Source organism: Cavia porcellus, unplaced genomic scaffold (genome assembly GCF_034190915.1).
Source record: "Cavia porcellus strain 051 isolate PalLab524CR breed Dunkin Hartley unplaced genomic scaffold, mCavPor4.1 scaffold_18, whole genome shotgun sequence".
NCBI classification, from domain to species: Eukaryota; Metazoa; Chordata; class Mammalia; order Rodentia; family Caviidae; genus Cavia; species Cavia porcellus.
In genome coordinates, this window is record NW_026947501.1 from 16,880,766 (window position 1) to 17,169,123 (window position 288,358).

The following is a 288,358-nucleotide window of genomic DNA, read 5'->3' on the forward strand; positions in this document are numbered from 1 at the left end:
GCACAATGCTTTTGCCCATATTGTGCAAAAAATAACATAATCTTTAAAAAATAATTCATGCATTTAAAAATTGTATTATTTGAATCTCGTAAGTGGCCTACTGTCCTAATTATCTAATCAATATTACACTTTCAATAATTTTAATGGTTCCATATAGAGATTATTCTACAAGTCTTACTCGAAGAAAGCTCTTTAAGAACGTCAAGATTCTAGAAGATAACCACTGTCTAAATAAATACAGCATTTTAGATTTCTTACATCTCTGGAAATGTTTTTTACCTTCTGGTGTGGTACACAGTAGGCATCAAAATAGTGTTGGTTAAATTGTTCATGCTGAAAATTACCAGACTGTGGTTTCCTCATCAACAAACAGCATTTTTTTTTTTGTAACACCATAATAAACTGATGTCCAGTGTTAAGCAAAAATTGCACTTTGAAGCTTTTTTCAATTACTTTACTTTGTAAGGTTTTATCTCACTCAGGAAAACTAGTTGGGAGTCCTTTTGTTCCGTAAGAGCCGCTCAGTGACCTATGTAATTAGGTTCATACATTTTAAGCTACTTTTCCTAAAACTGTATCTCGTATTCCGTTTCAATTCTCTAAATCGTTTTGTTTGTTGAAAATTAATCATAGGGGGCTGGGGATTTAGCTCAGCAGCATAAGCGCCTGCCTTGCAAGCAGGCAGTAGTCAGTTCGATCCCCGGTGCCGATAAAAAGGAAAAAGACAAAAAAAAAAAAAAAAAATTAATCATAGGGTATATTCTCTTTACCATCCAGATGCTCCAGAATTTATCTTTGCAACATCATTATTTCAATCTCATAAATGTAACCTCCTATCGGAGGTTATGGTTCCCCAGATAACTGTGTGGTGGCGCGTACTTGCAATCCCAGCACTCAAGAGGCTGAGGCAGGAGAATTGCCATAAATTCAAGCTCAGCCTTGGACATATAGTGAAATCCTGTCTTCTAAAAACGAGAAACATAAAGGAAAAAGAAAGGAATAATCTCAATTTCCAGATAAACTTAACCAATGTTACTACATCTACCCATTGGTCAACCTGATTTCAACTCTGTAAACCCAAAACAGAAACTATTTTCTTTTGACATCATCATGTTCCCTATCTCTTGGGCTGATGACTGCAAATATCTGCAAAGTTTACTTTATATATACACAAATCTTTATATATCGTTCTCATGTGATCCTCAGAACGATCCTACAAATTAGCTGTTACCACGTTTCCCTTTAGCGTAATCTGTAGCTGTCGGATATAAAGGCAGAAACATTTTTTCCTGTTTTTTAACTACCTTTTCAATCTCACTTATTCATGGATCTTATTCTCCAATCCAAAAGAAATACTGTACTCAATACACACCCAGGTAAGAACTCTAAGCCTTTGTTCTTCCCACATTCTTCTATTTTAACTCAATTCTCTTAAATCTTCAGTTCTAGAAACTATTTTTCTCAATTTTAAGGGTAAGAACACTCTGGTTTAGAGGTAAAAACTCACAAAATTAACAAAATCAGACTCAAATTTTTTACTTCCATCACGTGCCAGTGTTCTACAAAAACCCATTTTTTGACTGCAGTGCCAACATAAAAGTAGGTTAGGTCCCCCTACTGATTCCCAAGCAAGATGGGTAAATCCTGTCCCAATTTAGTTGTAGAAATTATCCAATTAGTCCCAGTAATTGTGAAGGAAGCTATTTAAAATACACCTTCAGGAAAATGTAAAAGCTTCAAAGTACCGTGCAACAGTATACCGTTAGGTCCAATAAACACATACACGACAGTTTGTAAGGGCCTGATCCCAGGGGCCGCTCCATGCAACCTCCGGCATGCTACACTGAACTGTTTTGGGCTCCTACGTGATGAATGCACAGCCAAGAAAAATTACAACGTCCACAATGGTACAGATATAATGACCTCCACATAGAGGTCTGCAACCATTGGCAACTGAAACTCAAAAATCCTTTCACAAAGCTTTTATTTGGGCGAGAAGCACCTTGAGCGACTAGGGAATGGGCCATATCCATTCAGAAACAAGGTGAGTGCGGAGGCCGACCCCACAATGCCAGGTTTCGGGTTGAAGAGGGGTATACCTTTGGCTGCCGAAATGTTGCTAAAGCGGATCTGGGCCGGCTTGTCGCGGTCCTGATAGGCGCTTTTCCCGCGGCCGCCAGCTGTCCCAGCGGGGGGCCCGCTCCGGGGTGCCACGTTCTCCGGCATGGCAAATTTAACTAAGTCTGCGTGGGCTTAGCAAAGACGGATGGACACGGATTCTGGTCGGTCGCGGAGTAACGGTACGTGTACACGCCTTCACGAACCTTCCAGAAAGCGACGCCGGCTCCGAGAGGAGACAGAGGCGGAGAAAGGGGCCTACCTCGCGACGTGGCGCCCGCGTGACGTAGGACGCTGCCCGTTGCGTGCCTGATGGAGTGGCTGCGCGCAGAAACCTAGTCTGCCGGGCTGTAGGCTGAGGGTTGGGAACGGTAGGGCGCTATGGCAATACAGAATTTATAATTTTTTATTGTGCGTTTGTGATACATAATAATTATATTCATCTATGTACCAATTCTATAAATCTCTATAGGCGGATTTTGGGGACACCTATAGCTCTCCTCTCCACACTACAGGGTTGTGAGGACCCCAGGCGGAAAGTGAGGACGAATCCTGTGGCCTTCGAGGTGGGTGTGGCTCAGCCGGCGTTTACCCAGAGCGGAACTAAGGGTTTTTGCTTTATTGAAAGAAGGCGAAAGTGCTTTCCTTCATCCTTAAGATTGACTGTTTCAGTTGAGCGTGGTAGCACACACCTGCGGTCCCAACACACTGGGACACTGAGGCAGGATTGGCGCAAAGTATAGCACAGCCCGAGAGAATTTAGCGAAGCACCTAATAAAATAAAAAGAGCAAGTGAGCTAGGTCAGTACTAAGAGGCACTGAGTTCAATCCCCAGAACGCCCCCTGCTCCCAAGTTGGTTATTTCATATTGAAACTGGGGTAGTTAGTGGTTTAAGTACACCCTGGTGGCCAGGGATATAGCTCAGCGGTATAGCGCCTGCCTGTCAGACGCGAGGTTGTGAGTTCAACCCCCGGTACCAAAAAAAAAAAAAAAAAAAAGAAAGAAAATAAACACACCTTGATTAAATGCTAGAGCATTTTAAAGTTTTGTGGTTGTGACTACCTGCCAAATCAGGATTACTTGTTGTTACTGCAACCCATTTGTGTACATAGATGCATTTGTCTCTTAACATTGCCACCGACTCTTCAGGGACTAACAATTTTTCAGTTATCTGGTAAGCAAGTGCTAAATCTTTCCTTTTTTTTTTTTTTAACTTGCACGTGACCTTTTTTTCTTCTTGAAAGGAGGAAATAAAATTTACCTATGAAAGGTGCCCTCCCTGTGTCTGAAGACTTTACCACCAGAGACAAAGGCAGTGAATGAAAGCTGTGTCCTTGTACTGCGTGATTAACTATCCTATCCCTTTGACTTGTCACATTTTCACAATTTGCTATTTTGTCCAATTTAGCATTTAACTGTCTGGTTCAAACAGTTTCTTTGAATATTTCATATAGGCTTCCGCCTGCAGGCTCCTGTGTTGTGCAAAGCTTAAATATATCGGTGTGCTTTTCTCTTGTCAATCTGTCTTTAAGGTAGAGTTCCAGCCAATAAAGGAAGGGAAGATTCTCCCTTCTCTGCACTCCATCCACTCCATGATGGGTGGCCACGTATAAAAATTAGCATTATAGGGGCTAGGGGTTTAGCTCAGCGGCATAAGCACCTGCCTTGCAAGCAAGCGGTCGTGAGTTCGATCCCCGGTACCGATAAAAATGAAAAAGACAAAAAAAAAAAAATTAGCATTATATACAGAACTCTGTCTACATCATCTAGACGCTGGCTTTCTTTTCAGATTTACCACCCTAAAGCACTGATTTCACTCTTGCTACCCTACTTTCAGATGCTTCAACACAGCGTTCCGTTTCATTCCTCCTTATGTAGGGATATGCTGTTTCACCATGAGGCTTCCTCTGGACATCTCCAAACTGAGTTAATCTCCTCTCTCACCAAATAACTATTTCTATGTGCTAAGTAGTAATTCTTGGTTCATTGTAATTTAGCAATGCATTTATGTATTATTTTCCCTTACCAGATTACAAGATTTTACAGAATTCACCTCTATCTGTATGTCCTAGAACCTAGCAGACTGGTTGGGTGGAGAGAGACAGAATTGGAAAAGGTGGAGATAACACAGCAGGGAGTGTGTATTGTGAAACTGTGGGGCCCTTGTGCACTATTTAAGTTCACATTTTATTTTATGGTACTGGGGATTGAACTCATGACCTTGCATTTGCAAAGTAGACACACTGCTGAGCTAAACCCCCAGCCTAACTTCACACTTTATATCAGTGTTTATAAAAACACTTATTGCCTGCCTGCGACTAGTTGTTTAATGGGATTTAGAATGGAAACCTATTTGTTGTCCAGAAAGAAACCTGTTTACAGAGGGCAGCTGTTTTGTTTCCCTTTGTGTTAAAGTTTCAGGATCTTTATCTTGTTTTGGCATTGTAATAATCGTTGGAGGCTTTATTAATAGCTCTGTGCCCAAGTTTATTATCTACAAAGCTTTGTGTTTTGAAAGTTAACAAAATAAATAGTTTGTACCATGATCCTTTTGTTTGAAAGGTATTTTAAAAGTGCAGGTTGGTAGAGGACCAACCTTTAACATAAGCATTGGCAATAGCAGCCCCTGGTGGCATAAGAGTGAATTGCTTTTATGGCCAACCTGGTTTTTTGGAACTTGCTGTCCGCTAGTTAGGCAGTAACATGCCCAGTGTTGTGACAGATTATGCCATCCTCAAACATGCCACTTTAGCATAAAGATTGTTTTTGAGCCAAAAGCAGGTGCTAGAAGGGTGCTTAGACTCCCCACTTTTTTCTTAAAGTAGAAAACCATGATATAAAAGATGTCATCTTTGCTAGCTGGGCGTGGTGGCTCACGCCTGTAATCCCAGCACTCGGGAGGCTGAGGCAGGAGGATCCTTGGGAGTTCAAGACCAACCTGGTCTACAAAGTGAGCTCAAGGCCAGCCTGAACTGCATAGAGACCCTGTCTCAAAAAAGACAAAAGAAAAAAAAAAAAGATGTCCTCTTCATACAGGGTGTGGTGGCTCACATCTATCATCCCAGCACTCTGGAGGAAGACTGAGGTAGGAGGATCACTGTGAGTTGGAGACCAGCCTAGGTTACCTGTTGAGTTCAAAGCCAGCATGAACTACATAGCAACAAAACAAAGCAAAAAACAAAACAACTGAAAGATATCCTCCCTATACCAGAAGGAAAGATTCTCATCAAGAATGGGAAATTCAGACACAGAACATTCTACGTACACATATCTTGTTAAAATACTTTCTTAATTCTCTTTAAATAGTTTACTTTTCCACAGTTGCTTCTTTTTAATAAAAAAATTAGGTTTTGCTACTTTTTTGGGCTTTAATTTCTTTATGAGGGCTCCTATATCACAAAATTTACATTACATGTGCATACTTATTTTTGTGTTAATCTGTCTTATATCACTTTCTGAGGCCCCAGTGAAGAAACTTAAAAGAGTAGAAATAAAACTTTGCCTCTTCTACATGTAGATTTGGTACTGGGAATCGAACTCAGAACCTTGCAGTTGCCAGGCAGGAGCTTACGTTCTACATTTATAGTATGTCACTTTGCTTCTAAAAAAGTAATCTCAGGCTGAGGGTGTAGCTCAGTGGTAAGGCACTTGGCTAGCATGACAAAGCCCTTGGGTTCAATCTTCAGCACCAAAAAAGAAAAAAAAAGTAATTATTTTTTGTAAAGTTTTTAAGAACTGGGAGTACTTAGAAGGGGTTTTTAGGAGCAATGGAAAACCAAGGTTTACAAAAAGAAAGACTTTAGAGAAATAACCTATAGAAATTGTAGGCTACTTTTGATCTGTGCTTGCATTTTGGAGAGAAAGTATTTGAGGCTGAGGGGTTTACCAGATTCTGATAAAAATACCCAACACTTAAAGAGGAAACGTTTATTTACCGCAGTTTGCAGAGGAGCGGGCCTCCATAATCAGCTGACAATCGCAGAGCAGGCAGGAGGCAGGGAGGATAAACAGAAGCAGCAGCAGCAAGTGATCACTGCAACCCTGTTTCTCTCCCTTATATTTCATCCAGGCTACAGAAAAATAATAACATTAATACAAAATTTCAAAAAAAGTAGTGTAACGATGGTTAATGTATTCTGTATTGTTATCTTCAAAGTAGGTGTTCAGATTACAAGATATAGGCATGAAAAATTGATCGAACAATACTGGGATCCAGGACTAGAACCACCAATCTCCTGCTCAGAGGTACAATGACAGAATAAAACACAAACAAAACCTGTATTTTACTCACAAGGAGCACTAAGATGGTCAAAGCCCAGCAACAGGCTAAGACCATGAGGCATCGTGTCTTTTGGCTTTTAGGTGCACAGCTTGCTTGGAGGGTGTGCTGGTGAGCTGCAGAAAGTGATGAGAGTGAACTGCTGATGTGGTCAAGGTTCAACCACAGAAACATGCATTTTTGGATAATCACACAGGAACAGATCATGGTTAACTGGTAACTTGATTGTCTGCTAATTAGATTACTGAGCTCCACAGAATTTGCATGAGTCAAAGTCCTTAGCTGCCATTGGGGCAGCTACTTTGGGGGTGCTGGAACTTCATGGCTGTTTGCTGGCCATTGATTTAAAGATTAATGTGTCCCTAAGCCAGCTGTGAACCTTGACGCAAGACGCGCAGGCTTAGGACAGACTCTCAATTTATTTTTATGGTAATTTATTAATATTATTGCTTGCTTGTAGGGCATCAAGCTGGTCCTCAGCAAAACAATATATACACAAATCTTTTTTTAAAATGAATTAATAGAAATTATTTCATTAACTATCTTAAATATCTTGTGTGTGTGTATATATATATATATATATATTCCATTTCCTTCCTTATTTTCTCCTTTACCCATCCCAGTTTCTCTTTTCTTTTGAAAAGTTTATTCCTATTTCAGAATATCTGTTGTACATTTTGGATCTTATTTACTCTTTCAGTATTTTTACTCTTAACTTTTCTCTATATACATATACATACACATATACATATGTTTTCTCTTTCAGTTTCTCACACTAGTGAAACAATACAGTGTTTACACATGTGTGTCTTATTTCACTAATGAGTATGGTCTCAAGTTGCATCCATTTACTTATAACAGTTTCAAGATTATCCTTCTCTATAGCTAAGTAGTACTCCATTATATTAAAAAATGTACATCTTGTTTTGGTCCATTCCTTGATTGATGGCATTTGGGTTGTTTCCAAAATTTAGCTATTACAAATTGTGTAGCTATAAACATGGATGCACATATATCACTGTACTGTGATGTTTTTAATTTTTCTGAGAAGATACCCAGAAGATGAATAGCTGGGTTACATAGGCCCTCTAATCCTAGGTATTTTTTTTAATCCTAGGTTTTTGAGGAATCTCTATACTGATTTCCTCAGCAGTTACACCAGTGTGCGCACCTACCAACAATGAAGACGGGGTGTTTTTGCTCACAGCCCAGCCAGCATTTTTTATTGGTTAATTTCTTGATGACAACCATTCTTTCTGGAGTGAGATAGAATCTGTGTTTTAATTTGTATCTCTCGAATGACCAATGATGCTGAACATTTTTTCATATATTTATTTGCCATTCATCTTTCTTCATCTGAGAAGTATATATTCATTTTAGATACACTTTTGGATTGGGTTTTAAATTTGTGGGATCTGAGTTTTTTCAGTTCTTTATATGTTCTAGATATGTTGTCTTTTTTCTGGGGAACTGTTGGCAACATTTTTTCCCACTCTGGGTTGCCTTTTCACTCCATTGGTGATTTCTTTTACTGGGCAAAAGCTTTTTAATAAGATAAGATACCAGTTGTTGATTTTTTGTGACAGTTCTGGTGCAATCAGGGTTTCGTTCATAACGTCTTTGCCTGCACCAATGTCTTTAAGAGTTTTATCTGTCCCCAGTGTCTTAGTTATTTTTGTCATTGTGTGACACAATACTGACACCCACAAGTTAAGGGAGGAAAGGTTTATCTAGCTTACAGTTTGTAGAGGCTTCAGTCCTTAATCAACTGGCTCCAAGACAGAGTGGCACATGGCAGAGAGGCAATTGTTCATGGTGATAGAAAACGACAAAAGCAACAAGTGAAAACCATGACTCTTTCCATCCCTTAAATCATGTGTAGGCTAGTGGCCGTAGGGTGTTTATGGCTCACATTCTTTTTTTTTTTTTTTTTTTTTTGTCTGTTTTGAGAAAGGGTCTCGTTATGCAGTTCAACTGGCCTTGAGCTCACTTTGTAGCCCAGGCTGGTCTCGAACTTGCAACGATCCTCTCGAGTGCTGGGATTACAGGCGTGAGCCACCACGCCTGGCAATCACTCACATTCTTAATCCCACCATTGGCCCATGAATCAATCACAAATTCTAGATTAGGCACCTCTGAAAAGCCTGCCCCACATGATTGCATGGGGCTCTGGAAGGGCATCTAGACGCAAAGCATAATACCCTGTACTACTGCAAAAAAAGCTAGAGATTCAGTTCAGTGGTAGAGTTACCCTGAGTCCAGTTCTCAGTATGGGAATGAGGGAGTGGGACAATGAAAGAGAAGGTAAGCAAACGAGTTATGTTGTGAGGAATTAAACATTTTTAGATAAAGGATCAACAAATAAGGAGTAGGCAGTGATTAGATTTGAGTGGTAGATCCTATTCAGTTAATGTGTGGTTAAGTCCTGGCATGAGACATAACCATCCCAAAATTAAACTGGCACTGTTACAGGATGCTACCCCATCTCAAGTGATCGCCATCAAACGAAGTTTCCTTTGAATAAGTTTTGGAGTGGTGAAGAAAACCGGGGAAGCAATGTTATCCTAATTGGAACCGAGAGGGATATACCCGTAGTGGCCTTAGAAGAGCAACGCTGGGACCTATTTACACCCACCCTGGAACAATTCCCTTTTCGCGTTCTTCGCTTGTCTGCCCCGACTATTTTGACTCCTCTCGGCCGCCGTGGCGCGGCCGCGCTCAGTTGTTGGGGGGCGGGCCCTTAGCAGACCATGGCGGGTGAACTTGAGGGCAGCAAGTGCTTGAGCGGGTTGCTGAGCGGCCTGGCCCAGGACGCTTTCCATGGGCACCCAGGCATCACCGAGGAGCTGCTGCGGAGCCAGCTTTATCCAGAGGTGTCGCCCGAGGAGTTTCGCCCTTTTCTGGCGAAAATGAAGGGGATTCTTAAGGTACTGCTCTACCCTGAGGGCGCTGAGCCCAGACCCTTCTCGCCAGCTCTGACTTTCCCCCTCCACCCACTCCGAGGCTTTCCTTCTCAAACTGCTATTCCGCGGCCTCCACATTCCCCTCCTTTACGTGTGAGGAACTCCCTCTGTTTTCTGCAGAAGATCTACCGTCGCCAGCGTTGTCCAACACTTTTGATCCCTTCAAAAAGACATCTTTCCTGTCTGTTGTGTAGGTAGCAATTTCCAGTTTCCTTTACAGTTAGGAGCGTAGTGAGCAGAGCAGTAGGTCGTCCGCCAGCTTTCCTGAGTGGTGGAAGTTGAGCGCTGTGTTTGCTGGGATAAGTGGTATATTAGAGTGAACACAGGTTAAGCAGTCGACTGTAGGGTTAAGAGATAATATTTAATAGATGGAAGTTAAACTATAGATCAGGCCGTTCTGATCCTGGTGAAATGAATTTTAATGTTTACTTAAGTTATTCAAAGTGTTGTCACTTCACATTTAATTATACACAGTATTAAGCTTTTATTATTTCACTAAATTTCTGAAATCGAGTGTAATTTCCCCTTAAATCACACATCATTTAGAAGTAACTGTATTTCAGATGTTCCATAGTTACATGTACGTTTTCACCGTGGTACTGGAGAACTCTGGTTTAAAGGGAGAATTGGTCATAGGAATACAGTAGTGCCAAACTGTACGCTAGAAATAGATTGTAAAAATAGTGATTTTTATTGGCTTCCTGTCTATTGGAAATGTACTAGCTATTTTACGTGTCCTTTTATTTGTTTCTTGCAAAAAAGAGCTCCACATTAAGGATTAGGAAAAAGTTTCAGGGAGTTCAAATAGCCACCGATCATGCTTGCCTTAAACTCAGTCCTAAATTCTGGGATCACAGTTGTGTGCCACCATACCAGCCTTGCTGCCTATGTATGTGTGAGATATATATATATATATATATATATATATATATATATATATATCTTGTTTGTTTGTTTGTATTTTTAAAGGGAAGTTTTGTAATATTACTTTTGGTGTTGGGAATTTGAACCCAGGGCTTTGCACATGCATGTGCTATATCAATTGAGCTACACCCTTAGTCCTTGTTTTGTGTGGTTTTTTTTAACTGCTTCTATTTAAAGGATTTGAATTCAGGAAACAAAAACAATAAAGCAACTACTTCACAAAAAGTAAATGGATTATTTCCTAGAAATGTAAGTAGTCATAGGTATGATCATACACATTCTAAATAATTTTAGTTGATATCATAAATCACTATTGAAAGCTTTCTCTATCAAAGCTTACTCTTAAGTAACTGGAGAGTGTTTAGAAAATTTGGTATTTTACAGGGTTTTTTGAGGTATTTGCTAGGCTCAGGGGATGAGGGTAAGGAATAACAGTGCAAGAAGAACAGCATATTTGTAGATAATGTCTTAGAATCTCCAAAGATTAGGACTGTTATTCTTTTCTAGGTAGACCATATTTTGATCTCTATCTTATTATGAGATAAAACTTGTGAGATACTCAGAGAAGAGAATGGCTGAAAATTTTCTCCATTGTTTTCCTTAAAGTGCAATGCTGAGTAATATTCAGGATGCTTACTCTTTCTGAGTGGTTCTGGGTTGCGAAGCTGGCAGGCTTTCTGAGTGTTGACATTTGCCTATGCCTAGTAGCACAGGGTTTGTACAGCTATTTGGTTTGCAGGACCAAGGAAAAAAGCCTTTGATTGTTTGACTTGGGGCTGAAATGGTAGGTTAAAGATGACATCTGTTTTTATTTTTTATTTTTTGGTACTGAGGATCAAACTCATGACATCCTGCTTGCCAGGCAGGTGCTTGTGCTGCTGAGCTAAACCCCTGGCCCCTATTTTTATTTTTATTTATTTTTTGGTCTTTTCCCTTTTTATCGGTACCAGGGATTGAACTCACAACTGCCTGCTTGCAAGGCAGGCGCTTATGCCGCTGAGCTAAATCCCCAGCCCTATTTTTATTTTTTTGAGTCAGAGTCTCACCATGTAGTACAGGGTGCTACCCTACCTGGCTGTGACATCTGTTTTGATCTCTATTTACCTTATAAATAATGCCACGGATTAATGTTTTTAGGGAAACAAAGCAGACATGATTTTTAGTTTTTTTTCTCTCCAGGCACATACCCTAAGATATTGTTTATATTGTCTGTACATAAACTGTTCTACTTAGTCCAGGCTGACCTTGAATTTACTGGTAGGCTAAACTGACTTCTAATTCATGATCCTTCTGCTTCAGCTTCCAAAGTGCTGAGCCTACAGATATATGGCACTATACTTGTAACAAAATATTATTTTTAAACAAAAAACCTTTGGGCAGGGATAGAATGCCCATCTGCAATAAGAGGGAACATGCACAAATAAATATGATGCAAGAATGCTGTAGTATTTGAAGCTGGGTTGGTAGCACAGGCCTATAATCCTAGCACTCAGAAGGCTGAGGCAAGATTAATGTGAGTTTGAGACTGACCTGCACTATATAGTAAGTTTAAGGCCAGCCTATACTACAAAGTGAGATCCTGTCTCAAAAAAAAAAAAAAGCTATAGTATTTGTAAAAAGAAGTGTGAATAAGCAAAGTGATAATGAATTCTTTCTCAGGCGCCTTCAAGATATCATTTTACTGTTTGTTTGTTTTTTTTTTTTTTGGATACTGGGGATTGAAGTCAGGACCATGGGCCTGCAAGGCAGGTGCTTATGCCGCTAAGCAAAATCCCCAGCCCTATTTTATTGTTCTTAAAGAAAGTGAGTATTTTAGGCTGAGATTAGGGTAAGCCATGTGGGGACATTTTAGGGTAAGAAAATAGCAGAAATGGGCGGGAAAATGCAGAGCATGTTTAGGAAATGGTAAATAGTTAATTTGATCATAGTGTGGGGATACTGAGAGATTGGTGGAAGGGGCAAGAAAAAAATGAAACTACCTTTATTTCCACAGAGTACGGATATTTACAAATAGATGACAGCTGACAGCAGAGTTCCTATCTTTAAATCATCTATGGAAAATCATGATCTGTGAAGAAATAAAAAATGAATAGAGCTAACAGGAGTAGGAGGAAAGAAAGGAAAGGAAGTGTAATCACCAGCAGGGGCTATAGCACATTTTGTAATAGCCTTTTTTTCTTTTTCTTTTTTTTTTGTCTTTTTCCTTTTTATCGGTACCGGGGATCGAACTCACGACTGCCTGCTTGCAAGGCAGGCGCTCTTTTTTTTCTTTTTTAAATGGTGCTGGAGGTTGAATCAAGAGCCTCATATTCCAGGTGAACACTCTGCTACCACTAAGCCAAACTCCAGTCCTGTGAACAGTCTCCTTGTCAGCTGCCTGGGAATATGTTTCAGAGGTTATAGTTGAGGTTCAAGTGCCCACTGGGTTGCAGCTTTTCCCTCTCTTTCATGATGTGCCTAGGTACTATGCACTGATTCCTGGTGTTTGTACTGATCTTCACTTTCTGTTTAGAATGGAGCTCCCTACCTAACTTGGCTATGCCTTTTTTCTAGCTTTTTCTATGAATCATAAAAGGGCAAACATTTCATCTGCTTATATGTATATGAAGCAGACCATTCACTTCTAGTTTTTGTTTTTAGGAAGCACTCTAAGAGCGTAAAATCAGGAGTTAGGAGCAGTGTCTTAGGGAAATGACATCCTGTATAAGTACAGTACACTACCATTTTAATCTATTTTTTTTTGCTCACGTTTATAATTATAACTTTTTGTAGGTCTGAGTTTTCATATTTACCATTTACTTGCTTTTGCTTTTTAAACTTGTGGTTATATCTAAATTCTAGTTTATTAGAATTCTAGAGACAGTTCTTAACATGAGGATAGGTCACCTTTTATTCATTTTTAATTCTTTACTCATTACTGCCCTCTGTTGGTGATTTTGTACATCCTGTCTGGAATTTTCTAGTATAAAAATTTTTAATAAAAAGTCTTTATCTGCTATGAATTGATACACTTTTTTTCTCAGTTCTGTGCCACCATGCCCGGTAAGAAAAGATGTTTTATAGCTATTATTTTATATTCAAATTGATGTCTTAATAATATCGTATATGCTGCCTAAAGTGTATAAAAGTTAAATTCATTCTCAAGTTGAGTCTAAAATATCAGAATAACAATACTCTATTATCCATTTTTCTTTCTGTAAAAAGAGATTCCAGTAACATGTTTAAAAAATTATGCTATACAGTAACGTCTTTTTATATCATAGTTTTTACAAAACTTCTTCAAAAGACAAAAATGCCCAATATAAAAAAAAATTCTAGCTTTTTCACAGCAATGAGGTGTTCATATAGTCCATAACATAAATCTCAATACAGCCAAGCATGGTGCATGTCTGTCCCACCACTTGGGAGGTTGATCCAGCAGGATCACTATGAGTTCGAGGCCAACATGGGCTACAAAGTGAATTCAAGATGAGCCTGAGCTGCTGCATAGTGAGACTCTGTCTCAAAATGACAAAACAAAACACTTGTTCTTAAAATGTGTAGAGAATATAAATAGAAGAGACTAATAACATTTGATTTTTTTGATACGGTATACATTTAGGTCTAAAGTATTTGTAATTCTGTTTTTCTACTGTAGGTGGCAGGAGAATATTGGCTTGCTAATGTATATAGTACTGATAAAATATGCTAGAAGTAACAATGTTTATTTTTATTTTTTTAACATAATGTTTATTCTTTCTCTGGAATGTTGTAGTTCAAAAATTCCTTCAAAGTTTGCTATTTAATCTGGGTATGGTGGTTCATACCTGTAATCCCAGCACCTGGGAGGCTGAGGCTGGAGGATCATTGCAAGTTTGAGACTAACATGAGCTACCAAGTGAGGCCAGGGCCAGCTTGAATTGTGTAGCGAGACCCTGTCTCAGAAAGACCCCTCCCCCAAAATGCTATTCAACAATGATAATTTCTGTTTGTCTCTTTTTGTATAAAAACATCTTTTATTTGAGTAAGATGTAAGAGTAAGGTTAGTAGAATAGATTCTAGAGAATGTGGTCTGTGTACTGCCCCTTCCTCCCCCAAAATAACCCTGAATATGGACCTTCCCCATTATCTGTATTCACTGGGTATAAAAAATGTTTGGCAGCTCTGTTTACCATCTGGGTATGGGACACTGAATCCATGTGCCCCCTCATTCCTAGGGTGCATCAGCAGTATCTTTTCAAATCAGCCTAGCCAAGATTTTTGCCATGCTCCTAAATATAGAATCAAGACACAGAACACATAGGTGCCCTCCACTAAGGTGTTGGGCAGGGCCCAACAATGAGAATTTCTTATCCAAAAAGAAATCTAAACATTTGACTTGATATTTTGAATTTAGAAATAGCATTTCCTGGAAAATTTAAAGCTCTGTAAATAGTGTTTTTGCTGTAGTTCTCTAGTTTTTATGTAACTGAGTTTTGCTAATTTCACCGAGCATTTTTGAGAATTCAGATAATGCAAAGGATGTTTGTAATTCTCTGAAGAATTGGCAGGTCAGTGCTTAATGTTACTTTTTCAAAAACTGGACAGCACACTGATAAAGCAGCAATAATAGATTACGTAGTTGAGGTTTGCAGAGTATTTTAGTAAACTCAGCTGACCTGTAATGAAGTGTTCTACAGAGTTTTCTTCCTCATTCTTATAGTAAAACCCATGTTAAACTGTTTTGGGTTCTGCTTCTCTCAAAGCAACCATTTTGAGAGGTTGATTGTAAACATGAAGTGTTAAGGAGAGGAGTTGAACCTCGGGGGGTAAAGTTTTAAGTTTTATGCAATTACCGGGCTCTGCCACCTTAACAACCCTTTTCTTGGGTAGGAAGATATTTGGATGATTATAAAATTGATATGATATCATTTTTTGGTCATCAGGGCATGGGTGGTTTATTGGCCCCACTTCTCTTGTCCTTTCGTACTAGGAGAAGTTTATAATAGATAGAAACCGACCTGGGTTACTCCGGTCTGAACTCAGATCACGTAGGACTATTAATCGTTGAACAAACGAACCCTTAATAGCTGCTGCACCATTAGGATGTCCTGATCCAACATCGAGGTCGTAAACCCCATTGTCAATATGAACTCTAGAATAGGATTGCGCTGTTATCCCTAGGGTAACTTGGTCTGTTGGTCAAAAGAAATTTTGGATCAATTGGTGACGTAGACTTCGATTTGTTGGATCTAAGTTAATATCATTCGGAGGTTCTGTTATTCTCCGAGGTCACCCCAACCGAAATTATTAGCTTAGGCTCGTATATATATATATATTATGCCCTTGTGGGTTGGAAACTGGTTGAGTAAGCTAGTAAATTAAAGCTCCATAGGGTCTTCTCGTCTTATTATACTATTCCCGCTTCTTCACGGGAAGATCAATTTCACTGACATAAAGCAAGAGACAGTTAAACCCTCGTCTGGCCATTCATACGAGTCCTTATTTAAAGAACAAGTGATTATGCTACCTTTGCACGGTCAGGATACCGCGGCCGTTGAACTAATGTCACTGGGCATGCAGTGCCTCTAATACTAAGGATGCTAGAGGTGATGTTTTTTGGTAAACAGGCGGGATTTGTGTTTGCCGAGTCCCTTTTTCTTGGGTCTAGTGATTTGACTTGGATTGAAAGAGGGCCTGATTGACAAAATTTGAAAGGAAATGTCTATTTTTGATACATGCATTAAATATTTACAGAATCCCTACTTTGCTCTGTTCTGTTCTGACCACAAGAGGAATAACAACCTATTTTACTGACCTATGTTTTTGTCTTAAGAAAAATACAAAGGTTTTTTTAAAAGATGAGGTCCTGGTAATCTAGGCTGGCCTTGAATTTATGTACTCCTCCTGTGGGGTTACAGGTGTATACCACATGCCTGGCTTTCCAGGATATGTAAATATTTTTGTCAGATTTGCATAGTAATATACAACTGGCTTTAATGTAGAGATTTAAAAAATGGCCTCATTTTTTTCTCCTGAGAATTGCTTTGTGTGTTTCCTACTACAACACATATGTCTCTTTTTCTTGCTATACAGTTCACAGTGGCCTTGAACTTACTTCAGAGCCCAGGCTGGCCTTGAATTCCTAGTGACTATCCTATGTCAGCCTCTCGAGTGCTGAGATTACAGGTAGACACCATCCCGCCTGACTTCTCTTTAATTTTGTATGCTAAAGTTAATAGGTGTTTGTCTTTTCTGCTTCTTGATAATTCATTAGAAAGGATATTCAGTTTTTAAAAACTTATTATCAAGGCTGGGTGTGATGGTGCATGCTTCTAATTCTAGCACTCAGGAGACTGAGGCAGGAGGATCACCATGTGATCAAGGCTAGCCTGAACTGCATAATGAGGGACCTTATCTCAGAATACTAGAGGGGGAAAAAACCCCTTGTTATTGGTATATACAGAAAATTATGCACATCTCATATGCATTTGAGATGAATTTCACAACTTAATGAATTTTCATAAACATACCCACATAAACAGAACTTAAAGTCAGAAATCAAATACTACTAGCACGTTAGAAGCCTTTTCGTATTTTATTTTGGTCACAGGGTCTCCACCTCCAGGGAATCACTTCCTCATACTACTGCAGTTACAGTAGTGCTCATCCATGTGGCTTCTATTATTCAGTGTTATAGGCATTATTGCCTATAATTATAGATCATTCATTGTCATTGCTATAGAGCAGGAACAGTACTCCCCCCCAGCTAACTCTGACCTGCTTGTTTTTGTATAGCCAATAAGCTAAAAAAGTTTTTTAAAAATGTATTTTTGAATAGTTAAAAAGCATATTTAGGGACACTTTAAAATAATATAAAATTCCAATTTCATTGTCCATAATAATATATATAATTTTGTCCCCAAACAGAGTGGATGACTGGTAAAGCCTACAGTATTTATTTTCTGGCTCTTTAAAGATAAAATTTTACTGACATTTGCTAAGTATACTGACACTTGAATATATCATAATGTGCTTTTTCATTCTACTTTTGATGATACAAAGAGAGCACCCTACTTTTTTTTTTGTTTTATTGTGTTGAGACAATGTAATCCTCCAGGTTGATCTTGAACTCACTTTGTAACCAAGGCTATCTTCAAATTTGTAATCCTCCTGCCTCAGTCTCCCAGCAGTGAGATTCCAGGAATCTGCCAGGCTTAGGATCCTACTTTTATCCTTAACATTTACCTATTTTTTTTTCGCATTGTATCTCTTCTCTTCAGTACAGAATCACTTTTTATCTACTCACAGACCAGTTCATTTTATACTTTTTTTTTTTTTTTACAAGTTTTTATGTAATTTATTTTGGCTATTTGTTTATTTTGGAGACAAAGCCTCTCTGTTTAGTCCAGACTGTTCTCACAGTAATCTTTTTGCCTTAATCTCCAGAATACGGGGATTACAGATACTCTCCTTTGCTCCCAGCTGGCTCTGTTTTGTCCTTACAAATAGACTGCAATATAGGAACCTGTGCCCTGGGTTCTATTTCTTTTGAACTCTTTTTAAACTGAAAAATGTTTTTCATAGAAGATAGATAATTGAATACACATGTGCTCTCTTCAAGTTTTATACATTTTATATACTGTTGTCCCTTAGCATACTTTTTTTTTAAAACTGGGAATTGAACCCAGGGCCTTCACACTAAGTTACAGGAGCACACCTTTACTTATTTATGTACCTATTTTTAAATTTTAAGGCAGGGTCTTGCTACATCTGTAATCCTCTACTTTTTAAAATTTTTAATTTAAGGCAGGATTTTGCTAAGTCACTAAATTGCCCTAGTCAAACTTGCCATCTTCCTACCTCAGCCTCACAGAGTGCTAGGATTACGAGTTGGTGTCACTTTTTGTACATTTTATGCCTGCTCCAGTAGTGCTTCTGTTTTGTTTTCTTTCTAGGGATTGAACCCAAGGCTTTGAGCATACTAGTCAAGTGCTTGACTGATAAGCTACACTCCTTGCTTCTTCAGTAGTTCTTCTTCCTCTTCGCTGCTTCTTCTTTCTCTTCCGTCTCCTTCTCCTCCTCTTTTTCCTCCTCCTCCTCCTTCATTTTTTGTGGATACTGGTACTGGGAGTTGAAGTCAGGACCTCACACCTGCCAGGCAGGTGCTGCACTCCTGAGCAATATCCCTGGCCTACCCAATAGTTCGTAAATGGTTGTTGGACATAAAGTTTCTGGGTCAGCTTTAGCTTAATGGCTTAAGCACCTGCCTGGCAAGTGCAAGGTCATGAGTTCTATACCTGGTACAAAAAAAAAATTTTTTTCTGGTGTCACAAACAGCGAAAGAAACCAGACTTCTGAAAAGGTTCTCAACAAGGCAAACTTTACTTCTGCAGAAGGGCATGTGGCTACCCTAAATAAAGCCAGCCAGCACACAGAAGTAGTGTGCTAAGTTTTCATTCTCTTATGTATTAAGCCATGTGTCTAACCTGACAGACATAGCCTAGCCCTTTGTTTTAAGTTGTCCTTCTAAGGAATGGTGAAATAAGCGCATATACATCTTACAAACGTAAGATTTTACAAAGATAGAGATTTGTGTAAAACGGAGTCATCTTAAATGTTCCTTTTTTAAAAAAAATTTTATTTTAAAGACAGTAAAATACAACAAAACAAGACAGAACAAAGCCAATCAAGACAATGCAGTGAAACTGGTACAGAACTTCGGAGCAGGATACTGAGATAGCAATAATAGCTACTATAATATATCTTGTTATCTTCACGGTTATTGTCCATTGAATCAGGTATAGCAAAATCAAACCAAAAACAGAACACTACAAAACCATTCAAAACAGAATACTGAATAGAGCAAAACAATCAGAACAAAGCAAAACTGTGAAAACAATATTGGCTTTCAAAGAATGAAGGAAATCCCCCATATTTGCTATATTGCATACTGTCATCCTCCCAAGAGATGCTCAGATCTCTGATCCCAGTTCAGCATGATCAACCCAACAATACAAGCATTTATTTCCTTTATGTACCTTAGTTGCTATCAACTGCGGCTGACCTTGAAACCATCCAGTTGCTGATGGGGGCTTGGAGACACGGGATGTGTGATTCTTAGCCTGCACATGGCTGGTAGGCTGGTAGGCTCCTGAGAGATGCTGACTTCTCTCCCTGGCACACCTGCAGTTCACGCCACTTACCAGGAGGGCTGGCTCCTTGCTTTCTTGAAAGTTCCAACATGGCTGATTCTTGGGAGATGCAGACTTATTCTCTTAAATATTCCCTTTGACAGAAAAAGCTACCTTTCTCACATAGTTTCACATAGTAACTAGTACAGCTAATTGTGTAAGGTTTTTTCTTTTATTCATATATATATATATGTATGTATATTATATATATATATATATATATTTTTTTTTTTTTTCCTGTTTTCTTTTTTTGGTCAAAATAGTTCAAGCTGGCCTTGAACTCACTATGTAGCCTAGGCTGGCCTCAAACTCATGGTGATCCTCCTGCCTCAGCCTTCAGAGTGTCGGGGTGTGTACCAGCATACCTGACTATTGCATCTTCTAAATTTCCATAGGTCCCATGTTTATTCTCCTGTTACAGACCTATGAATTTTGGCAGGATATGGGGCTTTGATTATAATAAGGGATGACCTCTAAACAATTGTAAACATAAATGTTAACGTAGACTTGAATTGGGTACTACACTAGTCATGTACTTTTTCCCACAAGGTTTATGGAGTGTCAGTAGTACTGCAGAGATAGCTCTAATAATGAAAGGGGAAGGAAAAAACATGGACTTTTTTCCCATCCCTTCCTCCCTCTGCCCTCCCCCTGCCCTTTCCCCTTTCCTTTCTAATTATTTTTGAAGTCTTTCTCACAGTTATATCTGTGAGTGGTCTAAAACCATTCTTTTAGAAAAAGGTAAATTCTTTCCTCATGACGTTAAATGCTAATCTGTTACTTAGAGTGTTTAATAGCAGCAAACATTTCTTGTGCTTCAGGATGAATTTTCCCCCATGCCGGAGAGATGGGCATCCCTCCTTAGAATTAAGAACATAGAAGGCAAGTAAATGAACCAGAAAAACAAACTTGGCAGAATGCAAGCCAGTTAGTGAGCTTGTGCTACTAGACTATAATTTATAGAGTTTGGCAGTGCTGCTGCTATTTTATTTCTTTAATTATTAATTTACTGTACTTTCTCAAGTTATATAGTTGCAAACAGGAGCTCTGTTTTTTTACACCCTTAACTAACAGTTGTTTTTCTTTTGATGTATTCTGTTTGGTATTTCAGACTTCAATATTATATTAGTTAAAATTTTATCATAATAGACTATACAAGAAGAAATGTGGAAGATGGTAATTAGTTTTATAGCCTTTAATACAGAAAATAACCAGCTCTTGATTTTATAATGTTTTGTATTATGACATTAGAAAACTTGGTGATTTTGACCTTTAACTGTGATATGGGATTATTTTTTGAAAGCATTCTGAAGATTTACTCTTAGGACAAAATCTTATATTCCTTTTTAAAGATTCTTTAGGTTTGTGGCTGTTTTATAAAAGTTTGGGAGGTTTATTTTTTCCCCTTTTGTAACTTTATGCATGTTATAGTTAATTAAAATAAATGAAATTTGAGAGTTGCTATTAATTATACTAATTTTAAAACACTCTTTATGGGCTTCTGGCCAAAGATTATATATTACCTGTATAGGAAAAAGACACGATGAGGATAAACATCTGTTTAGAGGAAAATGATTAAGAATCAAGTTCATATAATCACCATTGACTTTGTTTTGCATGTTTTCTGGGTTAGCATGTAAATTAGTTTCAGAGTGACTAAAATTATAGATCATTTTGTTGAATAACATGTAATTTAATATAACCCTAGCGTAATAGTGTGTAATTAGACTTGGGTAATGTGGAAGACAGTAAATTGCTTTCAAGATATCTAGCCTCAAGAGATTTTGCTGAAGCAGATACTAAGCTTTCTTTTAGTCATTTAGAATATTAAGGTTGGAAAGCTGGCTTGATTAGTGGACTTGAAAACAGACACTGCCAGTTTTATGGAATGTCTGTCAGGCTTTTTGAATTGTTAAATTGTAAGCCTGTCCCATTGGGTTAGGTGTGGTCATTAATTTTCTTCTGTCTAGGTAGGTAAACTGAAAGATAGATGATGCAGAATTGTAGTATTCTTTTTATTCAGGTGATATAGCAAATATGGAATTTTTGGGCCAGGGATATAGCTCAGTGACACAAGTACCTGCGTGGGAAGCTCAGAGTCCTGAGTTCAATTCCTAGTGCCAAAGCAAAACAAAATGAACAAATATGGAGTTGTTCATTCATTCCTATAAACTATTTTTTGTTTGTTTGTTTTTGAGACAGGGTCTTATATTGTCCTCCAGGCTGGCCTGGAACTCAGTGCTCCTCCTGCCTCAGCCTCCTGAGTGCTGAGATTACAGGTGTGTACCACCATGCCCAGCTCATTCCTATATACATTAAACTGCTAGAAAAGTACAATTATGCTAAGCATTGAAGGATTAGTAAGACACTGTATTTTATTAAAAAAATTATAGTTTACTAGGGAAGGTGAACATATATGTAAGTAATAAGACTTAAAAGCAATGGCAAAAAAAAAAAAATCAGTGGCCACTAACTAGACTGTTACATATATGCATATATCTGTTACTTTGTCATAAAGGTTTACTTTGTGAGGGTTTGGAATATAGCAGACTTTGATTCACAGTGTTCTGAGTGGGAAACAGAATTAATGTATTCAGATGAAAACAAACCATGGGGTTACTTAAAAAAAAAAAAAGAATTGAAAGCAAAATAAAAAATCTTATGAGTGAGTTGTAATTAATTTTACTTTCTAGGCTATAATGAGATAAGATTTTCACAAGCAAAGTAAGTAGTTCTACATAGGGAGAACAGTATTAAGACATGTGTGTTGAGTTCAGGGTTACCAAAGTCATAATGAAGCATCTGAGATATAAGATGATAAAGGGTTATCATCATTGTCAGGAGTACTCTACAGTACATTTGAATTTTATTCTGTGGGGATCAGGGACCCATGGAAAAATGTACTAGGTTGGAGCTGGGAATATTTATGTATTTTTGGTGGTAAAAACTTTGTAAACCTATAGGTATAGAATTTGTAAACCTATAGGAAGTTCTTTCTTGGTATTGGTTTGGGGGTGGGGTATGCCATCATCAGAAAGATAATGGTTCATTTTTCATATCAAAGGTATATGCCCCACCAATCTTTTTTTTTTTTTGGATAGGCAATCTAAGATGTTTTGCTTAAAATCATTCTTTGAATTCTCAATCTTTCTTTTAAGATCATGTTTCTGCCCTATACTTTTATCAACTAAGCTAATTTATAAACTTTTTAAAAATAATTAGTATGTTTTATTATGTATATAATAATTACATTCATCATGAAGAGTTGGTACTTGTTCATTACATAACACATTTTAAATTTTTTTATATCCTTTCCCTCCTCTCATTCCATCTGTTGGTCTCCTTCCTTTTCACAAAAGATATGTTGAGATTTTGGTGTGATGTGGCTAGAAGAAAAGAAGTGTAAACCTAGGCAATACTGGTATGAATAACCTTATGTAATTTTGACTGTTTCCTGGAGTTGGCAGTCTTCTTTTTTGTTGTTGTTTTTATTTGTTTTTCTTGAGACAGGGTCTCACTGTGTAGTTCAGGACAGCCTTGAAAGTATTATGTAGCCCAGGCTGGCCTTAAACTCATAGCAATCCTTTTTCCTCAGTCTCCTAAGTGCTGGGATTACAAGTATGTGACTCCATACCTGGCTTGACTACCATATTGTATTTGTCCATTTATCAGTTGGTAGGCCTTTGAATTGTTTCTGCTTTTTGGCGATTATGAATACCATCCCTAAGAACATTTTTGTAGACATACACTTTCATTTCCCTTCCTCCCTAAAAATCTGCTGTATTCTTCTCCCCTGGCAGTCACTGATCTTTTTTGTCTCCATTTCCTGAATGTTTTATTTGTTTTTTGAGACAGGGTCATGCTTTATAATTCAAGCTGGCCTTGAACTCACTATGTAGCCTAGGCTGGCCTTGAACTCATGACAGTCCTCCTGTCATAGCCTTCCAAATGCTGGAATTATAAGCATGTGCCACCACTCCTGGCTTCCAGAATGTCATATAATTAGAATCATATAATATGTCATGTTGGCTTTTTTTTGACTTTTTGAGATAGGGTCTTGCTGTGCAGTTTAGACTGGCCTTGGGCTCCCCTTGTCTTGAACTTGGAACCATCCTCCTGCCTCACCTCCCCCGTGCTGGGAATATAAGAGTGTGCCACCATACCCGGCTTCATGTTGGCTTCTTTCACAGTATATTGATCTAGTTTCTATTCCTGGGATAAAATACCTGATTTATGCAGTTTAAGTGAGGAAAAGTTCATATTGGCATATGATTTCAGAAGCTTCAGTCTATGGTTAGTGGGCTAGAAGGCAAAAATATACCTCCAGAGAATGGCAGAGGAAAGCTGCTCAAGTCATGGTGGCCAGGAAGCAGAGAGCAGAGGAAACAGCCAGGTACAGTTTCCAAGGTCATGCCCCCAAAACTCACCTGAACACAAAAGTGGGTTTTACTAATCTAGATGTCGCTTAAGTTGACAATCAAGATTAACTGTCACGTTTAGTAACATATTTTATTTATTTATTTTTCAAATCCATTTTAGTTCAGAGAGGAAAAAAAAAACCCCAAATTTCAAAACACATCACTTGGGAGTGCATTTATTTTTTACACTACATAATACTCTCTTATTTATATGTACTGTATTTCTCCTTTCAGTTACTGAAGGACATCTTGGTTTCTCCAAGTTTTAGCAGTTATGAATACAGCTGCTCTAAACATCCATGTGCAAGTTTATGTGTGGGCATAAATTTTCAGTTCACTTGGGTGAATATCAAGGAGATCAATGCATAGTTAGAATATTTAGTTTTAGAAGAAGCTGCCAGACTGTCTTCTCAAGTGGCTATATCATTTTTTCATTTTACCAGTTACTGTCACTCCACATACTCCCCAGCATTTATTTTATCTATGTTCTAGAACTTGGTCATTCTAATCAATATGTTGGTGTTAATTTCTGATTTGGTAATTTATTTCTTAAAGTCCTAGAGACTTGTGTGTAGTTTTAATATCTTTCATAACAAATACAGTATATTTACTTAGTGTACTGGTTGATACATTGTGTCAACTTGAAAAGTTTAGAAGTTTAATCAACTCAGCAGGGAGCCAGGGTCCTTACTTTGTAAACGTCCTTAACCCCTGTGCAAGAGGAGAGTACAGAGGTGGTGTGAATGCTACACCAGTGCTACCCTGGTGTGTGTAGGAGTAAGTCTGTTTACAATATAAGGGAGAAAAAGAGGCTTGCTCTTTCCCCCTTTTGCTCTTGCTGCTTTTACTGTCTTCTGCTGCCTTGAAATGTTGCCCCAGTGCCATGCCATGCTGCTGTGGAGCCAACTGATTATAAACTAAAACCTCCATAAACTGTGAGCTAAATAAACCTTTCCTTCCTTAATTTTGGATGTTGGATGTTTTGTCCCAGCCATGAGGGAAAAGTAACCAAGGCACTTAGAATGGAATCTATTTGCAAGTAAAGTCTTGGGTTATTTCATGTTTTAATGTTTAGACAGCCTGAAGTATTGTTATTGGAGGCCTGAGTTGGAGAAACCTAGCTCTGGGGCCTCAGCAGACCAGGTCTGGCCATTTATTTAGTGGAGCTAACTTAACAGTGGGAAGACTGGGCTTATGATGTTAGTCTTATTTCTTCCCAGTGTTGGACATACATTTCTTTCATGCTTTGCCCACCATTCATCTCTGCTAGTTGGGTTGTGTGGCTAGTGGTCAAACCTGGTCTATTGAAGCCTTTTTGATAACAAAGTTACTATTTTTGGAGGTAGGGGGAACATTTAACAATAATTGAGGTTTGAAAATAGAGTATTTGGTATGCCTTTCTTGGAGAGGGGCATTAATACATGGTATGGTTTAGATCTAAAATGTCCTCCAAAATTGTCGTATGTTGTGTGGAAGGTGATTGGATCATAAGGCCGCTATATCAGTCATAGATGCATCCATTGATGAATTCAGGTGCTAAATGTGCTTTAGTAGTCAGCGCATGCTTGGAAGTGGATCGCTGGGGGCATGATCTGTCCCTGTCCGTGGGGAATACCATATTCTTGTCCCTAACTCTCTTTCTGCTTTCTAGCTGTGGTGATGGGAGCAGCTTTTCCTCCACCATGCCCCCATGCTCATCTTTCATTCTGTTTCTTCATTGGAGCAGCCAGCTATGAACTGAAACTGTCAGCCAAAATAAATCTCATGTCCTTCAAGCTGTGCGTGTTGGGTGTTGTATCCAGTGATGGGAAAGTGACTAAGACAATACTTTGAAGACATGAGGGATTTTGCAGTGAAGAAACTTGTTTAAACTTCTTTGTCTCGGGCTCTCTCATTTATTTGATTCCTGAAGCCTCCCTTTGCTTACATAAACTATACATAGTAGTTTTCTGTGGAACAAGTAGTCTTAGTAATTAATACTTTTATAGTGTGTGCTGTATGCTAGGTACTGTTTTCAGTGTTTTACATATGTTAGTTTGTTAGTAATTTTTCCTAAGCTTCCTGTTTGCTTTGTTCCTCCACTCCAAGCCTACTACCTTACAAACTGTGATCCATACAATAAGGGGCATTATAGTTCAGAAGCTGGGAGTTCACATGGGGAGAAAAAAGCTAACTGCATTAGAATCACAGCTGTGCCACTTTAATCACTCATGATTTTGAGCAAGTAAGTTACTTTTCTCTATGCCTCAGTTTTCTTTTTCTTTTTTTTTTAAATTTTATTAAAAAGGAAAAAGAGAAAAAACAAAACAAAACAAAGCGGTGTAAGGGTACAAGTAATACAGAACTAAAAAAAAAAAAAAAAACAGTAAGAAATCACCAGTTAATAGATTACATATTATCATCTTAGAGATAGTTGCTTAAATCACAGTATCAAAGCATACAAAGTGGACATTCAAACAGTGAGACTGCAAACAGTTGCATTCAGTGATCCAACCGAAAACATTAATATGGTCAACTATTTAACACCCCTAAGCACTCTTGCTGTTGTATCCTTTAGAGCTCTTTTTTACAACAAAATTTACACATTTTGGGTTTTATTACTCCTTCGTTCTTATTACTTTTTTGGGGGGGGGAGAAAATAAAGTCAAATATGGCAAAACAAAGCTGTCAGTCAAAACCAAGGATAGACATAGCACATGATGTAAAACAGAGTACAAGGTTATCAACAATGGTTATCAACAATGTCTCTTGTTTCCTTAAAAAGAATTGTCTATCTCATTAAATATTATAAAGTTGAACAAAACAGTAGAGAACAAGACCAATAAAACTTAAGCATTGTAAACATTACAGGACTTCCAAAGGAGACAATAGTCAAACCAGAATGGGCATCTTTAGTGAATCTTATTGCCTTCAAAGTTGCCTATACCCTCAAACTTGATACTATCATACAGAATGGAACAGAGTCTAATCAGTCAAAACAAGATAGTGGGAGTATTACAGGACTTCAAAACAAGTTAATAGGAAATCAAAAAAAGTTACTATTATATATCCTGCTAATTTTTAAAAATTTTCCCCTTAATTAAAAAAAACATAAAAAATAACTAAATAATTTTTTTAATGAATAAGGGAGAGATTGAGATAAAACAGGACATAACAATATAACAATATAGGTCAAAGCTTGACTGTTTCAGCAACCTAGTGCTTCACCACCAAATAACCCAACTTAATAGTAGTTACCATAGTGTCTGTCTTTTTCCTTGAAATATTTGAATAAAACTTCATATACTATAGCTTCAAATATTTCCATATCAAGAAGCCCCGAATAAAGCCTTTCCAATTAATAAGTGAAAACTTTATAAGGCTTCAAGGCCACATAATGGGAAATCATGATTACCACATTTTTTAATATATTTGAATCATTACTTACATTAGGGAAACTATTCAGTATTCACACATGTGAGATTGATTTATTTCACTTATGAGTATGGTCTCAAGCTGCGCCCATTTATTGATAAATATCTCAATGTGATCCTTCTTTATAGCTGAGTAATACTCCATTGTATAGAAATACCACAACTTTTTTATCCATTCCTCAGTTGATGGACACCAGGGTTGTTTCCAAGATCTGGCAATTACAAATTGTGCTGCTATAAACATAGGTGCGCATATATCACTGTGGTATGATGCTTTCAGTTCTTCTGGGAATATGCCTAGAAGTGAAATAGCTGGAATAAATGGGACTTCCAATCACAGCTTTTTGAGAAATCTCCAGACTGACCTCCACAAAGGCTGCACCAGTCTACACTCCCACAACAGTGTAGGAGAGTTCCTTTTTCCCCACAGCCTCTCCAGCATTTGTTGTCGGTTTTTCTTGATCCTGGCCATTCTTTCAGGAGTGAGATGGTATCTCAGTGTGGTTTTAATTTGCATTTCTCTAATGACCAATGATGATGAACATTTTTTCATGTATTTATTTGCCATTTGCATTTCTTCATCTGAGAATTGCGTATTCATCTCAGATGCCCATTTTTGGATTGGATCTTTGAATTTTGGGGGTCTGAGTTTTTTAATTCTTTATATGTTTTAGACAAGAGTCCCTTGTCTGAGAGAGTTCACTAAAATCTTTTCCCAGTTTGTGGGTTTTCTTTTCACTATGCTGGAGATTTCTTTTGACATACAGAAACTTTTTAATAAGAAGTGGTCCCAGTTATTGATTCTGGGAAGTATTTCCCGTGCGGTTTGAGTCCTGTTCATGAATTCTCTACCTACCCCTATGTCTTCAAGGTTTCTACCCAATTTGTCTTCCAAAAGATTTAGTGTTTCTGTTTTAATATTCAGATCTTTGACCCATTTAGATTTTAATTTAGTACATGGTGATAGACATGGGTCTAGCTTTAGTTTTCGGCAAATGGAGAGCCACTTTTTCCAGCACCATTTATTAAAGAGACTGTCATTCTTCCAGTGAACCTGCTTGGCTCCTTTATCAAAGATAAGGTGGTTGAGTGTGTTTGTAGTTGTGGTTGTATCTTCTAATCTATTCCATTGATCTTCGGCTCTGTTTTGATTCAAAAATATGGAACGCTTCACGAATTTGCGTGTCATCCTTGCGCAGGGGCCATGCTAATCTTCTCTGTATCGTTCTAATTTTAGTATATGTGCTGCCGAAGCGAGCACTATGCCTCAGTTTTCCGAAGATAGAAATATTAGACTCACAATAATGTTATAACACAAGAAAAATAGAATTTTATACCTTTAATTTTTTTTTTTTTGTCTTTTTCGTTTTTCTTGGGATCGAACCAGGGATTGAACTCACGACCACACACTTGCAAGGCAGGCACTTATGCCACTGAGCTAAATCCCCAGCCTCTATACCTTTAATTTAATAAAGATTAATATTTAGTTTATTTCTCTTTTTGGCTGAAACATTTACATTGTGTACTTATATTTCACTTGTAGTGGGTGCTCCTAAATATTATATAGTAAAATTAATAACTCCTTAATCAGAGTTCATGGTATCCTCAGAAATGTCTTTTATTGTTGGTTTATTCAAACTAGGATCTGCTTACAGACCTTAGATTACATTTGGTTGTTACATCTGGCAGGAGATGATGTTGAAGTTGGCATTTTCAGATTTTAGTGAAGTAAGAGATTCTCTATAGACAGTGAAGGGTTGGGAGAGGAATTTGGAAATTTGAAAGGCTAAATGAGCTGGGTGTAGAGGCACATACCTGTAATCCCAGCATTTCAGAGGCTAAGGCAAAAGAATTACTGTGAGTTTGAGCCCAGCCTGGACTAAATAGTGAGTTCAAGACCTTTACAAGGATGCAGTGACCTTTTTTGTCTCTCTTTTTTGTCACTCTTGGCTTGAAATGCACTTTGTCTGCAAATAGAATAGCTATCCCTGCTTTTTTCTGGGTTCCTGTCACATGGAGTATTGTTTTCTATTCTTTGACTTTCAGTCTATAAATTGCTTTTTGAATTAGATGTGTTTCTTGTATACAGCATATTGTTGGATCTTGCTTTTTGATCCATTCTGCCAGTCTGTGTCTTTTGACTGGAATTAAGATCATTAATATTGATGGTTATAACTGAAATGTATTGACTTACCCTTGTCATGTTATTTTCCTGTTGTTGGCTCTCCCCTTTCTTCCCCCAATCCTCTTAGTTGTTTGCCTTCCCTGGTGGATCCTTTCTGTTGGGGTTCATGGCGCTGTAGTCCTTATTACCCTTTTCTAGAATGTCTTTCAAACATTTTGGAGTGCTAGTTTGGTGTTTCTACAGATGTTTTTTGTCATGAAAGTATCTTATTTCTCAATCAGTTTTGAAAGATAGTTTTTCAGGATACATCAATCTGAGTTGAAAGTTGTTTTCTTTTAGAACTTAAAATACTTCTCGTTGTCCTTGACTTGAGACTTTGTGCTGAGAAGCCTGGTGTGATTCTTATGGGCTTCCCTTTAGGTGATTTGTTTCTTTTCCCTAACAGCTTTTAATATTCTGTTCTTGTGTTGAATTTCTGGAGTCTTGATTATTACATGACCATTTTTATATACGATGTTTTTTGATAATGACTAATTGGAATTTTGTATGCCCCACTTACCTGTATGTTAAGTTCTTTTTCCCTGCTTGGGAAGTTTTCTGTCATAACTTATGTGAACAGGTGTCTTTCTTTCTTTCTTTCTTTCTTTCTTTCTTTCTTTCTTTCATGATTACACAGATGCCATTTATTTGGTCCATGCTACAGTATATTCATTAATTTGAGTTTTACAAAACATCAAATATAAATCACCTGACACTGTAATAATACACAAAAATTAACTTCTTACAGCTATATCAGGCAGTAAAAACTGAAAATCTAAGTAAATTAACATTATTTTACATTAATATACATAGTAGCATTTAACATTTAAAAACAAGTTCCGATACATAGCTCTTGGTATTACTTTAAATCTGTGTCATTTAACAATATGAAAATGGGGGCTGGGGATTTAGCTCAGTGGCCTAAGTGCCTGTCTTGCAAGCAGGCAGTCATGAGTTCGATCCCCAGTACCGATAAAAAAGAAAAAGACCAAAAAAAAAAAAAAAAAAAAAAAGAATATGAAAATGGGGGAAACAAAGCAAGTAACTTGCCTCCCTGGTAAGTGGCTGTGGTGTGACAGACTGTGGCAGCCCCAGTGGGAGAACCACCAGTGTCTCCTGAGATCCGCACCATGTTGGAACTTAGGACGCTGGGAAACCAAGCAATTAGCTTGCCTCCTTGCTAAGCAATAGTGAGCCCACTGGTGCAGGGCTTAGAGTCAAACATCCCACTTTCCCTCCCCCCCTATAGCAAATGGGAACCAGAGATCTGAGCATCTCTTGGGAGGCTGACCATATACAATATAACAAATAAGGGGAATTTCCTTCTACCATCTTTTTGAAGGCAAATATTTTTTCTCCTGTTTTGCTTTATTCTGATTAATGGTACTGTTCTATTCAATATTCTGTTTTGATAAGTTCTATAATGTTCTGTACATCATTTTATTTTGCTATACATGATTGAAAGAACAACTAATGTGATGATAACGAGATATACTGTGATACCTATTACTGTTATCCTAGTAACTGCTGTGAAGTTCTGTACCAATTTCACTATACTGTCTCAATTGGCTTTGTTCTGTCATGTTCTGTTGTATTTTACTACCTTCAAAATAATAAAAAGTTTTTAAAAAAGAATATGAAAATGACATGGAGTAGACAGAGAATTCATGAATAAAACCGCACAGGAAATACTTCAAAGAATCAACAACTGGGGTCTCATATTACTAAAAAGTTTCTGCACTTCAAAAGAAATTACCAACAAAGTGAAAAGAAAACCCACAGATTGGGAAAGAATTTTAGCCAACAGTCCTTCAGATAAAGGACTTATATCCAGAACATATAAAGAATTGAAAAACATCAAACCCTCCAAATTCAAAGACCCTCTCCAAAAATTTGCATCAGAGATGTACATACAATTCTCAGATGAAGATACACAAATGGCAAATAAATATATGAAGAAATGTTCACCATCACTGGTCATTTGAGAAATGCAAATTAATACAGCATTGAGATTTCATCTTACCCCAGAAAGAATGGCCGCCATCAAGAAAACAACTGATAACAAATGTTGGTGAGGATGCAGGGGAAAAAGGAACACTGCTCCACTGTTGGTGGGAGTGCAGACTGGTGCAGCCACTATGGAAATCAGTATGGAGATTCCTCAAAAAGCTAGGATTAGAGGTTCCATTCAATCTGTTTCCCTCCTGGCTATTTTCCCAGAAAAAGTGAAAAGGTCATGTCACAGTGATATATGTGTATCCATGTTCATAGCAGCACAATTTGTGATAGCTGAATCTTGGAAACAACAAAAATGCCCATCAGCTGCAGTGTGGATAAAAAAATGTGGTATTTTTATACAATGGAATATTACTCAGCTATAAAAAGGATGATCTTGAGGCTTTTATAGGTAAATGGAGGCAAGTTGAGACTATCTTCGTAAGTGAAATAAGACATCAGTAAATATCACATTGTCTCTCTAGTGTAAAAAATAATAAAAACTGACAGAATAATGGGATCCAAAAAATATAATAGATATTGTGAAAATGAAAGGCAAGGAAAGTGCGCTAAAGGATATAATGGTATATATAGTGTGTAAGATAGATGACCATATTACTGAATTTCTGTTGGATCATTGAACAGAAGGGTTTGTACTGTCATTGTCTAGCCACTTTTTGTGCTTTGATTTTGTGACTTTAGCAACTATTTTCAAGATGACAATGTGTAATGTATCAACTAGCATTTTGGTTTTTTGGTTTTTTTTTTTTTTTTTTTTTTTTTTTTTTTTTGTCTTTTTCCTTTTTATCGGTACCGGGGATCAAACTCACGACTGCCCGCTTGCAAGGCAGGCGCTTATGCCGCTGAACTAAATCCCCAGCCCCCTCAACTAGCGTTTTTATGATGTTAATTTTTTTGAATTCTGTATTCTACCTTTTTTTCTGTTTTTCTATTTTTTTGTTTTTTTCTTTTTAATTTTCTTTTTTTCTTTCTTTGAAAAAAAGATAATATGCAATATAACAACCATTGTTAAATTTCTTTCATTCTGTTTTGAAAACCTATATTGTTATTGTTTTGGGTTTGTTGTTGTTTGTCTCTTTCGCTTTTTGTTTTTCTTTTCTGAATTTTTTCTTTTTAAAGTACAAAATTAGGGGCTAGGGATTTAGCTCAGCAGCATAAGTGCCTGCCTTGCAGGTGTGCGGTCGTGAGTTCAATCCCTGGTACCGATAAAAAAGAAAAAGACAAAAAAAACTAATAAAAAAATATGAAAATGATTAATCTAGGCTAAAAATAATCCTTTTTCTAAGTTAAAAAAAAGTGTTATATTTATAACCAAGTATCAACTTTACTAAACCACAGTATTTTTAAACTATTAAATGATAACCTAAGGGTATTTACATTAAGAAGGCAACAAGCATTGTATTGTTTTATCTCCTAACTGGTTATGTGCACAGTTTGTTCAAAGAGTTTAAAAACCATTCCTAATTTCAACACAGCATACTGCAATGTTTCTACTAGTTTTAGCAAAGTGAATGCTTTCACTTTCATCCCTTTCAAAGGGATGTGAACAGGTTTTTAATCATTGTACTATCCCCTGCTTTCTCATTGATTCTAGTCAGTCTTATAGTATTCTTTGCATCATCTGTAAGCAGCTGGGTTGATTTCTCATGGCCACTTGCTATTTTTAAGAAATCTTACTTTTCATGATTGCTAAATGCAATCCTGTCTTCTACATTTGAAATTCTGTGGTTCACAGTGGCTCTTTCAATGGAATTTTTAATCTACTGTATATCTATTTGAATCTGTTTCATGGAGTCCATTTCTTTTCTACGTTGGACATTCATGGTTTCCATCATTTTCCTAAGCTCCTTTAATCTTTTTTTTAACCTGTGTCTGCTCTAGAGTCAGTAAGCATGTCTTTCATTATAGCTGCCATCTCTGTAATTATCTGAGAAATTATTTCTGAGTTGATTTTTTTTTTTTTTTTTTTTTTTTTAGTGCATCTTTCATCTGCTTTGTTACTTCTGCTGTTAGCACTTCAGAGGGTCCAACTGGGTGGTTTTCAGATTGTCCTACCTCTTTGCCCCCTGAGCTTGCCTTTACTGAGCAGGCCATCTGGGGTTGCATCTTGTTTAACTGTCTTCTCATTTTCTTCTTTTTTCTTAGTTTAATTCCTGAGTTAATACCTGTAAATTGCCTATGGCTAATAGCTTTAGTGCTAGTATTTAGAACCCTTAGAAAATGACTGCTGCTCAAAGTTATCTTCCAGGTGTAGCTGATTTTTGAATTTTGTGTCTGTTCCAAGATCTCACCTTTTAAATTTATTAGGGATGAGGAATTGCCCACTTGGCCCAGCCCCTGGTTCTTTGGCACTGGCCTATAGAATTTTTTGTCATCTTGGCTAATAGCATGCAACAGCCTAGAAAATGACAAACTGGGGTAACTGTTAATTTGCCACCTTTAACCGTGTGAACTAGATTTGTGATTATATAACAAAATCTAAAATGAACTAGACAGTTGTGTAGAGTAAGCCCTCATAATGGTGATTTTACCCTCATGGGAGAAAATTTTAAAGCGGTTAAGGGAAAAATAGAGAAATAGAAGAAGAGAAAGATTAGAAACAAGGCTAGAGGACAAAGACAAAGGAAGATCTTAGAAACTTCAGGAAACTGGTGAAGACTGGAGGGAAAGAGAAGGAAGAAATAAAAACAACAGAACAGAGAAAAAAAAAAAACCCTAGAAATTGTTTTCATACTCTTATAAAACAACCCAGAAAAAAGAAGAGGAAAAAAATGTCCACTTTAAGGCATGTCTGTGATGTCACTAGTAGATAATGTGGACAGATGGAGTCCAGATCCAAATTGATTAATCCCAGCAAACCAGCCATAGATTTACATGGGATAGTGGATAATCCCAGCAAGCCTGCACCATTAGTTCCACTGAAGCTTGGGCTGGTTTCTGACTGAGAGGCTGGAACCAGATTCATTCAGCCTATAGCTATCCATGTGTCTCCTGCCAGCTTGAACTTGGCTTCCTGCCAGTTTGAGCTCAATTCTCTGACCTCCTGCCAAATTGAACTCGGCAGTCTGACCTTGTCACTGGAAGCTACTAGATGGTGCCAGCCCACAGTTATTCTGAGTTCTGAACTCAGTTGGCCCCTCTCCAAGATGGCTACCTGCCAATAGACCTCTTCTGGGGGATGTCTGAACCCGAATAACCCACCAGCCATTGCAGTCTGCTGTGTCCACTGCTTTGTTCCACTGGTGTTTCTCCATGGAGGTCGCTGAGGTCATCCATAGTCACCACGGATCTGCAGGTTCAATCCTCCCCTGCCACACAGTGAGTCTCGGCTCAGGGAGAAAGCGCCTCTGCCACTTAAAGTCTCTCTTTGCTCTCGCTGTGGGCTTCACTTCTCACTTCAGATCCTGGGTCTTAGGGACCCACCAGATACAGAGGGGCTCTTTCTCTACTGCTCACCACACTGCCACCTTCCCAGAAGTCCTCTGTTTTTTTTTTTTTAATCGGTACCAGGCATCGAACTCACGACTGCCTGCCTGCAAGGAGGTGCTTATGCCGCTGAGCTAAATCCCCAGCCCCCTGTTTTTTTTTTTTAAGTATAATCCAGAATACCTGAATGCAGTTTACGTGTCAGCCAACCATACGTGTAAATATAAAAGAGTAGGGGTGCATGTGTGATAGTACAAGATCGACAAATAAATTTTAGTTATTAATAGGTGTCTCCCTTAGGTGGCATAGTTGGGATAGGTACCTTTCTTCCTTTTTTCTTTCTTTCTGGCTTTTTGAGACTGTCTTTCTGGTTAGTTCAGGCTGTCTTTGAACTCAGATATGTCACCCAGGCAGGCCTCGAATTCAAAGTGATCCTCCTGCTTCAGTCTCCTGGAGCTCTGGGATTACAGGCATGCATAACCATGCCCAGGAAGGCATTAATTCCTATTGGACATTGTTTCTCACATCATTTTATTTTACCAAATAAGATTAGCTATTTTTAGTGTCTCAACTTTTTAAAAAGTGAAGGAACAAACTTAGATTTTCTAGGGGACTTCTGGGGAATATCAAAGTCGACTTAAGATCAATATTTAAGATTTAATTTTGAAAAGATAAATGTCAAAATGTTTGAAAACTTGATTAAATAGGATTCCCAGGTGACTTTTTAAAGAAGAGTTGGTTCTCTTAAATAATCAAAGATGGGATAAAGTACCAGAAATGTTCCCAGTGTACACTCATAGATTACTTAAAAAGAGAGGAAAATTTGTTTCCTAAAAAGAGCATATCACTAGTCCAAGAAACTGCTTTGAGAAAACCAAATTCTATTTTCCATCAGTACACTATTGATAATAGTTTATTTAATCTTTGCTTGATACAAGTTTTTGTCTCCTTTTCTTCAGTATAGTCTTTATACTTTTCCATAGCCATTCAGGTTTTTGTTGTCATTTTTGCCGTTTTGAAACAGTCTTGCTATGCAGTTCATGCTGGCCTCAAGCTCACTTTGTATTCCAGGCTGGTTGTGATCTTGCAGCCATCCTCCTGCTCCAGCCTCCTGAGTGCTGGGATTACAGGTGGGTGCTATCACATCTGGCCTTTTTGACAGGGTCTTGCTATGTAGTGCAGGCAGGCCTTAAATTCACTGTGTAGCCCAGGCTCACCATGAATGTATGGTGCTCTTCCTGCCTCAGCTTCCCAAGTGCAGAGATTTCAAGTATGTGCCACCACTCCTGGCTTGAAACATAATTTTTAGCTTAGTTTTCCTCTAATTTAAAGCTGCTTCAAAAGTTTAGTTAATTTTTTAAAAATGCATTTAGGGGAAATGCAGATCAAAACCACGCTGAAATTCCTTCTCACCCCAGAGAGAATGTGTGTCATCAAGAATACAAAAAATATGGACATGAACAGGGGATCTGGTTACAACATCTGTCACTCCCATTGATCACCAGGGTTGAGTTACCTGATCTGGGTAGGTAGGTATCCCCATCCTCCCTCACTGCTCCGTGTTGAAGAGGACCAACCACCTCTGACAGAGGAGGACTGTTTCCTTGCTCAAGGGTGTATGAGTACAATAGATGTCTTCCCTTGCTAGAACCTCCAAACAAACTCAAGAATACAAAATAAATGCTGGGCCTGTTGGTGTATGCCTGTAAATGCAGCATTTGGGAGGCTGAGGCAGAAGAATCACAGCAAGTTGGATGTCAACCTGCAATATATAATGAATTTTTTTCTTTCTTTTTTTTTTCAGGCAGATTTATTTATATTGATGGATATTGATTGGGATCATTCCCAAAATATCAGGCCCTGATCTCTGGTGGTCTAGGGCTTATATGAGATAAGCAGGCAGGAAGTACAGAACAGAATGACTTATCAATTGGGAATTGATTCTTAACAATATTCATCATAGGGACCAGCTAGGTACCCCAGTGACCAGCTGTTTCTAAGAGACAAAAGCAAGTGGATCTGGAACAGGAACTATTACCTGGGCAACTAAGATATATAGTGATTTTGAAACAGGATGAACTGCATAGCAAGACCCTATCTCCGAACAAATGAACATATTAAAAAATAATAAATGCTGGGAATGTGGGGGAAAGGAACCCTTCTCTATTGTACCCTGCAGGCAGGAATGTAAATTATGTAGTTCAGCCACAATGGAAAAAAACAAAACTACAAATACAGCTGCCATTTGCCCAGCTATCCCACTCCTTGGCATATACCCTAACAGTTGATGTCAGTGTAGTATAGGGATATCTGCGTACCTTGTGGCACCATTCACAGTAGCTAGAATATGGATCCAGTGTAGATGCCCATCAACAGATGAATGGGTAAGGAAAACGTGATGTATATAACACAATGAAGTATTACTCAGCTACAAGAAAGAACACAATTCTCTCATTTGCAGGAAAACAGCTGAATCTGAAGCCTATAATAATAGTGAAATAGTGAAATAATCCTGACTCAGAAAGTCAAATATTGCTCGTTCTCTTTAATTTGTAGAGTATAAAAAAGGATGACTCCCCAGTACCGATTAAAAAAAAAAAAGGATGACAAGATAGTAGATGAGAGACTATAACTTATTCAAGAGAAAGGGAATAAAGTAAGAGGATAAAAGGGGAACGACTGTGGCAAAATATGTTATACACATTTAACCCCAAACTGGAGGATGTGAAATAAAGGGGTAATGAGGGGTTGAAAATGGGCAAAGTATGTTATATATATGTCCAGATCTGCCAAATGTAACCCATTAATCTGTATAACCAATTTAAAAAAAGAGTAGAAAATTAAGAAAATATATCCAGTAAAGATATAAAAGCTAGGTGTGGTGGCGCGTGTTTGTATTCCCAACCCTCAGGAGGCTGAAGCTGGATGATTGCCTGAGTTCAAGGCCAGTCTGAACTACAAAATGAGACCCTTCCCAAAACCAAACCACACCATACCACACCCAAATATATTTCCCTGAAAGGAATGTGGAACACAGTGGTTTCTAAAGGTATTTATATTTCTTTGTTCGTTTTGATTGACATATTTCCCAAGGAAATTAGAGGTGTGTATTTGTTATATTTCTTTTTTTTTTTTGTCTTTTTGAGACAAGGTTTCACCTATGCAGTTCAGGCTGGCCTTGAACTCACTTTGTAGCGCAGGCTGGCCTTGAACTTGCAGTGATTCTCCGGGCTCAGACTCCTCTAAGTCCTGGGATTATAGGTGTGTACTACCACACCTGGTTTATTGATGTATTTCTACTAGGTGAAAATATGGAATAATTTTCCTCTAAGGGTTTGTATTATATGAAAGTATATTTCTTGACAAATGGCAGTTGTATCTTTGTTTTAATCACTAAACCTGTATTTTGAAGTACTATTTTAATAAACCAGGAGCTTGATGGAAAAGCTGTTTCATCTACAAAAGATAATAGAAATTGACTTTATTTGACTTATTTGTAGTACTAAATTGGACTTCCGTTGTTTTCAAGCAGGGAAAATAAATTGATTAAATATAAATATAAATTATAGGGCTTTTAGTTTAAGTTCAGTTGTGTTGTGTGTACTTATTTTATTTGAAAATAACATTTTTCCTCCTTCAGAGAGGAAGGGTCACTTCATGAGGTATCTGGAGAACCTACTTCAAAAATACCTCATTTACATGGCTTGCAATTTGTTGCTGGCTGTTGGCTCTGCTGAAGGCTAGAGTCTGTTTAGTTTTGAACTCCCCATAAGCTGTTTGTGGCATAGTGCCTCGGATCTAAGAGTGCGTCTCTCAGGTGAGACAAAAATGGAAACTGCCAGTTTCCTAAAACCTGAGCCAGAGAATTGGCACAGCACCACTTCTGCTATGATCTTTTTAAAGTACTGGGGATTGAACCTAGGATCACGTGCGTGGTGGACATGTACTCTGCCACTGAGCTACATTTCCAGCCCCTACAGTTGCTGGTTCCTCATATACTCTTTTAGTAGCTTCCTCCAATGGTAACATCTTGCAGAAGTATAGTACAACATCACAACCACTATGTTGATGTTCACATAGGCAGAATACACAACACTGTACCACCAAGAATGCTTACATGGCCATTTTATAACGTCTACTCTTTTACCACCCACACCAACCCTAACATAAATCACTAATTTGCTTTCTGTATCTGTAATTTTATCATTTCAAGAATACTATATAAATAGAATCATGCAGAATATGTGAAGATTGGCTTTTTTTCCCACTCAATGTGATTCTTTGGAAATTAATACAGGTTTGATATCAGTGGCTCATTTTTCTTTGTTGTGGGATAGTATGGATATACTATATTTTATTATCTATTGACCTGTTGGAAGAACATCTGCTTAGTCTCCAGTTTTTGGCTGTTACAAATAAAGCTGCTTAAAATAGCTGTATATAGGTTGTATGGACACAAATCTTCATTTCTTGGATAAATGTACCAGGAGTGTAATTGCTGCATTAGATGGTAATTACATGTTTTAGTTTTAAATAAATTGTTATAAACTATTTTGTAGTGTAGATGTAACGTTTTCCCTTCTGCCAGCTATGTATAAGTGACCCAAATTTTCCATATCTTTGTCAATATTTGACTTTAAATTTTGGCTATATTCATGGTGTATAGTGATATCTCATTGTAGTTTTAATTTGTATTTCTCTGTGGCTAATGTTGTGCTTGTTTGCTATGTATTTATTTTCTGTAGTAAAATATCTCTCATGTTTTTTTGTCTTTTTTTAAAATGGGATTTTTAAAAAAGTGTTGGGTTGGGGCTGGGGATTTAGCTCAGCGGCATAAGCGTCTGCCTTGCAAGTGTGCAGTCGTGAGTTCGATCCCTGGTACCGATAAAAAGAAAAAGACAAAAAATATATATATATAAAAAGTACTGGGCTTTTAAAGTTCTTTATATTATTAGGTATTGTCCTTTGTTGGATGTGTGTTTTGCAATATTTTCTTCCAATCTATAAGTTTTTTTTTTTTGCATGGGGAAAATATTAATTTTGATTAAATTAAATTTTTTTTTGTCTTTTTCTTTTTTATCAGTGCCGGGGATCGAACTCAACGACCACACACTTGCAAGGCAGATGCTTATGCTGCTGAGCTAAATCCCCAGCCCCTGATTAAGTTAAATTTAACAGTTTTGCCTTTTATGGATTGTGCTTTTCTTGTCCTGCTGAACAACCCTGCCTAGTTGTAGTTCTCAAAGATTTTCTCATATGTTTAAGATTTATAATTTTACATTTACTTGAGTTTGTGATTCACTTTAAGTTTTATATAAATTGTGAAACTTGAAGATTCTTATTTGTTTTTTTGCCTCTGGGTGTATACTTATTCCAGTACCTTTTGTAGAAAAGACTGACCCTAATACATTGAATTTCTTTTGCATGTTTGTCAAGAATAAATCTGAGGCCTAGTGTGGTGGCGCATGCCTATAATCCCAGTACTCCGGGAGATTGAGGCAGGAGGATCGTTGCAAGTTTAAGACCAGCCTGGGCTACAAAGTGAGCTCAAGGCCAGCCTAAGCTGCATAGCGAGATCCTGTCTCAAGAAGACAAAAAAAGAAAAAAGAAATGAAAAAGTTGTCTGTATTTGCATTAGTCTGTTTCTGTGTTTATTCTTGCCTGTTGTTCTATGTGTCTATTCTACCTGATCTTGATTATTGTAGCTATATAGAAATTCTTGAGATGGGAGAGTTTCAAAAATGGCAGCTTGCTAGGGGATTAGGCGGAGAGTCTCTGCGGAGAAATCATATTAGATGCTAGAATATGACATCATGGAGAGGGCCAGACGAATGGATAACTATTCTTATTAACCAAGACAGCGTGGCTGGAGGATTTAAGGTCGTGCTAAGACTGTGGCTGCTGATAACAGGAGTCTGCAAATCCCGCACCTTTAATGCAGCACACTGACCAGTGGATCCAAGAGGAAAAGCTGTATTGGCTTTTGGCGACTGCTGGAAATTGAGACCCAGGACCGTGCCAAACAGCCAGGGCTGCCCGGCTGTGCTGGAGGAGATTGTGAGAAGCTCTGGAACTCCAAAACTGGGCACCGTGCAGTTTTCTGATCGTTCCACACTGTGTCGGGAATGCAGTGAAGGCAAATGGTGCAGTGTGCAGTAGACCCAAGAGGAAGATCTGCACTGAGTCCTAGTGAGTACTAGGGACTGGGTCCCGCGGCTGCTGTGTCTGGCTGGAGGACCTCTTGGAATTGGGCAGAGCCCACCACCATGGCAGTATCAGTAACACGGAGAGTCTGGTGGAGGACATCTTGGAGTTGGGCAGAACCCGCAGCTCAGTGACATCATCCCCTGGTGTAGACAGGTCTGGTGGAGGACATCTTGAAATTGGGCAGAGCCCAATGTCGTGAGGGAGTCAGCAACACAGTGAGAACAAGTGGAGGACATCTTAGAATTGGGCAGAGCCCGATGTCCTGAGGGAGTCAGCAACACAGTGAGAACAAGTGGAGGACATCTTGGAATTGGGCAGACCTGGCGCTGTGATGACATTAGATAGTCATGCCTGGCACAGAGAGGTCTGGTAGAGGACAGCTGGGATTTGGACAGAGTCCTGTGCCATGGTTACATTAGTCAGCTGCTTCTGGCACAGGGAGAACTAGCAGGATCTCCTGGGGCTGAACCATGCCTCTGGTTGGGACCCAATAAGCAGATACAAATTAGTCACGACTCTGTGACATCCACAAAGTACAGCCTAACTTGTGGATTGACTGGCACAGAGGCTGGAAGCTAACCTGCACCGTACCTGCATCTCTGCCTACCTTAGATAACAGCAAATTGGGGAGGGCAGCAAAAACTCAAGTCAGCACGCTTTGAAAAGGCCCTAAGTAATACAGAGAGGGCCAGAGACCCCCAGGACACTCCAGTGTGAAGGAAACCAGAAATAGGACAAGAAATAGAAATTTAAAAAAATCTCCAGCTGCCCAACATGAGAAAATAAGCCCAGGAGAAGTAAACACAGAAGAGAACAAGCACAGTAACCATCCAATACTGGATACAGCATCAGCCGAAATAAAAAAATACCTCCGTGACCTCATAGATGAATTTAAAGCTGTACTCCTGATCCAGGTGAGGCAAGATATGAAGAAATTAATTAAAGAAATGATAAACCCTGCCCAAGAGAACACAGACGGAAGAACGGAGGAAATCAGAAAAGAAAGAGAAACTTCTGAAGAAGAATTTAAACATAACTTAGAATACATGAAACAGATCCAAAGAGATTACCAGGAAACTAAAAACTCCATTGAAGGGGCTGGGGATTTAGCTCAGTGACATAAGTGCCTGCCTTGAAGCAGGCAGTCGTGAGTTTGATCCCTGGTACTGATAAAAAGAAAAAAGACAAAAAATACACACACACACACACACACACACACACACAAAAAAAAAACAAAAAACAAAAAACAAAAATAACCCTCCATTGAACACTGGCAAAATGCCTTAACAGAAACTAACGTTAGCCTTTTGAAACTTGAAGAGAGATTTATGGTATATGATCGTGAAAGAAAAGACCTCTTAAAAATAATGAGGAACCAGAAAGAAAACATTCAAAGGCTAGAAGATGACAAAAGGATACATAACTTAAGAATAAAGCATGTGAGTGAGGAAGCAGGAGCAACCAAAAATGAAATACAAAGAATATTCACTGAGCTATTAAAGGAAAATTTCCCATTTATAAGGAAAAGAAATGATATCCAGATAAAAGAGGCATACAGAACACCAGCTACCTACAACCAAAACAGATCTATACCCAGACATATAATTATCAAGATTCCAGAAATCCACCAAAAGAACAGAATATTAAAAGCAGCTAGGGAAAAGAAGCAGATTACCCACAACAGGAAAATTATCAAAATAACAACAGACTTATCAACACAAACTCTTAGATTGAGAATGGAATGGGGAGAAATATTCCAAGTCCTGAAAGAAAATAATTTGCAACCAAGACTCATATACCCATCAAAACTCTCTGTCAAAATTAATGGAGAAATAAGATGCTTCCAAGACAAGGAGGAACTGCGGGAGTTCGTGGCCACCAACCCAACCCTACAGAGAGTGCTGAAGGACATTCCAGAGAAAGAGAGGAAGGGATACCAGGATTCCAGCAACAGTGGCAGAGAGGCCTCAATGAATAGGGCAGACAGTAGAATGAGGGAGTAAGGTGGACAAATTATAGCAGTAAAGTGGAGTAGCAGACATGAGGCAGAGACGGTAAGCTATAATCTTTAATATAGGTAGCTTTGATATACTATTTAAAAAAAGGCAGAGGTCCTTGTTAATAGTGTATCAGGATTTAAAAGACGCAGTAGTCTTATCGCCCTGTTTAGTTTGAATTTAATTTGTTCTGGTCTGTCCACTCATATCAGATTTGAAGGCACAGACATCAGATCCAAAAATAGCAGGTTATACCTTGGTAACTATCCTTAATTTCCTATTAACTTAAACTGAAACCCCGAATTACTTACATTGTCTTACTCTGACTGATTTTATTTGAATTTGATTCATTAGACCACGGTTTTGCCTTGGCTGATTTTATTTGAATCTGGTATGCTTGATAGTATCAACCCTAAAAATAGAGGCAATTACTCTGAAGATGACAAGATATAAAAGATATCCATACTGGTGTTGATTATTAACAGTTCTCAAATCCTACAATGTTTTCAAAGTTGTGTTTTTATAAAAGTAGCTATGTAATACTATGCTTAACTATATTAAGCCCGATGATATGAACAAGTCTATTGAAAATAACAAGAGAAAGCATAGTAACTACTGTTGATCACCTAATATTGTGATCTTATGTGTCTTTTTCATTGCAAGGTTTTCTAGGAATTTGTTTTGCTGTCTTGTTATGATTTGTTTTTTCCTATAATACAGAGAGGATAGATATACCATGTAGAAATTCACACATGAAAAGATTTTTTTAAAAACTATTTATGGGAACAGATTATATAATGCAAGATGAAATGAACAGATACTCTGAGAAGAAGAGACACTAAGAAACTCAATGCTAATTCTGTAGCATTATGATATAAAATCTAGCAATACTATTATTCACTGATCAGAGTGATATTAGTCTAGTGTCAAGTTCAATTTCAGCATACATAAAGATAAGGACAGCTACTATGAAGAGAATGAGAGACACTATGGTAATTATTATTGTCTTCCCCAGTGTCAGATCTTGAAAACCTAAAAGCCTTCATCATTCTGTAATGATTTGATTAGTTCTATAATGTGCAGTATTTATTTAATGTGCGTGAAGACGGGGACAACTCTTTGGAAGAAACTAGAGACAATTAGATAAACAGTGAAGATCTACAGTGGACTTGCTTTGAAATCTGTATTTCTTTAAATTATTTTTTTTGAACTGTTTTATTCTGTTTTGATATATTTAATCTTACCCTCTTTAAGATAAAAAACAAGTGTGTAGGACTGAAAACCATATTACTAAGTTTTTGTTAAATCATTGAGCAGAACTGTTGGTAGTGTCACTATTTGAATGTCACTTTACATACTTTAATTTTGTAACCTGAACAGCTATTTCTAAGATGACAATATGTAACTTATCAACTGGTGATTTCTTACCGTTTATTTTTCTATAATTCTGTATTATTTCTACCCTTTTTTATCTCCATGTATTTTTTTGTTTCTTTCTCTTTAAATAAAAAAAAAAAAAAAGGAATTCTTGAGATGGGAAAGATTGGTTTCCTGCTATCTCACTTTTTTTCAAATTCATTTTATTCTACTTACTTTGTCTTTTAATATAAATTTTAGAATAATTTTGTTTGTAAGAAGTCTTGCTAGGATTTTTATAAGAACTGCATATATGACAATCTATTTTCTTGTTTTCTCTCCCCTTCTGCCACTCTTGTATTCAAGTAGAATTTCACTTTCTGACTGGTAACTTAATTTTTAACATTTAAAATATTGCTGCTGGATAGCTCAGTAGTATGCTTATTAATGTTTGGGCTGTGGATTTAGCACTCCCCCATCTGTTGTTATTTATTGGTTATTTCAGTCAAGTTCATTAAGTTATCTTGCTGACTGATGTTGACTCGGAGGCCAGCAGTTTTTGTAAGCTTCCTATCATCTATACCATATGGGATCGCTCCGTGATTATTTTCTAGGAACGACTTTTAACATTTTTGTTCAAATTCTTCCTTTGCTCTGATGTCTAAGCCTTATTTTCTATTGGTTTTGTACTCCCTATTAGTTTCCAAGGCTAGATTAAGCATTTTTTTTCTATCTTAAAGGAGTTTATGATTCGTGAATGTTTTTGTGAAGCAGGAAGTTGGAAGCTGTATATACTTCTGGGCTGGCTATTTATGTGGGCCTTTATTCTTTTTTGGTACCAGGGATCGAATTCAAGAGCACACGCTTGCAAGGCAGGCACCTATGTCACTGAACAAATCCCTGTCCCTAGTCTTTCTGTTTTAAAAGTTGTTGGTATGCTTCTGAGTACCTTTTAGGATCTGAACTCTATTTCAGAGGATTGTGTTAGATGTTATATTTGCAAAGATATAAAGACCCATCCCTCAAAGACTATTCTGTGGGTGAAATGGACTTTTAAACAGTTTTATTCTTTTGAGGTTAATGTAGTAATAGACGTATTAGAACATTTTTGGAATTGAAAGGGACACTTGCCTGTTTATAGGAGGAAGAACACTGGGGAAGCCATGCTTGGACTGAATCTTGAATGATAAATAGAAGTTAATTAAGTAAAAGTGATGATAGAGGACATTTTAGGCGTTACAGAGGTATAAAAACAAGCACATGGAAGGAAATAGCATTAAAATATTTTCAGGAAGGGGAATTGCAAATAGATTGGTGCTATCAAGTATGGGAGGCAGGAACTTGTCAAATAGCCACAAAAAGATAAGCCTGGCTTGTTTTAGTGAGCTTGGACTTGTTCCTCATTGGTTCTCAAATTTGTACTGTTCAATGTGTCTTTCAAAATTATTATTATTCTTATTATTACCATTATAATTTGGTACTGAGGACTGAACTTACAACCTTGTGCTTGCCAGGCAGGGGATGTACTGCCCAGCCTAATGTGTCCTTTTTATAATAAACATTTTCCAATGCCCCTTTATTATCCTTAAGTGGAAAATTCATATATAATAAAATTAACATCTTAATTTTATTAAGAAGTTAATAAAATTAACTTCTTAATTTTAAGAAGTCAGTGATATAAATGTAGTATAAATGATAAATATAAGGAAACGAATTTGAAAGATACACTTTTAAATTTGTATTCCAGCATTATTGTGTTAGAACATACAGTGACTTACTTACATGCTTGTACCTATATGTGGAATTACTCTGAGTATATAGTAACAATTGCAAATAGGTGTTGTTTGGTAGCTCAGATATTTTTAACAGTATTGTTCCTGGTAATAAGATTTTCCAGTGTCGGGGACATAGCTCAGTGGCACAAGTGCACGCCTGACAAGTGCAAGTTACTGAGTTCAAAGTCATATGAGACAGGTCACTTTGTTCTGTGACATGTTCTGTTTTTTTTTTTGGTGCCAGGGAATTGAACTCATATTACGCGCTTGCAAGGCAGGCGCTTAGGCTGCTGAGCTAAATCCCTGGCCTGTGACATGTTCTTGAACAGGACTGACACAGCTTGCAGGCCTCAGTGCCTGTTTGTGTAAGCTAAGAATACCTTTTCATTTTCAGAGTTAAAAAAAAAAAGAAAAAGAAAAATTGCCACAAAGATTCTAAGACCTGGGCTGGGGATTTAGCTCAGCGGCATAAGCGCCTGCCTTGCAAGCAGACAGTCGTGAGTTCGATCCCTGGTACTGATAAAAAGGAAAAAGACAAAAAAAAAGATTCTAAGACCTTTGTCAGAAAATTTTCTAACCCATTTTTTGAGCTTTGTAGTGTCCATCATTCCTAGCTCCTGCTCACTAGATGCCAACACTAGTCACTGTGAACCCAAACACAGTCTCCAGCATTTATCAGGTGGAGACAGTACCGCCTCACTGTGTGTGTGTGTGTGTGTGTGTGTGTTTGTGTGATTGATTGATTGATTGATTGATTTTTGGTACGGGGAATCGAAACTCATGACCTTGTGTTTGCCAGTCAGGAACGTGTGCTGCTGAGCTAACTCCCTGGCCTGCTGCCTCATTGTGAACCCCTACTTTTATCAGTTTTCAATCTGCTGTGAAACACCTAACAGACAATACAGGCATGGTATATTTCCATGCAGTTTCTATGTTTGTAATTTTCTTTTTTACTGTACTTCCCCTTCAAGAAACAAAATGAGGGAGGAAATTGTTAATATCAGTATGCATTAAAAACCCATCAGTTTATACTTTAAAAAATAAATCTTTTGGCTGAGGGTTTAGCTCAGCCAAGTAAGTGCCTGCTTCGCAAATGTGAGGTCGTGAGTTCAAACGTCGGCACCAAAAACAAAACAAAGCAAAACAAAACAAAACTTTTTTTTTTGTCTTTTTGAGACAGAGTCTCCCTGTGCAGTTCAGGCTAGCTTTGAGCTCACTTTTGTAGCCCAGGCTGGTCTCGAATTTGCAGTGATCCTCCTGCCTCAGCCTCTAGTGCTGGAATTATAGGTGTGCGCCACCACACCCAGCTAAAAAATAAATCTTGACGGTACTACTACTTTACTAGCATTACTAGCACATCACTTGCAATTTATGTCATTTCTCATACTAGAATAATTAATAACATCCTGACTGATAATCGCTGCAGTAATAGCCATAGAATAGTTTTTTGAAGGAAATGGAGGACCCATTAACAGATCACTTTGATGGTGATATAGAAGATTGACTAGAGGGACAGCTGTGCTTGATATAGGTACAAGATACTGAGACCCTCTACCAGGTGTAGGGACAGACCAGAGAGGTTTGTCTCTATATTATTAGAGAATTATTTCAGAAGTAAAAATCAGTAAAATTCAACGATTGAAGGTTATAGACTAGTGATGGCAAGCCTTTTAGAACTTTCAGTAACATAAACAGCCCACTGTGGCATGCGTGCCATAGGTTTGCCATCGTATTAGTTGTTCCTTATGAGAATCAGAAGGTTTTTAAGCAGTGCCAATATCTGGGCTTCATGCTAGGATTTGTAGAAATCGGAATTTCTGGGGTGATGTGTGGGCACTGATATTTAAAAACATACTTCATGATTCTAATATATAGCCTCGTTAATTTTTTTTTTTTTTTTTTTTTTTTTTGCGGTGCTGGGGATTGAACTCACAACCTTGTGCTTGCCAGGCAGACACTTACACCACTGAGCTAAATCACCAGCCCTAATGTTTTTGTTTTTTAGTAGCCACTGTTGAAAACAATTGATTCAGGTTTGGAGGTAGAGGTAACAATCAAGGATGAGTACCAAGCTGTCAATTTAGGCTACCAGTAAATAGAGGTACTTCGAGCATATGTATCATGGTAGCTATTTCAAATATTTCTTCAATTAAATGAATATTGATGAATTTAATTTCCAACTAAAATCAGTTCTTCAATTAAATTGATTTCAATTCCAAATATTGACTGTAACCCAACCAAAATAACATATCACAGGTGAAATTATATCTAAATATATATTTCTTGATACAGTTTGAAGAGGGACACGGATCACCTGAGTTGTTTCATAATACTTGAAGCAAAGTGCCAGTGGAAGTAATTTAGCTTAATTACAGTGTATTATATAAATTAATATTTCTATTGAGTAGCATAGCCAGTGGTTTGGGGTTCAGATGTCTGACAACTGGACAGATTAATTTGGTGCATGTTTATTGGGAAAAAAAGAAAGCCAGGCATGGTGGCTCATGTTTGTAATCCCAGCACTTGGGAGGCTGAGGCAGGAGGATTGCTGTGAGTTCAAGGCCAACCTTGGCTACAAAGTAAGTTCAAGGCCAGCCTGAACTGAATAATGAAATTCTGTCTCAAAAAGAAAAAAGAAAAAAATGTTGCAGTTATTGGTACAGTATTTGAATTTTTAACAGTAGCCTTTTAGTTTTTGCAAAAGGAGTCTTTTTGTATTTACATTGTATACATTATTTATTCTCATTACTGTTGCTTGACCCTTTTTGGAAGTGTATTTAGTGATTAAGAATCACTCAAAATATGGTCTGTAGTTTTTGTTTCAGTATCTACAAAATTAAATTTGTTTTTGTTGTTGCTTTTCTGTCATGTTTGTAGTCGATTGCATCTGCAGACATGGATTTCAATCAGTTGGAGGCCTTTTTAACTGCTCAAACCAAAAAGCAAGGTGGGATCACATCTGACCAAGCTGCTGTTATTTCCAAGTTCTGGAAAAGCCACAAGACAAAAATCCGAGAGAGCCTTGTGAACCAAAGCCGTTGGGAGAATGAACTTCGGGGCTTGAGCTGGAGAGTTGATGGCAGGTCTCAGTCAAGGCACTCAGCTCAAATACAAACACCTGTTGCCATAATAGAGCTAGAATTCGGGAAACATGGACAGGTGAGTTCAACTTCACTTTCTTCTGTAAACTGTACTTTCTATTACATAGTAGTCCATACATCTGGATTTATTTTTTTTATGTAACAGTCTTCTTTGTAGAGATAATAAAGAATAACAGGCAAAGAACTTGTTTCTTAGAATCCTTTTTCAGAGGTCGAATCATCCAATAACTTAGATATTCCCAATTATGGGAATATAGTCTAGAAACCAGCCGTAGGGTCCTTACAGTCTCAGAACAACAAAATTGGCCAATAAAGTGATTTCATAGCAGTTGGCGCCTATATTTTTCTGGATCTCAAAATCCTTTTTATTTGATTAGATTCTTCACAGCAATGATAGAGGTATTAAATAAAGAACAAAAATGAGATTAGGTTTTTCAGCTTTGGTAGTTAGGAAGAAATAATGTTTTTGGATTCCATTGCAAAGAGCTATTGAAAACAGAAGAAAGGAGTAGAGCTAAATATGTAATTGAGAAAATGTCTCTTTTAGAATGAGAGATGTGATGGTAGTTACTATTGTCTTCCCTAATTTGGAACTTGAGGACCTAAAGAGCCTTTATCATCCTGTAATGATTTGATTAGTTCTATAATATGCAATAAGTATATAAAGTGGGTGAAGATAGGGACAACTATTTGTAAGAGACTAGAGACAGATAGACGATGAAGATCTCCAGTGGACTTGCTTTGAAATCTGTATTTCTTTAAATTGTTTTTTTTAAATGTTCTGTTCTGTTTTGATATGTTTAATCTTACCCTCTTTGAGATGTAAAACAAATGTGTAGGACTGATAACCATATTACTGAGCTTTTGTTCGATCATGGAGCAGAACGGTTTGTAGTGTCACTTTTTGAATGTCATTCTAAATACTTTAATTCTATAACCTGGACGGCTATTTCTGAGATGACAATGTGTAACTTATCAACCAGAAATTTCTTACCGTTTGTTTTTCTGTAATTTTGTATTATTTCTACCCTTTTTTTTATCTCCATGTATTTTTTGTTTCCTTTTCTTTAAATAAAAAAAAAAAGAGAGAGAAAATGTCTTTTTGATACTGATGTGCCAGACTATAGCAATCTACTGATCTATAAAAATTTAGCAAATTATTATTATTATTATTGTTGTTATTGTTATTTTTTGAGTCAAGGTCTCACTGTGGAGTCCAGGCTAGCCTTGAACTCACTATGTATCCTAGGCAAGTCTTGAACTCATAATGATCCTTTCAACCTCCCAACTGCTGGTATTAGAGATATGTACCACCATGCTCAGCAGTTTGTGACTTCTTAAAATTTCTTTTTTTATCGGTACCAGGGATCGAACTCACGACTGCCTGCTTGCAAGGCAGGCGCTTATGCTGCTGAGCTAAATCCCCAGCTCCTTACTTCTTAAAATTTCAATGATAAAGAAAAAATTTTGTGGGGCTGGGGATTTAGCTCAGCGGCATAAGCGCCTGCCTTGCAAGCAGGCAGTCGTGAGTTCGATCCCCGGTACCGATAAAAATGAAAAAGACCAAAAAAAAAAAAAAAAAAAAACAAAAAAAAAACAAAAAAAAATTTTGTAAGTATCTAGACAGAAAGCTCGTTACTGATAAAGGGACAAAAGTCAAACTGACCTCAGATTTTTCTCTTAAAATTCTAAATGCCAAAATACATTGTAACAATACCTGTAGAATTTTAAGGGAAAATAATTTTGAACCAAGAATTATATATACCACTAACTTAATATTTGTATATAAAGGCAACTAGAAGACATTCTCAGATCCGAGGGGTTAAAGTATGTAGACCAAGCCCCTTCTCTGAAAATTTTGTTGAATGACTTACAGTAATCAGCAGAAAAACAGAGTAGGAAGGGAGCTAGTTGTGTGGAAGATCAGATGGTTAAGAAAATGGTGTCCAAAATTGTTACATATAGGATAATAAACCTAAACACAAAAAAGATTTGTAAGCTGGGTCAAAAATTTTCTATTAATGAAGTTGTAAACTGTCAAAGTACATACCAAATATTTGGTATAAATAATTACTGTTTTATTTTTACCATGTAGTATTATAAAGATGGATGTTGTGAAGCTATATGTGTATTAGATGAAAGTGTTTTGTTACTGTGGGCAGATCAAATACAGGAAAGACATTCTAAATGCTCACTGACAAAATTTGAAAATGTTATGATTTTATTTATTTTTTATTTTTAGTACCAGAGATCGAACTCATGATCACACGCTTGCAAGGCAGGCACTTATGCCGCTGAGCTAAATCCCTAGCCCCCAGAATGTTACAATTTTAGTTCTTTTTAAAAAAAACTAACAAGTCCATAATTCTAATACTAATAATGTAAGGAGAAAATTTCCAAAGCAGTAATCGGAGAGGGATAAATATGTTTGACATATTGATTGGGAAAACCAGTAATTACTGCATCAGACAGTAGTTTGTATTAATCTGTTTGTCATTAAATTATGGACAAAAACAAGTTGTACAGATTCCAAGTTTTGGGGATGGAAAACAGATGAAACTCAAGAAAAAGCAGAAAAATAAAAATACTAAAGCAATGTTAAAATTTGTGTAAAAGATATTGACAGCGGTGAATTATACTCATAAGTCAGTTGAGTTTCCAATTAATGAGATCCGAATTGAGTAAAAAAAAAATCAATCTCTGATTTGATATACTCACATTTGTATAAAACAAAGGTAAAAGGAATTTAAAGATAATAGAAACTCTGGGTCATAGAAGTGGAGAGTAACATTTTTATTAGGCAGAAATAAGAGTGTTATTAGAAATTTCCCATTGAAGAGATTTTGTGATACTCATATGCAAGATTTTTGTTTAAAAAGTATCCTTATATGGATGGTAGTTTTATTGCTATAAACTGATACACATACATATATTTTAAAACTTTCAGAATTAGTAATTTTACCTACTCAATATTCACTAAGTAGTTCTTCAATTAAAGAGAATACCGGTAGCAAAAAAAGTGAGATTAAACAACACAGAACAAAACTTATTACTATTAAATGAAGAATAAGAATTGAAATAAAACAACACAAAACTATCTTACTCTGTTGTCTTTAAAATCAGCTTTAATTAGTCTTTAATTAGGAGGCATCCTAATTAAAGTATCCTTCCTAAAAACCAGTGTACTGTAATGCCAGCTGTGTTGGGCATTATCTAAGAGTTTGGGATACATCAGTGAACAGTATAGACAAGTTCTTATCTTATGGAGCTCATGGTGAAAGAAGTAATAATGTAAGAAATTATTGTGAATCTTGCAGTCACAAATCATTCTTAGTTTGATGTTGATTTTTCACAAAACAGCAGTTTTTCTTGCAATTTCCACAATCATTATAGCAGATTAATTTTGGTGTCTGCATGGTTTTCTTGAAGGCATTCGGTTTGTGTTCCAGATGCCTGCCAAATCATATTTTTAGTGACGTGGCTTATATTTGTGGGTCAGGGAGAGGGAGAGGAAACTGATAATTTAGAAGAGAATACCCAGATGACTGTATTAACTAATCAGATTTATTTTTAGATAAATAATCAAATAAGTGCTCCTCTTACATCCTGTAGTACGAATTTGTTTCTGTTCTTAATGACAAGTGAATTTTTTTATCTGGTAAGTTTTGTCACATACACTCCTCCTTGATTTCTTTGGATCTTTTCAATGTTTGTAATTCTAACTTTACTTTTAATTTTAAAAAGAATTCATTTTAAAAATTGTTCATAAAAGTAAAAAAAATTCTTTATAAAAAGAGTTTAGAGCACCTATTCAATTAATGTAAAATAGTGCTAATTGTACTTCCTGAGTTCGGTTTGTCTGATCTTAGAAGTTCATTCTGTTAATCATTTATGCTATATCGTTCCTAATGAGTAGACTTACTAGGATATCTAAGTTTGGATATCTGGGTTTCATTGATCATTTGTATAGGTTATTCACTTTTTATTCTGACAGTAGTGATTATAGTCATCTCTTAGCATCTGTGGGGGAATTAGTTCCAGGTCATCCCTACCCTCTGCATGGATACCAAAGTCTAAGGATGCTCAAGACCCTTATATAAATGTGTAGTATTTGCATATAACCTACATACATCCTGCTACATATTTTAAATCATTTCTAGGTTATCTATAATACTTAACATAGTGCAGATCCTGTGGAAATAGTTACTATACTGTATTGTTAGGGAATAATGATATGATCAAGCCTGTATATGTTTAATACAGAAGGATTTTTTTTTCTGAATATTTTTGCTTTTTTTATTTTTATTTTTTTGAGATAAGGTCTTGCTATGTAGTCCAGGCTAGCCTTGAACTCACTATGTAGCGCAGGCTTGCCTTGAACTTGGAGCAAGTCCTTCTGCCTCAGCCTCCTGAGTGCTGAGATTACAGGTGTACGCTACCGTATCTGGCCATTTCTGAACATTTTTAATCTATGGTTTGTTGAATTCTCAGATATATAACCTATGGATAAGGAAGACTGATTTCAATTTGTCTTTAAGTATTTAATATTTGGGCATAAATGTAAAAGCATATATATCTATTTTAAGACTACTACAAATTTATAATATTTTCTTAATCCAGCATTTTTGTAATATTTCTTGAAGTGAGATTAAAATGTGCCTTCTGATGTTAGTAATTTATAAACCATCTGAATTAATTATTACAACCAGGATTTACTTATAGTGTTTGTTTATTTATTTAGTTGTTTGAGATTGAACCCAAGGCTACATGTATTGCTATGCAAGTGCTCTATAATTGAGTTATATTCCTGGTCCATTTTTTTCCTTCTTGTCACTTATTTTTATTTTACTTACTGGTCTTGTCTGTGTACTACATTAACATGCAAGAAAAGAATTTTCGCTGATTTTTTTCATTATTGTATTCTCAAAGTGTAGGAGAGCCAAACCAATGACACACATGCTGCTGTAGGCTGTTTGTAGTATTGAAAGCTCTAAAGGTTCATCATGATTGGTTTACAATGATGCGATGCCTGGTATATCTTTTTTTTTTTCCAATTTTTTTTTATTGGTACCGGGGATCAAACTCACAACTGACTAATCCCTGGTACCAAAAACAAAACAAACAAACAAAAGCAAAATGAAGTTGAAAAAATTTTTAAAGAAAAGGGAATTCTTAGTGAAACTTAAGAACCTGAATAAACCTTTAAATTTTACTTGCTTTTAGTTGACTTTAGAAATCACTAATTTCATGGAGCTAAGCAATATATTATTCGAGTACCACTAATTTTGTTGTAGATAATGCCACTGCTATATGGGGTTATGGTGGTAACAGTTACTGAGGTTACTTGAAAGCTACTTTGTTGAAACCACTGACTTTATTTGGGCCTGCACAGATGTGCTGTAAATGACCTTTTGATGTTAGAGGGCCCAAAACTTCACTTTTAGATTATGCTAATGCTGTCATTTTTGGAACATGTGACCTATGAAAAGCTAGGGATATTGATTATTCCTGTGAACACCACTGATTACTTCACCTCCAGCCAACTTTTTCCATACCTTAAATGACCCGCTCTTCTCATGAATGTAGGGTCAAGATTTAGGCCTCCTGTTTCCCTGTACTTGGTGGCCTCAGGGATAAGCTCTTTTTCATTTCCAAAATACATCATTTCAGTGACTAACATACTGTGGGACAAGTCACACAGGCCTGATCCAGTGACATAAGGAAGTTGAACTTGATTTTTCTGACTGTTTCAGTTTTTGGATCTATAGCTGAGAGCCATGAAACGAGACCAACAAAGAGGTTGTTACAGAACGAATTCTGTAGAGTTATAAATATACTCTTGTATTTAACATGTAGGTTTGACCTTTCGAGTAGATGATTTGGTATAGGTGTTTAGTTATTGCCATTTCTTTTTCATCACCCCCTACCTGCTTTCCACTTTCTCAACCCACTGGCAGTAAGACACATAAGTAACTGGTGGAAGAACTGTCATAAGTATAAGGAAGACTCATTTGGTGCAGTGATTCTCAGTATTGTTATATATTAGATTTACCTTAGGAATGCTTGCTTTGGCAGCACATATACTAGATGTATCTTAGCAGCTTGAAAATTTTTTCAGATGTCCAGATTCCATTCCAAATAAGGGACTATTGCTTTAGTTTGATTAGGGAATGCTTCTCTGAGGAAGCATTGGATGCCCAGAAGAGACCAACCTCAGGAATATCTAGGAGCACAAAATACAGAAAAGGGGAATAGCCAAACAAGAAGTTAAACTGATAGGCAGTTTGATTTTTATTGAGTGTAATCAAAATTGATTAGGGTTTCACACAAGGGAAGAATGTAATGTGATTTCTGTTCTAATAAGATCACTTTGACTTACCTGTGGAGAATGGTAATATATTCTGCCAGCCTGAGGTTTAGCTGTCTCTAACATGACATCCACCCAAGTTGGTACCAGGCCAAGGGAAGCAACTTACCTCTCCAAGAGTAATTTCTATGTTCTCCTTCTCGTTCCAAAAATAAACTTCCTGCTTCCTTTCTGTGGCTGCGCTGAGTCCTCTACAACCCCCAAACTCCACAGCCTCCCAGCCACTCCACTCCAGGCCCCAAGAAGTCTTTCTGTTTCCTGTTTGCCCACACAGATGCTCCTTCAAATCAGCTGTTGATGTGTCATTTTGCTTGCCTCCCAAACTCCTCCCCAACCAGACCTGATAAAAGTACTTCCATTTTTTGTTCTCACCTCAAAGTGCCTGCATCTCTTCTGTAGCTCTCCTGTACCCCACAAAAGACTTAAAGGCCTCTTTTCTTTATCTCTCAATCATGCCAAAATCTTATCAAATGGTGTATAATCAAGAGTGAAGCCAGGAAACTGAGATCCTAGGAGAAAAAAAAAAATCACTAAAGTAGTTAATATGTGAACGTTTGTGTGAACGTTTCATTGATTTGCTTCCAAACCTCTGTATGATAGGATCTCAAGGTTAGACAAATACAATAATAAAAAGAATTTCATCTTTCATTCTATTAACAAGATTTAGGTATTTAGAGATGAATAAAGCCAATATTATTATTTCATGTAAAATAGAAATAGGGTTACATTGATTTCTGACATTTCTGTATCTGTTCCTCATTTATGACAAGTCCTTTGTTTTTTAGACAAGACCTCACTACTGTACATGCACTCCATGCTGGCCTTGAACTTGGGATCCTTCTGCCTCAGTCTCCTAAGTGGTAGGATTACAAGCATGTACCACCATGCCCTGCTACAATTTCCCTTCTGTAAAAATTTTTTTTATTGTAACATGTTCCAGAATTTGTTTGCTAAGCCCAGCGATAACTCTCATAAATCAGTATTGAAAAAAAAAACAAACAAACTGAAGCTTTGTGACCACTTAAGGAGTCTGCTACCATGTGCCATGTGAGATAGTATTATCAAGGAGAGAATTTTAGCGAAGTGGAGAGAAGTGAGCAGATAGAGGATGTGTTTTGAAGGGAAATAATTTGTTCTGTGAATTTGAAGGGAGATAATTGTTCATTGTTTGGAATGATGTAGGGAATGAGAAAAAGTAAGATAATGTGGGTAATTGCATTGTATCTTCATGTATATGTCATATAAACTGATATCCTAGGCATTGTTGTGGTCTTATTGCTAACTTGACTGTCTAGTATGCAGCTTGAATTTTTTGATACCTCTAACTTATCCTTCCACTTAGGATTGAAAAAAAAACACATTCGGCAGTTAAGAAAATGCTGTTTGTGCTGTATTTTATTTTTAAACTCTCAGTTTATAATGGAATGAATTTTAAGATTACTGAAATTTTCCTAATAGACTTTAAAGAAATTAGTTTCTTATGATGCCCTTTTCTGCGGATCCATTATATTTACAAAGATTTAAAGAGGCAAAGGGAGAGATGTGAATGCCTTTGTAAACTCATTGACCCTGTAAGAACAGGACTTGGCACTGCTGAAGTCCTTGGCCTCTGACCAGAAGCCTGCCAACTGGCCCTGGTATTGAACTTCTCAGATTGTTACTATTCAGGCTTTCTGTTTTTATTCTTGTGGACAGATGAGGTACTTGAGAGGAAGCCAGGAAAACAAGCCTTGAGAGAACTTGGAAACAGTTTTTTAATTTAAGTCCTTTGTCCGAAACTCAGGGTGGTAGTGTATCATGCCCAGTAGTGTTAAAATTGCTTGTGTATTTTAGTATTTGAGGACTGGCTCGTTGACTGTGGGTGGGCTTCATTCTGTGTGTGCTACTGCTTTACTGCCAAGATAAATGTAGAAGGCCAGTGATTCAAGCCTATTCTTACCACGTTTTTAAAGGAAGTGCTAAAATACATATAAAACTTAGCATTTTAACCATTTTATATGTACAGTCCAGTAGTATTAAGTTCATTTATAATATTATATAATTATCTCCATTATCATCAAAAAGTTATTTCCAAAGAGGCTGGTGGTTTAGCTCAGTGGCACAAGTGCCTACCTGGCAAGTGCAAGGTCATGAGTTCGATCCGTAGTACCAAAAAAAAAAAAAAAAAGTTATTTCCAGAACTTTTTTCATTATGCGCAAACAAATTCAGCATTGATTAAATAATAACTCCCATTCTCACCTCTGTTGTACTCTGTTGTACTTTTCTGGGTACCTTAGATAAATAGAACCATACTTTTTTTTAAGGTAGTGAAGTTTTATTGAAGGTAAGAAATGAAACAGGCTCTGGAAAGCAAGTTTGGCCTGTGTAAAAGTAGGAAAAGGCACCCTGCAGCCTGAGGGTGGGTGTAAGAGAGCACAACTTAATATGGTCTATTGTTTTTATATCACCCATTCCTCAGGCTGATGTCAGGTCTGTGCCATCTTCCTGAAAACCTCCTGGAGTTCTCATGAGAAGGCCACATACAGGGCTTTGGGAACCATTTTGTGCACTTACCCTGGAATTTTATAATTTATAGCTCACACTTACTTCCCCAGCCAGCTTTGCCACTCTCTAATCTCCTGACTCAGTTCTTTATGGGATGCTAGAGAGGTGGACATGTCTGTCTTCTATAGCTGCAGTAGGCCCTACCTGCTAAGGATTATGTGCTCACCAGCTGCCTTGGGATGTTGTGTCTTACTGGCAGGGTTGAAGAAAGCAAATGTGCTCTCCTGGCTGGCTAAACCAAATATTGAACTATATAATATTTGTCATTTTGTGTCTGGTTTATTTTACCTCATAGTATTTTCAAGATTTGTCCATGTTGTGGCATGTATCAGAATTTCATTCCTGTTTAAGTCTGATTACTCTATTGTATGTATATACCACATTTTATTTGTCCATTTTTCTGTTGATGGACTCTTGGGTTCTTTCTGCCTTTTGGATATTGTAAATAATGAACATGGGTATACAGATACCTGCTTGAGCTTCTGGTTTATTTGGGTGTATATGTAGGATGGGACTCACTAGACCCACATGGCGGTTCTGAGTTCAACTTGAGTAACTACTGCACTTCTCTACAGTGGATACACAGTGTTGTGTTCTCTCCAGCAATGCATGAGAGTTCTATTTCCTGTGTACTCTCACTAGTACTTTTCTGGTTTTGTTGTTTTATTTGATAGTTGCCTTCCTAGTTGGTATACAGTGATATCTAAGTATAGTTTTGGGTTGAATTCTTTAAGGTTTAGTGATGTTGAGTGTCTTTTTAAGAGAAAGGTCTATTCAAGTCTTGCTTGTTTAAAAAAAATCTGGTGATTGTAGGACCCATTTTAATGATTTGTAAGTATTTTGTGTGAGTTCTTTTTACTTTTCAGTTAATATCCTTGGTTGCCCAAAAAGTTTGAAATTTTATTATTACTGTATCTAGCTTATCTATTTTTCCTTTGCTGCCTCTGGTTTTGATAACAGATCCAAAAAATAATTGTCAAATCCAGTGAAACTGGACTGAAATGAAATTTTTCCTTTATGCTTTCTCCTTAGAGTTTTATAATTTCAGGAATTTGATCCACCTGGAGTTAATTTTCTGTATGGTATAAAGCCATTAATATCTTTGTGTAGATTTTAAAAAATTAATTATGGTACTGGAGGAATTCATAGTTTTCCTTTGTATAGATTCTTTAAAAAATGACTTATGGTACTAAGGAGTTTTGAGTTTGGAAGTTATGTTTTAGGCTTTTCATGTTTCTGAACTTTGTAGATAGTTTTATGTATAACTAAAGAGAGTTATGTGGTACCCAAGATGCACGACAATAATGAGTAGAGTTACTAGGAACCAGTTCAGATTAACTGCTAAATAAACTGTTGCTTATAGTCAGGATTACTAATCTAAGTCTTATAGATACAGCAGAAAAGTCTGAACTAAAATATGATAAAGCTAATAAGTACATAGTTCTGTAAGAAGTGATGTTGGTCACAACATGAGTTTGATCTTTTTGATTGTCCAGTTTGATCAAACTGGACCAGCTTTCATACATGCCATGTTCTTTTCTGTTGCTACTTGGAATGCACTTTATTCATGCTCATATTTACTTGGCAAAGTCCTCCTTTTCAAAGGTCATCTTACTGAATATCTCTGCCATGAATTCTGCCACAGATTTCTCAAGTATTTCTGATAATAGGAGTTCCCAGAATATTCTGAACCTTTCTGTAATAGTATAACTTAGATTTTAAAAAAGAAAACACCTATATTAGTGTCAGAGCCAGAAAGGAGGCTAGTTTTTTGTCTATCTAGGAAGCTCAAATGTGGTTCCTGGCTTTAGATATCTCTTGGTGTCTCTGGCTCTGTTTATGTCATTGTTTAGTAAGCTGGCTTCATGTGGAGGCAAGGTGGTGCCTAACAGGTTCTAACCCATATCTTTTTAGATGTTTCTATTAACAAAAGAAAATTGATAAATATGGACTATTATTTTCCCTGTTTCTGTCACATGGAGAAACAAAAGTCCATGTATAAATTTGGTAATTTGTAGTATTTGTCTGGCCCTTTGACCAGTGGTAAGATAAGTTATAAATTGACAACTAATACTACAGGGAATAGATGAAGAAATTCCCCAGACAAATTAGGCATGTTAGATGGATAAAACTAGTATGTACCTATCACAATGTCTTGTTAGTGTATACTTTCCAGTGGAGTACTATTTGTAGCCTTCATAATTTGAAATTATTAAAATAGGTGTTTGGTAAATATTTATTGGATGAATTAATAAGGGAAAGTACATTTATTAGTTACCTATTAGCATGTAACAAGTTATTTCAAAATTTAAGGGCTTAAAACAGCAAATATTTATCTTGCATAGGAATTAGGGTAAGGCTTTGGGAGCATCTTAGCTAAGGAATGCTATCTCAGGATATCTTTTGATTTGTACTCAATGTCATCCGGGGCTGCAGTCATCACAAAGCTCAAGTTGGGTAGACTTTGGGCCCTCAGCTTATTCAGTGTGACCCTTAGAAGAGGCCTCAGTTCCTTACTGGTTGTTGTCTATAGAATCATATAACAGCTGGTTTCTACCAGAACAAGAGGTCAGGAGAGAGCAAGTACACACTGTGTATGTCCCTGAAGCTGTGCAGTGCCTGGTGTGAGTCTCACAAGCCATTATTGTATCTTCACCGTGTAGTAGGCATTGTTCTAAACATATTTTCATGTATTAACTCATGCATTTCTCTTGCCAACCCCCTAAGGTAAGTATGTACTATGATTTGGATACTGTTTGGGTGTGACCCCTGAAAATTCATGTGCCAAGAGGTTGGTCCTCAGAGTAACGGTCTTGAGGCAGTGAATCTTTAAGAGATGAGGCCTGATGGAAGGTGGTTAGGACTTCAGGAGGAATCAGTGCTTTTCTCATGAAGTATGCTCTTGCTCTAGTGGCAGCTTGTGGCACAGTGGTTCTCAGCAAGTCTGGCTCCACCCTAAATCTGCCTTATTGCCTTCCCTTTCACACGAGTCCCTTCTGCACATGACCAGTTCCTTTTGTCTTCACTGTTGCTTTGTGACACAGCCCAAGAAAGCCTTGCGGTGATACGAGGTCCAGGTTGCTTGGCCCTTCTAACCACTAGCGTTATGAGCCAAATAAAACCCTTTGCTTTATAAATTATCAAACCTTGGTTTTTTGTTTATTAATTTTTTTTGTTATAACAGCACAAAATATACTAAGGCAATAAATATAGTTTTGTGTTATTTTGACTAGAGATTAATTTATTTTTAAATACTTTTAGATTTACAGAGAAGTTACAAAGATGGTATAGTGAGTTCTTTTATACTCTTTAGTTTTTCCATCTAATGTTACCATGGTACCTTTGTCAAAATAAAAAGGTAACATTGGTACTTTATCACTAACTACACTCCAAGTTTTATTTGTATTCAGTTTTCCCACTCATTTTCTTTCTGTTCTGGGATGTAATCCCAAGTACCACTAAATTGCTAACTAAAGCTAATTAAATTATATTTCTTGTCATGCCTCTCAAATCTTCTTGGGTTTTCTCAGTCTTGTTTTAATGATCTGACAGTTTTAGCTTTATTGAGGTATAGTTGATAAATAAAAATTATATATATTATATGTATATACATACACACACACACACATATGGTCTTTATATGTAGTTCAGTTTGGCCTTGGACTCTCTGTGTAGCCCATTGTGGGTTCAAACTTGTGGTGGTCATCCTGCCTCTGCCTTCTGTGTGCTAGAGTTATGGGCCTGTGCCCCATGCCTGGCTATCCTTGATAGTCTTGAAGAATGCTAACCAGATACTTTGATGTATATCCTCATCTTTGCCTTTTTTCTCTTGGCTAGACTGGTTTGTGGTTGTGTTCTGTGCTATCACAGATTACATGAGACTGGGTAGCTTACAAAAACCAGAAATTTGGATGCCAGCATGATTGGTGCCTGGTGAAGAATCTGTTTCTGTTTCCAAGATGGTGTGTTGACTGTTGTATTTTCTGGAGAGGAGAAGGTCTGTATACTCACATGATAAAAGATGGAAGGCGAAAAGGGGGATGAATGCTATGTCCTCAATGGAGGAAGAGCAGATAAGAGCTAACTTACTCCTATAGCACTTTTTATAACAGCATTACTCCAGCATAATCCTCATGATTCAGATACCTCCCCAAAGCCCCATCTTCCAACACTACTGCATTGGGGACCAAGTTGCCAACCCACAAATTTTGGACGATATGTTCAGACCTCACAAATGGGTTTGGCTGTAATTCCAGCACTTGGGAGGCTGAGGCAAGAAGATTGCTGTGAGTTCAAGGCCAGCCTGAGTTGAAGGCCAACCTGAACTGTATTGTGAGACCCTGTCTCAAAAAGATGCGCCCCACACACACACAAAAAAAAAAAAAAAAAGAAATGAGTTTGGGGAAAGAGCACAAAGAGTTGAAGTACCCTTCTTGTCACCAAGTGAGGGGATGCAATCCACATGATATCACTGTTCATGTTGGTATTCATCACTTACCTTAAGGTAGTATTTAAGAAGTCCCTCTACTCTAAAGTTACTAATTTTTCTTTTCTCTACTGTTTGAAAGTTGCCTTTTTATTGTAGAAATAAGTTAATAAATCCTGCCCACATTCAACAGGAGGATTAGTTTCTACTTTTTGAAGACAATATCCTACAGTACAGTTTGTGATCACAGATTATGTATATTCATCATACGTGTAATATACTCACCTCTTCCACAACAAACTTCCCCTTTTTTTTTTTTGTACCAGGGATTGAACTCATGACCTCGTGCTTGCCAGGCAGGCACTTATGCCACTGAACTAAATCCCTGGCCAATCTTTCCTTATATTGTATGTATTATAGTTTAAAATATTGTCTTCTAAATGAGGACCAGGTTTAGATAAGGCTTCTTAGGAGTTCTTTAATTTCAGTTCCTCAAGTCTTCCCTATCTGAAGATTTACAAATCAGGCAAATTATATCTGCCATCCTCCTTGACCATCTGTAAGATAATCACTACTGGGATTTTTATTCAAAATGAGGGAAAATGGAGGGAACTCATGGAACAAGAAGAAAGCAGTTTCTGGGCATCATGCATAGGCTGACTAGGGGAGAGCCAGATGCCAGCCCTCTCTTGTGAGTCGGCACCATTCATAGACTATGGGGGAGGAGAGCAAGAAGTTAACAAGAAACTAAGACCTCCTGTGAGTCAGTGCCATGTGTGGTCTGACTGGAGGAGAGCCATATGCCAGCTTCTTCTGGTGCATAGGCAGGGAGATAAAAATCAATATCCTCACCCCCTGGTCCCTCCCCCCGCCCAGCGAAGGCTGATGTGTAGAAACAGGATGAGATGATAGCTAATGAGGTAAAATACAATTTAATGCTTGTAGTGTGTAGTGTTTCACTGACTTTGCAAGCCTAAAGCCATTAGCCTGATCCATCTATTCAGAAGATAATAATACGCAATGTAGCAACCTTGGGTGGTCTTCTGAAGGTGGTAGGCATTGTTAATTCCCTGTTACCTTGTTTTGAAGTCATATCATTTTCATTGTTTGTTCGGTTGGGTCTTATTCTGTTTTATCTTATTTGATTTTGTTGTATCTGGTGGCATGGGTAGCTATTTCAAAGACAACAAGATAGATTATGGTAGCCATTTTGGATTTGCTATTATCTTGTTTTGAAGTCCTGTATTGCATTCATTGTTTTGTTTTTATTGGTTCTATTCTGTTTCTGTTTTGTTTGATTTTACTGTGTCTGAAGGGATGGGCAGCTATTTTGAAGACAACAAGAAGCATGATGGTAGCTATTGTTGATTTCCTATTACCTTGTTTGAAAATCCTGTGTCACTTACATTGTCTTGTTTTAATTGCCTTTATTCTGTTTTATTTTGCTTGGTTTTATTCTAAAATACAATTTAAAAAATTTTTAAAAAATGATTCCCTCATTGTACAAAAATTGTACAATTCCCTCACTGTACAAACAATGTACAAAAATGGTTTTTAAAATGAGGGGAAGGTATCATTGCTTTATACTGCTTCTAAAATTTAGCTGAGCACAGTTGATAATTCCTCAGAACTCAAGGTCTAGGAATGTCTTTCTTTGCTCTATCTCTTAGGCTTTTGGTTTCATTCTCTGAGTAGTCCTTCTTTTTCTATGAAAAGTAGGTTATACTCATAGCTGTTTAGTTTCCTCTACTCTTTGCCTCTACAAATTTGAGCGACCAAGGGCCTTTTTATTTTGTTGTTTCTGTGTGAGTCCATTTGGGCAGTATTTTTGCCAATATTGTCTTTAAAACTTTGTGAGTCTCTTGTAAATCTTATTTGGGCTTGCTTCATTGGATAAAAGCCACTGGACTGGTGATACTCATGTATTCAAAGGTCCTAAAAGTAACTTTATAACTATACTCTTAACCTTCATCTTTTTTTTTTTTTTTTTTTGGTATTGGGAATTGAACTCAAAACCTCACACTTACCAGGAAGGACTGTATCATTGAGCTATATCCCAAGCCCTCAACCTTAGACCATGTTTTCATCACAGTGCCTTGGATTTGTGCTTTGCTCAGAAGCTATTTCTCATTTTAATATTGTTTGCATTTGGAGAGACTAGGAATCTTTAAAACCAACAAGCTCTAATTCCTTTTAATTGGATTGTTCTTTGGGTATTTATCAGGAATTTAGAAATTTGGATTTCTATGGCAGTGGTGTGTAAGCTTGGCAAAAAAGAGGTCTGGAAGTCATGAGAATTTGTTTTGTAGAAGTTGAGGAAGCTATTGAAAAACAAAGAAAACTAAGTAGAACCTTCAGAAATGCATGCCTTTAATGGGCAAGTAAAGAAGAGTTTAAAGGAGGCAGGGTTGGAGTGGGTCAGAGAAACATTAGAGAGATGGAAAGTACTAGATGAGAGAAAAACTGACAAGGATACTGTCATGGTTTATGTCAGTGGCTCCCAAGCTTCATGCCTTTGCATTATGCATTTGTGATTGGTTCATTGTCTAGCTCTCTCTCTCTCTCTCTCTCTCTCTCTCTCTCTCTCTTTTTTTTTTTATCGGTACCGGGGATTGAACTCATGACCATGCGCTTGCAAAGCAGGTGTTTATGCCACTGAGCTAAATCCCAGCTCCTGGTGTCTATCTTGCTGGTTCCTGCTTGCTGTTTGCAGCCACTATGAACTGTGGCCCCGCCATGCCACCCTGCCTTGGAGTCAACTGAGTATGGACTGAAACCTCCAAAAACTGTAAGAAGTAAACCTTTCCTTTCCCAACTTTGGACATCAGATAAATTTTGTCTCAGCAACGAGTAAAAAGTAACTAAGATAGATACTCTTTCACTTTATATGGTGGGCTTAATGGAAAGTTTTCCAGTTTCTTTTCATATGTTCGGCTCTGAGTCAAGCAGATTGAAATTTTTGTATCATAAAGTTTATGACATTAACGTTTTTATATGCAACTCACCATAGCAGTAAAACTGAAAAATACATTTTTATAACTTTACCATAGAAAAGAATGCTGTATGCTTAGTCATGTGTATTTCAACAAAATTTAGTCATTTGTCTTTTGTTAAATTTTCAGAGGTTTTGTTTTTGTTTTTGAGATTAGGTCTCTGTGTGTTATCCAGGCTGATCTTGAATTCACTGTGTAGTCCAGCCAGGCCTCAAACTTAAGGCAATCTTCTTGCCTCAGCCTTCTGAGTGGTGGAATAACAGGCATGCTTTTACTGTCAGAACTTAAAATTCATTGCAAAATGTGAGTCATGAAGGTTTATTCCTATGTAGTTCTTCTATTTAGATCATTGGTTTGTTTTTAATTAACATTTACAAATGGAGGTATGGGCTGAATAAATTTTCTCACTGACATTTATTTTAGAGTGAGAGAACTGCAAAGTGTAGATATATGTCTGTATTATCATAGAGTATAGGAAGTATGTGTAATTTTTATCATGCAGCTTTTAATTCCTCTACTATACTCTTAATAAAATTGTTTGAACCCTTAATTCCTGAAATTCATTTTTGCTTTTTTATTTCTGAATTTTGATTATAATGGATAGACCTAGGAACTTTTAACTCTTCTAGGATGAATAGACCAATGTTGTTAGTCTAGAGAACGCTAAGTAACTAATTAAGTAACACTAATGCTATTCATTAGTGCTTCCTTTCCTTTTACACCAAGTGGAGACTAGCATTATGTAGGAGAATTTGGTGTACAAGTCATAAGCATGCAGTCATTTTGGAAGTCTTTTTAGATATTGTTTTTGGAATATATTTTAACTCTTATTTTACATTTAAAAAGCAATTGAATATGGAGTATTTCTAAATAAACAGGGAGTTCTTATAAATTTATGCTCTGTACTCTGTCTAGTCTAGTAAAAATGATATAGAAAATGAAACATGGATGCTCAGAAGAGTTAGTGATAGTCAGAAAAGATAAACATGGCTGTGAACCTGAAATGGAAAGGAGTAAAGTATGAGTGGGCTTAGAGCCATGGGCCTTTAATCTTCAAAGCCAGGTTTGTGGCTGACAGTTTGCTTCCTGTTTAACAAAAGGGAACAAATGCTCATTTATACACAGCTATTAAAACCATCCAGAGCATTTTAAAAGCAAGCATGAGAATGGTAAATGCAACATTTAGAATAAGTTACTTCTGAAGAGTGCAGAGAGGAAGGTGAAATGGGGTTAAAAAACAGTGATTTTCAAGTGTTAATCCAAAACAAGAAGGGAAATTGTTCGTTGTGGGGAAGGAGAGGTGTACTAGTAGAAGTTACCTTACGGATACAACTTGAGACTCTACACATATTTATTCATGAACATATTATTATAGGTTTTATGTGGTAGAAACAGAAACAACTGAGTGTCTGATATTAGGGAGTTACACCAGGCTTTGTGGCACATGCTTGTTATCCCATTACTTGGGACACTGAAACAGGAAGATCATGAGTTTGAGAGCCAGCTTGGACAATGTAATGATTTTATAGGCAGTTTATTATTACTATTTTTTTTGGTACCAGGAATTGAACTCAGGATCTCAGGCTTGCCAGGCAGGTGCCATGCCTCTGAACTATCTCTCTAGCCCTAGAGATGGTTTAATAGTAGGAAATGTGCAATGTTGATAAAATAATAGGAAAAGAAGATATAGAGTTGTGTATTATTTGTAGTATAACCTAAAGTTAAAATTTTTAGTGGTAGGATACATATAAAGTATCGATGACATCATAGTCCATTCACATTCTTGCATACAAAAAAATACCAAAAGAAAATACATGAAAGATATTCACACTGATTTTTTCTAGGTAATGGAGATATCAATAGCTTTTATTCTATATACTTTCCAGTATTTCCAAAATTTTCTGCAGTGAACATGCTGTGTTTTAATATCCCTGAAAAGTATCTCAAGGTTTGAAAGGAGCAGTGATTATTTCTTTGAACTTAAAGTGATTTTTTAAGAATGTTCCCACTTTATGCTTATTTTAAAACATCATAAAAAAAGGCTGCAGAGCTGCTTTTTTTCTCCCTAGCATTTGTTAAAGAAAATGTTCTATTGCAGTAGGTGAATAATAGGAAAAAAAGGTAGGAAATGGATGGTTTCAAATTAAATTCATTGATAATTCTATTGATAAACCTGATTTTAAAAAACTTGTTTCTTTGTTATTTAGTTAGATTCTAAGAAGTTTATCATTTATTTATTTTTTCCTGTGTACATACTGGGTTTTTAACTTAGGGTCTCATGTATAGTAGGCAAATGCTGTACCATTCAGCTATAACCCCCAGACCTGGTATTTTCAAATTTATAAGTAAATACTTGTGGGATTTTTTGTAAAAATTTTATCCTATTTTTATTGGTGCATGTTTGCATTATATAATGATTACATTGATAACAAGGAATTGGTACATGTGTATAATTCATTTTACTTTCTCGTCTCCTCCCTTCATCTGTTATCTTCTTCCAATTTGCAAAAGATCTCCCTATTTTTCTATTACCTATCTTATATTTTGTTTTAAAAATTATTTATACTTTGCGTTTCTCATGTAAGAGAAACAATGCAATATTTAAGCTTGTATGTCTTATTTATTTCACTAACATGACCTCAAAGTGCATCTGTTTTTCTACATGTGATTCAAATTTATCCTTCTTTATGGCAGAATAGTATTTTTGTGTATAAATAACACATTTTCTTTATCCATTCATTTGTTGATGGACATATATGCTGTTTCCAAGATCAGCTATTACAAATTGTGCTGCTATAAACATGGGTATATATGTATCACTGTAATAGGATGTCTAACTCTTTCAAGAAGATATCTGGAAGGGGGATAGCTGGGTTAAGTGGAATTTCTGGGTTTAAATATTTGTTTATTTATTTATTTTTGAGGCAGGTCTCACTTTGCAATTCAGGGTGGTCTTGAACTTGTTTATGTAGCCCAGGCTGGCTGTGACCTCATGATGATCCTCCTGCCTCAGCCTCCCAAGTGCTGGAATTACAGATGTGCAACCACCATACCTGGCTCTAGCTTTTTTATTTTAAGAGAATAAAACCAAACCAAACAGAATAAAGCTGGTCACAACAGAACAATGAAAGTAATACGGGACTTCAAAACAGAAAATCAACAATGGCTACCATAATGTCTCTTATGTTCTTTAAAATAGCTGTCCATACCATCAGACTTAGAATCAAATAAAACAGAGTAAAACCAATTAAAACAAAAGAATTTGTATTTTAAAGACAATAAAACCAAACAAAATAAAACAGAATAAAGCCAAAGCAATACAGTGAAAATGATACAGGACTTCAAAACAGGAAATTAACAATGGCCACCATAATGCCTCTTGTTATCTTCAAAATTGCACCATACCATCAGCCATACCACCTCTGACTCATGGCTTCTTGTTTCTTTTCCTGGCCCTATGTATCTGCTGCTGACTCTTTGCTTTTGTTTATGTGATGTATTATATTTGATTTGCTTATATTGAACCATCCTTGCATCCCTGGGATGAAACCTATTTGATGATTTGTTGCATGCTGCTTGCCAATATGTAATTGAGGTTCTTTGTATCTATTGTTCCTTAATGTTTTCCCAACAGCTTGAACCTACTGTGGCACATGTATGACTGTCTTATTGGGCAGCTTCTTATTAATTTTCTTACTAAAAAAATCAATAAAACTAGATCTGTTTTTATTACCAGTGTTACAAGCTGCCCAATGGGACTGTGTATGAATGTACCAACAGTGGGTATATTTGTATGATGTGGGCATTCACAAGCATAAATTTCCATGCTAGAGCTGCTTTCATTGTGGTTTTGTTGCCATTATCTGCCATTATCGTTTAATTTTAGGAGCTAATTTCTGTCTTCATCTGTGATCCATTGATAATTCCAGGGGGTTTTGTTTAATTTCCATGTGTTTACGTAATTTCTGTTCTTGTATTTTTGCCATTGATTTCTAATTTTATTGTATATGAAATAATTGTGATTCTTAGGTAAGCATGCTTTATTGGCTAGTATGTGGTCTGTTCTAGAAAAGTATTCCATGTACTGCTTAGAAGAATGTATATTGTTGTAAGGAACACTATGTAGATATCTTAACCACATTTGTTCAAAGTTATGTTTCAACTGTAATAATTTTTGTTCATTTTTCAGGTGATATGTCTTGTTGCAATAGTGGAGTATTAAGAGCTCCTGTAGTCTGTGTTGATGGTTATTTGATCTTTTTTTGAAATTTTGATTAATTTTATTGGTACATTTTAGACTTGATCACATTCATCAGTGGGAGTTTGTTGTAACTGTACATGATATATCTTGATTCTTCTTTTTCCCCAGCCCCCTTTCCTCTTTTCAACCCCTTTTCCCCTCCGTATTTACAAAAGTGTTATTTCGATTTGCTTCCTTATGTTCTTTTTTCCCCTTCCTTCCTTTCCTCCCTCCTCCATCTTTTTCCCCTTCCCATTTGAATATTTTCTATTTCCCTGTGTCTGTTACACATTTTGGTCCTCATTTACACTTTGAGTTTCTCCACCAGAGAAACAATATCATATTTAGACATGTGTGTCCTATTTATTTCACTTAAGTGTATGGACTCTTGGGCCAGACCTGGTGGTTTATGTCTGTAATCCCAGCAAAGGCAAGAGGGTTGTTGTAAGTTCAAGACCAGCCTCGGCTACAAAGTGAGCCTAAGGTCAACCTGAACAGCATAGCAAGGCCCTGTCTCAAAAAGACAAAACATAAAATAAAAATTAAAAAGAGTATAGACTCTTTTTAAAAAATCTGATCTTTTACATACAGTAGTGTTTGTTTTATGAAGTTAGATGTGCCAGTATTTGATGCAAATGTTCTTATAATTGTTACCTTTTCATGTTGAATTGTTCACTTAACCGGTATGTAATGACTTTCTTTGCTGCTTCTCACTTCTTTGCCCTCTTTTGGCTTAGAGTCTACTTTATCTGAAAATAGGATAGCTTTTCCTACTTGTTTCAGGGCTCCTGTTGCGTGGAATATTGTTTTCTATTCTTTAATTTGTAACCTATAAGTTTCTTCTTGGATTAAATGTGTTTCTTGTGTATATCAGGTGGGTTTTGTTTTTTGATCAAATCTGCCAATTAGTGTCTTTAATTGGGGAGTTGAGACCATTCACATTGAGAGTTACTTTAAAAGTTTTGACTTGCTCCTGCCATTGCATTATTTTTCTATTGCTGATTCCCCACTCCCACCCCCTCTGCTTAACTATTCATTCTACCTATTGTATTCATTCCACTAGATTTTTTGGCAGTGATAGTTTCATTGTCTCTTTCTGAAATATCCTTGAGAACTTTTTGGAATACTGGTTTGATGTCATGAATTTTTGTTAAGGTGCTTGTTGTCCTAGAAAGACCTATTTATTTCTCCACTAATTGGGAAGATAGTTTTTTAGGATGTATTAGTCAGAAGTTGTTTAGCACTTGAAACACTTCACTCTATGCGCTTGCCTTTTTTTTTCTCCCTGAGACAGGGTTTTGCTATGCAGTTCAGGCTGCCTTAAGCTCACTTTGTAGCCCAGGCTTGTCTTGAACTTGCAACGATCCTCCTGACTTGGCCTCCTGAGTGCTGGGATTACAGACATGTGTCACCGTACTTGGCTCTATTACTTCTATAAACAGGTTTTTTATGCCATTCGTGCTGTCTTCTATTTTTTTTTTCTTCCACTAGTTCCAGTTAATTGTCTTCTTCACACCATCTAGCAGTGTTGGATTTGTATCTGAGTATGTAGTCACTGGCATCAGCCTCGTCTTTCACTTCTGACACTCTCCCCTCACATTCGTTACTTCTGCTGCTCGTACTTCAGTGGAATTCTTTAGCTCCTGGAATTCTGTTTGGTACCTTCTCATAGACTAATTTTTTGCTAAAGTGGTCGTTCATATTTTGTAGAGTTATCTTTAGCTCAGCTGATTTTTTATTAGTGTCTTTTCTAAGCTTACTGATCATTTTGTTTATTAAGCACATTATTTTTTTAGTTATAGTATCTTTAACTCAGAGTACCAATATCAGTGTGTTTCTTCTTTTATAACTTTGATATTTCAGCTGTTTGACTTGATTTTTTTTCCCTATTGATCCTATATGGATCAACTTTGGGAGAGTTGGGAGTCAGGAGAGATTTTATTATCTTGTTTTCTCTGGCTCTCTGTCTCCCTCTTTTGTGCTGAGGACAATATCCATAGTAGTGGAAAAACTTTGTTTCTAGTATGAACACCTTGTTAGTTAGTATGTGCTTTATAGTAATGCATTCCAGAGCTGACGATCTTAGTTAATTTAAGGAGGGGGAAGTGCAGTGTACCTGGCTGAATGCCTCATTCTGTGGAAACAAACGGCAGTGGCCTTGATGACACAGAAATACCAGAGATTGGCATATAGTAAAAATCAATTAATAACAGTTATACCACCCTGAAAATAACAATGAAATCTTCAGTAATAATAAAGTCAAATAAAAACTGGATATTGATGTACCTTAAAAACCAACATAGGCTATCTCTGTACTATTCTTAACAATGGAATTTGTTTATTTACATAATCAATGGAAAGCAGGTTTTAAAAGTATTTATTACTATTAACAATAGAAAAGAGATCTGCAATAATAGTATAGATACAAAGACAAGCTAGATATTAACATATAGTAAATATGTACTCAGTGCAACAGCTATACCACCACTAGCAATAGAAAATAATTCAATAAGAGCATCAGGTTAACTAAATATCTAAAGATTAATAAAATTTAATTTAAAATAATAAAAATAGAGAAGATGGAGAAGAGGAAAATGAAGTAAAATTTGAAAAATAAAAAGGTGGGAAAGGAAAGAAAAGCAAGATGAAGGATCCTATTCAGGAAGAAAAAAAGAATAAGAGGGAGGAAAGAAGGAGAAAGAGGGGGAAGGAGGAGAGAGGAAGTCCCCAAGCCCCTAATCCCCCCCAAAAAAAACCAATGAAGGAAAAGAGAAGAGCCCAAGTAATTCCTCTGTGGTTTTGAATGAGTGGTTTCTTTTCAGAGACTACAGTATGGGAACCTACCAGATAGGGGAGAGGGATAGTGAGTTACTACTAAGTCCTAGTTTGTTTCCCTACAAACCTCTATATGTGAATGCTGAGTTCTGTCCTGCCTTTCCTATTGGATGTGGTACATCAGTAATGTCTGCTCTAGGACAGTATTCCAGCTGCTCTCAGTTTCCATGTCCCTCTGTGTTCTCCAAGTGACTGTTTTCTCTATGTAGTTTTATGGCCTGTGGGTCTATGAGATACCCCCTCCTGGGAGTTGGTCTGTCTGTCCATACATTTCAGGCTGTGGGCAGCTGTCCAAGCTGAGGTGTATCACTGATCATCTTGGCAGATAGGGAAAAATAAGCAGACCACTGAATTCTGTACTGAATGTAGGCAGTGACAAGGGTGGTCATGCAGTCTACTAGGCTTATTCCCAGCACTTTCAGACTCCTTGGAAAATCATGAACAAGCAGCCTAGCTTCTTGTCATGGAGAGTGGGACCTCTGTGTCCTTGGCCTGAGCATAAGTTTATTGGATGGGGGGGGTCTATGTCAACGAGTATCTGTTGGAACCATTTCCCACTTTATCACTATAGTAGGGTGACTCCAAAAACTGAAGTATTGTTGTGCTGTATCTCAATCTTAACTCCTTCCAAAATTGTTACTAATTACTCTCAAATATGACAGCAATTGCATTAGATTACTTCTCCAACTGCCACATAGAAGGAGTTACTTTCAGAGTAACTACACTATTTTTGCAGTTTATGATAACCCCGGGCTTCTGTTGGGGCCAGTGCTGCTGCCTGATCTATCGTTTCTTCCTCGAATTTCTGACCCTCACCAGGCTTCTGTTAGCAGAGACAGATCCCTCTATCTGAAAGCCAGTGTTGTCTTCCAGACTGCGTCATTCTGTTCTCTACGTTGTGTTCAGTTTATCTCTAGTTTTTAATTTTCCTTTTGGCTTGGCTTGTTCTTCATTCCTGAAGATCTACATTTTTGCATTGCTAAGTTGTTTTTCAGGTGTCTTGATTCTAGGTTCTAGTGAGGCTGTATTTTATAGTCAGCCCTTTCTCTACCATTTTTAGTCTCCTGTTTACTATCTTCTCGTCATAAAATGCTGTCTATATTTGTTTAAATTTATAATTGTCAGTGTTTAGGTGCTGAGATTTCCTGGTATTTGTACTTAAATCTTCTGGAGGCACTATTTTATTTTGCTTGTCCTAGGCAAAAGAGAAACTAGAGTTAGCCTGTTTTTCAACTAAAGGACATGCATACTAAGTTGATGATTCTTTACAAGCCTGATGAATGCCTTTATGTGACTGTGCTTTATAGAGAAGTATGCTACGCATACACACTTCACTGTTTCTTTTGGCATGCTGAGGATTCGAAGCATGTGCTAGATGAGTGCTGTACCCCTGAACTATACCTCCAGCTCTTATATTTTGCTGTTGATGTTTACCTTCCAGGAGGCCAAATAGGAATTTTGTACTATGGGGCTAGGAATTTAGCTCAGTGGTATAAGTGCCTGCCTGGCAAACGTAAGGTTGTGAGTTTGATCCCCAGTACCAAAAAAAGAAGAAAAAAAAATTGAATCTGTTGTCAGAAAGAAATTTGAAGATATTTGAATATCTGTGAATATCTTATTTCTTCAGGACCTGTATAAATTCCAACTTAAACAAAATATGGGCCTTCCTGTCTAGTCTTTTGTTTATGCACTTCTATAAACATGTAATGTTACCTTACATAATCATTGAAAACAGACTGTCTCCCATGGTAAGATTGTTTTCTACTTGAATTTTCTAATACTGATCTGTAATTTCCCTTCCTCTCAATGATCTTAAAAAAAAATAATTGACACATATGAGCAGTAATTATGTGACCTGTTCTTTCTCTCTAAGCAAACCATAATGTTTCTATGCCTTCTTGATGCTTTTCCGACCCTGTCAACCCCAAGGGCAGACATTTGAAAAGGGGTGCTAAGCCAATAATGATGGAAAATAATAGCATTTGCTTTCTGACCAGTAAATAAAAAGCCTATGAGGTATACTGTTTTTATCCCTGTTTTGGACTTAAGAAAACTAGGGAATAGAGAAGTAGAGTAATTTTCTCAGCCTCACACAGAACTCAGGCCTATATATATCAAAACTCAGCAACCCATCTGGCTACATGTTGGTGTACAATCTGTAATCTCTCTCACTGTTAGTTGTCAGTACTAACCTGTGTTTGAGGCTTTCTTCCGCTCATTATACCATGACTACTGTGTTCTCTATGGAGATGATGTTTTCACAAGAGAAAAGATAGGTTCTGGATCCTGTCAACCCAAGATTTAAGTCTTACTTCTCATACTTACTGGGCTAGTCATTATACCATTTTGATTCTTAGATTTCTCATTCATAAAATACATACAGCAATACTTTTAAGAAGTGTTCTAAAGATTAAGGGTAATGTGTATTACATTTGTGTGAGATATATATATGTATCATAATACCTGCCATATTTAATATATGGCAATTAAATGGTTAAAAAGAAAGATTCTTGAAAATTGCAGTTCACTGAAGGAGATTGAAGATAGTATCAGTAAATGAAAAGATATCCCTTATTCATAGGAAGAACCAACATAATGAATATGGCCTTACTCCCAAATCAACATATAACCAAAATACCATTAGCATACCTCACAGAACTACAGTAAACATTCCTAAAATTCATTTGGAAGCAGAAGAGATCTAGAATAGCAGAAGCAATTGTGGGCAACAAAGGCAAGGCAGGAGGCCTCACAATCCCTGACTTGAAATTGTACTGTAAAACTGTTGTGATAAAATCAGCATGGTACTGGCAAAAAAAAAAAAAACCAAACCACAGGATCAGTAGAACAGATTAAAGTTGCAGACACAACTACAAAGACACTCTACCACCTTATCTTTGACAAGGAGGCCAAACATGTTTCCTAGAATAAAGATACCCTCTTTAGTAAGTGATGCTGGAAAAACTGACTTTTCACATGCCAGAGACTAAAAGTAGACCCATGTCTATCATCATGCACTAAACTAAAATCAAAATGTATCAAAGACCTAAATATTAAGACAGAAACACTAAATCTACTGAAGAGAAAGTAAAAAATCTTGAAAACATAGGTGTAGGCAGAGAGTTCATGAACAAAATCCAAATTGCATGGGAAGTACTTTAAAGAATAAACAACTGGGATCTCATTAAAAATTTTTTTAAAAAGATTTAATTTTAAAGAGAATAAGACCAAATAAAACAGAATAAAGCCAATCAAAACAAAACAATGAAAGTGATATAGGACTTCAAAACAATAGAGAATTAACAATGACTATCAAAATGCTTCATTATCTTTAAAATAGCTGTCCAGACCATCAGACACAGCATATAAAATTAACCAAACAATACAAGAACTAAGGTGCTTCTTTGCTTCAGTCGTTATCTTTTCAGAACTTTCACATGTGTGACTTCTAATTCCTACTATGTCTGTGTCCCTTGAACTTGTTCTGTATGGGCTGGAGGTCTGAGATTATATTTTGCTTCTTTGTCTTGACATTTTCCTGTCAGTCTATTGCTCCATCCTGGGTGCTTCCTGAACTGGTTAGCAGTTCCCTCATTGTAGCAGGTTGAACCAGGCACCTGGGTCATCTGATCCAGGGTTCCTGTAGTGGTGGAGAGGCACAGGGAGACAGTTCACTCATGCTCCCCTAATGGCAGTGGGGCCTTAGAGCATGGCTTCTTTTCTAGCCCTTGCTGGGCTCACTGGATCTCTGGACCCATGATGTGTATGTAGTCTTGGGGTGTGACTTTTTCTTTGGGCTGGTGCTGGGTTTGCCAGATGTCTCTGGGCTGCTGGCACAGAGCCTTGGGGCATAGTTTCTACCTGTTACCTCCATTTGTTCACAGGTTTGTTTTTGTTTTGTTGTTGTTGGTTTGCTATAAATAATGTCATTTGAAATTATTTAGCATGTGTGTTTTGTTGTTGTTCACAAGTTTACTGAGCTCTGGTATTTCTTTGCTAATTTTCTGTCTAGTTAATCTGTCTGTCTGACAGTGGGATGTTGAGGTGTCCTGTTTCAACTGTGTTATTACTCATTTGATTTTCCATGTCTACCGATAACTGTCTTATATAGTTGGGTGCCCTGTATTAGATGCATTTATATTTATGATTGTTATGGCATTTGTGCTGTCTCCAGCTTTCTCATTGACCCCAGTCAATCTTGTGTTACTCTATTTTGCTTCGTTTTATAGCTGTTGGATTGATTTCTCATGGTCCCTTGCTATTTTTGAGATATCTTTCTTTTCATGATCACTGAAATTCTATCCTTTCCTTCTTTCAGTCTGTTGCATATACTTTCAATAAAGGTTTTAATTTCCTGGATCTTTGTTTGGATATGTTTCATGGACTCCCATTTCTCTTCTATGTTGGAAATTTTTGTTTCCATCTTTTTCTAAGCTCATTTATTCTTTTATTTGTCGTCTTCTGTATTATCTTTGATTTTAAGGGTCATTTCTTTTTGTACCAGAGAGATCATTTTCTCTATAGTCTTTTCTACTTTTTTCCCCCTTCACTTCTTTTGTTATGATTTCAGAAATTTCCAGTGTTTGATTTCTATCCATCTTATTGAGTCCAGGCCTGTCCTAGATTGGCTAGGGGTCTGGGATCATACTATGCAACTATGCCATTCTTCACTTTCTCTTTTTCCTTTCATTTTGTCTTCTATGTTGATGCCCATTAACCTCCCATGCTATATAAACTCTACCACTAGCATTGAAGCCTCTCTCAAGAAGGAAGGGAAGGGAGATGTCTGTTCCTCAGGGCTGTCCTCCAGATGTAGTTGGTTAGCTATCCCAATAACCTACCTTCTTCGAGTGATTCCAGTTCTGTGATAATCTTCTTGTTGCATCCCAGAGATGTGCGCTGGGTATGGAGCTGATCTTGACCTCTGGTTGTAGGGGTTGGGACTAGTATTCCCTCGGTGGAGTTCTCCAAGGTCTAACTGTTGTCTCCTCACTGCTGCTTCAGATGCTTATATGTTACTGGCCTTGTTGATTGATTACTTTGCCCTCCAAAGATGTAGGGGCATCTATATGCCAGGCTGTTGTCCTATAGCATCCTATAGTTGTCCTATAGTTGTCCCAAGACCCCTATAGGGTCTTGGGGTTTCTGTTGGTCTTACATTCTTTCAGCTGGCCCCGCTATAGGGGCTGCGGGGCTGGTAATGGAGGAGGCCCGGAGCATGAACTCATTGTCTTCAAGGTAACTTCCTCTCCAGGATGCAGTGTGTGGTCTCAATTTTTATTGTAATATACAGTTATCACAGAGACATGGTAATGGTCTGGGAAAACCTTCTGTGAAGAGATGCAACTCAATCTAAATCTTACAAGCAGAAGGGCTTACTAAAAGGCTTTTTGCACATCTAAAGAAATCACCAACAGAGTAAAAACCCAATCCACATAGTGGAAAAAATTTTAGCCAGGAGTTCCTCAGAACAAGGACTTATATCTAGAAAATATAAAGAATTTTTTAAAAATCAGGCCTCCAAAAATTTAAAGACCCGATCCAGATATGGACATTTGAGATGAATGCACACTTCTCAGATGAAGAAATACAAATGAAAAATGATATATGAAAAAATGTTTGACATCATTGGTACATTGAGAGATGCAAATTAAAACAACACTGAGATTCCATCTGACTCCAGAAAGAATGGCTGTCACCAATAAATCAACCAATAACAAATGCAAAGGGGCCATGGGGAAAAAGAAACCCTTCTCCACAGTTGTTGGGAGCGCAGACTGGTATAGCCACTTTGGAAATCAGTATAGAGAGTCTCAAAAAACTAAGATTAGAGGTCCCATTCAACCCAACTATTCATGGTTATTTTAGACACAGTAAAACTGAATAAAACAAAACAGAATAAAACCAGTCAGAACAGAACATTAAATAAAACAAAACAACAAATTGGAACAGAACTAAACAGAACAATATTAGATTGCAAAAGCAAGACAAGGAAATCACCCATGTTTGCTGTGTTGCATACTGTTATCCTCCTTCATAGATATTCAGAGTACTGGCCTTAAACTTGCAGTCAGTCAAACAATAGAAGCATTTAGTTGTTTTTGTACCTCAGTTGCTATCAACTCAGCCTGTGCTCCAAACCAGCCTATTACCTATAGGGCATGGAGAAGGTATGGTGCTTGATTCTCAGCCTGTACACTGGTCAGCTCACAAGAGGAGTGGACTCTTCCTGCGTCCCACCTGGCTTGTGCAACTTACTGGAAAGGCTGACTGGCTCCTCGTTGCTCTTTGTTGTGCTATTCCCAGACCCAACATGGTGCACTTGGCTTCTCTCTTCCTGGGCCCCACATGGCTTACCGGATGGGTGAACTAGCTTCTTCTCTGTAATTGTAGTTTTGTGTAAGAAGTTTTTCAAGGAACAGATTTTTAGCATAATCACTCTGTCTTCAAGCTTCTGCTTAGATATGTAGTATGGCTTTATTTCACTAGTACTAAAGAGAAATTGAGTTTTTATTCTTTTTTTGGTACTGGGGATCAAACTTATGACCTGTGCTTAGTAGGCAAGTGCTTGATTCACTGAGCTAAATACCCAGCTCTTGAGTTGCTTTCTGAGAGAAAAACAACAGATTTCACTGAACGTTTGCAGTGTTGGCTGAGAGTGGGACTTAAATTTTATAACAATTGCTTTTTTAAAAAGCAATTATTTTAGGAGGGAGCAGCTGCCGCGTTTGGTTCAGGGAGTAGCCGGAGCTGCCTGGCCATGCTGGAGGAGGCCACAGAGAGGACCATGCACCTGGGTGCCAAAGCCAGGAGCCGCACAGTTTTCTAAAGAGGCAGGATGCTGATCTAGACGTGGAAAAACCACATCAAGCTAGAATCTACCTCTGTGGAGGAAGGAAAAATGTGAGTGGAGGGCTGGAGCCCTACGCACTCACTGGACTGGTCCACGCTATGCTGGGAGCGCTGTGGAGTCAGGCAATTCAAGGTCGAGCTGAAACCACAGCCACCCATAACAGGAATTGCTGAGTCCCGAGCCCTTAGTGAGAGGACGTGATGCAGCGTGGAGTGAAGCCAAGATGGAGAACTGCATTGATTCCTGGTGAGTGCTGGGGATTGGGTCCCGCGGCGGCTGTGACTGGTTGGAGGACATCTTGGAGTTGTGCAGAACCTGGCACTTTGGCTGCATCAGTCAGTCGCCCTTGGTGCAGAGAGGACTGGTGGGCTCTGTCTGGAGCTGAGCTACGCCCTTGGTTGGGACCCAGTAGCCAGGGACGAAACTGTCACAACTCTGTGATGTCCACAAGGTACAGCCTAAGTTGCTGAAGGAAATTGCGGGTCAAGTAGCTCAGAGGCTCGAGGCTGGCCTGCACCATCCCTGCATCCGTGCATGTACCTCAGATAACAGCAAATTGGGGAGGGCAGCAAAACCCCTGTCAGCACGCTTTGGAAAGACCCTAAGCAATACAGAGAGGACCAGAAACCCCCAGGCCACACCTGTCTGAAAGAAACCAGAAACATGACAAGAGATAGAAAAAAACAAAAACAAAAAACCTCCAGCTGTTGACCCTGGGAAAATAAGCCCAGGAGAGGTAAATACAGAAAGAGAACCAGTACAGTAATCATGTATTATTAGACACAGCATCAGCGGACATAAATACCTTCATGACCTCATAGACGAATTTAAAACTGTACTTCTGATCCAAGTGAGGCAAGATATAAAAGGATTAATTAGGGGCTGGGGATTTAGCTCAGCGGCATAAGCACCTGCCTTGAAAGCAGGCAGTCGTGAATTTGATCCCTGCTACCGATAAAAAAGAAAAGACAAAAAAAAGATTAATTAAAGAAATGATAAGCCCCTCCCAAGAGAACACAGATGGAAGAATGAAGGAACTCAGTAAAGGAAGAGAAACCTTTGATGAAGAATATAAACAAAACCTAGAATACATGAAACAGATCTGAAGAGATTACCAGGAAACTAAAAACTCCATTGAAAGCTGGCAAAATGGCAGAAACTAAAGTTAGCCTTTCAAAACTTGAAGAGAGATTTTTATGATGTGTGATTGTGAACCGAAAGATCTCTTAAAAATAACAAGGAACCAGGAAGAAACTTTTCAAAGGCTAGAAGATGACAAGAGGATTTATAACTTAAGAATAAAAAACGTGAGCGAAGAAGCAGGAGTAACCACAAATAAACTACAAAGACTATTCACAGATATAATTAAAGAAAACTTCCCAAGCAGAGGAAAAAGAAATGATATCCAGATAAATGAGGCATACAGAACTCCAGCCACCTACAACCAAAACAGATCTACACCCAGACTTATAATTATCAAGATTCCAGAAATCCACCACAAGAACAGAATATTAAAAACAGCCAGAGAAAAGAAGCAGATTACCAACAACAGAAAAAATATCAAAATAACGACAGACTTACCAACACAAACTCTTAAATTGAGAAGAGCTTGGGGGGGAAATAGTCCAAGCCCTGAAAGAAAATAATCTCCAGCCAAGACTGATGTACTCAGAAAAAATCTCTCTCAAAATTAATGGAGAAACAGGACAAGGAGGAACTGTGGGAGTTCATGGCCACCAACCCAACCCTACAAAAAATACTGAAGGACATTCCAGAGAGAGAGAGGGAAAAAATACCAGGATTCCAGCAACAGTGGCAGAGAGGCCTCAATGAATGGGGCAGACAGTGGAATGAAGGAGAAAAGTGGACAAATAATAGCAGAAAAATAGAATAGCAGAGATGAGGCAGAGATGGTAATCTATAATCTTTAATGTAGATAGCCTTGATATACTAACCAAAAGAAACCCAGGCAGAATAGAATAGGAGGCAGGATCCATCAAGATGCTCTGAATAGGAAATATACTCAACCTGAAAGAGAGTTAATAAACTGAAAGTCAAAGATGAGAAAATAATGCTATAAGTGACAGGAAACCAGAGAGAAATAGGGACAACTCATCCAGCATCCGCAGATAGGTTGGAAAGTTATGACACTTTTGTGCAGTGTAGAACTACACAGCTGGAAGGAAGGAAAACCTTGTGGCTTTAGTAACAAAGGAGTGCATACAGCTTAAGATCAATCAGGGGTAAAAAGGTTCAGCAATACTCAGATAGGTAACAGGTTGACCCCCTAGTCTAAAAACTAAAGGAGCTAGTGGGATCCAAAATACACAAAGCATCCTGAGAAGGGGAAAGGTGAGGAATTGCCTAAAAAAAAGAAAGCAGAGGACATTGTTAAAAGTGTATCAGGATTTAAAAGCCACAGTAGTCATATTGCTCTGTTTAGTTTGATTATATTTTGTTCTAGTCTGTCTACTCATATTAGATTTGAGGGTACAGACAGGTAACCCCAAAATAGCAAGTTATTCCACAGTAAATGTCCTTAATTTCCTATTAACTTAAACTGAAACCCTGTATTACTTACATTGTCTTACTATGACTGATCTTATTTGAAGCTGGTTTGTTAGACTGCTAGTTTGCCTTGACTGATTTTATTCAAATTTGGTATGCTTGATAGTATCAAGTCTAAAAGTAGAGGCAACTACTCTGAAGATGACAATATGTAAAAGATAGCCATACTGGTATTGATTATTAACAGCTCTCAAGTCCTACAATGTCTTTAAAGTTGTGTTTTTATAAAATTAGCTATGTAATGCTATGTTTAACTATATAATGCCTGATGATGTGGACAATTCTATTGAAAATAACAAGAGAAAGCATAGTAACTACTGTAGATCACTTAATATGGTGGTCTTATATGTCTTTTTCATTTCATGTTTTTCTAGGAATTTCTTTTGTTGTCTTGCTTTGATCTGTTTTTCCCTGTAATACAGAAAGGATAGACACACACGTAGAGATTCACACATGGGAAGAATTTCTAAACTATTTACGGGAACAGATTATATAATACATGACGTAATGAACAGATACTCTGAAAAAGAAAAGACACTAAGAAACCCAATGCTAATTCTGTAGCATTATGATATAAAATCTAGCAATACTACCATTCGCAGTTCAGAATGATATTAGTCTTGTCTCTTATGTTCAATTTCAGCTTACATAAAGATAAAGACAGCTACTACGAAGAGAATGAGAGATACTGTGGTAGTCATTATCAACTTCCCCAAAATCAGGTCTTGAAGACCTAAAAAGCCTTCATCATCCTGTAATGATTTGATTAGTTCTAGAATGTTCAGTATATATTCAATGTGTGTGAAGACGGGGACAACTGTTTGGAAGAAAACTAGAGATAGTAAGATAGTGAAGATCTCCAGTGGACTGACTGACTTTGAAATCTGTGTTTCTTTAAATTATTTCCTTATGAATTGTTCTGTTCTGTTTTGTCATGTTTAATCTTACCCTCTTAAAGATAAAAAAACAAGTGTGTAGGACTGATAACCATATTACTAGCTTTTGTTAGATCATTGAGCAGAACTGTTCGCAGTGTCATTATTTGAAGGTCACTTTGTATGCTTTAATTTTGTAACTTGAACAACTATTTCTGACAATATGTAACTTATCAACTAGTGATTTCTTACTGTTTATTCTTCTGAAATCCTGTATTATTTCTATCCTTTTTTCTGTTTTTTTTTTTTTCTCTAAGTAAAAAAAAGTAATTATTTTTGGAATAATTATCTTTGGGTTTAGCTCAGTGGTAAGCTCTTTTTTTTTATTTTAAGAAAGTAAATTCCTGTAATCCCACCACTTAGGAGGCTGAGGCAGAATTGCTACAAGTTTGAGGCCAGCCTGGGATGTCATGAGTTCAAGGCCAGCCTGAACTATGTACTGAGACCCTATCTCAAAAACACAAAAACAATAAGAAACAAAAGAAACAACAACAACAACAAAAAACCCTAAAAAAAAGTGACAGTGGATTTAGAAATTTAGCCAGTCCGTGTGAAAATGTCAGCAGAAGATTCTTGTAGTTTGATTTTTTTGGTTTTCCATTAATAGTTACATTTGAAAGAAGTAATAATACAGGTCACTGGTACTAAGCTTAGAATTAACCCAAGTAGTCTGCTTAGCTTTGTACTGATACAAAGCCCAGGATTGCTCCAGAACTTAGTCTTACTTTGACCCTCTGTCTTTTGTTTGTTTGTTTTTTTTTTCCTGTGTGTTTCTTCCATTCCCCTTCTGTTTTGTTTTGTTTTTTGTACCAGGAATCAAACTCACGACCTTGCACTTGACAAGCAGACACTTAAGCCACTGAGCTAAATCCCTGGCCCTCCCCTTCCTTTTTTTATGGTCCCTTTCAGCTTCTCTGTACCTTTTCTCCTTGCCCTTGGACTGGCTACCTTTGCCTGCTTCCTTTCCAGAAAATTGTGTTGGGCTACTTGCGGGTCCAAGCCACTGCAGTACAAACCTGTTGCACAGGCACTGGGACAGAGTGGAATATGTATTCACTACATTTACATGAATTGTGTTGTTTTTGTATACTGATGTAGTAAAACAAAAATGGCACGCTACAGTTAATACTTTCTCTAGTTTTCCCTCTACATACCTCTCTTTTATGATACATTTTTATTATGTTAGAATTCAAACTTCAGCTAAAAAACTACTTATGCAATTGAATAAGTTGTTATTGTTAGTCTGAATTCTATATGTATAATGTTTAGAAGGCCAAAGTTCGTGTACAGTCTGTAGTTGATAAGTAAAGATGGTTTCTTAGCATAAAGGTGTAGAGATTTTTCTTCTTTATTCAGCAATGGTAAGTTAATGTGGATTTCTCTCCAGTTTAGTTAAACAGACATTTCATTTGCTTTTGGTTGGTAAAACGGGTGTTTTTCACAATGTATCAGTTACATGTGGCCAGTCCTGGTGGTATGCATCTGTAATCTCAGCATTCAGGAGGCTGAGAAAAAAGATTGCCAACAAGTTTGAGGCCAGCCTGGGCTCCATAGTGTGTTCAAATCAAACCTGGGCCACATAGTAAGGCCTATCTCAAAAGCAAAAATAAAGTCACGTACTATTTAGTACTGTACTCAAATCCTGTTTTGATGTGTTACTTTGCCATGTTCTTACAGAGATACTGTGTGATAAACAAGGCAGCTACTAGACCAGGGATGGAAGCTTTTTAAGAAACAAATATCCAAACTGCAAAGCGGTTATTTATCACAAAGTGCTAACACTGCAATGAAACCTGAATAGTGTTTAGAAAAAAATAACTCATATATTAACAACTTTTGTCTCAAAAGAAAACAAATAGCACTTGTACCACAGATTTGCCACCACTGTACTAGACTCTTTATAACAAAGGAAAAGGCTGACAAATGACTTCCTCTGTAGCTTAGGTGGATAATTTGTAGCACAGACAAGAAAGAAAGAAACTTACATTCTAGTTTACTGTCCTTTTTTTGAATACCACAAAGTCTTTAAATTGTGTATTGCAACTTTAAATTATACTTTTGGGTATAAGAGCTCATTTATTGAATGGAATATGTGTAGTAGTAAAGAAGTGGAACCCCTGACAGTTTCTCTAGAACTGATGCAAAGGGTTTTATTTACTAAGCTTTTGTGATTTAAACTTTGACACTAATTCTAAATTTTGTTGTGCTTTTTGTATAGTCTCTTTTTGTCTGTGGTTATACATACAGATTATGAATCATCTCCACTTTAGTTCTGTTCTGATTTTAAGGCAAATTAGTTTTAAATGTTTTTTCTATTTGGCACCTTATGTATTATTTGATTACTGTTACTAAACCTGACCTACTATTTGATTACTGCATAGACTCTGAAAAATTTCTAGTAAGATTTAAAAAAGTTGGGCTGGGGATTTTTAGCTCAGCGGCATAAGTGCTTGCCTTGCAAGCACGCAGTCATGAGTTTGATCCCCGGTACCAAAATAAATAAATAAATAATAATAATAATACTTTTTGGTTTTTATGAGCCTTTTGTGGCATAGTGACATATAATGGTTTACACAACTGGGTGCAGACAAGTTTATGCTGTACTTTGCATTCAAGAACATTTTTATGAATATAAACTGGTATCATTGCCTCTGCTTCGGCTCCAGCTGTTAGTCTGTCAGCATCATATGCTCTTCACTATTTGCATTTGAAGACTCAGAAACATAGAAATAATCCTTTACTTTTGCTAACTGTGACTATTTTAGTGTTCTAGAACTTTGGAGTGCTCTGGAGAGGCTTGGCTAGCTTGGCTGATTTCCCTCTCCTATCCCCTCCCAATTTGAATAGAACAGTTCATAAGAAAAATAGAGTGCACATTTAAAAAAGTTTTAAGTTATTACAGATACACACACACACACACCACATTGCTATTAGCTGTCTTTAGTTAAGCTGATATGGCTGCCTCAATGTCTGGTGACCAGATCTGGTGAATAAGGTCAATGAGGACACACCATAATGGTTTTATGAGCCTACCTTTGTGGTGCTTTGTGGTGCTTATTTGTTTACCTTTCACAGAGGAGAACAGCTTCCAGAGGAATGATTTACCTTTGTATCTTACATAGGCTAACTAAAAACAAAAAAGGGGGCTTAGCCAGCATTTCTCTTTTTTCATGTGCATGTAAAAAAACTGATAATTTACTAACATGTAAATTGTGGTTGCTGGGTAATGAGTGTAAGTTTAATCTATGAGCTTCAGAGACATAAAAATTCTAGAGAGGACTTTAAATAAAACTTAGCTTGTCTAACTGCTAAAGAAGATTACCCAGCTGATTAGGGAGATAATAACATGACCTCTGTTTGTCTCCATAGGTGATCTCTTTTGCAGGCTGAAAAGTGTGCCAATTTACCCTTTGGTGTATTTTCCTCACACTCTTTCAAATAATTAAAAAACAAACAAACAAACAAACAATGGTTCAGATCTGTCTTTTTAGGGGGAAGTTGATACCGGGGATTAAACTTACAACCTTGTGCTTGCCAGGCAGGTGCTTATGCCACTGAGCTACATCCCCAGCCCTTCAGATTTCTTGATTATTTATTTTGCTAACAATGTTTCCTTCTTTAAACATGACTATTACAACTCTAATCCATTGTAGTTTGTGTTTTTAAAAACACATGCTCAAGTTAGGACTATTGAGTTTTCCAGGAAGACAAGATCACCAGCCAATAAAAGGTGGCTAGTCTGACCTGACCAATCGTCTACTCTCCAGATGACAGCCATTTGCTTTGGAGCAGGTCACCTTGAGGGACACCTTGAAGACCCAGAAATGAAATAAAATTAAAGGAGACATCAGTTCTTTCTTTTGTATTTCAAGGAGAGATTCAATGTTAAAATCTCTTATTTCTTTAAAATAAATACATATACATATATATTTTGAGATGAAGTTTCACTATACAGTTTAGGCTGGCTTTGAACTCACTTTGTAGGCCCAACTGGCATTGAACTCACAGTGATGCTCCTACTTCAGCCCCCTGAGTGGTGAGATTCCAGGCACGTGCCACCATGCCCAGTTTGGAATATATTCTTTTCTTTTTTTCATACTGGTGATCAAATTTAGCACCTTACACTTATCCGTCAGGTGCTTGTCCTGCTGAGCTATAGCCCCAGCCCTTAGAATATATTCTTAAACATTAAAAAATGTTTGACCCTCACATATGAAGAAGGAGGGGTTTAATATTTTTTTCTGCACCTGCGTGTGGCTCGCCTACTGCCTACAGCCAAAATAAAATACACGATTATGATACTTTTCCCAACTACAATTTTACTGTAAATGAGAGAGAAAAATGGTCAAAATTACCTTGTATTTCAGACTTTCCTTGCATTAAGAATTAACCCTTGTGTTCAAAAATAAATATAAAACCAAAGAGTAAATAGCAAATTTAGACATATTCATGTCCATGTCTTTTTTTCTCAGTGACCTAAAACAAATCAAACAAGATCTAAAAAGTTTTCAGCAACCCTGATAAGTACATTAAAGTCTTTACAGGATTGACTCAGACCTATAAAGTAGATTAGAAAGATATAATGTTACTCTTAAATCAAGCATTAACTTCTAATGAGAGACAAACAGAATTAAAAGCCATTATTACATTTTGAGGTAAATGCTGTATTGTTAATTTTAAAACACCAGGAGACACACAGCCAGAGGGACAGCCAGTTTCTAGTGGATCCCAAGTAGTCCCTATACAAGATACGCACCAACCAAAAAGGAATTAAAATAAGAGACATTTTTCAGGTGTGTATTCTTAAAAGTCTAAGCAGGGTGACAACTAAGCTCTTTGTTTCTTTTCCTCAGGAAAAAGATAAAAACCTTTGTGCCTTCTTAGATTGTTTACAAGAGACATTAATGAAACACACCTCTGTAGCTCCTGATTCAATAAAAAGATAAGATTATTAAAGACAGGTTTATTACCCGGTCAGCCCCACATAATAAAAGATGACTTTTGCTCCAGGTAGCTCACTTAATACTTGAGTAAAAATTGCTTCCTCAGTATTTTATCACTGAGACTAAGAAAAGGCCAAGGGAAGGAGGGAAGACCAAGAAAAAGCAGCTGCCTTGGTTGCTATCTTAAATAGACCCTAAGTCTAATTCTTGGGACCTGAAAAGAGCTAACCCTAACTCTTAAGTGGATTTAATAGGGAAAAGCCGTGTTCTGAGGCCACACAGCAGCAGCTCAGAGAGATCTGGCAAGCCATCTCCGACCCGAGAAGAAGCCACGCCCAAGGCCCTGCTGCCATCGGGGAAGCATTGTTGTGACCCACTGCCCTGTGCCTTTCTACCACTACCGGAACCCTGAATTAGTCCAGTCCACTGCACTGAGGACTGACAGCCAGTTCAGGAAGCACTCAGGATGGAACAATGGCCTGATTTGGAGAAACACAGGAAAATGTCAAGACAAAGGAACAAATACAATCTCAGACCTCCAGGCCACATCGAACAAGTTCAAGAGACACAGACATAATAGAAATTAGAAGTCACACACCTGAAAGTTCTGAAAAAATAACAACTGAAGTAAAGAAGCATCTTAGCTCTTGTATTGTTTGGTTAATTTTATATGCCTGTGTCTGATGGTCTGAACAGCTATTTTAAAGATAACAAGGCATGCTGATAGCCATTGTTAATTCTCTATTGTTTTGAAGTCCTGTATCATTTTCATTGTTTGGTTTGGTTTGATTTTATATGCTTAACAGTATGAGCAGCTCTTTTAAAACTGACATTATATATTATGGTTGGTATTATTGATTTTGTTACCTGGTTTTGAAGTCTTGTATCACTTTTGTTGGTTTATTTCTATTGGCTTTATTCTATTTTATGTTGTTTTGTTTTATTCTCTTTAAAATTAAAAATATCATAATAATTCCTAAAATACAGGTTGTTAGGTAGAACAATAGACCTACCCCAGTACAAATACATCTCAAACATCCTACTGTTTTCCCTCACCAGAGGCAGTACCCTCTAAAGGCTAAAGTTAAAAAAAGACTATTATCATTGGTAGCTTAAGACAACAAGATTTACTTTAAAGATGATAATGGGCCTTTTAAAACAACAGGCAGTGAACATTCTCTGTCACTTTGACTGTACATAAATGCCACAATCATTGAGAAAAGTAAATAAATAAGTAAATAAATAACGTAAAGGAACACCTTCACAAAATGCTCAGAAAACCCACCTCCAGTGGCTTTAGCTCTTACAAATTAAAAAATACACCTCAGATTCGGTCCATTTAAAATGCTTTATTGATGTCCTTTTCTCACTAAGGATTTTCTCTTTGATATAGAAACAAATACCTTGGTGTTTTTCTATCCCATATTTTTCAATTATTTGGTTATTGGATATAATCTAAATTGTAAATGACTTTTTGAACCCTCTTGTTTTGAATAAGTAATAAACAAGGTTCATATTGTTTGTTCCAAAAGGTGCATTAACATTTTCTAATTTTTTCCATGTTTTTTGATTATAGGATAGTTTGTTAGATATTGGTCAACTCTGTCAACACCACCTATAGGATTGTTATAATCACTGACCACTATTGGGATTGTTTTAGTTTTATTTTTCTTTCAAATTCTATCATTTCTGTATGAATAGTTGACAGTAAGGGATGTCTTTTTTTTAAAGAGAATAAAACCAAACAAAATAAGGCCAATCAAAATATAACAGTGAGAGTGATATAGGACTTCAAAGGGTTGTCTTTTTTATTTTTCCCCATTTCATAACACACATTTCCTTTCTGATATGCTGACGTCTCTGGCTTTTTTCATGTTTTTCTTTTGCAGATCTTTTGGTACTTCCTTCCTGTTCAGTCTCAGCATTCCAAACATATCTGTCTTGTATTGTAAAAAAAAATCACTGAGGGGTTGGGGGTATAGCTTAGCAACACCATGCCTTCCTGGCAAGTACAAGGTCCTGAGTTTCATTCCCAGCTCTCTTCCTTTGAAAAAACTCAAAAAGCAAGAAATAAGGAGTATTACTGAGTTCTGGAGAAGTATGAAAATTATGTACTTATTGTAAGAGTTTTTATACATTGTAGCACAAATTATAGTTTATTTTTTTACAAATAAACATGAATTAGTAAAAGAAAATAACCAAAAGTTATTACTAGATTTAACTAGAAATATCAAAGGCAAATACAACATTCTAAATTTAAAAATATATGTAAAAAAGTTAATATAAAACAGATGTATGAGTATGATTTAGCTCAGCGGCATAAGCACCTGCCTGGCAAGCACGAGGTTGTGAGTTCAATCCTTGGTACCAAAAAAAAAAAAAAAAAAAAAAGAATTGACTGAATGAAATGACCTGCCTGAGCAATGCTCAGGGTAAATTGTTAAGTGGTTAAAACTCTTATCTGGACTTCTTAGAATCTGTCACATAAGTTTAGCGTTTACTTGTTAGCCAAGAAATCTCAGTAGAGTTTATATGCAGCATGTAGGTTTCTTACCATTGGGTGTCTTTCTGTTTTTCTGGGGGTTGAACCCAGGGCATTGAACTGAGCTACATTATCAGCCTTTTTTCTTTCTTTCTTTTTAAAAATTAATTAATTAGTATTTATTTATGTGTTTTTCTGACTAGTGTAGTAGCTATCAACTGTCATCTTTGCTCTTAAAGCCAGAAGCACTACAAATTTCTACTTGTGTTTTAGTTGCCAACCCAGCATCATTGGAGCCTGCTTGTTCTTGGCAAAAAACTGTTGAAAATTTTTAAAAGAGAGAAGGGCAGGACAGTGAACTCTGCTGACTATAATGTTATTTTTAGGCATTAACTCCCAGGCAGTTTCTAACTTACACCATTTTCACTGCCTTTCAGATATATTTTTTTCTTGTAAATTTGTTTTATCTAGTTGTATTAATTCTTGTTTGTGAAATGATAGATTAAATATATGCTCCTCCACCATTTTCTTTGATTAAATGGAAAAGCCTAAGGTTGTTTTTGGAAAAGGAAATAGGAAAGATTTCAAGCAGTGCCTTAGGGTTTTTCTCCTTGGCTATTTTAAACATAGATTTTTATACATAGCTAGTATTGGTATTCTATATCCATTATTTAAAATGAAATAAGATAGCAGCATGATACTGAGAAAAAGCACAAGTTTCAAGAGCTCCACAATATAGCCCTAACTCTTATATTACTAATTTTTTCCTTTGATTCCAAGGTTAATTTAACTTTTTATTTCCATTTAAAACTCTACAAACAAATACCCATACTTTTATACTTTTAGTAGTGTCTTAGCTCCTTTTCATTGTTAAGACAAAATACTTGGTCAACCAACAACTTAAAGTAGGAGAGGTTTATCTCACAGTTTGTAGAGATTTCAATCCATAGTTGAAGGGGCTGGGGATTTAGCTCAGCGGCATAAGTGCCTGCCTTGAAAGCAGGCAGTCGTGAGTTCGATCCCTGGTACCAATAAAAAGGAAAAAGACAAAACAAAACAAAACAAAATCAATCCATAGTTGACTTGCTCCAGGGGAAGACAGGCAGGAGGCAGAGAGGGATCAAGGGAACACAAGGCATACATACAGTTTCAAACCATGCCCACATAACCCCCCTTTTCCCACTGGGCTTTTCCTCCTAACTTCACACCTTCCTGTGAACCCATGAATGGACTAATTTAGTGAGGAGTATCACTCATCCATGATCCAGTCACCTCTCAAAAACCACACCTATGAGTGCATCAGGCCTGAGGAGAGGGTCTTGATATAAACCATATTAAGCAGTATTTCCATGTGGCTATATAGGCCTAACAGTTTTGTTTCAGTCTGTCTGGCTTTCTTTTTAAGAAAGTTAGATTAAACTCATGTTCATTTTTAGATTTGATTTTCATAGTGCTGGGGACTAAACCCAGGGCTTCACTATGTTAGGCAGGTGAATACCTGCCCATAAGGTATACCTTCAACTGTAACCTCGACATTTGTAAAAACTCATTTTTTTTTTTTTTTCATTTTTATCGGTACGAGGGATCGAACTTACGACTGCCTGCTTGCAAGGCAGGCGCTTATGCCGCTGAGCTAAATTCCCAGCCCCTACCCTTGACATTTGTAACAGCCTTTCCAGTCTGTCATGTCCACACCACACTACACTACAGTGAGGCAGTGCAGTAGGTTACTGAGAGACCAAAACAAAACACCCAAAGACACTTGTAATAGGTAGTTTATTAAGACTTATTAATAAGAAAGTTCAGGAGGAGACAGGGTCCATTGATGGCAGACTGAAGTCATCAGAAGGCACTCAGAATGTCCAGTGTTACCAGGCTAGACAGAAAATCACCAGAAGGTCTGTTGGTGGCAGGCCAGACAGGGAATTCTCCAGAAGATCTAAATGTTCAGTGATAGCCAGCTGGACTAATGGCAGTTACCTTTGTTATTGTATTCTGTTCCATCCCAAGTTACTGCAGGGTGTGTGTGTGTGTGTGTGTGTGTGTGTGTGTGTGTGTGTGTGTATGCGTGCGTGCCATTGTGTATGGGGCGGTTTATAGGTTAAGCTACATTGGCTTAACCTATGCTATATGGTTGTATGACAGCTTAACCTATGCTGTATGCTGTATGTGGATGGCAGCATTTCAGAAACAATAACAAACATGCAGAACAGTTTCTACAGTTAACACTAGTTTTCCAAGTTTCCTCTGTTCTTCAGAATAATATTTATGCATTCACTCCAATCCTTATCCACTTACAGCATCCTTCTGATGGGCCAAGGGACTTGAGAACAGAAAAGCACATCTCAGGAACATGGGGCCAAGCTGGTTGCAAATGTTTCAGAAACTGCTGTGGTACGTTCGAAGGATCATCCGTGGAGGCCAAAAATAAAACAAGCTTTATTAGCTGGCAGATGACACCCAGTGCGGAGTTCAGAATGTCACCTGGGCTAGGTGGTCACACGTTATATAGGGACTGATTTTCAGGTGTGAGAGCAGCCTACACATTTCCTTATTTGCCCTGGACTTTGGCAATGTGGGTGGGGACTAGGTGCAGTACAGTCAGAAAAGGAGTTTTTGGAAAGAGGTCATTTAGGACTGAGTCCTCTCCTCTTGTTGCATGCCTCAGCAAAACAGAAATTGGGAGGGGGGGGAGCAGGAAAAGGACCAAGGAGCCAAAACAGTGTCCTAACTAAAATGGTGTTGCCACCGTTCACTTCAAGACAAATCAAAATTGTGGATGACAAAAGACTTAGAGCAGCTATGATCAGAATTTTGATGACAGTTTAGCAATTGATAAGATAGTTCAGTGATTTTATGTAGCATTTTAAGATATGTTGGGGCTGGGGATTTAGCTCAGTGGCATAAGCGCCTGCCTTGCAAGTGTGCAGTTGTGAGTTTGATCCCTGGTACCAATAAAAAAAAAAGATACAGAATTTTTTAAGATATAAGGATCACCTGCCTGTCCTTTGTTTATGGCTATTTTTCCTAGGCAACTAATATCCAGTCTTCTTTTTTGGTGCCGGGGCTTGAACTCATGACTTCCTGCTTTCCAGACAGGTGCTTGTGCAACTGAACTATATCCCTGGTCTAATATCCAGTCTTATTAATTATGAACATGGTATTGCTGTTCATAAGTCTGCATGGATTTACACCCCTTACAGTTTTAGGAAATCATATTAATTACCAAAACTTACTACCTGATGTACAAGTGTGTCTTATACATACAATAACAAAATCCTTACTTAGTCAAAACACAGTTGTAAACCATATTTTACATGGCAGGACTATCCAAATGGCAGGGTTTTTTTTTTTTTTTTCCTCCCAGGTAATAAAAAATCTAATAAATAGCCAGAAAACAAGAAATTACCTTAGCAAACTCTTTGTTTTTTAGATCAGTTCTTGTGAATTTTACCAACAGCAGGACAATGTTTTAAGAAAATTTTATTGCCTTACAATTACACCCTACTTTTATATTAGTGCATCAAAGTTAAATTTTAGAAAACAAATAATTTTAAACTATATCAACCATACAAATTTTGTTTCATAAGTTTACAGACTTCATGCAATTTACTGTAATGTTTTGGTTTTGCCTCTTATTTTTCTTTTTCTGTTGAGGAACAATCTAGTCATTTTACTTGAGAACAAAATCTTGTTTTATGTTACAAAAATTCTTTCTTTACATTTACCTCTGCTTACTTAATGGTTGTTTTTGTTGTACGTTTTACAGCCACTTAGAGTTTTTAAAAACTTGTTTTTCTTTGATACTCAGAGATGTTACTTACATTCCAGCTAGAATGACAAGGATATGGCTTTGTTTGTTTGTTTGTTTTTTGTATCAGTACCGGTACCAGGGATTGAACTCACAACAGAGTGCTTGCAAAGCAGGCACTTATGCCGCTGAGGAAATCCCCAGTCCCTAAGAATCTGACTTTGAACAACAAAATTAGTACAAGCAGAAAACAGAAGAGCAAGTTAACCTCATAATTGCACTTCAAAAACAGTCATAAGGTTGCTCACAAGAAATGTTTTTATTAAGTTGATTGGTACAATTTAGATATACATAATTTTTAGTTTTCTGGCACATATTGGAGCAGAATATAAGAAAAAGTAAAAATGGCCCTTTAGTTAAAGGACATGGAGAGGAGCCCACAACCAGCAAGGTTTTGGCTTTCTCCTCCAACTGGATATGAGGGTGTGGGATATATGTGACCTTTGGCAGGATGAGGTACTTGGGGTGGCATTGATGATACGTGAGAAGCTGATTGGAATTTTCTTGGCATGCACTGGGAAAGGAAGGAGGAAGTTGTAATTGGGGAAGATAGAGGAAGTGGTAAGCATCCCTGATTGGGCCTTCCACCGTGTTGAACTACTGCCGTAATATCCTGTAATTTATTCTAGGGCAAAACTCTTTTTGCTCTTTTTATTGAGAGGAAAAGGGCAAAGACTCTGTCTTACTACTTCGTGCTGAACAGGGACATTGTGTTGAGGTTTAGGATGATGGTTGATGCCCATGTAGAAGCTGGTACTAGGAAGTGTGCCAGCCAGGACAACTTTATTGTTGGTGAGTGCTCACATCTTAGATTGGAGAAATAAAAAGACAAGGTGCTATGAGGAGGCAGGCGCAAGGTAGAAGGAAAGTTGCCCTTAATCCGAAAATATTGTTCATGAGGGCCACGATGAGGAAGAGTTTGAAAAATAAGCGTGGAATTGGGAGGGATGGAGTTACAAGAGATAATAAATTCTTCCCCCATCTGAAAGGGTAAAAGTATAGGTAGGTCTTGTCCTTGGTCCAGGGGTTGAGCTGGAGAGAATGGGAAGCATGAGAAATGTAAGACCTATCAGTTGAATCATGTTTGGGAAATTATAGGATAGGGGTCGAGAGGGCCATGGCTGTGTCATTATAAGGGAGATGAGAGCGTAGGCCCACAGGGGTCTCATGTTTAGCTAAACAGCTGAGGGCAGAGAGAAGAAAGATAGTTGTTATGTAGAACAGCATGAAGACAACTTTACGTAGGCTGTGAGAGTCTTTAGGAAAGACTGCCCAGAGTCCTACAGCAAAAAAAAAAAAAAAAAAAAAGATCAAGAACCAAATAGGATAACAAAATATGACCTAGTCCGAAAGTTGTGGCTGTGGGGTCTTGGTGAGATAGGAGCTCTCAGGATGTTTAGAGTCAGGGGAGTTACGGTTAGGAGGGCACCATTTAGCTTGAGTGATGTGGCACCGGGATGCCAGTCCAGTGACCTTGGACCACCATTGAAGTTCTGAGGAAGGCCAGGTAGTGGCCACTGCAGTTTGGTTGTAGTCCTGTTGAGGGATCTGAGAAATTAAGGTTGGACTATTATCTGACTGGATACACTGAGGTAGAACAAACCTTGGAATGATTTTTTGGAACAGAACTTTAGTGGCTATATCAGCAATCTCCCTGGTTGTGGAAAAGGCTTCTATCCATCCTGAAAAAGTACAAACAAAGGTAAGAAGATATTTGAGAGTTTTGTGGTAGGGCATGTCTGTAAAATCTACCTGCCAGTCCTGACCAGAGGTGTGTCCATGAAATTGATGAGTGGGAAAGGAAAGGGATGGTGTGTGTCCTTAAGAAGAGGTTCTAACACAAATATGACAGGTGTAAGTTATTGAGACCTGAGAGTATCTGGGTCTGTCTACATAAACATAAAAGAATCCTGACCATCAAGGTGTAGAGGAATGGTAAAAGTATGTTTAAGGCCAGGACTATCAAGTGAGTAGTGGAGGGAAGAATATGAGAGAATATAGTATAAGGGTTTGGCACCACTGGGTGAATTTGGGGTAACAGTATAGTTGATTACCCTAAGGTGTTGTACCAGATGATAAAGACCCCTTAGGCTTTAGTACCAGGAGAGTGGGAGTATTGCAGGGTGAATGGGTAGGTTTAAGAAAATCATTGTCTAAAATATGCTTGATTATAGGTTTAAGTCTCCGTAAATGTTTGGGAGCTATTGGATATTGGGGGATATAAGGAAAAATTGAAGGATCCCTGAGACGAATTAAAACAGGCATAGCATGGGTAGTGTGGGTGAGGTTGGAGGTATCTCACACTATGAGATCAACAAAGAAAAAGAGAGAGGAGAGGATGGCTTTATGGTGCTCTGTGAGGCTGTTTGGGAGATGAGAACTGTAGGGAGGGAGAAGGTAAAGGAGGAGTTAAGCTTTTGAAGAAGATCCCTACCTAAAAGGGATGTGGGACATGTTGGAATTACCAGAGAACTATGAATGAAGACGAGAGTTTGGAACCTGAATGGAATTGGCCCTGATTGAAGAGGCTGTGTGGGTTGTCCATCAACACCCACAACAGAGACTGAGGATTTAGTATAATGGCCTGAAAACTCAGGAAGAACACTAGTGGTCTACATGTAAGAGTTTTCGCCTGAGACCTTCAGTGAGACTTGGGGCTCTAAGAAGGATACCTTAATGGGGGCTCTGGGCCCTGACCCCCATCAGTCTTCATCAGCAAATCCAAGTAGATCAGCCAGCGATGAATCCAGTGGTGACAAGATCTCCTATGAAGGCAAGGAGTTAGAGGATGACTTACACACTCTCTGGCGTCTAGGACAGTCCCCCTTCAATGGCCCTTGAGGCCATTGCAGTGGAGGCATTCTCTTGCCCATTGTTTCTGTTTGTTGCACTGGAAGCATGGTCTGGGAGGGGTTCCCGTGGCCTCTGCCTTGCTTTGGTTTACCTGTCATAGAGCCCCAAGTGCCACTACTAAAAGATCAGATTGTTATTTTTTCTTTTTGAATTTTATCTCTGTGGTTGAAAACACAAAAAGCCATATTAGGAAGGTCTCCCTGTGGGGTTTGAGGACCACGTTTAGCCTTTTGTCTTGGGATCTGGCCCACAGTGAAAGATAGCTGTCTCCTCCAAGATCATAAGACATCTGGTCTTCTGTGCTGGCTCCTTTGAGGTCCTAGTCCTGTCTGACTGCCTATAATATTTTTTAACTGACTCAGCTGCCCTGTAGCATTTTTCCTCCGAAGAAGTAACCCAAACTGCCATGAGGGATAATGGGCGGAGACTGATCTGATTTATTCAGGCTGAAGGAGGTTGAAGTTGTCAAACAGCAGTCAGGGGTTTTCAACAGAGCTTTTAACTAATGGCCCTCAGTGAATAACAGACATTTTCATCTTGCGTAGGTGTACAGCTTTAAGTCTAGAGGAGACAAAGAGTCAACTAAGTATGCAGGGGCCAAATAATAGAATCAACAGGACATTTATAAGAATAGTTTTCGTAATGGCTTCCCATAAGAAAGGTAAGGATAAGGTCCAGGGACTTTAGAAACTGACATGTCATTCGTCACACACGCATTTGGCTTTACAATTGTATAAGTATCTCCTGTGCTGTTAGAATGTCTAATGCCATCTGATTTTGGAGGATGAACCTGCTTTATTAATTTTCCCTTTTTTATTTAGGAAAGAAATCAGCTGCGGTGTCATTTAAGGCCAGTTTAGTATGGTTAATTATGGCCTCAATATGTGTCTACAACCTTTTTTTTTTTTAAAAGATCTGGTGAGTCTCAGTAAAAGGAATAGTTGTTGAATGTCCAGAAGAAAAGATTGCTAACAGTACAGTGTAGCAAAGGCAGTAAGCTTAACATAGAACATTAAATGGAACTGCTATTTTTATTAACCATGGGTGTTTTAACATTTGAGATAACATTTTGTAACACATGTTCTTTAATAGGATGTCATTGAAGAAATTTGTGACATTGTTTTCACTGCTCAATATTTAAGCATCTCTAAAGTATAGTGGTACATATATAATATATACATTACATGTTTAAACATACATGTTTAAAAATTATCATTTGACTGATGATCTCATGTTGGTTTGCCTTGAATCTCTTGGCTGGAGCACAAGAAGGCAGATGTCTGGATCTGAAAGACAATGTTTATCATCATAAACAATCCCAATTTTATATTTGAAGGCTTGAATATACCATTAAGATCAGCAACTTCTCATAAGCTACCAGGGAAGGCTCACCCCCAACCCTGACACTCCAAGACAGGAGTCAGTCCTTGCCTCACTGCCCACTGTGGTTCAGTGTAACATATATACATAGCCTAACAGCCATCCCTTCCACCTGACATCTGACTTTGTGGCCTGATTTGGTCTGTGTCAAACTCTAGCTTGAGTTGAGTTCAGTGACCCAGACCCTCTTGTCACTTAACACAAGCAAGGGTTAGAAGTAGCCTTTGCTGCTGTTTTCACTGCCATGGTGAGATGGCAAGCCCCAATTCCTGTAATCCTGGTTTTTTTTTTTTTTTTTGTACCAGGGATCGAACTCATGACCTCACACTTGCCAAGCAGGTGCTTATGCTGCTGAACTAAATCCTCAGTTCCTAGTTCCTTAATGTTAAACAGCTCTTTCTTTTGTTTAAATCATAGTGTTGACAAATAAATAACAATGTTTCTTCTCATCTTTGGGGCATTTTTAGGGCATCCCTCAATTTATATAGTAGTTGCAAAACATTCATAATAGATGCTGTGTCTTTCCCCAAACATGAAGTTAGAAAGTCATCCCAACATTTCCCGTGATTTTCCCCTTTCTTCAATGTCTTGTAGTCTCAGTGCTTATGGGAGTTTCTCCAGCCTCCTAGCTAGCTCACCAACAGTCACCTCCTCAGCCTGGCTGTACAAGTTCAGTGGAAAAGATTGTTAACAGATTTTAGAAAACACCCAGAGATGACTTGTGCGAGATGAGGTCTATTAAGATTTACTAAGAGGAAAAGACAGGGTCCAGTGGCAGTGGGCTAAACAAGAAATCACTCAAAGGTACTTGGAATATCCACTGGCAACTAGCTGGGGCAGTCAGAAAATCTGGTAGTGGTAAAGGTAGACAGGAAATTGCCAGAACGTTTCAGTGGTAGGGGGCTAGACTGATAGATCTTATTCTCACTATACTACTCTGTTGAGAACAGAATTATTAACCACAGGAGAGAATTTTTATAAGTGACGTAAGCTGCAACACTATTAACTTGCTTGTTTCAGTTCTTGACCATCATTTCAAGGAATAGCTGATGTAGCACGTTTGCAGGAAAGCAGTTCCTATAGATAACATGAATTTGCACAGTTCCCAGTGTCTTTCGGGTAAAATATCAGGACTCTAGTAGTTTTTAGATAAGGTCTTGGGTAGTTCAGGCTGGCCTCAAACTCATGGTGTTCCTCCTGCCCCAGCCTGATGAGTGCTGAGATTATAAGCATGTGCTACCACGCCTGGCACATTGGGACACTTGTCCTTGTACACTTACAATATCCCCTTGACTTGACAGAAGTGTTAAGAATATAAAAGGGCATCTTGGGAACGTGGTTGTAAATATCTTAGTTTTCTTCAGGGATAATATGTAGAATATGAGTCCAAAAAATTTGAGTTATAAAAATAGAAAACTTTAAAAACAACAATAAAAAAAAAAAAAAAAACCCTTAGGAGACTGAGGCAGGATTGCTGCAAGTTCAAGGCCTCCTTGAACTGTGTAAGAAATCCTGTTTCAAAAAAAAAAAAAAAAAAAAATTCTCAATGAAAAATAAAACACGAAGACTACTTCCTCAAAGAAAGTAGTATAATGTTAGGTGCTTGCCTACTTGGCTTTCTTTTTCTTTTTCTTTTTTTTTTTTCTACTTGGTTTTCTAAAATGTGTAAATACAGATACATTAAACATTGTTAATATCAATAAATTTAGTTTTTAGACCTAAAGTACTTGATTCTCATCAAGAGTAAGTACTGCAGTTTCTTTAGCATTATTTTTAAAAATTATTTTTATTTTTACAGCTTTATAGTACACTACAATTATATTCATCATGAGTTGATAGGACATGTGCATAACACATTAATTGTTTGTTGTGGTCTGTTTTTAGATTTTTTTTTCTGGCTTGATAGAACTTATGAATTGTATGAGACTTGTTAAGGTCTTCAGATGTTTTCTGGCACTTGTTAGCTAATAATACATCTTGCACTTGTATTGATTAACATCATCACACAGTAGTAAAGTAATGCATTACCCACCAACTGCATTCAATTTGCAAGAGTAACAAGCCATAAAGAAACATCTGTTTAACCAGCTGTTGTGGAATCAGAAAAAAGCTTTTAAGCACATTGTACCTGGACCATCCCTGGATAATAAACTTAATTGAAATGTATACTTTTTTAGTTGTTTTGCCAAGAGTAAGCATGCACTTGTATATATTTCTTCTAGATCTTCTTGTGTCTGATGGCACACGTTTATGAGAAAGAATTACTAAATACTAAAATGTTTTAGACCTTAGCAGATTGCACATTTACATGATTTTTTGTTTCAGTTCTTTTTATACTTTGCTTTTCGGTTTTTCCTTGTGATGAGTGTTTTTTTTTTCTATTCTTATACTTCATGTTCTATGGAGTCAAAGGGATGTTTTAGTCAGACAAGTTTCATCCAACATTATAAAATTATATCCTTAAAAAGAATGATTAGGAATGAGGAATTAATTCCTAAGTATTTTTTTTAATGAAATAATGAAGGTAAGCTTGGCCCGGAGGAAGAGTTCTAGTAGGTTCAAGGCCACTGAAGACTATTTTAAAGCAGAATACAGACTTGAATAAACAGATTCTTGTGATGATATGTTGGATTATACATAATGGCCACAAGACTATCTGTCTTCTTTCACTTAAGAGTATGTGCCAGTTAGAAATAAATTGTTACATATATTAGTCCTCTGTTGAAAGAATAGCAGGAAAAAAATTATTTTCTCATTCTATATGTTGTCTCTTCACCCTTCTCATTGTTTCTTTCACTATGCAGAAGTTTTTTAATTTGACATAGTCCTATCTGTTGATTCTACTACTCTTTTTGTGCCACTGGAATTCTATTTAGAAAATCTTTGCCTATATTTGTCTTCCATAACCTTGCATATTTATCTTCCTGTAGATTGTTGTTGTTTTAACACTTACATCTTTCATTCATTTTGATTTTAATTTAATACATGGTGAGAGATACATGTGTAGATTCAATCTTTTGCATGTGGATAGCCAGTTTTCCTAACACCATTTAATAAAGAGATGGTTCTTCCTCCAGCTTACATTTTGGCCACTTTGTGAAAGATCAAATAGCTGAATGTGCCAGGGTTTGTGCTTGTTTTTGTGCCAGTACTATGTTGTTTTTTAATCACTGTAGCTTTGTAGAACATCACATCTTGAACTGTGATGCCTCCTTCTTTGTTCTTGCCCATGGTTGTTTTCGCTATTCTGGTTTCTTTTGGTTCCATGTGGATTGTTTTCCTCTACTTTTTGTGAGGAATGCTGTTGGCATTTTGAACAGGATTGCATTAAATCTGTGTATCAAGGGGCTGAGGATTTAGCTCAGCAGCATAAGCGCCTGCCTTGCAAGCACGAGGTCGTGAGTTCAATCCCCAGTACTGATAAAAGTTAAAAAAAAAAAAAAAAAAAACCTGTATCAATTTTGGACATATGAGCATTTTGATAATATTGATTATGCCTTTCCAGGAACAGGGACTATCTTTCCATTTTCTGATATCATCTTCAATTTACCTTTTCAGAGTACTGTAGTATTCATTGTAGAGGTCTTTCATTTCCTTAGGTTAATTCCTCAGTATTTAAATTTTTTTTTGCTGTTACTGTGAATGGTATTTTTTTTTTCTTACTTTCCTTTTCATTGAGTCATCGATGGTGTATAAGAATACTATTGATTTTTGTGTGTTGATTTTGTATCCTGTTGCGTTAATGAATTTGGTTATTCTAGGACTCTTGGATTTCTTAGGATCTTCTTTATGGAGGATCATGCCATCTGCAGAGTATAATTTGATTTCTTTTCCTATATATTCCTTTTATTTCATTGTCTCTTTGTTGTTGTTGTTGTTGTTTTTGTTTTACGACAGGGTCTTGCTATGTAGTGTAGGCTGGCCTCCAACTCACAGCAATCCTCCTGTTCAGCCTCCTGAGTGCTAGTATTATAGTCACATACTACTATGCCCAACGTTTCATTTTCTTGTCTAATTGCTCTTGCTAATGTTTTGAATACTGTATTGAACAAGAGTGTTGATAGTGGACCACTTTGTCTTATTCATGTTGGCAGTAGATTTGTCAGAAATCGCTTTTATCAGACTGAGATAAAGTCCTATACTTGTTTACTGAATGGATGTTGGATTTTGTCAAAAGGATTTCCATTTCCTGCATCTATCATATGATCATGTGATTTTTGTCTTCTGTTGGGTGAAGTTTTATATTTATTGATTTTTGTATGTTGAACTGTCTTTATATTCTTGGCATAAAGCCAACTTTGTCATGATGTATGATGTTTTTGATGATTTGTTGGATTTTTTTTTTTTGGCCAATATTTTGTTGAGGATTTTTCTGTCTATGTTAACTAAAGAGACTGGCTTGTAGTTCTTTTTTGATTGGATCATTATCTATATTTGGAGTCAAGGTAATGCTTGCTTCAAGGAACGACTTTGAGAGTACTGATTCTCTTTTGATTTTATTAATTTGAAGAGTATTGGCATTAAATCTTTCTTGATATTCTTGTAGAATTGGCCAGTAAATTCATCAGGACCTAGACCTTTCTTAGTTGGTAGCAATTTTCGTTTGTTTGTATTTTCCTACTTCAATTTCATTATCTGTTACTGGATTATTCAGAGTTTTTACATCTTTTGGTTCAGTTTTGATTGTATGTACGTGGGACTCTATCCATTTTTTCTGAATTCTCTAATTTGTTGGCATACAGATTTGTGAAATAGTTGCTAGTTATCTTCTGAATTTTAGCAGTATTTACTTGCCGGCTCGTTGACTTTTTTCTTTGATATTTATAATTTTCTTCTTTGTACTGGCTTTACATTCAGATTGTTTCTGTTTTTGTAGGACCTTAAGATGCATCATTATCTTATTTATTTGGACTCTTTCTGTTTTCTTTTTCTTTTTCTTTCTTTCTTTCTTTCTTTTTTTTTTGGTCCCAGGGTTTGAACTCACGACCTTACCCTTGCCAGGCAGGTGCTTATGCCCTTGAGCTAAATCCCTGCTTTTTGCTCTGTTTTCCTGCTGTGGCATTCACAGATACAAAACTCCCTCTTAGACTGCTTTCATTGTGTCCCACAGGTTCTAGTATGTTGTACTGGTATTATCATTTAATTCTAGAACTGTTTTTTTTCTTTTGTGACCCATTTATTATTCAAGAGAGTACTGTTTAATTTCCTAGTGTTCATGTAGTTTCTGTGCTTTCTTTTGCTGTTGGTTTCTAGTTTCATTGTGCTATGATCTGATAATATGCATGAGATAATTTTGATTCTTTTGCATTTACTTAAGTATGTGGTCAGTTTTGGAGACAGTTCTATGTGCTGCTGAGAAGAATGTGTGTGAAGCATTTAAGTCTCTATTAAGTCCATTTGTTTGAAGGTTGGGTTAAACTCTGACAGTTCTCTCTCTCTCTTTCTTTTTTTGAGAACCACTATGTGGTTCAGGCTGGCCTTGATCTCACTATACACAGTACTTCAGGCTGACCTCAAACGCACAATGATCCTCCTCATCAGCCTCTCAAGTAAGATTATAGGCACGCACTACCATGCCTGACCAACCTATTCTACCTTTGACATTTAACTTCAAATAATAACTTCATTATGTATATACATCCATTCCTACTACCATGAAATTATTATGGGCAAAAACTATATATGGAATAGTCATGTCTCTATAGCTTTGTGTATAGTAGTCTTTGTTTTCAACTTTTAGTTGAAGTCTACAATTCATTGAGCAATTTTGGGAGTTGATTCACTTTTATATTACCCCTTAAAAATGACTACAAAGGATAATTTTGCTTTCAATTTGGTAAAAGCTCAGAAAAAGTTACTGTCTTTGTGCATTTCCTGATATTAGTGATATAAATAGAAATGGAATCTTTTATCACTCATAGTAAATTACTCTCAATAATTATAATTTTAGGGAATATAACTCAGTGGCACAGTGCCTATCGGGCAAGCACAAGTCTCAGTACAAAAAAAAAATTAAAATTTTACTGTTGCATATATCTTTTCTATCTTTTCATTAAAGCTTATTGTAGAATAATAATATGGGCTGGCTGGTTTCAAAATGTCCCCTTATTCTGCCTGATGTGCGATGTTGCATGCCTGTAGTTTCAGCACTTGGAAAGCTGAGGCAAGAGGGACACTAGAAGTTTGAGGCTAGCCAGCATTACATAGTAAATTCAAAGCCAGGCTGAACTAAATTGTGTGATCCTATCTTCCATATGCCAGACCTGATTCTGTGTGCTAGAAATGCAACTATAAACAAAATATAGTCTGTGTTCTGAATTCAGGAAACAGTGAAAGCAACTAAATACAGCCTTGTAATTGAGTAAGACTAAAGAAAATCTTTCTGTGTTACATTGTCAGAACCTGGGATAAAGAAATTCATGTTTGTTTCTCATCTTTCTTGCCTATGTGAGTTTTATTTAGAGCTTTATTTTGGGGTCTAGATAATATTGTGACATATGAATATTAAAGCTGAATAGAATGTATTAAATTTAAATATGATTTATTGAATATGTTTTTATTCTAAGTAATACATATTTCTAGTAAAATTATAGGAACTTTAGCCCTCTGAAATCTTAATTTTTCGGTATTAGGGAATTTTACTTATTTTAGTGCTTGGAATTAAGGTGTCGGGAGGCAGAACCAAAGGATGTTTACCTTGAGGTCACTTCCTCCTTCCTCTATGACAACTTTCTTTTTCCTTTCCCAGTGACACGAAAAAAGGTTCCAATCAGCTCCTCATGTGTCATCAATGCCCGGCCTAAGCACCACCCCCAGTCAGAAGTTATATGTATATCCCATACACCATGTTCTGGTCAGAGGCGGCTAGACGGTCTATGGTCGTTGGACTCCTCTCCACATCCTTGGAATAAACGCTACTTTTTACTTTATATTTTCTCTTTCCTCGTGCCCAGAACTCTAACATTATGTACATGTACCAGCTCCACAAAAGGAAAATAAGCATTATATACTGCATACATGTAATATTAATTTTTTTTTAAAAGACCAGAAGCAAACATAAAGTTGGTAATGAGTACAGTAAGTCTGGCTCTCACAGGGACTAGGGAACCCCTACTAACTGTTGCTACTCTCTCACAGAAATGTGTCTTTCTCACATGCACACACTCTCATGTTTGCATGTATGCCACCAACATATAGATCTCTTCTTACTGTAGAGGACCCCTTGGATGACTCTCCTTTAAAGAAGAGCAATTATATCTATTTTGACTAAACCTGGCTTTATTTCCATGTATTGATATGTGCACAGCTGGCAAAGTTTTTTCTTTATCTCCCAAACTGGCTTTAAGCAATTCATATAGTTATGGCCCAAGGTGCCAAAGTATAGTATTTAACCAATGCAACAGGTCAGGGAAGCCCTGCCTATAGCTCCCAAGTAATACGCATGAGCTAGGCCGAGTAAAACCATTCTGTCAGCTCAGAATGAGCCTCAAGAAAAGAGGCTATGACTTCTCAAGGATTAAAAACTACACATCAAAACTAAAGCACTGACCCCCAAACACTAAATATTGTCCCACTCTGTAATACGCAGATTACCCTTTCTGCATATTTCTCTTTTTGCATATTGCAGAGATGATTTCAGGCCTCCTACCTAAGTCCAACTCAAAACACATAATTCTAGCCTCTTTGCAGTCACTCCCCTCTTTAAGAATTAATAAAATCCGAGTTCTGCCCTAGGTTGAGGCCTTCATTTTGGTTAGCCATCAATCTGACGATTTAGGACCCCACTGGCTCTCCACAGCTACAAATATGCATTAATGTCTTTATTCTCACCATGCATTGCACTGGAAGTGGTAGACTGGAACTAACTTACTAAAATTCCAATAATTTTTCTATGGGACTTCTCTGGACAGACAGAAGTCTAGAAGGGCTTTTAATATTTGGCACCCAATGTGGGGTCCAAACCCAAAACCATGAGATTAAGAGTCCCTGGGGTAATCATAACAAAAGAGTCAAATTAGCATGGTACTGTGCCTCTGAAATGGGCTGCAGGAGGAAAACAATGAAGTTTATTTAAAAAATGCAGATAATCAGATGATTCTGCTTTTGAAAGATATTAGTGCTGTGCTACCCATTGCCCTTCCCTTCTGTCCTCTTCCTAGAGCTCTTCCCTTCCCTATCTCAAAGGATCCAGTCAAAAATGACCCCACCTCATACCCCACTCATAAGAAAGCCAAAGCCCCAGAGTAACGCCAGGGTTGGGGCACTCTCTTGCCCAGTGTTCTTCTTTGTTGCACTTGAAGCATGGTCCAGGAGGGGTTTGGGCAGCTCCACCTTGTCTTGCTTTACTGGTCTCAGAGCTCTGCTAAAGTGTCACTGCTAAATGATCAGATTATTATTTTTCTTTTGATTTTTATCTCTGTTGTTGAAAAACAAAAAGCCTTAGTAAGAAGGTCTCCCTGTGGGGTTTAAGGGCCAAGTTTAGCCTTTGTCTTGGGATTTGGCCCAAAATGGAAGGTATCTGTCTCCCACAGTCACAAGACATCTGGTTTTTATCATGGGTAGGTGTACAGTTTTAACTCTAAAGGAGACAAAGGCAAAGAATAAAGTATGCAGGAGTCAAATAATAGAATCAACAGGATATTTATGAGTATAATTTTAGTAATGGCTTCCCATAAGAGGAATAAGGATAAGGTCTAGAGAATTTTGGAAACTGACATGTCCTTCATTTGTCATATACACATTTACAATTTTTAAGTACCTCCTGTGCTGTTAGAATGTCTAATGTCATCTGATTGTTGGAGGATGGCTTGCTTTATTAATTTTACCTTTTTATTTAAGGAGAGAGATCAGCTGCGGTGTCATTTAATGCCCATTGGGTATAGTTAATTATGGCCCCAATATGCATCATACAACCTTTTTCTGGAAAAAGATCTGGTGGATCCTAGCAAAAGGAATCCAAAAGGAATTTATAATTATCTCTTAATTTTAGTTGTTGAACATCCAGACGATTGATAACAGTACAGTGCAGTAGAGGCAGTAAGCTTAACATTAGAACATTAAATGGGACTACTATTTTCTATTAATCCCATGGGTGTTTTAACATTTGAGCACTGAAGATATTTGTGACATTGTTTGGACTGCTCACTATTTAAACATCTCTCAGTGTAACATAAACATTACATAAATTTTTATTTAAAAATTATTATTTGACTGGTGACCTCATGTTGATCTGACCTGAATCTCCTGTCTGGAGCACAAGAAAAAGGCAGACATCTGGATCTGAAAGAAAGCACTTGTCATCATAAACAATCTCAATTCTACATTTGAAGGCATGAATATGCCATCAGATCAGCAACAATGAATTGTCTTAGTCATATGAACTTTAGTTGAAGTGTCTCCCATAAGGCTGTGGAGATTGTTGAGTCCTCTAATTAATGAACAAGAGCTGGTTAAAGTTACCAGGTGGCCACTTTTCTTATTCATCAATTGAAGTCCTGTCCAATGTCTCCTCACCACAAGGGATTTTGTTTAACCAATTTTAGCATCATTTTGACCAGCTGGCAACCTAGGTGGAAGCATGTTTTTTAAATCTGTAATCCAAATAAACCTTGATTAAATGATCTGAAAATGTAAAAGAGGAGGAAAAAATTATTGAGCTCACATAAAAAGGAACAGCTGTTTACAGAGCAGGCAAATTGGACAAATAGACAACAGATAATATAGACTGACAAATACTATAAAATCAGAGTGCATTCAAATATATTTGGCCCATTTGAACTATAATAAATAGGCTAGTGTGAACCTTTTTGTAGGTCAATTAATAGAGATACCTTGAAATAAGAATAGCAGAAAAGGAACCTAATTTTTGACTGTCCTTTTTGCGAGTGGCAGCAAGATGGCTGGTGAGAACCACTTGACTTGCTGGAAAGCACAAGACCAGGTATGCTAGGCCAGCAGGGAAAATGGCGACACAGGGGAAGGGGAAAAACGCATCATCTAAGGAAGTGAAGCAGAGCAAGCCAGAAGTATTTGGGCCATCATATAAAACAGAGACAAAGACACGTCCTTAAAGTGAAAAAGGCCTAAAACTGAAGGGTTTCTGCCAAGTTGCCGCCATTGTAACAAAAGCATAAATAAAAGATCAGCTTTTTGGTTTTTATGGCTTTCTTGAGGCCAAGAGCACCAACATTATGAACCAGGCACCCCAGAGGTGTGTTTTTTCGGGGAACAAGAAATAGTATTCCCCATGACTGAATTAAAAGTGAGCCAAAAGAACAATTTTGCCTCAGGATGTAAGAGCTCTAGCTTCCCCCCATAGACAGAGCAAATTGTCCCAGATCACACTTAACAAAAGAGATAGTCACCTATTTTGAAAGCATGACACAGAAAGTCCCAACACTCATTCTCCTCTGCAGCCACCAAAGAATGTGGGGCAGCATCCCAGAGAACAAAAATAACAGTTGTGCCTGGAGCTGTACGGCCTAAGGAGCGTGAAAACTGGTATCCATGTTCAGGGAAGGCAGGATAGGTTTTCTGACACAAGCTTGTGAATTTTAGGAATGGAAACAGAAAACCCTGGCCTGTAGCTCACCTGTGTTGAGTGAGGAAAGTCACTGTTGCATGCGGATTAGCATCGGCAAATAAACAGTCTCAGAGGGAAAAAAAAGTGGTTCTTAGGGCAGGGGAGCTTCAACTGGGAGGAATTTTTTAGGAGCTAATGCACTCTGCCATCCACGTCACGGCCCCATTAATATTAGTTTTTGGTGCTGTGAAAGAGAAATACATAAAGTAAAAAGTAACCTTTATTCCAAGGACGTAGAGAGGAGTCCAACGACCACAGATGATATAGCCTCCTCTGACCTGAACGTGGGGTATGGGATACACACACACACACACACACACACACACACACACAACTTCTGACCAGGGGTGGTGCTTAGGGTGGGCATTGATGATGCGAAAGGGGCTGATTGGAACCTTTTTGCACACCACTGGGAAAGGAAAAAGGAAGTTGTCATAGGGAAAGGAAGAAGTGATCTCAAGGTAAATTTCTTGGTTCCACCTCCCAATCCCTTAATATTGGGTAACTTATTCTAGAGCAAAACTTTCACATAATACATCTCAAGTCCCTTTTTTCATCCTCTTCCCCTCCCTTTTATGCCCCTGTCCTCCATCTGTTGATTTCCTTTTCATCTGAGAAAGATCTATCTTCTCCAGTTCCAATTGCCTTTTACTTATATTTTGTGTTTGAAATATAATAGAAACCATCAATATTTAAACTATTATGTTTATTTCACTTAACATTATAATCTCATAATTTAAGTCAAATAGCAAGTAAAAGGAAGAAAAAATATTTGAGAGATAAAAAAGAAAAGAAAGTAAAAGGGGGGAGAAAAGACTCCAACCCCTAAAAAATATTCTAAGTAAGGAAAAATTAAAAAAAAAAAAAAATATATATATATATCTCAAAAAAAGATTGAAAGAAAAAATTCCAGGGGATTTAGCTCAGTGACACAAACCCTTGTCTGGCAAGTGTGAGGTTGTGAGTTTGATCCCTGGTACCAAAAAACAAAAACAAAAAAAATTCCCATGTTTTGGAATGGGTGGTTTCTTTCCAGGATCTAGAGTGTTATGATCTAGCCAGTCATAATGTTCTCTGCCTACCTTAGGGCCTGTGGTTTTTGAGGTGCCTTCTCCATATCGGTGCCTTCTCCATACTCTCCCTCCGTCCACTCCTCTGTGGTTACTGTCCGTACTCTAGTGTGTTCTTGCTCTTGCAATCAGCTTTCTGCCCTCTTTTGGATGCAGCCACAAGGCAGGAGTTCAGGTGTGCTGTTGAACGTAATGTCTGCATTCGTATGGTATGGTCCTCATCCAGGATTAGGTTGGTTGGTTAGTCCTTGCCTCTGCTGCCCCGTGGTGTGGTGAAGCAAAATATAGAGTCAGCTTGAAGTTGGTAGCTAGTTGTTCCCCTGTGTCGAGGATGGGGGGTAGTATTTTTGTGCACAGGCCTAGTGGCTTCGTTAGGGGTTGTCTATCATGGACCTGTTTGCCTGTTTGTGTGTATGTGTGTGCCATGCACAGGACAGCACATCATGGACTTGGTCACTCTCGTGCCTACTTTTGGTCTCGTTTTTGAGACAGAATTTCACTATGTGGTTCAGGCTGATCTTAAATCACTGTATAACCCAGACTAGCCTTGAACTTGCAACAGTCCTCCCACTTTTAGCTTCCCAAGTGCTGGGGTTACAGGCATGTGCCGCTGTGCCTTGCCATAATTCTGGTTTTTAATCCCTCTTCCAGCCATCCTGAACATTACCACCAGGTTAGTGTTCCTTAAAATCTGTTTTGATCATGTTACAGTAGTTCCTGACCACAGTACCTACCTGCAAGTATTAGGTCTTGAGTTCAATTCCTAGTACCAAAAAAAAAGTACTTTCTGGTCAAAACATTAACAGTTCCCTTATGGTGGAGAACCACCCAGATCACTCTCCTTGATTCTCCTTGAAAAGAAGAACAGCTATCTCCATTTTGGATAAACTTGGTCCTATCTCAAAGTATTGATGTGTACGGAGCTGGCTAGGCTATCTCTTTATGCCTTCAGTTGGCTTTAAGCAATACAAATTGGGCTGACTGAGAAGCTGATGTGTGATATCTGAAGCAAAGTGACAGGGCAGTGTTACCCCACCAGTGACTGCCCAAATACGTGGTTGACCTCCGTAAGCTAGAGAGCCATGCTCCACATTACTGACTGGGACAGAGCCTCAAGAAGGAGTCTGTGACCTCCCAGGGCAAAAAGGACTATACATCAGAACTGAAGCCCGACCCCAGATTATAACCTCAGTTGTGTTATGCAGATTGCTTTCTCTGCATTTCTTGCCCTCTGCGTATCACAGAGGTGATCTCAGACCTCCTACCTAGCCTAGCTAATAGTAGTCATGGCAGCCGTGTATTTTGGCCACTCTCACTGCCACTCATCACTGAGCCACTCTCCTCATGGAGAATTAATAAAACCGGGTTGGGCTCTGGGTCATGACTTTATTCCAGTGAACGCCATCCTGTCTGGACTTGGGACCCCTTGACTCCTCATAACTTTATATTTGTCTTGAGTTGCACTGGAAGTGAAAGATTGGAATTAGCTCACTAGAATTCCAATAATATATCTATGGGGTTACAAATATAAATCTTCCTGGACTGCAACGAGGTCAGGAAACGGACCTCTATAATACTCTTACTGCCTTATAATGAAGTTTAAGTCTTAGCAATGTAAGTATGGTCCTTTTCAATTTTGCACTCCAGGATGTTTTCTCTAAAAGAACAGTCTATTTGGTTTGGTAATTTAGTATTGCTGGTCATGGTGAAAGTCTCTCTTTTTATTCTCCTAGCCATTTGTCTCCAGGAATTGTAAGTGGATTGATAGCCCAAAATCGTATGTTTTAGAAGAAAACAAATATGCCTGTGATACTGAAACAGGAGTGACTGGGAGGCATGTCTCTACCTGCCAGTGCTTTTGAGTCTTTTGTTGATGGTTAAACACTTTTATGAGACCAACCTTTGGCAGCCAGCTTTTTGCCAACTGCCAGGCAATCTGATGAGAGCACTGCCTGATGATGAACCTGACAGTGTGCCAAAATGTCCAAAAGCCTTTTCTTTGGGTTTTAAATTCTACAACATTTTTATTGATCAGAAAAAGTCTTTTGAGAGCATTTCATTTTACTTTGAAAGCCTTGATCACTACTTTGCCAACAGATATGATACACAGTGTGGTTGGTTAAACTGGCACTCATTTGGAAATTATCAGAGCTTTTAAGTTTCATGGGTCAGCATTCAGCCATGTCTTCCATTTTGCAAAAATGGAAAGAATAGTAACATCTACCCATTGACAAAATAGGCAATTCAGTACAATGCTCTCCTTCCTCATTAGTCTCCATTGTCAGAGTTTATCCTTTGAAAGTTATCTATAAAAATCTTTACCAAGGATGTAATGGCTGTCAGAAGTTTTTCCCATCTGTGTTTTCTGAAGGAATCCACTCTTTGAGCAAGTTAATCTATTCATTCTCCCACCCACGGCCCAATATAGCCAGGCTTTTCTACCTCAGTGTCTTTGTGTATCTTGTTTGCCTACTCTGAATTGTCCTGTTTCCCTTACCCAACTTGTAAGACTCAGCTTAATATTACTTCCCCATGTCAGAAAAAATGATAAATTATATATCAGCATCAATAAGTACTTTATAGTAAATAATTCGGCCTTTCACTGGTAAAACAAACAAAAACTGCACAATGAAATTTGCATAGTGTAAAAACTTTTTCACTCTTTAAGTTTCTGTACCTGAGGCCCTACAAATTAGGCAGACAGAAGATATTAACAGAAGGAATAGTGCCACCCGATGGGGTCCAGGGAGGTCTTCCTGAGAGATAGGGATTTCAGCTCACTCACCTGTGGGATAGATTGCAGGTTCACTGACTTATGTTGGAGAAAGCAATCACAGTACACATCATCAAGACACATTAGAAAAAAATATTAGGCAGAAGTAAAGATGTATACACTTAGACTAGAGTTTTGGCCCTTAAGAGATAACCCTATTGTGGTCTAGGATTGGGGAGTTTTATGTGGTCTTGGAGATGTCTTCAAGATGGATGATCTAACGTGTATTTCACTGTGTACTTCTCTCTAGGTGGCCTGTTAAGACTGCAAGCTGTTTGCACTTGTTTGAAGTTTAGAGATATGCTCCCACTTAATTGTGCTGCTTTCTTTTTCTGTTTGGTTTTGTGTTTTTAGATAGAGTCTCCCTATATTACATATTCCAGATTGACCTTCAACTCACCTGTAGCCTAGGCTGGCCTCCTACTCCTGCTTCACCCGCCCAAGCGCTGGGATTACAGGTGTGTGCCACTCTAATCAGAAATTGTACTGCTTTCTTAAAGATGGAAAAAAAAAAGTGTGGGGGCGGTTATTGAGCTCAGTGGCATAAGTGCCTGCCTGGCAAGTGCAAGGTTGTGAGTTCAAATCCCCAGTACAAATGAACAAATAAACAAAAAGATGGAAGCCTATGGGAGAAAAAGCATAGGCTCAGTGGACAGACTTCCCTTAAGAACTTTTCTGGAAGGGAAAAAGTCATTATAGCTTTGAGTAATTTTGTGTTTTAAAACCGCAGGTTTTTAAAAGTTTTTATTTGTTTGTTTTGGACTGGATCTCACTATGTAGTTCAGGCTGGCTTTAAACTTGGGGTAATCTTCCTGCCTCAGCCTCCCCAGTACTATGATTACAGAGTGTACTAATATTCCCTGCCTAAAAGTAGAGTGTTATTTTTGTTTTTGTTTTTGTTTCTGTTTTTTTTTTTTTTAATTTTTATTTTTGTACTGAGGATCAGACTCATGACCTTGATGCACTTGCCAGGCAGGCACAAGTGCAGTGTTTCTTAAAAGTACAATTTTAAGGGTACAATTTTCCTTATCCTCCTGTCTACCTACTTCATTTCTTCTGTCCAATCTCAAATAGTTCCTTGTGCTTACATAATAGAGGACTTCCTAAAAAAGAAGACCTAAAGATGTGTTAGAATGTGTGTGTGTGTGTGTGTGTGTGTGTGTGTGTGTGTATGTATGTATGTATATATTCTAGTATTTTATATTTCACTGTATTTTATATTTCATTTCATTTCTTGAGTTTTTTGTGGGAGAGTTTCTCTGCCTGACCTGGTTTTGAACCTGCTGTGTAATCCAATCTGTCCTGAAACTCACAATCTTCCTGCCTCGGCCTCTGAAGTACTAATATTACAGTTTTGTACCACTTTTAATAAAGTAATTTTTTTGTACAGCTGTGAAAGGGGATCTAACCTTTTTTTCTTAGGCATAATAGATTGTAGGAAACTATGGAGGGAACCTAACAGAAGTTAAGGGTTGTTTCAGTAAGATTTGTTACACAAATTTCTTTTGTCTTTATCTCTGGATTAAGAATCTAGAGTCTTTGCTGGGGATTCAGGATAGTACTGCCCCTTCCTGTATGAAAACAGAAGGGCAGAGCCTCCATGAGGGAAGGTATGGAACTTTACTAAGTCTGCTGTTTCTCATTTGCTTTCAATTCAAAATAATCCTTATGCCAAAGTAACATATTTTGAAGTGTCAGGTTCTGGTTCCCTTCAATTTATAATAGCCCTAGAGGACTGTAAGCATTTTGCAAATAAGATTTTGGGGCCATCACACACAAAAATGTTTGGGGGATGTTTTGAAATAACAAAATCTGGCAATACTGGGCTTACTTTTTTTTTTTGCAAATAGGCTAATTCTGAGATAAGATTATCCCTTTAGATGATCCTTGTACATTCCTACCATTCCTTGCTCTTTCCCTCTGTTGCCCAGGTGACTTAACTCTGTATTTGACCTTCCTGCCTTATAGCAGTTGAATTTAAAATAGTAGCTCTGGAGACACCCCTCCCCGAACAAATGGTCAGTCTTCTAAGAAAAAGAGGAGGATTATCTAGGTGCTAAATAAGCAAGAGTAGCTGAATGCAGTTTATTCCATCTTGATGAGTGAAGATAAAAGCATGCTTTATTGCTTACAGCAAGTAAAAAAAAAAAAAAATGAGTTATTTGCAAAGTAGTATTCTCCTTAAAGAGCAAGGGAATTTTGTTGGAGAACTGTTATGATTTAGATCTTAAATTTCCTTCAAGCTCTTGTGTTGAAGGCTTGATCCTTACTGCAGCAGTGTTCAAAGGGAAGGCCTCTGATTGAGTTCATAAGGACACTGATCTCATGAGTGGATCATCCTTTTATGGATTCATAACTTAACTGGTCTGGGAGCAGGGGATTTGTTATAAACCTGAGTGCTCTCTCTCCTGGCCACCTTGATGTAAGCAGTTTTACACTCCATCACACATTCCTCACTGATTTTCAGCCTTGCCTCAGGCCTATAAGTAATGGATCCAGTAACCATGGACCAAAACCTCTAAAACCATAAGACAAATAAATTATTTGCCTTTATAAATTATCTCAGGTATTTAGCCACAACACAAGAAAACTGACAACACAGGAACCTGTAAGTATTCGTATAGGAAAGCCTATGCAGGGGCGTGCACATTCCTTTGCATACTCAGTTTCAGTTACACATTCCTAAACAAAAGGATGGCAACTTTCTCTTGTGTAAGTACAGTTTGCCTTTACCATTGTCTGTTTCACATGAGTGACTAATATAAAGACTTCATGGAGTGTAAATTAAATGCTTTTCAGCTAGATGTGGTGGTGATAGTACTCACCTGTAATCTTAGCACGCTGAGAGGCTGAGTTAGAGGATCACAAGTTTGAGCCCAGTCTGGGAAACTTTGCAATTTAATCACTCCCTTACTCAAAATTTTAAGAAGGGGGAGGGGAGAGCTGAAGGCATAGGTCACTGTAATAGCCCTGGGTTCAGTTCCTAATACCACAAAAGACAAAACAAAACAAAATTTCAGAAAGTAATTTTTTATCTTGAGCCGGGTGTGATGGCACATGCCTTATAATCCCAGCACTCAGGAGGCTGGGGCAGGAGGATCATTGCAAGTTCTAGCCCAGCCTGGGCTACAAAGTGAGCTCAAAGCCAGCCTGAACTACATAGTGAGACCCTGTCTCAAAATGACAAAACAATATTAATAATATTTTTTTTATCTTGACCCAGAGTGGTAGGAAGTAATAACTAAAAAGGACTCTGATAGCAATTTTTGGATTCTGTTTCCTCCAAATCATAAGTAACCCTTTTGGAGTTCCCTCCCCCAGAAACATGGAAGCAGAGTTTTCAAAATAGCTGCTACCAGTTTCTAACCCCAAAGTGGGTTATTTTTCCATAGGAATTGTGGGACTAATAACAATACTGAGCACTAAATGAGCAGAAAAGATGACTTTTATTTTTTTACTAAAACATCCTAAGAATCGTATGAAATATGATAGAATAGGCACAGAAAGTCAGGCTCCAAGAGTTTAAGTGAATTAGCCACGTTCCTATGCATAGTAAGTTGATAGAACTAGAAGTAGAGCCTAGATCTTCTGATTTCTTGTCTCATGTTCTGTAATTTCATGTTCTGATTTTTATTATCTCCCTATGATTGATGTCTTCTTGCTTTTGTGTGTTAACAAAGGACAGAAGCATTGATGCTAATCACAGCAAGTAGATAATAATATGAGAATTGAGTTTTGGAACTGAATCAGTTTCTATATTCATTCAATTTTCTTTACCCCTTGAGTGAACTACTTGGAAGGTAGCTAACAGTTTCCTCAGCACAGCAAGAGTATTATGTATATCTACTGTAGATTAGAAGTTTTGAACTACATGATCTGTTAGAATTGCTTTTTAATTGTTTTATTCTATTTCCCTCCTCTAAAATGGAAAGTCTTCAAGGGTAGAGATTCTCTTATATAAAGCTGAATCCTAGTGTTAAGAACTATACCTGAAAAGTGTAAGATACTCAGTACTGTTACTAGATTTTAAGGTTTGTTCCACTCAACCTAAAGACTTGAGGGACAGATTAGTAGAAGAAAAAAGGATTTATTAAAAACTAGCACACCTATAATCCCAGCACTTGGGAGGTTGTGACATGAAGATTGCCATGAGTTCGAGACCAGCGGGGCTACCTAGTGAGTTGAAGACCAGCCTGAGCTACATAATGAAATGTTGTCTCAAAAAACCAAAATAAGTAAGTAAATAAGTAAATAAATAAATGCTACTAGCTCTAAAGAAGACAGAGGGGTTTCTTTGTTGCCTCGAATTCTGTCTTCCCATACTTGGTTGTAGAAAGAACTTTTATAGGAGGAAAAGGAGGTAGAGTGAGACAGTGGGCAGAACATCCCTGTGCTGGGTGGAGAGCTGATGAAGAGTGTGCTGTTTTGTCTAGAGTGCAATTTTTAGCTCCTCTCTGCCCTCAACTAAAGAGACTCAGTTTCCGACTGCCCTGTATCTGCATGTTCTTTTCAGATAGCTTTCTGCAAATCTGTTTATATGAATTGAGGAAAAAACAAAGTGTGTACAGACTTTTTTTAAAAATTAGAATGCCAAAAGGGATGAGTTGCTAAAGAGCTAGAAAGTGAGCAAAGGAATCCTATTAAAAAGTCTTTTCTCTAGAAAGCAGATGATTTACAGTGTTTTATGACTAATTCACTGACTTTTAAGGTTGGTGATCCTTACATTTAGAAATGGTTGCTGTAAGTCAAATGTCAGTTGCCTTTGTGAAGTCCGCTTTCTGTTTTGTACCTTGACAGTGCAAGGAATGTGGAACCTGACCCTGAGTTAGGTGGAGTTGAAACCGCTAATGTGATAGTCGCTGTGTTAGATGGTAAATGGGTTTGTATTTGTATACCTTTTCACTCAGTGCTGCTTGTACTTCAACCTTGTGTAGTGTAGGAGAGAAAAACTAGTTTTCTACCTTTCATAAATTCTTGCCTGAGATACCCCACAAGAAAAGATTAACAAGAGTAAGATAAGGTAGAGGTTTAATAATTTGTGTGTCTCCTGTGTACAGGGAACATAATTCTGAGAGATGACTTCACAAGGGCAGTTTAAAACTGAGTTTTAAATACTGTGATTCTTTGAAACAAAGAAGGATATGGAGGAAGACCTGGCTAAAATGGCTAGGAAAAGCCAGTAAAACAAAGGTAAGATTTATTATGCAGGAATAAATATCTACATTAGTGAGACAGCCCTAGATTCAGTTCTGGATACTGTAAACAGTCAATCAGACTATAAGGGCACCTTCTTCTCTGTATCAGCATGAGAAAAATAACTAAATTGAGAGAGAGAGAGAGAGAGAGAGAGAGAGAGAGAGAATATTTGTGTGGTACCCAAAGTCTCCAAACTGAGCTACATCTCAGCCTCTTTTTGTAATTTTTGAGGCAATTTGAGTTACTCAGGCTAAGCTTGAATGTTTTGATTCTCAATCTTCCTGCCTTAACCTGTGGAAATTAAAGGCCTGTGCCACTTGGCTGAGATCTTTACTATGCCTGGCTGATTTTCTTTATAGATACAGATGCTTCTTAAAGGGTCGTTTTTTAGTGGCTCAAGCACTTGCCTAGCAAGTGCAAGGTGATGAATTTGACCCCCCAAAAAAGATTATTTTTTAGAGCTTTTCCAGTTCTCCAAAAGAGACTTTTGTACCAAATAGGCATATTTTGGAGTGGGATTTTCTGGTTCTACAGTCATTTTGAGGTGGAACATCCTGAACCTTGTCAGTAGGCATCATTGCTTTCATTCCCTTCAGTTCATAGCTTTTCAGGAGGTGCCATATCAAGTCTGCCTACACTATGAAGCACGAGAGGTTGGGAGAGGATGCTTTTTTTAAAATAGTAGTTACATGCTGGGTGTTGTGGCACATACGTGTAATCCCATCACTTAGGGAGGCTGAGGCAGAAGGGTGGCCATGAGTTCAAGGCCAGCCTAACCCACAGTGAGACACTGCCTCAAAACAAACAAAAAAAGTTATAGTCTGAAACTCTGGACTTAAGTGAGCAGTCTTCCACATGATAAGAGAGTTCTTTGATAATGAAGATGAAGAAAAGGCACAGGCATGTTTGAACCAATGCATCAGCTAGTCTTGCTGTTTATGAGAGCAAAAAAGCACAAAAACCCAGATCCTAAGAGATTAAGAAAGGCTGACTATAAAGTTCTGAGACTTTGCCAATTTCTTATGGTTGAACTTGGCCTTTTATCTGATTGCTAATATCTTAATCCAGTAGGTGGGCTTGTTGAATAAAGACCTACTAATAAAGGAAAAGAAGGCAAACAGTGTGCTTGGTCTTTGCAAAGAGAAAAAGATTTGGAAGAGGACAAAGCTTTCAGGATGTCAACTAACACTGAAAACATGCAGGAAGAGATTTAGTGTTTAGGGTTTGTTATAGCCTAAAGCAGTTGGCACTGTTCTCAGAGTGAGAACTTTTTTGTTTCTCTGGGACAATGTCTGGCCCCAGGAGTCTTGCCCATGACTGTTTGTCACTCTTAAGAGTCAAGTGCTTATTTTGAAGAAAACAGAGTCATTAGTTAAAGTATTTAGCAGAACTCCTTATAGAGTATCAGGGGATAGGATACGTGTAAGTAAGAGGAGAGACAGTTATTGAGAGACAGTTTCATATAAAACAGTGCTGGGTATTTGTATATGGGCTGGTTTAGTCTTTATAACAATCTATTAAATAGGTACTATTTTTTGTTTTTTTATATTTAGAAACCAATATTTAAGAAATTAAAACTTTTTTCAAGGTTATACGGCTAGAAATTTTGGAGCCAGATACAAATTTAAATGATGTAATTAGCAAACCAGTGACTTTCCTCTCCTAGCACCCTTTGTGTTCCATGATAGTGAAAAAGAGGGCTTTCTTCCTGGCTTTTCTATAAAATAGCAGAATTTAGCATGCAAGAGACTGTTTTCTGCCTTGCAAGCACATGGTCATGAGTTCGATCACCGGTACAAAAAAAAAAAGACTGCTTTCTAAATCTAACAGTCAAAAAGCTTTAAATACTGAACTTTTCATAACAAGATGTATGAACAATTATAAAGCTAAGGAAACTTCCATTCTGTTTTTGAAGGGTTGACAATTGAGTCTGCTAAAACAATCAGTAGTATAATATCTTAACTATATTTTGTATATATATTGTTTCTTTTAGCTTCTCACACTAGTGAGACAATGGCTACCACATTCAGAAGGAAATCTCCCATAGTTGCTATATTACATATTGTTATCCTCTAAATAGATGCTCAGTCTACTAGCTTTAGGCCTGCAAAGTCAATCAAGCACCAACCACTGCAAGCATTAAACTGTTTCTTTTACTTCAGTAGCTTTCATTCAGCCTGTGGTTCCCTGGGTCAGCTGGTTGCTTACTCGGGTGGGGTTGTGGGGGTCAACTTGGCTCTTCTCTCCCAGCCCACTTGCCTGCTGGCTTACAGGAAGGTGTTGGCTTCTTGTTTCTCCTCCTGATGACCCAGGACTGCTGCCAGCTCACAGGAAGGAGCTGGCTTCTTGTTTCTCCTCCTAACAGCCCCCAGCTGCTCATGGCTCATAGGAAGGGGTTGACTTGTTTTTTCTCCTCCCAAACACCATGGCTGCTGCTGACTCACTGGAAACAGTTGGCTTCTTTTTTCTTTGTCTTCCAAATCCATTTTATTGCAAAGAAAAAGAAATACAAAATTTCAAAACACAATCATCAGGGGAAAACAATGGTATACACATTGTGCATCACCACTCCCAAATTAGTGACCTAGAGCACAAGACATCTGCATTTAATTGTCCAAACAGTACCAGTGCAAACTTTTCAGTAAACTCAGAGAAATCAGTAGTAAAATATCTTAACTATATTTTGTGTATATATTGTTTCTTTTAGCTGTGGGACAATGTGATGTTTACACATGCATGTCTTGATTTATTTCACTATTGAGTGTGGATTCAAGTTGTATCCATTTACCTATAAAAGTCTTGTTTGTCCTTCTTTATGGTTGAGTAGTGCTCCATTGAATAAAAGTACCACATCTTTTTTATCCATTCCTCTGTCAGTGGGCATTTAGGTTATTTCCAAGCTCTACCTCTTACAAATTGTGCTGCTCTAAACGTGTTGCACGTGTATCACTGAGGTACAGTGTTTTTAATTCTTCTTGGAAAATAGCCAGAAGGTAAGTAAATAAGACTTTAAATTGTGTGAAATAAGACTTTAAATTGTAGTTTTTTTAGGATCTCCACACTGATTTCAAGAGTCTATACTAGTCTGCACTCCCACCAACAGTGGAGAAGGGTTCTTTTTTCCCTACAGTTCCTCCACTGATTGTTATTCTTTGATTTCTTATTGATAGCCATACTTTCTGGGATGAGGTGATTCCAAACCTTGGAGTAAGTTTATACTTCTGGAGGTTTGTTTTGGGCGGGGGGAGTAATGGGGGTATGTTTTTGTTTTTGTTTTTGTGTTTTGGTACCAAGGATCAAACTCATGACCTTGCGCTTGCCAGGCAGACGCTTAAGCAGCTGAGCAAAAGCCCCAGCTGTTTGTTTAGTTTTGAGACAAGATCTCACTATGTGGTTCAGGTGGGACTTGAACTCACTATATAATACAGTGTGGCTTTGAACTCATGCAGTCCTCCTGCCTCAGTCTTCCAAATGCTGGGATTACGGCACATTTCTATACTTTGAATAATTGGTACAGCTATTGCAGTCCTTGTTTTCTTCTAGTTTCTGCCACAAAGGATAAATTTAACACAAATAGAATTTTATTGGTGTTTTCTCAGAAGTGGAGGATGATTATCATATCAAAACACTAGAATGGAAATGTTCATATCAGTTCCCTTGCCCTCTTGCTAAGAATGAGAAAATTATGGAAATAAAGTATAGTATGAATGCCATCTAAATTGTGGACTTCTGATTTTTCACTGTTATTGTTGAATATTAAAATTCCCAATTTGGGGGCTGGGGATTTAGCTCAGCGGCATAAGCGCCTGCCTTGCAAGCAGGCAGTCGTGAGTTCGATCCCTGGTACTGATAAAAACGAAAAAGACAAAAAAAAAAAAAAAATCCCAATTTGATTATAAGAAAACTGATGGTTTGAATGTTCTCTTCTTTTTTTTTTTTAATTTTATTTAAAAGGAAAAAGAGAAAAAACAAAACAAAACAAAGCGGTGTAAGAGTACAAGTAATACAGAACTACAAAAAAAAAAAAAAGTAAGAAATCACCAGTTAATAGATTACATATTATCATCTTAGAGATAGTTGCTCAAGTCACAGTATCAAAGCATACAAAGTGGACATTCAAACAGTTGTGTTCAATGATCCAACCAAAAACATTAATATGGTCAGCTATTTAACACCCCTAAACACACTTGCTGTTGTATATTTTAGAACACTTATTTTCCTTCTCTTTTTTACAACAAAATTTACACATTTTGGGTTTTATTACTCCTTAGTTCTTATTACTTTTGGGGGGGGGAGAGAATAAAGTCAAATATGGCAAAACAAAGCTGTCAGTCAAAACCAAGAATAGACATAGCACATGATGTAAAAACAGGGTACAAGGTTATCAGTAATGGTTACCATAATGTCTCTTGTTTCCTTAAGAAGAATTGTGTATCTCATTAGGTATTATAAAGTTGAACAAAACAGTAGAGAACAAGACCAATAAAACTTAAGCATTGTAAACATTACAGGACTTCCAAAGGAGGCAATAGTCAAACCAGAATGGGCATCTTAGTGAATCTTATTGCCTTCAAAGTAGTTGCCTATACCCTCAAACTTGATACTATCATACAGAATGGAACAGAGTCTAATCAGTCAAAACAAGATAGTGGGAGTATTACAGGACTTCAAAACAAGTTAATAGGAAATCAAAAAAAGTTACTATTATATATCCTGCCAATTTTTTAAATTTTTCCTCTTAATTAAAAAAAACCATTAAAAATAACTAAATTTTTTTAATGAATAAGGGAGAGATTGAGATAAAAGAGGACATAACAATATAACAATACAGGTCAAAGCATGACTGTTTCAGCAACCTAGTGCTTCACCACCAAATGTGTTCTCTTCTATCTTAGGATTGGATGGATGGACTGGAGGGACAGGGTTTATACCTGGGCTTGTGACCCTGCTTTTAATCAAAGGACTCATTAGTAGTCCCATGAGCAGGTTCACATTCCTGGCAACTCTAACATGGAGTCTTTTGTCCCCTGTCATACTCTGTCACTTAGCTGCCATGGCCACTGTCACAGCCAGAGCTTAAAGGAAAGCAATACACTCAACTGTGGCACCTTTGATACTCTTTCATTAGCTGATAGACACCTTCTTGAGCTAATACAGGAAGAAACAGGATCTCGAGAGGCAGCCATTGGGAGCATCCGGGAAGCGGGATATTGCTGCTGATTTCAGTCTGATAGTGAAGGTTGGATTAGCTCACTAGAGGTGCAGTGTGTTAGTGTGAAAATTAAGTATTTATTTTTCCCTTTGGAAATTAGAAATGTTGCATATCTAACAGTTTTTAAATGTTTTTGAGTATGACGTACTGTGTTAAAACCAGAGAGGTTTTCGTTCCCTCAGAACTGTTAAGTTAACCTAAGATGCAAGTATGACATCTTCATAGAAACCTTACCAGTTAAATTGTTAAGATCACCATTTTAAACAGGGAATGGTGGTATACACATGTAATCCCAGTACACATCATGCAGAGACAGGAAGATCTGTTGGAGTTTAAGGCAAGCTTAGCTACATAGTACGTTCAAGGACAGCCTGAATTACATAGTGAGACCTTTTCCCCCCAAAACATAAATAAATAAGTAAAATAATAATAATAAAATCACCATTTTAAAAACTAGGAGACTAAAATCTAACCAATAATACAGCTGTTAAATGGTGGAATCTTGATTTAGATTTGAATTTAGGTCTATATGATTTAAAAGCCTGTGTTCAGTGATTATCAGAGATCATTTGTAAATAGATATATACATACACATAGAATCAGACAGTATAAGACAGGGTACATGGATTGTTACATTTATAAGATCATGAGATTGTCTAGAAATTCAGAGGAGAGATAGCCTGTTTGGCTGGATTGGAAAAATCTTCATTAAAGAAATAAGACTTGCCAGGCTTGTGGCTCACACCTGTGCTTGCAGTAGGGTAGCTGAGGGAGAAGGATCGCTGAAAGTTTGAGGCCAGCTGAACTACATAGTGAAACCCTGTCACAAAAACCAAAACAGAGATACAACTTAATTTAAACTTTGAAAGGGACATAAGATTCACAAAGAGTAAGGACGTGTATGTGGGAATAATAGTATGAATAAAAGCTATAAGAATAAGAGTGTCTAAATGCACTGGTGTAATCATGAATCTGACTCCAGATCTGGGGAGAAAATAAGCATCACATCATTGGAGCATTAAATCAGCACTGGCTATTATGATGTCTTATTTTCTTCAAAATAGCTGCTCATACCATCACAGATAATAAAATCCAACAAACCAGGATAAAACCATTCCAACTAATGAATGCAAACATTATATGTCTTCAAAGCAATGTAATAGGGAATCATGATTATCATAAACTCTTATGTACTCTTACCACTTCTTTCACTAGGGAGACTATATGGTATTTATACGTGAGTTTGGTTTATTTTGCTTATGAATATGGTCTCAAGTTGCATCCATTTATTTATAAATATCTCAATGTGATCATTCTTTATAGCTGAGTGGTATTCCATTGTATAAAAATACCACAACTTTTTTATCCATTTATCAGTTGATGGACACCTAAGTGGTAAGATCTGGCTGACTGTGCTGCTGTAAACATGGGTGCACATATATCACTGTGGTGTAATGTTTTCAGTTCTTCTGGCAATATGCCTAGAAGTGGAATAGCTGGGTCAAATGGGACTTCCAATCTCAGCTTTTGCAGACTGATCTCCAGTAGTTGTACTAGTCAACACTCCCACCAACAGTGCAGGAGAGTTCTTTTTACTTCACAGCCTCTCCAGCATTTGTGGAGTGAGATGAAATCTCAGTGTTGTTTTAATTTGCATTTTTCTAATGACCAGTAATGATGAACATTTTTTCATGTGTTTATTTGCCATTTGTATTTCTTCATCTGAGAACTTTGTTTTCATCTCAGATGCCCATTTTTGGATTGGGTCTTTGAATTTCGGAGGTATGATTTTTTTTTTTAATTCTTTATATGTTTTAGAAATCCTTTGTCTGAGGGACAGTTCATTAAGATTTTTTCCCAGTTGGTAGGTTTTCTTTTCACTATGCTGGAGATTTCTTTTGACATGCAGAAACTTTTTAATAAGAGGTGATCCCAGTTATTGATTCTGGGAAGTATTTCCCATGCGGTTTGATTCCTGTTCATGAATTTTTACCTACCCCTATGTCTTCAAGATTTCTACATACTTTGACTTTCAGCAGATTTAGTGTTTCTGTTTTAATATTCAGATCTTTGATCCATTTAGATTTTAGTTTAGGATATGGTGATAGGCATGGATCTAGTTTTAGTTTTCGGCATATGGAGAGCCAGTTTTTCCAGCATCATTTATTAAAGAGACTGTCATTCTTCCAGTGAACATGTCTGGCCCCTTTATCAAAGATAAAGTGGTAGAGTGTTTTGGTAGTTGTGGTTGTATCTTCTAATCTATTCCATTGATCTTCAGATCTGTTTTTATTCTAGTACCTTGTTGATTTTATTACAGTAGCTATGTAGTATCACTTTAAGTCAGGGATTGTGATGCCTCCTGCCTTGCCTTTGCTGCTTAGAATTGCCTTTGCTATTGTAGATCTCTTCTGGTTCCAGATGAGTTTTAGGAGTGATGTCTCTAGATCTATGAGGTATGTTGATGATATTTTCACTGGGATTGCATCAAATCTGTATAACAGTTTTGGGAGAATGGCCATTTTCACAATATTTATTCTTCCTAGCCATGAAAAAGGGATGTCTTCCCATTTTCTGAGCGCCTCTTTGATTTCTTTTTCAGGGTATTATAATTTTCCCTGTATAGATCTTTTACTTCTTTTGTGAGATTAATTCCTAAGTATTTCATTTTTTTAGATGCTAGTGTGAAGGGTGTGGCTTCTCTTATTTCTCTCTCAATGATTTTGCTGTTAGTGTATACAAATGCTATTGATTTTTGAGTATTGATTTTGTATCCAGCTACATTGCTGAATTTATTTATTATATATAGAAGTCTTTCAATGCAGTTTTGGAGGTCTTCTATGTAGCGTATCATGTCATCTGCAAATAATGATAATGTAACTTCCTCTTTTCCTGTCTTTACCCCTTTATTTCTCTCTCTTGTCTAATTGCTCTGGCTAGTATTTCCCTTACTATATTAAATAGGAGCGGTGATAAGGGACATCTTTGTCTCAGGTAGACATCTTTGTCTACCTGATTTTAAGGTAAAGGCCTTCAGGTTTTGGCCATTTAATATGATGTTGGCTGTTGGTTTGTCATAGATGGCTTTTATCATATTGAGGTAAAGACCATCTATTCCAATTTTCTTATCATGAATGAGTGTTGAACCTTATCAAAAGCTTTTTCTGCATCTATAGAAATGATCATGTGATTCTTCCTTTTGACTTTACTGATACGGTGGATTACATTTATGTAAATATGTTAAACCATCCCTGCACGCCTGGGATGAATCCCACTTGGTCATGGTGTATAATCTTCTTGATGATTTGCTGCGTCCTATTTGTCAATATTTTATTGAGGATTTTTGCATCTGTGTTCATTAGGAAGACTGGCCTGTGGTTCTCTTTTTTAGTTGAGTCTTTCTCAGGTTTTGGTACTAGTGTAATATTTGCTTCCAGGAATGACTTAGGAAGAATTGCTTCCCTTTTGATTCCATTGAAGAGTGTGAGGAGTATCGGCATTAAGTCGTCTTTGTATTTCTTGTAGAATTCCACAGTGAATCCATCAGGGCCTGGGCCCTTCTTTGTAGGTAAGGACTTACATTTTCAATTTCATTAATAGAAATTGGGTTATTCAGCAGTTTGACATCTTTTTGATCCAGCTTTGGTACTTCATATGTTTCTAGGAATTTGTCCATTTCTTCTGTGTTATCGAATCTATGAAAGTAGAGGTTTTTAAAATAGGTGTTGATGATCTTCTGTTTTTCCACAGAGTCTGTAGTGACTTCGCCTTTTTCATTCCTTATTGTATGAAGTTGAGCTTTTCCTTTTTAAAATAAGGTTGGCTAGGGGCTTATCAATTTTATTCTTTCAAAGAACCAACTCTTTGATTCATTGTTCTTTGGATTGTTTTCTTAGTCTCTATTGCATTAATTTCTGCTCTGATTTTTATAATTTCCTCCCTTCTTTTGGCTTTGGGCTTGGCTTGCTCTTCTCTTTCTAGATGTTTGAGTGTAGCATTAGGCTGTTTATTTGTGTTTGTTCTGTATTTCTGATGTGGGAATTCACCGCAATAAATTTTCCTCTGAGGACTGCTTTCATTGCATCCCACAGATTCCAGTAAGTTGTACTTGTTTTTTTGTTTGCTTATAGATATTGTTTAATTTCTTCTTTAATTTCCCCTGTGACCCACTGATTGCTCAAGAGTGTATTATTCAGGCTGTGGATTTAGCTCAGCGGCATAAGTGCCTGCCTTGCAAGCAGGCAGTTGTGAGTTCAATCCCCATTACCCATAAAATCAATCACTTCTTTAAGGACCTTCTGTATAAATATAGCTAGATTCTGAGTTATAGAATAGAAATTCAATGTGTATATTTGGGATAGGGGATACAATTTAGTCAGTAAAAATCCTCAGTGCTCAGAGGTCCCATGTTTATCAAGTACCTGGTATTTGTAGTTGAGATGATGACAATTTTGGTGATGATGAAGACAGGGATGGTGGCGATGACAAAAATCTCACACTTAATTCTTAGTTTGTTGCTCATATTGCACAAGAAGCTCATGCCAGTTTTGACCTCTGCCTCATGTTCTCTCCTGTCATCGAATGCTGATGGCACAGGATTGGATGGATTACTATAGGTCAGAGAGTTATTGAGGTTTATAAAAGGACAGACAGTCTATAGAACAGATTTATGGCCAAACTTTGTGCTTAGTAAAGAGTCTCTGTGTCAACCAGTGAAACCAAGAGAAAAATTTCCTGAAGAATCTTTATGAAATCTGGTCAAATTTTGTGGACTTCTTGAATCAGTATTGAGTACGTTCCACTTGTACCTTCCACTTTTTGGAAGGTACATTTTTAAGACCATTCACATTAATAGTTAGAACTGATATGTCTTGACTTATCTTTGTTGTATTATTTTCCTGTTGTTGACTCCCTTTCTTTCCCTGCTTGCCTTCCTGGTAGATTCATCCTATTGGGATTCATGGAATTATTATTCTCATTGTCTTTTTCTAGAATATCCTTCAGAACTTTTCAAGGGGGTGGTTTGTGTTATACTAAGATGCTAAAAATTAAAATAATTGATTAAAAGATAATTAACAAAAATAGTTACTTAAAAAGATAGTTATTAGTAATATTGTCATTCTGTACTGAGCTCGTTACCCTAGTAACCAAGCACCAACCACATAGTTATAAATTAACTGACCACATCGTTCTGCTGTTCTGTAATGCGTCATCCCCCCCTACCTTAGTGACCTGTGTCCAATGTCAACTTTTGTTCCCCTAGTAAGAGACAATTGATGCTGTGTCAACCATTGTTCCTTTTATGACAGACAAATGTTCCTGGAATTGGCAGACCAAGGGCAATGAATTGGCTAACCACCCACTGTGAAATGCCTCTGATCTCAAGCAAAGGGGAACAAAGGCCCACCTTATTTCTGTTTCTCATCACTATGTACTTAATGATCAATGAGCTAATCATAAATGAACTATAAAAATCAGTCAAAATTCTAACTCAGTTGCACAGCTTTGCAAATTCCATCTGCACTGTGTTGCTGGGCCAGCTAAAATAAAAGCGCTTCTTTTAAAAAAGACGTCTTGCCCTGTTTTTCATCATGGGACCCTGTTTTTTGACTAGAGTACAACAGTTTGGTGATTTCTTGAGGTGTGATCGTAGAAGTACGTTATTTCTCCATTAGTTTTGAAAGATAATTTTGTGGGATCCCTCAATATGGATCAGAAGTTGTTTCTGTTCCCAAGTCCCTTTTTTTTTTTTTTTTTTTTTTTTTTGTCTTTTTTCCTTTTTATCGGTACTGGGGATTGAATTTATGACTACCTCCTTGCAAGCCAGGTGCTTATGCCGCTGAGCTAAATCCCCAGCCCCAGAGGTTGTTTTCTGTTAAGGCTTAAAATATTTTACTGCAAACTCTCCTTAACTTAAGGGTATGAATTGAGAAGTCCGCTTTGATCCTGATGGGCTTTCCTTTATAGGTGATTTATTTCTTTTCTCTAACAGCTTTTAATATTCTGTTCTTGTGTTGAATTTCTGGAATCTTGTTTGTTATATTCCTCTGTATAGTTTTTTGCTACATGACTATGTAATGACTGTTTGGGGCTCTGTATGCCTCATTTATCTGTATCTCAATCCTTTTTCCATGCATGGAAAGTTTTCTGCTATTACTTCCATGAACAAGTTTTTTTAATACTGTTTGTGCTATTCTGATTCTTCATTGATTTCAGTTAATTTTATATCAGTTTTCTTTGTATCACCTGACAGCTGTTGGACTGATTTTTCATGGTCCCTTAATATTTTTAAGAGGTCTTTCATTAATGACTGCCAGCCACAGGCCTGTCTTCAGTCTGATATTCTATCTTTACATTGGTGTACTCTGCTGTGCATGTTTTAGTACAATTTTTAATCTCCTGGATTTCTACTTGAGCCTATTTTATGGGATTTAGTTCTTTTCTGTATTGGGCATTCATGATTCATGTCTTTCCTAAATTCCTCTTTCTTAAAAAAAAAATCTCGACTTCCGGGAGAACATGGCGGACAGATAACAGCAACTACCGGAGGCTCTCTGAAAAACTAGGCTCAGAAGCCAGGTATGGTGCGGACTAAAGAGACATAAGCAGGTGGAGTTATGCTCTGCTGACTCAGGAACGAACTCGGCTGAGAGAAACCAACTTGGAATGCAGTCCTGGTGCTAAAACAGGAACAGAAAAGTCTCGCTGCTGAGGCTGGACCCTGCGCCATTGGAAGCCGCGATTTGGGTTTCCCGCCGCGCAGTGGCTGGCTGCCTCTACATCAGCTCGGCAAGGAGAGAGACGCGCAGAAACTCTGAGAACGGGAGTCTGCGAACGGAGTCGAAAACAGGACGGGCAGAGAGGCATTTTCTGACTTGCGGCGAGGTGAGTGAGAGAAACTGACACTCCACCACAGTTTGACTCCAGCGGACTTTCTGGGCCCGAGCAGTCCTGTGGGAGCAGGGCGCGGTGGTGACTCCAGCCACACATTCCCCTCTCGGGTGGGATTGGTGAAAAGTGCCTGGCCTGCGTGACGCTGCCGGTGGACCCCGTAGGCTGGCCCATCCCAGATCCCAGAGCCTGACGGAGGCCGGGAGGGGCGGGCCCCCGCGTAGGCTGCCTGGTGCGCAGCGGTGAGTGGGAACACCTAACCGGCGCAATTCGATCAGGCTGTGGCTGACAGGGAGAGAAGCTGGGCCTCTCATATAAGCTTGCATATATAAGGAACAGAGAATATGGGAAGAAGCAGCAACAAGAAAGGCTCCTCGGCCCCCAATTCTGAGAAACAGGCAATAGCGGACACCGCACCAATACACATAAAGCACCATATAGAGAGCCTCATAGACCAATTCAGGAATGAAGTTATCAACGACCTGAAGCTAGAAGTATGCAAAATAGTTAGAGAAATGCTAAGCCCCACCCAGGAAAAAACAGATGGTGGAATGGAAGAACAGAAAAAGAGGGGAGAATTATTTGATGGAGAAAACAGGGAAAGCATAGAATACGTGAAGCAGGTTCAAAGGGACTACCAAGAAACTAAGAAGTCTATCGAAGACTGGCATAACAGCTTGAAAGAAACTAAGGACAGACTATCTGAACTGGAGGGCAGAATTGTAATATGGGAGAATGAAATGCAAAACTTCTTAAAAATAACAAAGAAACAAACAGCAATAATACAAAGACAAGAAGATGATAAGAGGTTCCATAACTTAAGGATTAAGAACATAAAAGAAGTAGGGACACAAACAAATGAACTACAAAAGCTACTCACAGAAATAATCCAGGAGAATTTTCCTAATTTAGCAAAAGGTAAAGATACTCAGATGTATGAGGCATACAGGACCCCAGCTACCTACAACCCAAACAGAGCAACACCCAGGCATATAATAATCAAAATTCCAGAAATTCAATACAAGAACAGAATATTAAAAGCTGTCAGAGACAAGAAACAGACCACTTACAAGGGAGCACCCATCAGAATTACAGCAGATTTCTCTGCACAAACCATCAAATCACGAAGAGCGTGGGGGGAAATAATTCAAGCTTTGAAAGATAATAATCTCCAGCCAAGATTGAGATATCCTGCACAACTGTCCCTGGAAATTGATGGAAAAACAAGGTGCTTCCAGGATAAAGAGGAACTGGGGGAATTTGCAACCACCAATTCAACTCTACAGAGAGTATTGCAGGATATTCTAAAAAAAGAAAAATACAAAGAACCCAGAAATAGTGGAGGCCACAACTAATGGAGCAGAGAACAAAGTGAAGAAGACAAACTGACAGCTACTGACAGAATAAGAGCTCAACAGAAATGAGGCAGAGAAGATTGGATGATAGGAACAGCTATTTTGGAGAAAATGACATCTTAATAGGTAATACTGATTTAGTATCATCTTGTTTTGAAGTCTCATCTAGCTTTTGTCCTTCTGTCTCCAATGGTCTAAATAGGTTGTATCTTACTGGATTTTATTACGTACGATAGTATAAGCAAAAACCTTTTAAAGACAAGGAGATTATACAGAAACCATTATTCATTTTCTGTTAGTCGATTCTAAATACTCTGTAATGCTGTCATTCTCTTAAATGGTTTTACATTGTTTTGATATACTTAATGCTACAGTATACGAAGTTGTACTCAAGGATTTCAAGGAAAGAGACAATATGGTAACTACTTTTAGGTCAGGATTATCTGGTGGTGAAACACTATTCTGCTTAAATGGTTATGTTTTGATCTGCACTGTTTCGTTGTTATGCCCTCTTTTATCTCAATCTCCACTCCATTATTTACTTTTTTAATACTTTTTAAAATTTTTTATCCTTTTAATTAAAGGAAAAAAAATAGCAGGATATATTATAGTAACCCACTTTGACTTTCCATTACCTCGATTTAAAGCCCTGTATTACTCTCACCATCTGGTTTTTAACTGATGTTCCCCTATTTTGTTTTGCTGGATAGTATCAGGTTCGAAAATTTAGGCATCAGCTGTGAAGATAATGAGATTCATTATAACGCCCATTCTTGTTGACTTTTATCTACTTTTGAAGACCTACAATGTCTCCAATGTTTTGGTTTTGTCGGTTTTGTTCTTTACTGTTTTGTTCAATTGTATTATAACTAATGGTATAGGCAATTCTATTAGAGATAGCGGGAGGCATTATGGTAACCATTGTTGATCACCTTGTATTATGTTTTCACATTATCTATTATGTCCACCCTTTTGACTTGACCGATTCTGTTCTGTTACGTCACATTTGGTTTTACTCTCTTCCAAAAAAGTAATAAGAACCGGGAGAGCAATGAAACCCAAAAAGTGTAATAGTCATTGTACAAAAGAGAGGAAAAGAAAGTGCTCTAAACTATATAACTGCATGTATATTTAAGTGTATAAGATAGAATATGATATCACAGAGTTTTATTGGATCATTGAACAGAACTGTTTGCAGTATCATTGATGGAATGTCCACTTTACAAGCTTTAATTTTGTGACTTGAACAATTATTTCTAAGATGACAATATGTAATCCATTAACTAGTGATTTCCTACTGTTCATTTTTTTTCTGCAAATCTGTATAACTTGTACCCTTTCTCTGCTTTTTTTTTCTTTTCTCCTTAAATAAAATTAAAAAAAAATCTCTATTTACTGTAGATTCACTTACCATTTCCTTTATTATGGTAATCATTTCTGAACCATCTTGGTTTTGTTTTTGTCAAGAGACTTACTGGTCTGTTTTGTTACATCTGCTGCCACCATTTCATAAAATTTAGCTGGGTGATTCTTAATTTCTTCCTCCTCAGTACCCTGCTGATTTGCTTTGAGTGAATTGGGGATTATGGGTTACATCTTGCTTCAGTGTTTTATCACTTTTTAAATTTGTTTTCTGTGTTGAAGTTTGTAAGTTGCTTATAGTAGATTGCGTTATGAGTAGTGTTGAGACCTCTTTAAGAAATGACTACTTTTCAGAGATGTCTTCTAGGCATAGCTGGCTTTTTACTTTTGAGTCTGTCCAAATTTATTAGAGATGAAAGATTGCTACCTGTTTGGCTAGAACTCAATTCTTTGCTGCTGAACTATAGTATTGTTTATGATCCTCAGACAATCTAGGTGTTGGCATGCAAGGAAGATCAGTTGATCACAGCTATGTTTAAGTAATACAACACTGGGAGCCCTGAGATGAACTGCTCCAAGTTCAAGGTTCCTTTGGCTCCACTCTCAACTGCCATCCAACCAAGCCACCCTTTCCAGGGTACGTGGAAATAGTTTGGAGTCACTCAGCACCCACAGCTTTGTTCACCTAGTGTATTTCTCTCTGGAGGCTTTCACTGTGCCTCTGTAGATTCAATCCTCCTCTTCCATGCAGTGAATCAGGAGCTAGGGAGAAAGTGTGGATTTTCCCCCTTTTTTCTACAGTGAGACCTTCTCTTCACTTTCTCTGTGGGCTTCAGTTTTCCCTGCTGATCTTTCCTGGCATCTGAGTATCCACTTCCCTCCTTTTTCCCCATGTTATTTTCTAGTGTCTGGATTCTGAATCTTGGAGAGGTTGACTTGCTGCTGCTTACCGCTCTGCTATCTTCTTGGAAGTCCTTCCCCAGTCTTCTTTTCTTTTCTTTTCTTTTTTTTTTTTTTTAAATTTTCTCTTTTTACTTTCTAATAAATTTTTTTAAAGAGAATAAAACCAAACAAAATAAGATAGAGTAAAGCCAATCAAAATAAAACAGTGTAATACAGGATTTCAAAAAAAGATAATAGAAAATAAATAATAGCTATCATAATGCCTCTTGTTATCTTCAAAATAGTTGCCTATACCATGAGACATAGGAAACTCAAAACAGAACAGAATAGAACCAATAAAAACAAAACAGTGAATGCAGTACAGGACTTCAAAACAAGATTAAAGGGTCTGATTTAGCTCAGCAGCATAAGCACCTGCCTTCCGAGCAGGTGGTCATGAGTTCGATCCCCAGTACTGGTAAAAAAAAATAATTATTTTTAATTAAAAGTTGATCTTGGACCAGGGATATAGCTCAGCAGCACAAGGCACTTGGCAAGTGCAAGGTTATGAGTTCAAACCGGTATCAAAAAAAAAAAGAAGTTGATCTCAAAAAACAGAACTGGATGTGGTGATATAACCTGTAATTCTAGCATTGTGGTAGGCTGGCCCAGGAGGATTGTAAAATCAAATCCAGCTTGGCAACTTTGTGAGAGTCTGTACCAAAACAGGTAGTAAAAAAAAGGGACTATAGCTATATAGCTCAGTGCAGAGGCCCTGTGATCAGTCTCTAGGTCTTTGGAGCTTAATCATACTAGATGAAGAGCCTTTGCTTTCTTAGGGGTCCCTTCTAAAACATCTTTTTATGCTTTATAGGAATCTGAATTTCTGTGTTTGGAATTTGATGAGGTGAAGGTCAACCAAATCCTGAAGAAGCTCTCAGAGGTAGAAGAAAATATCAACACACTGATGCAACCAGTCTAACGGAAGATACGGAGGAAAGAGTTGGAATTATTAAAGAAAGGTGTTAATCATCCTCCCCACTTTTTACAGTCCTGTCCCCTCATTGGTATTAAATTCTCAGTGTCCAGTCTTGCTAGGATTCTTTCATTCTCCCTTTCCCTTTAGTTTCCTTCTTTTTGTGGAAGAGGAGGATGCTGGAGATGGAATCTAGCACTTCATGAGTTCTAGGCAAATGCTGTACCACTGAGCTACATTTTCAGCCCTCATTCATTCTTACAGTTACTCCAGTGCAGAGATTCTCATACTTCAGCATGTATAAAGATGATTAGGGGCCAACTTGTTAAACTATTTAAATTCTAAAATTTATTCCAGTGGGTCATGGTGGCACACGCCTATAATCCCAGCACTTGGAAGATTGAAGCAAGAGAATCATTACAAGTTTAGGACCAGCCAGGACTACAAAGTGAGCTCAAGGCCAGCCTGAATTGCCTAGGGAGACCTTGTCTCAAAAAGGGGAAAAAAAAAAAAATTAGGCCAGGCATGATGGCCTAGCCTTGTAATCCCAGGACCTAGGAGGTTGAGGCCGGAGTATTGCCACAAATTAAAGGCCATCCTGAACTACATAGTGAAACCCTGTCTCAAAATAATAATCCTCAGAAACTTACATTCAGTAGGATTAGGGTGTGGAGACAGGGTCAGTCTTGGAAAGACTTCCTATGATCCTTTGTTCCTGGAGAGATTTTTAAAATTTATACATGATAAATTATGTAAGAATTTGAAAAGGAACAAGAAAATATCTTAGTCAAGGAAATACAGTGTTCATTGAGGTGTTATATATCCCAAAGTGAGGCCTAAAAGTTACCTGATACTAGTAGGATATTTTTGAAATTAATTTCAGTAGTTGGAATACTTAAGCCTAAATTTGGAGGAGTCTGGTTTGGTCCAAGCTACTATCAGAGACCCCACCAAGATCCCCAACTTCCTGATAGAGGGGTATAGAAAAAGGATGAAGTAAGAAACAGAGGCAAATTTAGTAATGCATGACTCAGAGGCTGGGAGGTTGTTGTACTTCCCCAAAAAGGCCCCCGAGATGAAAAATGGGGCAAGACCCCCGAGATGGAAAAAAGATGGGGTAAACGACATTTTAAGAAGCACTTTTATTTTAGCTGGCCCAGCAACACAGTGCAGATGGAATTTGCAAAGCTGTGCAACTGAGTTAGAATTTTGGCTGATTTTTATAGTTCATTTATGATTAGCTCATTGATCATTAAGTACATAGTGATGAGAAACAGAAACAAGGTGGACCTTTGTTCCCCTTTGCTTGAGGTCAGAGACATTTCATAGTGGGTGGTTAGCTAATTCATAGCCCTTGGTCTGCCAATTCTAGGAACATTTGTCTTTCATAAAGAGAACAATGGTTGACATAGCATCATTTGTCTCTTACAAGGGGAACAAAAGTTGACACAGCAAACAGGTTACTAAGGTGGTGGGGAACAACACATACAAAACAGCATGACAATGCAGTCAGTTAATTTATAACAATGTGGTCAGTGCTCCAGTTACATGGTTACTACAGAGGTCAGTGCCTCAGGATCGGCAAAGACAAAGACACTCTGAGCTAGCCATTGTGTATTGGGTGCATATAATCAGGGAAGGGATTATTGTGTGACTCAGGTCAGTGAGGATCTTTATGTTGATGAAGACTGGGGAGAGAGAGCAGGTTAACAAGGAGTTTGTCCTTTATTTAGAGTAAAACTATTTTTTAACTACTGGATTCTTAAGGAACCATGATATCTCTAGCTGGTGCAATCTTGCCCTGGGGCATCTCAGCATCACAGGACCATTGTGGCCTCAACTGTGACCTGAGGCACTAGTCCCGGGGCAAACCATATCATAGTTGTATTACAAGTGATTTTTTTCCCAAAAATTACTTAGAATGATGCTCAAAAACCCAGAGACTCTGGCTTTTTTGTAACCTAAAATTAAGCTGCTCGTGTAACAAAGGGACTCTATGTCTTTCCTTGCTTAAATCAGGATTATAGTAAGGAAAATGTCTACTGAGTCAATGCAAAGTCTTTTACCTCAGAAAATTTTATTCAAGTCATCAAAACCCCTTTGAGAAAATGTGTTCAAGAAAAATTAGTGTATGAAAGCTCGGTTCTAGAGGAGAAGTATGTTAGCATTCCATTATTAGGACAGGATACATAACTTAGGATAGAATAATCAACTTAGGAGGAGGAAAGACTTATTTCATTTCACGTTTAAAAGGTTTCCACCCATGATTGCTTGGCTCCATTGGTTTGGGGCCTTTGGTGAGGCAGATCGTGGGGAGCATGTGATAGAGCAAAGCTGCTCACCTGAGACTGACTGGAAAGCAGAGAGAGATGTGGAGGGACCAGGGCCCTAATCACCCTTTAGGGGCAGGGTTCCCAGGTTTTGGGGCATGATGATACCATAAGAACATGTTTATAAGGAGCTGGGGATTTAGCTCAGTGGCATAAGCACCTGCCTTGCAAGCAGGCGGTCATGAGTTCAATCCCTGGTACTGATAAAAAAAAAAAAAAAGAACATGTTTATAAAGTAGTATTTACAGATGCTACAGATGTAAATACAGTAGTATTTACAGATATTTCACGATCAATTAGAAGTCTCTGACCAAGTTTCTGTTCTGCTGTTTCTGCTGAATTCAGTTGACCTTGACAGGGTTTGTAGCCTTCTGCTGAGCACTGGGTCAGAGTATTTGTCTATACCGTGAGTCACCTTGGGCTTACTCAAGGGCCTGCTCCCTGGAATGTTTCTATATTATGGTAGTGCTTTTAACTATGCTTACTCTGTAAGGACCCCCTCCCCTTGTTCTGTATTATGATAAACAGTTCCTTTGTGTCAATCTGTTTAAGACTAGTCTGCAAGTCAATATGGAACTCAATGCATGTAACCAATTATGTAACATTTTGTCACTTGCTTTACACCTCGCGCTTCTAAATTCTATATAGACTAAACTCTTCTTAGGTTTAGCACTGTTGCCTTTGAGAAATTATCCACAGCAGTCCACTGGCATGACAATCCAATAGTCCCCTGGTATAAAGATTAAATGCTTAAATGCTGCCTTCTTATCTCCTTGGTGCAAAGAGTCTTCCTTTCTTTTTGGTTTGATTTGGCTTGAGAATTTTCCCACAGCATAAGGACCCAACTTCCTTCCCATAGGCCCCGCCTCTTCAGTGGTTGCACTGCCTTCTAGTAACACCACAAGCTATTGATCAAGCCCTCAACACATGGCCTTTGGGGACATTTAATATCCCAACTCCAAGCCACAACAAGAAGTTACCAGACACCAAGCATATTCTAACAGAAGGAGGCTAAGCTAAATGCGGTGGTGCCTGCCCATATTCTAGCATTCTGGGAGCCCAAGACAGAAAGATTACAATTTTGATCCCTGTGTGGGTGATTTAGTGAGACTCCACCTCAAAATTAAAAATAAAGAAGGACTAGGGATTAGGTCAGTGTAAAGGCCTAGGTTCAGTCCCCAGTACAACATGTACACACACACACACACAGAAGAGGAAGCTGTTATCCAGTACATTAAGGCTATGATTCTTGTTGAACAGGTTTGGTATCTGATGCTTGATAATATTTAGAAACCCTAGTTGCCTTTGGATAAGTTTCCCAAAAATATGGTTCTCTTTGTGGTTACAGCCTATGTCAGTTCTAATAGTTTATTCAAGGATAGGAATAAGTCCTTTTCTGTTAAGTAGACTTTACTAAATCAGTTTGGAGACATTTGAGGAGTTCTTCCAACACCCAAGCTGAATATCGCATATTGTCTTCTTCCCTGATTAACACACTCCTGCCAGTTTGAACCACATGTATGCCCCGTTGTGAATGTGTTAAAATCATCTCAACTGAGGGGGAGGAACAAGATGGCAGATAGATAACAACTTGCTACAGAGGCTCTCTGAGATAGTCAACTTAGAATTCAACATAATACAGAGTTAGGAGCCCCAAACAGAGGGAGATGAATTCTCTCGTCCCAAGAAGAAATTAAGGTGACTTGCCTACCATCTGAGGTCCCGCCACAGCTTGCCAAGGTCCCATCACGTTTGCTGAGCTGTCTGAGGTCTCGCTGCTTCAACATTGAATTTGGAGGCTGGCGAGCCAAAGGGAGAGCTGAGTTGGCAGGGTACCTACATCAAACTGTGGTGAGTGATGTGAGTGGAGCCATTCCATAAATGGGGGGCTCTGGCAGATGACATTGTGGGACTGGGCAGGACTGGCAAGTACAAAGGGCAGCAGCAACTTCAGTCAATTGCTCCCTTCCTGAAAGGAATTGGTGGAGAGAGGTAGGCCTGGGTCACGTGACCTGGCTGAGAACCAATAGGTTATCTGAAATCAAGTCCCTACAGTGGTGGTGCACACTAACCCAGTGAAATCTCAGAAGTTTGACTAACCGTGCAGGCCACAGCAGCTTGACTGACCCGGAGGGGAGGCAGTGCCAAAAAATGTAGTCCACATCACAGCACCTTGACTGATCCCCATGCCACTGCACTCCACCAGCCACCTGTGGCACCTTCGGACCACCGGCGAGACCTCTCGCCATGGCCCCAGGAATGACTGGGCACACACCGGCTGCCCCAGCCCCTGACCCCGCCGTGGCTGATGACCCAGAGGGGAGGCAGTGCCAAGGCTGCCGCTGTCAGCCGGAAGAGAGGTGATGCAAAGTAATACAGTACAGGCCACAGTGCTCGACTTATCCAGAGGGGAGGGGCCAGCCTATGCTGTCCCTATCTGCAACTCACTAGCACACTGCAGTGGAGAGGGTCATCTAGAGGGCCAGCGCACTTCAGAAGAATTGTAACCAACAAAGAAAGAAACTGGGGCCTCCTGGGAGAAGCAAAAAAGATGGGAAGAGGAAGCAACAACAAAAAGTCCCCAGGTCCCAACCCTTAGAACATTGACCCAGGACAGGTAAATACAAAGGAGAACAAGAACAGCAAACATGTAATATCAGACACAGTGCCATAAAGAGATATATTCGGGACCTCATAGACGAGTTCAAAAGTGAAGCATTTAGCCAAATAAAACAAGATATAAAAAAATTAAAAGAGATACTAAACACCCCTCAAGCAGACACAGATGGAAGAAGGGAGGAACTCAAAGGAGAGAACATTTAATGAAGAATATAAAAAAATATAGAATACATGAAGCAGATTCAAAGAGATCACCAGGAAATTAAAAACTCTATGGAAAGATGGCAGATCAGCTTGAAAGAAACTAAGGATAGGTTATCCAAACTGGGGGACAATTTTGCAATGTGGGAGTATGAAAGGGAAAACTTTAAAAATAACAAGGAAACAAGCAGTAACAATACAAAGGCTAGAAGATGACAAAAGGATCTATAACTTGAGAATAAAGAATGTGAATGGAAGGGGCTGGGGATTTAGCTCAGTGGCATAAGCGCCTGCCTTTAAGGCAGGCAGTCGTGAGTTCAATCCCCGGTACCGATAAAAAGGGGAAAAAAAAAAAAAGAATGTGAATGAAGAAGCTGGGGTACTGCTGAGAGATTAGTTTCACAAAAAAAAAAAAAAAAAAAAAAAAAAAAAAAAACCAAAAAACTGGGGTACAAGCAAAGGAACTGCAAAGGTTATTCACAGAAATAATTAAGGAAAACTTCCCAAACATAGGAAAAGGAAATGATATTCTGATATATAAGGCATACAGAACTCCAACCACCTACAACCAAAACAGAGCTACACCCAGGCATATAATAATCAAGATCCCAGAAATTCAGTATAAGAAGAGAATATTAAAAGCAGTTAAGAGACAAGAAACAGATAACCTATAAAGGAATGCCTATCAGAATAATGGCAGACTTCTTGACACAAACCATCAAGTCAAGAAGAGCCTGGAGCAAAGTATTCCAAGCCCTGAAAGAAAATAACCTCCATCTCAGATTGATATACCCTGCTAAACTTTCTCTAGAAATTAATGGAGAAACAAGATGCTTCCAAGACAAAGAGGAACTTGGGAAATTCACAACTACCAATCCAAGTCTACAGAGAATAGTGCAGGGCATTCTAGAGAGAGAGAAAAGTACTAGGATTCCAGGAACAGTGGCAGAGAGGCCTCAATGAATGGAGCAGAAAACAGAATGAAGAAGATAAGCAAACAATGATGGCAAACAAGAGCATAACAGAAATGAGACAGAGAAGATTTTATTCAATATTCAAAACATTTGATTGATAGTATCAAGTCTGAGAGTATAGGCAACTACACTGAAGATGACAAGACTCTACAATACACACTCTGGTTTGATAACTGCTGGTTTTTGAAGTTCTATACTATATACAAAGTTGTGTTTTTATTAATACTGTTATGTACTGATATATTCAATTATACTATGTCTGATGATATAGCAAATTCTATTGGAGATAACAAGAGATAACACAAGGAACCATGGTAGAACTCTTTGTACAATGGTCTTATATGTTTATTTTGTTTTATGTGTTTATAGGAATATGTTTTGTTTTGCCATGCTTTGTTTTGTTACTCCCTCTAATATAGAAAGGATAGACATACATGTTAAGACTCATGCATATGTAGAATCTGTAAACAGTTTATGAGAACAGGTCTTATAACACATGATGAAATGAACAGATACTTTGAAGAAAAAGAGACACTAAAATACTCAGTGCTGATCCTAGAGTGTCATAATGTGAAACCCAGCAATAGTAGTATTCTTTGTTCAGAGTGATATTAGCCTCCTTGGGTTTAATCAATGTCAACATTAATTGAAGATATGGATAACTGCATCTATGTTTAAGTGTATAGAATTGATAACCATATTTCTAAGTTTTTGTTGGATAGTTGAACAGAACTGGTTGCAACTCACTGTTTGAATCCCCACTTTATGTACTCCACTTTAGTATCTTGAAAAACCATTTGTAAGAAGATAATCTGTAATCATCAACTAGTGATTTCCTACTGTTCATTTTTTTCTTTGAAATTATGTATTATTTCTACCTGTTTTCTGTTTTGTTTAGTCTTTCTTTAACTTAAATTTTAAAGGCACTACAGTACCCAGTGCTGATCACAGAGTATCGTGATGTAAAATCCAGCAATACTATTATTCTTTGTTCAGAATGATTTTGACCTGCTTTAGTTTGTTTAATCTAAACATAAATGAAGATATGGATAACTGCATGTATGTTTAAGTGTATAGGATTGACAACCATGTTACTAAGTTTTTGCTGAACAATCGAACAGAACTGTTTGCAGTCTCACTGTTTGAATTCCCACTTTACATATTCCACTCTTGTACCTTGAACAACTATTTGTAAAACAACAATATGTAAACATCAATTTGTAATTTCTTAGTTTATTTTTTTCTCTGAACATATGTATTATTTCTACCTATTTTCTGTTTTGCTTAGTCTTTCTTTAAATAAAATTTTAAAAAATAATAAAAATAAGATCATCTCAACTGTTTACCAACAGTGACTAGGAAGTTTTAAATATAACTCCTGAACTCATCAGAAAATCATTTTGAAAGAACACTTAAGAACCATGTATAGTGGCTCATGCCTATAGTCCCAGCACTTGGGAAGCTAAGGCAGAAGGATTACTACAAGTTTGAGGCCAGCCTGGACTATATAGTGAGTTCAAATCTAGGCTGGACTATAGAGCAAGACCCTGTCTCAACAACAAAAAAAGGCAAAAACAACCCCCCTCCCCCCGCGACTCCTTAAAACTTATTTTCTATTCCTAAGGCTTCTTTCTATGACCAGGAGAAGTTAGATAATTTCTTGTGCTATAAAAAGAAGGAGAAAAGTATTTCATTAGGTGGGAGGAACTGGGATTTGTAAATATCCAGTATCAGATGACAAGTCTATTCTACAAGAACCTTGCCTTAGTATACCTCCTCCTCCTTTTTTTTTTTTTAAACAGGGTGTCCTATGTAGCTCCTGCTGGCCTTGAACTCACTGTGGAGCCTAGGATGGATTCAGTTCTTAATGATCCTACTGAATGCTAGGATTACAGACTGGCATCATCTTGCCCAGCACTCCTGCCTCTACCCCTTTCGTCCCAACAGTCAAGTAGAACGGGGCCCTTGAGAGAGAGTCAATACAATGGATGAAAACACACTATGGGGCCAGTGGTTTAGCTGAGTGGCATAAGCATCTGCCTAGCAAGTGCAAGGTTGTGAGTTAAATCCCTGGCACCAAACAAAAAAGAAAGAAAGAAAGAAAACATACTAATACTGTGGCCAGAGATGCATCAATTGGAGGCCAGACCTCAAAATAACAACCAGGCATGGTACCCACCTCTAATCCCAGCGCTCAAGAGGCTGAGGCAGCAGGATCCCCATTATTTGAGACCAGTCTGGGACACATAAGGACAGCCTGAATGAACTACATAGTGAGACCCTGTCTCAAAACAAAAACCAAAAGAACGAGACCTATATACTCCCCGAGGGATGAGATAAATGTAACACCTGCTCTAATAAAATCTAGATAGGCAGCAGTCACCTCAATGGGCAACCAAGATGCCTGGATCCATTCTGTGACTTGCTTCTCCATGGGATCAATATTACCTAAGCAACTATGTTTGTAATCCTATTGGTTGATCAGAGCTGTAACCCATGTTGTACCCACACACTACAAAACTTCCCCTGAGAAGTGGAGTCAGGCACTTTCAGGTGTTTCCTGCTGTCCCTCACAGGCAGGCACTTTCTATCCCTCAATAAATATTTCCTCTTGGGCCAGGGATTTAGCTCAGCAGCATAAGAGTCTACCTGACAAGGTGCGAGGTCGTGAGTTCAATCCCCTGTGCTGCAAAAATAAATAAATAAATAAATATTTCCTCTTAAATTCTGTTGTTCTACAACTCATTTTTTGATTTTAGAGAACCTGAACTTGACATATGAGATATCTAACAGGTTGGGAGATATGATATTTCCTTTATATCGTACTTGGAGGTTCTGATATATCCCTGTATTAGTGGTATTCAAGGACAGGAATAAGTCCCTTTCTGTAATATGGTAACTATAGTTACTATATTAGTAATGACTCACACAGCACATGAGTCTGTGGAAGCTTGAAGGAATGATCCACTGGCTACTCGTGGTTTGAGGCTTTGATCTAAAACCATCTTAAAGTGACAGCTGCAAAAGTGGACTGGGCATTTTTATTGAATACCCAGATCCTAGGTTGTTAGCAAAACTACTGCTAATACATACGGAGTTTTCCAGAATAATAATAAAATGCTGAAGATGGTCCCCACATATAATATCAAATAAAATTGATATTGATAGAATAAAAATTGTTTTTGAATAGTGTTTTATATATACTGTTTTTTACAACTTTGTTATCCAAAAAAGTATGTTTTTACAGTCTTTTGAAAAAGTATGAAAACATACTAAGAAGAACAGTTAAACGACCCATCAACCTAATATAGAGAAAGAACTAGGGAAAGAATTTTCTTTGAAAAAATCTCTAGAAATGGAATGCATGTTTTGTAAGGCTGATAAGCTTTGCCAAATTATTTTTCAGAAAGGTTCTGTCAGTTTGTGTTCCCTTTTAGAAAGCATAAGAGTAAACTAAACATGATAATGTAGAACTATAATATCAGCACTTTGAAGACTGAGGAAGATCACAATTTCAAGACTAATCTTGACTACACAGCAAATTCAAGACCAGCCTGGATGACTTAGGGAGATTCTGTCTTCAAAAATCAAAAGTGAAAAAACTGTAATGATTGTCTTAGTCGTCATTCTCATTCCTGAGACAAGACACTTGACACCCAAAGTTAAAGGGGAAAAGGTTAAATGTAGTGCACAGTCTGAAAAGGTCTCAATCCATAATTGGCTGACTCCAAGAAAGGGTGACAACAGTTCATGGCAGTGGAAGACAGTAAAAACAATAGAGAACAAAAGGATAAACCTCATTCTGTCCCTCATGTTGTATGCAGGCTACCTGCTCTAGAGCAGGTATGGTACTCACACCTGAATCCCAGCTCTAGACCATAAATCAATCATAAACTCTATATTCAACCACCTCTGAAAATATTGCCCCCATGACTGCAAGGGAAACATCTAGACACCATGATAGTCAAACCCTAGTCCCCCAAAGACTCATGCACATCCCTTTATGCAAGAGGCATTTAGTCCATCTCCAAGAGTTGCCAAAGTTCTAATAGATTCAGCATTTCTGAAGAGTTCAAAAGTCTCCTTTGAGAATTAAGACAAATTCTTAACTGTGAGCCCCTGTACAAATGAAAAGAAAGTTAAATATCTCAACTTTAATGGCACAAAATAAACATTTTATTCCAAATATTATAACCTGGGAGATACAAAGAAATGGGACCAAAGCAAATCCAGCAGTGCAACCTAAATCTTTTTTTTTTAAAGCCAGTCAAATTTAGCAGTGGAGGGGGGTGGTATACCAACTTTAGTGACACTAATGTTAATAAGTTCTGATAACCCACTGCCATCGGACCAGCCTCTGTGGCTTTCTTAAAGCAGAGTCTTTCACTTTTGTAATTTTGAGGCAGCAGAGGAGGGATCTTGCTGCTTTTTGTGATGCCATCAGGCCATCTTTTGTATTCTATTTCTTCTCAGCAATCAAGGTCTCCTCTGCTTTACATTTGCAGTCTACCACTGTACTGTAGCTTTCTTTCTGGTCACTCTCACAAAATTTTAAATCATTCTGGTCTCTCTGCTCTTGACTCTCAACAAAGACCTGGTTATAAACCCCCAACAGTGGCCATGCTACCACCTCAACACTCACCTGCCTTGAAATTTCTTCCATCTATCCTTGTTTCAACAATAAGCATTTTTAACTTCATTCTGTTAGAAATAGTCACCCAAACCAAAAGTTAGCTTTCAAAGTCAAAAATCAGAAAGTAAGCACAGACTTTAGAAATTTCATGTTACCAGTGAGCAAAGAATTTGACCTTATTCTCAGGTCCATCTTTCTTTGAGTTGGTTCTGATTTATGAGGAAGGGCTAAATTCCAAGGTAATAGCCTCTTCTCTTTATATGATGTCTTTCTCCAGTTTCATTTTATAACATTTAATGATTTATTCTCCCTTAAATGTAAAAAGAGTGAAAAATAAAAGATGATATTTAGTAGCTGAAATCTTAAATAGCTGACATCTTATGAAGCTATTAAATACTGGTTTGTTTTTTAGACCTCAATGAAAATTTGGGAAACAATATAGATTAAAACAGATGTGCAAAAATTGTAATTTGTGTGCTGAACTTGTAAACTAAGCATGCTTACCTCATAGGAAGCAGGCTATGTATACAGTAAACATATAGAGCAGTGAAAGGGATAGAGATATGGAAAGAATCTTAGGGCCAGCTGAAAATGATTGAATACTTTCTCAAGAGAGCAGGATGCTGTCCTTCATAGGACAACTGCTATCTTAGAATTCTTAGCTCTACTTTTATAGCCAAGATATTTTAAAATGGTGACTTTAACTCATAGAAGAAACCTGAGTAGAAGACAACTAGCTTAAGCTTACCTGTAGTTATATACAGTTTTTAACTTTTAACTCTGAGAAATAGCAAATTGGTTGATTGATTGATTGATTGATTTTGTGTGTGTGTGTGTGTGTAAGCAGGATCTTTGTGTAGTGTAGTCTGGCCTTGAACTCATGATGATCCTCCTACCTCAGTGACCTGGTGCTGGGATTAAGCAGGTGTGCACCACTCTGCACAGCTCAGAAATAGAAGTTTTGATCTAAGTGAGATCAGTTGCCTTTCCATGGGGATGAATGTAGTTGGCTCACATATCATCACAACTGCATAGAACACTGAGCTAGCCTTGGCTGCAAAGGAGCCTGCCTCAGCTTGTTTCTTTTTTTATTTTTTATTCTTTTTTTAAAATTTTATTTAAAGAGAAAAGCAAAACAGAAAAAAGGGTAGAAAAATAAACTAAGAAATCACTAGTTGATAGATTACATATTGTCATCTTAGAAATAGTTGTTCAAGTTACAGAATTAAAGCATACAAAGTGGACGTTCAAACAGTGAAACTGCAAAAAGTGCTGTTCAACAATCCAAAAATTAATAATATGGTTATCTATCTTACACACTTAAATTTATATGCAGTTATACCCTTTAGAGCACTTTCTTTTCCTCTCTTTTTTTTTTACAATAACAATTACACAAGTTTGGGTTTTATTACTCCTACAGTTCTTATTACTTTTTTTTGAAGAGAATAAAGCCAAATGTGACACAACAAAATAAGAGTCAGTCAAAACAAAAGGATGGACATACTACATGACCTAAAAACAAAATATGAGGTGATCAACAATGGTTACTGAGACTTCTGGGAGAACATGGCAGATAGATAACAGCAGCTACAGAGGCTCTCTGAAATACCCCACTTAAAATCCAGGATTGGTGCGGTATGAGGAGTCCTAAGAAGGGGAGATACACCCTGCTGACCCAGGAATGAACTAAGCTAAGAGAAACCAACTGGAAATCCAATCCTGGTGCTGTAACAGGAGCAGATAAAATCTCAGCGCAGGAAGCTAGAACCCTCACCACTAGAAGCTGCGATTTGAATTTCCTGCTGCCCCTGCTGCATCCAAATCTGCAGGGCAGGGAGAGAGATGCGCCAAAGATCTGAGAGCAGGAATCTGCGAACGGAGTTGAGAGCAGGACTAGCAGGGAGCCCTACATCGACTTGCGGTGAGTGAGTAGAATGGGGACCCCATAGAGTAGGAGGTTCCAGCAAAGGACATACTGGGACGAGGCAGACTTGCCGCAACAGGGCGCTGCAGTGACATTAGTTGCATATTCCCCTCTCAAGTGGGATTGGTGGGGAGTGCCTGGCCTGTGTGACACCACTGACTAAGACCCAGTAGGCTAGCCCAAACCCAGTCCCAGCGCCTGGAGGTGCACCCTAGCAGTGAAGCCTTCAGTAGGTTGACTTGGAGGGGCAGGCCCAGCATAGGCTGCCCAGGTCTGTGTCTCCCTAGTACACTGCAGTGGGCGGGAACACCTAGCCAGCGCAATTCAAATAAACTGTAACCAAAAAAGAGAAAAAAATTGGGCCTCCTACATTTGCTTGTATGGAAGGAACAAAAAGTATAGGAAGAGGAAGCAACAAGAAAGGGTCCTCTCAGTGCCCAATCCTGAGAACACTGATCCAGGAGAGGGAAACACAAAGGAAAATAGAAAACATGCAATATCAGACATGGCACCAATAGACATAAAGCGTTATCTCCAGAGTCTCATAGATGAGTTTAAAAATGAAGTATTTAATAAAATAAAGCAACATATAAGTGGAATAGTTAGAGAAATGCTGAGCACCACCCAAGAAAAAACAGATGGTGGAATGGAAGAACAGAAAAAAAGGGGAGAATTGTTTAATGGAGAAAATAGAGAAAACATAGAATACGTGAAGCAGGTTCAAAGAGATTACCAGGAAACTAAAAACTCTATCGAAAGCTGGCATAACAGCTTGAAAGAAACTAAGGATATATTATCTGAATTGGAGGGCAGATTGGTAATATGGGAACATGAAATGAAAAACTCCTTAAAAATAACAAGAAAACAAACAAAATAATACAAAGGCTAGAAGATGATAAGAGGATCTATAACTTAAGAATTAAGAACATAAAAGAAGAAGTGGGGACACAAATAAATGGACTACAAAAGCTATTCACAGAAATAATCCAAGAGAATTTCCCTAATTTAGCAAAAGGTAAAGATACTCAGATGTATGAGGCATACAGGACCCCAGCCAACTACAACCCAAACAGAGCTACACCCAGGCATATAATAATAAAAATTCCAGAAATCCAATATAAGAACAGAATATTAAAAGCTGTCAGAGACACTAAACAGATCACTTACAAGGGAACATCCATCAGAATTACAGCAGCCTTCTCGGCACAAACCATCAAATCACGAAGAGCGTGGGGGGGAAATAATTCAGGCTTTGAAAGATAACAACCTCAGGGCTGGGGATTTAGCTCAGCGGAATAAGCGCCTTCCTTGCAAGTGTGCAGTCATGAGTTCAATCCCTGATACCGATAAAAATGAAAAAGACAAAAAAAAAAGATAACAACCTCCAGCCAAGATTGATATATCCTGCACAACTGTCCCTAGAAATTGATGGAAAAACAGGGTTCTTCCAGGATAAAGAGGAACTAGGGGAATTTGCAACCATGAATTCAACTCTACAGAGAATACTGCAGAATATTCTAAAAAAGGAAAATACTAAGACTTCAGAAACAGTGGCAGAGAGGGCACAATGAATGGAGCAGAAAGCGAAATGAAGAAGACAAACTGACAACAAATGACAGAAAAAGAGCTCAACAAAAATGAGGCAGAAAAGATTGGATGGTAGGAACAGCTATTTTGGAGAAAACAAGACATCATAATAGCTAGTGCTGATTTAGTATCATCTTACTTTGAAGTCCCATCCAGCTTTTATTCTTCTATCTCCATCGGTTTTAACAGGTTGTATCTTATTGGATTTTATTATATGTGATAATATAAGCAAAAACTTTTATAGACAAGAAGATTATACAGAAACCATTGTTCATTTTCTGATAGTTGGTTCTAAATACCCTGTAATACTGTCATTCTCTTGAATGGTTTTACATTGTCTTGATATGTTTGGTGTTACAGTATCCGAAGTTATACTCAAAGATTTCAAGGAAAGAGACACTAGGGTAACTACTTTTATGTCAGGATATCTTGTGGTGAAACACTATTTTGCTTAAATGGTTATGCTTTTACCTGCGCTGTTTTGTTGTTATGCCCTCTTTTATCAATCTCCTTTTTTTAAATTACTTTTTTATCTTTTTAATTAAGGGAAAAATAAAAAAAATAGCAGTATACATTAGAGTAACCCACTTTGACTTCCTATTAACTTGATTTAAAACCCTGTATAGCCCTCACCATCTTGCTTTGACTGATTTTCCTCTATTCTGCTTTGCTTGATAGTACCAAGTTCGAAAGTATAGGCAAAACTGTGAAGACAATAAGATTCATTATGACGCCCATTCCAGTTGACTATTATCTTCTTTTAAAGTCCTGTAATGTCTCCAGTGTTTTGGTTTTTTTCTTTACTGTTTTGTTCAATTTTATTATAACTGACAATATAGGCAATTCTTTTTTAAGATAGCAAGAGGCGGGGCCGGGGATTTAGCTCAGCAGCACAAGCGCCTGCCTTGCAAGCAGGCAGTCGTGAGTTCTATCCCTGGTACCTATAAGAAGAATAAAGCCAAAAAAAGAAAAAGATAGCAAGAGGCAGTATGGTAACCATTGTTGATCACCTAGTATTTTGTTTTTACATTATCTATTATGTCCATCCTTTTGATTTGACTGACTCTGTTCTGTTATGGCACATTTGGTTTTACTCTCTTCAAAAAAAGTAATAAGAACTGTGGGAGTAATAAAACCCAAAATGTGTAATTGTCGTTGTACAAAAGAAAGGAAAAGAAAGTGCTCTTAAGAATATAACTGCATCTCTCTGTTTGAATGTCTACTTTGTATTTTTTGATACTGTGATTTGAGCAACTATTTCCAAGATGATAATATGTAATCTATTAACAGGTGATTTCTTACTGTTATATTTTTTTTGTAGTTCTGTATTATGTGTAACCTTACACTGCTTTGTTTTGTTTTGTGTTTTTCTCTTTTTCCTCTTAAATAAAAAAAAAGAATATAACTGCATATATATTTAAATGTATAAGACAGATAACCATGTTACTGAGTTTTGTTGGATCATTGAACAGAACTGTTTGCAGTCTGTTTGAAAGTCTACTTTATATGCTTTAATTTTGTAACTTGAACAACTATTTCTAAGATAACAATATGTAATCTATTAACTAGTGATTTCCTACTGTTTATGTTTTCTGAAACTCTGTATACCTTGTACCCTTTTTCTATTTTTTTTCTTTTTCTCCTTAAATTAAAAAAAAAAACAATGGTTACCATAATGCTTCTTGCTATCTTCAAAAGAATTGCTCATATCATCAGGTATAATAAAATTGAACAAAGCAGTACAGAACAAAACCAATAAAAATGAAACATTGGAGACACTACATGACTTCAAAAGGAGATAGTAGTCAAACTAGAATGGGTTTTATGGTGAATCTTATTGTCCTCAAAGTAGTTGCCTATTCCCTCAGACTTGATATTATCAAACAAAACAGAATAGAGTAAAATCAGTCAAAATAAGACAGTGAAAGCAATACAAGCCTTAAAATCAAGGTAACAGGAAATCAAAAATGGTTACCGTAGTATATCCTGCTATCTTTGGAATAGCTGTCCATGGCATTAAATCTAATATAAGACAAACTGGAACAGAATAAAACCAAACTAAACAGAATGATGAAAAACAATATGGGTTTCAAGTCATGATAAAAGATTAACAATGGCCACTGCCTTCCCTTTTCAGACAGTTCCTCCCCTTTCACTTTCACAGGGTGCATTGTACATTTTGCATCCCACTAACTCCTTTAGATTTTTTTGTAACTCCTTTAGTTTTTAGATTAGGGAGGCAGCCTGCTATTCACCTAAGTAGTTCTGAACCTTTTTACTCCTGAGCATTATAACAAATTGTATCCATTTACCTACAGAGTGTCGAGGTTTTTTTTCTTTTTAGCTGAGTATTTTTCCATTATATAAAAGTATTATGGCTTTCTAACCAATCTGCAGCTGATGGACAAGCTACCCCCACTTTTATCAGTTCCCTGTGACACAGAGCATTGTTTTCTTGTCTTTGACTTTCAGTCTACAAGCCCTCTTTAGGGTTAATTTTATCTCTTATATAGACCATACTGATAGACCCTATCTCCTGATCCCCTTGGCCTGTGTTTCTTTTGATTGGTGAATTGAGATTATCCATCTTTGTGGTTATAGCCAATCTTCTCTGCTTATCTCTGCCGTGTTATTTTTCTGCCGTTGGTTGTCTACTTTTTCCCTTCATTCCACTGTCTGCCCCGTTCAGTGAGTCCCTTCTGCCACTGTTCCTGAAACCATGGTCTTGTTTCTCTCTCTCTGTAGAATGTCCTTCAGTATTTTTCATAGGGTTGGTTTGGTGGTCATGAACTCCCCCTGTTCCTCTTTGTCATGGCAGTATCTTGTTTCTCCACTAATTTTGAGATAGTTTTTCAGGCTACATCAATCTGGGTTGGAGATTATTTTCTTTTAGGACTTGGGATACTTCATTCCAAGCTTTTCTTGATTTGATAGTTTGTGTCGAGAAGTCTGCCGTGATTCTGATGGGTTTTCCTTTATAGATGATCTTTTTCTTTTCTCTGACAGCTTTTAGTATTCTGTTCTTGTGTTGAATTTCTGGGATCATGATTATTATATGCCTGGGTGTAGATCTGTTTTGGTTATAGCTGTCTGGAGTTCTGTATGCCTCTTCTAACTGAATATCATTTCCTTTTACTATGCTTGGAAAGTTCTCTGTAATTATTTCTTTAATTATTTCTGTAAATAGCCTTTGTATTTCTTTTGTGTTTACCCCTGCTTCTTCACTCACGTTTTTTATTCTTAAATTATAGATCTTCTGAGCTGGGCATGGTGACTCACGCCTGTAATCCCAGCACTCGGGAGGCTGAGGTGGGAGGATTGTTGTGAGTTCAAGACCAACCTGGGCTACAAAGTGAGCTCAAGGCCAGCCTGAACTGCATAGCAAGACCCCGTCTCAAAAAAGACAAAAAAAAAAGTTATTGATCCTCTTGTCATCTTCTAGCCTTTGTATTGTTACTTCCTGGTTCCTTGTTTTTTGTTTTTTGGGGTGGTTTTTTTTGTGTGTTTTTGACAGCCTCCCGAGTGCTGGGATTACAGGCATGAGGCACCACGCCCGGCTTCCTTGTTGTTTTAATTTAAGAGATCTTTCTTTTCGCAATCGCAAGCTGGCTTCAAACTCATGGCAATCCTCCTGCCTTAGTGCTGGGAATACAGGCATGCACTACCACGCCTGACCAATTGTGGAAGGTTTAAAAAGAGGTGCGGCTTGTTGTTTTTCTTAAAGCTAAATGTTTCTCAGTGAGTGTATATTTTTCTGTTAATTAATATCAGCCTAATGATAGCACAAAAAGGTAGGCTAGTCATATAACATTTCATTCTTCCCCAGAGCTCCAGGCCAACCGAGGTTGGCTGGGCCATTGGAGGTAGGGATGAGGCTTCAGATCTTCTGTGTGCTGTTGGATCACAGACTGTAGAAAGTGTCTTTCCCATTTGAGCTGAAAATAAACAAGTCACCTCATAAATTAAAGTATGATCCATCTAAATCGTAGGTATAGCCTTTGACTGGATAGTGTACTATCACTTCAAATATAGTCTATGGAAGGTTGATTTTGTTATTGTAGTTGTTTTGTTTTCAAGAGAGGGTTCACCATAGTTTAGACTGACCTTGACCTCACTGTGTGGCCTAGGCTAGCCTTGAACTCTAGTGATCCTCCAGCTTCAGCCTTCTTATGAGCTGGGATTACGAGTGTATCAACATATCTGCTGGATATAGTCTACAAAGAATTTAAAGAAAAATACTTTCCTTCAGAATTGAACAGTTAAAAGCAAATAACGGGATACTCTGGAGCTAGACACATGTATGGGACAGTTATCAGGATGACCCAGTTTGTTTGCTAAAATAGATAAGAAAAGCTGCCCTTTCCATCATGATTGTGAATATATTTCTTTTTTTCCTCCCAACTCCCAAATGTATTTCAATAAATAGGGAAAAGTGATGCAAAATTTTCACAAAGTGTACTCTTCTGTTTCCTTGTACATACAACAGGAAAAGTTGAAGAAAAAGCTAAGAGAATTTGTCTCTGAAGGTCCCAGAAGTGCTGGAGAAATCTCCTACCTGGGGACTCAATCCTGAGAGAATCAATTTACAGCCTCGCAGGGCAGGAGCTCTGGACCCACTGCAGGAAGGGCAAGATCCAGCAAGTCCTGGCTGCTTTGAGTGAGCCTGCAGAAAGAAGTGGTTACTATAGTAACCACAGCCTGTGCCATTCTTCCCGGCTCAAGTGCCATGCCCAGTTTTGTACCTGGAAATTTAGCCAGTTAACTGTGTACGTGGCTGGTGAGACACTGGTTTGAAGAAGCTAGTAATGATTAAACTCCCTTTTCCTTTCATTCCTTTATCCTTCTCACAGAGGGACTGGCTGACCATTGCTGGTGCCATTTCTCATCCGTATATTTCCAGGTGTTAAATGATCCAGAAAGTCAGAATTAAGCCTGTGCCTCTAGAAAAACCAAAAACTTTTTGAGAAATTAAAAATTTCAAATACAAAAAAAAAATTCAAATACCAAAAACTTTACTATAGTCATAACAGGAAAAATTAAGAATTTTGTAGAATTGGCTTTTGAGTTAAAAAATGTAGAAGAGGGAGGAGTATCATAATCTTACTAGTATTTTTTTAGGGGCTTTTAAGGCTCTTAAATCTAGCTGGATACCCTGGTTTCCAGAATCCTCTGGAGAAGAAATATAGGGCTGCTATATGGATTATATTCTGATTATACTCTACATATAAGGTGCTTCCCCTTCCAGGAGCTCATAACCTAGGGATATTCTTCCTTCCGTCCTTCCTTCTTTCTCCTCCTCCTCTTTTCCCTCCTCCCCATCCTTCTTCTTCTTCTTTTGCCTTTTGTGTGTGTTACTGTGTGATGAAGTTAGCAGATATATTCCAGGCTCTTTTATATGACAAGCAGAGAATTGCAAGCATACAATCCAAACGGCAAGTAAAAAGCAGTGACATTTTTTTGAAGATAAAGAAGTTGTGCTGAGGGCAAATCTCTGCCAACAAAAGATATAGAACAAACAGAAAAGTGGGATGTGAGTGAAAGTGACTGGAAAGCAAAAGCACTGCCCATATCACAGCACACTTCAGTCCCCCAACAAATCAGACTTTTGGAATTTAAAGGACATGTACCTCAACCCAGGTGCCTCACCATGAATCTCTAGTTAATGATTTTTTTTTTTTATTGGTACCCGTGATTGAACTCATGACTGCCTGCTTGCAAGGCAGGTGCTTATGCTGCTGAGCTAAATCCCCAGCCCCATCTAGTTAATGATTGACAAGGATGACTGACAGGATGCTGTGCCATCTCAGGGACTCTGCTTGTCTCAGAAGTCACTCTGATCTTAAATACATGCATGACATATAGCACATATTTATAAGCCTTTAATGAGCTTGGAGTACAGTGATAGTAACTAAAAGTCAGGTTAGGAGATGCGGCATGTACATGCTCTCCTAGAGCATCAGAGATCTGAGTATTTTGGGGGACTTTTTTTATGAGGGGGATACTGGGAATTGAGCTCAGGACTTCATGCTTGCCAGTCAGGCACTGTGCCACTGAACCATATATCCAGCTCAAGAGTTATTTTATTTTATTTTATTTTATTTTATTTTTGAGACAGGGTCTCACTTTGCAGTTCAGGCTGACCTAGAATTGGCTGTGTGGTCCAGGCTGGCCTTGAACTCACTCCTCCTACCTCGGACTCTTTTTTTTTTTTTTTTGGTCGTTTTCGTTTTTAATCGGTACTGGGGATCGAACTCACAGCTGCCTGCTTGCAAGGCAGGCGCTTATGCCGCTGAGCTAAATCCCCAGCCCCTACCTCAGACTCTTGGGTGATGGGATTGCAGCCATGCTGCACCACACCTGGTTTTCTCCTGAGCTGTTATTTTATTTTTTACTTCACTTCGGACAGTGGAAGAAGGAATGGCGGCCCTAGGGTGCTATTTAAAATTAAATGGATGTGGCTAGGGATATGACTCAGCGGCACAAGCCCCTGCCTGGCAAGCACAAGGTCCTGAGTTTGATTCCTAGTATATATAAAAAAGAAATTAAATAGATGGAAGGGAATTGTTTCTTCAGCTGGTTGTTTCAAATTGTATTAGAATCATATGGGCATTCTGTCTTCCAGGAATTATTTTGTTTTGATTTGGACTTTATACAAATGATACATGCATATCTTATCTTTTAAAAAATTTAAACTTTATAACTGAAGCCAAAGTCCCCTTTGACCAATACCATTAGTCCTGGCTTCTTCTTCCCCAGCAGTAATGGCTGCTATTGTTGCCAATTGCTATTTCTAAACTGACTCTTTTTCTCCCTCGTGAAATTGTGACATCAGTAATGCAACAGAGGACCAAACAAGCAGCAGTGAAAGATATTTTTGTTCTCAGCCAAGAAAAAGAGAAGTGGGAGATACACCCAAAAATCAGCTTCCTCACCTGTCAGGGATTAGAGGGTTGCAAGTACAGAGTGAAAGAAACGAGCAATGGGGCAGGCTAATTGAGGGCAGGAATATTCGTGTGTTTTCTGGGGACGGACAGAGTTATTCTGATAATTCAGGGGTGAACTCCTTTTGCTCCTTTATGATTTTGTTCATTGGTCCTCATAGCAACTGGCAACTGTCACTGAGCTGGGTGGGGGGTTTCATTTGGCTACAGGATTATGACGACGTTAGCCGCTGTGTGTCAGTAGGGCTGCCATCTTAGATCCAGCCATTTGAGGTAGGCTGGCCTCCCTTTAAAGAGAAACATTTGGCTTAGAGGCATTCTGTCCTAAAGATAAACAAGATTAGGATGGGGTTGAAATTTAGCTAGGTCAAGCTGGCAATGTAAGATTGAGATCAGAAGCTGGGCAGAGTAGTGCATGTTTGTAATCTCAGTACTGAGGGAGGCTGAAGCAGGAGGATAGCAAGTTTGAACTACGCATGGGGAATTCAGCAAGTTAGTAAGATTTCATCTTTAAAAATAAAAACAGTATGAGGGTCAAGGATTTAACCCTATGGCTCAAGCGCTTGCCTGCTAACCACAAGGCCATGAGTTTGATCCCCAGTACAAACAAACAAACCAAACAAACAAACAAACAAACAGGCTGGAAATGTTCCTCAATGTAAGGGCTCTTGATTCAATCCCTAGTATCACCAAAAAATAAAAAGATTTAGGACAGAGTAGCCCTGTCTATGTGAGTATCTCCTTTCAGGTTTTGTATAATTTTCCTGCTTACATATATTCCTGTCACCATGGGTCCTGGGACAGGTTTCCAGGTTCTCGTATGCACTGAACAAAGACATGGCACATAATGGTAAGGAAGAAACAGCAAATTTTAATGAAGTTTAATTAGGTGATGTTATGGCTTTTGTCTAGATGTTCCCCCAGAGCCTCAAGCAGTCATAGGTGCAATTTGTCAGAGATGCCTGGATGTAGGGTGTGTGACACTGGGATCAAGGGTGTGTGATTAATCAGTAAGTCCACTGATTGGTTTAGCATCATTCTAGGTGTAGATAATGGGAAGGCTCACTGGGTGTGAGTGCAACCCATCCTAAGGGTGTGTAGTTGGATAAAACATATGAAAAAGAAAGAGGACTGCTATAGCCAGCTGCTGCTTGCCACTTTGCTGCTGGCTGGCTTCTGTTTGCCCTGCTTTGCCATGGACTATTTCTCCTCTGTGATGCCTCTCTGCCATGCCACTCTGTGTTGGAGCCTGCCAACTTTGAGCTGAAACCTCTACAAACTGTGAGCTGCAATAAACTTTGCCTCCTCTAACTTTTGGCAACAAGAAAAAGTAAGACATGAGATGTAAGATAAGCGAAGAATGAGGAGGCAGAAAAGCAATTATCATGAGTTCTGAATATGTTCAGTTAAGGAATCTAAAATGTTGTGCTGGGCATAAGACACTTCCCACTGGGTCTTTCAGAGCATGACTGACCATGTGATTGACAGGTACTGAGTCCTGTCAGCTGTACCTGCCACACATCTGCTTTCTTATAATTCACTCACTTATTATCAGATGTATGAGATGCAGTCCATATGTATGAACCTTTAATAAGCTTCAAGTTAAGAAAGATTTTCATAGGTCATGCTAACAGGTCTGACTCTTAGGCACTGTGGTCTAGGATTTTAGAATTTTCCAGCGGCCTTTGTTATTCTGTTGTTGTTATTGTTATTCTTAACTCTGCCTCTGGGTAGTGAACCTTAGGAGGAAGGCCAAGCAGCTGACCCTCCGGCATTTATTGCCAGGGTTCCTAGGAGTGATCCATAGCTCCAGTTCTGCTCATGTTTACAGTATTGTTTTCAATGTTTCTGTAAGTTAAATGCAGTAATCTGTGTCCTGTCTTGCAAGTTGGTTTGGTCCCCCAGCAGTATGTCTTAAGATTTTCTGCATTTGACAAAACAAAAACAACAGGAAAAAAAAAAAACAAAAAAACAAACAAACAAAAAAAACAGACAACCCAGCAAACTGGCATGGAAAAACAGATGACATGATACTCTACATAGAAGACCCCCTAAACTCCATTGAAATACTCTTAGATACAATAAATAAATTCAGTAATGTGGCTGGATACAAAATCAATACTCAGAAATCAATAGCATTCCTATACACGAACAACAAAATCACAGAGAGGGAAATAAGAGAAACTGGACTATTCACATTAGCAAGCAAAAATATGAAATATTTAGGAATTACTCTTATGAAAGAAGTGAAAGACTTATACAGTGAAAACTATAATACACTGAAAAAGGAAATTGAAGATGATCTCAGAAAATGGAAAGACATCCCTTGCTCATGGATAGGAAGAACAAACATTGTGAAAATGGCCATTCTCCCAAAACTGTTATACAGATTCAATGCAATCCCAATAGAAATACCATCAACATACCTTATAGATCTAGAGAAATCACTCCTAAATTTCATCTGGAACCAGAAGAGACCTAGAATCGCAAAGGCAATTCTAAGCAGCAAAGACAAAGCAGGAGGCATCACAATCCCTGACTTGAAGTTATACTACAAAGCAACAGTAGTAAAATCAACATGGTATTGGAATCAAAACAGAGCCGAAGATCAGTGGAATAGATTAGAAGATACAACCACAACTACGAACACACTCAACCACCTTATTTTTGATAAAGGAGCCAAGAAGGTTCACTGGAAGAACGACAGTCTCTTTAATAAATGGTGCTGGAAAAACTGGCTCTCCATTTGCCGAAAACTAAAGCTAGACCCATGTCTATCACCATGTACTAAATTAAAATCTAAATGGGTCAAAGATCTGAATATTAAAACAGAAACACTAAATCTATTGGAAGACAAATTGGGTAGAAACCTTGGAGACATAGGAGTAGGTAGAGAATTCATGAACAGGACTCAAACCACAAGGGAAATACTTCCCAGAATCAATAACTGGGACCACTTCTTATTAAAAAGTTTCTGCACGTCAAAAGAAATCTCCAGCATAGTGAAAAGAAAACCCACAAACTGGGAAAAGATTTTAGTGAACTCTCTCTCAGACAAGGGCCTCTTGTCTAAAACATACAAAGAATTAAAGAAACTCAGACCTCCAAAATTCAAAGATCCAATCCAAAAATGGGCATCTGAGATGAATACGCAATTCTCAGATGAAGAAATGCAAATGGCAAATAAATACATGAAAAAATGCTCATCATCATTGGTCATTAGAGAAATGCAAATTAAAACCACACTGAGATACCATCTCACTCCTGAAAGAATGGCCAGGATCAAGAAAACCGACAACAAATGCTGGAGAGGCTGTGGGGAAAAAGGAACTCTCCTGCACTGCTGGTGGGAGTGTAGACTGGTACAGCCTTTGTGGAGATCTGTCTGGAGATTTCTCAAAAAGTTGGGACTGGAAATCCCATTTATTCCAGCTATTCCCCTTCTAGGCATATTCCCAGAAGAACTGAAAGCATCATATCACAGTGATATATGTGCACCTATGTTTATAGCAGCACAATTTGTAATCGCCAGATCTTGGAAACAACCCAAGTGTCCATCAACTGAGGAATGGATAAAAAAGTTGTGGTATTTCTATACAATGGAGTATTATTCAGCTATAAAGAAGGATCACATTGAGATATTTATCAATAAATGGGCCCAGCTTGAGACCATACTCATAAGTGAAATAAATCAATCTCGCATGTGTGAATACCGAATAGTTTCTCTAATGTAAGTAATGATTCAAATATATAAAAATATGTGGTAATCATGATTCCCCATTAGGTGGCCTTGGAGCCTTATAAAGTTTTCACTCATTAATTAGAAAGGCTTTATTCTGGCCTTCTTGATATGAAAATATTTGAAGCTAGAGTATATGAAATTTTATCCAAATATTTCAAGGAAAAAGACACTATGGTAACTACTATTAAGTCAGGTTATATGGTGGTGAAGTACTAGGTTGTTGAAACAGTCATGCTGTGACCTCTATTGTTATATTGTTATGTCCTGTTTTATCTCAATTTCCCCCTTATTGTTTTAAAAAAATTATTTAGTCATTTCTTATGTTTGTCTTAATTAAAGAAAAAATTAAAAAAATTAGGATATATAAATAGTAACTCTTTTTGATTTCCTATTAACTTGTTTTGAAGTCCTGTAGTACTCCCATGATCTTGTTTTGACTGATTAGACTCTGTTCCATTCAATATGATAGTATCAAGTTTGAAGACATAAGCAACTACTTTGAAGACAGTAAGATTCACTAAGATACCCATTCTGGTTTGACTATTGTCTTCTCTGGAAGTCCTGTAATGTTTACAATGCCTAAGTTTTATTGGTCTTGTTCTCTACTGTTTTGTCCAACTTTATAATATCTAATAAGATAGACAATTCTTTTTAAGGAAACAAGGGACAACGTTGATAACCATTGTTGATAAACTTGTACTCTGTTCTACACCATGTGCTATGTCTATCCTTGGTATTGACTGACAGCTTTGTTTTGCCATATTTGACTGTATTCTCTCCCCCCCAAAAAAGTAATAAGCACTAAGGAGTAATAAAATCCAAAATGTGTAAATTTTGTTGTAAAAAAGAGAGGGAAAAAGAAAAAGAGCTCTAACGGATATAACAGCAAGTGTGTTTAGGGGTATTAAATAGCTGACTATATCAATGTTTTTGGATCATTGAACACAGCTGTTTGCAGTCTCCCTATTTGAATGTCCACCTTGTATTCTTTGATACTGTGATTTGAGGAACTATTTTCAAGATGATAATATGTAATCTACTAACAGGTGATTTCTTACTGTTATGGTTTTTTTTGTTGTTGTTGTTGTTTTGTTTTGTTTTTGTAGTTCTGTATTACGTGTACCCTTACACCGCTTTGGTTTGTTTTGTGTTTTTCTCTTTTTCCTCTTAAATTAAAAAAAAAAAAAGAAAGAAAAACACTCAAAAGTAGAAACATTTGACATACAGAGAATTCAGAAATCAGTTTTATCTAAACTTTTTTCTGGGAGAAAACAGTGCTCTGCTAGAGTCAGCGGCCCCGATGACCCCTCCCCAGGGAAATTTCCAGCCAGGATGGCAGCTGATGTTGGGTACCAGGATATTCCAAAAATGTATGTAAAGAAGCCTCATTTGGACCCTAAATTCCTTGACATTTATTATGCTGTTTTTGTTGTTGTTTACTTCTGGCTGTTTTGGGAGTTCCTTTCCTTAGAGTTTTCCTGCATGCATGGTACCTTTTTTCTCCTGTTGATTTGTCTTTTGTCAGTTAACTCCCAATTTTAGCTACTGCTAAAATTGGTAAAGCTTTTCCTAACCATATAAATTTATGCTATGAATTTCATCTGCTGCATTGTATTCCATAGACACAATAGGTTCAAATTGTTTGCGTTTGTGTTCTCTGAAGAATGAGTTTTTAGGTTGTCTGTAGTTTTCCACCGTAGCAAACAGTGGTACAGTGAACATTCTTGTACATGCTTCCCTGTCTGGGTATACTACAAATCAAGAATTGTTTTGTGCTAGGCCGCTTTCCACTACTGTAATATGTGAGCTAATCAACCTATAAAGAGGGAAAGCCTGTTTTGTGTCACAGCTTTAGAGATTTTGGTCCATGACTAATTTGCTGTGTGCTTGGTCCCGTGGTGGTACATAGCACATATTATGACAGAAATGTGTGATAGAGGAAGCCTGTTGACCTCATGGCAGGGTTTGAAAGAGAGATAAAAGGAAGAGACGAGGTACCATAGTTTGGATACTGAACGTCCACCAAAAGCCCATGTGTTGAAGGCTTGGCCCCCAGCCCGTGGAACCTTTAGGAGATTTAGCCTACTAGAAAAAAATTAAGTTGTTGTAGGTATCCCATGCAGGGAATTTTCAGACACCAGTGCCTTCCTGTCTTTTTCTCTTTCCAGCTGCCCTGGAGTGAACTTGCTCATAATGTTCAGGTTATCTGGCCAGGCTGCTATGTGCTTCCAGTCTGATGTTCTACTTCACCACAGGGTTAAGCAGCCAGGGACTAAGACTATGGGGGACCTGGCCTAGATCCCCAATCTCCCAAACGAGTGTACGGTGAAGGCTTAAAAAAAGAGACAAGTGGTATGATTGTAAGGCTCCAGGAGGATCAAAACCCTCTGCAGAGTTCTTGACTCTTTGGGCTGAGATGAGGGCTAGGACAAAGAGCTTCTCTGGGCTGTGTTCATTAAGTTTTCAAACAAAGAGCAGAGATACCGAGGGAAGCACAGGAAATGAGCAGGACCTTGGGAGTCACTTCAAAGACTTCTCCAAGTAGTAAATGGTGCCCATCGAGGAGAACCATCTTAGCTCATGATGACGCTTGTGGTGGGGGTGAGCCTGCAGGAGTGAGATGCCTGCAGCGGCAGTCTCTAGCTACTTAATTAGTGCTGGAGCCAACGTGTCCTCAGCTGTGGCCTTATCTGGACTTTTGAGGTATCTCTGGCATCACAGGCCACTAGAGGCCTCGGCCAGGACCAGTGTTTCATAGAGGTTCACTTACATGAATCAGCTCCGGTCGCCAGACAAGGAGCTTTGGCCTGGGACAGACTGACAGATAAACATAGAAAGCCAATTAGTTAATTTTAAATAGTGCTCAGAGCCACTTCATAGTCATCTCCAACATAAGACCTCTAAAGCCCTAAGCCAAAACAATCCTTTCCTCCTTAGGGGTTGATTATCTTAGGTATTTTGTCACAGAAACAGAAAATTGACTAATACACTGGGGTCATAATCCCTTTGAAGGGCATTGCCCCAAAATACAACTTCCTCCCCATAAACTCCACTTCTTAGAGATTTTTTTCTGAGACAGGGTCTTGATATGCATTTCAGGCTATCCTTGAACTCAAAACTTGTGGCAATCTTCCTGCCACAGCCTCCCAAGTGGTGGGATTACTGGCATGCACCACCATGCCTGGCACCTTAAGATTTTATTGTCCCTCAATAGCACCAAGCTAGAGACCAAGACTTTAACATGTGGGTCTTTGGGGGACATTTCTGGTCCAAAATATAGTATGCTAATATTATGGGATATTTGTGGAGTGGTAATATTTAACAAGTCTTCAAAAAAGGAGGAGATGTTAGCAGAGGCAGATTTGTAGCACTGCAGATTTCCATGGTGTGGATTATCCCAGCATGTCCAGTTTCAAGCTACTAATATTACACTAATGCACAAACAGCTCTTGGAAACAGGGATGAAATGGCCCGTATGAATGGGATGTAACTTGTGATGCAAGCATTAGCAAAAGGCCTTCTAAAGTAACTCACCTATTTATATATCACAAGGAGTGTGTAAAAGTATCAGTTTCCCTTTACTTTTATTAATGTTTGATAATACTGTATTACACGTTTTTGCCAATATGGTAAGTCATAAATTCCTTTTAATCATTTTCCCAGTCAGCCAGTAAATATAAACATCATTTCACATCTTTTGCTATTTTTTCTCCTTGTGAAATGTTTTTTTGCCTCTATTATTTGTCTTTTATTGGTTTGTAGGCATTTCGGATGCAGTCCGAGATGTTTTTAGTCTAGCTGGGGCATGGCTGCACACATCATTAATCCCACTTATTCAGGATCCTGAGGCAGGAGGATCTTAAGTTTGCGCTCACCATAGGCGATTTAAGCAAGACCTTGTCTCAAAATAAAAAATGGTTAGGGAGCTAGAGCAGTGGTAGAGAACTAGCCTAACACTCTTAGGGCCAGGTTTAATTCCCAGTAGCAGCAACAGCAAAAAAGTTGTCTGTACTAGCACATGAAATTGGATTAAGTGCCCCATCTATGAACCTACCCATCAAGAACTGGGACTAAGCCAGGTGTGGTGGCACATGTCTGTCATGCCAGCACTCAGGGGCCAAAGGCAGCAGATCACCATGAGTTTGAAGCCAGCCTAAACTGCATAGTGAGACCCTATCTCAAAAAAAAACCCAAAAAACCAAAACAAAGAGATTGAAATTGTATACCTCTAACTTTGTATTCATTTAACCTTGCAATGAGGTCATTTCAACACGCACACACACACCAGTGATAATAAAAAGTAATTACTAGAAGTAGCGAGGGAAATAAATTGTATTTTGACCCAGTTGGCCTGCTTGTCATTAATTCTACAGGCATCTTTTTGATTCCGGTTCTTTTGGGGCCACTTAGATTGCTGGATTTTCTGCATGAGGGATACTGTGCATCAGTGCTTCTTGTTCTCACTGAGGCTTGTGCTTTTGTTTTTGCTTTGTTTTATTTTGTTTTTCAGAGCTGGGAGTTGAATTTAGGGCCTCCTCACACACGCTATGCAAGCGCAGCACTGATCTGTGCCCCCAGCTCACTGTGTTCTTAAGTGACTTTTTCTGTAAGGCTTCTCCCCTTATCTCCCTGTCTCTCATTGTTGGCTCTGATCTTAAAAGGTGGAGTGGTTTTTCTACCCAGGTTGTTTCTCCCTTAAAAGGACCAGCTTTTATACCTTCTTGCTACCCTCTGGCATGAGTTAATAGATGCAGAGTTTTTCTGTGCTGTAGACTATTCCAAGAATCTGTCATATACAGATTATAATAGGGGGCCTGTTCTTTGTTTGTTTGTTTGTGTATGTGTTTGTTTTGAGAGAGGATGTTTCTAAGTAGTTCAGGCTGGCCTTAAACTCACTAAGTAGCCCAGGCTGACCTTAAACTCACAGCGAACCTTCTGCCTCTGCTCCTGAGTGCTGGGATTACAGGTGTGCTCAAGCATCCCTGACAGTGGTGACCAGTTGTTACAAAAGCAGAACTGTGTAGGAGGAAACAAACGTAAGTGTCATTTTATATGGAAGTGATTAACTGCAAACTGTAGCTTTGACTGCTTCTGATTTGCTGCACAGATTTCACCCTTGAACTGAATCAAACATGAAAGTTTTTAAGCTGAAAAGTTATTTGCAATAGCATCAGATAGTGATGCAGATATTAGAGAGTACAATTCTTGAATCACTCCTGAATTCCCTGGCATTCTACTCCTGATCTCCCGATCTTCAACTTCTTGTCCAGTCACTCACTGGTTTAGTGAGTTCTGACAGGTCACCTCGATTCTCTACGCTTGCACCAAGAGGGACAGAAGCTCTGATAGTACATATGTTGCAGCAGTGAGTAATTCTTAACCAAGGACAAACATCAGGTCTCCTGAGGAGGATCTATTAGACATGCCAAGCCTACTGAGTCAGCATCTGGGCTGGAGGGTAGGCACACAGATTCGGGATAATCTCTGGAGATGATTCAGATGTGCCCTCCTGTCTAGGAACTCTATTCTAGTGTTGTCTGTAATAGGATCAGTAAAAGCTCAAAATTGCTTAGAAACATCTATAGCAGAGTATGCCTCAAGAATGAAAAATATTTTTGAGCGTATCTTTTGCATGCCATTTGCATTTGTATCTTATCAAATTATCAGTCTGTGGTGGATTGGCAATTTTAAAAGTTGATTCTTACAAAGTTTGTGAAGCATTGGCTAGTGTGATTGTGTCAGTGAGGCACAACTAAAAATTTTCTGATTGCATCATAATTTACAGGTTATCTGGCCAAGATGGCTCCAGTGCCTTAGGGTCCTCTTGTCAGTAAATCAAAACCTAACTCAGGATGAATAGTCATAGGCTAAGAAAACAAAATTCAAGCATAACCAATCAAAACCTGCCAACTAACCTCTAACTAGAGACTTTACCAACCAAGAAGCCCAACCTCTAACTAGGGACTTTCTACTTCAACCAATCAAATATCTTGTCTGGCTTCTGCAGATGCCTCATTAAAGTTTTGTCACTGTGGTTTTCCTGTTTCATGAATCACTGTTCAAGTAAACCCCTTAAAATTGTAATGTGGCTAAGTTTCTCTTTTAACATTGGCTTGCAGTGCTAGGTAAACAGCTGTGAGTGAACTTTTAGGGTGGGTTCTTGAGAAGATTAGAAATAATGAATAAATTCAAAGCACCCAGCACTATGCCTAACATTACTGAAACTTACTAGAAGCCTGTCACATTCCACAATTCCTAGCCATTCCAGTTGTCTGTTAAGGAAAACACCGAATCCTGGAGGACAGTGAGTCAGGCTCCGACACCGTATTCTGACCAAACAAGAAGACAGAGATTTGAGCAGCTTCTGTAAGCTGCTCGGCTCCGAGTTCAGCCATGAGTAAGGGAGTCTAGTGGCCACCGCACTGCAGGACTGAACTGCAGCCAGCAGACCACCCTCTCCTTCCTGTTCCTTCTCACTCTCCCTTTCCCTAGGGCCATTTTTCTTTCATATCCCACTGTGCCTTCCCCCAAAGGTGCCCACTGATTTTACTTCTTATCTCTTGCACAATCATTTTCTGTCCTTGACGGAAGATGAGGATGGGAAATTCTAGCTACTGTCGCTTGACTTCCTGTTCAGGCAACTAAAAATCATCAGATCATACTGACCAATGAATCTCCTGCTGGCACCACTTCTATGTCTGTTTCTTCTTTGAACTTACCTTATAATAAAGACTTTCACCAGGGATATAGCTCAGCAGCACAGTGCCTGCCTGGCAAGTGCAAGGTCCTGAGTTCAATTCCAGGTTTCAATGATAATAATAAAGACTTTCTCTTACTTTTGCCTTGTTTAGGTACCACGACTATTGTTACTGGGAACTGTGTTGTGTGATAAATATAGGAGCTTTGGAGTCAGCAACTTTGGACTGGATTCTGATTCTGCTCCTTGCAGCTTAATTTCTTAAATTCTGAAAATAATTTTTTTGTTTTTAGATTTCTTTCTTCCTTTTGGTTTTTGAGACAGGATCTTGCTACATAGTTCAGGCTGGCCTTGACCTTACTATGTAGCTCAGGTTGGCCTCAAACTCATGGGAATCCTGCTTAAGCCTCCTTAGTGCTGGTATTAGAAATATGTGCCACCACACCTGGCGCATTTTTTTCTTTTGGTACTGGGAACCAAGCTCACAATGTCATGCTTGCCAGATGGGTGCTTATGCCACCTGAACTAAATCCCTAGCTCATATTCTGATTTTTATTAGAAGCAATAACAGTAGTTTTACCATGGGTAATGGGGTATCAGTACAGATTTCCAAATTCTTGTGCATGTCAAATAAAGAATTAGATGTAGCCAGGGACTACATGTAGCCAGGGACTAGATGTAGCTGTTAACGGCATAAGCATCTGCCTGGCAAGCATGAGGTCGTGAGTTCAATCTCCAGTACCAATAAAAGAAAAAAAAATTAGATGTGGAAAACAACAGTAAGGAAAAAACAGCTAAGTTTAATGAAGTTTAATTAAGCAGTAGTACCATTCAGAGCAAGCGGGCTCATGCAACCAATAGAAAAGAAAATGGCAAGAGTACTAAATATGTTCACTTGAGGATTTGACAAGTTGTACTGGGCCGAGGGCACCTGCCATTGGTTCTTTCAGAGCATGATTGACAATGTGATTGACAGACACTGAATCCTGTCAGCTATGTCTACTGCACATGTGCCTTCTCATAATGCACTGTCTTATCATTGGATGTAGGAGATACAGACCATAACCCATCAACCTTTAATAGGCTTCAAGTAAAGCAAGGCCATTACAGGTTATGCTGGCAGGTCTAGCACATATGTATCCTAGTTTGCAATACTGGGAATTTTCCAGGAGTCTTTATGATTTTTATCTCTGCCTGTAGGTTTTACATTCATTTATTTATTTATATGTTTGTTTATTGGTACCAGGGATCAAACTCACAACCTCACAACCTCACAAGCTCACACTTGCCAGGCAGGTGCTGTCCCACTGAGCTATACCCCCAGCCCCATCTCTGCCTGTAGGTACTGGGTCTTAGGATAAAGGTCAGAGAAGTTAGCCCTAAGGCACGGCCCATGCTCAGATCGGGAGAGGAGTGATTCCTTAGTGCCTTACTGTACTATCTGTATTAGTTATTCTAGTGGAAAATGGGTTGAGCCGTTTAATCTCAATATATGGGAAAGTAGAATGGAATAAAAAACTTTAACAAGGCATCTTTCTTTCCCCAGGATCCACAGTTCTTTTAGATGACAGCTTAGATCACTGGCAGGAAAATAGTCTAGTTATGATTCTGAACAGGACTTTCTCTAGTTAGGGTTTTTAATTCAAGTCAGTGTGATCTAAAATTCCTCTATTCCCAGTATTTCCCACAAACCAGAAGTCAAGCATAGGATCTTTATTAATTCGGCAAGAATACTTTGCAGTTTTCCCAAGTTAAGTTGTTGCACAGATTTAACACTAGCAACTTGCCCACCCCGACTTCCCATCCTCTCTGTGCTGCTCTCCACTGGCACAATCACTCTTTAGGCCTCGGGTTAGCTCTTGCTCTCCCAGGCCAGCCGCTCAGACCCTCCGAGTTTCCTTTTGTGGCCCACTCACAAGGGATGGTGAACATCTCTTTGCCCACTGGTGAACTTTCTATTGCTCATCTCCTGATGTCCTCTCGTAGCAGGGAGCTCCTTCTAAAAGCGGCCCGTTCATTAAGCATTATCCAGTTTTGGGTTGCTTGCCTCTTTCTGGAGTTGTATCCCAAGTTCTCATTTTGAACAAAGAATTGAATGAAACACAAAATGCAAGAGACAAAGTTTATTTTAAAATGTAAAAGAAGAGTGGGGAGGAAACTGGCCCTGCACCGGAAGCTTGAGCTGAGTAAAAGAAAAAGGCAAGATAAAAGTATACCCTGGAAGACACAGGGTGGACTATCATGAGGAAAGCCATGGTCACAAGCTCTTCTTGGTGTCTGCATCTTTTTATGTTACTCAAATCTTAAGGAAACCCACAAGAACTTCTACCTATAGATCCTGAGAGGTTTCACTATGCAGTTCAGGTTGGCTTTCCTTGAACGCAATATATAATTCAGGCTTGCCTCGAATTCCCAGCAACCCTCCTGCTTCAGCCTCCCAAATGATGGGATTACAGGCATGTGTCTCCACTCCCAGCTTGAAAGGCATTTTAAAATAACTAGAAAATTTGGAGTATGGGTTGTAAATTAGATAATTGATAATATTATTACTATTCATAAATATCTAATGAAGAAAAATGTCCTTATTCTTAAGAAGTGTATGATAAAGTACTCTGATGTCTGAAACTTAAGTGATTCAGTCAAAAGCACACAAAGCATATGGTCAAATATGAATAGCTGTTGAGCCTGACAGAAGATTTGTTTTGCTTTTGGGTTGGGAGAGTTCATAGTTATTGAAGTATAACTTAATGGAGTAAAAATGTACTCACTGAAGTATAGTTTTATGAAAAGGTAGTGAGTCTCCTCAACCCTGTGCTTGTGGCGTGTTCCCTGCAACACTGAGCTATACCCAGCACTACTATTAAAACTGACAAATATATACAGTCATATAATTACCAAGATAATAAAGACCCAGGATGTTCCACCCCCCCCCCCCAATTCTCTCTTTTTCTTTGTAGTCATCCCACCCTCCCCTAACCCTTGGCACCAGAGATGTTTCTCCATCCCTATTATTTTGTGTTTTCCAGCATCTCATATAAATGGGAGTCTGGTAGTATTGCTCTCTAGTATTATTTGACTGTTTATCCATTTATCATCTGACAGATACTTAGGCAATTATCAACAAAACCACTATAAATATTTGTATGTGGAGTTTTGTTTGGCTGTTTACTTTTAAGACAGGGTCTCCCTATGTAGTTTTAGGCTGGCCTTACCACATAGCCTGGGCTGGCCTCGAACTCGTGGTGATCCTTTGGCCTCAGCATCCCAGGGCTCAGTTTACAGGTATGCACCATCACACCTGGCTGTATATGGGTTTTCATGTGAACACAAATTTTCAACTTCTTTGGGTAAGCATTGAGTACTGGAATTATATTTAACCCCCAAACTGTTTCCCAAAGCACTTTCCATTCCCAGTAGGAATACATGAAAAGCACAGTTCTCCACATACTCACTAACACTGAGTATTGTCAGCTTTTCTGATGATAGCCATTTTAATGGCTACATATGTATGATATCTCCTTGTGGTTTTAATTTGCATTGCCTTAATAATTTATGATTTTAAGCTTCTGTTTGTTTAGGTTTTTGAGACAGTGTCTCCTTAAGCAGTGCAGGCTGGCCTTCAACTCACTTTGTAGTCCAGGCTGGCCTCAAAGTAGCAGTAGTCCCCCATCTCAGCCTCCTGAGTGCCCAGATTATAGGCATGGGCCACCACACTTGGATATTTATTTATTTTTGAGACAGGATCTCATTATATAGTTTAGACTGGCCTTGAATTTACTTTATAGCCCAGGCTGCTCTCAAACTCAAAGCAATCCCCTTGCCTCAGTTTCCCAAATGCTAGGAGTATGGGTGTGCACCACTATGCTTGACTCAGCTTCTTTTTATAAAAGTGTTGTTATCTTGTTTGGTGAAGTAGCTAATCAAATCTCTCCCTTGCCCTGAGGTTTTTTTTTGTTTTTTTGTTTTTTTTTAAGACAGTCTTGTGTTGCTCAAATTTGAATTTGCAATCCTCTTTGCTTAGCCTCTTTGAGTGCTGGGTTTACAATCGTGCTATAATGACTGATTCTTTTTTCCCCATTTTTTCTGTTGTTTGGGTTCTTGTTGGATATTGCGAGATGTGTGTGTATTTTCGATGTAAGTTCGTTATCAGATTTATGTTTTTGATCTTTTTCTTAATCTGTGGCTTGCTTTTTTCTTTTTCTTAACAGCATCTTTGTTACTGTTGTTGTTTGTATTGTTTTTCTGAGACAGAGACTATGTAGCCCAGTCTGGCTTTAACTCCCAGCAATCCTGGCAGCCTCCTGAGTGCTGAGGCTACAGGTGTGCATCACCTGCCTGGTGTTAATAGTGTTTTCTAAGCAGCAGCAGCTATGGCTGGGACTATGGCTAGGGTGTGTAGACCTCTTGCCTAGCATGTACAACACCCTAGGTTTAGTCCTTGTACTCCCCCAAAGCTGAAGCTTTTGATTATAATGAAGCCTAATTTATCAATTTATTTTTATGGATATGTGTGTGTGTGTGTATCGGAGATTGAACTCATGGCCACTTTTTTTTTGTACCAGAGATTGAACTCATGGCCTTGTGCTTGCCAGGCAGGTGCTTGTGCTGATGAGCTAAACTCTGGACCTTGGATACTTTTTGTTTGTTTGCTTGCTTGCTTGTTTTTGGTACTGGGAATTGAACTCACAACCTCTCACTTGTCAGGCAGGTGCTTAGATTGCTGAGCCAAATGCCCGGCCCATGGATACTTCTTTTGATGACATTTCATTATACATGCTTTCCAACTTTTCTATGGATTTGAAATTTTTCATAGTACAAAGAGGAGAAAAGAAATCAGGGGCTGGAGGTGTACCTCAATGGTAGAATGCTTGTCTACCATTTGAAAGGCCCTGGATTTAATCTCTAGTAACACACACACACACACACACACACACACACACACACACACACCCCACAAAGAAGACTGAGATAACTATTTCTTCCATTCTCCAATCCTGCCCCTCTCACCTGTTAGTCTACCACAGAGAGAATCACTTTTAAATTCTTTATTATTACTCTTTTTGTTTGTTTTTTTGATACAAGTTCTCGCTGTGTGGTTCAGGTTGGTCTTGAACTTGCAACAATCCTCCTATCTCAGTCTTCCAAGTGCTGGGATTATAGGCATGAACCACCATACCTGATCACTTTTAAACACTTTGCTTTTTTTTTTTTTTTGGTACCAGAGATTGAACTCATGACTTCACACTTGCCAGGCAGGCACTTATGCCACTGAGCTAAACCCCCAGCCAACACTTTGCTTTTGATTCAAATCTTTGTTTAGTTTTTAGAGACCAGGTCTTGATGTGTTGTCACTACTGGCCTTAAACTCTTGGGCTCAAGTTATTTTTCTACTTCAGCCTCTCGGCTGAAGTACACACTGCTGCATCCTCTGCATCTCCTTAATTGTGCTGAGGAGGGAAATGGGGAGATATCCTGGAAGCCCAGAACATACCATGGTTTGTACTGGTGAGTTTTGTATCTGTTCTATGGTTACAGTTGTTAGTGACCCAAACCTCTTCAAAGAGTAGAGTTGATTCTGGCTGTAAAATGACCATTTAGCTCCCCTTAGAAGTAGGTTCTGAGCATGCAGAGGGCCAGCTCTGTGAGACCCTGGCATCTGACTTGTGTTTCCTTTACCAGTGAGTAGTCCCAGCCTCATGCAGCTGTGGACCTGCCTGACTTGGCCAGACCTGACCTGGGTAGAAAACCCTGCTGATGCTATAATGTGATGCATGAGATGCCCCTCGGTATGACAGATAACTCTTCCCAAAATAGAAGATAACAGTGGGAATTCCAGCATTGGAACTGGCTTCCTCACTCCCTGCCTACAACTGTCCTACTATACATACCTCTTGCCTTAGTTATATTTCTTGTTGCTAAGACAAAATACTCATCACCTAAGATTAAAGGAGAAAAGATTTATTTAGCTCACAGTTTGTAGAAGTTTTAGTCCATAGTTGACTTGGCTCCAAGGCAGGGTGGCATAGCAGAGAGGCATTGCAGAGGAGAAACAAGTTCATGGTGGCAGAAGGCAGGAAGGCAGCAATGCAGCAAGTGGCAGGCAACAATGACAACCCTCTTTCCGTCCCACATATTCTATCCACCCCACTCACACCCTTGATCCTGACATCACACCATGAATCAGTCCCAGCATCACATCCTTAATTCCAGCACCACATGCTCTAGATCCAGTTACCTCTGAAAAATCCCACCTATGATCATTTGAGGTTTTGGAAGGATATCTAAATACAAACCGTAGAGTTGGGCATGGGGGTGCATGCCTGTGATCTCAACACTTGGGAGACTGAGGCAGGAGGATCATTGCAAGTTCCAGACCAGCTCAGGCTACAAAGTGAGTTCAAGGCTAGTTTGCACTGTACAGTGAGACCCTATCTCAAAAATAAATAAATAAATAAATAATACAAGCCATAACACCTCTCCATTCTCTGGGCAGATTTGCTATTGCAGGTTGTTGTGATGTCCTTTTACTCCATCACCTCTACGATCCTTTGAAGTTGTTCTGAAGGAATAATGAGAGTCTAGGACAGAGTCCCTGCAAGATGTTTCCAAGATGCTATCCCAGGTAGAGGACAATTTTTGAGTCTTTGCCAGTGCCCCTGTCATTTCTCTTATTTTCCTTGCTATTATATTCATTCTGCCAAAAAAGAAGAAGAAGAAGAAGAAGAAAAAGAAGAAGAAGACTGTTAGAAATTAAGTATGCTTCACTCCATTTGGGTCTTAGTTTCCTGGTCTGAGCTTAGGTCAGATCTTCTAGGTTGATGCTGTTATCAAGTAGATTCTACATGATTTTTAACAGGCCTTTCTAGGTGATCTTGGGAAGACCCCAGTCTGCTCGTCTATTTTAGGTTAAACTCAATACTATCATTAGTGCAAACTGGGCTTTCTCCTGGGAGAAGGATCCTCTTTGTCAGAGCTACAACTACCCTCGAACCCCACCAGATGCCATGGTAGTCCATGAGTAGTAGGTATATAGACAGGTTCTCTAACCACCTCTGTGGTAACTTATGTGTATCACCAGCTTCCTGAGGATATTTCTTTGCAAACCAATCAGACCCTATTTTATGCCTACTGTAACTGTAGTAGAGTTTCCCTGTGGCTGCCCAGGAGCTGGTGACCACTAAGCGGCACTTACTAATCAGTAGTGGAATCACACCTGGGAATGCCCACAGCACTCCAGCCTGGGCAACACAGTAAGATCCAGGTTCTTAAAATAAACACACAAACAAAAAGTTTGAAGGGCTGGGACTTTCACAGTTGTGTCTAAATTGCTAGGCGGGGTTTGGATTTGTGATACTCATGGCGCAGTACCCTGAATAGCTAGGATTATAGGCCTGTGCTACCACTCAGCTCCAGAGGATTTAGCTCAGTAGCACAAGTGCCTGCCTTGCAAGCATGTGATTGTTGAATTCGATCCCTGGTACTGATAAAAGAAAAAATAAAACATAAAATAAAAAAAATAAAGACTAGGAATTGTCATAAAGGCATACAGCAAATGAGGAAACACTCATTCAAGAAAATGTGCCAAGTCTCAGTCAGAACAGGGAGATTCTATGACGGTTGAGGCTCTAACAAACTCCTTTACTCTTTGCCTTTTGTGAGAGATCAGTGCATAAAGACCACCCCCACCCCCACCCCGTACAACCTTCCTACAAATAATAGAAACTCTACTTTTGTGCAGAAAGAAACCAAATCACACATACACTGTAGGAGGGAATGTAAGATGGCACAGCTATCCTGCAAACCAGCTTGACAATTTCTTTTAAAATTTAAATATGCAAACTAGCAATTTATTTATATTATAGTACATAATGATTACATTTATCTTTGTCCAAAGAAGATACACAAATGCTCCAAGAGAGGTAAAAAGATATAGTGGAACCCCAAAATTTGTGGAGGTTACATTTCTAGAGCATCTGCAATTGTCAAAAACCAAGGATTTCAGATATGGTCAGAAAAATGCCCATAAACTCCTATTTAAACCCTAAATATGCTATGTCTCCTGCAACTATGTAATTTAATAAAATACTGTATTAATAAAGCCTTGGTGCAGGCCATTTGGTGTCATCTTAGGGATCTTACAACTTTAAGAATAAAATCAAGAACACTGGAGACAACCGTACATGGTACAGCACCCTGTTATCTTGCAGGCATGCTAGCACCTCTGCCTGAGATGCAGAGGTTATTTGCAGAGTCTGTAAAAATTGCGGGGATTTCTGTGACCAATTATTAGTTTCTAAATAAAAATCGGCAAATGACAGGCTGCAAACTGAACTGTGACTTTGCAGGGACACACTGTAGTCATTAGAGAAATGCAAATCAAAGCTATGAGGTAGATGGCTAAAATCAAAAAGCCAGACAGTAAGTACTAGACTGAATATAGAGAAATTGAGAAACATTTCTGGTGGTTAATAAAATGGAACAGCTACCTTGAAAAAACAGTTTGGCAGTTCCTCAAAATCACACACATAGAGTTACTGTATGACTCAGTAATTCTGCTCCTAGGCAAACACTACAATGCCCAGTTTTAAGGACAGATTTCATCTGTTTTAAGCTAATGCACTCGCTGACTTTTTTGGTGCACCTGGGTTTCAGATTTCACCACTTACTCTACCCAACCACCTCAGGGACCCGCCCCACTGGTCCTCAATTGAACATCTGGTGACCTTGGTAGTCATTTTAGTTCCTGGTGGCTCCTACTGCTGTCCCATGATTAGAGGACTAGAGTGCTGCTAAACAGTGTATAATGGAGAGGGTGGCACTCCCAACAAAAATTATCCGGACCAAAATGCTAATAGTGCTAAAATTGAGAAAGCTATGGTCTGATTAAACACACTGGGGATTTTACTCTGAGATTCAGGTTTTGGAACACAGAGATTGAGTATTTTTTACAGTTTGTTTATTACTTAACCGTTCAGTTCTTCCACCTGAAATATTTGCCCTTTGCCTGAGATGGCAGGAACCACACTCAAAGGTGCTACAACATCTGAGAAATCATCCTAATGACAAAGTGTTTGAAAAGGCTAATAAGGCAGAATCTGGGAAGTCAGGTGGCAACATTAACACAATCCAAGAGATTAGTAAATTCTGTGGGTGATTGGGCCTGGTTTGAGGCACTGGGATAAACCACTGGTTGTTTCACATGCTTCTGTGTCTCCTTCAACACTGGTGCTATGGCCACTTTCAGAAGTAGAGCAGCTGAAGGGTGATGACCTGCTCAGTTATCTCAGCTTACAATTAGCCAAGGTTTTTCAGAGCAGAATCCTTGCTACATCCTGTGACTATGCCCTCCCAGTTCCACACAGTGGGCCTGTGCAGTTACGAGGCTTCCAAGGAATATGGAAACCAAAAAGGGAATCTTGTTCTTCCGAGAGGCTTTTTGCATTGGAGGTCAAAGTTTTGCTCACTGTGCATGAATACACCATAATGATGGGTATGGGGGTGCTAGTCATGAACCCATAAATCCTTTAGTTCTGATAGGATTATTTCCAAAAGATGAAAAATATTTCCAAAAGATGAGAAGTATAAAATAAAAAGCAGCATTTATTCTGAGAACACAGAGAGAGATGGCTGGCACTCCCCACCGCTGGCATCCGGCGATCTCTCTGGCGGACACGTGGCGTGGTGGGGTATGTAAGTAGCCTCGGTTTGGGGTGGAACCTAAGGAGGGCATTAGGGATGCACAGGGAGCCCATTGGTCCTAGGTTTGGCGCCATAGGTAAATTTCCCAGGGGTGGGAAGATGGCGTCACAGATAAATTCCTAGGGGCAGGGGAGATAGGGGCTTCCTGCTTCCAGTTGATGCTTTCCTGGCTACAGTGTCCTGTCTAGGCCAAAACTCTTTCATATCCCGTCTTATGATTATTATTATGAAAAGGGGCAAAGATTTCTCTCTTTAACTACTTCCTGCTGGCAGGGGGCGCTGTACTAGGGGAGTTGACGGGATGAAGGTTGAAGGATGAAGGATGAAGGTTGGTGCCCAGGTAGATGCTGGTGCCAGGTGTTTTAGCCAGGACAACTTCACTGGTGAATGCACGGATGTCAGACTGGAAAAATAAAGAGACAAGATGTTATGAGGAGACATGGCACTGTCATATTTAAGGACCCAGGTGAGGTAGAGGGAAAGGTGCCTTTGATTTAGACATGTTCTACGGTGAGGCAGAATTCTGAAAATTAAGTGTGAGGTCAGGAGAAATGATGTTATGAGTGGTGATTACTCCCCCACCTGAAAGCATAAAAGTTAACAGGGTAGGTATATAAAACTTGTCTCTGGTCCAGTAGTTGAACTGGAAAGAATAGGGGGAGCAGCGAAGGCAGTGGCTGTACCAGTAAAGGGAAGGTAAGGGCTTAGGCTTTCAGAGATGTCATGTTTAACCAGACAGCTGAGGGTAGAAAGAACTGCGACTGTTATCATATAGAACATTATGAAGATTATCTTACGCATGATGTGGGAGTCTTTAGGAAAGACTGTCAAGAGTCCTGCTGTAAAAATGATCATTAATAGAATGTAAGAAATTAGGAACCAAAGTGGATAACAAAACATGACTTAGCCTCTTAACTGTGGCTGTGAGGCCTTTGTGAGACGAGATGGGTGGGTGACAGAAGATGAGATGACCACTCAGAATGATCAGATTTAGGGCTGGGAGGCCACCTCTTAGCCTGAGTGATGTGAAACCAGTATGGGAGTCCAGCAACTTTGACCGCTGTAGGGGTAGCCAAGTAGACCAGATGGGGGCCACTCCACCTTGGTTGTAGTCCTGTGGGTTTAGAAAACTTAAGATAAATTAGATCTCCTGGGGATATGGGAGGATCTGGTTTGTTTTCTCCAGAGGGTTGTGGAAGGCAGAGATCAGCATGTTGTTGCAACAGGTGTCGGAGGAAGGAGAGGACTGGGACATAGTCAGCCAGGGGAGGGAGATTTTGGGGAGTAGGAAGATTGTGAAGTAAGAATGGCCTGCCGTACATAAGTTCAAAAGGGCTTAAGAAAGTAGGAGCCTGGGGAAGTGCCCTGAGCTTGGCTAAGGCTAAGGGCAAAAGTTGAGGCCAAGGTTGGTGTAGTTCTAAAGTGAGTTTTGTAAGGTGTGTCTTTATGAGGCCATTTGCCTTTTCTACTTTTCCTAAGGATTGTGGATGGTATGGGATGTGTAGGTGCCAGATGATGTGTAAGCTCGAGGATACCTGTGGAGTGATCTGAGAAATAAAGGCGGGACCGTTATCTGACTGAATACTCTGAGGTAGACCAAACCTTGGAATGATTTCTTGTAATATCACTTTGGTAACTACATCAGCAGTTTCCCTGGTTGTGGGAAAGGCTTCTATCCACCCTGAAAAAGAACAAACAAAGGTGAGAAGATATTTGCGAGTTTTGTGGTGGGGCATGTGTGTAAAATCTATCTGCCAGTCCTGACCAGGGGTGTGTCCTCGATACTGAAGGGTAGGAAAGGAAGGGGGTGTCATACATCCCTGAGGAGAGGTCCTGGCACAGAGATCACAGGCGTGAGTAATCTTAAGAATGATAGCTTTTAGAGAAGGGTGTGTGACTATTGGGGCTAGATAAGGGTGAGGGACTATTTGTATAGGGCCTGTGATCCTATATGAAAACAGTTGTGTAGGTCAGTGATGATGTCTAAGGCCTGTTGATGTGGGAGAACAAGTTTAGATCCCTAAAAATCCATCCCTGAGTGTTTTCTGTGTAACCTGGTTTATGAAGTAGCTGTAACTGCTCTGGTAAATAATTAGGCTGAAGTAAACTGTTTGGGACTAATGGGAGAAGATGAGAAGGGCAGGGCCCTTGTGCAGCTAGCTTGGCTTGTGAATCTGCAAAGGCATTGCCTTGAGCAATAAGATCTGTTGAGTTTTGGTGTCCCCTACAATGAATAACTGCTGCCTGCTTTGGAAGTTGGGCTGCCTCTAGAAGTTTAAGGATAAGGGGAGCATTAATGATGGGGGTTCCCTGAGTGGTAATAAAACACCATTCTTGCCAGATAGGGGCATGAGAGTGTAAAATGCTAAATGTATACTTTGAGTCAGTGTATATATTTATAATCTTGCCTTTTGCTAGTGGAAGAGCCCTTGTAAGGGCAGTAAGTTCTGCCCTCTGGGAAGAGGTCCCAGGTGGCAATGCATTTGCCTCTATAACTTTTGACTGGTTAACTATTGCATATCCTGCCCTTTTTTGGTTGTCTGTGTTTCTTGAACTGCCATCTATGAACCATGTGTCAAAGGCCAAAGAGAGAGGTGTGCTACTGATGTGAGGGAAAGGGGTGGGAGTCATCTGTAAGACCTCAATGCAGTCATGGTGAGGATGGCCCTCTGAGGTGGGAAGTAAAGTGGCTATAGTTAGAGGACCACTAGTTGCAATAGAGATGGAAGGGTCTTGAGAGAGAGCTAAGTGTACCTGTTGAAGGCGAGAAGGGGTCATTAGGGCAGGGAGCACCTTATATGAGATAAGCTCACATAGATGATGAGGTGAGTGTACTGTAATAGATTGCCCTAATGTAAACTTTTTAGCTTCCTGTGTCAGGAGGGCTGCAGCTGCAAGAGCTCGGAGACAAGGAGCCCATCCTTTTACTGTATGATCTAACTGTTTTCACAAGTAAGCTACTGCTTGAAAAGAAGGTCCCTTTTTGTGTCCTAGTACACCCATAGCATTGTGGCCCTGAAAAGTAGTATATAGGATGAAAGGTTGGGTGGGATCAGGGAGGGTAAGAGCTGGAGCTTTTAGGAGAGCCTCTTTTAGTTTATGAAAGGAGGCGTGTATGGGCCTGCTAGGGCTGCAAAGTTAGGAATCCAGAGACGAAAGAAATTAGCTAAACCTAGGAAAGATGTAACCTGTTGTTTAGTTGTGGGCACCTGGAGATCACGAAGAATTGCCTTACAATCTGAGATGAGGGAGCAAGTAGTGGGGGTGAGAGCAAGACCTAGGTATTTGACTTTTGGGGAGGCTATCTGGGCTTTAGCAGGAGAGACCCTGTATCCACGACTAGCAAGGAAATTGCTAAGACTGGCTGAGTGGTGTATGGCTAACATATGGGATGGAGAACATTGTAGAAGGTCATTTATGTATTGAAGGAGAACACTAGGTTTGAGATCAAGTTCTGTGAGGTCAGTAGTGAGAGCCTGACTAAAGAAGTGGGGATTGTCTCTGAACCCTTCGGGGAGTACTGTCCAAGTAAGTTGTTGAGACCTGAGAGTGTCTGGGTGAGTCCATGTAAATGCATAGAGGTTTTGGCAATTAGGGTATAGGGGGATAGTGAAGAAGGCATCTTTAAGATCTATAACTGTAAAGTGAGTGGTGGAGGGAGGGATATGAGAGAGCATGGTATAAGGATTTGGCACCACTGGGTGAGTTGGGGTAACAGCACTGTTAATTACCCTAAGGTCCTGTACCAGGCGATAGGACCCATCAGGCTTGAGTACCGGGAGAATGGGAGTATTGTGGGGTGAATGGGTAGGTTTAAGAAAACCGTTGTCTAAAAGCCGCTTAATTATGGGTTTAAGTCCCCTTAAATGTTGGGGACCTAGGGGGTATTGGGGAACACAGGGAAAAATTGAGGGATCCCTGAGACAGATTAAAACAGGCATGGCATGTGTAGCCAGAGTGGGATTGGATGTGTCCCAAACCATGGGGTTAACCAGAGAAGGAGGAAGGGGAGGGAATGGCTTTGCCATGCATTATGAGGCTGTTTGGAGGATTAGGGCTGTGGGAAGAGAGAAAGTGAAGGAAAAATTAAGCTTTTAAGAAGGTCTCTACCTAAAAGGGGTGTGGGACATGTTGGGATTACTAGGAAGCTATGGGTAAAGAAAAGAGTCTGGAATCTACACGGGACAGGCCCAGTCTGCAAAGGTTGATTTGGCTGGCCATCAACACCCACAACAGAAATCAAGGACTTACTACAAGGTCCTGAAAATTCAGGAAGTACACTATAAGTTGCCCCCATATCCACAAGCAGAGATATTATCTTACCTGAGACCTCCAGTGAGACTCGGGGCTCCGACAAGGTTACCAGAGTGGGCGCTGTGAGCCCCGAGCCCCATCAATCTTCCACAGCCAGTCCGAGCAGGTCAGTCAGTGACGAATCTGGCATTGATGGAGTCTCCTACGTGGGTGAAGGATTAGAGGATGGCTTACCCGCTTGCTGGCGGCTAGGACAGTTGCTCTTCCAATGCCCCTTAACGTTGCAGTATGGACATGGCCCTAGAGGAATGCCAGGGTTAGGGCAGTCTTTTGCCCAGTGTCCTTGTTTGCTGCACTTGAAGCATGGTCCGGGCGGGACTCGGGCAGCCACACCTTGTGGATTTTTTATCTTGGGAGCTCCGAGTGCCACTGCTAAGAGGTCAGACTGATATTTAGCAAACTTTAATTTTTGAGCTTGCTTCTCCTCTTTTTGAACTTTATCTCTATTGTTGAAGACACGGAAGGCTAATTTAAGTAGATCCCCTTGTGGAGTTTGAGGGCCATGTTCAACCTTTTGTAATTTTGCACGAATATCAGGAGCAGACTGTGAAATAAAATAAGAGTTAACAACAATCATCCCTTCATGAAAGTTTACATTAGTATACTTGATTAAGGTTTCCCAAAGCCAATTTAAAAACACAGCCGGTTTTTTGTTAGGCTCCTGGGCCTGTTCTAAAAGCTTTTTATAATTTGTATGTTTGTGAGTAATCTTATTAAGGCCCACAATGAGACACTCAATCATCTTATGTAGTTTTTGTGAACCTTGTCCATTCTGATAGTTCCAGTCAGGATCTTGGTCTGGCACAGGAACAGGCCCAGGGTCGTTTTCAGTTTTGTTTGCCCTATGCCTGCGATCAGCTTCTTCTCAAGCTGCCTGCCACAGCTGATTTCGCTCTTGTGAGCTAAGGGTGGTATTTAAAATCACATAAACATCCTTAAAATGCAGATCATAACAATCAGTAATAAATTCAAATTGCCTGATATAATTCTGTGGGTCAACAGAGAAGCTACCTAATTTATGGGCAATCTGGGATAGATCAGAAAGGGAAAAAAGCACATATTTATTAACAAGTCCCTTGGGGCCAGCTTGCTCCCGAAATGGTAGCAGAGCCTGAGGAGAAGATTCTGGAGCAGAGGGCCATTGGGCAGCCATCCGTCCAGTAGGTACGTGTGAGCAATCATCTATAGAGCGGCTACAGAGCAGCTGCTGGTCACCCTGGGAAACACAGGCAGATGGCGTCTCACTGTGTGCCTTGCAGCTAGAGGATCGCTGTCAGCAGTACAATGAAGCGTTATGTGCACTGCAACAGGGCGGCTCTTGCAGTTCACAAGAGGGACCACAAGGGGGCGCCCATTGACCGTGACTTCTGTCCCAAGATGGCGGCTTGTCATGTGGCAGAGGGTTGCAACATGGCGACTGTTCCCCATGCAAGCTGGAACAGTCACGCAGCTTGCCGGAAGGACATAGCGACCGAGACCTAGTATGTTGGGCGGGCGGTGAGAATGCTGTAGGGGATAGAGAATTCTCAGGAGAACAAGAAATCGGAGACTTTGAGGAAGCGCTAACAGAGTGATTAGAGTTGCTGGGAGAGTTATGGGTCCCGGAAGGCGGAGAGGGAGACGATCGCACAGCGGGAGGTAACTGTGACACATTGGGACCAGGACTGCTGAGAGAATCAGGCATAGGGGGAGGGGAGAGTGGTTCAGTGGGAGGTAACGACAGAAAACAAGTTTGGGGGTAGGCAGGTGGCGGCCAGGAAAACACCGGAGGAACGTCCTCAAGTGAATCCTTAGGGCAGGACGGAAAAGTTTGCGGTGCGGTAGAGTTAGCTAAAAGTATCTCAGCGAGAGCACAAGACTTAATGAGAGATGGGCGTGTTCTCAGAATAAGAAAGGCCTGAATATAAGGGAGTTCTAATAACTTGTCGCCGGCCTGACAGAAATCATACAAATCATACATTGGCAGGGGCCAAATGTTCCTTCCTTGGGCCAACGATTGCTGATAAGCAGGTAGGTTGGCCAGACCTCCTGGCAGTAAAAAGTTAATTGTTTAGTTTTTATGGTACTTTTAATTTTTACAGTATGTAAATTGGAAATTAGGCATTGTAAAGGTGTCTTTGGGGAGTTAGAAAATACGTTTCCCATGACTGATTCAGGCAAGAAATAAGCCATGGTCCAGAACAAACCATCACTTGTTTGTGGCACCACACGGTGGCTAAGGTTCCAAAAACTCGTATATTCCAGTACTCACTGAGAGATTTACAAGAGGAGCCCACGTGGGGTCAGTAACAGTTTTGCCCATGAAAGCGTGAGGCTTTAAGGGAAGTGAGGGCCTTTCAGTGTGGGCGGTCCAAAAATCTCTGCTTTGGGCTATCCGAACCCAAAGAACGTGAGAGATTTTATAGAGTGTGGACACAGGTTTGCCCAGAAAGAACCCTGCCCTGGGCTGTCCTAAGGACGTGAAAATGCACAGACCCATGTGAACGGGGGAACAGTCGACTGGGGCTGCCCAGTGCCAAAAGTTCCCCGGGAAGTGCTCACCTGAAATTAATCTGGCCAATGGTGAGTGCAGGCCGCTGGTGACAAGGACGTCTCGGGAGAGGAGAAAGCGCAGAATTAATCCAGGATGTTATTGGCTGGGGACTCGACTGGGTGTGTCTCAGGATTGCTTGCTGATCCAAGTCACGGCACCAAATGATAGGATTATTTCCAAAAGATGAAAAATATTTCCAAAAGATGAGAAGTATAAAACAAAAAGCGGTCTTTATTCTGAGAACACGGAGAGAGATGACAGGCACCCCCTATGGCTGGAGTCCAGTGCTCTCTCCAGCAGACACGTGGCGTGGAGCTATGTAAGTAGCCTTGGTTTGGGGTGGAACCTAAGGCGGGCATTAGGGATGTACAGGTAGCCCATTGGTCCTAGGTTTGGCGCCATATGTAAATTTCCCAGGGGCGGGAAGTTGGCATCACAGATAAATTCCTAGGGGCGGGAGAGATAGGGACTTCCTGCTTCCAGTTGAGGCTTTCCTAGCTACAGTGTCCTGTCTGGGCCAAAACCCTTTCAAGATCTACATTCCTCCAGAAATTCTAGAACCAGCATGCTGCTCAAAGAAGACACTCAATGATTTTTGATCAAAATCAGAGTCCAGATGCTGGGACACTGAGGGACAAGAAAGACAAGGCCCCTACTCTCACACAGCACACATTTACCAGTTAATTTAGCATTCTTAGTAGCTCAGCTTGGGCTAGGTGACTTAGAGAACAAACATTTATTTCTCAGTTTGAAGTCTGAGAGTTTAAGGTGTCAGCTGCTTGGGTCCTGGTAATGACTCTTCCTGGCTTATGACTGATGACTTTCACACTGTGTCCTCGAAGGTGGGGAGAGGACATTTATGCACTGATCTTTCCTTAAGATACGAATTTCTTAGGACACGAATTTAACCTCCCTAAGGCTCTGCTTCCAGATCATTTTGGAGATTGGTGGTTCAACTTCCAAGTTTTGAGAGGGACACAGTTCAGTTCATAGCATTTGCATTATCATATCTTTGCAAAGTATCAGTGAGTTTTGGAGATGAATAATGTTTGTGCATAGAAGCAACAGAAAAGCCATCTGTACTGTACTGTTTTCTACCAGGGATAATGGCCATTAGCAGGAGTCAGACTACTAGAACCTCCTTAAAATGTTCCTTTAAATTGATGAGCCACTAAGAGCTCAGTAATTGAGAAACAAAATAGTGATATAGAAAATGCAGGAAAGTAGACTGAGCTTTGACAGCCTCAGGGGGAAAGCCAGATGATGGCTTTTAAAATGCATGCTATAGCATGGTTGTGTTAGCAGCTGGGCATGCCTTGAAGCTGGTCACTGTGGGTGATAGATGCTCATTTAGCCATACCTAGTTTTTCTGTTCCTTTTAACTAGTTTTGGTTCTATTTCCCTTTTTGCTCTGTTTTTATAGAGGAAAGTATTTTAACTTATACATTTCTTCAAAGCTTTTTGAAGTAGTGTGAGTATAAATAAAGATTTTTTTTTTCCTAATCTGACCAGACTGAGGACAACAGATATTCCCTAGGGTGAAGGGCAGGAAGGGCAGGGGTGGAGAATGGTATTCTAGGAGGGACAGAGAGTTCCCTGATAGTGTTATTCCCTGTGGAGTCCTGAGCACAGTGTGCTGTGTCTTTCCAAACAAAACTGGTCTTTGTTCAAAGAATTGTTTTAAAATTTTAAGGGTTTTTTTAAAAAAGCTGTTTATTTTTGATATATAAAGACCATCTGCTCCTTAGATAACTGAGATCTATTAATTGTACAGTAGCACTGTTTTGTTCATATTTACTTAATTTAATTTTTTATGGAGATAGGGTCTCTCTATGTAATCCAGGCTGGCCTCAAACTTCCTGTGATCCTCCTGCCTCTGCGTCCTGAGTGCTAGGATTACAGGGATGTGCCAACACTTGGCTTTATCCGTATTTATAACTATCAATAAGGGGATCTCCAGGCCTTACATTTAACAAAGTAGACAGAAGCTGAGAGAGCTAGAATTAGGCTTGGAAAGACTCCTAGGAATCTTCTTTAACGTAACTTACTGGGAAAGGACATGATGTTCTTTCAGATTGAAAACAGAATCACCCCGATTTTGCTACACATGGGCAGGAACACTTGTTAGTTTTATTCTGGTTCTAGTTTCCTCCCCCCACCCTTTTTTTTTAATACAGAGTCTCCCCGTGTGGTTCACGCTGGCCTTGAACTCACTGAGATCCTCTTGACTCACCACATCTGGGCTGCTTTGTTATTTCTTCACAAAACACAGAATCTGAACCCTTTTTTGGAGACCCAAACAGTCAGTATCATTTCTTTCACCTGGAATTGCAAGCAGCTAACTTGAGCCTGTACTAGATCCAAAACGTGATTTCCTTTTCCACCTTCACGCAGAATTGTGATTGTTTTTCCCTCTCAGTTGGGTGGCCCACAGAGAAGCTCTTCCCAACACAGGCACACAGGTTCCTGGTAAGGATTTAGGGTTCATCATCCAACATACATCATTACCCTTGAGCCTGTAAGGCTCTTACAGCTGACTTTGGAAGAATCTGCTTCCTCTTGCAGTGTCCCACATACAGGAGTGAGGTCCTTTCCATGCTCTGAGAGCCTAATGTTGAGCCAGGCATAGAGGAAGCTTAAATTGTTAGTATTGGCTTGCTGCACCTTGTATATTAAATGTCTCCCAAAGACCCACATGTTAGAGGCTTGTCTTTAAGGAGGCCCTTTTGGGAGATTGTGGAAACTAAGATATGGGGTTGAGTGAGGGGTCTTTAGGTCACTTTAGGTCACTGGGGGTGTGCTCTCAGGGATTGTGTGTCCTCTCTTCCTTTCTTTGGCTTCTTGGCCGTGAATTGAACAGTTTGGCTCAGCCATTCACTTCTGAATGTGCTGCCACAGTCTCAAAGCAATGGTGTCAACCAATCATGGACTGAGACCTCTAAAACTGAGCTAAAATAACCCTTTTCTCTTTATAAGTTGATTGTCTTGGATGTTTGTTATAGCAGCTAAAAACTAACATACCCCTCAATTGCTTTAAAATGTATACAGCTTTCCAAAAAGAAAGTATGAACACAATTATCAGCTTGACTGAAATGAAATTAATGATAATACCAAATGTTTGCAAAGGTACAGAAAAACCAGATCACTCAGACATTGCTGAATATAACGTATGGTATGGCCACACTGTAAAACAGATTGGCAATTTCTTACAAACCTATTATACACTTTTTATACAATCCGGCAACTATGCTCCTGAGAGATAAAAATCTATGCTCACACAAAATCTGGACATGAATATTTACATCAGTTTTTTCCCATAGTTTCCAAGATACTGAAACAATCTAAGTGTTTAAACAGGTAAAAGGTTTACAAACTGTTGTACTTCTATAGCATAGAATGGTATGCAGCAATAAAAACAAATAAACTATGGATCTGCAGAACAAGTTGGATGGGGCCCAGGGAAATTATGCTACATAATAAAGAAAAATACCCAGGTGTGGTGGCACACTCCTGTACTCCCAGAATTTGGAAGGCAGAGGCAGGAGGCTCATTTGCAAGTCTAATGTCAACCTGGGCTACAAATGAACCTAAGGCCAGGCTAAACTGTATAGTGAGACCTTGTCTCAAAAAGACAAATAAATAAATAAAATAAAAAGAAAAATAAGTCTAGGTATGAGGATGCATGCCTATAATCCCAGCATTCAGGAGGCTCAGGCAGGGGGATCATTACAAGTTTGAGGCCAGCCTTGGCTATTTAGTGAGTTCAGGGTCAGCCTACTCTACAAAGTGAGAATCTGTTTCAAAAAATAAAATTAAGAAACACAAGCAAAACAAACAAACAAAAATATTGCCTAAGAACTAAGTGAGGAGACACTTGGTGGCTATCCTTCCCCAGAATGAAGTCTTGATCCACATTACTGTTAAGCAACAGTTTTCCTTTTATGATAAAATTAACTTTTCTAGCCGAGTGTAGTGGCACACACCTGTAACCCTCGCATGTGGGATGCGGAGGCAGGAGGAGCCCTGTCAGTTGAGGATGGCTTGTGCTACATAGTGAGTTCAAGGCGAGTCTCAACTACATAGCAAGATCCTATCTCAAAAAAAGAAAAAAAAAATCATTTTGGAAGTCAAAGAATTTTAAGATGGAATACAGAATACTCCCAAAACATATTGTTTGCAATTTTATATGACTTTATAATTCCAAATAAAAACAACCTAAGAAAAATGTATGACTACTCAGAAAGACAGCCCTGAGAAGGCTGTCCTTTATTTCTTTTTAGATCTTTTGGGGACATAGCTGATGCATTTTCTATATGATGTAACCACATTATGATTAAGGTTAACTTTTCTAACTGAGGGCTTTTTTTTCTGTAGCTCAAACAGTTCACTGACACTCCATCTCCTACTAAGCCACTCAAAATGTTCAAAATGTGCAGATTGGCTTACTTTACAAAAGATGGCAAGAATAGCATTTAAATAGCAAGAAAAAGCTGTACAAAATCTGTTTGTATTTTTAAAATTCTTTCATATTGCTAACATTGAAAACATGTCTTTTAACTTTTAATTTTGAAATAATTTCAAACACATCAAAAAATTGCAAAAATACTGCAAAGAGCTTCCATGTGCCGTTCACCAACTTTTCTAGCTCCACCAAATGTTAACAAATTGCATCGGATTGATACATTTTAAATATATATTTTTAAAAAGTTTTGGACTGGGTAACACATTTTTAGTTTATAAAACAAAACAACATACACAGATTCATAGGTGGAAAATCTTGTTCTGGCCTCTGCCTTAGACATCACCTTGCCCCTCCCAAACACGGTGACCATCTAAGTTTTTCTTTAAGCATTAGCAAAATATTTAAAAATCCCTCCTCTCTGCATACATACATCCTATATGTATTGTCCAGGACTATATGCAATCATTATTTAGCAATGTAGCTTAGAAATATTTTCAAGGCTGGGGATTTAGCTTAGCAGCACAAGCATCTGCCTGGCAAGCGCAAGGTCATGAATTTGATCCCTGGTACAAAAAAAAAAAAAGAAAGAAAGAAAGAAAGATAGGAAGAAAGAAATAAAACATAGTAAACAAATAAAACATAGTAATCTTTTTCTAAGGTCTTTAACACCTATGCTATCTGAGTCCTGCTGCCTGCCAGTGTCAGCTCAAACATTTCTCATGCTCTGTGTCTTTCTTGTCTAACCTGGACTTCTCAATCTCAAATTCTCCAAACATGGTTCATTCTCTGGCCGGACATACACAGACCCCATCCAGTGTGATGAGAAGAAGGCTACCAAACTCTCCATCTAAGGACATATTCACAAGGGACAGCAGTAGGTGATGAGTGCCTCAGTGTGAGTGACACCCCGAAGAGTTCACTGGGCTAAGCAGAGATGGCCTGGAACAAGGCCTTGTTGCCAAGCAACTCCAAAGGGGGTGAAATTAACACAGTCTGTTTTTCATGTAACTGCATCTCAAATGACAGCCGAGGCCAGAGTTGATCCCATGCAAAATTAATAATTACTGTATGATTCTTTTAAATGATTATTGACAAAAGTCTTTGACTAGAGACACAAATACAACCTTTGTTTAAAAGTGAACGAGGAAAAGGGAAAAAAGAGAGAACAAATGTAAATTCAGATCCTGTGTTTTTCCATTTGTGTCTTAGGTAAGAAATCTGACGTTTCTATCTTAGACTGCTGTTGAATTGGCCTGGTGGGAAATGTGCTTTAAAAGCAGATCCCAGGCAGACAAGCCCACACATACCAGAGAGCTGAGAGAAGATTTTTATTTTTTATTTTCAGAGGCAAGAGATAGCTTAGGATAATTTGAAACTCTTAATGGTCTTTTTAGAAGATCTAAAATGCACTTTCCCCCCTTTAGTTTGTTCATTGAGGGCAAACTGTTGTAAGTATAAAAATAATTCTACTGCTTCTGCTCACTCTTTAACCTCATACTAAACGGCTACAAGAGCAGCTTGAGGTGCCCACTAATCCTTGCTTTTAAAGGTCTGATTAGTGTTAAAAGGGCAAAAATAGGATTGGAAAGAAGATCCCATCCCCATCTTGCTTTTGCTGCATTAATTTGAATAAATTAACTATGTGATTAGAGCTGAGCAATGGCCCTTCTCACCGAGACAGTTATTATTTTGTGACTACATTTTCTCATTGTGCAAAGTATCATTCAAAACAAAGCATTTCTAGCTATAGAAGCTAATTTTGTTGTTTTCAAGAGAATCTTGAGCTGGGGATTTAGCTCAGCGGCATAAACGCCTGCCTTGCAAGCAGGCAGTCGTGAGTTCAATCCCTGGTACCGATAAAAACGAAAAAGCCAAAAAAAAAAAAAAGAGAGAGAATCTTGCTATGTAATTGAACCTGGCCTTAAACTCACTGTGTAGCCCAGGGTGGCCTTGAACACAGACAGACAGAATCCTTCTGCCTCAGCCTCCCAAATACTGGGATTATAGGTATGCATATCCACACCCAGCTATAGAAGCTAATTTTATTCAAAAAGGAAAACTTTCTTGCTTAACAGAGGTTTGGACCAAAGACTTCATTCTGGGGAAATGTAGCCACCAAGTTAAGTGTCTCTTCAGTTAGCCCCAGTTAATGTGTTGGGGTTGAGGAGGCAGAGGCTGCCTGCCTTCCCTCTCCCCTCACTTCCTAGGCCCCTTTAAGCAAATATTCTCCCAGCCCAGCGCTGATGGAGTTGAACAGAGTGTGTCAGTACATAGAAAAAACCAGAGAGCAAAAACTGCCCTCGCTCACTGCCCAGCCTGTGACACGGTGGCTGTGGCAAAGCCTGTCACAGACCCAGTCTTCCGACTGCTACATGATGAGCTCCTTGAGGCCAGGGACCTGGGTCTTTTGTTGTTTCCCAGTAGAACATAGCACAGTTTTATACGGGCTAACCACTCAGGCAGTATTTATTGGATTAGACTAGCTACAATAACCCTGAAATTACAATTAGACCTAATTACAGGTTGATCCCATTTAGAGGATTCTTTTCAAACACAAAGACACTTGACATTTGGTGAGAAGCACGTTGTTGATCTATAGGTGGAGAAGCCAATCTCTCTTCAGGCTGATGAGACAGGCTGGCAAGGTGTGCATCCTGTTGGCACAATGGATCCCTTTTTTTTTTTTTTCCTGAGATGCCTCCCAGCATCATGTGGCCAAGGCAGAGCGAGGCTCAACTCCAAGCACTGAGAAATCTGCAGTAGCAAGAGAGTAAGCAAGATGCTGCCCTATGGTGACTCTCATACTCTGTGTCAGTGATACAAACTTATTGACATTCGATGGAGACTCGCCCCAGAGCAAGCCAGCTTTCTGAGGGTGCGCATGCTGTTTCTGTGCTGCATGCCACAGAGATATTTCCTTCCCCAGGGGGTTTGGGGGATACAGTTCCTTTGGCTGAAAATGAGGTCTGTAAGCCATAATAAAATCTCCTAGCAAAAAGTTCTCCAGAATTTCCTGCACTTGTAGCTCACCACCCCTGAGCCAGAAACAAACCACTTTTCCTTGTAGGGACAACTGGCACTTTCTATGTGACACAGTATCCCGAACTGAATTCTCAGGTCCCTGGAAGTCTCCTTCATCCAGAGACTCAGTGGCACAGCAACTTGAAGTTTCTCTGTGAACAGCAGGGACAAACCTTTGGGGAATATTTGAATGAACTTCATCTGAGAAGTTTTCAAGACCTTTTTAGCTATTTTGCAGTGATGTGTTCCAAGAGGTAGAAGTTATAACTTCCTCTTTCTGGGACCCATATGTGACTTTTGGGAGCAAATGATAATATTTTTTGGCCCCTGAAAGCACAGTACATGAGTGTCTCTGAAGACTCCTTATGGCCAGATTGGCATGTTAGGCCTTTGGTGCGAGGATTTGGCGGCCTTTAAGAAGAACGCAAGGCTGCTCATTTGGCTGTTGGCTGTCTAGTCTGGGCTGGTCTTCTTCCAAATCCTGGAAACCTGAAGGACAGTCATTACATCACGGCCAGCTGCACACTGCTGAATGGCAGCAAAGCGGAAATAGACCTTCAGTGTCCTAATGCCTGATATCGTGGAACACAGAGTACCTGTGGGGACTAATGGATTTTAAAACGCTGAGGAAAAGGCTGTGGGAACTTCCAGTAGAAAAGGATATGCTGTATCTTTTTAAGAATGGACGTCCCATTCTTCCTTTCAGGCGAGACAGGGTGAGCTTGTTACCAGGCACCATGCATGGGAGGATAATGCAATAGACTGGAACAGCCCATGTTTGAAGGACAGGACTGTGATCAGTTCCTCGTTGTTTTGCTCAGAACAGGTCCTGGAGGAATATTTCACTGAATGCTCTCAATCCTGTGGCCCCACCTGTTTCCCAGTGTCCATGTTTCATCCTCTTCCCTCCTTTGACTGTTTTCCCTTCTTTCCAATTAAGAAAAACACCGCACTGTATCTTCTTTATGTGAGCTGCTGCCTTGCCCAGAAATTCATCCTGAAACCAAACCAACAACTAGAGGCCAAAAGAAAACAAAAAGGGAAGTAGAACTGGTTTCCTATAAGCCCTGCCTACGTCTTAACTGGCACATCCTGATTTAAGTGGTTGCTGGTCACACGGCCCAAGATGGCATTTCTTTTTTTGGGGTGGGGGAATGTACTGGGGATTAAACTCAGGACCTTGCGTTTACCAAGCACGCACTTATGCTGCTGGGCTAAACCCCTGGCCCAAGATGGCATTTCTTTAACTCTTCTCCAACTGCTCCCTCTCTCATTTAAACACAAATACAGTATGTTTTCTAATTATAAAATGATAAATGTCAATTGAAAAAGAAAACACACTGTCCTTTTATATTTTGTTTCCTTTGTGTTTGTTTGTTACCAGGGATCAAACTCATGATCTCATGCTTGCCAGGTGGGCACTTGTGCCACTGAGCTATATTCCTGGACTCCAAATCTTTTTTTTTTTTTTGAGTCAAGGTTTCACTACGTAGTTCAGACTGACCTTGAACTTGCTGGGTAGCTCAGGCAGGCCTCAGATTCATAGTGATCCTCCTGTCTCAGTCTCCCTAGTGCAGGGATTACAGGTGTACACCTCCATGCCTGGCCTTCCAGACTCCTCATTAAACATGAGTTGTGAAGCCGTGCTTGGCCTTCCCTTCCCTGGGACTTGCAGAGGAAGCTGAGGAGTGAGTTGATGTCCCATCTCTGCCCCTAGCTCCACTGAGACACGTTGAGAATTGAGAGTGCTGCAGTCCCAGCATCTGTGATTTCATGCAAATTATCATAGCCTGGTGTTCCTTTAACCAAATTTCACTTACATAAATGTGAAAGAGCCAGGCATGGTTGCTGTAATCTTGGCAGGAGAACCATCAGGGCTATCCTAAACTAAATAGCAAGACTATGTATCATCAATAAATAAACAGATGATAGAAAGAAAAAATTGGAAAGGAAATGGAGAGAGGGGGCTAGCAGTGAGATTTTCTGCTTATAGTGGAAATGCACAGATTGGTGGCTAAACTCTAAGTTTAAGTCCAAGCTTTGCCAGTAACTAGCTGTCCCTTAAGCAATTTTCTTAGCTGAGTACTTCTCATTCATTTTCATTTGTGAAATTATAAGTTGATTTCATTGTTGCTAAATTTCTATCAGTTGGCTGATTTATAGAGTGTAAGCATGGCACTGTGGCCAGGTGTGGTGGCACACACCTGTAATCCTAGCACTCAGGAGGCTGAGGCAGGAGGATTACTGAAAGTTTGAGGCCAGCCTAGACTACTTAGTGAGTTCAAGGCCAGCCTGGACTGCCTGGTGAGACCCTGTGTGTGTGGGGGGGGAGAATGGTGTCATGGTGCATGATAGAACTGTGGGGGACCCGCGGCGTTTGAAAAGATAAGAAGTATGAAATATAAATGAACTTTATTTTGAGAATGTGGGGAGAGACACCCCCCACCACCACCCCCACGGCGAGAATCACCCAGATATCTGCCATCCTTCCTGTTTATTTTCCAGGTGCCACTTGCAGAAGACTTCTTGACATCATGACAGAAACAAATACTTGTACTTGAAGGGGCTATTTCTACTTTATTTTTGTCTATTTTGGAGACAGGGTCTCACTATGCAGTCCCCGCTGGCTGGCCGTTTGACTCACTTTGTGGCTCTGGCTGGCCTCTGCCTGAGTGCTGGGGTTCCAGGCGTGCACACCCCCCAACCCGGTTTTAACTCTATTTTCAATGTGTCTCTGGCAGCGGTGGCCTGAGAAAGTACATCCCTGGTTGAGGTTGACTGTCCAACAGCATCATTACCTAGAGAGTGCCCCGGATTTGATCGGCTCTTTCGATTCACTGCTCCCCATTCACCTGAGCGTGCACTGCTGTCCCGCCCCCCCCCCCCACCACAGTGCTCGGGCCAAGGGTCTGCCGGCCCCTGGGGTCACTCGGCCGCGGGCCGCTCGCCTCTGCAGCCCATAACTGAGTGGAGGAGGAGCCTCCCGCCTTGTAAGCGCGGGAGCCTCGCAGTAGTCTGCAATTGTGAGCCCACCTGCTTTGCTTTTGTTACTCAGGACTGCTTTCGCTGGGTTTCTTCTATATGAGTTTTTAGGATTGTTTTAATAAAGAAAATGTGACATTTATACACAATGGATTTCTCTTCTGCCATGAAGATTGATAAATTGAAGGGTGGGTCAATGGGCACAACTCGAGAACATACTTTTTTTTGTTGTTTTTTTCAGTCTGTCTTTCTAGTCCAGGCTGTCCTCACAGTGCCCTCCCTGCCTCAGCATCCTGAGTGCTGGGATCACAGGTGTGGGCCACAACACCCAGCAGAGAATATAATGTTCAATGAAGTAGGTCAGGCCCAAGCTTGAATGTTGTTGCATGGTTTCTCCCATATGAGAAGCTCAAAGAATATATATATATATATACATGGAAGCCGGGAGAGGTTCAGACGACCTCCCCAATTACCTATTCCATAGTTTCAAAAATATTTTAACATATAGGCAAATTTGATCCATTTATACTATTAGTTACTCTTATTTCACTGAAAAAAAAAGCTCTGGGCTAATATGTTTCTTCTTTGAAAGAACTTTTTTAATTGCTGTCTTCTTTTCATAGTAACAATTTTGAAGATATCTGTCTTACTTTTCTCTCATTGCTGAGACAAAATACCAGAAATCCAGAGATAAAGGGAAAAAAGTTTACTCAGCTCAGTCCATAATCAGCTGGCTCCAAGACAGGGTGCTCATGACAGACGGATTGCAGAGGAGAAACAGTTCATGACAGGCAAAAGACGTGAGCACAAACGAGAGGCCTCGTTTCTGTCACACACTCTAGATTCAGCCACCTCTGAAAAAGCCCCACTTATACTGCACAGGGCTTTGGGGGGGGGGACATCCGGACACAAGTGGTAACTAATAATACGCTGTGTATTAACTATTGTTATGCTCTTATTATTTTGTTACGAAATTTTGTTTTATTTTTTCATAGAATTAAAAAATAGAAACTGGGAGTGCTGCTCAGTAGTAAAGTACTTGCCTAACATGCTCAAAGGCACCCAGCACATGCACGTATCACACAGACACACAGGGAATAATAAAGTTCGGATATCTCTGGATCTTTAGTAGCCTGCAGTATCAGATTCAGCCTCCTCATTCTACTTAATCACTTTGTTGACATGGTTGAGGTTGCTATAACACATAATCTCTGCTTTTCCTGAATGTATACATAAGTGTTCATGCACATGGCTTTAATTCTTAGGTGTTTAACTAGCTATGTAACAATGGACAAAGTAGTTTCCCCAGCTCCTTTCAGTGATGACTGTTTTCATATCCTATCATAACATTTCCTGAGGGTCAGTCCTACAGCCAAATTAGTAATCCAGCTAGGAAGTATTCAAGAGGTACAGGGAAAGAGATGGGGTCAGGGCAGCGTGGGGAAGCTGGATAGAATGTTATTTTAGTATTTTTAGTAAGAAAAAACTGACACAAATATTTCCACTCCCTCTTCCTTTTATTATTATAAACTTTTCTTTGTTCACAGTTTAATCTTGAATTAGACTCTTGTTGGCTATGTCTGTTTCAATCCTGGAAAAAGGCTTATTTATTTGACCTGTGTGTTCATCATTGCTCATTTTGATTTTCCTATTATGTCAACTATGTTGGGAACCTTGGCAGGAAACACACCATGAAAATGTGGAACTAATGGCCTAATGTGTGTGAATTGGGAAGTTCAGCAGATATCAGGGTTTAGCGTGATCTTAGTTTGTGCAAGATTAATCCTATGGATTTTCATTCTTCTGGGCCTTAAGTCTGAGGCCCAGACTTGGATTCTACTCAAGCTTGGTCTACATAGCCATCTACTATGTAGTTCAGGCTGGCCTTGATCTCACTGTAGAGTCCAGACTGGCCTTGAACTCATGACAGTCCTCCTGCCTCAGCCTCCCAAATGCTGGAATTACAGGTGTTTTCCTTGGCACTGGCTTCTGGAAATCCTCTGAAAGACTAGAGCAGTGGCTGACTCTTAGAGGTCTTCGGTTCCCTCTCCTTAAGCAAGTTGAGGGATAAGGAGATAATGGTAAAGGCTGCACACAGAGTTTTCTCTGGACAAAAGTGCCAACTCCAGTTTGGTTTCTAGGAGACTTGAGAGATTGCCTTGCAACATCTATCTCCCCTGTAGTAGATGACATGTGACACCCAGACCACCAAGATTGAAGCTCTCCTTCCACCATCTCCTGGGAGTGCTGATGACCCCAACTGTTCCCTGAATCCCTCTCTGAGATTCGGTTTGCTGAAGAGCCACTCTGCCTAAGACCATGCTCACACTGACTACACCTAATGACAAGCAGATGCCTAGTGCTCTCATCTCAGTTTGAAATAACTGTGACCCACTGCAGCACTGGAGTTTCCCTCCAGAGATCAGCTAAGGCCATTATCAGAATTGTGTTGCCGTTCAGTTTCTCTCTTTATCCACTCGTGCTTACTTCACTTCCGTATAGGTGTTCATGCTGACAATACTCCCCAACAACGTCCTACTTGCCGACTTCCGTCTCAGAGCTGAAAAACTGTACTGTAATGCTCCATTTATCTTGGCCAGTAGAACCCGGAGTGCGTTAGGGGTCCTTACCGTTTCATGTGAAGACTCAGGAACAAACCCTAATTGGTCTTAAGAGATTTTGCCAGTGATTGGTTTAGGAAGGGTCACATGACTCCATCCCAACCAATGAGATGAGGAATCTGTCTCAAGGAGACAAGGGCGCTACATGTTTACAAAGCCAAGGACAGGCAACAAATGTGTGTGGGATGCTGGGGGTGAAGGGATGCTGACTCTGAAAACTGTTTTCTAAAGATGACCTTAGATGAGAAAGGAAGAAAATAATAATGAAAAGTTTTTCAAAAAATAAAGTAACAAGGCTTGAACTGAAATGATTTGCTTAAACTAAGATGTTGACTTTTAGGAACAACAACAACAACCAAAAAACCCCAAGCCACACCCTTTCCTGTCTCTAGTTTATTTATAACCTGGGTTTCTAATTGCCTTAGTTGGTACAGGGAAAACCACCTGAGATGGTAGTGGGCTTGATGGGCAGGGAGGTCTTTTTTTCCCTTACTTGTCCATATTCCCCTCTTCCTACAGATTACTGCTTCCTTTTTTAAAAGTATAATTTGCAATAAAATTCCTGGTTAAGCAATTAATAAAGGAATCTTTTTTTGTGTGAGTGTGGAAAAAAATCATAATTCTGAAGTATTTCACAGGATCAATTGTGATTCAAGAGAGAACATTTTCTTTCCTCAGAAAACTTTCTCATCCCTCTTTCCAGGAAATTATCTCTTATTCCAGAAGCCACTACTGTTCTGATTTCCACCACCATAGATTAGCTTTTACCGATTTTTTTAGAAAGGTTTTTTTTTTTTTTTTTCCATTTTTACTTATTTATTTTTATTGGTACCTAGGATTGAACTCATGACCAAGCGCTTGCAAGGCAGGCATTTATGCCACTGAGCTAAATCCCCAGCCTCTTCTTTTTCATGTTTTTCTGGTTTTTATTTTTCTTTTAGACACTGGGTCTTGCATAGTTGCGGTTGTCCTTGAATTCACCATGTGGCCCAGGCTAGCCACAAACTTGCAGCGATCCTCCAACCCGACGCCTGAGTGCTGTGATTACAGGCCATTGCCACCACACCCAGTTCCTACCTGTTCTTGAGCCCCTTTGTGTATGACTGTTTTGGCTCAGTGTGTTTGTATATCCTGCTTCCCATTGCTTTCTGATTTCCCTCACTATTGAATCTCCTATTGGAGAAGGATGCTTGGTGAACTTTACATGTGAAGTCCTTGAGTCTTAAGGACCGAGCAGGAACCTCCTTCTGTTACAGCGTGTATACCAAGGTCACGATTCTGCTAACACTGAGGAATGTAGTCTTGAACCAACTGAGGGAATTAGGAGAGTTTTATTGGAAATAAAGGGAATATTGCTGGATTTCCAGGAGGGATCCCATATGGGGTGGCCCCATGGTCCCTTGATCCAGAGTTCAATGTAAATTAAACAGAGCACAGGAACTGCTCAGCTGTTTAGTGGTTCATTTATCACAGGTGGCTCTGTGGCTTTAAAATGACCAGTTGGGACTCAGGCTTTTAGTCCAGTTCTTAAACATGTAGGGTTTACAGAAATCTGGAATCTTAGATGAAATTAGTTAATTTGCATTATAACTCCCTCAAAAATCATCGATTTAGTAGGGAGTAGCTGTACCTTCCTTTGGTTGACAGTGGGCTGCATCCCATACTGCCTGAGGAAAGGCGTTTTGTCCAAAGTTCCAGTTCATTATCTATTTTTAATTTTTTTTTTTTTTTTTGGTCTTTTTGAGACAGGGTCTTGCTATGCAGTTCAGGCTGGCCTTGGGATCACTTTGTAGCCTAAGCTGGCCTCACACTGAGGCCGAGATTACAGGAGTGCACCACCATGCCCAGCTCTACTAATTTTTATCAACATGGCCAGCCACCCCACTCTGTCTCAGATCCCTCCACGAGCTAGCTGCCTTACTCATAAGCTAACTGTTACAGCTTAGATCTAGATGTTTCCCCAAAGCCTTATGCTTTTTCAGAGGTGGCTGAATCTAGAGTGTGATTCTTGGTGTGACACTTTTTTTAAGGATGGGCGATGACTAAATTAACATACTGATTGGTAGGCACCACCCTAATTCTGGCAGTCTGAATACAATATAAGGGCCAGAAGGAGGCTTGTCTTTTCTCCCTTGTTGCTTTGTTACTTCTGCTTACTGTGAATGTCTCCTCTGTGAGGCCTGTATGCCACACCACCTGCCTTGGAGCCAGCTGATTATTGACTGAAACCTCTACAAAGTGTAAGCCAAATAAACCTTTTCCCCTTTAATTTTGGGTGTCCAGTATTTTGTCTCAGCAACAAAAAAAGTAACTAAGACACTAACTAAAGAAGCTATTTTCTACACTTCAGGGGAAAGCAATTAGTTTTTTGGTTCTGCATGATGACAATAAAGTCAGAACCCTTGTAATGAAGACATAATAGTACTCCTGTGGCACCAGGACAAGTGCTGAGACCGCCTATCATTCTAGTCTGAGGTAGAACCTGTTCTTCAGCCTCATGAGGACTTGGACCCATGGCCAAGGCCAAGGAGGGTAACATGCACTGACTGGAAACTATTGAGAATGCATGAATTTTAAAAATTGTGTTACAGTAAAAGACATTGCCATTAATCCCCCTCATTTTGAACACACTTACCCCTTTGTTCTTGCCACTTTCTGAAGAAGTTCTAAAGTCCTCTTGGTGCCTTTACAAAGTATGATAAAAGATACGCCGTTGCCAGTGTCATCCAGCAGAAAGGCAGGCTCGCACTGTTCACCAGATCTGGTATTATGCTACTTGTAGCTCTTCCCCAAAGACAGGATGACCACAAAAGGTAAATGTTTTGAAACTGAGGACATCGCAGGAGCTCTGACAGCACAACTAAAGACACTCACGAGAGGACTGTCAGAAAGTGACAAGAATGATGAGGTGTTTTCTTTTCTTTTTATATCTTTTTTGTCTTTTTCCTTTTTATCGGTACCGGGGAATCAAACTCACGACTGCCTGCTTGCAAGGCAGGTGCTTATGCCGCTGAGCTAAATCCCCAACCCCTGATGAGGTGTTTTCAAAGGAAGGGGGAGTACTCTGAGGGGATTAATAGCAATGTGTTTTTTACAACAATACATTAAGAAAGATTTAAACATTCATCACAGTTTTTGATCATACCTCATACACATACTCAGGCACTTGACCATAAATGATCTTATTTCCGCTTCCTGGAGACTCTTTTCTTTGGAGACTGGTTCCTACTTGTAGTCCAGGCTCACTCTACAGGCTGCCTTTAGACTTAAGCGATCCTCCTGCCTCAGCCTTTGGGAACTCTTTAAGACAGGAATTACTGTTGCCAAGACAGCTCTTCCCAGAGTGGGATTTGAGCTGGAGCTTGAAGACTCTCACATCATGATTTTTCACCTGCAGCTTGGCTGCTGTGTTGGAGCTGGAGTTTCTCCAGGTCGTTAGACCTCACAATTATATCCACAGCTAGATTACTGCAAGACTTCATGGGACTTAGAAACAGAAATACTTCTTTCCTTAATAAAAGCCAACCAATTTTCATTTTCCAGAAATGTTCTCTTTCTCCTTAGCCAGGCAATGCTGGCCTTTGGTAAAGGTCAGCAGAATTTTGTAATGCCCCTTGGAAATCACTGTTTTAGAACAGTTATGTTTACAACTGAGAGTTTTGAGACCATAGAAAGCTTACAAAGGATGATGCCAGCGAAGAGGCATTAAGTTCTCTAATAAGCTTATGCCTGTATAATTATATTAACAGCACTGTCTCATGCTCGGTGGTGCAATTATGGGTCTCTCCTCTTGAATGTAATTTTGCAGTTTGATGATAATTAAGAGTATGATTTTGCATTTCTCTTTTATGAGAGTTCCATGTACAAAACAATATGACTAACAGACAGCTGTTTGTGTTCCTTCAAATGGCTGCCTTTATGCTCCACTATAAAGTAATATGCAAGCTCGACTTTACTAACCTGGGAATTCTGAGTTGTTCCATCATCAGGACTGTGGGATATGGAGCGAGTCCCCTAGGAACCATGACTTTTGTTTCTAATATCTGCATCTGATAATGAGGCTTTATGTTTTTCTGCTGTTGCAAAGTCACAGTAACCTTGGGAGTACAGCATCTGGTTTAGGAGCTAGGTGATTATTAACTTGTGATTTAATTGTCCAGCATTCAAGATATTATCTCCACCGTCGGGTGTTTGGCTAAAGAAGGCCCCAAAAGTAGTTTTCCTTCTTTTCTTCCCTTTTTGGTTCCAAGAGATTTGAACTAGAATTCTAAGAATTCAGGCATCAAGAGTCTGCATTTTTCTTCAATAATTAACACTTTATCCATGACAGAAGTGTTTTCAAAAACCCATTGGGACTGATTAGTAAATTAGCAAAATGTTGCTCTCCATTTTAAACAGCCTAGGTTCACAGCTTATAAAAGTCTGGGGTTTCACCATTGCTGCTGCTATCTTTATGGATGCCCTTAGGCATGCTTGGACCTCTGCTAGGCCTGTGGTTTAAGTGAAGGAAGGGACAGGGCTGAGGAATCAACTAGGCCATGAAGCTTGCACTGAGAAGGCAGGCATTCATTCTGAACTGTGTTCAAAGGGAATAAAAGCTGGTTCCCACAGAAGCCGAGAAGTAGAAGCCAGTTCTGGACTTGGAGATGCTTGAGTCCTGGAGCGCCTGCTGTGTGGGGCTTGGATCTGCACAGCAGGTTGGTGGGTGCTCCTGGTTAGTGAGGCTGTAAAGAACAAAGGTGGCAGGTGTGGCGCAGGGCTTTGGCTCTGTGGGCATCAGGCCGACCCAATGCAGTGAGGCAATGGAGCTTAAAAGCTAAGAAGAAAGGGCATCCAGGTCAGTCTGCTCAAAAGCCTATATCACGGCTACCAAAAGGCCACATGGGCGGTAGCAGTGAAGGGGTCCAGGAAACCTGCCAAAGGGCAGCTTCAGACTCCTCCCCAGGCAAATAGGTGACCCAGGAAATCCAAACGAGAAGCCTAGGGCAAAGCACACAGATTCACTGTGTAGTCCATCCTGCACGTCTCCCTGTGAGGAGCAGGCTTGTAACTGAGAGGGACAATACTCCAGGAACAGCAGAGGGCTGACACACAGGGCTGCCAAGAGCAACCTATGACCTAGAACCTTTCTGCAGACCCGGATCAACCATCAGGTCAATAGTCTTTGCAGCCACAAAAAAAGTGCCTATTTGTAAATATTCTTCGACTAAATAAGCAACCTGGGAGGCTTTTCACCCTGCCTTCTCCAGGAAGCCTCCCAGACTGTCCCAACCCTGCCTAATTATTCCTTTTTCTGATCTAAGATGTCTTACAGTCTGCACCTTACAATTTAGCACTTAACCAAACCCAGCTGTGCTTTCTTCTCTTAATTGTTTTGGATGTATTTATCCTGTCCCTCGGGAAAAACTGCAGCTTCCTCTGGAGCAGAGACTCAGGCGTTCTTTGGTGGGCTACTGGGAGAGATGTAGGTGTACACAGGGTCAGGGGGCTGCAAACAAAGGAAATCATGCACATTGCTACAAGGTTTTACAGTGTGGAAAGTACTTGTATTTAATTTATATCCTCTTCTCTGCAATATCCTGAGAAGTAGGTGTGTTTTAGCATCATCCTTCAGACAGTGAAACTGACTATTGTCAGCAAGCTGTCTGAGAGAGGTAACAGATCTACGATAAACTAGGAATTCCCGACTGACTGACATCCAGGGCCTCCAGGGGCTTGTTGACCAGAAAGCCCCCAGTAGAGAAGGAAGGAGGTGAGGGGCTTTCACATGTTCTATACCCTGGTGGAATCTTGGGAAGGAAAAGAACGTGAGCTGATGTGGCCTAGTTTGTAGAGTTCACAAAGGGACAACCAAGGCAAAGTCCACTGTGCCACTCTTTTTTCTTTTTCTCGGTACCGGGAATCGAACTCATGACTGCCTGCTTGCAAGGCAGGTGCTTATGCCGCTGAGCTAAATCCCCAGCCCCTACTGTGCCACTCTTTTTTGTTTTCATTTTCATTTGCTTGTGGATCCTCTATTCTTTTGTCACGCCACACTGCTGCTCTTCCTGGGACTGATGTACCTTTTCAAGTCACCTGCTACCCCCAAATCCTTCTCCCTGGTCCTCTGGAAGGCCAGACTTCAACAAACAAACTGAATCAAAGGTGGTCCATCAGTTGATGAGTCCATCCATCCATCCATCCATCCATCCATCATCAGTCTTTGTTCAGAACTAGATACCTACTTTGTTTTCATTGCAGTGCTTGGAGATGAAGTGGCTGACTTTCCCTGTGTCCCTCTGGGCCTAGAGGTAGAGGTACATCTCTATTTGCTCACCCTTTCTCTGCCTCCTTTGAGGAGACTGCTACCCAGACACATCCGCTCTCCCCCTTCCTGGTGCTTTCTGTCTTCTGGTCATTCCCTCTTTCTGCTTTTGCAAGACAACACCAATTCCCACCTACATCCCGGAGGGTTCCGCTCACAGAGGACCCATCTGATACCCTAGCTCTTAAATTTTTGACCTCATATTTCCCAATGACTCTTATACTCTTCTCTCATCTACCTTTGCCATGGGCCTGAACTTCCCCTCCTGAGCCTCTTCCTTAACCATCCAAGTGTCTGACCCAGCATCTTCACCTTTGCATGTGACTAAGACTTGACCCCTTTGACTTCTCCAGTGCTCTGTCTTTGACCATACATCACAACAGCCTCACTTTGGCCAGGGTTTTAATTCCTATGCTCTTCTATGCTAGTAATTCCCTCCCCTGAGCCTGTACCAGTGGGCAGCTAAGCTGCTGGAGGAAACCACAGCAGGAGGGCGCCACCAACGTCAGGCTGCCTTGCTACCTGGCTGTTTCTCTGGTGTCACAACCTTCTGCAGTGACTTGAATCAGACTTCGTCTACTCTTTTTAAATCTCATACTGTCCTTGCCCCATCACCAGCCTCCTTAGATCACAGAGTAAGATTCAGTTACCCACACTAAGTCTGCCTGGCTAATCCCGCAACTTCCTTTGCATGTTACAGTAGAAAGGGCGTCCCCACAGGAGGCCAGACCTTGGACTCATTCTGATTCCATCCCCTCGCTGGCCACAGGAACGTTTACTACCCACTGTGCTCTCCCTGTTGTATTTCATTTTCCTCTTCTCACGGGATCCTATCTCTCTGCATTCAAATGCGCACTCATTTTTCCAAGTAAGAAACACTAAAAATATGTAAACTAGGGTGAACAAGTCCACTGTAACAGTCCTCCGATTTCAGCCTCTGAATGCTAAATTCATTAAACCCAGGGGAAGTTATTCAATCATTTCACATTTACCAGACAAACCCTTCTCTCCAGATAGACTGGAGGCTCCAGAGAGATATGTGTCCGCCACGCTCACCACTCCAGTGCCAAGCCTTGTCTCTCACATCTAGGAGGTGGAGAGAACATGCTGTTGAAGCTATGGATAACACTGTCTGCCCGCTGCTGCTGAATCCTGGTCCTAACCTAATAGTAGGGATCACAGCCAGGCGGGAGTGGAATCTAGCAGTGAGTCATTCCACTGAAGTTACTGTGTAACTGCTGCTGACACACTGGCAACATTCTAAAAAACTGCACTGGGGAGAGAACGCTCTTTATTTTTATATTTTAGTTCTCCCTGGCCTTTGGCAGCTGTGAAGGACAAAAGCTTAACTTCCATGTCTGCTGCCAGCTGACATTGTAGCAGTTCCTTGCTAAAATCTCCTAGGCTGGCTGTCCTTGAAACTATGCCTGTGACATGCAGTGGGAGTACATTTAAAGGGAAGACTCACAGTAAGAAAATGTTAATTCAGGGGCGCATAATAATCTTAAGATATCCAGTTTCTCCCCTCTCAGTATTTAAAGATCAAAACAGCACTCTTACAGATACCTTTATTTAAACCAAGGGACATGGGCTTAAGACTATTTTGACAGGACTTCATTTATCTGTTAATCACTTAACAATTTACCCCAATGACCACCTGGGCAGTGAGTCTGTTTACCTACTGACTATCCTAAGCATAGCTTGGGCAGGTGTCATTTCAATCAGTCTATTTTTGTATGGAATCAACTTGATAAAATTGTTTTTATATTTCCTGTGATATTTTAAAAATTAATGAAAAAAATATGCAATTTTTGGCCAACATATACTTAAATATTCGGACAAGTGGTTATACATTCAGGTAGGATTCCTTAATTTCTAATTTACTTCCTTAAAATGTTTTATTAGCTTTCTAAATTAGGAAAGTAACTCAAACTGGGAAAAGCCAAAGTCAGTGAGGGTATAAAGTTTAGCTACCTTCCTTCTCTTACCCCAATCTGTGACCCAAAACTTTGTTCATTTGTGGTTAACTGGCTGTGTGAATCCTTCCAAATGTCTTTTTTTTTTTTTTTTTTTAAATTGGTACCAGGGATCGAACTCACAACTCCGAACTTGCAAGGCAGGCGCTTATGCCGCTGAACTAAATCCTCAGCCCCCCAAATGTCTTTTCAATGAAAGATAAAAATTCAACAAATTGGTAGCACACACCTGTCATCTCAGCCCTCAGAGGCTAAGGCAGGAGGATCTCAGCAAGTTTGAGGCTATCCTGGGCTACCTACGCTGAACTACATAGTGAGAATGTCTCATAAAAACAAGCCAAACCAAATCAAATCAAACCAAAAAACTAAACTAACTCTGTTTCTCTCTCTCTCCCCCAAGTGTGTTTCTCCAACATGGCACCACAGTTTTATGACTGTGTGATCGTCATAAAAGCAAAAAGATCTTAAGATCGCAAATCACAGCCAGGGGTACTGGTTCATTCCTGTTATCACAGCACCTGAGAGGCTGAGACAGGGTTGTTGCAAATTTGAGACCAGCCTGGGCTACAAAGTGAGCTCAAGGCCAGCTTGTACTGCATAGCAAGATCCTGTCTCAACAAGATAAAAACAAAAAAACCTGCAAATCATAGTATTTCCAGGTCCACTGACTCAGAATTTCCCTTTCTAGAGGGCTGTGTCAGTGTGCCTCTGTGCTTCCAGCAATACCCTCCACTTTTACTGGAGATTAAAAGTGTAGACAAAGGAGGGCACGATGGTGAATGTCCACAATTTCAGTACTGGGGTGGCTGATGCAGGAGGATCCTTTCTCCAGTCGTTGGCCAACCTGGGTTCCATGGTGAGTTCAAGGCTAGCCTGAACTGCACAGTGAGACTCAAAAAACAAAAAACAAACAAAATAAAAAAGCGATGATCTCGTGAGCTGGGCTTACAAATTCTGATACTAACAATTCCTTCCCCTTGACTAACTCCACCTCTGACTGCCTTCTAAAAGCAAACAGTGGGATGAGATATTCTTAATTCCTCAGTACAATCATCTAGAGATCGTTTTCTTAACCCAGAAAGATAAGAACCAAGCAAAGGGCTAGTTTACAGGTGCGCCTCGGGTGGGGCTTGTCTTCCCCATGGAGCGCTCCTTCTCTTGCTGGCTGAGTCGGGTCTAACCCGGGGAAACTTCTCCATCCTGTAGCGCCGTGTTTACTTGCGGGTCCCAAAATGGTGCCATCAGCCGCTAGGACTCATCTTGGCTAGCACGGCTCCGGCGAGCAGGGAGGAGCTGTAAGCCAGCAGGGCGCGCGGGGGCCGGAGCTCCCGTGGGCGGGTGTGGCCGGCGCCGCCCTCCCAGCCTGTGCAGCCTCGCAGTGTCGCGAGGGGTCAGCGTTCAGCCATCTACCGGGCCGCGCCTAAGCTGTCAGCTCCGACCCTGGGGCCGCGGCGCGTGTTCGCCTCCCGGCACCGGCACCTTGCATTTCCGACTTCCTGAGACTCGTGGGGCCTCCAGGAGAACCAAGGCTCCCGATCCCATGTTTTGGACGGTTTCGTAAACCTTAGGATCCGGTGGCGGTGGCCTCGGGCGCCTATATAAGGTGGCTGCAGGTGGGCGAGCAGGGAGAGGTCAGATCCCCCTCGGCCCGGCCCGCCTTCCTTCTCCAGCCCGCTCACCCAGGCCCCTGCACGGAGGGGCGGCCGGGACCCGTCTCCGGCCGGGAAAGGTCCCGGAGTGCTCCCCAGGTCAAGCGCGGCCCCTGGAGGGCTGCCGTCCGCGGGACGCCGACCGCACGGCGGCGAGGCTGCCCTGCTTTTCCGGGAAGTCTACTTCCTGGGGTCCCCTGTGCCCACCCAGTGTAACCTTCTGCTTTCCAGGTGCAGCAGGTGCCAGAGGTTCCCGGAAGCCGAGGAAAGCCAGAGCCCGGGTAAATATCGGGAGCCCCTCCGCCTGGCGGCCGAGCCGGACAATCCCAAAACTTGGGGCGCGGGGCTGTGGGTGGCCGTGCGGGGCGGTGACGTCAGGGAAGGCGCCGGCCCTGATTGGCGCGCCGTCCGGGGGCGGGGCCAGGGGCGGGGCTGGCGGCGGCGGCGCCGGGAGTCGGACCTCGCAGCGAGGCGCAGCTGCGGCGGCGGCGGCAACAAGTGCGGGAAGCCAGTAGGATCCTGCCCGCCGCCGATCCCGCCGAGCCGCCCTGCCAGGCGCGGCGCATGGAGCGTGAGCGGCGCCAGTCGCCGGGCTGAGCCGCGCGGAGCGGCCGGGACGTGGATGCGGCCGCGCTCTCCCGTCCCCGCCCCGCCGAGCTGGAGCTGCTCCTGGACAAGGTAGGGCCCTGCGGCGGCGGCGGCGGCGGGAACCCCACCCCCGCCCGCTCCCGCTCCCCACCCGGCCCAGCCGGCCTCCGCGCGCCCCCCGCCCGCTCGCCGGTTCCGGCTGCGTCCCGGCCCCCGCGTGGATCCCGCTCCTGGGAGGCTCTTGGCGGACTCACGCTTCCGCGCCCTCCCGAGAGTGAGGGGAACGAAACCCCGGCAGAGGGCGCGGAGCCGCCGGCCCCACTCCACACCCACTCCCTGGGGCCCCTGACGGCCCCTTTCCTGCTGCACCCCAACTTCCGGGGATCCTGCGCCCTGGTGTTGCAGGGAGGCGCTTTGGGAAGGCCAGTGGGGGCCAAGCGTCCTGGCCGGGGGCGCTGGCGTTTTGGGGAGGGGGCCGTGTGCGAGCTCTCACCCGCATCCCCGCACCCCACCCTCGCGCTGCGCAGGGCTCCGGTGCCGCATGGGGAGATCAGGTGTTCTGCGAGCCGCGCCCCACCCCCACCTTTGCACTGCCACCTCGGTCCCCAAAGACCGGTTTCTACGAAACTTAGGGAGAACCTTTCGTTTTGACCTCTAAAAAATATTCCACACCGCCAGCGTTGAATGATTAACCAAGCCTCTTGCCCGAGAAGTGGGGAGCGGCCAGGCCCGCGGGCTCGTGGAGCCTCTCCGCGCAGAGCCCCGGGGGCGGTGGTCGTGGGGGCCGGCGGGGTCTGCAGACTGTGGACCGTGAGAAGACCCTTCCGGGGCCGACTAAACCCAGTCACCTTGTGAATTTCCAGACCACGACATTTACACTTCGGCCTGGGGAGCCGCCGGAACCCCCCTCCCCGTCTCCTTGTCAAGTGGGGGAGCCCAGGGTGGGCTTCCCCATAAGTGCCAGAGCGTGAAAGACCATCTTCACAAATAATACAGTACATACATTTGTAACCTGGGTTGACGAGTAGGCGCTCTCCTGTCTCAAACGTAGGGATGGTTTGTCTCTGCTTCCCTGCTTCCCTTCCAAAAGGCCATTTCAGCATCCCCAACTTCGTAGACTGTTACAAACAAACTATATTCTGCGGCCCCTCCCTTGTGGGAGACTAGCCTTTCTGGTTACTGAGCCAGTTGGGGAATCCGGGCTTCTACTTGTTATAACAAATTCTTCCCGTGTAATTATTTGTAGCTCAGGAGATGAAGAGATAATTAACGAGGTGGTCACAAGATCCCCATATTAGGAATCGGGTACCCCGGTCGAGTCCAGTCCCGGGGCTCCTCGGTGGTCTTTTGGTCTCATCCGTGGGAGGACTGACTGGGTAGGACGGTGACTTCTTAGTATCCCCACTGTCAGTTATGTTTCTTTTGAATAGAGGGTAAACCTGGTGGAATTTGGGGATTTGGGGCGCCTGTATGCTCTTAAACCAGATTAGATTTTAAGACCAGAGAAGTCCAGGCTCTGTGTAGAAAGAACTCTGCTTAAATCATTTTTCTGTCCTGCCCAGTCCTTACAGATGTGTTTATTATTAGAGCTTCTGTTTGAAACGCTCACTGTTTTTTTTTTTTTTTTTTTTTCTTTCTTCTTTTTTTTTCTTAGTGTGGGATATTGCTTTTTCCTTTGGGACTGTTGCTGCAGCAAAGGATCACTTGTTAGTTTAGTTTTTTGTGCAGATGAACGCCCTAATTCTCCATGAAATTCGTAAACGCACCCTTCGTTAATCTTGATTCTGCCAGGAACTGTTCAGTGAGCTGGGACAACTTTTCACCTCATTTTTTATATCTGGTTTTCAAGGTGGTAGTGTCTGCTTAACGAGATTGTTTTGAGGACAAACTGGATGACTGCCGAACTCCTCTACCACTGCTGAAAATTAAGTAGTTAATGAAGGTTGATCATGGCTGTAATCAACATTCAAGTTCTAATGGCATCAACTCCTCCTTACTGCTGATGGACCCTGTGGGAACCCCTTTAGATTTATGAGACCTAAATCAGCCAAATTTGGCAGGTGAAATTCTAAGTTTTTAAAATCCAAGGAATGAAGTAGCCTTTTGAGATAAGTTAATATAGTTTTCTTGTTGTAAAACTTATAAATTGATTCCTCCTCCCTTCCCGGGGCTTATAGTTTTGAAGATTTCCTTTTATTTTTAAAAAATCATGGTTTAGATTTGTGCAGTTGTGATACACTACAGTTGTGCCAAAAATAGGAAGGTACAACTGATAATTCATGATTGATTCTTTTTTTCACTATACTGTTTCCTCAAGTGTGTTAAATTTTTTTTTTTTTTTGGTCTTTTTGAGACAGGGTCTCACTTTGCAGTTCAGACTGGCTTTGAGCTCACTTTGTAGCTCGGGGCTCTGGAACTCACAATGATCCTCTTGCCTCAGCCTCCCAAGTGCTGGGATTATAGGCATGAGCCACCATGATTGGCTCGTGGTTTTTTTTTAAAGTCATATTAAGAAACAGGAGGCTCCAAACACATATGAATTACCTATATGTATATACTTTACATGATGGCATTGTTGGATAAAGCTAAGATGTTCTAGGGAGAAATGTGTGGGGCTTTTTCAGCTAATATAGGGACTAAAAGATAAATTCTTTGTTTCTCAAAGCGCTAGCTTTTTATGTTTTCTAGTCATGGTTTTTTTTTTTTATTAAAAACAAACAACATTGTAGGAATACTGACCCATTCTTGAAGTACTGAGTCAGTGCTTTTAATTTTTTCTAACTTAATGGACACAATTCTTTACTCTAGGGCTTTTTTGGGGCAGTTGGTTGGTTTTGTTTTTTATTTTCTGACAGTTTTACTGAACAGTCTGTTAATTACTAAATGACAGTGATTTTATGAATGCTGAAATCTTGCAACTCGAATAATATTTGGTTATGTAATCCATTGCAACACTCCTGCTGGTGGTGCATAAATTACCAAATACTGAACTATTCTGTCTTATATGTGTATGCCTAGGGTAAGCTGAGGCTATTTCTATCAGTTACTTTGTATTTTTTTGGTGTGTGTGAAAGTTTAAACTGAAGATTAAAGTAAGCTTTGGTCATTTGAAAATGGTAAATATTGGGGCTGGGGATTTAGCTCAGCGGCATAAGCACCTGCCTTGCAAGCAGGCAGTCGTGAGTTTGATCCCTGGTACCGATAAAAAGTTAAAAAAAAAAAAAAAAAAAAGGTAAATATTTACTGGCTGCATAAGGCATCCAGGAAAGATGACCCCACATAACACCCGCAGGTATGGACCTAGCTGTTTTTTCTGCCCCCATAATAACTGTTGGTAGGTACTGCCAAATATGTCTCCACACTGTAAGAAGAAATATATTCCTCTCTCTGGAGAGGCAATTACTGTTTGGATAAGAGGTGTGTGTGTGGGGGGGGTAAGGCTGTGTGAGATTTGATGTAATGATTTCATCATCGCCTGGTGATGACATTGCAAAGTTGCAGTGAAAGAACTTGTTACTTGGAGAATTTGTTTCCCAGTTACTTTACTGCAAGAAAAACTTATTTGTACTGAGTTTTTTATTTGTTTCAGCTTTGAGGTTTTCACACTTAGGTTCCCATTGTGTCTACTGTGAGTTTTATGCCCCTTGTTCATCAGCTTTGTTTTGGGTTGACTTAATTTTTGTAACAAAACTCAAACTTTTAAGAGTCAAAATTGATAAACTGATGGTGTAGATTTTGAAAATGTTTTTTGTTACTTTAGCTTCTAGCATTTCTGTAGATAAGTCTTAAGAACTTTGCTATAAATTATTTTCTGTTTAACTTTTTGTTTTTTAATTCTGCTGTAGCTGCAGAGGGGAAATTCCCAGTAGCCAGGAAATTGATACTTTCTACTTTTCATTCTGTGGCATTTTAAACCAGGTTTATTGTTAAGATGTTTCCACACTCATGTGGTTAATATGGACATTGCTTACCAGAGTGTTTTTTAAAATTAATTATGTAAGATAATCAGTTCTAGAGTGTGGCTGGGTCCTGTCAGTGGCCAGTGTGGTTTTAGCAGTTGTGCACATGGATTTGAAGTTGATTGGAGAAGGATTTTTTTTTTAAAATTAAGGTGTAGCATACAGTATGCTGCAAAATGAACTGTGAACTTCTGTATGTGTTTCCACCACCCAAATCAAGAAATAAACACTTTCACGGCTCCAGAAGGTTCCTGAAGCTTTGCAGTCAGTACCCTCTCTACAGGGAACTGGCATTCTCACAGCATCGTCATAGAGGTGACTTACCATTATAGCTCGATTTTGCATTCTCCTAACTAGTATGAGAAGAAAGAATCATACAGTATGTAGTATCTTGTGAAATAGACCTGGATTTGAGTTCTTTATTGCCACTGACTGCATTACTGTGGACGAGTTACTACACTTTCTAGACTGCAGTTTCCTCAATGTAAAATTAAGGAGATAAAGCCTTATCCATAGATTTGCTGGGAAAAAAGGTTGTGAATGGTACACCTAAAATACCTAACATTGCATTTGATGTGCAGGTTCTTTTCTCTCTTGTTTTATTTAAAAGCTGATAACAAAGTAACAATGCCATATGTTCAGATGTTCTGTTCTTAGCTGAATGTGGTGGCACTTGTAATCCCAGCACTCAGGAGGCTGAGCAGGGAGACTGAGGCAAGAAGATCATGCTAGTTCAAGGCCAGCCTGAATTACATAGTGAGACCCTGTCTCAAGAAACAAAACAAACAAAAGAATGTGCTACTTCTTTATAAAAGTAGGTCTGTTATTGAAGATTTAAAGCCAAATCTTTTAATTCAACACTTTGCTGATGTGGCATTTAGCTTAAAGGCACTGTATAGTATTTGCTGACAGTTGATTTCCATCTATCTATCTATCTATCTATCTATCTAGTCTATTTATTAGAGATGGGGTCTTGCTATGTAGTTCAGGCTGGTCTTGAACTTAACTTTGTAGCCCAGGCTTCCTTCAAACTTGTGGTGATCCCTCCTGCCTCAGTTTCCCAAGTCCTGGGATTAGAGGTGTGCACCAGCACACCTGGCTGATTTCCTATTAGTTTTGATGTTTCCTCTCAACTAACAGTCGTTGAAATGTCTCATACAGAGCCGTTTGGTCATCTGTGTGTTGTGAGCTAGTGTGCAAAAGGGTGTGGCGATGAGCTTTGACTTGCACTCAATTCTGAAGTGCACGGGAGAATTTAATTTAAATCAGAATTATCAGTAAGTTTCCAGGACACTCAGAACAGTATCTACTGCTTTGTGTTTTCAAAAATAGTTATTTCAAAAGTAAAAGCCCAGAGTCAATGGGTTTAATTGCATGCTTCAGACAAACCATTTAAAACATTTTAAACTTTTGTAATCTTACTTTGTGAGTGGTATTATATATTCAGTAGCCAGTATGATTGATATTTTGGGGGGAGGAGAGTAATTCTTTAAATGCAACTTAGGTGGTACTTTTTTTTTTTGAGACAGAGTCTCGCTATGTTGTTCCGGCTGGCTACTTGCTGTGATCCTCCTGCCTCAGGTTCCCGAGTGCTGGGATTACAGCCTGTGCCACCATACCTGGCTCTTGGTCATTCTTTTTAAAAGATGTTTTCCCTATGTGTATTTAGAAATAATGTTCAAGATAAAGTAAAGGAGATTAAGATTAACTCTTGTCATAACTGTGTAACTACTGCAGTCAGCATGGTTTGGGTCCTGTGGGTGGGCTTCTCTGCATTTGCACATTTATGGAGTGACCTTGGAAAAAACACAGTACTGGCATTTTAGCCAAATTTAACACAGTGTGTGGCCTGCTTAGCAGAAAGGGCAAAGTATTGAAGGCCTGGATTCAAGTCTATTCGCCCTCTGGCCCCTCCTCACGGCTGTCCCTTTGGTCATGAGTTCTGGTCACATAGTCCAGTAATCTATAGAGTTTCTGCTGATGGAACCTCTAGATTACAGCTGTTGGGAAGGAATCTTGTTCTTGAATCTTTCTCCTCCATTAAAACATCTGGGTGTTAGGGAGTGAATTGTTTGTTTGTTCAGCAACCTGCAGGCATTGATTGGATGCCCCATGTATTTTTTTTTTTTTTTTTTTTTTTTTGTACCAGGGATTGAACGTACCACCTTGCGCTTGCCAGGCAAGTGTTTGTGCCACTGAGCTAAATCCCCGGGCCTGTGGTTTTTTTTTTCCCTATTGTTATTTTGTTTTGCTTTGTACCAGAGGGGATGCCCCATGTATTACAGATGGCTCAGATGCGGTTCTGTTGCTAACCCTGATGCAGTTGGCTGTCTGGTAGTCCCTAACCAGGAACCAACAAGAGCGTTTCAGTAGAGGTGTGAACAACATGAGTGTTGGGGGCAGCCAGGAAAAGCTTCCTGAGGAAGTGGCATTTGGGCTTAGCCTTACAAGATGAACAAAGACATTTTAGGAGCAGAGAAATGAAGGCAGAGGTGGTTATCAGGAAACAGAGGATACTATAAAAGGATCTTGGAGGCCTCAGTGGAAGCGCCAAGGATCCTGGGGTTTGGAATGCAAGCCTGTGGAGGAGGTAGTGGGCCACAGCACAGCCTGGTGAGAGGCTTACAGAGAGAGTTGGGAGCCATTAAAAATTCTTGCAAGTGGTACGGTAGCACTGTCCTCTAATCCCAGTCAGCTGGAAGGCAGAGCCAGGAGGATGGGAAACACAGACAAAACCCTGTTTCAGAATAAAATTTTAAGGGCCCAGTGTGATGGTGCAGGCCTGTAATCCTAGCATCCGGGAGGCAGGAGACACACTGCTGGTTCAAGTCCAGCCTGGCCTACATAGTAAATTCAAAATCTGAACCGTGTAGCCAAGACTCTGTCTCAAAAAACCAACAAAACAAAAGGAACGCAGAAGGACTTGGGATACAGTTCAGTGCTGCAGACTGCTTGCCTAGCCTGAAGGCATGCAGGAGGCCCTGGGTTCAATTCCCAGTGTTTGTGCCCCAAAAAAGTTCTTGCCGTGAGCAGGGTATGGTGGGTGACGTGGTCAGCTTGCTTTGAGAAAAATGAACTTGAGTGTGAGAGGCTGGCCTGATGAGCGGCCTGGGTCATTTTAAGTCCCATACTAGTGTTCTGCTTCCTATTTGTGGGTCCTCTTCTTCCCCATCTTTTTTTTTTTTTAAACTTCCAGGGATTAAACTCATGACCTTGAGCTTGCCAGGCAGCGCTTATGCCGCTGAGCTAAATCCCTGGCCCCCTTTTCCCATCTTTTCTTGGAAAGAAGCTGAAGAAGTTCTTTAACAGCTCAAATTACTCAAGGTCGCTTCTCTAGTTGGGTTCCTCTGGTCGTCCTTGTTGTCCTGATGATCTTCTTCTTCTTCTTCTTCTTCTTCTTCTTCTTCTTCTTCTCCTCCTCCTCCTCCTCCTCCTCCCCCCCCCCCCTTGTATGGGGAATCTAACTCAGAACCTCATGTTTGCCAGGCAGGTGCTTCCCTATGTTCTTTGGTATTTTTAGTATGGGGAATTGAACTCAGGACCTTGCACTTGCCAGGCAGGCCCTGTGCACCTGAGCTATATCCCCAGACCCCTATTCTGGAGAATACACTAAAATGTACTTGTCACCCAGGGGATAATGGGGATCTGCCTTCCTCGCTACCTCCTTCCTCCCCTCTGCCTGTGACCTTTGTGCCAGCTCCTCCCCCACCAGGGCTGGCTCCCTCCCTTCTTTCTCTGATCACCCTGTTTAATGCAGCCGCAGCCTTGTTCCCCATTCTGCACTGTGTATTCTGTCCTGCACTTAGCAACCTTACAACAGTTGATCGTGTAACTTCATTTTTTGTGTCTGTTTTAAACACTGCCTGTATTTAGTGGATGCTTGTTGATATTTGTTGAATTAGGCCACCTCATCAGTTTCTGCCAAACACAAAGTAGGGGTGGTACAGAATTAATGTGTGTGTTTTATTTGAAAAAGGTGAGAAATAAAATACCTCAAGGTGGGTGGGTTGAGATTTGAAAAGTAAAGGAAGGAAGGTGTGGATGGAGGAAGTGAGCTAGAGACGCGGGTCTCTTGGGGTGTCTTAGCGTACAGTACACTGGGGTCTGGTGGTGGCCGAGAGGGTCTGGGAGATAAAAGTGGGGAAAGAGAAGGCTCAGCAGGAGACTTGGCCCAGCACTGAGGAGAGGGCCTGTTTTGGAGGATGGGGTGAGGAGCCAGAGCTGCCCAAAGACAAAACATGTTGGAGGCCGGCCCTTAGCTTAAGCTAGGGGAGAAGTGGCGGCCAGCAGTATGATGGGTGCCCTGAGAAGTCAGGAGAGCGCTTTGAAAAGGTGAAGGGGATAGAGGAGGTGAGGGCAGGACTGGGGGGCATGTGGCTACTGGGGGGAGCAGTTGGCAGCAGAGGAGAGAATGGAGGTGCCACCCTACAGAGGGACAGCAGCACAGTCAGCCATTGGGTGGGAGGCTGTGCAGAGTGACCCAGGGGTAGGGGAGTGCTCCAGATCAGGAGATCTTGTAGGAGGTTTTGGTTCCAGAGCAGACATCAAATAGCTTGGTAACCATGGCAACCCATTTGGCTTCTGTGCCCCCCCCTCTAGTGAGGTAAAACCCACGCAGTCACCTTCATAGGTTTGTTATGTGAATCTGAAGGTGATAATGCTCTAGCAGGGTATTTTTAATGAACATTATAAACTTGCCACAGCTTACAATTTGTGCTTCAGAATTTTTTGTATTTATTTTCTTTGAAAAGCACTTAACATCGAAATGCTTTTTTGAAATGCTTCTTTACTGAGTCCTGATCGCAGGTAGGGAGTAACATAATTGTGCTTTTTTTTTTTCCTCAGATCAGTAGGTATTGTTTTCAAAATCAAATATATTTGTCTAACACTGGAAGAATCAAAGTTGGTTTGTTACAAATGTTGTCCATCTAACCATGGTGGATCCCTCTCCATACCTGCAAGTTTTGCTTTTGAGAATTCCTTCGAGAATTGAAACTATGCAATATATATATATATAACATTAACAGTTATGCAAGTTTTAACACAGCATAACAATTACCTATTTGGTATTTACATTGTATTAGACATTGTATCTAATGATGACTTAAATACATGGGAGGATATGTGCAAATCCCGTGTCATCCTGTGTGAAGGACTTAGTACCTGAAGAGTTTTATTATCCTCAAGGGTCTTGGACTGGTCTTTCATGGATACTGAGAAAGTGTCTGACATTTGAAACTAATGGGGTATATTTTTACATTTATTATTTATGACAGTTTGAAACTTGTTTACAGGCAACTTTTCTAGCTTTTATTCTTTAAATGAGATGCAGCCATTTTGCTTTTCTCTTTTCCTTTTACCACATAAGGAATTATTTTCCTCAAATGAGCTTAAAATATCTCTCATGAATGCTCCTATTTTTAACTGAATGTTTCATTTGAATTTTTGTTCCTCAAGGTTCTGATGGATCCTGTTTTTTTTTTTTTTTTAAACACTTTACAATGGAAAATTTCAAAGCTGCACAGCACGGAGAACGGCACAGTGCAGCCTCAGGTAGCCTTCGAAGGCTTCGCATGTGACTGCCTACTTGGGCCAGGGGAACAAGGGACCTTGCGGCGTGGAGGAGCTGGCAGAGTGGGCGGTGCTGTCCTGCAGAGGTGGTGCAGGGTGGCGGGCAGTGAACCCCTCAGGGAGGTTGAGCCAGGTCCAGCGTGCAGGGTGGGAGTGCACGGAGGGACGGTGGCTGTTTGGGAGGTGCCACTTGTGAGGTGGCCTTTGGTATGTGACGGAAACATTCCCAGACGTACTTAAAGCTGAGATGATTTAAGTTGCTTGCCGATTTCCAGGCTGCTCAGCAGTGTGCCCAGGTATCCAGCAAACAACACATCCCTTTTGTTTGTGGCAACACACGGTTTTCGTGGCAAGTGGCCAGAGAAAGCTGTGTTACTGTTCCACCTCTTTTTTTAATACTTAGTGGTAAATCTTTGGGAGAGGGATGAAGTGACTTTTCCACTCCTCTATAGGACATTTGGAAGAAAAGGCCAAAATGTCACACTTTCAAGGATACGTGTGTATGTATTTGTTGTGGGTTTTTTTGGTTTTGTTTTTTTAAAAAAGGCAGGATCTTGCAGTGTAGTTTAGGCTGGCTTTAATCTCTCTGTGTAACCCAGACTGGCCTTGAGCTTGTGATGATCCTTTTGCTTCAGCCTTAGTGTATATATTTTAAATCCAGATGATTTATTTTAATGAAAAATGACTTACAGACATTACTCAAACACATACCAGCAATGATTTGGCATTTAGCCAGCATGGAGAAAGGCCACAGAGGGCACAAAAGGAATGAGAGATGAGAGCTAGGAGAGAGAGAGAGAGCGCGAGCCGTTTGGTGTTTGTGCCACTTCGGGGTCCCATGTCACAGGAAGACTGTCCTCTGGGAGATGGATGATTTCTGACCCTGGAGAAAAGGCGGCCTCCCGGGGGATGCTCTGGCTGTGCGGAGCGGTGCCTCACACTTGGTGGTTGGGTGGCTGGCTGTGGCCCTGTGGCCCTGTCCCCTCCGGTACACACCTGTGGGCTGTGGTGGGCAGTGCTACCTCCCTCAGGGCACAGGGCTGAATCTCAGCTTTCCTAGAACCATCTAGTGGGAAGCACCATCGGTGGAGAGGGTGGGTTCTGGGTGGCTAGAGGTCGGTTCTGCTCTAGCGGGACCCCAGGTCTGTGGAATCTGGGGTACCTCAGGGAAGAATGAAACAGCACACACTGGGGAGAAAGCACTGTGTTCACAGAAGAGGGCACCAGATTTGAACCTGTACCTGCAAGGATGGGGGTAGGATGGAGAAGCCACAGAAGGGACCGTGCAGCCTGAACAGAGGTGTGGGTGGTAAGACAGCAGTTATTTTTAAGGTGCTGGTGTGCCGCAGGCTGGGGATCTTGAGGGTGCTGTGCAAGAATCTAGCATCAGATCTTAGGGAGCGCACACGGTGAGCACGGGGATGTCCCTCTCCCTCACCTGGCGCCAGGACCACCCAGCTTCACCCGAGGGTGGGAGGCAGCTGGTTTCTTGCTTTGTCCTTCCTCTCTTTTACTCTGGAAACAAGTTTCTAATCCTGGGAGCCAGCTCGCTTACCTGTAAAAAGAGGATACCTTAGTAACCAGTTCACGGGACTGTGTTCTTGAGCCCTTGACACAATTTCTGGGACATGTACAAGCTATCAGTAAAGGGTAGGGATTAGGTGTGTGTGGCTTGTTAATTTAGCTTGTTATAGGTGGTCCTCAATTCCATTTCTTGTCTTATTTCCTCTAAGGGCTCAGACCCTTGGCCAACCTTCCTGTTGATTGTTTTTAATGCATTATTTAAAAATCTCTGCACCTGCCAATTCCGTGGAACATTCTGGCTGTTTGTTTGTTTGTGGTGCCTTCCATGTCAGACCCAGAGCCTCACATATTGAACACATATCCTACCACAGAGCGACGCCCACAGCCTTTGCTCTGTGATTTCTATGCCTGTGTGTTTGGAAGATGGTCAGGCAGCTCTCAGGGCTGCTCTTCTTGGGGACTCCAAACAGGAAAGTTGAGTAATGCTGGGTCTGAGACAGTGATTCCCTGTGTTCCTTGGTGTCTCCTTCACAGTGAAAAACCTTCATTTTAGCCAAGGAACTGAGCTTCCCAAGACAATGTATCAAGTTGTGGCACCTAAACACAATGAATGTCACTGATAAAAATTGAGGTGTTTATTGAAGTTGCAAAAGGCAGTTTGTACTGTGTTCTGTGCAATCCCAAACTGTAGTATGTTCACACAGTGTTTCGCTGATTTTCAGAGGTTGTGTTTTTATTTTTGAATAAATAATTGGTATTTTAAAATAAATACAAGTATGTAGTAGGTATAGTATGAGGAATTATGGAGATACTCTAAATATGTTTCATGGAGGATAAGAATTGCCAAATACAATTTAATAGAATTGGGAATGATATAGTGGCCAGGTTGAGTTTGTCTGTAGAGTTGGAAGTGACATAGATGATTATGCCATGGAACTTAGTGGATTAAGTTTGGTGGCCCTAGTGCTTAACATTTAAAGTGATTGTTATAAACTTCACAATTTCTATTTGTGTTTATGGTCAGTTACCACACAGCCTATGGAACTAAGTGGTGGTGAATGATGTTGTCTTAAGAGTTTAAAGGGAGTTAATTCTTAATCATTGAATCTTTGGTGCATTTTACTATGTGTTCACTTTTCTAATACCTACATAAACATACTTCTTAACTGATGTTACCAGCATTTCTGTATATGTATATAGATAGATGGGAGTAGCCCAACAAGAGACCCCAAATCATCACTCCCCAGTGCTATGTCTGTACATTAACATGCCAAGCCAGGGCTGATGACCTACTTATTTCCAGAAGCAATTACACAAGGTCAGGTTGATAACTTAGTTTATATAACAGGATTATGTTTCTAGTCCAGTACTGTAATTTGTGCTTGTGCATTTTTATTAATTTTTAATTGCCTTCTTCCTCCCTTCCCCCATCCCTTGGGTTTTTGTGTGTTTATAGATTTATTCAATTGTATGTAGCTGTTTCCTGAGAGATGCTTGCCATGGTGTCCTGGGCAGTGCTGTCATGGTGGGTGAGGTGTGGAGGAGAAAGCCCAGGAATTGGAAGATGACCTTAGAGAGAGAGCAGTATGGCTGGGCCTGGCGGGGTGCAGGAAATGTGAGGGCTTCTGTGGCCGATGATTAAAAATGATTGCTCTGAGCATGTCAGACTCCTGACCAAGACGATCAAAGAATGAAACTATTTCTTTAGTTAGATGCTACTTGCTGTGTTGCTCCTCATCTCATCTTTATTGTCTGTGAGCAGCGTTCTGTGCTGGAGGTGCAGCCGGGATCCCGTGGTGGATCCGAGCTTATCTCGCCTGCCAGATGACTTCGGGTGTTGTCCGGGTGAGCCTGGGCGGTGGGGTGAGGGGCATGGGTGGGGCTTTTCTGTTTTCTATGTAGATGGCTTAGAACTGAAGATTCACTAATAATAATTCTCATTGCTGGGATCAGGTGCGCGTGGGAAGGGCAGTCCTAGTAATCCCGGGTGTGGGTGCCCTCAGGGACAGCTCTTTGTCTCCGTCCTTGTCCTCTCCTGTAAATGAGGTGGTAGGACCAGGTGATCTTGTGGGCTCTGAAAAAGAAACGTCTGCTTTTATTTTTGAGGGTACTGGGGATCGAACTCACTACTACCTCTTGCTTGCCAGGCAGGTGCTTATGCCGCTGAGCTAAATCCCCAGCCCCTGAGCTTTGGCTTTTTTCTTGGTAATGAAATTGGGATGTAATCACAAATGGAATGTATGTGTACATGTTGGGAAAGCAAGAGTGAGCCGGTAGAATTTGTGGCTAGCGCTTTGTTTCATCGCCTTTGTCGTATTGTTCTTTCGGAGAGGGATGGCCAGGGTGTGCAGGCCAGGTCAGAGGACAGGCTGGGCTTTGTCCCCAGGCTGTGGCGCTGGGGGAAGAGAAGGCCGACTTCCTCTCCTGTAAACAGCTCTAATGGAAGGCTTGACTGGCCATGTTTGTGACTAGGCCTGAGTAAGCCCCTGTAAATCTCTCATTCTTTAGCATGAATAAGTAACTCACTAATCAGAAGTCATTTGTGAATAATGAAACACATCTACAGGGATTTTGCCATGGTGTGCAAGGTGCCTGTGTTACTAGAGCAAAACCTCTGGACTCCTCGAGCCAGCCAGGAAATAATGGAATAATTACTGGTCTACATTATTCCTGAGCTCTTCTCCCTCCTTCTCTCCTTTCTCTCTCTCTTCCTCCCTCCCTGCACTCTCCTTCCCACCTTTTTTTGTTGTTGTTGTTGTTGAGTCAGACTTTTACTATACAGTTTGGGCTGGCCTTGAGCTCACTTTGTAGCCCAGGCTGGTCTTGAACTCTCAACGATGATCCTCCTGCTTCATGCTGAGTCCTGGGATAACAGGCACGCGCCACCATGCCCGGCTCCCACCTTTATCTTTGAGACAGTCTCACTGTGTACTTCAGGCAGACTTTGAATGCCTGTGTAGCTTCGGCTTGAGTCTGTGGTTGTTCACTTGCCTCAGGGTCCCGAGTTGGGATGACAGGCGTATGCCACCATTTTTTTTTTTTCTCATTTGATTTTCAGACCTTCTGAGTTTCCTTGTAATTGTTTATATTAGTATTCCCAAATGCAGTGACTTAACTTCAGTTGTTTTCTAAAAAGAACAGTTTTAAACTGGATGTGGTGGCATAGCCCTGTAATGCCAGTACTCAGGAGGCTGAGGCAGAAGGGTCACCAGGCGTTGGAAGCCAGCATGGGCAGCATGGTGAGCTTGAGCACAGCCTGAACTGTCTATCTAGACCTTGTCTCAAGAAAACAGGGGGGAAAATTGCGATTTTATTTGGGGATTCTCGAAATTCTCTTTGGGCAGTGATGTTGGTGGTAGCAAGTATGGAGTTTAGACTCTAGTCAGGTCCAGAGTTCAAACTCTGGCCCCATCAGGATTAGCTCTGTGATCTCAAACTAATTGCTTCAGATTTTTGAGCATGTTGTGAATATTAAATGAGATGAGGACATCTTTATGTAGAAAAATGGGCAAAGGGCAACTGAGCAGGAAAACCAAGAAGAAAGTCTGTATAACGACATTTAAGTTAAAATAGGGGTGTTCTTTCTCAGGAAAGATTTACGGGCAGCGTCCATTGCTGTGTAGATGACTTCATGATCGCGTATGCAGTGAGCAGATGAGTCAGGCTGGCCTTTCTGGTAGGCAGTAAGTGTGAAGGTGAGAGGAAAAACCTTGATTAAATGCTAGCATGATTGTAAAAGGCCATGTTCCCTTTGTACTTTTTTTCCAAGTGAAATACTCAGATGATGAAGAGAGGCGTATATACGCAAGAGGCTATTGGTCACCTTTATTTTTTGGTTCTAGGGAAAGTCAAGTAACTCAAGCTATTGGTTAGCAGTTGTTGGCAGACCAGGTGTTCTGCGTGCCATCAGAGGAATGCTGGAGAGATGCAGAGAGACCAAGCCAGGCCTTGGGACGGGATCCACTTTATAGAAATTAAGTCTCATGAACACAAAGCACAACTATATTAGTGATCACCACAGTCATACAATTTGGAGTCCTTCATTTCTCTCTTTATTTCACATTTCTGTGTGCAGTCACTTTTGCTTTTTTTTTAAAGAAATTTTATTCTCACATGGGGAATAACATTTGTTTGTTTGTTTATTTGTTTTTTGTACCAGGGTTGAACTCGTGATCTTGTGCTTGCCAGGCAGGCGCTTGTGCCACTGAGCTAAACCCCCAGCTCACTTTTACTTTTTAACAGATTCAAAAGAAGCACATTCTTACAATATTTAGCAGCAGGTTAGCTGTCAGGCTCAGCTTCTTGCTATAGAGACACCTTTGCCCCCATCTTTTTTTTTTTTTTTTTTTTTTTAATCAGTACCGGGGATTGAACTCACGACCGTCTGCTTGCAAGGCAGGTTCTTATGCTGCTCAGCTAAATCCCCAGCCCCCTTTGCCCCCGTCTTTTGCCTGCTTTTTCCCAGAAGGCTCAGGGCCTGTTGGTGCGTAGCCTCCCTGCTTCTCCCCGTATTTCTGGTTTTTTTTGTATCGGAGATTGAACTCACAAGCTTGCGCTTGCCAGCAGTGTTAGGCCACTGAGCTAAATCTCCAGCTTCTCCCCATATTTCTGAAATCTGCCTTGTCGGAGGTCCCAGTCGGATCCTGTCCTGTCCCTTGCTGTCATCTAAATGACTGTCATGTATTTGATTGCCTCTCTGCCAGTTCAGGCTACAGGACTGATCCATGTTTTATAGCCGTTCTTCCTTAACTCCAGACTTACATGAAATGCTTGTGGTTAGAAATGACTTTGGGTTGAAGAGATCTACAGGTTGTGCTGGTTTTTCATTATTGACTCTGTACTCCAAATTCATCTGCTGTTTTTCCTTTGTCCTCTCTGTAAATTGAAAAATATCCTTTTCTTGTAGGTGAAAGGATTTTCCTTCCTGGGCCCCTGTCTGTGTGCTGTGATTAGTGTGTGGTTCCTGGCTTTGCATTTACTGTGCTCCTCAGTGCCTGCAGCAGCCTACAACTTTTACCAGCATTTGGCTGCTGTGCTTTCTTCCGCTGCAGAGGTGAGAGTTGGAGCCAAACCAGGTCACTGCTTTGTGCCCTAGCCTCATGTGGCTGGCTGTTTATTGAGTTGGTCACCTAATCTCTGTCCTAAACACTTCATGCCAAGTCATGCGCTTTTGCAGTGAAGAACTTCTACCGAAAGAGGAAGTTCATTCAGTTCCTAATGCCCTGTGATGCCCTCTGTGTGTCCCCTACACCTACCCACCTGTCTGCCCCTTATCCTTGAGTGCCCGTACCCTCGAGAGTTGTCCTTCCTTTCCTGGTGACTGTGGACCATCTCTGACCTGAGTACCAGGAACTTGCGTGCCATTTATACCTTCAACAAGCAAGGTTAATCCTTCTGGGGGGATTTCTTACTGTCACAAACCGCTCTTTAGATTCTTTCTCTGTTTTCACAGTTACTTATCATATTCTTAGTATTATACTTTGCTGTATAAATTATTGTCTGGCTTATACTTGCTGGTTTGACCCAGACTAGAAACACCCGTGGTGTCCAGCTAGGCAGGAAGGCTGACCCAGAGGGAGTCTTGAGGGATGTAACTGGCTAGATTACACTTGCTTGTATACAGATGGCTCCTGGAGGTTGAGGTGAAAGCATTTACCAGCCATGTACAGGATCTTCACAAGGTTTTCAAAGCACACCAGGCTCCCCAGAAGGATTTCCTGTGTTGTAGTATTTCTTTTCTAAAATGATTGTTGTTCTGCGTTAGCAAAGGAGATATCCCCAGATTGCAAATTACTGCTTTGGACATGCTCACCAGGTTCCTCTGCTGACATGGCCTTGCAGATAGCAGTCTAGCTGAGTCCCAAGTACCTGCATTCCTATGGGACAGGGATTTGGGCCTGACTATGCTTCCTGTTCTTTCAAGTCTAACATAGACCCACTATTTCTGCAATTTTTCTGTGTCCCCTAACGCTGAAAGTCCTTTAAATTTTTCCTGTTGCCCTACAGCACTTAATAACATGAAGCAGACATACGTGGGACTAATTCACCAGCCCACATAGAAATGGTTTTCCTTTGTCATCTTTTTGGAGAAAGGACGTGTATTTCAGTCACTCCGGTTTCTACTCAGTGCACACTGTTCCATGACCATGACTAGCCTGTCTGTCTCTTCAGCAAATGCTGAGGGCCTTTCGGGCGCTACGCAGTGAGTTATAATGGTGATGCAGAGTGAAGACCTTGCTGTGAATGTCCAGTCATGGGTCCTGGATCTGGAGAGAAATCCTCATCCGAGATCATGGAGCTAGTGGGGGCGACTAGGGTGTCCTTGGTCTGCTCACACTCAGCAGAGAAGAGGCCAGGCGGCTCTGAGCTGGAGCTCTGGGAGAGGTAGAGAGAGAGAGGCCTTCCAGGAGGCCACACATGGGCAGGTTGGGGTGTGAGGAAGCATAGTGCTTCGGTGTGAGCCGGGAGCGGGTGTGCAGCGTCCTCAGGAGGGGGAACAGAGCCTGTTGGGAGCATAGCAAGAACTGAATATGGCTCTCAGGTGGGCGGTTGTGGGGTGTGAGCTGATGAGACACGAGCAGAGGCAAGGATAAGATGCCTCCCTCTGACAGTCGTGGTAGTGGGAGCATAAGCCCTAGATCCTAAAGTGTAATGTGGAGAGCAGGGAAAAACAGAAGTAGTTCAGAGAAGTGCTGGAGTTTTCACCAGACGCCTGGGAACTTGACCCATTGTGAATGGGTCGCTGGGAAGAGGGTGGGGCATTCAGAAGCCATTTAGAGTTAAGATGGGGCAACCTGTGTGTTCTCTTTCTGGAAATATTTCTGGCAGTGAATAAATGAGTTTCTTGAAAGAAAACTTACTAAAGAGGCAAGGAAAAACAAAACTTGAAAATTTTGTTATTAGTGTTCAGTAGAAAAAGCAGAACCCCTGAAGAAAAATATCTGTAAGCCTCGTTTTTAAATTACATAATCTTTCCACTGAGGAACTAAAACCCTCTCTAATTTTACTAAAGGCAAGGCAAGATGACCTTGCCCCTGTATGATTTCCTCCTCTTTTTCTGAAAGTTCTTTACACATTTATTTGAAGAATAAATCCAGTTATTAATTTACAAGGTTTCGTTTCGTTTTATTGGAGCTGGGAATCAAACCCAGGGCCTTGCGCATGCTAGGTAAGTGCAGTGCTATTAGGCTGCGCCCTAGCCCTGTGATTAATTTTACTTTGAATAATAAATCGCATTTAAACAAATCAGCCACAATTGATTTAGAGTTGTCATCAGTGGGGACATGGCCTGCCGGACACTTTGATCTGTGTTGCCTGTAGGGGTGCGTAGGTGATAGATTGACCAGAAGTACTTTCCCCTTGAGTTTCGGACCTGAAGAGTAAAACTAATCATGAGGAATCCGATTCCTTACACTCAACTTGTAGCTGTCCTGTGACTTAGGGAGCCCAAAACAGAGGCAGACACACCGTCCAAACCTGGCGCCAGCTTCTCAGGAGGGAGTGGGGGAGTCCTGGGCCCCGCGCCCTGTGCTTGGCAAGCCGCAGTCTGGCCTCTTGCCGGGGTGGGGGATCAGCCCTTCTGGCCCCACTGTGCTGCTGTGCATGTCCTTGTTACCGCCATCTGCTGTGAGTACTCTGAGCCGGTCTCCCCCAGAACCACTTAGCTACACACTGTCTCGGTTTATCTGCACAGAACCTAGAAAAGGCTGCCAGGGAGTGAGCAACAGATGGGCCAGTCTGGGAGGCAAAATGTGGGGAAGTCACACTCCCCAGGCTCTCAGGCAGGGGCAGGCGCAAGGATGTACAGGTTCATCGCATTCACCTGAGGGCCGTGGGTCAGGGCTCCTCCGTTTGAGGACCTGATTATGGGTGAGCAGGAAAAAAGGCTTGAGTCTGCTAACTAAGATTCTCCTAGGGCTGAATCACAAACTTAGATTTCTAGCCTCCTTGTTTCAGCCTAATTAGGTCATTTGATTTCATGATTACAAGGTCCTTCCTTTTCCTTAAACCTTGTGCATGAATCAGATTTTCATCACTGTGACAGAATACCTCAGATAAATCAACTTAAAGGAAAAAAGGTTAGTTTGGGCTCCTGGGTCTTTGGGGGCACATTTCAGATCCCAGTCACAACACCTTGCTGTTGGGGGTAGTAAGGCAACTTTGCACAGGCTTGCGAACTGGCTTGGATGTGTTGCATCCTGGTTAGCTGGTCCTGGGCATCCACCTCTGGCTGGGAAGGCTGGTCCTACCTCAGTTCTGTGAAAGCACTGGCCACTCACACTTCACCATGGCGCGTGTAAAGTTTTCAGAACTGGAAGGAACCTCTTAGGATCATCCTCTTAAGTGGTTCCCAGTCTAGGGTCCGGGAGTGAACATTGGAATTGTTTCAGTAGTTTGGATTCTTAAAGAAAAATTGAGGCTGCAGTGACCTACGTCATCGATAATGGGCCAGTACTGTAGCTCAGCAGCACAGTGACTGCCTGGCAGGTGTGAGCTCATGAGTGCAATTCCTGGTACCAAAATGAAATGAAATAAAATAAAAATAAATTACTGATGATGGCCTTTGCTTTTGGCTGGAGTGAAGCCAACAGGATGTGGTAGCATTGATTGGTCATCTCCTGTGGATGGATGGATGGTCAGGCCTGGGAGAATTCAATCTCAGCTGCCTGTCAGTGGGACAGTAGGAAAACAGAAATTACTGTCTTTGACAACCATGGTTTTGTGTGGGAGTAAAAATAACAACAGCCTCTTAGTCAGGAAACTTAAGGTTTTGAGTAATTGGTTTCCCTGAGGTCACAGAGAAGCCTGCTGCTGTCACCACCTGTTCTCACTGTTTGGTATTTGTTCCCCATTTCCAGCACAGTGCGTAGTACTCAAACCCAACTGCCCAGGCGCAGGTGGCTCCATCTCTTACCCTCTAGAAAGTGAGATTCTCATTTTCCTCCTTGGGAGGGGAGAGGTGAACACGGGCTGCACTTTGCCTGAGTAATAATTCAGTAAATGTTCCTTCTGACTCCACCCTGCCACCCATGTTTGAGTTTTGACTCATGGTAGTTTTGTGGGTTAAAATGTACAAATAGAAGGCTTTTACAGAATTACTCTAAGAAGATTAACCACTGAAAGTAAAACCAGCATCGCTTTGGTTGTTTTCGTCATAATCCTGTGCAACAGCGTTCACTTGTGTTATGGCTTGAAATTCAGATCCTGGAATCATAAATTGGATGGGGTTGAATGCTGGTTCGACAGGACGGCTGGTGCCCGGTACATATTTTTATGAAAATACACAGCTGTGCCCACATGTTCCTCTTGTGTGTCAGAGTCCTTCTAGTAGATGGAGAGGAGTGCAGGTGAGCTGAGGTGAATGGAGGTGGTGGCATTCATTATGGAGTCAGTGACAGTGAGGCGGTGAGGTGAGGCTGGTGGTCTCTACACAGGTGAGATGGGAGCCCTGTGCCAGGGCCCATGTCTTCCCTCCCTCTCTCCCCTGTGCCCACAGCTCAGATGTACAGCAAGCTGCGTGGAGGAACTGTCACTGCCCAAGCAAACCAGTTCTGTTGTCCGTGGCATTTTATCTGGACAGTCACCTAACTTAAGTGTAGGTATTTTATAATCCATTTTCAGTTAACACTTTCCTGTTTCCACGTGGCCTTTCCAAATATTTTAGTTGCAAAATAAAGGAGGTTGTTTTTTGTTAAACAAAATCAGCTGAAGTATTGTAGACAGTTGAATGCAAAACAGTTCTTTGTTTTGTATATAGGATTTTCCTCCTGTTTCTGTTATGCTAAATATTCTGTTTCACAAGAGAAGGTTCAAGCCATTTTCTCCAATTTTGGAGTAAGGAATTCTTCCCCAAATTCTTTTTAAGCAGTGTAACTTCCTGCACAAGAAAAGGTTACAGAATTGGGTTTTATGGCTGCAATGGGAATATTTAGTCAAATACTCTTTCCCACAGTTGTTTGCATGAACTTCAGTTTAATATAAGCATCTAAAAGCAGAGTTCTCATGCAAGTCTGTGCCCAAGTCAGAAGTGAAAGAGGACAAAGAACCCAGTGAAAATACTCAACTAAGAAAGAATCTTAGTGTTTGTACCCCTCCTCCTCAGACAGGTGTGGAACAAAGCCGAGAGCCTTGCACCATGGAGATAGGGTGATGTGGGGACGCTACCTTGCCTGGTTTTGACTGAGGAAGTAAGAGCCTGAGTTACAGCAGATGAAACTGGAGGTCTTGCCTGGAGTCAGCAAAGCATGTTTGATATATTTCTCAAAATATTCTCAAAAAAAGGAAGGGTGCTTTGATGCTGGGAATTGTGTGTGGTTACGTATAGATTCCAGATAGTGACTGGCCTCCTCCATGGGCGCAGACCTGGTAACATACCTGTGGTCATTTTTACAGAGTATTACTTTCAGAGTAATGAGCTCTGGCAGCCCGATGCCTCGCGTTCTATAAGCTGTCCTCTCATATTCTGGCAGTTGCAGGAATAATTTACTGGTGTCTTTAGTTTTTCTCCATTCATCCTCATACTTTTCCTTGTTGCCTTCTTTCAGCCTAAGAAGGGCCCCAGACCCCTAGATCAGACCTTTGAGGATAAGGGCTGCTTAGTGTTAGGAGGGTTGTCTCAACTTAAAACCGTTTATTATTGAGAAATAGTTCATCTCAAATCTTAAAAGTTTAAAAGCTTAAATGTATCTATATTTTCTAAAAGAGATGGCAGATACTTCATCGACATCCATACAAATACATTGCAAATTTGTAAATCGGTGCAAATACTTTTATTTTGCATATTATGCAAGTGAGGCCCATAGCAAAGCACTTATGGCTGGGATGTACCAGACTCAGACCTTTGCGGAGCTCATAAAATTTTGCTAAATGGAGCTGACCTAAGAAGGGTGTGGACCTGAAATTTAGGTGTGGACAGTTTGAAGTTATTTAGGCCAAGTTACTTGAAGTACTTGAAACTCCAATTAAGGAGTAAGAAATGCCTTGTGGTTTTTTTCTTTGAAGGAAAGCATAAGAAGGACTTCATTCTTGCTAGCTCAGTGGCCGGATGCTGGAGGGATGGGAGAGGGGAGTGAGGGAGAAGGGGGTGGCGGCAGGAGGCTGCTTGCTTAGGTGGACTGAGGGCCCCTATATCCATTTCTTACCTGCCATGCTTTCTAGATGTGCGAGGCTTTGTGGAGTTGGGGGTTTAGGGCTAGGTCTTGTTTTAAAAAGAAAAGCAAACAAGCCAAGCGTGGAACATACTTAGGTAGTCCCGCTACTTGGGAGGCTGAGTCAGAAGGATTGCTTGAGTTCAGGAATTTGGGGACAGCCTGGGCAACAGAACGAGAGTCTTACCTCTTAAAAAAAAATGCAATAAAATCACAAACCCTTTTACTTACAGTTGTTCATCAGAATCTATGAAAGTTTTGGTTCCAGAACCTCCGGAATCTATGGATGCTCAAGTCTTGTGGATAGTATTTGCATGTAACTCATGCAGATCCTCCTATACCCCTTAAATTGCAGGGAGATTATATATAATACATAATTCAACGCAAATACTATGTAACTGGTTATTACACTGCAGTAGGGAAGAATGGGAAAGGGGAGAAGTCTATACTTGCTTAGTACAGTACAATTTTTTTCTTTTATATTTTTGATCAGCGATTATGGAGAGCTTGGCTGCAGGGCTGACCGTGCTGATTGTCAGAGCTGTTGAGCAATAGTGAATAGGAGCCAGTAGGTTAAGATTTAACTAGATAGCGTAAGAGACAAAAGAAGTGGACACAGTGGCGCATGCCTGTAATTCCAGCCCTCTTGAAGGCTGAGGCAAGAGCATCACAATTTGGAATCCCACAAAGGCAATTCAGTGAGTCCATTTCTCAAAATTTAAGAAAAAGGCAAAAAAAAAGGGGGGTGGGGTGGGTTACAGCCCAGTGGCACAGTGCGCCTGATTTAATACAAAATAGCTGTGAATTCCTATTGATCTGATGGATCTGCCAGTATCCCATAGTTTCATGGTATTCTTAGCATGAAAATATTCTTCCACTTGAATTATTTGTTAAAGCCCAGTGAACTTAAAAAAAATTGCACTTCTATTTTTAAAAAGTAAATACTGCTCTTGGTTAAAATAGAGAGTTTGTTTTAGAGTTGGAGAAGACTAGTTTCCATTGGAATCTCACAGCCTTGGCTGGAATTTCAGCTCCGTCCCGATTTCTCTAATGTATTTCCTTAAATATAAAATGGGAATAAAAGTAACATTACCTAAGGATTGAGTTCCTAGTTGATGCATGAACCTGGTGAACAAACCCTGGTCTGTAGTGTATTGGTTGGTGTTCTGTCTTTTTAATGTCTGGTTTGACCGAATAGCTCTTGTGCAGGTGATCCATTTCTGGAGTGTTGGAATCCAGGAGTTGCTCCTAACAAACATTTCCTTACTCTTGTATTGCTCACAGCCTGAAATTCTTTAATGATTCACTAAAATGTCATTTCTCCTTTTCCTTTTTGCCATACACAGTTGAGATCTTTAAACATGCATCCACGAAGCTCTCACCCAGCTCAGTGCACGGTACATTTTGTATCCCAGAAGCCATGTTGCTTTTGGGTGTTGGGGCCTGGCGTATTTTTACCTACTCTTTTTTTGTTTCCTCTGCACAGATTTATTGAACATGAAATTCTATATATGAAGTAACCTAGCGCTGCCTCAAAATGTGATCCTTTCCTACTGCTGTCTATCCTAGTAGGATGGTTAGAAAGTAACTAACTGTAAAATAATTTTTAAAATTCCTAGTGCACATCAGAAGGTTTGACCACTGGAACTGTATCAGTTTTACAAGATGATTAATAGGTAGGACTGAGCCCCTGTGAAAGGCTATGGAGGAACTGACCAGAGACATTAGGCCATTTCAGGCACTACTATCATTACGGTGTATATATATCTGGACCAAAGGCTCTGTTAACTTGAGTCCAGAAACCACAGGACCATAGATTGGGGGGTCAGAGGTCAGCTTGCTATTTGCTGAGCCAGAACAGATACCCTCCCAGCATGCTCATCTGCTGGGATCCCACAGCAGCCCAAATTAAGAAGGGATTCTTCATTGTGAGCTTCAAGTGCTGCTGTCAAGTCACCTCCATCTGGCTGGCGTCCACCCTGGCTTAGGACCTAGCAGCCTGTTGAGTCCTTCACTGACCTGCCTTGATCAGTTGCGTGACAAGCTAACTTTGCCTACTCTTGAAGCTAATTGAATTTCAGGGTTTGGTGGTAATGTGATATTGCTGATAATAATAATTTTCCTTTTATTGCTGGTAGACAGTCCATTGTGTGAATATATAATAATTAAATATCATGTCTCCTATTGTTCTCAGTTTTTGGTTATTAGGATAAAGCTGTTATGAGTCTTTTTTATCTCTGAATGTGCAGGGTGGTTAATGTTGTCTTTGCTTCTCAGCTCTGCATGCTGAGCAAGCGTCTTTACACTCTTCCTCAGTTTCCTTGTCCATAAAATAGTCTGTTGTAACACAATTCAAGGTTGAGGCTAGCAATTTTTAAAAATGAAATATAATACAAACCTAGGGCAAATCTCCTGCAGCTATTCGGTGTGACACATACACTGTATAGTGTGTACATGTGTATATATTGATTGGAGCACAATATAAGATGCATTTAGGGGCTGGGGATTTAGCTCAGCGGCATAAGCACCTGCCTTGCAAGCAGGCAGTCGTGAGTTTGATCCCTGGTATCGATAAAAAGGAAAAAGACAAAAAAAAAAAAAAAAAGATGCATTTGTCATTATGAATTATAAGCAAATCAGTCTGCAAAGTACTGAGTTGTAGGTACCTTTGCAAGTGAAGAAATTGAACTTCTGCGGTTATTTTTAGTAACCCTTACCTTGGACCCTGGGGTGTCTAAAACAGTCCTGTTAGCTATCTGCCAGGCATAATTCTAAAAGCATTGTATAAAACAACATATGTTTGTCGCAACTGTTATAGGAAGTGGGTTTGCCCCCACTTTATAAATGGAGCAAGTGAGATTATCAGCTGTGCCAGTTGAGGGGAAGGCTCACAAGGCTAGAAAGGAAGGGTCATGATTTGAACCAGAGCAGGCAAATCTAAAGCCCTTGCTCTAAACTCCTCTTCTTGGGGAGACAAAAGGGCAAGGGAAAATTATGTGCGAATGCAAATGAGTAATAAATTAATGTACTACTTCCCTCCCTTTTATTCCAGATATGAGAAATGAGTGTTGGACGTCGAAGAATAAAGTTGTTGGGTGTCCTGATGATGGCAAACGTCTTCATTTATTTGATTGTGGAAGTCTCCAAAAGCAGTAGCCAAGAAAAAAATGGAAAAGGGGAAGTAATAATTCCCAAAGAAAAGTTCTGGAAGATATCTAGTCCCCCGCAAGCGTACTGGAACAGAGAACAGGAAAAGCTGAACAAGCGGTACAATCCCATTTTGAGCATGCTGACCAACCAGACGGGGGATGGCTCTGGGCCTTGGAATACCAGCCATCTGAACTACTGTGAACCCGACCTGAGAGTCTCCTCATTGATAACTGATTTTAACAATCTGCCAGACAGGTTTAAAGACTTTCTGCTGTATTTGAGGTGTCGAAATTATTCACTGATTATAGATCAACCAAATAAATGTGCAAAGAAACCCTTCTTATTGCTGGCAATTAAATCCCTCACTCCACATTTTGCCAGAAGACAAGCCATTCGGGAGTCCTGGGGCCGAGAAACCAATGTGGGGAACCAGACAGTGGTGCGAGTCTTCCTGCTGGGCCAGACGCCCCCGGAGGACAACCATCCAGACCTTTCAGATATGCTGAAATTCGAGAGTGAGAAGCACCAAGACATTCTTATGTGGAACTACAGGGACACTTTTTTCAACTTGTCTTTGAAGGAAGTGCTGTTCCTTAGGTGGGTGAGTACCTCCTGCCCAGATGCCGAGTTTGTTTTCAAGGGCGATGATGATGTTTTTGTGAACACCCATCACATCCTAAATTACTTGAATAGTTTACCCAAGAACAAAGCCGAAGATTTGTTTATAGGTGATGTGATCCACAACGCCGGGCCCCACCGGGATAAAAAACTGAAGTACTATATCCCAGAGGTCGTCTACACCGGCGTCTACCCACCGTATGCGGGGGGAGGCGGCTTCCTGTACTCCGGCCGCTTGGCCCTGAGGCTTTGCAGCATCACTGACCGGGTCCATCTGTACCCCATCGATGACGTGTACACTGGGATGTGCCTTCAGAAACTCGGGCTCGTTCCAGAGAAACACAAAGGCTTCAGGACATTTGACATCGAGGAGAAAAACAGGAATAACATCTGTTCCTATGTAGATTTGATGTTAGTACACAGTAGAAAACCTCAAGAGATGATTGATATTTGGTCGAGATTACAAAGTGCTCATTTAAAATGCTAAAATATATACAAGCTAAATTTTGCATAGAAAGGCATATCCGGATTAGTTCCCATATTGTATTTTCACATTAGGTAATTTGTATGGTAAACCATCAGAATTGCCTTTTTAAGTAGTACCCATTTGAGGGCCGCTAAGCCCTTGAATTTGGTACTTTTGTGACGAGGGAAAGCAGGCGATATTTCTCACGGAGGATATGGCAGGAGATTGGTTCTAATTGTTTTTACTGGCTAGTGGTCATTATTTTCTAATTTTGCCCCTCTAATCTGAATCATATTTCTAGAATTTGACCATTGTAAGTTGTTTTTGTTTTGCTCCTCTATGTGAGAATATTTCTGCTTCCATTATAATCATTGATTTTTTGTAATTCAGGTATTTGTGAACTTATCAGCTACCAAGATTTTGTTGTTCACGGCCCAGTGGTTTTTGTGAAACGGAATTATGTTATTTTCATGAGATTTGGATGCGTTTTAAAAATTGTTTAGAAAATGGACTTCTGTCACTGCCACCCTATCAGTATTTTCTTGTTTTAGTATGATTAGTTAATTTTGTAAACCAATTATTGTTGTAAGCCATCCAGTTCATCTTGTTGTCTATGGCCACAAAAAGTTGTTTAATTTTTCTTAAGGTGGTGTCACAGTAGTTACATAATTTTAGAATTTTGAAATTAAGAAGTGTGATTCCACAATGGTCAACTGAAGATAGACTCTCCGCTGACAACCATTCATATAAACATATAAAATTTCAATGTAGGTCAGGAAAGTATATCTGACTTTTGAACTTGAAGTGCAAAAATGAAGTTGCAGGTGTTTTAAGTGGTTTGTCAGTTTAAAACTCCAGAATGGTGTTCTTGCCATGTTTTCACATGTTACTTATACAAAATTACTATTCTAGGTAGTGATTGCTTCCCTGTCGCAGTGTAGAAGTGCCTGTGTTTTTATTTATTGTTCAAATCAAAGACCAAAACATTTTCTTAAATATATTTTGTGTAATATTTTATTTGTATACAGTGTTGTTGATGGAATATTTAACTAGAGCATGATATTTTAAATGTTAAGATGTAACATATGTTAAATAAAGCTAATGGTTATTTTTGAATTTTAAAATTCGTTTTTTGGCGTATGAAACTAGTTGATAAATTCTGCCAAACTATTGCTTACATGTACTATCTTGTAACATGCTTTCTTGAATTTTTTTTGTGGTTTTAGAAATGAAGATCCCTATCAGATACAATATTGGGGAAAGTAAAAAAGTGGAAATAAAGTAATTGTATTTTTAATTGTCATGTGTAATAATCATTTTGTTTTCCTATATTTGATTACAGTTTCCCCAATCCATTTCCCCCAAAATCCATTGCAGTAATATTGAACTGTTTCAATGGATCGTTCATTTCGCTTTACTTTTAAAATCTCAACAGTACTTAGTGTCTTTAAAGGGAAGTGTGCATAATTATGTTTCTGTTTCCACTGAGTAGAAAGTGTTCATCAGGGCCTGGGAATTTAGCTCAGCAGCGCAAGCACCTGCCTGGCAAGCTCAAGGTTGTCATGAGTTTGATCCCTGGTACAAAAAAAAAAAGTGTTTATCTAGGGAAAGGCACAGCATTGTAGTGACTGAATAATCCTCAGGCTTTTCCAGTTTGGGGCTTGTAACCACAGTGATGAAATGTAGAGACAGCCTCTACCACTCAAGTTTCTTTGATAGATGCCATGTGGGGAAGACATTGTCAGTATTCAGTTAAAAACAAGTAGATACTTACTAGTGTTGGAAGGAGATTTAGCAAACTGTCCTACATTGAATGTGGAGGCCATTTATAGGCAAATACGCGTTTAGAAGACTTGATATAGCTTTGAGGACTGTTGTGTATACGTGGCTCAAAGGTTTTGTGGGGCCTGCATCTGACCTCTGCTAGCGCATCTCTCAAAAGGCTACTTGGCCATATTAGGGTTGGAGAAGAATAAAGAAGCTCCAAGAACATCCGCAGGTAATTGGTTCACAGTTTGCCTGTGTTCATAGAGCTTGACCATACAGTCTCAATAGATTACACCTTTAAGAGGAATTTCCTTTTTTTGTTTTGTTTTTTAGGCAGTCTCCTTCCTGGAGAAAAGAAGCAAAACATTGGGAGGCTCACTGGGGACTTTGTGAGGCTCGTATACAAGCGTGCTATTGTTTGAACATTGAAACTGGTGTTGAGCTCTTTTGTGTGGCTACACTCAAGTCTTGTTGATTTTTTTAGTTTGAAGGTCAAACTCCAAATACTGCTGTCAGGATTTGGACTTTTAATACAAGCAGCCCTTGAAAGGGATAAAAAGAGACAAGAAGAGCTGTTCCCCTCTCTGACCTTAGTTATACCCATCTCCTTCCTTGTGTTGCTCAAGAGACTAGAAAAAGACGAAACTGGGGGAATGGGGTATTACTGAGAACAGTCCAGCCTTTAAGACATCTTCCTTTTCCACTCATGATCGGTAACAGTGTTGAATATTTGATAATTGCGGTCATCTTAGCCCTCTCAGAGACAGAAAGAGAAAATTAGATATTTGTACTTCCCAGAAATAGGAAATGAATGAAACTCGTGTGTCAAAGGTTAATTTCTCTGTGATGTATTTTCCGATAAAATGTCAAATGAAATAATTCTTGTTTAGAGCAGGAAAAACCAAACAAAACACTTGGGAATGTGGCTCCTTTTGACTGTCCTTGCTAAGATTCTCAGGATTTACAAGCCTTCAAATAATGACAAAGCAGCTCTGTTTCAATGTGTTTATCTTTTTGATAATTCCAAGATAAAACAAGCCATCTGGCCATCTAGCTAGAACATCCGGACCCTCTTCAAACTTACATGCTGGCTTTTTGACTTTACATCCATCCTGCCTCTGATGAGTCTGCTGGCCTCAAACACAGCCCATGTTGTCATTGGCCATTTAGGTTTTCTGAGGACTACCAGTGCATTCTGGGCCTACAGAGTGACTCTTACACAGTTTATTTTAAAATTTCTTTTGTGGAAAGATGGAGTCCTGGTCAGGTATACTTCCTGCGTCTCTGTCACTGTGATCTGTGTTTGGGAAATTTTCCTCCCAAGCAACTTTGGAGGGCTTTTCAACTTTAGCAGTTCCTTTCCTCTATTGTGGCCTTGTGAAAGGGGATGCATGGTTTGCACTGAAGCAGCTAGGCTAGAGGTTTGAATTTGGTTGTAACTGAAACTGAGTAAGGTACTTTGAGCTTCCCAATAGCTGCCCTGCACCAAGGGGTGTGGGATATTCTTTATTCCACTCAAGCAGTGAACTGCTAAGTAGCCTTGGCAGGAGCTCCACCTGAGTGCGTGGAGCTTGTGACTGTCCTTTCCAACCTGTCATCTAACGTTCTCCTTTACGCTACACGCTGGGATTGGATTCCCTAACCATTCTACTGATGTGAGGAACTCTGATCCAGGGCACCAACTTCATCACCTCTCAAAATATGTCAGAAAAGTTCAAAATAAACAATGCTATCCTTGAGTTGAGCTCTTCCAAAAACATGCTTTTAACATAAGGATTCAAATGCAAATAATGCTTTGTTTACCTAGCGTGTGAAGGCCCATTGTTCAATTGCTAGCATCTCAAAAAACAACATGTGATGATTTTTAATAGAGCTGGAGTTAGGTAGCAACTGTCACTGTAATCCACTACAAAACCAATTTGGTTGTGGGTCATAACCCAATCTATTTAGCTTTCTATAGAGATACATTTTTTTTTAAAGTATTCTCAAGCTGGCTTCAATGGCACATACCTGTAATCCCAACTACTTGCTAAGGTGAGGCAGGAAGATCGTAAGTTTGAGGCCAACCTGGTGAATTTAGAGAGAGCCTGTCTGAAAATGAAAAATAAAAAGTATTGGGGATGTAGCTCAGTAGTAAATATACCTGAGTTTGATCCTTGATACTGGAAAAAATGAAATCCAATACAGTGTCTTACTTTCTGATTATACTTGGCCCTGGAAACCTGTTCTTCAGGCAGGCTTCTTAACTGAAAGCACAACTTTTTATAAATTACTTTGAAGTTCTTGGGAAACATTTCTCTTTCAGGGCTGTCTATCTGCGAAGCCATTTCCCTGCAGCAGAGGCTGAAGGAGGACCTTGCTGAGTACTTGTCTTGCTTTCTGTCGTAGACTGAGCAGCTACCCTTGACTCCTTCCTCTTTGCTCAAGGTGTATTTGGGGTGTTCAACTCGGTGCCTCCCAGCCAGAACACTGTGCCTCTGCTCTGTTTAGGGACTGTTTCTCAGTCAAGTAAGCACCTGAGCTCAAGCTCAGCTCAGTTGTATGTGCATGCATACAAGTGTGTACATGTTGGGTACACTGGCCCCAGGTCCTCCCTGCCACTGTCTCCTGGAAGCTGGGAGGCTTTCTGGAACTTCCCTGGGAAGGCTGACCCCACATCCCTTGTAGCCGCGCATTCATGTTCTGGTATGTGGTTTCTGCTTCTATTTGTGAATTAATACAATTCTGTATCTTTCAGAAATGAAATCTTCATTGCTGGTGCCACCCTAGCTCTTAGTTATCTGCTCACTGTTGCATAGTGATTTTAGTGAGGAGAAGGCACCACCTGAGACTATCCACTGTGTTCGCCTGGGAACCCCAGCATTATTTCAGGTCATTCCTGACCACAGTAGCATTTCACCACGTTGACCACTCCACCTCAGGATACTCCCTGACAGGGGACAGAGCTCCATCATCCGGGTTCTTCAGCTCCTTACCAAAGCTGCATCTGACTTCTGAATCCTGCCAACATCCTGGTCCTGAGCACCTCAAGACCTGTCTCTTAGGTGGCTGCTTTCTCACTCTGCAGAGTCATCTCTGCAGGAAACTTACTCCCAACATTTCTGCTTCACCTTATTTTCTAAGTCAATCCCATGTCTTGGCCTTCCTGGCAGAGATGCTTTTGGCTCTTCAGTGAGAAAATTTCCAACCCCAGCACCTCTAAACCCCAGCCTGTGACCTCAGCCTGCTTCCCGGCAGGGATCAGAAGAGTCAGCTCCCTCTGGTCAGTTCCGGCTTTGCAGGACCTGCCTGCCTGCTTCTCTCTGAGGCTGAAAGGCCTGGAATCGGTCAGACCCAGAAAATGGCCTCTTGACCCTGTCCCCACCTGACAGAATGGTTTTCTTCCCAAGTCTGAGGAGGCCCACTTTATAGGGAGTGGAAGAGATTCCACTGCATGCTGTCTCTGGTGTACCTCCCCCTGTTTAGATTCCTGATCCTTTCTTGTGTGGTCCTGGGGATCCTCTGCAAGGGAAGCAAGTGCTGTGTGCTGCATTGCCCCAGCTCTCCTGATCTGATAGACTAATACTCCTACCCATGGGGCAGCTGGGTGGGGATACAGGATCTTAGTTCCCTTCCATGTGGCTCCGGGCAGCCCAGGAATATCATGGAGTGGTGACGCCCTCATATCAAAGCAAGCATTGCTATCTGAGTTCGGCTGCTTTGTCATTTGGGGCAGAGTACGTTCTACCTAGACTGCTGATACCTGCCCTGGGTCCAGGCTTACCCTGCCCTCCCCCACCCTTCACCTTGCAGGAGCTCCCCCTCCTTTGGGCACCCTTCCCCATGCTTGTCTGTTCCCTTGTGGTGGCAAGTAGAGTTGACCTGGAAGGACCTAGGACAGAGCTGAGTCCTGTCTTATTGTCTTTGTTGCTGCCTCTGAAGATCTCAGTGGCAAGGAGGTGACCTTGAGAAGGAGGCTTTGGGACGCGTTCACAGACACTCGACCCTTCTGGGCAGCAGCCCTTCTGCTGCCAAAAATTCCTGGGGAGGGTGGAAAGTGGCCCCCAGCTAGGTCTGACTCTACCCAAGATCTCTCTGGACTCCAGAAAAAGTCACAGATCTTGTCTTCCTTTGACTCAGTGACCCTCTGTGGCGCTCCCCATCTCGTCCAGGGCCTCATTCAGAACAGCTGGAGGCAGAAGGCCTTTTCCTCAATGCAAAATTCGGTGACTGATGACATGTTAGCTAATCACTGTGTAACTTACTAGTCTGTGAGGTGGAGACAAGCAAAAATGTGAAACCATGCTGGTACAAGGAAAGCAGAGGAAAAGAGGCTGCAGGAGACATAATTGGGCAGAGACCCAGAATTGGGTGAGAGGTGCTGAGGTCCAGCACAGGGCGATACCAAGTCTGCTGTGCCATTACAGCCTTTAGACCTTGGAGGACCAGTGCTCCCGCAGGGCAGCTGGTGGTTAACTTGGAGGCTGCGGTGGCGGCCTTTGTGATCGCCTGTGATCCTCCTAGATGGTGAGCTGGAGAAACAGGGAGACAGAAAGCCATCAAATATGAGCAGCAGCAGCAGCCTCACATTTGGCTCTCGTCTTGGTGGGGTGAATGGCAGACATTGAGAGCTAAAGTTGTCATGCTGCTTCTGCTTTTTTGTTGTTGTTGTTATGGAGAAGTGAACTCGGAGACCTGTGCTTGCCAGGCAGGTACTGTTTTGCTGGTGAGCTTAAAGTGGGTGGGAAGTGCCCTTACTGATTTGATTACAAAGCCTCTGCAAGTGAGTCAGCATGAAAGGAAAGGAGAAAGGGGGAACTGGACACGCCCGGCAAGCCTAGCGAACTGCCTTCCTCACTAAGCCCCTGCCTGGCTGAAGCACAAGACAAGATGCAGAACGACCCATGGAGAGCCTGCGGGGCCCAGGCTGGAGAGGCGGTGTCTCCCTGGGCACACTTCAGAACTGGAGAAATGCCCGCTCACACAGGCGGGTAGCACTGGTCTCTGTGGGTGAGGTCGTGCTCCACTCACGGGGTTGATTGCAGCAATTTTTAAAAACTCACCTGCCAGGCATGGTGGCACAGGCCTATAACCCAGCATCGTGCGAGGCTGAGGCAAGAAAATTGCAAATTCAAGGTCAGCCAGGGCAATTTAGTGAGTCCCTGTCTCAAAAAAGATGTGCAGGTGTAGCTCAGTAGTACTTCTGGGATATTTTTCTAGTATTGTAGAAAACAAGCAAACAAACAAACAAAATACACCCCTGGCAGATCTTTAATAATATGGCAGACAATTTAAATATATTTGGCTTTATCCCAGGTCTGAACATTTTTCATCAGACCAACACAATATGCTACTTTGCTTAAATTAAATTGATTTGTATTTAAATATTACATAGTTTCTCTTAATGGGAAACCTAAAGTATAAATAATTGGGGTTTTTTTTGAGACAAGGTCTCACTATGTAGTTCAGGCTGACTTTGAACTCACTGCCCAGGCTGGCTGTGGGGGATGAGGTGTCACTTTGTAGGCCCAACCCCCTCTAACCTGCAATTTACAATAGCCGCCCTGGTATGCGAGAAGGAGGTAGAACGGGAATGCCTGTTCTCAGTGAGCCCTCACCCTCTGGAATCCATACTGTGAGCTGGCTTTGTTTTGCAGAAGTCTTGAGGAAGTGGCTGGCCACCCTTTGTGACACTAACAGCAGACAAATTAACAACATTCTTGAGCTAATGAATTTCTTCCTGGGCTAGAGAAGTTGTGAGAACTGGTTGTGATTATTTACTTCACTTAGATAGTTTTAAAATAAACATTGTAGTCTGTCACGTTGTAGCTTGCCACAAAGAATGCCTTTTCACTACTTAATTATCTGGGCTCTGTGAATTGATCGGGTTTACTATATATGAATCCTAAAATAAAGATTGTGCGTACAGTGCAGTGCAGTGCAGTGTAACGCGGTGCAGACAGCAAAGGTGTCTCTCCTGTCTTTCTTTTCCAAGCGCTGTACCCCCCGTGTCCCGACAAGGCGTGCGTGTTTACCTTGCCCGGAGTTCAGAGTGCTCTAGACACTCACGACAAGTGGCGCCCGAATTCAGGGACTCCGAAGGTCGCTTAGGAAGGTAAGTATAATTTTATTACGGGGAAATGGGACAATCTGCTTCCTCTCCTTTCTTAAAAATTCTTAAACATTTATTATCTATATATGGCATATCGCTCAGGTCAGCTGACTTGGATATGTGTATTGATACAATTAAAGAATATAATCCTTGGTTTCCAGATGAAGGAACTTTGGATATAGAAGTATGGAGGAAGACAAGGGTTAGTATAGAAAGGGCTATGCAACAGGAGGAGAAGATTCCTTTACGTTTTTGGGCTATTTGGTCGGTTGTGTACTCTTTATTAAAAGCTATGGAAGATGAACATATTGTAGAAAATCTTCAACTAGAAATTAAGCCAGTTATTCAGGAATTGCCCCTCACAGAGGAGGAGCAGAATGTAGTTCAAAATGACGCTATCGCTTTAAGTAGTGAAAAGGCGTCCAAACTAAAAGTAAAATCCACTACAGCCGACTCAGCTTTAGCTGCCGCAGCAATATCAAATTATGACAATCGCCCAATTTTACAGGCTATACAACATTTAACACAAGAGGTGAAACAACTCTCCGTTAAGCAAAACCCGCCTATAGTTCCCTCTGCACCTCCTCCATCTAACCCTAATTGGAGTAAAGCCAAGCTAGCTTTGGCTGATTTACCAAAATTAGGGGATTCTGATGAGGAAAAGCCTGCCTTTGCTTTCCCTGTAATCAGACCTCAGCCAATAGATGGAGAGGCAGTTCCCCCTAGATGGGAAGCATTTAATATGGATGATTTAGCAAAATTAAAAAAGGCTGTAACCCTTTATGGCCCTCAGGCTCATTACACTAGAGAATTAATAACATCGGTAGCAGATCACTATGGTAATCTTGCTCCTTATGATTGGAAAGCCTTGGCCAAAATTCTTTTAAAGGAGCCAGAATATTTACAGTGGCACATGTGGTTTATGGAAGGTTGTGCGAAAAAGGCAAGACAAAAATGCTGATATAGTGATAGAAATGTTTTAAAAGATATTTTAAAAACTTTACCTCAATATTTTTCTCCGTTTGGACTTGTAATAGCACAGGATAAAATTCAAAAAAAAAAAGTTAGTCATTATTTGGGATATATTCTTACTAGACAAAAGGTGATTCCACAAAAAATGTCTATTAGGAGAGATAAGTTATCCACTTTAAATGATTTTCAAAAATTATTAGGGGATATTAATTGGCTTCGTCCCACACTAGGTATTCCTACCCATGCATTACAGCATTTGTTTGCTACTCTACAGGGCTCTTCAGATCCATCCAGCCCTCGTTCTTTAACAACAAAAGCCGAGCAAGAATTACAGTTTGTAGAACAACGAATTAAGGATGCATTTTTAATTAGGATTGATCCTAAATTGCCTCTAACTTTATATATTATTAATACTTTTCAATATCCCTCTGCAATTTTAGGTCAAAATGCTATGCCAGTAGAATGGGTATTCACTAAAACTAAGCAATCTAAAAATGTTATGCCTTATATTGACATGGTTGCAGCTTTAATTATAAATGGTAGAGCTCGTTCTATAACTTTGATAGGAGAAGATATAAACAATATAGTTATCCCTTTAACTAAGAAACAATGGGAATATTTGTTGTCAATTACTGAAACCTTACAAATTGCTTTAGCAGATTTCATGGAAACTTTTTCATATCATTTTCCTAAAAGTAAATTATGGGATTTTTTTAGACGTCAACAATTTGTGGTTAATACCTTATTAGCTGTACAGCCAATTCCACAAGCTTTGACTATATTTACAGATGGATCTAAAAATAAAGCTGCATATTGGACTCAAAAATCTTACTGGGTACGTCAGACAAATTTTAACTCTGTACAACAAAATGAACTTTTTGCTATATTACAAGTGTTTTTAGATTTTCATAACCAACCTATTAATATTATAGCCGATTCGGCCTATTCTGTTGGAGTAGTGACAAATATCTATTCAGCTGTGTTATATTCTAATAAGCCTGCTTTATTGTCTTTATTTCAAAATTTACAAATACATGTTCAAAAAAGAAATCATTCTTATTTTATTACTCATTTACGTTCTCATTCTCAGTTACCCGGACCATTAGTATCAGGTAACAATGCAGTGGATTCCTTAGTTATGTTCACCACACCCGTTGAAGAACATCAATTTAATCATGCAAATGCAGGACATTTGCATCTTAAATATAAGATACCTTTTACAAAAGCTAAACAGATTGTAAAAGCCTGCCCTATTTGTAGACCATTACATTTAAGAATTATTCCCGCAGGTGTCAACCCTCGAGGAACTCAACCTAATAAATTATGGCAAATGGATATTACACATGTACCTTCTTTTGGTCGGCTTTCTTATGTACATGTAGTTATTGATACCTATTCTTCATTTCTATGGGCTACTGCTCAACAGGGAGAATCCACTAAAAATGTTATTATACATTTATTAGAGACTTTTACAGTTATGGGAATTCCTTCTAAAATCAAAACAGATAATGGACCTGCTTATACTAACAGAACATTTAAACAATTTTGTGATCTCCATAATATTATTCATATTACAGGGATTAAATATAACCCCCAGGGTCAAGCTATTGTTAAAAGAGCACATGGCACTCTTAAGTTGCAAATTAAAAAATTAAAAAGGAGGAGTCAGGAGGATATTCAGATACCAATACTGTTTAAATTGCAAAACAGTCCAAAAACATTACTGCATCAAGCATTGTTTATTTTAAATTTTCTCAATTTACCACAAGGTGAAATATTAACAAGAGCTGAAAAACATTTTGAACAGCAACAACAGCCTTTTGTGATTAATGAACCTATTTGGACTAAAACAGCTCCAGAGGCTGAATGGGAGAGGGGCACATTGCTCTATAGGGGGAAAGGTTTTGGTTATATCTCCACAGAAAATGGAATTCAGCAGTGGGTCCCTGGACGATGGATCAGGACCCGCGTCTCCAGATCCTGTTCACCAGCCCCGGAGACAACTCCCCAAGGAACCGGAACCGTGCCTTCAAAAGCGAGCGCAAAACCAGCTAGAAGCTGAGGATGCTGAGTTTGTTCCTATCGCAGCCATGGCCAGATTACAGCTAAGAAAATCCCGCCGCTCACAGCGACCAAATTTAAATCCCCTCCCTACATGGGGACAATTAAAAAAATTGACCATAGAAGGGCAACGGCTTGTCCTTCAAGCAGGAAAGCCTTTAAACCCCGAAAACTTGTTTTTAGCTTTATGTGCCTTGCTCACCGTTGCATCGGGGACTGAGGTACCTCCGCATTCGTACTGGGCATATATTCCAAACCCCCCTTTATTAGAACCTGTAAAATGGGGAACTAGTGATATTTTACTTTATACCACACCTAGAAAAATTTTGTCAGCACCGTGGGCTGATTTAACCCCCCACAATCAAGATGATGGGACACTATTCAATTTTACTTATTATGGTAATCAAAGGCCTATTTGCATTGGGGAACCGCCTTGCATCCCTCTGGGATGGCAGTATTGGATTCAACATGAAATAAAAGCAGACAACAAAAGGACAAGGCTTCAAGCCTTGGCTGCTCAAACCTTTAATGTTACCTGGAAAAATTTAACAGCACCTGATACAAATACATTTCCTGTATGCCCTGAATTCACTTATAAAAATATTTCTTATAATCCCATAATTTGGCAACTATGTATGGGAAAATTTGCTAAAAATATTGATGGGTATATTATTTGGGGACCATTTGGAAAATTCGTTAATGGATGTGCTAAATGAAATGAGACAAGATGTAATCTCTCTGTTGTGTATAGTCTTCCAGATCCAAAGAAAATAACTGACGGAGCTCCTATATTTCAACAAAAGACGGCTCTCTTGTGGTGGGGAGATGGTGGAATCGCTAACCCTGCTGTTGCAGCCGAAAAATACCCTCATCACCTTCAAAATCATATTTGGAAGATCCCAGCCGCTATGCAACCTGTAACCTTGTACAATGTTTCATATTCAGGGACTAGTCGATCTGTATCTACTACTTATAATTTTACTAGGTTTAAAATGTATAATATTACTGTTTGTGCACCTCTACCTTATGTCTTTTTAGTGGGAACTTTTAATTTTACACATTTTTCTTGTACTTGTTTAAATTGTCAATTGTTTACATGCTTAAATAGCACACTAAATTTCACTAAGCCTTATACAGTTATGCTGTTACAACAAAAAACTCATATTTGGTTGCCTGTAAATTTAACTCGACCTTGGTCTCAAGACCCGGTAATTTCTGTTACTACTGAATTTTTTAAACATCTGTTAAAACGTACAAAAAGATTTATTAGAATAGTGGTTGCTGTACTGTTAAGTCTGATAACTATAGCCTCTCTAGCAGCAGTCTCAAGAGTAGCTTTACATACCTCTTTGCAAGAAAAACATGTTGTCGAATTATGGCATGAGAATTCTCATGAACTTTGGTTAACTCAGTGGCAAATAAACGCCAGACTACAACAACAAATAGACCTCCTTAAACAAACAGTTAAATGGATGGGTAAAAAAATATTGGCTCTTCAGCATCAAGTGTTTTTAAAATGTGATTAGAATTCAACTACTTTCTGTATAACCCAACGACCTTATAATCAGACAGAACTTAAATGGGAAATGATTAAAATATATTTAAATGGAAACACCTCTGCCCAGGAGAAAATAGAATCTTTGCATAATCAAATTGACAAGGATTTTGCAAAGCAAAATGATGATAAATCTCTAGCACAATTCGCGCAATTGCTTGCTCAATCTTTAAAAGGATTAGATTCCAAAGGAATCTGGCAGAGCATTACCCACACTTTTAGTGGCATGGGACTTAGTTTAATTATAGTTCTCATTGCCATAGTTCTTGTGTATTTTTACTGCATAAGACGAAATGCTATTAATAACCTGATCTTATGGAAATTGTTGTTAAAAAATAAAAAGGAAGGAAGTGTGGGGGATGAGGTGTCACTTTGTAGGCCCAACCCCCTCTAACCTGCAATTTACAATAGCCGCCCTGGTATGCGAGAAGGAGGTAGAACGGGAATGCCTGTTCTCAGTGAGCCCTCACCCTCTGGAATCCATACTGTGAGCTGGCTTTGTTTTGCAGAAGTCTTGAGGAAGTGGCTGGCCACCCTTTGTGACACTAACAGCAGACAAATTAACAACATTCTTGAGCTAATGAATTTCTTCCTGGGCTAGAGAAGTTGTGAGAACTGGTTGTGATTATTTACTTCACTTAGATAGTTTTAAAATAAACATTGTAGTCTGTCACGTTGTAGCTTGCCACAAAGAATGCCTTTTCACTACTTAATTATCTGGGCTCTGTGAATTGATCGGGTTTACTATATATGAATCCTAAAATAAAGATTGTGCGTACAGTGCAGTGCAGTGCAGTGTAACGCGGTGCAGACAGCAAAGGTGTCTCTCCTGTCTTTCTTTTCCAAGCGCTGTACCCCCCGTGTCCCGACAAGGCGTGCGTGTTTACCTTGCCCGGAGTTCAGAGTGCTCTAGACACTCACGACAGCTGGCATTGAACTCAAAGTGATCCTCTAGCCTCAGCCTCCCAAAGCCTGGGATTATAGCAATGTGTCATCATACTCAGCTCCAAAACCAAAATAAAGGTCAGATAATAGGAATCAGGAATAGGTCATTTACAAGTGGGAAAGGGAATAATAGATGGAGGAGGAAGAGTAAAGTTAAGATGTGTTATGTACATGTATGGACTCCCCATGATGAACGGAATCACTGTGTACTGCACATGTATAATCAATGTTTTTTTTTTTTAATGATTGGTTTAGCCAGGCATGGTGGAGCATGCCTGTAATTTCCGCACTTGGGAGGCTGAAGCAGGAGGATTGGCCACTATTTGAGGCCTTCTTGGGCACATTGTGAATGCAAGTCCACCCTGAACTGCATAATGAGACTCTTGTCTCAAAAAACCAGGGTTGGTTTATTGGGTAAATCTTCCACTTCCAAAACTTTAAATTAGCCAGATGTGGTGGTACATGCCTGAAATGCTATCACTCAGGAGGCTGAGGCAGGAGGATCATTGGGAGTTAATGGCAGCCTGAGCTACATAGTGAGGCCCTCTCTCAAACAAATAAACAGAAAAAAAATCGCAATTTTGAGTTAATTTTTAACTTACAGAAAAGTGGTAAAAATAGTCCAAAGTTACTATATACCTCTGCCCAATTTCCCCTAATATTAATACTTTATATAATCCTATCGTAATTTTCAAAATCAACACTTGAGCAGTCAGCAGCCAGGAATCAGCATTGCTGTGACTCTAGGGCCTAAGCCTCAGATCTTACTTGAATTTTATATTTTTTACTGTTTGTTTTTTCTGTTCCAGGATCCTATTTAGGGTCCCATGTTGCCTGTAGTGTTATTTTTTCCCCTTGGTCTCCCATCTGTTTCTCAATCTTTCTGTCTCTCGTGACTAACATTTTTAACGAGTACTGGTACTTGTGGAATATCTTTGATGTTTTCTCACGATTGGAGTGAGGTTGTGTACTGGTGAGCAGAATGCAGCAGATGCAGTGTTTTGTTCTAACGCATCACACCTGTGGAGGATCTGTGGAGGACCACTTGGATGACTCCTTGCAAGCAGAGCCATCGTCTCCATTCTGGCCCTATTTCATTCTGGCCCATGTATTAATATGTACAGAGCTGGCTAGGACCTTTCCTTATCCCTTTAGTTGGCTTTCAGCAGTGCAAATCAGTCTAGCTGAGCCAGGCAGTGGGTTAGTATTACCCAGCCCTGGAAGCTCCCTCAAAAAACTGAGCTGGTGCAGGGCAGGAGGGGGAGTCAAGCTCCACGCTGTGGGCTGGAATCAGCCTCGAGGTGAGAGGCTATGACTTCCCAGGTCATAACCGATTGCACGTCAGAGCTGAAGCCCCAACCCCAAAACGTTAGATGCTACCTGGAACTGTGTCCACAGCTCACTCTGTCTGCAAATCTTTCCCTGCGTATTGCGGAGGTGACTTCAAGCCACCTATCTAGCCCAGCTACAGCACTTACTGGCACTTCTCAGGAGCCACTCCCCTCATCAAGAATTAATGAAGCCTGGGTTTGGCCCTGGGTTGAGACATTGAGCTGGTTAACAATCATCCTAGTTGGACTTACGACCCCTGACTCTCCCCACAACTACAGATAGGCCTTAATGTCTTTATTCTCACTGTGTGTCGCACTGGAAGTGGTAGATTGGAATCAGCTTGCTAGGATTCCAGTAACTTTCCTTTGGGATGACAAATATAAACTCCCCGGACACAAAGAGATCCGAGAAGAGCTCTCTGTAGAGATCCATGGTGTCACTGTCCCTGTTCCTCATAATGTTGACCCTCACAGTGAAGTACGTACTTTCTCAGGTTTTTTTTTTTTTTTTTTTTTTTTTTTCCCCCCGGTACTGGCAGTCGAATTCATGACCTTGCGCTTGCCAGCCAAGTGTTTATGCCCCTGAGCTAAGTCCCTGGCCCCAACTCCTTCTCTTTGTGGCTAAGAAATATCACAGGGAACATTTGTACCATCCCCATCTTTTGTTTGGTCTTTTTGAGACAGAGTTTTGCTATGCAGTTCAGGCTGGCCTTAGGCACACTTTGTAGCTCAGGCTGGTCTTGAACTTGCAAGGATCCTCCTGCCTCAGCCTCCTGAGTTCTGGGATTACAGGCATGTGACACCACGCCCGGCTGTACCCTTAAAGTGTAAATATTAAATGTGGTAAAGCATAGAACTTTCTAGAGCATGGTGTGTAGTGAGTGCTTGAAATTGTGTCGCCTTTTCATCGTCGCCATGCTCACGCCTCTGTTCCCTGTGCTCCTTCTCTGTGGCTTGGTACTTCCCTTGTTTCTTCATTGTCTTCCTCTGACATGCTCCACCCCAGCGGGGTGCTTCCTCACATCACGCTTGGCTGGCCATTCAGAATAGTTGTGGCCCTAAGTTTGCCAGAGAGCAATGTGATGCCTCTCAGCACACTGGAGTCAGGGTGGAGGCAGAGCTGCTGGGACTCAGGGGCTGAGACAAGGCCACACTAACAGAATCCTGGAAGGGTTCCTGTGTGCAAGGTGTGTCTGCTTTAAGGTGCCCTTGGGAGGCCCTGTTGGCCCACATCGCTGGGGGGCAGAATGGAGAAGGACCCCCCTGGCGGAGCCCTCGGTGTGGTTCCCCCGAGGGTGGGCTGGGTTGCTGCACCAAGCAACCTTTCAGAGCTCCCACAGGGAAGCCTGGGCTGGGAGGAGAGCACCACGGCTGCTGTGGGATGCTCTGCGCCCGTGAGTTGGGGGCATAGAGCTGAGCCCCGCTGTTTCCGCAGCCAGCGTCCCTTGTCGCCGGGTGCCTGGGCACTGCTACTGGGCCCCTTCTTGCTTTATTTACAGGATGGCTGTTCTTGGCAGCTCTCTCCACCTCCCAGACTTTTCCTCTGCTTTGGAGCATTTGACTCTATTTTTACTCAGAAAGAGGAAAGCTCCCCTGTTTGAAAATAGCTGTCATGGAGAGGACCTCTGTACCCACTGCTCTTGCTTGCTTGGCAGTGGTCCTGTGTACACTGTGCACAGGGCACAGGCAGGATGCACAAGCACAGCCTGTGACATGTCCCCCCCACCATATCTGGGAAGTAAAAGCCCCTCTTCCTGGATTGTGACCGAATGGGGATGACGGAGCTGTAGCTGGCTCCCTCCCTTGGAGAAGCTTCTGGGCTGTAGGAGGTAAGGAGAAGAGTTCCACATGGATGGCGGCCGGAGGCTGGGAGAGCCACGGAGGCAGCCTCTCCATCCCGATCCGTGTCACCCCCGTCTTCCCAGCCACCGTGAGCCTTCTTTCTCTGACGTTCTGCCACTATCCAGAGGCGGGTTCCTTGGTCCTGACGCAGACCGTCAAACCAGCTCCTTCGCTGAATTCCAGGTGCAGCCCAGGTGTTGCTGCCCCCAGTTTCCTACGAGAGACCAGTTTAGGTCTGTGACAGCTCTTGCTGCAGGGAGCTGGGAAAGAGGGTTGATGCCCTTGTCTTGAGGCAAAGAATGTAAGTGGGGAGATGCAGGGAGCAGGGGGTGTCCTTCCTTTCTCCCGGGGTGTGTCCAGAGCAGGTCTGGAGACTCTCGGGTGAAAAGATGCAGCACCTCGGTCAGGGTTAAGTTTGTAGGTGTTGGCGCTGGCAACATGTGAAAACCCCAACAAAGGAAAAGGAAAGTGTGTTTGTGTGTGACATGCAGTTCCTTGGTGGGCTGGGAAAACCAAGAGAGGGCGTGCTGAGCTGTGTGGCCAGCCTGGGCGGGGTGCGCCCTCGAGGTAGAGCTTCAAATCCGGGCAGCGGGAACCCTGGCTGTGAGGGAGAGATGGATGCCGCCTGCCACCAAGCATTCTCCTTGTGCGCTGGGGCCCTGGCCGTGCAGCTGCTGGGGCCGGAACTGCCGGTAACCTCTGGTTTTCATAATCGACATGAGCACCCCTGAAACGCGCCTGGTGTTGGTGAGGCTGGGGGAATCGGGGCCCCCCAGATGGCCATGTGGCAGGTACTGTGCCAACGAGGAGGGAAGGGTATATCCTGGGACATGGGACCCACCGGTCTGGGGCCACATCTCCTCTTTATTTTACAGGTGGAGAGCTCAGCCTGAGTTCTCCCAGCTATCAGGTGGGGAGCTAGGATTTGTAACTGGGGGTAAATGAGTAAGGTGGGTAACTTGTTGCCGGGGCCTTGAAAGCGGTGGCGGTGGAAGGGAGATGGGGAATGACATTAAGGGAGATGGGGTGTCATAGCTTGTGTTTAGATATCACCCCCCAAGCCTCATGCAGTCTTGGTGGGATGTTTTCAGAGCTAGCTGTGTCTACAGTGTGTGACGCTGGATTAAGGAAGTGTGATTACTAAATCAGTCCAGTGCGTGGTTTGGCACTGCCCTAACCCCAGGAGCTTAGACAGAGTATAAAAGGGGCAGAAGAAAATTGCTAAGTGTCCTTGTTGCTTGGCTACCTTTGGCCAGCCATGAACTGTTCTCTTCTGTGATGCCGCTGGGCCGTGTGCCACCCTGTCTTGGAGCCAGCCAGTTATGGACTGAAACCTCTATAAACTGTGAGCTAAATAAACTTCTTCTCCTTTAACTTTTGGTATTGGGTATTTTGTCTCAGCAATGAAAAAGGAACTAAGACATAGGATTTCTTCTAGGAATGATCAAAATGTCCAAAAGTTCACCATGGCGATGGTTGACCCTCTGTGATTATACTGAAAACCACTGAAATGTATACTTTAAATAGGTGAATTATATGGTATGTAAATTATATCTCAATAAAGTTGTATTGAAAATACAAATTTCATTGAATCTAAAAACAAAGTTAGGGCTGTGTCTTGGTTGCTTTGCTCTTGTTTAGACAAAATAGCTGACACTCAAAATGAAGGAAGGGAAGGTTTATTTATATCTTAGTTTTTGGAGGTTTCAGCCCATAATCAGCTGGCTCCAATGCAGGGTGGCTGGCTAAGGGGCAACACTTCAAAGGAGCAGCCAGAGCAAAAGGGAAAGGGAACAAGATCTTCTCCTGGTTTATATTGTACACAGCTCCCCTCTTCCTCCACAGGGGTGTAGCACTCATAAACTCTCCTTGCCCTGGAGGATGAGGATATTTACAAAGAAGAACCCTGGCTCCCTGCTGAGTCTCTCAGTTAACTACTCAAGTTGACACAATGTATCAACCGTAACAGACTGGGAATATAGCTCAGCAGAATGGTGCTTGCCTGGGAAGCATGAGGTCATGAGTTCAATTCCCAGTATTTAAATGAAAACGATAATAAAAATAAAGTGAACAGAGGGTCTCTATTCCAAACCTCATGATAAGGAAAAGGGATGCCTGTCACACTCGCATTTGTGCCCCACCCAAGAGGAGCTCAAGAGGTACAGTGGTTGTAGAACAGAACTGAGCAGTATTAATGTTTGTAAAGGAAGCATGTGAGTGAATACATAAGGGTTTAGATTTTAGCTAACGAGGCAGACTGATTAAATTTGAATTGAGTCCTTGTCTTCTTCCCGTTTACCTGTGAAAGCTTCACAATAGCTGGATATTTTCTGTTGTGCTCAGCTCCATATCCTGTCTGTAGGGGAGCTGAGTAGGTAGTCACTGAATGAATTCAAGCAACAGGGTCATGTCTGTTTAAGAAAGCAAAGTTAGAGTGATGAACTATTTCTCCAGAGCGGGGAAGAGGGAGGAAAGTGCTTATTCCATGTTGCTGTTTTATCAGATCCTTTTTGCTTGTGCCATTCCAGTTATTTACAAGAACCCAAACTGCCTGTGCAGGGTAAACTGAGGCTTAGCCATGGGTCACTTATGTCCAGGAGTTCCTAAGTTAGCCATCGTGGCACACACTTACAGTGCCAGCACTTGGAGGCTGAGGCAGGAGGATTACAAGTGTGAGCTTACAATTTAGTGAGACTACTACACAGCTGAGTGAGGCCTTGCCTCAAAATAGAAATAAAACGCTCTGGGGATGCAGCTCAGTGCAAAGGGCCCGGGATTCAGTATACATTACTAAAGGTGTGTGTGTGTGTGTGTGTGTGTGTGTGTGTGTATGTGTGGTACTTCCTGAATGAGCTCTTGGCCATTCATCCAGCTGCCAGCTGACCTGCTTTTAGCTTTGCTGCCCACCCAGGTCCTGCATTTGCAGTTCACTTTGAGACCCGAATCCAGGACTGTGATCTGTCTACTGATCTGCCCTGCCCAGTGTCCCTGCCAGTCCGTGTGGACTGGAAATTATTTTAGAAGCCAGTTTGCTTCTTGGAGCCTCTCCCTGTCTACTCTTCATGGCTTGTTTCTAACCAATAAGATACAGCACAAATAATGGGCTGTCTCCTCCACGATTAGGTTATAAATGACCTTGGCTTCTGTCTCAGCAGCTCTTCTGCTTTGGTGACTGTCATGGAGCAGGGAGCCATGTTGGGGAGGCCTACGTGAACTAGCAAAAGAGGCCTTCAACCCCTGACCGGCGCAGCCCCCCAATGAGACAGAGGACGCTCTTGTGGGTAACAGGTAACTGCCCACTTTATTGTTGTGGGTTCTGGCTTATATATCTGACTGTGGCCAATCAGGTTGACACGAGGGCTGCCACAAGGAGGCAGGGCTGGAATGAGACGCGGGCTCTGGCTAATATACCCAGCTGTGGTCAATCAGGGTTTGCCACAGAGTCAGCATGGGGCGAATACGGAGTGAGCACGGGGTGGCTAATTTGGAGAAGGACGTAGTGCATTGCGGAAGCTGGCGTGGTCCTTAGTCCTGGGTGGGGTATGTTGAGCGCCTGCGCCCGACAAACCCCCAAGGCCTGAAAGAATCAAATCCTGCCAGCCCCCTGAGGGCCTCGGGAGCCACTTCCTCCCCAGGTGCTCGGTCCTTCAGATGAGACTGCAGATGACCCTGAGCCAACCACTTGACCAAAGGAAGAGGACTCACCTGTGCTGCTCCTGGATTCCTAACTCCGGGAAACTGAGAGGCACATGTATGTTGTTTGAAAACAGAAATGTCCGGAGAATTTGTTACTGAGTGTGAGATAATGATATTCTGTGTACTGCTTTGTATTTTTATCAGGATGTGACCAGATTATGAAGCTAGTAAAGTGGAAGCCTTAGGGTTCTCTGCTTCGTGAGACCCTTGCATAACCCCGGGAGAGTTCCTGTATGAGTTCACAGTCTTCTTTTTGTAGATTTTATCCAAAATACTTTAACTGCAATCAGTTAAGCCTGGTGGTGCCTCTAACTACTCAGCTTCGTCTGCCTTGAGGCCAGTGCTGTGAAAACAGCTGAGTCAGAAAGGCTGTTAGCAGGACAAAAGGGTGTCCGTCCGGGTGGCTCAAGGTAACTTATGCGTAAAGCCACGCGGTTGCTGGCAAAGGTCAAGGCTGGGACTTGGCAGTTATGACTTGATCCCAGGTTCATCTCATTCTGATCCCATGAATCCAGCCCTTGACTAGGTTAGTTTTCATGTTTCTGGGGATCCCAGAAAACACATGAGTTCTTGAAATTGTACATTTCCTATATGAGAAGACCTTGATAATTTTCCCCATATTTGAAAAAAAAAGGTCTAATATATAAAATAAAGCTGGGTGTGGTGGGACATGCCTGTAATCCTAGCACTTGGGAGGCTGAGACAATATTTGACACCCACAGGTTAAAGGACAAGAGGTTTATTTTGGCTCACAGTTTGCGGAAGTTTCAGTCCACAGCCAGCTGCCTCCCAGGGAGGGCGGGGTGGGAGAGGTGGGTGGCAGAGAAGGAGCCGACAGAGGTCAGGCAGGGCGGGGTGGGGGGCGTGTAAGCAGAAGCGTGCAGAACCAGACCCACAGGTGGCAGTCACAGTCAGAGACACCTTTTTGTTGTTATTGTCGTTGTTATTTATTTGTTTTTTGAGACAGGGCCTGGGTCTGTTGCCAGGCTGGACTTGAGCTTGTGGAGATCCTCCAGCCTCATCGTCCCGAGTGCTGGCATTATAAGCGAGTGACACCTGGCCATGTCTCCTCTTAAACACCTGTCCAATAGTGGCCTTTTATACAGGATGCTGATGTTAGAATTTCCTCTGTTGCTGGGCATGGTGTCACAGCACTCTGGAGGCTGAGGCAGGAGGATCATTGCAAGTTCAAGACCAGCCTGGGCTACAAAGTGAGCTCAAGGCAGCCTGAACTGCATAGTGAGACCCTGTCTCAAAAAGAAAAAAAAAGAATTTCCTCTGTCAACACCAAGATACTGGAGTGGCTCTAGCCCTGACTGGAGGGGCTGGCCCTGGATACTAGGTCTGCACTGGGGCAGCTGAAGCGTGGGGTACAGACCTCACAGGAGTCTAGTGCAGCTTACCTGAACCAGGGAGTGGAGCCCAGGGTCTTGTTGGGGCAGAGCAGGGGGCTTTGGAGCTTTGAAGCAGGAAGCTGGGGTGGACAATGTGTGGGGCTAAAAGAAGCAAATGCTAGACTTAGGAATGCTGATAGAGTCGCCAGGTGGCACTGGCTGGGTCATCTTGGTGGTGATACAAGTCTTTCTGGTACTTAGAAGGCTTTCCAGTCATTCATTTCCTGTCATCTATGAGTAATCATATCCAAATATCTCATAATATCTCATTTAAACTTAACTAAAAAATTTGAAATCTGTTCCTGACCTCTTTAACGTGATCTTTGTAGTTGTTAGCTCTTATACTTACGCTGCCTGAGAAATATTAACCTTTCGGAAAAACTTGGGCTCTCAATCTTGTTGTTTGTTTGTTGAAACAAGCTCTTGCTACATTGTCTAGGCTGGCCTCTGATTTGTGATCCTCCTGACTGAGCCTCTCAAGTCTGGGACCACGGGAGGTGACACCATGCCTGCCAGGGTCTTGATCTTGCTTCCTGTCCGTCTCAATGTTGATTATGGATCACAGGCTAAGAGAACCTCTTTTAGCAGGGTTATATTCGACTATTTAAACAACAGTAACTTTGCATTATGGGGTTGTAACATGTAAAAGTAGGTGGGGGTAGCTTAGTACAAGAGTGTTTACTTAATGTGCTTGAAGCTCTTGAGTTTGATTCCCAGACCTACATACAAATAAAGAAAGAAAGAAATGTAAAACACATGAAAACAGCGACATAAAGGTCAGGAGAGGAGAAATGAAACCACAGTAATACCTCAGTTCACAGATGCTTCTGTTTACAAACAATTCAGTTTGCAAACAAAAGTGTTCGGTAAAATTCTGTTTAAAAACTCCACGTCAGGTGACAAACTCAAAGATGACCATCTTCCTCACATAAATACAAATGCAGCCATCATCCCCCAAATCATAAAACAAAGTAAGTTCATAAGCTGAGGTACTACTGTATACTGTTATAAAGTTCTTAATGGGTATAAAGTTACTAAGAGATAGAAAAGTTACAGACACATACTATGAACCCTGGCAACCACTACAGTGAAAAAAGAGGCCAGGTGTGGCAGTGCGCACCTGTAACCCCAGCACTCGCTGTAATTTGAGCCCAGCCTGGGCTGCAGAGTGAATTCAAGGTCAGCCCAGACTCATAGTGAGACTCTGAAGAAGAAAGAAAGAAAATCAGCTGTGCTTCCCAGAGAAGCAGATTTAACGCAAGATACACAAATACAGTTCATAAGAATTCACAAGATTGGCTTACCGTGCTCGGATCCAAGGACCCAGTCAGAGCGCCCGTCTGCATCCATCCTGCGTCAGGGAGCCAAGGGGTCTGCACTGGAAGCCGGGAGACGACATACCAACCCTTTGGTAAGTGTCACTCGCACCCAGGCTGGGTCTTCTGTCTTCAGTAAATCCCTTCAGCGCTCCCAGAACTGTGCTGACCCAATGTACTTGGGTGTTTCTTACTCACGTCGACCAGAAGTTAACCATCAGAAGAAAGGACAAGGAAGAAGCAAGCAAGCAAGAGGAGAGCTTAGAGCTAATAAGCCAATAAAGAGAAAAAATTAAATAATAAAATACGCTTGTTGAGCTTGGGGATGTCTAGACGTCCCCCAAGCTCATTCCGTCATAGTGGGGCTGGATCTAAGCGTGTGTGGTACTAAGTTAGTCCCCTGACTGATTGGCTTGGCACAGTTCTGGTTGTGGATAAAGCAAAGGCCCGCCCTCGTGGTGGGCGGCACTACCCAAGGAGTAAGGAGCGGGAGCCTGGATGGGTAGAAAGGGACAGAAAGAGGGCAGCTGGCTGCTGTGTTGCGATTTTGCTGCTTGCCGCCACAAACTGTTAATCTTCTGTGATGCGACCTTGACTTGGGGCCAGCCCACAATGGACTAAAACCTCTGCACACTGTGAGCTAAGTAAACCTTTAACGGGGGCTGGGGATTTAGCTCAGCGGCATAAGAACCTGCCTTGCAAGCAGGCGGTGGTGAGTTTGATCCCTCGTACTGATAAGAAGTTTAAAAAATAAATAAATAAATAAACCTTTAATGTTGGGTGTTGGGTATTTTTTCTCAGCAATGAGAGAAAAGTAACTAAGACAATGCTCAAACTATGAGTAGCCTGAAAAAGAAGGAAAAAAAGAATATACAAGACAAATAGAAAACAACAAGATGATTGGCTTAAACCTAACCATGTCAGAAATCATATTTAATGAAAATGGTTTAAACATCCCTCTTAAAAGGCAAAGAGGTACTAAGGGGTTAGCTTGGTGGAAGAGAGTTGCCAGAATGCTAGAGGCCTTGGGTTCAATTCCTAACATGCACCCATGCGCAAACAGTGTTAGAATAAAGCAAAACGACTAGAGGCTGCTGTCTGAAGCACACGTAAATATAAAGACACATAAAAGCACAAAGCGTGGGAAAAAATATACATGTGAACTAGTGAAGAGAGGCGTTTGAGTTCCAGCAGATACAGAAGGAAGCCCTTTCCAGAGCAAAGGCAGCGTCTTCTGGGAGCCAAATGGCTGTGAGTTCCACCCAGCCAACAGGAGAAATTAGTAATAAACGTCATCCCACCTTCCATTCGCTCTCCTAAAAGCCCGTCTGTTTGCTGGTAGAAGCTCTTTCTCTTCCTCCCATTCTCCTGAATTGGAAGATAAACCTGTCAGGGAGCCTTTGTATTTGGATGTCCCCACCTGCCACATGTCTTTTCTCTTGCTAATCCGTCTACTGTCAGTTCATCTCTAGCCCCCCACCACCAAAAGAGAAAAATGTTTACTTTCCAACAATCACACTTACCATTTTTCACTGTATTGACATTTGCATTGATGTCCTGCAAAGGCAGTTATGGGAAAAACTATTGGAGCGTAAGCACAAATCACACCACAGCTCTATGGTGTATGCACAGTTGTCACGCTCCTCTCTGTCTGTCTCTGTCTCTGTCTCTGTCTCTCTCTGTGTTGTTGAAGATGAAACCCAGGGCTTATGCCGGTGCTCTGCCACTGAAATGCACCTCCAGGCCTGTCATATTTTTTGGCATCAGACACTCACAGGAAAAGAAAAAAACAACAAAACCTGAGGCTTAAGAGCAACACCAGTGAATCCTGAGCCCCCTCTCCTGCCCCATCATCACTGTGGTCTTCTGTGATGAAGCACAGGTGCACTTACAGCACCTCTGAAGCATCCTTTCCTGCATATTTTGATACAGAGATTGTCCTGGGTGAACGCACTTGTGCAGTTGTTTGAGTTGTGAGCCAAACTAGGTTTTCCCAAGGAATATGATTACTAGGAGAAGGACTGCTAGACAACTGGTGGTTATTTGGACTTGTGGGTTTGATACACATTTTCTTTCTTTCTTTTTTGTCTTTTTCCTTTTTATCGGTACCAGGGATCGAACTCACGACTGCCTGCTTGCAAGGCAGGTGCTTTATGCCGCTGAGCTAAATCCCCAGCCCCGATAGACATTTTCTTAAGAATGAACCAGGTGATTCTGTTGCTTCAAAGGAAGCAATTAACCAAAAATAAATTTTAAGTTTTCCAGGAAAAGTAGAATTCTGGCAACTCACATTCACTAATGTGATTTGATACCATCTTAATTTTTTTTTTTTTGTCTTTTTCCTTTTTATTGATACCGGGGATCAAACCCAGGACTGCTGGCTTGCAAGGCAGGCACTTATGTCGCTGAGCTAAATCCCCAGCCCTTGATACCATCTTAATATGTAAAGATTTTTCTGAAGACATAAGTGGTAACATGAATGGATGTGATATTTTGGCATTGTATAATAAAATGTCAGTATTTAGGTCTGCATAATACAGTGAGTCAGTATTTCCAATCAATATTAAAAAAGCATGCATTGATAAATGATCCATTCAAAGTGCAAGTTAGGTTAATAGATTTTATTGGAGCAGAATGTAGAAAGTTCACTGTTAGATTTCAGATTCCACATAGCAACAAACTTTTAAGAAATATCACTTGAAAGTTTTGGGGTAGCACCAAAGAATAATATCCACAATTATTATCTGAAAAGGCTTTTGCAAAACTTATTCTCAAAAAAAAAAATTCTTCTCTAAGCAGGTAAGGTGGTGCAGCTATGTAATCTCAGAACTCTGGGAAGCTGAAGCAGGAGAATTGTCATTTGTAGCCCAGCCTGGGCAAGTGACTTAGCAAGACCCTCTCTCCAGCCAATCAATCAATCAGTCAGTCAGTCAATCAACCTATCAATGGGCTTGGGATATATCTCAGTTTAAAGACCTTGGTTTTAATTTTCAGTACTATAAGAAAAAACAAAAAACACAATAACAAAAAAAGTGAACAACCAGTGAATTAGTAAACAAAATCCATCTTGCTGGGCATGATGGTGCTTACCTGTAATTCTGGCACTAAGGAGGCTGAAGCAGGAGGATACTGTGAGTTGGAAGCCAGTCTGGACTACACAGTGAGTTCAAGGCCAGCCTGAACTGTGTAGTGAGACCCTGTCTCAAAAACAAACAAAAACAACAAACAACAACAAAAACAAACCCCCCACAAAAACCCAAAACCAAAATGAAAACAAAACAAAACCAAAACTCAAAATCCTGATCTTGTAGAAAAGTGAACACACCATTCTAAAGAACTCTTGGAGTAAATAAATAGAAAATTAAACATTTTTTGCATTATTTAGAAAATTCATGAGAATGAGGAGGAGGTAGGAGATCAGGACCGGAACAAGTGGGTAGGCTTTTTCAGTCATGGAGACCCAGATACACAGAGATTCCAGAGCACAGAATCCAGAGTGACCAGGTGTTCCTGAGCCCTGGTGAGACCCACCAGGAAAGGGCCACCTTCCCTTCATTTACACTTGCCATGAAGCCAGCTGGGCCTTCCAGGGGACAGCTTAACTCAGACACCAGGCCAAGCAAGCTTCTGACAGGACACAGCCCAAGCTCCTATATTTGCCTGAGGGAGAAGCAATCAGGCTGTTACCCCCAGAGCCACTGTGCGTGTGGGAGCATATTTTTTCCAGCTTCAGCAAATATAGACCCTTGCTGCCTTCTCTGTGTGCCTGATCCGATTCTTTGTACAGGGCACTGAGAACCTGGAAGGAATCTCTTTGAGGCTGATCATAAGAATATTTCATACTAAAATTGGTAGCAGTAACCAAAGCACATATTGAAAAATAATGAATAGTCTCAAAGACTTTTCACAAAAGGACAAGAACAATTAAAAACAACTGAATAAAACATCTCAAGAAAGGAGGAAATAAAAAGGTTCTTAGAATAGAAAAAGTCATCTCAGTTTTCTACAAGTTACAAAACATTCCCCACCTCGGACCTCAGTCATAGAGAGTACTTGCTGTATATGAAACAAAAACCCATTTGAATGGTCCACGCCCACTGGTTATTTGGATATTTGGAGACATAAACACTTGGGAGTGGAGTTAACGGGGAGAAGGTGTCAGGTTTTCGGATCTTGGGCCCTGGGCTCTAACCATTCTCTCACTGGAAAGGGTTCAAAGAATTTCTACAGAGATTAAAAACAAAAATCTAGACTTGCCCTACCCACAGAATTACAGTTGAAAGTTTACTGGTTCCCACCATGGAAGAATTTTTAGAACTGGAAAGGCGTAATAGAATTTATTAGGCAGAAAGTCTGTGCCACCTCCACCCCACCCCTGTAGAGCGTAGGCCCAGTTGAGATCTGGAGCTGGGTATATTCATGGACTTGGGGGTGACTTAAGGTAGGTGACATAGGGTGTATATTCCTGTTGTCTGTTAAATTACCCATCTGGCTGTGTCAGAATGCAAACCATGTGCATGTGTTTAAAGTTTAGAGATGCTGTGACTAAAATTGCTATTTGTGAAGGTGGAGGTCTGTAGGAGCAAGTGTAGCTACAGGTGACAAGCACAGGCCCAGGGCTGGGGATTTAGCTCAGTGGCATAAGCACCTGCCTTGTAAGCAGGCGGTCGTGAGTTTAATCCCTGGTACCGATAAAAATGAAAAAGACGGAAAAAAAAAAAAAAAAAAAAGCACAGGCCCCAAGCTCAGTTTATAGGCTTATTGTGTATTTAAGACCCTTAGAGTTTTTTTTTTTTTTTTTTTTGAGTGAATTTCCTGGGAGGGGAAAAGGCTTAAGTCACTTCTGTGCTCTGAAATTGCAGGGCTTTCTTCTTCTTCTTCTTCTTCTTTTTTGTTTTTTAAGGCAAAGTCTTGCTATGTAGTTCAGACTGGCCTTGAATTCACTATGTAGTTCAGGTGGGCCTCAAACTCAAGGTGATCCTCCTGGCTCCACCTCCCAAAGGTTGGGAATACAGGCATTTAGTACAATATCTGGTACAGTTTTTTTTTTTTTCTTTTCCCAAAATGCACATGTTATAATCAAGGTTTGTAAGGAAATAAATTTAATACAGGACACATATGCAATAGGATTATTTTATAATATTCACACAAAGAATCAAATGCAAAATAGTACAATAAGTCTGTCCATGCACGAGAGACCCAAAGAATCTAGCCAAGGGCCTGGATGCCACAGCAATGTCCTCCACGAGTTCAGTTGGAGGCCTAGAGGCCACAACAATGTCTCATGCAAGTCTGTACCAAGGATCTGCACTGGAAGAGGCAAAGGTCTGTGACGGAAGCTAGAAACTCTGCGCCTGCAGGACTAAGGAACTGTGCCAGCAGCCTCAGGATCTGCACCAGCGCAAGGAAGCAACACTCAAGGTAAAAACCAGAACTTCTGAGATAAGAACCAGAGCTTCCCCCTAAAAAACAACCACAGCCATGCTCAGCAGCAGCAAGGACCTGAGCTTCTGTAACGGTGAGAACAGCCGCATTCACATCAGGAAAGCCAGCATGACCAGCTTCTCTAGGAGAATCAACAGCGCACCGTCTTCCCCTCCGGTTCTGTTTTATGTTGCTGGCAACAGTGCTCCGGTGGGCCCTCCAGAACCCAGAACCACACTGATTCAGAGTTGACCATTAGTTAATCCAACACAGCACGATTCCAAAATTCTGATTTTCCTCATCTATTTTCTGCCTGTCTTTTTTCTTCTGTCTTACCTCAGTACTGACCTCCAAGGCCCTGCAGAGGATGACTCCTTTGAATGCCTTGTTCCTGGTCGTGGCAAGAGGCCTATTGTTTTGTGATAGGTGGAGATTGGTAGGCTGTTCCCCAAACCTTGACTAAAAGGTTTAAGGTATCTAGGAATTCCAGAAATCAAGAATCTTTGTGTAGGTGTTCATCCCAGGGAAGGGATGCTCTTGGAAGTGGCCACATTCTGGCCATTACAGATGAAGTAAGGTCAGCAGGTGATAGAACTGTTATTTATCTCACCATGTTCCATCTTTAATGACATGGCATAGAGTGCCATTTTCCATGCTGGCTGCAGAGAAGTCTTTTCACAGTTAAAATTTGAAAAGATCTGAGTCAAGAGCGGTGGCACAAACCTGTAATCCAAGCACTCTGGGAGGCAGAGGCAGGAGGATTGCAAATCTGAACTCAGTTTAGCAACTTGATGAAACCTTGTCTCAAAACAATTTTTTAAAAAGGGGCTGGGGATGCCATTCAGTGTGAAGGCTGTGGGTTTAACCCCTTAGTACAGAAACAGACACACAAGCACTGGAAAATGATCTGGTACCAACCTGTGCCCTCTCATTTTCTCTTGCAGCTGGTGGTGAAAGAAGCGTGCTTCATTCATATCTTTTTGACCCCCTTTCACCACTCCCAGTGCCCGTTCCCACTTTCTCGGGCTGGAGATGCCCGTGTGCCCGTTGGTGTAACAGCGCTCTACGCCGTAGCACAAGAGCTCACCATGTCAGATGAGATGACTTGATGCCGCTCCTCAGATGTCCCCCAGGCATTTCCGGGAATGCCCAGGGTTGGTCCCTGAGAGCTTCGGCACTATCTGCTTTGATTCTTCCATTCAGCCTGAAGAAATTTCTTTTTTTTAAACTTTTTTTTTATCGGTACCAGGGATCGAACTCATGACCACCTGGTTGCAAGGCAGGTACTTATGCCACTGAGCTAAATTGCCAGCCCCTAGCCTGAAGAAATTTCCATGAAGCATGCTGGCACAACAGCAAAGACTGGCTACGGTGACTTTTCTTCCGATAGCTTGTCCTGCGTCGTCAGGATGTGCTTTTGTCTTGCTTTTTCCTCTTCATTCAGCCCCAAGCTCACTCCGCAAAGATAATTTCTCACTCTTCACTTTGCCTTTTCAAATAAATTTGGCTACTGCTAAAAACAAAGCAAAACAAAACAAAACAAAACAAAAGCAAACAAAAAAACAGCAAAGACTATGTGTAGGCCATTTCCCTTTTACCTAGCAACAATTTTCAAGCACAGTGTTCTCAAACCATCCTCAGGCAACATACACACACACTCACACACACACACACACATGCACACACGTGCACACACACGCACACGCGTGCACACACACACAGTGCACACACAACGTTCTCCTGGGGGAGGAGAGATCCCTGAAGAGATTTGACTCTACCAAAGAAGTATAGACACCCTGTTACATTATGATAAGAAACAACTTTGCTAGAGCATTTCCTGCTTAACATTTTCATAATATTAATGAAACTGGCAGGTGGTTTGTCCAAGAATAAAGGGAGAGTCCCAGTCTTCACTTATTGCAAAACAGAAAACTGCTCTCAGCTTTCAAAGGCAGCTTTAATAAGTTTGTTTCTTCAGTCTCTACCATGCTCTGCCTTCTGGAAGGAGCCAGCTCCTCTTAAGCACTTAGTGAGGGTCTGCAAACAGCCTGGGTGCTGGCAGAGAGAGCTCCGTGACTCTCAGCTCGGCTCTAGGGATCCCTGTGCCTGCCCTCTGCACCGCAGGGCCTCTTTTACCCAGAGTAACAACTAGGGGAAGTGCTTTGATGAGATGTGGGTACTTGTGCTCAATCATAATTTATAAAGACAAGGTAGATCTCATCTGTGTGCTGAGTATGGCCTAAGCTAGGAACAAAAATGAACAGGGTGAAATAGGATATTCCACTTTATTCATTGCAAAGGAGCTATCTGGTGATCAGAACTTTAACCATGTGCTCCAAGCTGGTCACTGACAGTGGAACACCTGACCCGTGGATTCTGATGGCATGCCCCACTCAGGATAAAGCATTCCCCCGCCTTTTATGGACTGGGAACCAAATTCAGTGCCTCGCCCTTGCCAGGCAGACGCTGTGCTGCTGAGCTATATCCCTGGCCCAAGGCATCACTTTTGAAATAATTTTTCCAATAATGTTTAATCTGAACCACCCAACCTCTAGTAGACAGGAAACATGAATGATAGAGAAACAAGTTCACCTGCGTCATGCACACCAGCTGAGTCAAGCTGACTGGGTAGAACCTTGGCTGTGTTTACTAGCTGTAAATCCAGGAGTGATCTGGCTTTTCTGGGACTCAGTTTTCTCTCCTGTAAAGTGAGTCTAATTCAAGTTCCTTCCTGAACAGTTCAGATCTGGCCTTGCTGAGTAATGATGCATTGGAATAAGAAATTAAGACATCTGAGTTACAGCTCAGTGGTGGAGCACTTGCCTTAGCGTGCATGAGTTTGATCCCCAGCACCACCAAGAAAGAAAGAAAAACATAAACATGCACAAAAGGCAGTGTGATATTTGTGACATTCTGTAAGAAAAATGACCTGAATTCTTCAGAAAGTCTCTATCTAAAATAAAAGGAAAAAAGTTGGGGGATTGTTCTTTATTAAATGAGACTAAAGAAAAATAACCTAATGCAATATTATTTAAGTCTTAATTTGAATCTAGTTGGAAAAATGAAACAAAACCTATAGAAAAAGATACTTTTGGGAGCAACTTGAATATGAAGTGGATATTAAATGATGTTAGGAAACTGTATTGTTATTGATAGTATTATTGTTCTTCCCTTTTTAATCTAATTTTCATTGAATCCAGTGTTCAAAAATGCTAAGCAAGTGCTCTACTACTGAACTACATCCCTAGCTCTTTTAAAGTTTTATTTTGAGACACCTTCTAAGTCACTCAAATTGGCCTTGGACTTGGAATCCTTTTGCCTCAGCCTCCCAAGTAGCTGGGATTACAGTTGTACAGCACTATACCCGGCTGTAAAAGATGTTCTTGTTTTGGGGAAATGTTTTCTGAAATAATTTGTGGTCAGGTGTCTTGTACAATTCATTGTCAAGTTGTTCAGCAAAATTTCAGAAATCTTAACAAATAATGAATACGAATTAAGTCCTTCCTACTGTCCACTTCAACTTTTTGACACTTTTAGTAAAGATTGAAGACAAATAACATTTTTCCTTCAAATTTTCCTTTTATTCTATGTATAGTCTTCAGTTTATAATAGTTTGGCTTACTTTTTGGACTTCTTGATGGTGTGAAAGTGGCATATTTAGTAGAAACCGTACTCTGGCCCTGTGGGTTGAAGTGGCTGGGTTTGAACTTCTGTTCCTCCTACCTCAGCCTCCCAGGGGGCTGAGCTTACCGGGATGTGCGGACACACCTGGCTTGCTGTTATTATCAAGAGGTACATGCAGCAGTGGCGGGGACCAGTGTTCCAGGCAGCACTGGGGTTACAGTTCTCAGCCTATCTACTTCTACCATTTTTTTTTGTCTTTTTCCTTTTTATCGGTACCAGGGATCGAACTCACGACTGCCTGCTTTCAAGGCAGGCGCTTATGCCGCTGAGCTAAATCCCCAACCCCCTACTTCTACCATTAACCAAGTGACTCTGGCTGAGTCTCCTATAATTTACTTTCTATTACACACCTGTCACTGTGCTCAAGCTTTATTTATTTATTTGTCAGATTTTTTGAGACAAGGTCTCACTGTGTAGTTTAGGTTGGCCTTGAAATATGTAGCTCATGCTGGCCAAACTCACAGTAATCTTTCTGCCTCAGCCTCCCAAGTGATAGGTTACAGGCATGCACCACTGTGCATAACCATCAGAGAAGCCAAGGACCACATAAGCCTTTCCTCAGAGAGCTGCTGATCCAGTTGAGAGACATCTTTCAACAGCTCCCAGTAAAACAAAGAGGAAGAAAATCAGAATCATGGTTCCAGAAAGTTCCATTAATTCTGTCACAGGATTAGGGAGGGGGATTCGTAGAAAAGGCAGTTTTTGCTCCTCAGGATTTTGATAAGCAAGGATGGATGGTGTTCACAGAGAATCCTAATGACTAGGGAGGTTGCATGGTTTTCTCATGGTTGTAGACTGCTGTTCTATATTTGGTTTGGTCTCAGAATTTGGCCTCTGAGCTTGACATTCTTCTATTTGAGGCACAAGAAAGGCTTCCTGTCTGTTGGCTGGGAAGGAAAGTGCTTGCTTAGTACTGGTGCCAACTCTGCTTTGATTTGAGACCTGCACTGATGGATCTTTGAACATGTGACCATCCCATTGCTATTTGATTCACGAAAAGTTGAAAAAGGAGAAAGAAATTCTTAAGCCACAAAGCCCAGGATACCGTTCCCACTCTTCTCCATATGGGGCAGCAGGTTCTGAATCACAGCACGGCTATGCTAAGAGGTGAAGGCACAGCTGTAATTTTAAAAGTCAAACGCTATCTTTGTTATTAACTACAGGTTTAATAAATGCTGTCCAATGATTGACTCTATGTCTTATCAAATGGGTTTACTTTTTTTTTTTTTTTTTTTTTTTTGATCCGGGGATAAAATTCACAACCTCGTCCTCTCCGGACAGGCGCTTGTGCTGCTGAGCGCTCTCCCCAGGCAGAGCTGTATCCCCAACTCTCAAAAAAGTCAGGAGCACTGAAGGTTCACGGGTTTGGGAATCAAGCTGGCTGGGGCTGAAATCTTGGTGCGAGCCCAGAAGTAACTTTACCTCTCTGAAACTCAATTTCTCTACTGCTAAATGGGTGTGACGCAAATATAACTGCTCGGCTCTGATCTTGAGGGATAACTATGTGTGAAGGAAAGTAAAAAGACATAAATCTGTGAAAAATTAAAATAGAATATAGTAGACAGTATTTATTTGAAACTGGGACATTTTTGAAGTACTGGGCAGTGGTAATTGATAGCTCTCTGTTTTCTTTCTCTTTCTCTCTTGCTGACAAGTAAAATAGTGCCAGTGATTATATCTCTTTGGTAGAAGAGACTACATTAGATAAAAATGGCAGATTCTGTATTGAGGTTTGCCTAGAAGACAGTGTAAGTTACACTCCACACACCAGAACTTTGAAATGTCTACTCTTGGCCCAGATTTTCCTTCCCTCTGTCGTGTCCTTGACCCCTTCCTCTGTGCTGGTGCCCTGCCAGCCCTGGCCACCTCTTTCCCACCAAGTCCCTGACTGACCTTCTCCACTTTCTCTTTGCTTTCCTGACACTCCTAATCTGTCCCCTCTCTCCAGTCACTTGGGGTCTCTATGTCTTTAATTTTTAAATTTTATTTAATTTTTGTTTTGTTTTGTTTTTGAGACAGGATCTCACTACGTAGTTCAGGCTGTTCTCGAACTCATTGTGTAGCCTGGTCCAGTCTCAAACTCAGGGCGATCCTTCTGCCTCAGCCTCCTGGGTGCTGGGGTTACAGACACGTGCCATTACCCTTGGCAGTCTTTATTCCAATTCAGCTTTGTCTCTCTCCATTTTTCTCTATATCTTTCTTTTTCTTTTTCTTTTTTTGTTTTTTTGTCTTTTTCCTTTTTATCGGTACCGGGGATCGAACTCACAACTGCCTGCTTGCAAGGCAGGCGCTTATGCCGCTGAGCTAAACCTCCAGCCCCTCTGTATCTTTCTTTAATTCTTCATTTCCCTTTCCCAGGAACATCCATCAAAGAAAATGAAGACTTAGGAATCTGTTTCTTAGAAGGCAAAGAGCAGGAAGACAATTATAAATACTTAATATCTTGTGGCTTTATGGATAATAGTATCTGCCTCTTGAGGTTTTTGTGAGCATTAAAAGAGATTGGGAATATAAAACACTTAGCAAATTGCTGGCACGTGTTAAGAATTCAGTAACTATTAGCCGTCATTATTTACTATTCTTTTATAAATGATTGTGCCATCCATATTGTAATAAAAAAGAAGGGGAATAAAAGACGGAGAATCAACCCTGTCTCAACACTGGATTTTCCTAGTAACCCTAAGTTCCTTGGTGAAATTTTCATTTTTGTTCTTCTCTTGTGACACAGCGTTCTTCGGAATCCAGTCCATAAATGGAAACATGAAGGGAAGTCGCCGTGAATTTTTAATGCCTTCTAACATGTAGCATTCTGTGATAATTTTAGATCCCTGTGGAGAGGAAGTCACGGTCATCTCCTGCCGGTCTCTACTCTCTTTCCAGAAGAACATTCTGCAGGAATTTTTTTCAAAGAAAAAGGAATGCTACTATCTATTATGCTCCGGAAGTACCCAGAGCACTGTAAAGAGAAGCGGTCACATTTACAGGCATTTTTGTTCCCAGTACCGGTGATGGAACCTGGGGACTTCACACTGAGCTATGTGTCCAGACACTTTTTTAAATTTTGAGGCAGGGTCTGGCTAAGTTGCTGAGTTGCTGAGTTGCTTGGGCGGGGCTTGAACTTGTGATCCTCTTGCCCCAGCCTTCCAGAGTGCTGGCATTAGGGTTATCATTTTTACAAAGGGTTTCCTGTTTCTAGTTAGGAAAGATAAAGCAGTTTGAACAGTGCACTGTGGTCTCCGTTATCATTTCCCATTCCCAGTGCAGGCTTTGAAGAGACTGCCCCAAAGGCTGAGACCAGAAAGCAAACCCTGATGTGGACTGAACGATACCCCAGTGAGTGTGGAAGGCCTAATTCCCGATGCCATAGCATTTGGAGGTGAGGCCTTTAGGAGATGACTGGGACCAGGCAAAGCCTTGAGGGCCTGGCGAACTGAATAGAGGAGACCGCAGAGAGCGGCTTCCTCCCCAAAGAGCCGCTTCCATGAGCAGACACCCAGGAGTGGCCGCCCCATGGCTGGGAGAAGAGGTTCAGAATGAAACTAGCAGCTTGACCTTGCGCTTCTAGCTCCCACAACTGTGAGAAATAAATGTCTGTGTTTAAACCACTCACTCTCTGGTACTTACCATGGCAGTTCAAGCTGACTCAGGCAGGTTAATGCCCTCCTATAATCAAAGTCAGCAAAAGGGTTGATGTGGAGGCTCCTGAGACCAGCTTCTGCATGTGCAGGACAGCCTCTTATAGTAGTTTTTAAATTATTTGTTTATTTATTTATTTATATTTTGCTGTGTAGCTCAAGCGAGCCCCAAGCTTACAGCTAGCCTCCTGCCTCAGTTTCCGGAGTGTTGGGATTACAGGCAAGCGCCACCACCTTCAGCCTCCTAATGTGGTCTTGTTACTAGAATTCTGGGGTCAGGTCCCATGGGGACAAAAATGAAACCATGGACAGAGGAGACAGCATGCAAGCAGATTTATTTAAAAGATATAAAGGCAAAGAAGTAAAGCTCCTGACGGCTGGGTGGAGGTTCTGAGTAGGATACCCAAGAAGGCCATTTGCTTAGGAGTTTCTAAGAGGTTTAGAAGGGAGCTTGGGCCATGGTATAAGCATTATACTCTCCGCCCTAAAGGGGACTGCATACTTTTTAGGGTCCAATCTGTGCAGTGTTCATGCAGCAGCATCCATGTACCTTTTGAGCCATGCTCAAAGAGGATCCCAGGCTGCCCAAGGACACCTGGCAGATGTTTGGTGAGATCCCTGAAGGCCCATGACTCAACAGACTCCATTTGGGAGCTGCAGTCTTTACCACCTAATACAATTCTAACTCTTTTCATATTAATTTTTTATATTAATTTCTGTTCTAGTGTGATATCTGAGTCTTGAACGAAGGGACAGATATGTTTGCAATGTTGTAGAACCAAAGGAAGTCTTGATAAATCTCACAATTAGGACATCCTATTTTTAGGATGGTTGCACTATTCAGCATACCTGTTCCTTGATTTCTTTGGGCTCCCAGTGGCAGGGGTAATGGCTTTCCCTCCCATGCACTGCATTGGGCTGGCCCTCGGGGCTGCAGCACAGACCCTTTCTGATCCCCTAGGTCCCTTAAGTATTTGTGAGGAATGGGACAGAAATCCCTGGTGTCACTTCTGGGAAATCAGGGTCTCTCCCCTAGAGGGAGATTCTTAATCTATGTAACTCTTCTTTAGGCTCTGAGAGGAAAGGATAAGATGATAAATTTAGAAGCAATTTCCTGGGAAGCCATATGACATAGAAAGCACCCTCTTCCCTCTCTCCAGTGTGCTATATTTGAATTGTTCTCTCTGTGAGAGATGGGAGAGGAAATTTGTGCTTTTTAAAACAAGAACCAAAGCTAAACATGATAGTACAAGTGCCTGTAATCCCAGCACTTGGGAGGCTGAGGCAGGAGGATCACCATGAGTTTAAAGCCAGCCTGAACTACACAGTGAGACTCTGTCTCCAAAAATACCTACTTGCATATGCGTATACGTACATAGGTATGTATATGCCAACTGCTGCTATTTTAGAGAAGTGCCTTATTTTGCACATAAGGGCTGAATTTAGGAAAATACTTTGCTGCTTTCTTGGGCTATTGGCTGTGGGTACCCCCTTAGCCTGAGAGGCTACATGTAGAGGGCATTTGGAGGTCACCTGAATTGTCCTGCCCAGGAAGATGGAAAAATATTTTGAAATCCTTAAAACGACCTTAGAAAGAGTTACTAGAGAAAGAAGGGACTAGGGAGAGGATTAGACAGAGCAAGAAATCAGTTAGAGTCCGGTGGGCAGCGTGAGTGAGAGCTAGTGAGACGCTCGCAGAGGCAGGAAAGTGGACAGCTGAGCATCAGCTGTGAGCACCTGGAAGACGGCAGCCACGCAGTGCCTCCAAGTCCCCCTCCCCAAGCATTGCCAAGATCTCCTGCAGCCCAGTGTGTGACAGCCACACCTGTCACCCAGCTACTAGAGAGGCAGAAGCAGGACTGAGAGACAGTGCAACTCCCCAGGGCTGAGGACCTTGCAGCTGACCTCTGAGTCATGGAGTAAAGTGTGCTTTGGCTCTGAAAGACACAGGTTTCATCCAGCTGCTGGCCGGAGAGGGGCCCAGGAGGAGGAGGAGGATGTGCGTGACTGGCCTCTGTGGTCCTGTGGTCTTCCCTATCTCCATTCTGGGGGAAAAGTGACACTTCAGCTCCCAAAACAGGGTCAAAGTCTGAGGGCAGCATCTCTCGATGTTCTTGTGGTCTAACTGGTGCTGGCAGCCCAACAGGATGACTGTGTGGATGTGAAGCGCGGGAGGGACTGCAAGAGACTCCATGGCCTTCAGAGACGGCCACTTACATCTCAGGGACAGGGCATGAGCGGGTAGCACTGTGACTGCGACAGGGTCAGCAGGGCCTGCCTTGTGCACCTGGCTGTTTTTATGCTTCTGGAATCCCTTCCGCTTACTTCCTCTCTGTTAGATGTAATTTTCAGTAAGGTAAGAATATAACTATTAAAGGATAAAAATACAACAAGTTAGTGTAAATGTCTCAATTGGCTTTATCTGTGATTCTGGAATCAAAGGACACTCCTGCCTGCAAAACAGAGTAAGCATTTCCAATGAGAAGAACAAAAGCAGAAACAAAGAACAAAGAGCAGATTGTTTATTTCAGAGACATTTTCCTCATATGGAGGGGACAGGGGAACAGAACAATAGAAACATAACTGCTTGTCGGGCTATTTCAGGTTGCTTTTTGGTGGGGATTTAAACAGAAGGCTGAGGATGGCGGCACAAGCTGGAATCCTAGCCAGTCAGCAGGCTCAGGTCGGAGGACTGCAGCCTGGACCCCGCCTAGGCAACTTCGCAATTTACTTAGTACCTGTCTCAAAACAAACATAAACGGGAAAGGATTGGGATGGAACTAGGGAGGCCCTGGGTTCAATTGTTAGTACCACAAACACAAAACAAAACAAAAAACTACTCAAACAAAACACAGACTTACATTATCATGCCTAAGAAAAGTTGGTTAGTAGCTTCTCTTCTGACTTTTTAGAAGGTCAAATACTTTATAGTTAATTTGTTGATGTGGAGCATTAGCACGAGCAACTCTATTTTGATTTTTAGCTTAGTCCATTAGGATAATGCAGGAGCTTAGTCCAAAGCAGTGGCTTCCTGTAATTTGTCTTTAACATCACTCTCCTCTAAATACAGAGTGATCTGCTGTTAAAGTTTTATTTGACATTTTAGAGGAGAATAGCCTGAAGTGTGAATAGGCAGCAAGAGAAGAATGCTGAAAAGTGGTTGAATTAGGTTCAAAATAGGTTAATGTTTGTACAGTGTATGCACCGTTAAGGCTTATCTTCCTGCCAGCCAAAAATCACATCTCAGCTAGGAGAATAAGATATTTGCAAAATTTGCCAATTTTTCACACATTGAATGTAACTTTACAGAGTCCAGCCTGATCAGCTGTAGATAGCAGGTCAAACACAAATACTCACACAAATACTGGGTAGTTCCACAGTAGTCATGTTTTTGTTTTTGTTTTTTTGCTGCTGCTGCTGAATTTCTAATGTTTGGATGACTTTTTATTAACCAGCGGAAGTAAGGGATTAGGTTACTGATTCCCCTTAAGTCAGACAACTAAAGCAACGGAAAGCAAGAGTTTGGAGCAACCATGATAGGATGGAGGTTATAAGAGGAAAGAAGCTCGACATTGTCAGCACTTAAGGGAGACGCCGAGAGCTGCCTGCTTAGTGCTCCTTTCCTGGGGATCTTCTTCTAAAACTGACCTATTATTGGTCTCTCATACCCGTCAGTGTCCCCTGAGCCACCACTCAGGACTAACACAGGACTCAGAAATTGTGGGAAACCCAAGCAAGGCCCTGCACACAAAGGGGAGAGAACTAAGTGCCGAAGCCTCACTCGGGGTAACCTGGTAATGTCTATTCACAGGTGTTTATTGTGCAAAGTACACATAACACAAAATACCATTTTAACCATTTTTAAGCATGTAGTTCAATGATCCTCACTGCATTTACTTTATGGTGCAACCATCTGCACCCTCTGTGTCCCCAGAGTGTTTTCATTTTCCTAAACTGAAATTCCAGCAGTAACTCCCCATTCTCCTCCCCTGGCAATCACCACTTTCCGTCTCTACAAATCTGACTACTCAAAGTACTTTCTATATGTGGAACCGTATAATATTTATCCTTTGTCACCAAGGTAAAACAGATATTACAGGAAGAAAATGTCCAAATTGTAGACAAAAGCCAGGGCAACTTCAATCCCTGAATGAAAATTATATTACATACTTTTTTTTTTTTTTTGTACTGGGGATCGAACTTACTATGTTGCACTCGTCAAGCAGGTGCTTATACCGCTGAGCTAAATCCCCAGCCCTCCTGAATAAAAATTTTCAACAGAATAGATCAGGAAGGAATAAACACCAAAATAAAAAAAAAGTGGAGGAGACCCCAGGCCATATCATGCAAACCCCAACGCCTATAGGAACAATGACCCCTTCCAAACCAACTCAGAGGTATGGAGAACCTAGCTGGAAAGCGGTTGTGCAGTGTGGCACTGTGAGGTCTGTGTCACTGGAAATCTAGCCCAGGATGTAGAGTGGTTGTGCTGATGGTGCATCTGACATAGCTTGGGTGGGGTAGAGAGCAGGGGTGGTAACTGGGGGTGGCGGGAAGAGGGGGCAAATCACTCATAAATGGCACCCAAGCAGGACCCAAAGCCCAAGTTCTGGGAGGGTGAATGAGCACTGTGCTTTCCTGGGTCTCTTCTTTACAAAGCGAAGTGTATAAAGGTTGCCTTAAAGTATAAACAAGTAAAATATTTTACACACTGTGGTGGTTGGAATTAAAATTGGGATGAGTGGGTTCCAGTGTGTGAACACCGAGCTGCAGAAGCAGCAAGAACTTCAAAAGGCCAATCAGGAGTGATCTGCGGAAGGAAGGAAGAGGGGCTGTCCCAGGAGAGAAGACGGCTGGTCTGCAGCAGAAAAGTGGGGATGCGGGGGCTGGCGATTTAGCTCAGCGGCATAAGCACCTGCCTTGCAAGCAGGCGGCCGTGAGCTCGATCCTCGGTACGGATAGAAAAAAAAAAAAAGGAAAGAAAAGTGGTGATGTGAAAACTAAGAAGAGCAAACAAAAATGCTCCTTTGGAGCACTTAATGGAGGTGGTGGAAATACCAGTGAGACACCTCAGCCTCCTCGGAAGAGGCCCTGGGTAGATCCTACTGTTAAAAGTGAAGAAACATTTATGAACAGACTTGAAGTTAAAGTAAAGATCCCTGAAGATAGCCTGGCGTGGTGGCTCACGCCTGCAATCCAGCACTCGGGAGGCTGAGGCTGGAGGATCTTTGTGAGTTTGAGACCAGCCTGGGCTACAAAGTGAGCTCGAGGCAGCCTGACCTGCATAGTGAGACCCTCTCTCAAAAAGACCAAAAAAAAAAAAAAAAAAAAAAAAAAAAAAAATCCCCGAAGAGCTAAAATCATGGCTTATTGATAACTGGGACCTAATTACCAGACAGAAATAGCTGTTTTTATCTTCCTGCCAAGAAGAACGTGGACTCCATTCTAGAGGACTATGCAAACTATAAGAAATCTCGAGGAAACAAGATGATAAGGAATAGGCGTTAATGAAGCTGTAGCAGGTATACAAGAATACGTCAGTGTGATGCCAGGCACTCAGCTCCTCTACAGATCTGAGCGATCACAGTACACTGAGAGCCTTGCTGATGACCCTGATGTGCTCGTATGTCTGTGTAAGGAGCCCCACACCTACTGAGATCACCTGTACGAATTGGAGTGATGTTGGCCTATGTACCTCTGGATGAGAAGAGCCTTGCTTTATTACTGAATTGTCTTCACGATTTCCTTAAGTATCTGGTGAAGAATTCAGCAACTCTGATTGGTGTCAGTGATGATGATGTGTGCCCGCCCCCTCCCCCCCCAAGCAGCTTGAGGCACTCTCACCCACGTTTGGGTCAACAGGGCTCTGTGGACATGTTTTCTTCCTAGGCTTTCTCCTGTACAAAGGGATGTACTTTTAAGATGTTAGTGTATAACAGAGTTAGTGTTTGTTTTGTTTTGTTTTTAAACAGAGAAAATAATAGGGTTATGGCTCCTTTATTTCTTTTTTTTTTTTTCATTTCAAAGTTGCTACGAGTGTATTCAAGGATGGACAACAGAGAGACCTGGTGTGGAGTGTTTTATTGCTTAGCTGACAAACTGCTTTTGATGCTGGTGGTTCTGTTCCTTTGACACTACACGCTTTTACATTATGTGTTAATGCTATATGACAAAATGTTCTGATTCCTAGTGCCAAATGTCCAATTCAGTATATAACTGAACACCCTTATCAGTTTAAGCTCTTTTTTCTTTTAAATGGTGCTTAAAGAGCCCATTCTTTGTAAGTCATCCATGTCGTTCCTTAGGCATTTTATCTTTGCTCAAGTTGTTGATGCATGGTGAACTGTTTCATGGTTTTTGTATTTGTGTCTGATGCATGTTTTAACATGACAGATGCCGTGCATTGTGCAGCTACAGTTTTCTGGAAAAGTCAATGTTTCAAAGATTTTTTTCAAATCTTCAATAACTTTTTTTTCTAAGTTAAAAAAACAAACAAACCACTAAGGTGGCCCAAGTTTCCATGAACCCCACCTGGGGTCAAGCAAATGGCTTGGAGGGACCACCACTGTGGGAGGCAATTTAAGTGACTTCCCTTGAATGCAGAACAATTGCTGCAACTTTGATTATTATGTGGAGATTTATTTCCTTATACTGATACATACAGAGGTGACTATGGTATTTCCTTCTCTCTTCAATTGGCTCTGAGCACTGCAAATAAGGCCAGCTGAGGTACCGGTATGTAATCTCTAAAGCCATCAGACAGTCTCCTGTTTCCTTGCATAGTGCTCTCTCCAAAATATAAACACAGTGGGATGGTAGAGCCAGTCAGCTCCAGGAATGTCCGGATATGAGCCTCAAGGTAAAGAGGCTATGACTCCCCAGGGCACAAAAGTTTACAGCAGTAGCCTCATAAACAATTCAGTTGATACCTTAATTGAATTATGCAAATTGATCTTTCTGCATATCTTTATCGGTGTATTTTGCAGAGATAATTCTGCCACCCTCACTGTCACTCATCCTGGAGCCACCCACTTCTTTACAGAATAATAAATTCTGGGAGAGGCCGAGGATCAGGTCCTTTGTCCACACATCCTCACAGGGATTGGATTTAGGATCTCTTGGCTGCCCTTTACTTGGAATATGTCTTGGTGTCTTTACTCTCATCTTGGGTTGCATTGGAGGTGGTAAATTGGAATTAACTTGCTGGGATTCCAATAACATCTCAGTGAGATTATAAATATAACTTTTTAGATTATGAGGAAGACTAGAAAAGGGATTATAAAACTTGGAAAACTGTACTCAATATTTGGGATTACAATACGCTGTGGTCCTACAACCCCTTCCAATAAGATCAGTAGTATCTGGGGGGGAGGAGGTGATCATTCATTCATGATTGTAAGGACTCACACCCCCAGTACTGAGGAAGTGTGATTTGCAGGAAATTTCTGTTGGATACAGGGAGCCAATAACTACAGAAAGGCTCCCCTATGTATTAACAGGACTGAGTAAAAAATGTAGTAACTTATCTACACATGGATAAAAAATTTAAAATTTAAATAATTAAAATTTAATTATTGGGGCTGGGGATTTAGCTCAGTGGTGTAAGTGCCTACTTGGCAAGCTCAAGGTTGTGAGTTTGATCCCCAGTAACCCCTCTCCCCAAATTACTGGGTTTATTAAAATTTAATTATTGTGCTCAAGCCAAGGACAACATTGAAAATGATGTATTACCATTAATCCAATGATTAAAAGTCCTATAAAAGCTAGAGATTTAGTTCAGCAGCATAAGTACCTGCCTGGCAAGTACAAGGTCAAAAGTTCCATCCTTGGTACCCCCCCAAAAAAGTCCTATATAAGAAGGTTAGTTCAATCAAAGAGATCAAAAATTACTTAAGTTAGCAACAGTAGTCATGAAATGTATAAAATTGTCCACTCCATTCATGACGGCTTTATTTTATTAAGAGGGGGACATCAAAAGATAACAGGCAGGAGCAAACAATTATTAGAAGGCATAATTATGAGAAGAGAAAACCCTCATCGGTATAGTTGTCCAATCTGACCTGTAGGAAAAGATGATGGAACCTAGGGACTTACTATAGACTTCAGGGTATTGAATGACAAATTACCCACACTAGGTGGAACTTTAGCTGATAGAGAGAAGGTTATCAATATTATGACAAGGACAAGATTTTGCACCATAGATTTAAAGGATGTGTTCTTTGGGGTGCCCACAGATGAGGAATCTCAGGAATTAACTACATTTTCATAGCAAGGAAAACAATATTGCTTTAATAGAGTACCTCAGGGAAAAGCCCGATCATGGCACACTTTACTCTCACTGAAATGCTAGGAAAAATTACATTGGACAGTGAAATGTTACATTACATAGATGCTATTTTATTAATTAACTTGAACTAAGACATTTTAAGAAAGCACCAAATACACAGATAATATATTTCAAATCTAGAGGACCATAAACTTAGATAAGATTCAAGGATCAAGCCAAAATTCCTGGGAATACAATGGTCAAATGAAGGACGAAGGGTACCAAATGCTGTCATAGATAAAATACAAAATATACCCACTCCTGAAAATGTAGCCTGGGCTACATAAGTGAGTTCAAGGCCAGCCTACACTACATAGCAAGAACCTGACTCAACAAAAACAAAAACCAAAACAAAATGAAATTGTTTTTGAGAGGACCATTTGGACTCTGTCTGAAGCGCTTAAGTGACCTTTGTATTATCAATTGACCAAAAGCTGACTATGAGATCATACTTGCTCCTAATGCCATGGTTAAGGTCAACCCCCAGGAGTTTAAAATAATCCAGCTGGCCAGTGTGGCCCCTGTGGAAATGGTATATTAATGAGTGGGATGTGCTTTAGGATAAGCCCTGAAGACTCATGACCAAGCCCTGGAAGTGGAGCCCCCCACATCCCTTCAATCACAACCACTGCCAAACACAATTGGGTTTGCAGGACTTCCATTTGCACCCCAAGTGCCAAATGCATGGTTCACCATGGACAGATTGGTGCAAAACAAGGATGTTGAGGTACACTGGAAAGCAAGTATTCAGCCCAATAGTCAAAAAAAAAAAAACCTTCAGAAAGGAAAGTCCAGCCTCCTCCACACAATGGCTGAGGCACTGGCAATGTGGTTAGCAGCTGAACAATCACTGCCTGAAAGCCAAGAGGTGATCTACCTTTACTGATTCATGGGGTAGGTATAATTAGAAAAATAATAACTTTGAGATTAATGGAAAATTGACTTGGTCCAGAGTCTGGCTAAAGCTTAAGAGGCTGGGTGACATATCAAAATATTTTGCACATGTATTAGTGCATTTCAGAAAGATAAATCAGAAACCAAGCAGCATTACAGTAAGTGAACCAATCTGTACAAACTACAGCATTAGAACTGAAAAAAGGATTGGATGATAGCTGAATCAGGGCCAGCAAAGCTTAGAATCTGGCAGATCGGTACCTAGCACAACCACACCCTCGAAGTACAGACGCATTAACAATTGGACAATTATTACAGTTGCATATTATGTTAGGACATGGAGGGACGCACACTCTGTATGGGTGGTGCATTGCCAGAGATCTTACCACCATCTGGAACGACATCTCTAATGCAGTCTGGAGATGTGAGCAATGTGAAGAATATATCTCTAAGTATATTAAGAGACTGCCCACTTCCTATTATAAACCAGACATTCCAAACTTTATAGGTCATCTCACTCACAGATTCCCATAAAAATAATGCATGCGTCATGACTGACACCCACATCAGGATTGGTCTAGCCCTAGCTACTAACTGTCCAGATGGGAAGGCCACCAGACAGGCTATTTATAAATGATTGGCAGCTTTTAGGGCACCAAGAATAATAGAATCTGACCACGGCCCTCACTTTACTAACAAAATGATCCAAAATGTTCCCAATCTGTGGACACAAAATCTGGTGACAAACCTAGTCATTTTTCCACAGGTGAGATAATTGCAAAAGGAGTAGATAATACCTCTGGGTCACCCATGGACTGAGACAACTACATCAACAGAAATCCTCACGACTCTGCAGTAGAGGGACTTACTCTCTGTATGATGCTCAGTGTTGCTTACAAGCCCTAAAAAATGTACGTTTGTCAGACATCTTGATTCATCAAAAGATACATCAAAAGTATCTTTTGATGAATACTTCAAGAAATCAGGGGGTGGAATGGTGTGAGCAGGACAGGAAATATCTTACACTTCTGTCTGGTTCTAAACTTACTGAGTCTAAACTCACTTGTGATAACCATGTGACCGGTGTGCCTGTGTGATAACCATACGGCCTATGTGCCAAAAACTCACCTTATGAACCCTTCCAAGAAACTAATAAAAATGTTTTCTAAAAAATATATATATTTTATCATAAAGAAAAATGATTTTACTATCCTAGGATTAGCATATGTTATTTATACACCACTATAAGATTGGCACATATTGTCTGTATCAAACTCACTAGGGCATAAAAGAAGAAGCCTCCAGCTGCTCTTGGGCTCAGACTTGGGCCATGAGCTTGTGGACACTGCCAGGGGTGCTGCCCTTCGCAGAGCTGCCGCTGGAGGTCTGCAACTATCTGTGGCTGTCACGCCACCTGTCCTGGGTACCCCACTGGACTCCCCGACTCTGCCAGTCTTGTCATGAGTTCCCAGGCTCAGCCTGCAGATCGCTGTGTGTTCCAGCGCTGCTGCTGCTGCCTGTGAAGTCAGGGTGTGTTGACTGAGGGGCAAGAAGGCTCCTGAGCATGAGCACCACCTCCAGCTTCTGGCTTCTGCTGTGGGTGAGGTTCTCCTTAACTGGCTGTGAGTATGATAAATGCTCAATAAACAACTGGATTTGGGAGATTGCTGGACTCTTGAGATCCTTGGCAGATATGCAGACTCCCTTTGGCTCCGTCAAGCCCCAGGGTGGCCTAACTCAGAGGGCCTTTGTCTGTAGAGTGGCCTCTGTGTCCACTCACAGCAGGTGGCATTGTTTTAGAAAAAGTCGTTTGCATGGTGCCATGGAGTAGTGATTTCCATTCCTTATAGTTAATCTTGACTTGGGATTGATGAAGAAAAATACGTATTGGCAATAGGTTTGGAGTTATTGTCTGAGGACAGTGGGCCTCAAAGTTTAAAGTGAAAGTAAAGAAACATAAAGAGGATCCTTTCTTGCAATTCTATCCATCAGTCACGACACTTCAGTGCCATCTTTTAGGTGATGGGGAGCCATGAAGGTCTCTAACCCTGACTTTTGGTGGGGACCCTTTGGCAACTTGAGACAGCTTGTGTATATGTTCCATAGATGGAAAATCTCTTTCGTCCCGTGGAGTACAGCCTTGTTACTTCCTCATCAAGGACGGGGCTGAATTTTCTTCATCTTGACTCTGGCTGGATTTAGTGACTCCCATATAAGCTTGTCAGGTTTAGCACATGAAAATATAGGTTCCCAGTTAAATTTGAGTTTCCAGTAAGTAGCTGAGTGATGGGAATGTTCTATGTCTGTGCTGCCCCGAACAGTAGACTCCAGCCATTTGCAACTATGGAACCTTAAAAGGTGACATACTACTGAATGACTAAACTTTGAATACCATGTCGTTTTAATTAATTTCAATCCATATTTAAATAACTACATGTGCCTATTGTATTACACTGTGGCTGTATATGATTTCAGTACCTAGCCCTTGAAGTCACCTCTATCTGTCTGAAACCCCAGGAACTACAGGTAGAGGGAAAAACACTCCGACAGAGCTCCACCCAAATTCCTGCGTCACAGTAAAAAATGGCGGTTTTATGTTGCTAAATTCTGTAGCAATAACTACTCAGAACAAAGTGAAGCATGCAAAGAAGAGGCTAAATAGAGGAAGGTGCCAAGCCTGAAGTCCCCAGGGCCAGTTAAGTAAGCAAGTAGAGAGAAAGCCCCAGGGCTGTAGCCAGAAACCAAGTAAGCAGTGAGAATTCTCCCAGGATAGTTAAATCGGTCCTCCAGGTCCTGATGTTCCAGGAAAGCTTCACGCCTCAGTGGGTGGAGGAGCCTCCCCTACCCAGCTGCTACCTCTTAGCAGCAATGAGATCTTGAGTGAGTGTTTGACTTTAGGACTCAATTTCTTAACCTCCAAAGTGGGGCTAAAATTGCCTACTGAGGTGGCTTGGTGTGTGATTGTACGGTACCCTGAGCCCGTGGTGGCAAGATTTGCTGTTTGCTCATCCCTGTTTTTGTTGATTTCTTTGAAACTGGGTCTAGCTAATGTAGTCCAGGCTGACCTTGAACTTACTATGTTTCCCGGGCTGGCCTCGAACTTCGAGCGAATCTTCTGCCTCAGCATTCCTAGTGCTGGGACTATAGGTGTGCAGCACCATGCCCAGCTTGTCACTCTGAATTGATTTCCCTTGTACAGTACTTGCTTGGTCCTAAGCTCTGTGAAAGCTTTGCCAATTTCGGTGATAGAAACTGTAGTCTTAAGAGTTAAATGTTTACTAAACATGTGTTGGTCTTGAGTCGCTCCCAAAAATTGCCAGCTGAACTGCACTAGAAAATCAACTTTTGGGGGCACAATTTAAATGATACCTCATAGATAAAAGAAAACTCTCTGGGTGCTGTGTGGTCTTCCAGTTTCTGTGGGATCGTTAGCTTTTAGTTGCATACTTCGTCAAAGCTCATTTCCAGCGAGAATCATCTAAGTAGGCTTGGGTAGCAAGTCCCTCTTGCCTGGATAGACTCACTTCCCAGCTGGAACAATCATGGGAGGGGTCTCAATGTGCTTGCAGATTTGAATTGTGGCTAAGGAGGGAGCTGTGATGATATCCATATGCAAAGTGCATATAGTCAACACACCCTAGGCTTCGAAAGGGGAGATTTCAAAAAGTTCAGGTGAATGATAGAGGTGATCCTGTTACAAGATTTTGGGGTCTGCACGCTCTTCAAGATTTCTTTCAAGGTTCTTAATGTCTTGAACAAACAATTGAATAATATATGTGAAAAAAACATAGTGAAGATTTACATTTATTAACGTCGGAAAAGAAGTACAATCTGCAGATTAAGCAGACCACTGAGGTAATTTATAGAGGCCATGGGGTTAATGGGTGGGTTTTATTTTGTTTTTGTACCGGGGATCAAGCTCATGATCTTGTGCTTGCCAGGCAAATGCTTATGCTGCTGAGCTATATCCCTGCTAGGTGAAGTCTTTTATATCTCTCGATTCTTCAACCTGACATCAGACTATGGCTGTCCTGTCGAAAGCCAGTTTGATTTCATACCAGATGTAAGTAAAGAATTGAAGATAGCGTTTTCTAATTGGCTCTGATACTGTATGGGTGCATCTGAGAGACAGATTCCAGACTCTCATGTGTGGTCAGCAAAGAACTATAAGCACACACCCAATGATAAAAGAAACAGAAGTTCTCAGGGGAGGTATGCTTGGGTTTATGCCAGCAAAAACAAATGGTAGCACAGAGAAAAACAGTGCAGGAATGGTGGGGGACTAGGAAAAAAAAAGATAAACAAAGCTTTTAAATTTTAAAATATGTGTACCCCATCCTGGGTGCCTCTGATTGGGTCTCTATGGATATGATTGACAGGGTGCTGAGTCATCTCAGGGGCTTCCAATATGCATGGCTGTCCCAGAATTCACTCTTTAAAAAATAACCACATGAATGAAATGTGGTCCCTATGTATGAACCTTCAACAAAGTTCAAGTGGGGAAAATGTTACTGAAGGTCATGTCCCGGGATCAAGTATACATGTGCTCTGACCTGGAGCTTTGGAGATTCCCCGGGTCTTTGTTATTTTTAATTCTGGCTTTCTTAGGACAGTGGAAGGAGGATTGGCCCTGGGGTGTTGCCCACATTCAGGTGGATGGAGGGAGAATAGTTTCCCAGTCCCATTGTGCTACCTGGGCTAGACCCAGGTACAAGGTTTAGGGACTGGGTTTTATGCCTGTGTTCTGTGCCTCCATGACTGACGGGCCATGTGCACTTGTCCAGCCAGCTTGTCCCATCCTAATTTCATGCCTCAGTCTCAGGTTCTCAAAGGAAAGAGTGGAAACTTCAGCATGGGGCAGCCATGGGTTTGAATCCTGGTTCAGCCAATTGAATCTCAGAGATTCGGTCTTTTTCAGCTGTAAAAATGGTGCAATAGCTGTCTCCCAGGACATTATGAAGAATAAATTAGGACACAGTGACACAAATGTTTAATCATCATTCAGTACATAATAAAAGAATTCAAATAAATACTCAATAAATGAATGGGTGTTCGTGAAAATAGATATTCCCTGTTCTCCAAAGAGGAGATGGCTTAGAGGATAAAGGCTCTAGAAAATGAAGCAGCAAATCATCTCAGTGATGAAGGAAGAGGTGGGTAGCTAGAGTGGTTGGAAATCAGACAGGAACATGGTACCACCTTTCACCTTCAAATGAAAAATAACAAAAAGCAGTAATGTCCCCACTATTGAAGAGAATTTTGGGGCTTGTATTCCTTTACCCTTTTGGGTAGACAAGTAAAACATGGATTTTGGGGGCCAGTTTGACAAATATTCTTCTCTCTCCCACATTCTCCTTCTCTCTCTGTCATACTAGCAATTGAACTCAGGACCTTGTGCTTGCCAGCCAGGCACTGTGCTGCTGAGCTGAATCCCCAGCCAACAAATTCTCAGTATCTTAAAAAGTTAGCAGTCTTCCTTCTTGATATTTGTCTTGAAGGAATAATTAGGAAAGGAGGACAGGAGGAATATTTAAGAACTAGATGTGGTGGCACATGCCTATAGATCCTAGTACCTGGGAGGCTGAGGCAGGAGGATCACCATGAATTCAAAGCCACAATAGGCTACATAGTAAGTTAAAGACCAATCTGAACTATGTAGCAAGACCCTGTCAGAAAACAACAAAAAGGATATTTAAAAGTGTTGTTGATGAGTGTGAAAGACTAAAAACAGCTTAAATATCTAACAATAATAAATTGGTTAAGTAATTGGTACAATTTTGAGGCAGAACATATATACATATAGATACAGACAATGTAAAAGTATGTATTTATGTAATGTAGAACTGGAGAGATGTCTGCTATGGTTTGAATATGTCCCCCAAAGTTTGCATATTGGAAACTTGGTACCCCATGTTGAGATGTTAAGAGGTAGATCCTTTAAGAGATGTTTAGGTCATGAGGGCTTTTCTCATGTTGATTGGGTTAATATCATTATTGTGGGAATGGTCTTCACTGCTGTAACAAACACCTGAGATAAATCAACTTAAAAAGAGGAAAGCTTAAATTTGGCTGATGGTTTCTGAGGTTTCAGTCACTCAGCTCTATTGTTTCTGGGCTTGCGGTGAGGCAGGACGTCCTGGTAAAAAGATGTGGAACTTCTTATTAAAAAGTTTCTGCATGTCAAAAGAAATCTCCAGCATAGTGAAAAGAAAACCCACAAACTGGGAAAAGATTTTAGTGAACTCTCTCTCAGACAAGGGCCTCTTGTCTAAAACATACAAAGAATTAAAGAAACTCAGACCTCCGAAATTCAAAGATCCAATCCAAAAATGGGCATCTGAGATGAATATGCAATTCTCAGATGAAGAAATGCAAATGGCAAATAAATACATGAAAAAATGCTCATCATCATTGGTCATTAGAGAAATGCAAATTAAAACCACACTGAGATACCATCTCACTCCTGAAAGAATGGCCAGGATCAAGAAAACCGACAACAAATGCTGGAGAGGCTGTGGGGAAAAAGGAACTCTCCTGCACTGCTGGTGGGAGTGTAGACTGGTACAGCCTTTGTGGAGATCTGTCTGGAGATTTCTCAAAAAGTTGGGACTGGAAATCCCATTTATTCCAGCTATCCCACTTCTAGGCATATTCCCAGAAGAACTGAAAGCATCATACCACAGTGATATATGTGCACCTATGTTTATAGCAGCACAATTTGTAATCGCCAGATCTTGGAAACAACCCAAGTGCCCATCAACTGAGGAATGGATAAAAAAGTTGTGGTATTTCTATACAATGGAGTATTATTCAGCTATAAAGAAGGATCACATTGAGATATTTATCAATAAATGGGCACAGCTTGAGACCATACTCATAAGTGAAATAAATCAATCTCGCATGTGTGAATACCGAATAGTTTCCCTAATGTAAGTAATGATTCAAATATATAAAAATATGTGGTAATCATGATTCCCCATTAGGTGGCCTTGAAGCCTTATAAAGTTTTCACTCATTAATTAGAAAGGCTTTATTCTGGGCTTCTTGATATGAAAATATTTGAAGCTAGAGTATATGAAGTTTTACCCAAATATTTCAAGGAAAAAGACACTATGGTAACTACTATTAAGTCAGGTTATAAGGTGGTGAAGTACTAGGTTATTGAAACAGTCATGCTGTGACCTCTATTGTTATATTGTTATGTCCTGTTTTATCTCAATCTCCCCCTTATTGTTTCAAAAAAAATTATTTAGTCATTTCTTATGTTTGTCTTAATTAAAGAAAAAATTCAAAAAAATTAGGATATATAAATAGTAACTCTTTTCGACTTCCTATTAACTTGTTTTGAAGTCCTGTAGTACTCCCACGATCTTGTTTTGACTGATTAGACTCTGTTCCATTCTATATGATAGTATCAAGTTTGAAGACATAGGCAACTACTTTGAAGACAATAAGATTCACTAAGATACCCATTCTGGTTTGACTATTGTCTCCTTTGGAAGTCCTGTAATGTTTACAATGCCTAAGTTTTATTGGTCTTGTTCTCTACTGTTTTGTCCAACTTTATAATATCTAATAAGATAGACAATTCTTTTTAAGGAAACAAGGGACAACGTTGATAACCATTGTTGATAAACTTGTACTCTGTTCTACACCATGTGCTATGTCTAACCTTGGTATTGACTGACAGCTTTGTTTTGCCATATTCGACTGTATTCTTCCCCCCCCCAAAGAAAGTAATAAGCACTAAGGAGTAATAAAATCCAAGATGTGTAAATTTTGTTGTAAAAAAGAGAGGGAAAAAAAAAAAAAAAAGAAAAAGAGCTCTAACGGATATAACAGCAAGTGTGTTTGGGGGTGTTAAATAGTTGACTTTATCAATGTTTTTGGAACATTGAACACAGCTGTTTGCAGTCTCCCTGTTTGAACGTCCACCTTGTGTTCTTTGATACTGTGATTTGAGGAACTATTTTCAAGAAAATAGTGTGTAATCTACTAGCAGGTAATTTCTTACTGTTATGGTTTTTTGTTTTGTTTTGTTTTGTTTTGTTTTGTAGGTCTGTATTGCGTGTACCCTTACGCCGCTTTGGTTTGTTTTGTGTTTTTCTCTTTTTCCTCTTAAATAAAAAAAAAAAAAAAAAAAAAAAAAAGATGTGGAAACAGGAAAGCTATTTATCTCATACCGATCAGGAAGCAAAGAGAAAAAGAGGGAGCCTGGGGGACCCCAAAGTCCTCCTTTCTCTAACTTGCCTGCCTCCTAAAGTTTCTCCCACCCCCCAGGAGCATCCCGAGCTGAGGAACAAACCTTCTTCAGCACATAGGCCTCTAGGGGACCTTGAGATCCAAACCATAACGCTACGGTCACTTGGCACTGTCGCACTGGGCCTGCGCCAGCACATTACCTCACAGAAGGACTGTGTGGCAGTGGAGGCCTGTTCACCTCCTGGGGGCCAGAAAGTCAGCAGAGAAAGACAAGGCCCTTCAGAGGCGCGCTCCCAGTGACCCAGCTTCCTGGTACTGGACCACCCCTTCCTCAGGTCCCACTACCTCTCAGCAGCTCTATGAGCCAGGGAACCATGGCTTCCACCCGTGGCCTGTGCCCGAGATTCCAGATCCAACTAGAGCACATGGGTTTCCTACAGAAGGATGAGTCTGATTTCTTTTTTGACTCTTTTACCTTCTCTCCCTTTGTCTTGGATGACACAGCAAGTAAATCCTTGTCAGATGCCTGCCACTATGAGCTTGGACTTCCCAGTCTCCAGAATTGTGAGCCAGTGAGGTTCTGCTCATTATAAATTACTTGGCTTGTGGATTTTGCTATAGTAACATAAAATGCATTAAGGCAATATCTATCTAAATATTAACTGCTTGTGATTGGTTGGTGGTAGGATGTGTTTTCAATGTACTCACAAAATTTTGCAAACATTTCCACTACCTAATTTCAGAACATTATCATCTTCTAGAAAAGAAATCCCTTATCTATTAATAATTACTCCTCTTCCATGTCCCTGGAAACCACTAATCCACTTCTGTCTTTATAGGTTTGCCTATTCTGGACATTTCATGTAAATGGATCATATAATATGTGACTGCTTGTGTCTGGATTCTTTTTTTGTTTGTTTGTTTGTTTGTTTTTGGTACTGGGGATTGAACTCACGACCTCGCACTTGCCAGACAGGTGCTTGTGCCACTGAGCTGAATCCCCAGTCGTGTGTCTGGATTCTTGTAACTTAATGTCTTCAAGGTTCATCTATATTGTAACATGTGTTAGTACTTTCTTTTCATTATCAAGTAACATTACATTGTGAGATTATGCCACATTTTGTTTAACTGTTCATCAGATGATAGAAATTTTGGTTATTTCTGCTTTTTTGGCCATCATAAATAATGCCACTATGGACACTTTGGTACAAATTTTGTGTGAATAGTTTTGGTTCTTTTGGGTATATAATTAAGAATAAATTGCTAGATCATATGATAATTTTTTTTTCATATTTTAAGGCAGAGTCTAGTTTAGGGTGGCCTTTAACTCACTATGTAGCCCAAACTGGCCTCAAACTTGGAGTAATTCTCCTGATTCAGCGTCCAGAGTGCTAGAATGACAGGTGTACAGCACCACACCCGGTAATAATTGTATTTTTAACTTTTTGAGTAATCCCCAAACTCTTCTCCATAGAAGTTACATGATTTTTTATTTCTACCAGCAATGTAGGTGACTTTCATTTTCTCTACATCCTCCTGGACACTTATTAAGATCTTTTCTTTTCAATACACGTCTTCCTAATGGATATGATCTGACGTCTCACTGTGGCTTTTGTTTGTGTTTCCTTAAGGACTGATGACGCTGGGAATCTTCACGAGCTTATAGAACTTCAAGAAATGTCTGTCTAAAACCTTTGCCAGTTCCTGGGTTTTCCATTGTTTCTTTTTTCTTTCCACATTTCTGGTCTGAATGCAACATAAAAAGTTGTTTGTGTGATAATAAATAAGAAAACCGGAACAGAGGCTAAATGTGGCTGTGCCGTGGCCTCTCCTGTAGCCCTTCAAAGACGCAGCCACTAATCTGGGAATCAGCCGCCTTCAGTGCCGGGCTGACTCAGCTAGGTGTGATGTCCTGGCAGTGCAGAGGTCCCTCCAGCCCTGGCTAAGAGGCCCATTGTCAGGAGGGCTGTTTGCTTCACTGAAAGCAAACTTGAGACCAAAATCTACCAAACACAAGAACGCTTTCCAGTAGGCAGGAACAAAGACAGTACTGTTTTGGGAGATTGGCCCTGCCCTGAGAACCCCAGAAAGCATCAAGACACCCTTCCTCAGGAGACTGTCACATGCTGCTGACCCCAGGGTCAGCATGCT

The 288,358-nt window shown here is 40.3% G+C and overlaps 4 protein-coding genes, 2 long non-coding RNA genes and 1 other non-coding gene across 9 annotated transcripts in view; 3 read left to right on the plus strand and 4 right to left on the minus strand.

Annotated features, from left to right (window-relative positions):
* Window positions 1–2,363, minus strand: part of Cct4 (chaperonin containing TCP1 subunit 4) — a 20,967-nt gene extending 18,604 nt beyond the window's left edge. Inside the window, exon 1 of the mRNA XM_003467486.5 lies at window positions 2,100–2,363. Within this exon, the coding sequence (XP_003467534.2) occupies window positions 2,100–2,226 (127 nt within the window). The 5' untranslated portion in view covers window positions 2,227–2,363. The remainder of the gene's footprint in view (window positions 1–2,099) is intronic.
* Window positions 2,364–9,118: 6,755 nt separating this feature from the next.
* Commd1 (copper metabolism domain containing 1) lies at window positions 9,119–137,938 on the plus strand. The gene is made up of 3 exons (XM_003467485.5): window positions 9,119–9,325; window positions 49,087–49,368; window positions 134,739–137,938. The coding sequence occupies exons 1-3, from the start codon at window positions 9,149–9,151 to the stop codon at window positions 134,844–134,846; spliced, it is 567 nt and encodes a 188-aa protein (XP_003467533.1). The 5' UTR covers window positions 9,119–9,148; the 3' UTR covers window positions 134,847–137,938.
* LOC111756090 (U6 spliceosomal RNA) lies at window positions 28,423–28,529 on the minus strand. Its single transcript, XR_002790584.1, has one exon. It is a non-coding gene; the product is annotated as a U6 spliceosomal RNA (small nuclear RNA).
* Window positions 49,188–234,369, plus strand: B3gnt2 (UDP-GlcNAc:betaGal beta-1,3-N-acetylglucosaminyltransferase 2). 3 transcript variants are annotated; one of them, XM_063229487.1, is made up of 2 exons: window positions 49,188–49,368; window positions 231,891–234,369. In XM_063229487.1, exon 2 carries the CDS (start codon window positions 231,900–231,902, stop codon window positions 233,091–233,093), a length of 1,194 nt encoding a protein of 397 aa, XP_063085557.1. In that variant the 5' UTR covers window positions 49,188–49,368; window positions 231,891–231,899; the 3' UTR covers window positions 233,094–234,369. The 3 variants fall into 3 exon arrangements, with proteins under 3 accessions (XP_063085557.1, XP_063085558.1, XP_003467554.1); XM_063229488.1 differs by lacking the exon at window positions 49,188–49,368 and adding an exon at window positions 206,293–206,330; XM_003467506.5 differs by lacking the exon at window positions 49,188–49,368 and adding an exon at window positions 206,538–206,727.
* LOC134471274 (uncharacterized) lies at window positions 176,069–181,596 on the minus strand. Its single transcript, XR_010040576.1, has 2 exons — window positions 180,511–181,596; window positions 176,069–176,590 (listed from the first exon to the last, which is right to left on the minus strand). It is a non-coding gene; the product is annotated as an uncharacterized LOC134471274 (long non-coding RNA).
* LOC134471542 (uncharacterized) lies at window positions 203,979–207,180 on the minus strand. The gene is made up of 3 exons (XM_063230422.1): window positions 207,131–207,180; window positions 206,257–207,049; window positions 203,979–206,007 (listed from the first exon to the last, which is right to left on the minus strand). The coding sequence occupies exons 1-3, from the start codon at window positions 207,178–207,180 to the stop codon at window positions 205,807–205,809; spliced, it is 1,044 nt and encodes a 347-aa protein (XP_063086492.1). The 3' UTR covers window positions 203,979–205,806.
* A 13,938-nt stretch (window positions 234,370–248,307) lies between the features above and the next one.
* LOC134471275 (uncharacterized) lies at window positions 248,308–266,345 on the plus strand. The gene is made up of 2 exons (XR_010040577.1): window positions 248,308–252,924; window positions 262,411–266,345. It is a non-coding gene; the product is annotated as an uncharacterized LOC134471275 (long non-coding RNA).
* Window positions 266,346–288,358: the final 22,013 nt, after the last annotated feature.

Coding starts and splice junctions, on each gene's coding strand:
- Commd1 (XM_003467485.5), top strand. CDS start 9,149: ATGGCGGGTGAACTTGAGGGCAGCAAGTGCTTGAGCGGGTTGCTGAGC. Junction 9,326..49,086: donor AAATGAAGGGGATTCTTAAG/GTACTGCTCTAC, acceptor TCATGTTTGTAG/TCGATTGCATCTGCAGACAT. Junction 49,369..134,738: donor AATTCGGGAAACATGGACAG/GTGAGTTCAACT, acceptor TATGCTTTATAG/GAATCTGAATTTCTGTGTTT.
- LOC134471542 (XM_063230422.1), bottom strand. CDS start 207,180: ATGCGGCACCGGAGCCCTGCGCAGCGCGAGGGTGGGGTGCGGGGATGC. Junction 207,050..207,130: donor GGTGGGGTGCGGGGATGCGG/GTGAGAGCTCGC, acceptor GCCTTCCCAAAG/CGCCTCCCTGCAACACCAGG. Junction 206,008..206,256: donor AAAGCAGAAGGTTACACTGG/GTGGGCACAGGG, acceptor GCCCACCTGCAG/CCACCTTATATAGGCGCCCG.
- B3gnt2 (XM_063229487.1), top strand. CDS start 231,900: ATGAGTGTTGGACGTCGAAGAATAAAGTTGTTGGGTGTCCTGATGATG.